This window comes from Sciurus carolinensis, chromosome 5 (assembly GCF_902686445.1).
Source record: "Sciurus carolinensis chromosome 5, mSciCar1.2, whole genome shotgun sequence".
Classification (NCBI taxonomy): Eukaryota; Metazoa; Chordata; class Mammalia; order Rodentia; family Sciuridae; genus Sciurus; species Sciurus carolinensis.
The window spans coordinates 132,014,781-132,303,138 of NC_062217.1; the positions used below are offsets into that span (position 1 = coordinate 132,014,781).

At 36.0% G+C, this 288,358-nt stretch overlaps 1 protein-coding gene and 1 pseudogene across 1 annotated transcript; one reads left to right on the forward strand and one right to left on the reverse strand.

Moving 5' to 3' along the window:
• Positions 1-90,579: 90,579 nt before the first annotated feature.
• Positions 90,580-223,968, reverse strand: LOC124985753 (60S ribosomal protein L29-like; annotated as a pseudogene).
• A 7,804-nt stretch (positions 223,969-231,772) lies between these two features.
• On the forward strand, positions 231,773-233,472 carry LOC124985754 (sperm motility kinase 4A-like). The gene is made up of 2 exons (XM_047554379.1): positions 231,773-233,086; positions 233,158-233,472. The coding sequence occupies exons 1-2, from the start codon at positions 231,773-231,775 to the stop codon at positions 233,470-233,472; spliced, it is 1,629 nt and encodes a 542-aa protein (XP_047410335.1).
• The last annotated feature ends 54,886 nt before the right edge of the window (positions 233,473-288,358 follow it).

Below are 288,358 nucleotides of genomic sequence, written 5' to 3' on the forward strand. Positions count from 1 at the left end.
ATGAGTCGATATTCAATCTTGGAGTAGAATTTTGGTACAAATGAGTTCTAGTTCAGGTTCATGGCTTCTTATTCTTCTTTTTACTCAGTTATTCATTTTGTTTGCTTATCTGCTTTTATCCCTGCTTGCAGTCATTCACATCTCTACTTGTTCTGTCTTTCCTTCCTCATGGATTTGGGTCACCAGCCTTTATTTATTTCATTATCTTAAAGCTGAAAAAAACTTCAAATTATTTTGGCAATGATGAATCATTGAAGAAGTTTGAATAGTCATCTTGTTTATTTTTCTTCCAACATATAATAAAAAATTACAACTTGTATTTACTGCCTACTAGATGACAAACGTGGTTTAACTGTTTTTGAAATCATCAGGGAAATGTTATTATTTGGAAACCATGGCTATATTAGAAATAAATATTTCTAAAAATGCAGTGGTTTTCCCAATATCTACTTTTCTATTTTTTTTATTAAGCTGAAATAATATCATATGGACTATGTGTTGCCTAAAATTTTTAAATAAATAAATATATTCTCTCTAAAGTTGCTCTAAGACAATCTAATTTGTTGGTCTAGTTCTTTTTTCACAAATGCATATTAAAATAAATAAATATTTAAGTGAATGTTTCCCTGGGGGATGTGAACTTTCCTCCTGCACCACAAGTGGTTTCCATGTCAAGCAGTGTAAACCACTGTCATAGGACATGTCAATAATTAATGGGCAGACTGTGGAGAGATCTGAAGGAAAAAGAAAAAGGAATAATGAGGGAGAGTTAGGATGAATCGTAAATGCTACAGAATTAATTTTTTGCTCTTTGAAAAATCACAACTTAATGGTACAGAGATGGAAGTTTGGGAATTGTGTAAGTTCTCAGATTTTTTAAAAAATGTATTTGTATATATATTTTTCGGAGACATTCCAACTGTAGGAATTTACCTTATGGAGTTTAGTAACACTTTGGACCAACTGTTACATATGAAAGAGATTTAAACACCATTGTTTGTAGTAACAAAAATAAAATAAACCAAAACACACAGAATGAAAACTCAATAGACACAACCTAACTGCTCACAATAGAATATTTAATTACTCAGTTATGAATCTCTGCAATGGGACTTTATGCAATAGCTAGGGAAAATAAAATAGTTCAAAATAAGATATTTTAATCCTCAAAGATAGTTTTCACATAGTGAAAAAGCATAGTAAGTCTAGACTGCTTTTTTTGCAGTAATACATCTTGCTTACACATATGTATTTATGCACCTGAAGTTTCCAAAGTTCACATAAGAATTGTTGAATATGTCTATCTCCATGGTTCAAGTATATAAGGTATATTCTTCTTGTTTCATAACTTATTTTGACACTTGTTTTTTTTATTAATCTTTTATTTTTTTAGGCTGCATTTTGATTTATTGTATACAAATGGGGTACAACTTTTCATTTCTCTGGTTGTACACAATGTAGAGTCACACCATTTCTGTAATTGTACATGTAAATATGGTAATGTCGTCTGTCTCATTCTACCATCTTTCCTTCCCCCTGCCTCTTCCCTTCCCCTCATTTCCCTATACACTATCCAACGTTCCTCCATTCTTCCCTTACTTGCTCCCCAACCCACACAGGTATGTATCAGCATCCATTTATCAGAGAAAACATCCAGCCTTTGGTTTTTTTGGGATTAGCTTATTTCACTTAGCATGATATTCTCCAACTCCATCCATTTACCTGCAAATGACATAATTTTATTCTTCTTTATGGCTGACTAATATTTCATTGTGTAATATACCACAGTTTCTATATCCATTCATCTATTGAAGGGCATCAAGTTTGGTTCCACAATCTAGCTATTGTGAATTGAGCTGCTCTAAACATTGATGTGGCTGTGTCACTGTACTATGCTGATTTTTAGTCCTTGGAGTATAAACCCAGGAGTTGGGTAGCTGGGTCAAATGGTGGTTCCACTCCAAGTTTTCTGAGGAATCTCCATACAGCATTCCAGAGTGGCTGCACCAATTTGCAATCCCACCACCAATGTATGAGTGTACCTTTTCCCCCACATCCTCACCAACACCTATAATTGCTTGTATTCTTGATAATAGCCATTCTAATTGGAGTGAGGTGAAATCTTAGTTTGAATCCATGCCATTTATTGATTCATGCTTTCATTTCTTGCACTTTGGGAGTCTTGTTAAGGAAGTCTGCTCCAAGGGCAACATAATGAAGATTTGGGCCTACTTTTTCTTCTCTTTGGTGCAGAGTCTCTGGTCTAAGTCCTAGGTTCTTGATCCATTTTGAGTTTAGTTTTGTTCAGGGTGAGAGATAGGGATTTAATTTCATTTTGTTCCATATGGATTTCTAGTTTTCCCAGCACCATTTGTTGAAGAGACTATCTTTTCTCTATTGTATGTTTTTGGCACCTTTGTCAAGTATGAGATAACTGTATGTGTCTTTTATTCTGTACCATTGGTCTAGCTGTCTATTTTGGTGACAATACCATGCTGTTTTTGTTACTATTTCTCTGTAGTGTAGTTGAAGTTCTGGTATTGTGATACCTCCTGCATCATTCATTCTGCTCAGGATTGCTTTGGCTATTCTGGGTCTCTTATTCTTTCAAATGAATTTCATGATTGCTTTCACTATTTCCATTAGTTATGTCATTGGGATTTTAATTGGAATTGCTTTGAATCTGTATAGCACTTTTGGTAGTATGGCTATTTTGACTATTAATTCTGCCTTTCCAAGAACATGGGAGATCTTTCCATTGTCTAAAGTTTTCTTTAATTTCTTTCTTTAATGTTTTGTAGTTTTCATTGTAGAGGTCTTTTACCTCTTTTGTTAGATTGATTCCAAAGTATTTTATTTTATTTATTTATTTTTTTGAGGCTATTGTGAATGGAGAGTTTTTCCTAATTTCTCTTTCAGAGGATTCATCAATCATGAATAGAAATGCATTAGATTTATAAGTGTTGATTTTATATCCTGCTACTTTGCTTAATTCATTTTTTAGTTCTAGAAGTTTGCTGGTGGAGTTTTTTGATCCTCTAAATATAGAATCATGTCATGGGCAGATAGTGATAGTTTGAGTTCTTCTTTTCATATTCATATCCCTTTAATTTCTAGAGTTTCAAGGGTGATGTTGAACACAAGTAGTAAAAATGGGCCTCCTTGTCTTTTTCTAGTTTTTAGAGGGAATGCTTTCAGTTTTCCTCCATTAAGAATGATGTTGGCCTTGAGCTTAGCACAGATAGCCCTTACAATGTTGAAGTATGTTCCTACTATCTCTATTTTTCCAAGTGTTTTGAGCATGAAGTGGTGCTCTCTTTTATTAAAATGTTTTTTCTGTACAAGCAACAACAGGTGTTGGCGAGGATGTGGGGAAAAAGCTACACTCATATATTGCTGGTGGGGCTGCAAATTAGTGCAGCCACTCTGGAAAGCAGTGTGGAGATTCCTTAGAAAACTTGGAATGTAACCACCATTTGACCCAGCTATCCCACTCCTTGGCCTATACCCAAAGGACTTAAAATCAGCATACTACAGAGATACAGCCACATCAATGTTTGTAGCTGCTCAATTCACAATAGCCAGAATGTGGAACCAACCTAGATGTCCTTCAATTGATGAATGGATAAAGAAAATGTGGTATATATATACAATGGAATATTACTCAGCCATAAAGAATAATAAAATTATGGCATTTGCAGGCAAATGGATGAAATTGGAGAATATCATGCTAAGTGAGATAAGCCAATCTCAAAAAACCGAAGGAAGAATGATCTCGCTGATAAGTGGATGTGACACATAACGGGGGTTGGAGGGGTTAGTTTTAGGGTTAGAGTTAGGGTTAGGGAGGGGGGCAAGAATGGAGGAATGAAGGACTGTACAGAGGGAAAAGAGGTGGGAGGGGTGGGGGGAAGGGGAAAAGTAACAGAATGAATCAAACAACATTACCCTATGTAAATTTATGACTACACAAATGGTATGCCTTTACTCCATGTACAAACAGAGAAACAACAAGTATCCCATTTGTTTACAATAAAAAAAATGCTTTTTCTGCATCTATTGAAATAATCATATGATTCTTAACTAGAAGTTTATTGATGTGATGAATTACATTTATTGATTTCTGGATGTTGCACCATATTGCATCCCTGGGGTGAACTCCACTTGATCATGGTGCACTATCTTTTTAATATGTTTTTGTATATGATTTTCCAGAATTTTTAAAGGATTTTTGCATCTATGTTCATCAGGGATATTGGACTGAGGTTTTCCTCCCTTGATATGTCTTTGGTTTTGGTATCAGGGTGATACTAGCTTTAGAGAATGAGTTTGGAAGGGTTCCTTCTTTCTATTTTATGGAATACTTTGAGGAGTATTGGTATTAGTTCTTCTTTGAAGGTTTTGTAGAACTCAGCTGAGAATCCATCTGGTCTCAGGTTTTTCTTGGTTGGTAGGCTTTTGATGGTGTCTTCTATTTCACTGCTTGGAATTAATCTGTTTAAATTGTGTATGTCCTCCTGATTCAGTTTGGGTAGCTCATATGTCTATAGAAATTTGTCACTATATTTGAAATTGTCTATTTTGTTGGTGTATAGATTTTCAAAATAGCTTCTAATTATGTTTTGTATTTCAATAATGTCTGTTGTGATATTTCCTTTTTCAACACAAATTTTAGTAATTTGAGTTTTCTCTCTCCTATTCTTTCTTTGTTAGTGTGCCTAAGGGTTTACAATCAATCAATCAATACCAGAAGACAATTAAGAAAATAAGAAATCTGCAATGTCTACAAAAATATGAGGTAAAGGGCAATAAAACATAAACCTGAACATTACACTATTAAATAAAACGTTTTGGTTTCTGGGATAGATGTTTCATTGAGCAACATTCTGGGCATGACATTTTTCTATGGAATATTTTGAAAATTTTTCTTAAGTATTTAATAATTGTGTTTTGCCATATTAAATGTTCATTATAGGAAAAAAATGTGGACTGTAGTTAAATCTAAACTACCTAATGATATTTGATCTACTAATCTCTCAAAGGTTATTGTTAAATTTCTAATTGCATTGTGAATGTATTTTTTTTCCTATAACCCTGAAATTGCAGATATTGTTCCATATACCTTAAGGTTATATTTTTGGTTATAATTTCATGACCATTTTTTAATCTTGATTTTTCTTTTTACAAATATACATAGAGTATCCCTGTTTGTTACTGATTATTATACTAAGTTGGTTAATGTTTGTGCAAATATTTTTTCTTCATTTATGTTCAATCTTTTTGTGCTAGAATATTATTTTATGTTTTATTTTACTGTTCTTTTTATAATTTAGTTTAATTGCTTTATATTGTGTTCCAAATAATTTTTCTATCATTTCACATTTTGCCTTTATTTACTTTTTTGTTTGGTTCACTTTTTTTCTCAACTTTCTTGTAAGAAACAGCTTTTTACTTCTGATGGAAGAAATATACATATTGCTTTTATTTTTATTTTAGTTAGTGCTACCTAACTAGACCTGTGAGAAGTGCTTATTCTTTCAGCCTGCACATTTTCTAATGTAGTCTCTTCCCTGGGGATCATGAGTCCTTGGACATCTCTCAGCACCTTGTTCTCACTTCCACCACTGGTATGGTTGGAATTAATTTTATATTTTCCCTCTAAATAGCTTTTGCCATTTTTGTTTTTATCGTTATTGCTTTTATTGTTTAAATACTATTTACCGCATTATTTACTCACCCTAACTTCTCCATTCTTTCATTTTATTTTCTGGCTCAAGTAAAATTGGCAAATTTTCTGTATGCCTGAGAATATATTCATTTCACTATCATATTTCAAGTACATGCTGTATGAAACCTTAACTTCTACAGCTTCCTTTAATCATCTTAAAGAATTGCTCTGCTGTCTTCCTATGCGTATTGTTGCCCTTGAGAAGCCTGATTTCAGTATTTCTCTTGCTTCTCTTTAATAGACACATTATCTAGATGGAAGTTCATGACATTCCCTCAGCTTTATGTTCTTACAATTGCTATCATATGTCTAGATTTATTTTTTTCCTATCTCCTGAGTGCCTAATTTTCTTTTGGGGGGTTGGAGATGAGGTGCAGAGACAACAGGTATAATAAACTTTTTATTTCATGGGTGAAAAAGGAGAGTTTATTTATTGTTCAGAGATAACTGTGGGCATTGTAAAGAAGAACACAGAATTTTTAGGATGAGGACATCAAAAATACACCAGACAAACTGAGTTCACATAGAAATATCATAACATCATCTGCAGTAGTCACTGAAAATCAAATATCCCTTTGTAGTAAAATGGATAAATAGTGATCTAATCTTACAATTGAACATGATGATGGTAATGATAACTATACAAAACTACCAAAGTAACCTGTTAATAACCATCAGGTTTTCAAAGTTACATGACTCTATCAGTGTGCCTTTGCTACTGTTTCTTAAGTCAAGTTCAGTAGTTTATATTTTACTAAAAATCATATACTGCTTTCAGTATTAAATTTCTCATTGTTATACACAAAAGTGTTCTTTAAACTGCTAAATAATTGTGGTTATGAATAATTTTTTGACAGTTCGTAAGTTTTATGTTGTTTTACTTGAAAAAATAATTAGTTTCCCTCACTTTATTTGTATACTTACCCATTATTTAACAAATTAGCTTTTGATTTTATACAGTCAGGGGCTAGTAAAACAGGTTACACTTTACTTAGGAGGGTAGCTGAAACTCATTGTTGTCTGGGAAGATGAGTCCAGAGCCAAGGGATGATGAGTAAGCAAATCTTGGCCTTTGGTATTTGCTGTGCTTCCCTTTAGGACTAATTCAGTACCTGCCCCTTTCCCCTAGGTCCCATTGTTATCAGGAAGAATGCACTGGGAAAGGTTAATGTTTGGCCAATTTCCCCTCCCTCCTCCCGAGTCACACCATCCATCCATTTTTCTTAGGGAGCTGTCTCCTAGGAATATTATTTTCCATAACACTTCAACCTTTATATCATAATCTGTATTTCTTTTTAGTTCTTATTGGAGGAATCTTTATGAGATACTGATTTACTTTAAAGAGATCATCAGATACAAATGAGGATTCCACTGTTTCCTGTATGGAAATTTCCAGGGTGTATGAATTGGCGAATATTTGGGGTTATGTCCCAGCGTAGCCACTTTTTCATTGGTGATCTACATTTTTGTTAATTAACCATCTGGGCCTTTATTTCCTTAATTGTAAATCAGAGATAATAATTCCTCACTGGGTTGTTAACAAATCAGCAAAAATAGCTTAAACAAAGGCTCTAGAACAGTGAGGATGCATATGTCAATACATGTTAATTTTATTTGCCCTTAGATATAATACTGCTTATAATTACTTAAAACCCATCTCAAGTGATTACTTCTGTGAAACTTTCCCAGGTCTGTTTAAACCAACATTATTGGGGACCCTTCTGATTTTTCATAACAAATGGCAAACTCATATAAAGCTTTTGTATCTTTGGTGTGCAAGCTTTTGATTTTCTGGAAAGCTAATTGGTTGCATCAGGAGTTAGGACATCCTAAAAAAATCCAAAATGAAAATAATGTTAATATTTATCAATGAGTAAATAAGTCAAATAGGAGCACTAAAAATGATCCATTCTGAATCATCCCCCATTATTGGAGAAATGGCTCCAAATACAAAACTTATATTTTCACACAAAGTAAACCATTTACTCTTTTCACTTGGACTATTGATCGCAGCCTCTTACCAATTACATTGCCATCAGGAAATAAAAGCACGAATGGTCGTTGTCAAGGTTTGACAAAGGTTTTCAGATGCTTGGTTGTTGGCACTATACAAAAAGCAAAATGTTCACTTTTGACACAGTGCAGTGAGAGATTTGCTAAATGAAAATGTGTATTCCCTTGAGTGCAGGTAGATCTCACTGGGAGGTAAACTGCACATTTAGAGATTGTCCCTCTGTGGCCTCAGATGCTCTGTCAATCCTTGCTTGAGAGCTAGCAGGGGCAGGAGGCCATTACAAAACAAAAGTGTCATGAGTTTTTTTCTTTGTGGGCTGAACACTTATCACAGCATCTGCAGGAGCAACAAATGGTGGAACTTGTGCATTTCCATGACTTAGTTCTTTCCAGGTTTTGCTGGCTGAATTTCTATTACCTTTCTGATCAGCAGGTGGGTTTTCTTAGTGTGTAATCTTTGTCAAGTGAGAAATATTTGTTATGCACATTCACCAGGAGTTTCCACTCAATAGCAGTATTGCTAAAGATATTTGTTTACAGTGTCAATTCAACATTTCTCCAAGTGTATTGCATTTTAGTTTTTACAAAGTCAGATGTCTTCTTTGAATATTTAATATTTAAACAAAAACAAGAAGGGAATGCTATTTTATTAGCATAAGTTATTTATCATTCTGGTGTGGTTTAGACAAATTATTTGTTATTTTGAGGAACAAAGAATTTCTTAGCATGTCTCCTTTCCAAAATATTTAATTCTATGCAACTAAAACAATTGCTTTTAAGATGAAGTGGGAAGGAATAGCCAGTTTTTTCCTTCAGTCCAAATATTTCTACTTATTATTAAGGTTAATATTTGTTAATTATTCTAAGTACATAAAAACGATCCACAGGGAAATCAGGATATCTCATAATAAGTTATATTTAAATTATTTCTCAGTAAATATTACTTAACGTCCCAAGTTGTTTGGACACATACTATGGTGTAGAAAATAAACTCTCCTTTTGTCTTTAAGTAGTTGAAATAAATAATCTTGAGAATTTTAAATTTGATTTCTTAAAGTTCAAATGAAGAAATAGAGAGGATGATTTATCTGTACTGTAGGCAAACAAAATATTACCTAGTATGATAGTTAATCCTTAGAGATTTAGTATTCTGACATAGGCAAAGGTACATTAATGAAAAATTTAATTAATGGAATATCTTTGATCAAATTAGCCCTATTTGTTACATAAATAAATGCTTATTGACAATATTCAAGATAGCAGGAACAAAAATAAAACAATCAAAAATAAGCTTTAGAATCAAGACAGATTGCTTTCACTCAATAATGTTATCAATCACTTAATTGATGTGTTTTCTTATCTTAAAAACATGTACAGTAGAAACTTTGATGCTTGGGACACAGGAGGTAGTGTTTCAGCACTCACTAAATACTCCTAAGCTGAGAGGAAGTCAAATTCAAAGATTAAGACAGTTAGATGTGATAAAGAAAGAAACTGAAATGAAGTCATGGGATGTGGGAAGAGATAGTCATAGAAGTTACCTACAGAATATTCCTTTACCAAAATAGGCAACGTTAAGCCTATCTTCAACCTGACAAAATATTGTACATTTGATTTTAATACATAATGTAACCTCTGCCACATTAGATACAAATAACTTGAGAAGGCCAAATTTAGACTAGGGATATAGTTCAGTTGATAGAGTGCTTGCCTTGAAAGCCCAAGGCCCTGGGTTCAATTCCTGGCACCACAAGAAAAAAAAGAAAAAAACAAAGGTCGAATTTTATTGATTTGTGTGTGTGTGTGTGGTGCGTGTAGAATTATAGGTTTGAAAGCAGTTTTTGGAAATATGAATTTTTTAAAATTATGTTACTGCCCAAACTTGTTTTTTAATTTTAATATGCTTTCTCATCTGTTTGCAATCTCTGTGTTTCACTTTCTGGATAATTTATTTAAATTTCTCTTCAACCCTTAATGAGGATTTCATTCCTTCTATTCAGTTTCCAACCTCCAAGACTGGCTTCCTTCCTTCCTTCCATTTCTTTTCCTCTCTTTCTTTCCTTTTTCCCAAAGTTCCCTTCTAGAAAAACAATAGGTCTTACTTGACTCCTAGAATTAGCGTCTTGTCTCTTTGAGACTACTTACCATTTTTTTTTTGAAGCTTTCTTCTCCAGTGTTTTCCTGTTTATTCATGTCCATCACCGTGAGGTTTGGTTGTTAGATTTTGTCCCTATTTCACGTTAGTGTTTCTTCAGACATCAGCTAATATTTGGTTGTTCAAAGTTAAGAGTTATTGGAAGCTCTTATAATTTTCAAATCTACTATTAGATCAACTTATTATATATTTTTCTGGTTCAAACCAGTACTATTTGGAGAGTGAAAGGTAACACTATTAACTACTACATGAAATTAATAGATGCAAGCCAGGGCTATCAACAATGACTTGCACTGATCTAGAAAGCATGTTTTAAAGACAACTTCCTCATCAGAATCTTTATCTTATGCTCATCAAATATTCCAAAGAGTATTTTTTTAATCATCTTGGAATGCAAAATTTCTACTGGCAGCATTTTGGAAGCAGAGAGGTAACAGAAACCTGGAGTTATGGTCTTATATTCACAATTCAAGGTGGACAAGGTAATTTAAAACTCTCCAGCCCCCACATTTTTCCTAAAAGGTTTGTTCTTAACTGTGTCTAAAATTGATTTTCATCATTGTTATTTTAATCCTACCTCTCTTTTATCTCCCAATTCAAAAGCACATGAATTCTGAGTTTTAATGATTTTCTACAGGTAAGTTGTGTTTTACCTTCCCTAGCTTCTAAGATAAGTAGGTTTTCTAAGAGAGTTGTTTAGTTACTTTTAGCATTTCCTCAAATCTTAACTTCTGTTGTAAATTCCATCATTTAATTTATATACCATTAAAGATAAAAACCACCATTTAATATGACATATCAAAAAATACCATTTAAAGGATATCATACCATCAACTGTAAAATGCACTACAAATTTTGAACAAGTTGAAATACAAACAATTTTTTAAAAAATAGTTTGCAACTCAGAACCAATCTACTACAGTAATATTCTTACACCAAACCCAACTGGGTAGGCTGTAATTAAATGCTTACACTAATCACATGGCATTGGTACACACCCAAAGGATAAAAATGACAGTGTACAAGTCTGCCCTCATTATAGCCTAATTCTTATCTCTCCAAATTTATGAGGTGCCTCTAATCTTCTCAGGTTCTACATTGCACTAAAATGACTTGCAGAACGTAGGAGGTGCTATGCTTTTAATTGCAATTATATTACAGAAAATGAACTTAGTCAAATGAAGAAATGCATAGGACAAGGTGTGGCAGGGTCCTGAACTGAGAGCTCTGTGCACTTTCCACATGGAATCAGGATATATCACCCTCGTGGCACATAGATGTGTTCATAAACTGATAATCTCCAATGAGCTTACTGTCCAGAGATTTTATTGGGGTCATGCAGGCAAGACTTATCATCAGCCATCTCATTCAACTCAATTTACAGTCCTCACGCTCCTCAGAGGTCAGGGTAATTCACAATCTCTATCCTGGTTGGTCTTTGAGTGACCAACTCCCATCATGAAATTGTCTAAGGGATCACCATGCATCACCTTATTAATATAAACTCAGTAGTGATCTGAAGTCTCATGAATAACAAAGACAATTCTATCACTAGGGAAATTCCAAGGGTTTTAGAATTTCCCTCTCAGAAACCAGGAACAAAGAACGAATTCTTTATTAACCAACAGGTAACAATTGTCCATGTGATTTTCAGTTTCAATTTCTTCTTATGATTTTCTCTTCTCCTCTCTTGTTTTCTCCCTCATTTTGAATTTATGCCTTTGGAAAAAAAAATACTCTTGTTTATTTCCAGGTGGTTTGCTGGATGGAGTGTAGTTAGATACACGTTTCATTCTCCTGTCTTAAATTCTATAGGATATGTACACACATATACACACATACGTATACATATAATTTCTAGAAGTTTAACTGAAAGAGAAGGTTGAAAAACTGAGGAAATAGAGGCTTTCCCCCCCCCCCACTTTTCCAGCAGTAGAAGGAGAAGGAGAGAAAATTTTAAGATGAAGACCATGGTGCAAGATGTAGAGCCTCATGGTCCCTTGTGATGAGTGATCATCCCTATGGTTCCAGTTGCTCCAGGCCTCTTTAGGAAGGAAGGCTCAAGGAGGCAAACATAAGAGGGGGGAGCCTTCTGCCTTTTGTAAATTGAGGAGTTAGTGTAGCAGTAATTCCATGGCACAAAGCAGTTTTAGCTGATACTATGAAAAACTGCAAGGATTAAAGTTAAGAATCTTTGACTTTTGCTAAGGATCCTGAGTCTATGGGGAAATACATAGTCAAACAATTTATTTATAGAGTTCATAGAAAGTGCAAGTTGCCCATTCACTGAGATAGTGTGTATTGCCTATTGATAGCTCACATTAATGAAGTAGCATGCCAAACTCCAAGACAGAACAGGAAGGAAAATTGAGAAGTATTATATTTGAAATGGAAAATTAAGAATGGAGGTTTCTGAGATATTTAGGAACTTAATTCTACCAATATAAATTTCATAATTTTTCTCAGTGAAAGAGGGGTTTAGAGGTTATTCTCCAGAAAGGAATCTAGCTGCTAGAGATGGAATTGTTCTATTGCTATTAAATATTACCCATCCCATTGACCTTTACCTAATGAAGCTATAATCTAAAGAACTTTAAAAAATTTTTTTGATATAACTTTTAATGTTTGGTTTATTTTATTTTTTAAGCAACACATGATCACTTTAAAGAACTTTTTAACATTTTTTAAATGTTTTTATTTGTTCTAATTAGTTGTACATGACAGTAGAATGCACTTATACATTTTTATAGATCATACATAAATGGAGTGTAATCTCTCATTTTTCTGATTTAATAGAGAAGAGTGACAAGAACCTCAATACCTATAGATGATCTCTATATTATAATTTATGATAGATCCACTTGAAGATACATGTATGGTTTCAGTTCTAGAAATGCCCCCTGAAAAACTCATGCTTTGAGTGCATGATCCCCAAAGCAGAAAAGTTGCTCTTTAAGTCAATAATGAGAACTGTAACTTCATGGATGGATTAATCCACTTGATAGAATGATAATTTGAATGGAGGTACTAGGTGATAACTAACTGGTGAGGTGAGGCTGAAGGAAGCGAACCATTGGGGACATACCCTTGGAGAATATATTTAGTCCTTGGCTTCTTGCTCAATCTAATTCCTGGCTACCATAAACTGAGCAGTTTTCCTATGGTACATCCTTCTGCCATGATACTCTGCCTCACCTTGGCCCTGGAACAATGGAGTCAGCAGGATTTGGACTGAACCTCTGAAATCATGAGTCCAAAGTAAACTTTTCCTCCTCTAGGTTGTTCTTGTAAGAACAGAGAAATGACAAACTGACTCCCAGATACATGTAGTATGCACATACCCATATCCAAACACAAGCACACACACAGTCACATATCTATATCCACATGGACATGTACAGTACCCATCCGCAACAAAAGACATAAATCACAAACCCATATATACACATTGAAAATTACACATGTGCATAGGCATTTACACATACTCAGTAGGAGACCCTTGGGTGAAGGACTAGTAGGTGAAAGGATGGGTGAAGGCTGATATTAGAGAAAGAGCTTAAAATTTTGCACCATCTGCCTTCTATATTAAGACTGAATTTTATCTCTCCAGAATAATGTCCCTTTATTCTGGGAAGATACATTTCAGTGAGTCCTTTTATTATGCATATGTAAAGATAATACTCTGTTCCTAAAGAAGATCTGAGTGCAATAAAACTACAAGAGTCTTTATGTTTCGAGGTGAGAAGTTTTATTGTTTATTAATTTAAATTGCATCTGCCAGCAGTCTTGTGTTATGGAATATTGTGCTTTCATGAGAGATTTTTTTCCCCTAAACTTAAATATAAGTGGCCCCCCTGCCTATTAATAAAAAATAATAATAATTGCTTTTTATATGTAAATACTTCTTTAATTTGTTCTATTTAGTTATACATGAGAGCAGAATGCATTTTGACTCATTGTACACAAATGGGGTACACCTTTTCATTTCTCTGGTTGTACACGATGTAGAGTCCCACCATTCATGTAATCATACGTGTACATAGGGTAATAATGTCTGAGTCATTCTACCGTTTTTCCCACCCCCCGCCTCTTCCCCTCCCCTCATCCCCCTTGCCAAATCTAAAGTTCCTCCATTCTTCTCTTAATCCTCCCCCTATGTAAGGGCATCCACTTATCAGAGAAAGCACTTGGCATTTGTTTTTTGGAATTGGCTTATCTCGCTTAGCATAATATTCTCCAACTCCATCCATTTATCTGCAAAAGCCATAATTTTATTCTTCTTTAAGACTGAGAAATATTCTATTGTATATGTATGTATCACAGTTTCTTTATCCATTAATCTATTGAAGGACATCTAATATTTGTTTTGGGAATTATTTATTTAAAGTAGCTACTTCTTAGACAAGTTGACTTTAGAAACATAAAAGAAGATGAGTAGGTAGATCTGATCTATTAATGCATTTTGTTAAACATTGAGTCTATAGTAAGTAGAGCAGACATATCCCTTGATTTAAGGGGTTTACCATTTAGTAGGAAAATATTAGTCAATTATAAAAAGATAATTTTAACAAGTTCCATAAAAAATTAAAAAGACATGATAAGAGATCTTATAATGGAAATAATGACTCATATTGGGGATTTAAAGAATTCATGTTTAAAATTTTAAGGTCCAGTTGATGGCAAAACCTTTAAGTGGCTATTCAGCCAGAGTTTATGAACTACTTAATGTGGGCAGAGAACAGCAAAATTAAGATTCTGAAAACTGATTTGCTGTGGTTAAGTCATAAAGTCAGACATAGAGAGACACAAAACTAAAACTAGTGATGTGTTTAGAGTCTAGGTCAGTGTTACGTTGTGATCATGTGCATACACTATGCTAATTTTGAGATTATTTTTTCCTTTCTAAAAGCAGTGTTGATGGAGCCAAGGATTTTTTTTCTCTAGTGAAGGATTTTAAGATGAAAAGGGACATGATAAATTTTGAATTGTTCTTAGATTTTGGAGTATCAGTGTAGAGAAGGGATTTGAAAGGTAATTAAGAGAGTCAATGGTGACATTAGAATTTTTATGATAGAGATGTAACTGAAGCAGTTAAGTCCCAGGAGGATTTAACTTGAAACTAAGTTTGCAGTAGCAAGAACTGTTTTATTTAGATGGCATATTTGTTTAGAACAGAAGGACATATTGCTGAAGATTATTGTAAAATATAATTTTAAAACTCAAAAGCCTCCTTTTGGTGCCATTTTTACCAGTGTTGGTGGAACTTGAGGAATGAGGACAAGGAAGGGTCAGATGTGAATCCTAAGGGTCCAGGTTATAACACTATGTTACTCTACTGAGGCAAGAAAATCTGGATATGGATCAAATTTGAGAGAACAGAGTTAATGAATTTGATTTTAGACATGTTGTTTTTGATGTCTCTAAAATACACACAAATAAAGAAGTTAGACTAAAAATTATATCTCGACCTAGAACTTAGAGTAAAAATCTCACCTGGAAAAATATATTTAAAAGTTTCAGCAAGTTGGTGGAACTGAAGCCATGGAAGGAGATGAGCTTGTGTAGCAATTAGCCTTCAGAAGGAGAAGGAGTTAAACTGAGAAGGTGCAAAAAGGGAGTTCAGAGAAAATCAAAGGAATGTGAATATATATGAAGAGGATGTCCAAAGAAGGGATTAATCAAAGATTCAAATGTAATTTAAAGGTCAGATGAGCTGAATATAGTAGGTGGCCCATTAGTTTAAGTGACAGGATAATCATTCCTGTAGTAATGAAAAAAATTTTGGGAAACTGACATACGTCAGTAGAGTCTATCTTATCTATCCTTTAAAAAGTTTTATTTGGGGGTCCAGGGGTGCTTTGTCTTTTTTCAATTTTGTTTATTTGTTTCATGGTTTCTTTTAGATAGTTTTCTTCTGCCACTTTCCCCTGCTTTATACTCTAAGTTGTAACCCTTAACTATTCTCCCTTGCTACGTTAATGATGTCTAAAGCTATTTAATTTTTCCAGTTTCCACCTGAAAAACAGAAAAGTCTTGAAAGCTTTTAAGGTAATTTTTTTTTTACTCCCGATTCATGTTATTGTTGATCACTTTTAATTGATGATATCATTAGGCATATGGAAAAGCAAATGATAAACTTATTTTCCTCACTCAAACTAAAATGTATTAAGTTGGTTAAGACTGATCTGTTTATCTTTCAATGATATTTATCTAATACTCCCTTTTGTATATCACGCTTCACTAAATCTGCCTTGTATTCCCTAAATAGAGTTTCTTAACCTCAATTCTAGTGACGTGTTGGGCCCGATAATTCTTTGCTATGGAGGTTGTCCTGTGCATCAAAGAACATTTAGCAACAGCCATGACCACTCCTCACTAGATGTCCTCTCAATTGTGACAGCCAATGACAACTCTATGTATTGTTAAATGTCATATGTGGGACAAAGATGACACTGATAGAGAGTCAGCACCCTTGAGTAAACCCTAGAATTTCTTTGGAAGATTTTATTTTATCAGTGGTGGAGAGTTATAATCTGCCTTAAGTTTTGCAAGTTAAAAAATATATTATTTTCCACTTATTTATGAAGATCATCTTCTGGGTATAAGGTCATAGTAAGTTTATTCTCAATATATTAATAATAATTTCCCATCACATTCTGGCATTTGTGGTTGTTGTGAGGTAAACTGTCAGTTTAACTACTATTCTAATTTATTTTTTTCATGATTAACCTTAACCCTCTGTTTTTAAGATTTTTCTCTTTTTCTTTTTGGAATTCTGTTCCTTGACTGTGCAACATTTGTGTCTGGATATTTTTTATTTATCTTATTTGGACTGTGTTGGACTTCTTAGAATTTGTGTCATAAACATTTTCTTGAATATTTTAGTCATAAAATCTTCAAAACTTCTTGTCTTCCAAATTCTCCTCACTATTTATTGCAAGAACTCTATATGTTTATACTAGATCTCCCATAGGGTTCCACATGAAATCTCAATATTTCTTCAATATTTTGCAACTCTTCATCTCTTTATCCTTCAGTCTTAGACCTACATTCTAACTCAAATTTTCTTTCCAGTTTTTGATGTTTTGTTTTAATTTCTCTTTTTTCAATATTTTTTAGATATCGATAGACCTTTATTTTATTCGCTTATTATTATGTGGTGCTGAGGATCAAAACCAGTGCCTCAAACATGCTAGGCAAGCACTGTCATTGAGCCACATCCCCAGCCCCTTAATTTCTATTTATACTTTTTTAATTTGTACTTTTCAGATATACCTGACAGTAGAATGTATTTTGACATATTATACATGCATGGAGTATAACTTGTTCTAAATAGGATTCCATTCTTAGATTTCCTTGTAGGGGTGCCAATCTAGCTCAGGCAGAGGTAAGAGCCAGCAGAGTCATAACCCAGACCCCGGGAGTTGGGTAAATGCAGGCTTGTGGCGAGCAACCTGCAAACTCATTTATTGCAGGAGAAACCATACATTTTTATAGACTTTTAACTCAATCACAATGTGCCACGGGAGATCAGACCACCAGGCCCCTATACAGGTTCCCTTGGTAACACTAGGTAAATTTGGGGACAGTTGTTTACTTTCCTAAGTGACCAGAGCAGAATGCTCCTTTCCGTAGGTATTCCTGATGGGCGTAAATGTGTGAAGGTTTTCCTTAACAAACTTGAGACATTCACAGCTGCTAGCCAAGACTTAGGATTTCTCCCAACATTTCCTAAAAATTTTAACTTGCTAGTTAACCTCCCCATATTATCAAGCATCTCTTGTGTTTTTAAACATACTGTACAGGACTATGTTACATTCTGTGTTTTATAATTCTAATGCTTGAATATTTTACTGTTTTTTTTTTTTTTTTTTTTCATATGTTCGTTGTTTAGCTGATCTTCATTCTGGTATCTTGTGATTCTGACTTTGCGTTCTTCTGAATAAATTTTTGATTCCTGACAGAGGTATGGGTACTTTATTTGCTTTTGCCTGTCACCTAAAGGCATTGCCAGCACAATGAGGTTTATAGGCCTACACAGTTAGTATACTATGGACTTCAAATCCTATGAAGAACTTATAAATTTCTTCTTAGTTTTTTGACATCACTTATCTGTATTTCTTGTGCTTGCCTTTTGTATGGTATATTATTTTACTAATTTGTTCTTATACTTCAGATTCTCCATTTTATACTATTGGTTTAATTCTTTGGGATCTCACAATAAATGGAGAATCTTAGTAGATTTCCCTACAAGGTGGCTGATAGTTTTTAGTTATCAAGAAAATATTTATAATTTGAGATAAAGAGAAAAACTGAGGGGAAAATGATCTTTACCACCAAAAGTTTTTCACCCTTCTGCCACATCCATGATAGGCTGAAGATATTTTAAAAATTATTTCTATATTATGTTTGTATTTTTCCAGGATAAATCAATTGAGGAATTCAATCTTTTCTATTCTGGACATAGAACTTATGCCAAGTTTTGAAGAAGAACAAGGAGAAATAACTGGGAATCCAGGAGAATGTAGGGATAAGTAGAAGATAATCACATAGATAAATCCTATGAATGATGAAAAGAATACATGCATTTTAAAAAATGAATTGAAAATAGGACAACAATCCTATATAATATTATTAAAATTATGGCGTTTTAGAGAATTCAAGAAGTGAACACATATTCACAATTGAAGCAGACTTTGGGTATCTTGGGAAAAGTCAGGTTTGGTACAGAAAGAAACATTTACAGTAAGTAGAATAAATATTTCAAGAGGAGAATGAGAGTATAAAATATTTATTATCTAAAGAAAAAATGTTTGTTTTATATATAATATATGCATGTTATATATTATATACAAAGTAGTTCTGTGAAAGAATTTGTGAGAATGGCAAAGATTGCAGTTTTCGGGCATTTTTCCTTGTTTTGTCCCTCTGTTTTTCATCTCACCTTCATACTTAGGAATTTTTGTTCACATTACAGACAAGTGCTTCCTGTCATTTTACTCAATAAAAACTGAGCATATTCATCAAAACTCTTGCAGAAATGTGCTAGGTGTGTGTGTGTAGGTGTGTGTGTATGTGTACAAGGTACAAGTTGACATAATTGGGGCACACATTTTAACTATTTAGTGACTGTAAACCTCTGATTTGCCTTTAAAAATCTTTTTAGGTCTTTTAAATTAAGCTGGAAACAAAATCCAAGTGTTAGTAGCATGCTGGAAGCTGAAGAGGTAATCAAAATTTCTCACTTTCCATAAATTTTTTCCATCTTCCAAAAAAGTAAAGTTCTTATGTGGGTCCATTACAGTAATTGGGCTGTTGACCTGAGCTGATGTATCTATCTGCTGGATCAGTGACCTCTCTCTCTTTGCATCATTTTAGGTTTGGATTGAGTTTCCATGTTGGAATTTATCTATCATGTAGCCAGTGTAGGAGAAAAGTAGGGACACATCTATCTTGGTGAGGGTATCTCTTCCCATAATATGATCAAATGGAAGCCTACTCAGAGCCAAAAGGAAAGAAACAGTGGAAGTTTCTTTAGGTTGTCATTACTTTTAGATTTAGGATTCCCTTCCCTTTCATGTAATCCATTCAATTAATCTTAATGACAGGATTCAAAGGAGGCTGAGAACAATGTACTGGAAATGGTATTACTCTGTTTGACACCTCGAATACACTTTTCTTAATATGTCCTCTGTTGAATTCTGTGAACATGAAAAGTAAACTGTAAGTCTCTTCAATGAAGATGGATGAAGGCAACAATATAATAGCAAGTTATGGCTTGTTAGAAGTACTTCCCATGGTGCCTAACATGTAACATGTAGCAAGACTTAAAAAAATACTGATAAATTTACATTGGAATTCTCGGCCAGCTTTGAGGTAAGGAACACAAATGATTGACAAAAGGATGAAAGTCTTAAATATAAAAATTGAAAAAGGAGATTACAGTGTCTTGATTACAGATATTTTAGTATGTAGCTGTGATTAATGATGGATATTTGAGATTGAGTTTCTTTTATGAGGACTCATTATGAAGTATTAGTAACTATAATACTAACAGAATTAGTATTACAGTGTTTGATTTTATGTCACCTGAAACCTGTTATTTTTCCAGTGTTTTTTGATTTAGTTAATATATTTTTCCAAATTTTTTTGCTGCTTCTAGACATGTATAAGGAACTATGTTAAGATACATAAAAGAAACTGACAAGATTTTCACTGAAGAATGAACCCTAAGAGGAGATTGCTGCAAACTGCAGTCAGAAGCGATTGGCCAGCGTTAGAGGGGAACATCGATTCTCAACATAGCCTGGTGTCTCTCAGTGGGTTTGGCATCTGGAAATGTCCTATGGATTCCTTCTTGATTCCTGCGATTAGAGCATGCTGTAATAAAGCGGTTGGGGAAAAAACAAAGCAGTGTTTATCTTCCAACTCTGTGGGACATAAAAGGCTTAAGGCATGCTCAGTTTTACAGTCATGTGCTGTCTATGTGTCAAGAGATGAGGCATACAGCAGAAACCAGGAGGCTGACAAAAGCAAGACTAGATTGCCATGGGGCAAACATCAGAGAGAATTAACAGTAGCATGGGTATTTTTGAGAGTGTTAGTGTAATAACATAATGCACATTAATGGTACACCTTCTACTTTATGCATTGGTGAAAACAGAACTAGAGGAGGAAATATGTCAAATTCTAAATATGTGGTAGTCCACTGAGGCAAAGTTGCAAGAATTCCACCACCATATCAGAATCATCTAAAGAGAGGCAACTTGGGACTGAATGAAAGGTACATTAGTTTGCCACAGTCATCCTGGCCCCATTCTTACTCTCATGGTAGTTTGAGACACCAAACATCAGCTACAATTTCCACAATTTCAAAGTCTCAGAAGATTTCCCTAATGATGTTTCCCCCAATTTTTTAGTCAGTGTTGTCTTGATTGAATAAGATCAGATTGATCAAATGGCTTCAAGGGATCACATTTATATGTGTCATCTCCCCTAGGAGGCTGGTTAATTTCTCCTGTATCCTACAAAAGCATTTGCTGTTGAGAACAATCTGCACAGCTGGCTGTGTTAGTGGTTCACATAAATCAGAATGAATTTAGAGTTCTGATAAAAGCTTCTAATAAACTTCTCTCTGCATCATAAAATGAGACACACTTGGAATCATTTATTCTAATTGTCTGCTTTAGAGATTATTATTGAGGATGCAAATGTTTTAATACGTATACAATTTAATTTCTTTACATGAGAACAGGTATAGTATTCTTTAATAGCATCTGATTTATGGTTCTTTGTCTCTTAAGTCAGTTTCTCTTCTAAGCCCATAATTAAAATAAAGCCAAGAAGCTGGAGTCAGAAAGAATGATTTGACCTAGAGAAAATAGAAAACCCTATGTCTACTCTTTAAAATCTAACTAGACTAGAAAGGGAAGAAAAATAACATTTCTTTTATATCCTACGAAAGTGTTTGTGAAGAATAAAGGTGGCAGGGAATGGAAGACACTCCTGAAGTATATATTTCTAGCTTTCATCTCCAAAGTAATGCCTTAGACTATATATGTATATTGAATAAATTGGTAAGAAATCTAAGCACAGAAAGCATTAATAATCTACCTGCTGTTTGAAATGTTTCTATACCCTCACTGATTCGGGGATGAGCTACTTCAAAATAAATTTGATGGGGCATAATGGTTTTGCCAAGGAATATTCAAGTTTAATTTAAGTCATCTTTAGTTCTCACATAATAAAGAGAGGACTCAGAGTTTCACATATTTTCTTGATAAGCCCATGACATTTTCTTAGTTGAAAACAAATACCCTAGTTATGTGTGAGAGGATGGTGCATGGAACACTGTGGCATGCACAATCAAAACCTACGTGTGGTAAAACTACAGTACACACATCCGGCAAAATCCACGGTAGGAACAAATAAGGTGGAAAATACCATCCAACATTGACTAAACCAAGAAGACAGATGACAATTTACATCAACAAGTCTTAGAAGATTCTAGGAAAACAACCACATATCATGGTCCCCATCTCAGAGAACAACCTAAACCAACTACTTTACAGGAGAGAGTATCAAGTTTAACTGTGAATTAAAGCGGAGAAAATGCAGGAAACATAATGTCTGTCTAATAGGAGTCCCTGGAAAGGGAGGGGGAAGAACAGAAAAAATAATAATAATAATAATAAATTAACTCACAAATCCAAGAAATACAAGAAACTATACCAAAACCAATCAGTCAAATTGCCTAAATTTAGTAATGGATAGAAATATTTTCAAAACATACAGAGAATGAAAATGTAAACATTGTCAAAGTTTTACAAAGTTGTGGAAAACAAAACACAAGTAATAAGGTGATAAATTTAAACTCAATTATATCACTAGTGATATTGACTATTAATTAACTCATTAACTCAGTTAATACTAAAGAATGCCAGAATGTATATTAAAAATCAAGACTATATCATATGCTGATAATGACAAACATATTAAAGAAACAAATTGGTTAAAAGTACAAGAATAGAAAAGAAATACATTTGCTATCACTAATAGAAATATAGTATTTAGAAACAAACAAGAATGGAGGACACCTTGTCAGAATCTCTGAGATACTACAAAAGCAATTCTAAGAGGAAAGTTTGTAGCTTTGTGTGCAGGTATTAAATACAACAGCAGAAAAAACCCAAATAAACAATCTAATAAAGTTCAAGGTTTAAGAAAAGTAAGAACAAACTATGTCCAGAACCAGTAAAAGAAAGAAAATCATTAGGATCAGAGCAGAAATTTATGAAATTGAGGATAACAAAACAATACAAAGGATTGATGCAACAGAGTTGATTCATTTAAATGATAAACAAGATTGATAAGCCCCTAGACAAATCAGTCAAAAGAAGAGACAGAAGTCTCAAATCAACAAAATTAGAGATGAAAAAGCAAATGTCACCACAGATAGTTCTGAAATTCATGGGATCATTAAAGACTATTCTAAAAAATTACATTTCAACAAATTGGGAAATATGGAAGATATTCACAGATTTCTGGACACACAGGACCTACCCAAATTGAACCAAGAGATTAGAGAAAACCTTCATAGACTAAGGTCAAGCAATGAGAATGAAGAAGCAATTAAAAGCTTTCCAACAAAGAAAAGTACAGGACCAGATGAATTCTCAGCTAATTCTTCCAGACTTTTAAAGAGTAAATCCTTCTCAAAGCTATTTTATGAAATAAAAGTGGGGAATACACTTCCATGAAGTAGCTATCACCCTAATACCAAAACCAGATAAGCATACTTCAAAGAAAGAAAACTATAGACTAAAATTCCTGATGAACAAAGATGTAAAAGTCCCTAATAAACTATCAGTAGTGCAGGTTCAAAAATGAATTGAGAAGATGATACCCCAGCCTGTAATCTCAATGCTCAAGAGGCTGAGGCAGGAGGATCTCAAGTTCAAAGCCAGCCTTAGCAACAGGGAGGCACCAAGCAACTCAGTCAGACGCTGTCTCTAAATAATATACAAAATAGGACTGGGAATGTGGCTAAGTGGTTAAGTGCCCTGAGTCCAATCCCCAGTACCAAAAAAAAAAAAAAAAAAAAAAAAGAGAGAGAGAGAGAGAAGATGGTACAACACAATCAAGTTGGTTTCATCACAGGGATGAAAGATTGCTTCAACATTTACACACAATGAATGTAACTTGCCACATAAATAGAATTAATAAAAAAAGTGATTATCTCAACAGAAGAAAAAACCTTTAACAAAATCTAGCATTTATTCATGTTAAAAACACTGAAGAAATTAGGGATAGAAGGAACATCACAAATGCTATGCATGACCAAACCAAAATCAATATCATAATTAAGAAAAACTGAAAGCATTTTCTCTAAAATCAGAAACAGGATAAAGGATATCAATACTCACCACTCCTATTCACTATAATACTTGAAATTTTAGCCATAGAAATTAGGCAAAAGAAGAAAATAAGTATATACAAATAGGAAAGGAAGAAGTTCAATTATCACTGTTTGCAGATGCATGATTCTATAATGTAAAGACCTAAAAAGCTCTACCAGGAGATTTTTAGTGCTGATAAACAAATTTAGCAAAGTAGGAGACACAACATCAACAAACAAAAATCAATAGCTTTTCTATACACCAATAATAAGTCCAATGCAAAAGAAATCAGGAAAACAACTCCATTTAGAGTATAATAAAACAAAGATCAAAACCAAAACAAAATCTGTGAACAAATCTGACCAGCGATGTTCACCGAATAAAGAAATTGAAGAAGAAAGAAGTAGAAAGATCTCCTATATTCTTGGTTAGGCATAATTAATATTGTCCAAAGGGCCACATCACCAAAAGAAATCTACAGATTCAATGCAATCCCCATCAAAATATTAATGACAGTCTTCACAATATTTGAAAAGAGTTCTAAAATACAAATGGAAGAACAAAAGACCCAGAATAGCCTAACCAAATTTGAATAATCAGAACAGAGTTGGAGGCATCACAATACCTTCCCACAAATTGTACTACAGAGATATAGTAATAAACACAGCAACAGAACTGGCATACAAATAGGCATGCAGACCAGTGGAATAGAACAGAAGGCACAGAGACAAATCTACAGATACAATCATCTCATGTTGACAAAGGTGCCAAAATCAAGCGTTGGACAAAGACAAACTATTAACAAATAATGCTAAGGAAACTGAGAAAACACTTTTAAAATAAAGAGACTAGATACTTATCTATCATCCTGTACTAAATTCAATTCAAAGTTAATCAAAGGTCTAGGAATTAGAATAGAAATATTGCAACTTAAGGAAGAAGAAAACAGGGTCAACATTCTAATATATAGGTGCAGGCATTGGCTTCCTTAATAAAACCCCGAAAGTGACAAAAATAAAACCAAGAATCAATAAGTAGGATGGCATCAAATTCAAAGCTTCTTCACAGCAAAGGAAATGAGAAAATGAAAAGAGAGCCTAAAGAATGGGAGAAAATCTTTGCAAGTTACTCTTCTGTCGGGATATTAATATCCAGAATATACAAAGAACTCAAAAAACCCAATCTACCTGGTAAATGGGCAAACAAATTCAATTCACATATCTCAAAAGAAGACAAAGAAATGACCAACAAATAAGGTAAAATATGTTTGACATTATTAGCAATCAGGGAATACAAATCAACACTACACTGAGGTTTCATTTCAACCCAGTTAAGAAATGTATCCATCAAAAATATAAATGATATTACATAGTGGTGAAGATGTAAGAAGAAAGGAACACATACTTATACATTGTTCATGGAACTGCAAATTAGTATAACCACTATGAAAATCAGTATGGAGTTTCTTCAAAAGACTAGTTTAACCTGCTGTATAACCCATCTATTTCATTCTTTGTATTTATTCAAAAGCCCTGAAATCATCATACCCTGGTGATACACACATTTCGACAATCAACCAATTTCATTTAATTTTTATTTACTGAACTCTCCACTGAACAATAGCAAAATAAAAACATTGTTCAAAGGTACTACTTGGCAATTCACAATAACCAAATTATGGAACCAGCCTTGATGCCCATCACCAGGTGAATGAATAAAGAAAATGAGGTATATTTACACAAAGGAGTTTTACTCAACTATAAAGAAGAATGAAATTATATCATTTGCTGGTAAATGGATAAACTGAAGAACAAAAGGCTAAGTGAAATAAGTCAGGCTCAGAAAGTTAAGAATTATATGTTTTATATGACAAAGCTAGAGAGAAGGGAAAAAATTTTAGAAGGTGGAGGTAATTCACAAAAATAGAGTAGAGCAGAAGTAGGGGATTAAAGGGAAGGACCTACTTTTTCTTCTGTAATGTTCAGGGTCTCTGGTCTGATGTCGAGTCCTTGATCCATTTTGAGTTGAGTTTTTTGCAGGGTGAGAGATAGGGGTTTAATTTCATTTTGCTGCATATTGATTTCCAGTTTTACAAGCACCATTTGTTGAAAAGGCTATCTTTTTTCCATTGCATGTTTTGGCACCTTTGTCTAGTATGAGATAACTATATTTATGTGGGTTTGTCTCTGTGTCCTCTATTCTGTAACATTGATCTACCTGTCTATTTTGGTGCCAATACCATGACATTTTTGTTACTATTGCTCTGTAATATAGTTGAAGGTCTGGTATTGTGACCTACTAGTTCTCTCTTCCTGTTAAGTATTGTTTTAGCTATTCTGAGTCTCTTATTCTTCCAAATGAATTTCATGATTGCATGCTCTATTTCTATGAGGTATATCATTGGGATTTTAATTGGAATTGCATTGAATTTGTATAGCACTCTTGGTAGTATGGCCATTTGGACAATATTAATTCTGCCTATCTAAGAACATGGGAGATCTTTCCATATTCTATGTTTTCTTTAATTTCTTTCTTTAGTGTTCTGTGGTTCTCATTGTAGAGGTCTTTCACCTCTTTTGTTAGATTGATTCCAAAGTATTTTATTTTTTTTTTTGAGGCTATTGTGAATGGGGTAGTTTTCCTAATTTTGCTTTCAGAGATCTTTCACCTCTTTTGTTAGATTGATTCCAAATATTTTTTTTTTTCAGGCTATTGTGAATGGGGTAGTTTTCCTAATTTTGCTTTCAGAAGATTCGTCACTTATGAATAAAAGTGCATTAGATTTATGAGCATTGATTTTATATCCTGCTACTTTACTGAATTCATTTATGAGTTCTAGAAGTTTTCTGGTGGAATTTTTCAGCTCCCCTAAATATATAATCATGTCATCAGCAAATAGGGATAGTTTGATTTCTCTTTTCCTATTCATATCCCTTTAATTTCCTTGGTCTGTCTAATTGCTCTGGCTAGAGTTCCAAGGAAAATGTTGAATAGAAGTGGTGGAAGAGGGCATCCCTGCCTTGTTCCAGTTTTTATGGGGAATGCTTTCAGTTTTTCACCATTTAGAATGATATTGGCCATGGGCTTAGCATAGATTGTTTTTACAATGTTAAGGAATGTTACTACTGTCCCTATTTTTTTTTTCTAGTGTTTTGAGCATGAAGGGATACTGTATTTTATCAAATGCTTTTTCTGCATCTATCAAAATAATCAAGTTATTGTCTTTTTTTTATTGTAAACAAATGGGATACATGTTGTTTCTCTGTTTGTACATGGAGTAAATGCATACCAATTGTGTAATCATAAATTTACATAGGGTAATGTTGTTTGATTCATTCTGTTATTTTTCCCTTCCCCCACCCCTCTTTTCCCTCTATACAGTCCTTCCTTCCTCCATTCTTCCCACCCTCCTTAATTAACCCTAACCCTAAACCTAACCTTAACTCTAACACTAACCCCTCCCACCGCCCATTATGTGTCATCATCTGCTTATCAGTGAGATCATTTGTCCTTTGGTATTTTGAGATTGGCTTATCTCACTTAGCATGATATTCTCCAATTTCATCCATTTGCCTGCAAATGCCACAATTTTATCATTCTTTATGACAGAGTAGTATTCCATTGTATATACATGCCACAGTTTCTTTATCCATTCATCAATTGAAGGACATCTAGGTTGGTTCCACAATCTGGCTATGGTGAATTGAGCAGCAATGAACATTGATGTGGCTGTATCTCTGTAGTATGCTGATTTTAAGTCCTTTGGGTATAGGCCAAGGAGTGGGATAGCTGGGTCAAATGGTGGTTCCATTCCAAGCTTTCTGAGGAATCTCCATACTGCTTTCCAGAGTGGCTGCACTAATTTGCAACCCCACCAGCAATATATGAGTGTACCTTTTTCCCCACATCCTCGCCAACACCTGTTGTTGCTTGTGTTCTTGATAATCGCCATTCTAATTGGGGTGAGATGGAATCTTAGGGTAGTTTTGATTTGCATTTCTCTTATTACTTGAGATGTTGAACATTTTTTCATATATCTGTCGATTGCTTATAGATCTTTTTCTGTGAAGTGTCTGTTCATTTCCTTAGCCCATGAGTTGATTGGATTATTTGTATTCTTGGTCTTGAAGTCCCTTGATATGGTGAATTACATTTATTGATTTCCAGATGTTGAACCAATCTTGCATTTCTGGGATGAACCCCACTTGATCAAGGTGCACTATCTTTTTAATATGTTTTTTTATATGATTTACAAAAATTTTGTTAAGAATTTTTGCATCGATGTTCATTAGGGATATTGGTCTGAAATTTTCTTTCCGTGATGTGTCTTTGTCTGGTTTTGGTATCACAGTGATATTAGCTTCATAGAATGAATTTGGAAGGGTCCCCTCCTCTTCTATTTCATGGAATACTTTGAGGAGTATTGGAATGAGTGCTTCTTTGAAGGTCTTTTAGAACTCAACTGGTCCAGGATTTTTCTTTGTTGGTAGGCTTTTGATGACTACTTTCATTTCATTGCTTAAAATTGAACTATTTAAATTGTGTATGTCCTCCTGATTCAGTTTCAGTGGATCATATATCTCTAGAAACCTGTTGATATCTTCGAGGTTTTCTATTTTGTTGGAGTATAGATTTTCAAAATAACTTCTAATTATGTTTTGTATTTCAAGTGTTTCTGTCATGATATTTCCTTTTTCATTTAGAATTTTAGTAGTTTGAGTTTTTTCTCTCCTCTTTGTTAGTGTGGATAAGCGTTTATCAATTTTATTTTTTCAAAGAAATAACCATTTATTTTTTCAATTGTTTCTTTTGTTTCAGTTTCATTAAATTCAGCACTGATTTTATCTATTTCCTGTCTTCTACTATTTTGGTATTGATCTGTTCTTCTTTTCTAGAACTTTGAACTGTAATATTAAGTTGTTTATTTGTTGAATTTTCCTTCTTTTATTGAAGGTGCCCTATGCAATGAATTTTTCTCTTAGTACTGCTTGAATTGTGTCCCAGAGATTTTTTTTTATTGTAAACAAATGGGATACATGTTGTTTCTCTGTTGGTACGTGGCGTAAAGGCATACCAATGTGTAATCATAAATTTACATAGGGTAATGTTGTTTGATTCATTCTCTTATTTTTTCCCTTCCCCCCCACACCTCTCACCCCTATTTTCCCTCTATACAGTCCTTCCTTCCTCCATTCTTGCCCCCCTCCCTAACCTTAACTCTAACCCTAACTCTAACCCCTCCCACCCCCCATTATGTGTCATCATCCACTTATTAGCGATATCATTCGTCCTTTGGTTTTTTGAGATTGGCTTATCTCACTTAGCATGATATTCTCCAATTTCATCCATTTGCCTGCAAATGCCATAATTTTATCATTCTTTATGGCTGAGTAATATTCCATTGTATATATATACCACATTTCTTTATCCATTCATCAATTGAAGGACATCTAGGTTGGTTCCACAATCTGGCTATTGTGAACTGAGCAGCTATGAACATTGATGTGGCTGTATCTCTGTAATATGCTGATTTTAAGTCCTTCGGGTATAGGCCAAGGAGTGGAATAGCTGGGTCAAATGGTGGTTCCATTCCAAGTTTTCTAAGGAGTCTAAACACTGTTTTCCAAAGTGGCTGCACTCATTTGCAGCCGCACCAGCAATATATGAGTGTACCTTTTTTCCCACATCCTCGCCAACACCTGTTGTTGATTGTATTCTTGATAATCGCCATTCTAATTGGGGTGAGATGGAATCTTAGGGTGGTTTTGATTTGCATTTCTCTTATTACTAGAGATGTTGAACATTTTTCCATATGTTTGTTGATTGCTTGTAGATCTTCTTCTGTGAAGTGTCTATTCATTTCCTTAGCCCATTTGTCAATTGGATTATTTGCATTCTTGGTGTAGAGTTATTTGAGTTCTTTATAGATTCTGGAGATTAGTGCTCTATCTGAAGTATGATTGGCAAAGATATTCTCCCATTCTGTAGGCTCTTTCTTCGCATTGCTGATAGTTTCCTTTGCTGAGAGAAAACTTTTTAGTTTGAATCTATCCCAGTTATTGATTCTTGCTTTTATTTCTTGTGCTATGGGAGTCCTGGTGAGAAACTCTGGTCCTAAGCCGATATGTTGAAGCTCTGGACCAATATTTTCTTCTATAAGATGCAAGGTCTCTGGTCTGATTCCGAAGTCCTTGGTCCATTGTGTGTTGATTTTCATGCATGGTGAGAGATATGGGTTTAGTTTCATTCTGTTGCATATGGATTTCCAATTCTCCCAGCACCATTTGTTGAAGAGGCTATCTTTTCTCCAATGCATATTTTTGGCCCCTTTGTCTAGTATGAGAAAATTGTATTTATTTGGGTTTGTGTCCTTGTCCTCTATTCTGTACCATTGATCCACCTTTCTATTTTGGTACCAATACAATGCCGTTTCTGTTACTATTGCTTTGTAGTAGAGTTGAAGATCTGGTATTGCGATACCCGCTGCTTCACTCTTTCTGCCAAGGATTGCTTTAGCTATTCTGGGTTTTTTATTCTTCCAGATGAATTTCATAATTGCTTGCTTTATTTCTATAAGGTACATTATTGGGATTTTAATTGGAATTGCATTGAATCTGTATAGCAATTTTGGTAGTATGATCATTTTGACTATATTAATTATTCCTATCCAAGAACATGGGAGATATTTCCATCATCTGAGGATTTCTTTAATTTCTTTCTTTAGTGTTCTGTAGTTCTCATTGTAGAGGACTTTCACTTCTTTTGTGAGATTGATTCCCAAGTATTTTATTTTTTTCAATGCTATTGTGAATCGGGTAGTTTTCCTAATTTCTCTTTCTGAAGATTCATCACTTATGTATAAAAATGCCTTAGATTTATGTGCATTGAACTTATATCCCACTACTTTACTGAATTCACTTATGAGATCTAAAAGTTTTCTGGTGGAATTTCCTGGTTCCTCTAAGTATATAATCATATCATCAGCAAATAGGGATAGTTTGAGTTCTTCTTTTCCTATTTGAATCCCTTTAATTTCTTTGGTCTGTCTAATTGCTCTGGCTACAGTTTCAAGGGCAATATTGAAAAGAAGTGGTGAAAGAGGGCACCCCTGCCTTGTTCCAGTTTTTAGGGGGAATGCTTTCAGTTTTTCACCATTTAGAATGATATTAGCCATGGGCTTAGCATAGATGGCCTTTACAATGTTAAGGAATGTTCCCACTATCCCTATTTTTTCTAGTGTTTTGAGCATGAAGGGATGCTGTATTTTATCAAATGCTTTTTCTGCATCTATTCAAATAATCATGTGATTCTTGACTTTAAGTGTGTTGATATGGTGAATTACATTTATTGATTTCCTGATGTTGAACCAACCTTGCATCCCTGGGATGAAACCCACTTGATCATGGTGCACTATCTTTTTAATATGTTTTTGTATGCAATTTGCTAAAATTTTGTTGAGAATTTTTGCGTCGAAGTTCATTAAGGATATTGGTCTGAAATTTTCTTTCCTCAATGTGTCTCTGTCTGGTTTAGGTATCAGGGTAATATTGGCTTCATAGAATGAGTTTGGGAGGGTTCCCTCCTCTTCTATTTTATGGAATACTTTGAGAAGTATTGGAATGAGCTCTTCTTTAAAGGTTTTGTAGAACTCAACTGAGAACCCATCTGGTCCTGGACTTTTCTTTGTTCGTAGGCTTTTGATGACATCTTCTGTTTCATTACTTGAGATTGGTCTATTTAAATTGTGTATGTCCTCCTCGTTCAGTTTAGGCAATTCATATGTCTCTAGAAACATGTTGATGTCTTCAAAATTTTCTATTTTGTTGGAGTATAGATTTTCAAAATAGCTTCTAATTATGTTGTATTTCAGTTGTGTCTGTTGTGATATTTCCTTGTTCATTCCGAATTTTAGTGATTTGGGTTTTCTCTCGTCTTCTCTTTGTTAGTGTGGCTAAAGGTTTATCAATTTTGTTTATATTTTTGAAGAACCAACTATTTATTTTGTCAATTTTTTGTATTGTTTCTTTTGTTTCAATTTTGTTGATTTCAGCTCTGAGTTTAACGATTTCCTGTCTTCTACTACTTTTGGTGTTGGTCTGTTCTTCTTTTTGTAGGGATTTGAGCTGTAGTGTTAGATCGTTTATTTGTTGAGTTTTACTTCTTTTATTAAATGCGCTTCATGAAATAAATCTTCCTCTCAGTACTGCTTTCATAGTGTCCCAGAGATTTTGATATGATGTTTCTTTGTTCTCATTTACCTCTAAGAATTTTTTTTAATTTCCTTCCTATTATCTCTGTTATCCATTCATCCATATAATAGCATATTATTTAATCTCCAGGTGTTGGAGTAGTTTCTGTTTTTCACTCTTTCATTTATTTCTAACTTCAATCCATTATGATCTGATAGAATACAAGGTGGTGTCTCTGTCTTCTTGTATTTGCTAACATTAGCTTTGTGGCATAGAATATGGTCTATTTTGGAGAAGGATCCATGTGCTGCTGAGAAGAAAGTGTATTCAATCTTGGTTGGATGGTATATTCTGTAAGTGTCTGTTAAATCTAAATTATTGATTGTGTTATTGAGGTCTATGGTTTCTTTGTTCAATTTTTGTTTGGAGGATCTGTCTAGTGGTGAGAGAGGGGTGTTAAAATCACCTAGTATTATTGCGTTATTGTCTATTTGGTTTCTAAAATTGAGAAGGATTTGTTTGACAACATGGATGAGCCACGGTTTGGGGCATAGATGTTTATGATTATTATATCTTGCTGATTTATGCTTCCCTTGAGCAGTATGAAATGTCCTTCTTTATCCCTTCTGACTAACTTTGGCTTGAAGTCCACATAATCTGAAATGAGGATGGATACTCCAGCTTTTTTGCTGAGTCCATGTGCATGGTATGTTTTTCCCCATCCTTTCACCTTTAGTCTGTGGGTATGTCTTTCTATGAGGTGAGTCTCTTACAGGCAACATATTGTGGGATCTTTCTTTTTAATCCAATCTGCCAGTCTATGTCTTTGATTGATGAATTCAGGCCATTAACATTCAGGGTTATTATTGAGATATGATTTGTATTCCCAGTCATTTGGTTCATTTTTTAAATTTTATTTATTTATTTTTTTGACACAACTTGGTTACTCCTTTATTTGACGGTTCCTTTAGGATAATTCCTCCCTTTGCTGATTTGCTTCTTTGTTTTTTATCTCTTCCTTGTGGAATATTTTGCTGAGAATGTTCTGTAATTCTGGCTTTCTTTTTGTAAATTTTTTAGCTTTTGTTTATCATGGAAGGATTTTATTTCATCGTCAAATTTGAAGGTAAATTTTGCTGGGTATAAGATTCTTGATTGGCATCCATTTTCTTTCAGAGCTTGAAAAATGTTGTTCCAGGCCCTTCTAGATTTTAGGGTCTGGATTGAAAAATCTGTGGATATCCGTATTGGTTTCCCCCTGAATGTAATTTGGTTCTTTTCTCTCACAGCCTTTAAAATTCTGTCTTTAGATCCAAGATGGCGGCCTAGAGGGTGACTGCACCCCCAGTCGCTCCAGAACCCAGGAGTTAAGAAGGGGAGGCATCGAGAGACTCGGACTGAAATAGAGCCACAGGTGAGTCTGCCCACTGGGTAAAGCTCGGCCCGGGTGGCAGGCCCAGATAGAGGTGGCTTATCGGAGCCGGGCAGGGCAGCTAGCGTCTTCCCAAGGTAGCCTTCCACACTCTGGCAGTGGGCTCATCCCACACGGCCAGCTGCACGGTGCAGGCCCACAGTGAGAGCATTTCCGCACAGAACCAGTTCCAAACCGTGGAACCAGTAGGGGGCTAGGGGCAGTTTTCATCGGATGCGCTGCTTTATCAGATTCCTCCAAGACATCAGACTACTGAAGGCTGGGAGGTGATACACTGGAAATCTACCGGGACACTATAAGCCAATAGCAGAAAACTGCAATATCTCGGGTCCCACTGACAGCTGACCAATATGAGAAAACAAGGGAAGAAAATGTACCAAACAAACCTAGATACTACATCAATAAAACCCAATGACAGCAAAGCCAAAGAAATGTCAGAAAGGGAGTTCAGAATGTACGTAATTAAAACGATCAGGGAAGCTAATGAGGAGATGAAAGAGCAAATGCAGGAATTAAAGGAGGAGATGAAAGACCAAATGCAGGCATTAAATGATTGCACCAATCAACAGTAAAAAGAGCAAATACGGGAAGCAAGAGATCATTTCAATAAAGAGTTAGAGATACTGAAAAAAAAAACAAACTGAAATACTTGAAATGAAGGACACAATAAACCAAGTTAAAAACTCCATAGAAAGCATAACCAATAGGATAGAACACCTGGAAGACAGAACCTCAGATATTGAAGACAAATTATTTAATCTTGAAAGCAAAGTTGGCAAACAGAGAAGATGGTAAGAAATCATGAACAGAATCTACAAGAATTATGGGATATCATGAAAAGGCCAAATTTAAGAATTATTGGGATTGAGGAAGGCTTAGAGAAACAAACCAAAGGAATGAACAATCTATTCAATGAAAAAATAACAGAAAATTTCCCAAATCTGAAGAATGAAATGGAAAACCAAGTACAAGAGGCTTATAGAACTCCAAACATACAAAATTACAACAGACCCACACCAAGGCATATTATTATGAAAATACCTAACATACAAAATAAAGAAAGAATTTTAAAGGCCGCGAGAGAAAAGAATCAAATTACATTCAGAGGGAAACCAATAAGAATATCAGCAGATTTTTCAATCCAGACCCTAAAAGCTAGAAGGGCCTGGAACAACATATACCAAGCCCTGAAAGAAAACGGATGCCAACCAAGAATCTTATACCCAGCAAAACTTACCTTCAAATTTGACGATGAAATAAGATCCTTCCATGATAAATAAAAGCTAAAGGAATTTACAAAAAGAAAGCCAGCATTACAGAACATTCTCACCAAAATATTCCATGAGGAAGAGATGAAAAACAATGATGCAAATCAGCAACAGGAGGTGCTAGCCTAAAGGAATAGCCAAATAAAGGAGAAACCAAATCATGTCAAAAACAAATATGAGTCAATTGACTGGGAATACAAATCATATCACAATAATAACCCTGAATGTCAATGGCCTGAATTCATCAATCAAAAGACACAGACTGGCAGATTGGATTAAAAAGAAAAATTCAACAATATGTAGCCTGCAAGAGACTCATCTCATAGAAAGAGGTACCCATAGACTAAAGGTGAAAGGATGGGGAAAAACATACCATGCACACGGACACAGCAAAAAAGCTGGAGTATCCATCCTCATTTCAGATAATGTGGACTTCAAACGAAAACTAGTCAGAAGGGATAAAGAAGGACATTACAGGCTGCTTAAGGGAAGCATAAATCAGCAAGACATAACAATCATAAATATCTATGCCCCGAACATTGGCTCATCCACGTACGTCAAACAAATCCTTCTCAATTCCAGAAATCAAATAGACCACAACACAATAATACTAGGTGATTTTAACACACTTCTCTCACCACTGGATAGATTGTCCAAACAAAAATTGAATAAAGAAACTATAGATCTCAACAACACAATCAACAATTTAGACTTAACCAACATATATAGAATATACCATCCAACAAAGAATGAATACACTTTCTTCTCAGCAGCACATGGATTCTTCTCTAAAATAGACCATATTTTATGCCACAAAGCTACTGTTAGCAAATACAAGAAGATAGAGATACTACCTTGTACTCTATCAGATCTTAATGGGTTGAAATTAGAAATAAATGACAGAATAAAAAACAGAAACTTCTCCAATATCTGGAGATTAAATAATACACTATTATATGATGAATGGATAACAGAAGACATCAGGAGGGAAATTAAAAAATTCTTAGAAGTAAACGAGAACAAAGACACATCATATCAAAATCTCTGGGACACTATGAAAGCAGTACTTAGAGGAAGATTTATTTCATGGGGTGCATTCAAAAAGAGAAGTAGAAATCAACAAATAAACGACTTAACACTACAGCTCAAAGCGCTAGAAAAAGAACAGCAGACCAATACCAAAAGTAGTAGAAGACAGGAAATAGTTAAAATCAGAGCCGAAATCAACAAAATTGAAACAAAAGAAACAATCTGAAAAATTAACAAAATAAATAGTTAGTTCTTTGAAAAAATAAATAAAATTGATAAACCCTTAGTCACACTAACAAAGAGAAAGAGGGAGAAAACTCAAATTATTAAAATTCAGAAAGAACAAGGAAACATCACAACAGACACGAGTGAAATACAAAATATAATTAGAAGGTATTTCGAAAATCTATACTCCAACAAAACAGAAAACCTCGAAGACATCAACAAATTTCTAGAGACATATGAATTACCTAAACTGAATGAGGAGGACATACACAACTTAAATAAACCAATTTCAAGCAATGAAATAGAAGAGGTCATCAAAAGCCTACCAACAAAGAAAAGTCCAGGACCAGATGGGTTCTCAGCCGAGTTCTACAAAACCTTTAAAGAAGAGCTCATTCCAATACTCCTCAAACTATTCCATGAAATAGAAGAGGAGGGAACCCTCCCAAACTCGTTCTATGAAGCCAATGTCACCCTGATACCTAAACCAGACAGAGACACATCGAGAAAAGAAAATTTCAGACCAATATCCTTAATGAACATCGACGCAAAAATTCTCAACAAAATTTTAGCCAATCGCATACAAATATATATTAAAAAGATAGTGCACCATGATCAAGTGGGTCTTATCCCAGGGATGCAAGGTTGGTTAAACATTCGGAAATCAATAAATGTCATTCACCATATCAACAGACTTAAAGTTAAGAATCACATGATTATTTCAATAGATGCAGAAAAAGCATTCGATAAAATACAGCATCCCTTCATGCTCAAAACACTAGAAAAAATTGGGGTAGTGGGAACATTCCTTAACATTATAAAGGCAATCTACGCTAAGCCGATGGCTAATATCATTCTAAATGGTGAAAAACTGAAAGCGTTCCCCCTAAAAACTGGAACAAGGCAGGGATGCCCTCTTTCACTGCTTCTATTCAACATCGACCTTGAGACTCTAGCCAGAGCAATCAGACAAACCAAAGAAATTAAAGGGATACGAATAGGAAAAGAAGAACTCAAACTATCCCTGTTCGCTGATGACATGATTATATATTTAGAGGAACCTGGAAATTCCACCAGAAAACTTTTAGAACTCATAAGTGAATTCAGTAAAGTAGCAGGTTACAAGATCAATGCTCATAAATCCAATGCATTTTTATACATAAGTGATGAATCTTCAGAAAGAGAAGCTAGGAAAACTACCCCATTCACAATAACCTCAAAAAAAATAAAATACTTGGGAATCAATCTCACAAAAGAGGTGAAAGACCTCTACAATGAGAACTACAGAACACTAAAGAAAGAAATTCAAGAAAACCTTAGAAGATGGAAAGATCTCCCATATTCCTGGATAGGCAGAATTAATATTGTCAAAATGGCTATACTACCTAAAGTGCTATACAGATTCAATGCAATTCCAATTAAAATCCCAATGATGTACCTTGCAGAAATAGAGCAAGCAATTATGAAATACATGTGGAAGAATAAAAAACCTAGAATAGCTAAAGCAATCCTCAGCAGCAAGAGCGAAGCAGGGGGTATTGCAATACCAGATCTTCAACTCTACTACAAAGCAATAGTAACAAAAACGGCATGGTATTGGTACCAAAATAGACAGGTAGATCAATGGTACAGAATAGAGGACATGGACACAAACCCAAATAAATACAATTTTCTCATACTAGACAAAGGTTCCAAAAATATGCAATGAAGGAAAGATAGCCTCTTCAACAAATGGTGCTGGGAAAACTGGAAAACCATATGCAATAGAATGAAATTAAACCCCTATCTCTTACCCTACACAAAACTCAACTCAAAATGGATTACGGACTTCGGAATCAGACCAGAGACCCTGCATCTATAGAAGAAAAAGTAGGTCTGCCATCTTGGAGGAAGTTGATAATGCAGTGTTCCACAAGGAAGTTGCCTCTCTAGGGTTGGTGATACTCAGGTGGGGTATATTCCCTGATAGTGGACAGAGGTGCCTCCACTTGTTGACCAATGGTCATCCAAAGGGGAACAAGGCTGCGGGCTGAGGCAAGTCCCGTTTGTGCTTGTGTCTCTGGTTTTACCGACCTTGTGGGAAAACCTCACCCGGTGGGGAAGACTCACCTGGTGGGGAGGTCTCGCTGGTCATTTCCCCTCCTAGAGGTTCCCCTCAATCTACAACCGCCTGGGCTGGGCTGTCTTCCTCTGCAACGATCCCAGGGGCCCGGACCTACGTCCTGGGCCTGGGAGCCTCACCCTTCACAGGCGAGTTTCCTTAGGCTGCCTCTTCTCAGAGAATCTGCCCGCAGTCCTGGAAACTTTGCTCCGCCCCTAGGCTTGTCTCTGTGCGGCTCTTCCAGCAAGAAGCTGCCTGGGTCCTGGGACCCTGCTCTGCACCTAATCGCCTGGCTATGCGGCCTCTCCTCTGAGCTGCCACCTGGAGCCCCGTACAATAGCTCCAAGACCCAGAGACCTGCCACACACCTCCTCCTCCGGACAGCCGCCCGGTGTTCCGACGCAGTCACTAGGAGTCCAAACAACTCACTTCGAATCTCTTCCTCCCGCCAACCGCCCGTAGCCCTAGGCAGTCACTCCGAGTCCAAATGACCCGCCCTGTTCCTCCTCCTCCTCCTCGGGGTAGCCCCCCGGGTGTTCAGGAGCGGTCGCTCGGAGACCAAGCAACCCACCGCGCTCCTCCTCCAGGCAGGCCACCGGTGTTCAGGAGCAGTCACTTTGAGTCCAAACAACTCACCACTCACCTCCTCCTCTGGCAACTGCCTATGGCTCTGATGCAGTCACTCCTAGACCAAGCGACCCGCCGCGCTTCTCCTCTTCCTCCGGGCAATCCCCCGGTGTTCAGAAGCGATCGGTCTGAGTCCAAACAGCTGACCCCGCTGCTCCTCCTCAAGCAGCCGCCCGGAACCCCAGTGGTTGCTCCGAGTCCAAGCACTGTGCTGAGCCGCCTCCTCTACGATGATCACATTTGTCCGTGTTTACCGCTCCAGCCAGGGGGAGGGGCGTCTCGCCGGGCAACTCTACTTCACAAAGTTCCCTGCGTTCCAGGGCTACTGCCCCATCTGGGACGCCTCCCGACAGGAGAGACTCACCGGCGGCTTTGAGTTGGTCCCAAGTCTCTCACAATCTCCTCTTTTGAATCCTGCTTCCTGGAGCAACATGAAATGCAGCCGCCCTCTAGTCTGCCATCTTGAAAATCGTCCCAGAGATTTTGATATGATGTATATTTGTTCTCATTTACCACTAAGAATTTTTTTATTTCCCTCCTGATGTCTTCTTTTATCCATTCATCACACAATAGCATATTATTTAATCTCCAGGTGTTGGAGTAGTTTCTGTTTTTTATTCTGTCATATTTCTAATTTCAATCCATTATGATCTGATGGAATACAAGGTAGTATCTCTATCTTCTTGTATTTGTTTGCTAACATTGGTTTTGTGGCATAGAATATGGTCTATTTTGGAGAAGGATCCATGTGCTGCTGAGAAGAAAGTGTATTGGCTCTTTATTGGATGGTATATTCTATAAATGACCATTAAGTTTAAATTATTGATTGAGTTATTGAGATCTATGGTTTCTTTATTCAATTTTTGTTTGGAGGATCTGTCCAGTGGTGAGAGAGGTGTGTTAAAATCACCTAGAAATTTTGTATTGTGGTCTATTTGATTTCTGGAATTGAGAAGGATTTGTTTGACTTATATGGATGAGCCACTTTTTGGGGCATAGATATTTATGATTGTTATGTCTTGCTGATTTATGCTTCCCTTAAGCAGTATGAAATGTCCTTCTTTATCCCTTCTGACTAACTTTGGCTTAAAGTCCACATTATCTGATATGAGGATGGATACTCCAGCTTTTTTGCTGTGTCCGTGTGCATGGTATATTTTTTCCCATTCTTTCACCTTTAGTCGGTGGGTATCTCTTTCTATGAGATGAGTCTCTTGCAGGCAACAAATTGTTGGATCTTTCTTTTTAATCCAATCTGTCAGTCTATGTCTTTTGATTGATGAGTTCAGGCCATTAACATTCAGGGTTATTATTGAGATATGATTTGTATTCCCGGTCATCTGACTCATTTTTGTTTTTTGACATGACTTGGTTTCTCCTTTATTTAGCTATTCCTTTAGGGTAGTTCCCTCCTTTGCTCATTTACATTGTTGTATTTCATCTCTTCCTCATGGAATATTTTGCTGAGAATGTTCTGTAGTGCCGGTTTTCTTTTTGTAAATTCTTTTAGTTTTTGTTTATCGTGGAAGAATTTTATTTCATTGTCAAATCTGAAGGTAAGTTTTGCTGGGTATAAGATTCTTGGTTGGCATCCATTTCCTTTCAGAGCTTGAAAAATGTTGTTTTAGACCCTTCTAGTTTTTAGGGTCTGGGTTGTAAAATCTGCTGATATCCATATTGATTTCCCCCTGAATGTAATCTGATTTTTTTCTCTCATAGTCTTTAAAATTCTATCTTTATTTTGTATTTTGGGTGTTTTCATTATAATGTGCCTTGATGTGGATCTGTTGTAATTTTGTACATTTGGAGTCCTGTAAGTCTCTTGTATTTGATTTTTCATTTCATTTTTCAGATTTGAGAAATTATCTGATATTATTTCGTTGAATAGCTTGTTCATTCCTTTGCTTCATATCTCTGTGCCTTCTTCAGTCCCAATAATTCTTAAATTTGTCCTTTTCATGATATCCCATAATTCTCATGATTTTTTACCATCTAGTCTGTTTGGTCAACTTTGTTTTCAGTATTAAATATTTTGTCTTCAGTGTCTGAGGTTCTGTCTTCCAGGGGTTCTATCCTATTGGTTATGCTTTCTATGTAGTTTTTAATTTGGTTTATTTTTTCCTTTTTTCAAAGATTTCTGTTTGTTTTCTTTTTTTCAGAACCTCTATCTCTTTATTGAAATGATCTCTTGCTTCCTGCACTTGCTATTTTAACTGTTGATTGGTGCGATCATTCAAGGCCTGCATTTGCTCTCTTATCTCAGTTTGTTTCTCTGATCACTTTAATTATATACATTCTGAACTCTCTTTCTGACATATCTTCTGCCATGCTGTCATTAGATTTTATTGATGTAGCATCTAAGTTTGTTTGGGACACTTTCTTCCCTTGTTTTCTCATATTGTTCATGTATCTTCTCCTCTAGGAGTGCAAATCTGAGATATTGCAGTTTTCTCCTACAGACTTACGGTGTCCCTGCAGGTTTCCATTACCTTACCTTGAAGTGAGAGATCAATATTTGCAGCACACCATACAAAGAATATGAACCTTAACTCCAAAGTCCCCTTTAAGATATTAACCATATTGTCTTAGTAAACAGAGTTTATGAGTTTGATTATTATCTACAGCTTAGCCAATAGGTTTGCAATAAAGACCATGATTTCTAATGGTGGAAAAAGAGGATGAGGAGGGGTGCAGGATATAACATTAATGAGATAAGAAGTATGTCTATAGAGGTCCTATGTCATAGGAGTAGTGAATTAAAAGACATTGGTTGTTAGCATGTGAAAAGGGAGAAATAGTCTCCAAGGAGACAAATAAGAGGAAAATAGAGAGGATGAGAAAAATATTAATAAGAAAAAGAAAAGTAGGAATAATAGTAGGTAGAATAGGAATAATTATAATATTACTACTAATAAAAAAATCTATAATAAAGCTATATAGTACTGTTCAAATCTCCTAGTCTTCAGTAGCCTGATGACTGGGAGGAACTTGATAATGTAGTGACTCAAGAAGGGTGCTGCCCCCTAGGGATGGTGGCCTCCAGTTGGGGTATAGTCCCTGCTCATGGGCAGAGGCACCTCCACATGTAGACAGAAGGTCAACCACAGCACTAGCATTAGATCACAGGCTGGGACCGGGCTGGGCTGGGGCCGGGCTGGGCTGGCCTGGGCCTGGTTCTCTGGGCTGGGATTCCCAGGCACAGAATTCTCACCACATGGTAATCGAAGCCATAAAAATTAAGAATAAACAAACTACATTTTGACAATAGTAGAATTAATAGAAATCAGTAAAAGAAGGACAAGTTGAAGATATTGAATTATTTGGAAACTAATAAATTTATTTCTGAAATACCTTAGTTCAAATAAACATAGAATAAAGGGGAAAATGTGAGTTGCAGTTAAAACAGTTCTAGTAAGAAAAACATAGCATTTAACTATAACAGTAGAACAGAAATTCTCAAATTAATGATGTGAATTCTCACCTTAAGAATTTAGAAAATGAGGATTAAAATAAATCTAAAATAAAGGTAAGAAAAAAGTATTAATTAGGAGAAAAGAGATGAAATACAAAATATGAAACAATCAAGAGGGTCAATAAAATGAGATATGTCTTCCTTGAAAAGGTCAATAAAATTAATCTATTTAAGTCATAATATTTGAGAAAAACATTAAAATACAAATTGTCAATATCTGGAATAAGAGAGTTTATATCAGTACAGATTTCATAGATATCCAAGGTAGAAAAAATACTATGAAGAACTTGGTGCCAATGAACTTTGAAAGGTTAGATAAAAAGGACAATTTCCCCCAAAAAGACACTACCTCATTGAAAGACACAACCACTTTCCTAGAAAGAAAGCATCAGTCCTAAATGACTTTACCAGGGAATTTTACCAGATATTTAAGGAAATAATACCAATTATATGTTAAAGTTTCCAGGAAATTGAAGAGAGAAGAATACTTCAATTTATTCATGAGACCAGAAATATAGATATTAAAACATTTTTACATAAAATCCCTCAGGCCAATATACTTAATTAACAAATTAAAATATTCCAAATAAAATGCAAAAAAAAATAAAAAAACACAATTGAGATTTATGTTTGGAATGTAAGGGTGATTTATTTCACTTTCATATATTAACCAACATAGTTCTCCATATAAATATACTATCAAAGATAAGCCATATGATCAACACAATAAATTCAGAAAAATTATTGTATGAAAGCCAACAGTGACTCCTGCAAAACTTGTCAGTGAACAGACTATCGAAAAAAATTTCCTCAACCCAAATACTGATCATCTATAAAAACCATACAGCTAATTTCATACTTAATGATGAAAGTTGGTATACTTTTCTCCTAAGACCAAAAACAAGATGAAGGTAGCTGCTTTTGGCCCCTTCTATGAAGTGTTGGAGATTTCACGTGATGAAATAAGTCAAGTTAATAAAAAGGCATCTAAATTGTAAAGGAAGAAGTAAACAATCTTCATTCACAGATGACATGATCATCTATGTTGAATATCTCACCAAATAAAAAATAAGTAAAACAAGTTTCTACAACTAAATGAGATTGGTAGAGTGGAGGGATATAAAATTACTAGATCTAGTTCCCAGATCTTTCCTAACTGGATCCTAGACAGAGACTCAAAATATGACCATCTCTAGTGGTATTTTTTTTGTGGAATAGAAATTCTATTTCTTATATTTCTAGCAGAGCATTGCTGTAATTTTCTCATGACATTAATTTGTACTTGATATTCCTAAATTAAGTGGACTCATTAAAATTACTTACTATCTTGAGAAATGCATTGACAATATAACATATTGCAATGCCCCAAAGAATGACTGTCAAAAATAATCTTAATTCAAGATCTAATTGCATATATAGTTTTGAATGCATTTTACATTTCTGACATTCAGTTCCATTATCTTTTAAAATAAAATATATTAATGCCATAGGATTGCTATTTTTAGAAGAGCTTTATAAAATAAAACATTCTGTAGTAATGCTAATGAATTAGTATCTATATTTCTGTTTTACAATCTTCCAATGGCAGAGTCACAATTGCTGAGGTCAAAAGAGTAGTTTAATTGGTGTTTTCTTCATTCTAAGTGATAAGCCTGGAAAGAGTTTTGTATTTGTCTGTAATTAAAACATTTTACTTCTCTTTAACATGGCATCTGGATTTCTGGTTTTTTTTTTTTTTATTACTCAGTATTTAAACTCTTTTAGAATCTCTTCTTCTTCATATCTATCTGGTTCAGAAGGAAACAGGGTTGAGATTAGGTTGAAAATGTAATGTTAGTTAAAATATAGGTATTTACAGATATTTATATACTAAACTCTCCTAATAAAGTTAAATTATTCAAAGTGAAAGGAAGATTCCTCAGATACAGTGGATGTTAAAATGAACAGGAAAATTTTTATTCAATCAGATAATATCCCTAGGGCTTTCTCCTAGTCTATTAGGTTAATTCTATTATAAACATCCTTTATGGCTTCTGATCACAGAAATTAGAAGGTTACACAGTCAAAGAGCAGAAGTAAGTTGACTCAAGATTAGTTTTGTTTCAACCTTAAAGCAAATAGTCTGCAAACTGATTTCTGAGATTGACATACCCACTCTGTTGTATGAGAAGAAGTAAGGTACTTGGAAGCAAAGTATGCCTGAGATTTGAAAAGCATTTCCAAACTACTAAAAGGTCAAGGAAAACTGGTTGGTTGGTTGGTTGGTTGGTTGGTTAGTTAGCTAGTTAAAACACTTGCTATAAAGGATTATGGAGATGTAGGAAACCTCAGCTTTGATTCATTTTAAACTTCTTTGTCTGAATTTCTACAGTGTCCTGCAGAGTGACTCTTTGGGAGATATTGATGTTTAGATTATGAAAAAGTAGTCAGATATAGCAGGTAGAAAAAGCATATTTCATATCCAACAAACTCTCCAAGTAATCCTAAAGTAAAAATACATCTTGAATTATTTTAATCTTGGTGGTCTTAACTGATATTGGAAAATGACACCTGTTTTAAACACAATGCATTTTCACTTCCAATGGAAAATGCATTTGCATTTAAGTTTGTTCACTTTTTTTTTTGCTATTGTTGAGATAAAAATAAAAACATAGTAGAATCGAATTCCTCTCTGTCGACTTTGTCAAGGTTGAATCTGAATCACCATTATATATTGTAACTAAGTCTTTGTTGTTTATCTTAAAGTAGCAGACTCTAGATACAGGCAGAAAAAATTAAATTCCTCACTATGGAGTCCACAAATCTACAATTGAGTGTCACACCAGTTTACGTTTCTTACTCTGTGAAGGTAGTTTTCCTATAAACTCAACCCATGCCTCTTTCTGCAGCTTATTAAGTCATCTACTTTAGTATGGCAGAACAGTACTTCTACATTCTTCGGAAATGATATTTTTGTAAGTGTATTTTTTCTGTTATGGATATTCTCATATCTTTAGAAGAGAAAATTATTACCTGAAGTCTTTTTGTTAAAGATTATAAGATGTCAATTTAAGGAAAATAACAAGAAAACTAAATGAAAATATAAACAAAAAGAGACAGGAAGTTTTCATGTTCTTTTCAATCCATAAAATATTTTACAATGAACAACTTTAAAAAAAATGCATTTGCATGAAATATTAACTTCCTTTCTTACTTTTTGGCAAAAGAAAAAAAGCAAGATGAGAGCACATCACTAAATTTCTATCCCAATTTTCCACTTAAATGATGCATTAAAAATGTATTAAACTGCTATCATTTTCAAGATCGGTGTAGGGTAAACCAAGAATTTATTTATTTTTTTCTTAAATATTGGATTTTTTTCCAAGAAAAGACCAATGTCCGTGTCTAAACTGTGACAGAAAAGTTTGAGAACAGATATTAATGAAATGCTACTGTTACAACTATATATAATATGAAAGCATTGGAAGTAACTGAGTCTAGAAGTTGGGAGTGAGTAGTTCCATGTTTATCCTTTGTCCATGAAAAGTATCTGTATATGGAGGTCCCGTGGGAAGAACTTCCACAGTGGAGGTTCAATGGAAGCTCAATGGGGCACTTGATCTCAGCAAAGACACTGTAAATAAACATACAACCCACACAGAGAGGGTGATACACTTTCAACAGACTGTACAAAACTCCATGAGTATTCAAGTCCACCACAAAAATTTTGCTTCTTTCTGGGAACACAAATAGACAATGTTTCCCAGACTCTGTTGTAGTCAGTTGTGGCTCATAGATTGCGAGCAGGTGTAATATGTGACATTTTCAGATCTGGCCAAAAAAGGCTTCCTGTGTTGTTCCATGTTTTTCTTGCTCTTGTTGATCTTTGGCAATCCACGTAATCTAGGAATCTATATTCTAAAATGACAGAGCTAATTCTAGCTTGAATTCTCAAATGACTTTGTTGAATCTAAATTCCCTATCCTTCCTCTCCTCCTTCCCAAAACACAGGTACATAAGCCTTGATGTGGGTCTATTTATCACTGCAGCCTACTTTTGGCTAACTAATTCATTTTCTGCTTCTTCTATCTGGGATGGTAAAATTTAAACAACAGTTTTCACCAATCCAATGTATTAAAGACAGGGAAACAGAAAAATCATTTGAAACTATGGGATAGGATTGGGAATTGTCACCTCCCTGAATTGTTCCACTGTGAGGAAGCAGAAAAAGTCAAGTACAATCTAATTATGGTCTTAATAAGCTTCAAGATTACTTATCACCTTGACTGTAGGAAAACAAAACCAAGTTTCTTGCCATCCCATATGGAATCTCACTAAAATTACCAAATAAAAACAATAACAAGGTAGAAAACACATCATAACTGCAAATAGAAAATGGTAGTAACTACAGGAATAATGGAGTGTGGGAATCAATTGAGGGAACTTTTCTGAACAATGATAGTGCTATATCATGAGAAAAGTAGCAAAAATCAGAAAGAAGCAAATGAAGCAAAACTAGAATTTTGATTCCAAGGTACAGGCAAGCCGTAAAAGAAATGAAGTCCCACCACCTGAAGCCATGAGTAAATGCTGAACAGATGATGATGGTGTAGGGGTAGTATACAAGGAATGGAGTGGGGGAGATTATGCTAGCAATGACAATGATGATGGTCACAATTTGGGAACTTTAAAAAAAAATATGAGAAAGCAGCTGCTTTCCACTTTTGAGGAAATAACTTAAAATGAAATTAAAATGTTAAATAAAGCAAGGAAAGTATAAAATCATCAAGGAAACAAATTGTATCAAATTCAGAATATTGAATTTGCAGTGTGGAGGGAAAGTTTAAAGTGTTCTGTAACAATGTAGAAGCAAAATACATAAACTAATATCAAATCCTAAAGAAGCTGATGAAAGTGAAAGACTGATAATGGAAACCTCAAAAAAAACCTTTGTATCTAAAGAAAACAGAAGACCAACAGAGCACTGCATGACATTGACTTGAATTTTGTCTCCATCTTAACCACTTGGATCATCACACGTTAGAAATTTTGAACAATTTATTTATCCTCTCAATACCCAATGTCAGCAACTAAAAAGTAACTTTCATATTAATATCACTTTCATAGAACTATTGTGAATGTTAAATAAGATAATATACAGGAAGAGATTTAAACACCCTGGCTATTAGTTCACGCTTGGTGCATCCTCAATATTATATTATTAAATTTAAACTTAAATAATTTAGTAAGGATAATTTTAACATCTAAATTCTGAATTTTAATATCAAGGGGATTATTATCATCATTTTTATTATTAACATTTAGTACAAGGGATTGAACCCACGGGTGCTTAACCACCAAGCCACTTCCCTAACCTTTTTTTTTTTTTTTCTATTATTTTTCATTTTAAAACAGAGCCTTGCGAAGTTGCTGAGGATGACCTTGAACTTGCAATCCATCTGCCTCAGCATCCTGAGTCTGGGATCACAGTTGCGTGCCACTGCACCCAGCTTCAAAGGAATTCTTATAGATGGCAACAGTAATGAAATGTGATCTATAACTGGGCCACTCTGATTCAAATTTTTGAATATCAACAAGTAAAATAAAATTTAATTATCATACACTAAATCAATGGACGATAAAATTTCTTTATAAATTATCATAATTTTTCTCCTCAACCATGTAATAGTAATATACACTTCCAGAGCCTTCTACCACCTGTCTTTGTTTTTGGTTGTTCATGTTACCAAACCTAGCAAAAAAGGCAATGATAGAAGAAGTGAGCCCTGCTTCCCTCCACACACAGGCATCTGCATGCATGCATACACACACACACACACACACACAACACAGACATCTGTACACATACAACTACACAGGCATCTGTACACCACATACACACACACAAATACACAATCATCTGCACACACACACACACACACACACACACACACACATCACCCAGATAAGCACAAAACATACCAGCAATGTGCCAGAGGAAGACATGTCTACTTTTCAAATTCATATAATTCCTTGGCTCTTAAACCCTTAGGGAGTAAAAGAGGGATTAAGTATCTTCCATTAGAGGTTTATCTGGAAGATTTCCTATTTGTAAAATATTCTGTATCCTATATTACATAACATTCTAGTTTTAACTTTTTAAAAATAAAATCTTGCAAAAAGTGTTCTGTCTTAATGTGTTAGAAACACTTCCTTTTCATAAGTCATGGTGTATATTTAAGGAGCAATTACAAAAGAATGATTCATGGAGCTATAACTCAATGCCAATTTTATTTATTTTTAATTTGTCTAATACCCATATTGTAGTAATTTGGTGAAATGAAATGTTTAAAATTGAAGTAATTCCTTTGATCAACTATTAGGTATAATAGTTTCATAAATAATAGTATTATAGTAATTCTTTTGATCAACTATTAGGTATAATAGTGTTATAATATAATATTTTCTTAGTACATTCCTGTAAATTGTGAGTTGATTTCTAGGAGATGGGAAAGGTTAAACTAATGAATGATTCAGACAGGAATGAATTAATTTCTTTAAAAATGAGCAATCTTCTTCAGTTGTTAAATGTGTAAATTTCATTTCAAACATGCATAACCCTCAATCTATTTAAAGACGGATATGTCAATGATGAAACATAAATTATAGAAGCTAATCAAGTTTAGAAACCCTGAGCTCCTGGCTATGGTTACTGCTGTGATGACGGGCTTCTTCCCTGATTATGAGAGATGAGAAAGAAGAGGTGGCACTTGGAGCAAATAGTTCCAATGTAAATAGAAGATGTGATCTTTGTTAGCAATTATGGAAAACAAGGTCACAGCATTGCATGGCAATTCTTAGCAGAATACTTACTATCTTAAATAGGATGTCATGATTTCTTGCCATTGAAAGGACAGATTAAGGAATTGCAAAGAACATAAGCTTTAACTTACAATCTTTTTATTTTTAGAAAATGTATAAATTTTCTAATATAGCATGCATTTTTATATTAAGTATTTATTTCTGGAAAAATGTAAGTGCATTCCTTCATCCTGTTTTTGTGCTTTTCCCTAGTCTGTTTCCTTAGTTTGTCGACTTGGTTGGATTAAAAAAATAAATAAAAAAGAATGTTAATGTCCAGGAAATTTTTACTAATTGTCTTTCTATAGGTTTCTAAAGTCACAGAACTGAGAAATAGTAATAATAATAATAATAATAATAATCAAATAGCCTATGCATTGACATTGCACTACATAATGAAATACTATTTTCACAATAGTTATCCTATTTAGCCTTGGTTAATACTTAGAATAATACCATAAGGAAGGTATTTCCTGGTTAGCAATCAAGGAAATAGTTAAATAATTGTCAATGGAGAGGGCCAAAGCCAAAGAAAGAATCTCAAGATAAGGATGTGTTTAATAAAATTCCTTAATAGTTGGATTAGGTTAAAATATCAGCATCAATCAGCAAAAACAATTTGGTAATAATGGAAAAGCCAGTACTAGGTTGCCTCTCCACATTTAGTTTCAAATTCTAGAGAAGGAAATGGACATATGTAGGCCACTTATTGTTAGAATTTTGAATGGACCAAATATATTAAGAATATATAATATTAAATTCCAAATATGTAGAATTAGAGAAGTTTCTTAAATTACTTAAGTACCCCAAATAATCAACAGAAGATTGGAACCTAGGTCTACCTAATTACTAAGCCCATTTCATTATATCATAACCTGTAATAACCCTCATTCCAAGCAGTATGGACTTTTCAAGCATCTACCCCATGCCAAAAATAACTTCTGTGTAGCAGTATTGGTATGATTGCCTATCAGACAACATTTATTAAAAATAAACATTGTAGATATTAAATAAAATCTGGTAGAGTTTAAGGTCAAGTTTTAAGAATTTAGATAGAGGATACCAATCTGAAAGTTCTAGTCTTTTTTCCTCTTTAGTTCACTTTTATAAAAATAAAGACTAAGATGTTAGTTTTGAGCAACACTCTGGTAATTTTGATCTCTACAGAAAATTTCTCTGGTCTAAATCCAATCCCAATATAATCACCATATATGCAAAGTATAAGACAAAAAATGAAGAATAAAAGGACTATGGATCACAACCCACCCTGGAGCTCGATTCCATTCTTGACTTCCAGAATTGCAGATTATCACTAAAATAATAAACCTTTTGTATTCAGAACACTGATATTTGAATTCTAGTTTCAACTACATATGACCTTAGGAAAGGCATTTAATCTCCTGGCAATACAATTTTTACATTTGCAAAAGGAGATTAAAATTTCAGATATAAAAACAAAATGAGTAAGGTATTTTATGAAAGGGATACTAGAAATAATTAAGTGTAATAATTCTAATTGCCAGTGACACCTTCAAGAAAGACTAAGATAGTTTGGGGGTTGATTACTACTATACTGTTAAAATATTTTAAGTTCTATCTTACTACATCTTACTCATTTATATCCCAGAAATGGTCATTGCTTCTAAACTAGGTACAATTTCTCCCTCAATGAAATGAGGCACACATAAAATAAGGAACTTGAAAAATTGTAAGTTCCTTCCAAAATGCAATTTTTTACACAAAGATCCTAATTTGTCATTTGTCAATTATCTAAACTTCTTAGATTTCTTCATATTCATATCCTATCCAAAGTTAATACAACTAACTTTCTTCATGTTATGTTAACTAGACAACTAAGAGTAGATTTAGCATGTGAAAAGCTCTTGTAAAGATTTTCATTAAATGATAAAATAATCAAACATTAAATGAGTATTTGATCTCACTAATCATCGTAGAGATAATCAAAATGCAAAAGAAAAAATAAATTATTGCAGCTGCCTTCTTATCAAGTAAGTCATTGTGATTACCCCCAACTATCTTCCCCAATTAGCTCAACACTTCCAAGAAGTAGAACAATTTTCTCCCTTTGTATAACCAGAAAATTGGGCCTATTATTATTTCATTACTGTACCATTAGTGACAGTCAAAATTTTTAGTTTAGCATAAAATAGTGTGAATATGATTTCTCTGTTGAAGTTTCCTATTGCAGGGTAGATTCCTTCAACAGGATAGTATTTAGAAAGGTGTGCAGCATTTCAATAAACTAAATAAATGTAGAAACACAGCCTTTCTTATTTTTTGAGCCCTTCATTTCATTTATCTCCAAAAAATGGGCTAATGTATGGATAAATGCTTGGAAACTAGAAATTGTTCTTCATTTAAGGCAAGTAATATAACAAACAATAGATTATAAATTCTCTAATCTTTATAACTGGTTTCCAGAACATAGGCTTCATGATGTAGGGGTGCTAGAACATTTCTTTTTAAATCACCATCTCCTATGCTCAGCCACTATACTTAGAGATAATACAAGTTCTTATTTATAAGTGATAGATGAATGAATGATAAGACCAAATAAGCAAATGCCATTTGCTCAAATACTAGCATAATTATTTAATCTAACATCACAATAACAAATTGTGGCTTAAATAAGGGGAAATTTAATTCATTCTCACATCCTAATTCAAGATTAAGATTCTAGAACCTATACTATAGATCTGGGCCCTTTCTGATTTGCTGTTCTCTCTCAACATGTGGATTCCATCTCATATTTCAGAACGATTGCTTTGGATCCTATCCTCATAAATGACTTCCTAAACAGAGAAGGGAGAGGAAGAAAATAGAGCACATGTCTATTCTCTTCAAGGGCAGCACCCAGAAACCATACTCATTGCAAAGTCTCACATTCTACTCTGTGAGACTATTTATGTGGCTTGAATCTATAGACTCATATAATATCAAGGAATGGAGAGAAGCAAAATCCTCAGTGGGTGGCCATGTTCTATTGAGGGTTCTAAGGGACATAGAAAATCTGTACTAACTAGCATTATCTGTCATAATCATCGCCTTTTTATCTACCCTAAAGCAGGAAATAGAGGCAACTTGTATCTCTGCCATTTCATTATAAGAAAGGTAATGAAAGCAATAATAGCTTTTCTAATACCGAGGACCAGTAATACCAACTATCAGTTCTATTCTCCCATCCATCAGGGTTTAAAGTACTTAACAGGTTTAACAAAACTCTTTTAATTATATGGGTGCACTTAGAGATCAAAATAGTTCTAAACTTTTAGATTTCTCTTATTTAAATTATTTCTTGTTTGTCACATCTGTGCTAGCTAGAGCCTCTTGATCAAAATACAACTAGCACACAAGAATTTTCAAAAGACTTATGATGGATTAATTCTTGGGATCTGTAATCACAACCATCAGGAGCAGACCAAGGCTCATGGTATGCCATAGTTCATCCTAAACACACCACTGCAGTTCTAAATTGCCTGAATTCCCTTCTTGAAGATAAACTCAATGGTCAGAAGGTGAAACTGACTGAATACTTCTCTTATTATATCTATTATTCAATCCAATCAACAATTAATGCTGAAATTATAATTCATCAGAGCTGCCACATATTTTCACCCTCAGCAAGCAGCTTAGTATCTATAACTATGTGAGGAAATGATTAGGTCACACACGAATGAGTTACATAATATACAAACTCCTTAAGCTTATTATTAATATAGTAAGTAATAATTCAATAGTTTATGAATGGCGCATCTTGTCTCCCCACCAATGAACTGGAGCAATGAACACCACAGATTTTTTATCCTTGTAACATCTCTGATAGAATAGCTCCCAGGGCTTCCTTGATTCCACATCAATAATACTATGCAGATTCTCAGAGATTTTCCCTATCCCTTCTTGAACAAGAAAAGAGACAAGTGACTCTATCTTATCTTGGCATCCATGGTTCTTCTGGCTACTTGCTTGTTAACAACCATCATGCTAATACTGACACATCAAATTGATGAGAAATTTAGAGATCCAACCATAGTTTTTACTAAAATATTTGTAAATGTTCCTGCAACAAATCTTCAGTTCACCATCTTTCATGGAATAGGTCAGGTGAGTGAGAAAGGGAAGAAAATTGGGGGTAAAAAACCTGCTGCCATACTCTACTGGGAATTTTCATCCCACCTGCTCCAGAGAGGTGTTGCATGTGGCTATATCTGGCTATCTCTTCTAGATGACCTATCACCTAAGAATGCTCTCATCTTCACTTTAAAAATTATCACTAACAAGATTATAAAAAGCATCAGTTTTCTTATGCGATCCAGGATTCCTGGAGAGCTCTTACCACAATTTGAAATTTAAAATAAAAGGCCTGGTTCGGAACGGATGTACCATTCCCTAGAATAAAACCCTAAATTCAGATTTCTAAAATCAGAGTATTCCACCTTGGAGTCAGATTATATCAAGTATTAGCTTCTACTATATCCTTTTTCTTTTTCTTTTTCTGTTTCTTCTACTTCTAATTCTATTCCAGCTACCCAAAATAACTACAGAAACTGTCAGAAAAGATACTTGAGGGCACAGTGAAAGAGTAGGGAAAGGAGAAAATTATAAACACCAACTACTGACTCTACCAACAAAGAAATGAGCTTCTAATGGAGGAATGTTGGATGGTGTAGAGGAAAATGGGGTGGGAGAGGGTTGGGGAAGGAAAGATAGCAGACTGAGACAGACAGTATTACTCTATGTATATGTATGATTACATGAATGGTGTGAATCTACATTGCATACAACCGTAGAAATGAAAAGTTGTACCCCATTTGTGTACAATGAAATAAAATGTGTCTGTAAAAATAAAATTAAAAAAAAATAGACACCAACTTAAAAAAAAAAAAAGATAAGTTGGCTTGACAACCTGCTTAATAACCATCAAGCAAAGAAAGGGTGCCCAAGTAGCTGAGGCTGCAAAATAGACCTCTTTTCTGGGAGAACAAGAAAATTTACTAAGTAGAGCCATCTGTTTGCCAGGAAGTAACCTGGCAAATAGTAACATGGGTTCAAAATGCACAAGCCAGCTGCAGGTCTATCCAGGCTAATTTTGGGGGTAATGATACTCTTGTATAATGCATTGCTCTTCTGACATTCATGTAGAAGTTCTTCTAATGTCCTGTTCTCCCAGCACTATGAAGTGCCCTCCTCTACCAGTTTTGTCTTTCACTCACTTATTCCCTTAATCACCTCAATAATTGGTAAGTTGCTATTGATGCCAGAGACCATGCACATGGTCCATTCTCTTCTAAAATTTTTGGATGTTAGCCACTCCAGAGGGAAGGGAAGAGTTAACACAGACATGATGACTTACAGTAAAGGAGAAAATAGTTTTATTGTTCGTTTGATTTTTTATTGTTGTTTTTTTTGTTTTTTTGTTTATTTGGAACCAGGAATTGAACCTTGGGGTGCTTAACCACTGAGTTTCATCTTGGGCCTTTTTTTAAAATTTTGAGACAGGGTCTTGCTAAATGGCTAAGGGTTTCATAAGTTGCTGGCACTTGTTTTGAACTTCAATTCTCCTGCCTCTGCTTCCTGAGCTACTAGGATTACAGGTAGCATGTGCCACCATGTCTGATGAGAAAATAGTTCTTAATTTGATAGGAAAAAAACAAACAAACAAAACAAAACAAAAAAGCTCTACTGAATCAGATGAAGTATACATGAAGATGTTGAAATTGAAGATTTTACTGTCAAGTAGAAATGAGACCTCATAAAGAAAATAAAACTCTATTAGAACAACAGAGTTTCAGTTGAATACACATCTATTTGGTGACTTTTATTTATTTATACAATAAATTTTATCTAAGTTTACTAATTGATCCCACTAATCTGTATCCTCAACCACCCTCTGTATCAGCTACTGATGAATTACATTATTCTTCAGAGATACTGTTTGGCATTTTCTCAATCAGGAACAACAAAAAAAAAAATCATGGGGAGAGAGAGAAAGCAAAAGAAGTTCTAATAGATAACTGCTGACTGTCTTCATATTCAACATTAACCATGAGTATGTAAAACAATTCAGGCCATAAACCTGACATAATATTACTAACCACCTACAGTCCACACAGGAAACCCTAAAATCAGCAAAGTTTTTGCACCATGGTATGCTCAGACTAATGATACCCAAATAATCAAATTTTCCAAAATTTATTTTTTATTTTGTATTTTTGGTTGTTTAGAAAAAATTTATTTAGAATGCAAATTGCCTGAATTGAGAGTCTGAGACTTTTATTTCTTTGCCACCATAATCTCTGAACCTGGAATTGTTTTACAAACACACACACACACACACACACACTTGAATGTTGATAAATAATTTACAGATTGAATTATTTGCTCAAAAAACCACTCCCTCTATTCTGAATAATAGAACATATTGATAGTTACACTTATGATTTTCTTCTTACCAAAGCAAAACAAAAATATTTGTTATATACATTCCAAATGGTAAGAAATTAATTCCAAAGAACAAAGATCTACTTAAGTCATTCCTAAAATATAACATGATCTTTTTCTATCTACTCTCCTTCCATTTCTTTGTCTAAATTCCTTTATTACTCTCACATTCATGCTAGCAAGCATTAATTATATAGTTATCTTTCATACATTTTGCTGTGGACCATACAGAAAGAAAAAAGTAAATACAACATGGTTTAACCTTTAGAAAACCAACTGAGGAAGTAGCATTTAATTTATTTTCAACTGATACATTAAAACAAAAAATTTTACAGATCAGTGGGGTACCATGTAATGTTTCCCTACATGTATATATTGTCTATGTATAACCAAGTTAAATATATTTGTTTCCTCAAACATTGATCATTTTGCAAAATTTCTTATATTCATTCTAAACCAATAATGTCTTCACAGAGACACTGAGTCCCATATACCATGTCATAATGCAATTGTTCTTCCATCTTTCCCATATAACATTGTTCTCTGACAGAACATTCTTCTCAGATGGCCCCAAACTTTGGGATCTTTTGCAGGTCTTTATGAGTCTCCTCTTTCAGGATGTCTCAAAGAATGTCTCAATGATTTTAGCTTCTCTAATTATTGTTCTTGACTGCATCACTTCTGCCTTAACTCTTTGGAATGTCAACATACATACAAATGATATTTCAAGTATCTTCATCAGCTACTTCATTTCCTTTTCTTCACCAAAGACGTCTCCCACCAACCTCAACCACTCATTCGTACGATCATGTGTTTCAGAACTTGTAACCTTCATTAACTAGCTACCCCTTAATTATCCCCAGGTGTTATCTTTGTGTGTTGTACCCTAAGTATTCTTAGCAAGCAGCTGTCTTTCCTGTTTCTAACTTGTTTGCTGCAGTACATTGACTTAATACTATTCTTGACTTGCAGAACACCACTCCATCTCAGTTTATTAATTCTACAAAGTTGAACTGTCCCTTGTCCGTTCCCCTTTCTTTTCTAGCAAATTGCACGATAGACAATAACTATTCTACTGAACATACACTCTTCTCTGCCTCCCTCTCACCTTGTGGTGTTTATCTGATAAAATTATTACCCTGTTTGATCCAGTTCTTTCTACTCTGTGTCTATGTCCATAAAGGAGCATGTAGCTGGAACAAAACACAAACTTGAATAAAGGCCTTTTTAAATGCATGCCTACGAATCTCAAATCAGCCCCTAATGATGATACCCAGTAACTCTACTCCTTAGCTCATTTGTTCTCTTATTTTTCCTTTTTTCCTTAGGAAACTTTTATATCTTTCCCTCTCACAAGTACCACTAAGACCTCCGCTTATACTCCCCTTCTCAGTTAACAATCTTGCTAATTCAGTGACAATAGTAAGGACTCCATTGACTCCTATCCCCTCTTCTACCTACTTACTAGCATCTAAGGTCACATTCTCTGCATCCTCACCCTTTACCATCAATCAGCTCTCGATGTCCCTCTGTAAAGTCAATTCTTCAACTTGACATCTCTCTCCAGCACTTCTTTCTCCCTTACACTGTCAATAGTTCTCTCCTATTATTCCCATTAAGAAAAAAGGGAGGGAGGAAGGGAGGGAAGGAGGCTAAAAGAGAGAAAGAGGGGCGCTGAAAATTACATGTATTTTTTTCGTATTACAAAAGAAAAATAAAAGTAAAAGCAAAACCAAATCTTGTCTGCTGTCATTCCATGTCTTTGCCTCCTTTGCCAGAAACTCCTTGACTGGGATGCCTGTTTCAAATCCCTTTCCTCCACTTCTTTGCCAGACTATTCTGGTCATGTTTTTGCCATTTCCAACCCTGTGTGCCGTAGAAGACCTTTGTCAAGGTCATGAGTGCACATAACTACTCCATTATTAAATCTAATGCTCAGCTCTCATTTTCTTAATTTACTAGATTTCTCATCACTTTCCAACTAGGTTTATTCTTCCCTTTTCCTTAACACTTACTTCTTGTGAATTTTCTGATGCAATGAACATATTTTATCTAATTCACTTGTCACTTTCCATTTCTTTGGCTAGAACCTGTGCTTCTATTTTAAACCTTGATGTGGAATAACCCAAAGGTCAATCCTTGGTTCTCTTCACTTATCCACTATTACTCCCTGATGCTCTTAGACTTTCATGACTGAAAACCCATCTGTGAGCCAATAGTTCCCATATCCTGTTTCCAGAAGAGACCTCAGTAATGATATGTAGATTTCAATATTTGACTGTCTACTAAACATCTCACTCATGTGTCTGTTGGGCACCTCAAATATAATGCAATTAGACTTGTTTAGTTTTTGCATTGCTGGGAATTGAAGGACCGGGCACATGCTAGGCAAGTGTCATAGCCACAACTACAAACCTGCCCAAATTAATCTGTTAATCTATTTCCAAAAAGTTCCATCTGTAACCTTCCCCATTCAAGCAGGAATCTTGAGGTCATGGTCATTCATTTTTTTTGACCTTTTTTTTATTTTTAATGTAAACAAATGGGATACATGTTGTTTCTCTGTTTGTACATGGAGTAAAGGCATACCATTTGTGTAATCATAAATTTACATGGGTCAATGTTGTTTGATTCATTCTGCCATTTTTTCCCTTCCCCCCACCCCTCCACCCCTCTTTTCCCTCTGTACAGTCCTTCCTTCCTCCATTCTTGCCCCACTCCCTGAACCTAACGCTAACCCTAACCCTAACACTAACCCCTCCTACTGCCCATTATGTGTCATCATCCACTTATCAGCGAGATCATTTGTCCTTTGGTTTTTGAGATTGGCTTATCTCACTTAGCATGATATTCTCCAATTTCATCCATTTGCCTGCAAATGCCATAATTTTATCATTCTTTATGGCGGAGTAATATTCCATTGTATATATATGCCACAGTTTCATTATCCATTCATCAATTGAAGGACATCTAGGTTGGTTCCACAATCTGGCTATGGTGAATTGAGCAGCTATGAACATTGATATGGTTGTATCTCTGTAGTATGCTGATTTTAAGTCCTTTGGGTATAGGCCAAGGAGTGGGATAGCTGGGTCAAATGGTGGTTCCATTCCAAGCTTTCTGAGGAATCTCCACACTGCTTTCCAGATGGCTGCACTAATTTGCAGCCCCACCAGCAATGTATGAATGTACCTTTTTCCCCACATCCTCGCCAACACCTATTGTTGCTTGTGTTCTTGATAATCACCATTCTAATTGGGGTGAGATGGAATCTTAGGGAAGTTTGATTTGCATTTCTCTTATTACTAGAGATGTTGAACATTTTTTCATATATCTGTTGATTGCTTATAGATCTTTTTCTGTGAAGTGTCTGTTCATTTCATTAGCCATTTGTTGATTGGATTATTTGTATTCTTGGAGTAGAGTTTTTTGAGTTCTTTATATATTTTGGAAATTAGTGCTCTATCTGAAGTATGAGTGGCAAAGATTTTCTCCACTCTGTAGGCTCTCACTTCACATTACTGATAGTTTCCTTTGCTGAGAGAAAGCTTTTTAGTTTGAATCTATCCCAGTTGTTGATTCTTGCTTTTATTTCTTGTGCTATGGGAGTCCTGTTAAGGAAGTCTGATCTTAAGCCGACATGTTGAAGATTTGGACTTACTTTTTCTTCTATAAGATGCAGTGTCTCTGGTCTGATTCCGAGGTCATTGATCCATTTTGAGTTGAGTTTTGTGCAGGATGGGAGATAGGGGTTCAGTTTCATTCCGTTGCATAGGGATTTCCAGTTTTCCCAGCAACATTTGTTGAAGAGGTATCTTTTCTCCATTGCATATTTTTGGCCCCTTGGTCTAGTATGAGAAACTTGCATTTATTTGGGTTTGTGTCCATGTCCTCTATTCTGTACCATTGATCAACCTGTCTATTTTGGTACCAATACCATACCGTTTTTGTTACTATTGCTTTGTAGTAGAGTTGAAGATCTGGTATTGCGATACCTGCTGCTTTGCTCTTTGTGCTAAGGATTGCTTTAGCTATTCTGGGTTTCTTATTCTTCCAGATGAATTTCATAATTGCTTTCTCTATTTCTCTAAGGTACATCATGGGGAATTTAATTGGAATTGCATTGAATCTGTATAGCACTTTTGGTAGTATGGCCATTTTGACAATATTATTTCTGACTATCCAAGAACATGGGAGGACTTTACATCTTCTGAGGTTTTTTTTAATTTCTTTCTATAGTGTTCTGTAGTTCTCATTGTAGAGGTCTTTCACCTCTTTTGTGAGATTGATTCCCAAGTATTTTATTTTTTTCGATGCTATTGTGAATGGGGTAGTTTTCCTAGCTTCTCTTTTTGAAGATTCATCACTTATGTATAAAAATGCATTTTTTGGATTTATGAGCATTGATCTTGTACCCTGCTACTTTACTGAATTCACTTATGAGTTCTAAAATTTTTCTGTTGGAATTTCCGGGTTCCTCTAAATATATAATCATGTCGTCAGCGAATAGGGATAGTTTGAGTTCTTCTTTTCCTATTCATATCCCTTTAATTTCTTTTGTTTGTCTAATTGCTCTGGCTAGAGTTTCAAGGACGATGTTGAATAGAAGTGGTGAAAGAGGGCATCCCTGCCTTGTTCCAGTTTTAAGGGGAAATATTTTCAGTTTTTCACCATTTAGAATGATATTGGCCATGGGCTTAGCGTAGATGGCCTTTACAATGTTAAGGATTGTTCTCAATATCCCTGTTTTTTGTAGTGTTTTGAGCATGAAGGGATGCTGTATTTTATCGAATGCTTTTTCTGCATCTATTCAAATAATCATGTGATTCTTAACTTTAAGTCTGTTGATATGGTGAATGACATTTATTGATTTCCTGATGTTGACCAACCTTGCATCCCTGGGATAAAACCCATTTGATCGTGGTGCACTATCTTTTTAATATATTTTTATATGCGATTTGCTAAAATTTTCTGATAATTTTTGCATCGATATTCGTTAAGGATATTGGTCTGAAATTTTCTTTCCTTGATAGTCTCTGTCTGGTTTAGAGATCAGGGTGATATTGGCTTCATAGAATGAGTTTGGGAGGGTTCCCTCCTCTTCTAGTTCATGGAATACTTTGACAAGTATTGGAATGAGCTCTTTTTTAAAGGTTTTGTAGAACTCGACTGAGAATCCATTTGATCCTGGACTTTTCTTTGTTGGTAGGTTTTTGATGACCTCTTTATTTCATTGCTTGAAATTGATTCATTTAAGTTGTCTATATCCTCCTCATTCAGTTTAGGTAATTCATATGTCTCTAGAAACTTGTTGCTGTCTTTGAGGTTTTCTGTTTTGTTGGAGTATAGATTTTCAAAATAGCTTCTAATTATGTTTTGTACTTCACTCGTGTCTGTTGTGATTTTTCCTTGTTCATTCTGAATTTTAGTAATTTGAGTTTTCTCCCTCTTTCTCTTTGTTAGTGTGGCTAAGGGTTTATCAATTTTGTTTATTTTTTCAAAGATCCATCTATTTATTTTGTTAATTTTCGGATTGTTTCTTTTGTTTCAAATTCGTTGATTTCAGTTCTGATTTGTAACTATTTCCTGTCTTTTACTACTTTTGATGTTGGTCTGCTCTTCTTTTTCTAGGGCTTTGAGCTGTAGTGTTAAGTCGTTTATTCGTTGATTTTTACTTCTTTTGTTGAATGTGCTCCATGAAGTAAATCTTCCCCTAAGCACTGCTTTCATAGTGTCCCAGAGATTTCGATATGGTGTGTCTTTGTTCTCTTTTACTTCTAAGAATTTTTTTATTTCCCTCCTGATGTCTTCTGTTATCAATTCATCATACAATAGTGTATTATTTAATCTCCAAGTATTGGAGTAGTTTCTGTTTTTTATTCTGTCATTTATTTCTAATTTCAATCCATTATGATCTGATAGAATACAAAGTAGTATCTCTATATTCTTGTATCTGCTAACAGTAGCTTTGTGGCATAAAATATGGTCTATTTTAGAGAAGGATACATGTGCTGCTGAGAAGGAAGTGTATTCGTTCTTTGTTGGATGGTATATTCCATATATGTCTGTTAAGTCTAAATTATTGATTGTGTTATTGAGATCTATGATTTCTTTATTCAATTTTTGTTTCGAAGATCTGTCCAGTGGTGAGAGAGGTGTGTTAAAATCGCCTAGTATTATTGTGTTGTGGTCTATTTGATTTCTGGAATTGAGAAGGATTTGTTTGACGTATATTGATGAGCCAATGTTTGGGGCATAGATATTTATGATTCTTATGTCTTGTTGATTTATGCTTCCCTTAAGCAGTATGAAATGTCCTTCTTTATCCCTTATGAATAGTTTTGACTTGAAGTCCACATTATCTGAAATGAGGATGGATACTCCAGTTTTTTGCTTTGTCCATGTGCATGGTATGTTTTTTCCCATCCTTTCACCTTTAGTCTATGGGCATATCTTTCTATGAGATGAGTCTCTTGCAGGCAGCGTATTTTTGGATTTTTCTTTTTAATCCAATCTGCCAGTCTATGTCTTTTGGTTGATGACCTCAGGCCACTAACATTCAGGGTTATTATTGTGATATGATTTGTATTCCCAGTCATTTGACTCATTTTTGGTTTTTGACATGATTTGGTTTCTTCTTCATTTGGCTATTCATTTAGGCTAGTTCCTTCCATTGCTGATTTGCATTGTTGTGTTTCATCTTTTCCTCATGGAATATTTTGCTGAGAATGTTCTGTAATGCCGGCTTTCTTTTTGTAAATTCCTTTAGCTTTTGTTTATCATGGAAGGATTTTATCTTGTTGTCAAATCTGAAAGTAAGTTTTGCTGGGTATGAAATTCTTGGTTGGCATCTGTTTTCTTTCAGGGCTTGGTAAATGTTGTTCCAGGCCTTTCTAGCTTTTAGGGTCTGGATTGAAAAATCTGCTGATATTCTTATTGGTTTCCCCGTGAATGTAATTTGATTCTTTTCTCTAGCGGCCTGTAATATTCTGTCTTTATTTTGTATGTTAGGTATTTTCATTATAATGTGCCTTGGTGTGGGTCTGTTGTAATTTTGTGTATTTGGAGTCTTATTAAGCCTCTTGTACATGGTTTTCCATTTCATTCTTCAGATTTGGGAAATTTTGTGATATTATTTCATTGAATAGATTGTGCATTCCTTTGGTTTGTTTCTCTAAGCCTTCTTCAATCCCAATAATTCTTAAATTTGGCCTTTTCATGATATCCCATAAATCTTGTAGATTCTGTTCATGATTTCTTACCATCTTCTCTGTTTGGTCAACTTTGTTTTCAAGATTAAATATTTTGTCTTCAATGTCTGAGGTTCTGTCTTCCAGGTGTTCTATCCTATTGATTATGCTTTCTATGGAGTTTTTAACTTGGTTTATTGTTTACTTCATTTCAAGGATTTCTGTTTGTTTTTTTTTTTTTTCAGTATCTCTAACTCTTTATTGAAATGATCTTTTGCTTCCCGTATTTGCCCTTTAACTGTTGATTGGTGCAATCATTTAATGCCTGCATTTGCTCTTTCATCTCCTCCTTCAATGCCTGCATTTGCTCTTTCATCTCCTTGTTTGCTTCCCTTATTGTTTTAATTATGTACATTCTGAACTCCCTTTCTGACATTTCTTCTGCTGTGCTGTCATTGAGTTTTATTGATATAGTATCTAGGTTTGTTTGGGACATTTTCTTCCCTTGTTTCCTCATATTGGTCAGATATCAGGGGACTCTGAGATATTGCAAATTTCCTCTTTGGTTTATAGTGTCCCTGTAGATTTCCAGTATTTCACCTCCCAGCCTTCAGTAGCCTGAAGTCTTGGAGGAACTTGATAATGCAGTGCTTCCGAAGAAAGCTGCTCCTAGTCTGCTACTGGGTCCATGGCTGAGTGCTGGTTCTGCGTGGAAATCCTCTCAGTGGGTGGTCCTGCTCCCAGAAGCTGGCTATAGACAGGACCTGCCCCCGCCTGAGGGAGCCAGACTGCTAGGTGAAAGCCTCTCCCTGTCCTGCCTTGGTCCCAGTAGCCCCCTGTAGGCCAGAGCCTGCCACTGGGTTCAGGGCTTGGGGTTGTCTTTGTGCGGAAAAGCTTTTACAGTCGGATCTGCTCCGAGGAGCTGACTGTAAATTGTGCCTGCCACCAGAGGGAGCAGGGCTGCTTGTGGAAGTCTCTGGCTGCCGGGCCCTTGTCCCAGAAGCCGCCCACTGGCCAGGGTCCGCCTCTGGGTCCAGGACTTGGAGTTGGTTCTGAGTGGAAAAGCTCTCACTGGGTGGCCTGCCCCAAGAATCTGGCTGTGGATTGAGTCTGCCACCAGAGGGAACAGGGCTGCTTGGGGAAGTCTCTGACTGTCCTGCCCTGCTCCAAGAAGCTGCCCCTGTCCGGGCTTGCTGCCCTGGTGGGAGAGACTCACCCCACGGCTCTATGTTGGTCTGAGTCTCTCAATGCCTCCCCTTCTTGAATCCTGGGTTCTGGAGCGACGGGAGATGCAGTCACTCTCTAGTCCTCCATCTTGGATCTCCTTTGAGATCATTCTTATCTCTGCTCTTCCTCTCATGCTTTGTATCAAATATAAAGAAAAAATACTTAATTTCTACATGCAAATCTATGCAATTAATGATTGTAAGTACCCCCATTGCTCTCATTTTGAAGAAGTTTTCAATATTTCTCACCTACATCATTGCAACATCTTTCTAACTTATCTCTTCCTTTTGTCTTTGCCTTCCATGCCAAGAGTAACTCTCAAGTCAGAAGCACAATATACTTTTAAATTGGAAGTCATATCATTCCTCTACTCAGAATTCTGAATGAGTCCTCATTTCATTTAGAATAAAATTAAAATGACTCACAAGCCACTTGAGATGACCCCCATCATCAATCTGGCTATTTGTCCTATCTTCTCCTTTGTGCTGATTCTGTTAGAGTCACCCTAGACTTCTTTAATTCCTCAAATATGCCATGTGTACCCTCACTGAGAGCACTTTCCACAATGCCTGGCTGTCCTTACAACTGGAAAACTCTTCACCTTCACCTTTTTCAAAAGTTCCCACCAATTCTATATTTTCAAATAGGCCTACCCTGACCCCGCTATACAAAATTTTCATAATAGTTTCTCCAATACCCAAGATCCTAGCTCCATATTTTCTCCATACCACTTTATATCCTGCCAGCAATATGACCTTCAAACAAACTGTATAATACTCTTATTAATTATGCTTTTCTATAATCTTTCTCTCTCCATTGAAATGAAAGTTTTACAAGGGCAAGAATCTCAGCCTGTTTTGTATATCGATACCTCCTAAACAACTCAAGAAAAACTCTCAGAACACAGTAAGTGCCCAATAAATATTTTTAGTAGTCTATGAGTAAAATAAGAAGATACATTAGTTCTAGTTTATAACATCCCTTACAATGTTTTATTTCTTTTTCTTGGACACTAGGGAATAATTAAAATTAAAATCATCTCAATTTTTTTTTCTAACTAAATTAAGATGTTTCCTATAGAAAAGGGATGAAATATCCAACTCAAACAAACTTGAATTAAGAAAGAAATTATATCAGTTTCTATAATTGGGATGTTCCTAAAGGAGGTGAACAAAGTGGTTTCAAACACATGCAGGGCTTCATATCATCATGAAGTTTCTCCCTTGTTTTAGTCTGCTTTGTCATTGCTGTGATTAAAAGACTCAACAAGAACAAATTGTAGAGGAGGAAAAGTTTACACAGGGGCTCACAGTTTAAGAGGTCTCAGTCAATAGGCAGCTGGCTCCACTCCTCAGGACTCCAGGTGAGGCTGAACATCATGGCAGAAGAGTGTGGCAGAGGGAAGTGGCTCACATGATGATCAGAAAGCAGAGACAGATTCCACTGCCTGATACAAAATATATATCCCAAAGGAACACCCCAAATGACCCACCTCCTCCAGCCACACTCTACTCACATTCAGTTACCTTTCATTAATCCTGTCAGAGGATTAATTTACTAATTGGGTTAAGGCTGTCATAACCCAGTCATTTCTAAACCTTCTTGCCTTGTCTCACATGTGAGCTTTTGAGGGGTATCTCATATCCAAATGGTTATTCAGATCCCTTCACATCACCTCACATCCCTTATTCTCAATTGCTTTTATATTTTTTTATTATTATTATTTTTTTTTTGTCTCTTTCCTTCAGGAGGCTAGACTGCTTCCTTCTGAAGAAATAAGGACTTCCTCCATGTATCCAGAGAAGTTGACCCTGCAAGCCATGAAATTAAATCCCGCCAGCTTTGTGTCCCTAAAATAGAAAATTTTCTTTCCTACTAGCCCTTTAAAAAATGTCCTGAAAAGGTCTCCAACCACCCAAATGAGAATTATCACTTACCTGTGAGTTGAGCGTAGTACATTGTAACTAAGAAATTTGCCAGGAGGATATATTTAAAGAAGGATAGCCCCTTCAAGTAGGGATGCTAAATAGAAGACATATTTACTTCATACCATATTCTGGTTTTCCCTGCTCCGTAGACTAGGATGTTTCACGGCCCAATTTCTATCTGATGGTACAGATCGGTCTGAAAGTGTAGAGGAAAAAATAAGACGGATGAATTTTAATTTGTATTTCTACAACTTTTAGGATAAAATCTGAGCATACATTGGCCCACCATGTATGACCAATATCCAGAAATTCCAAGTTAACTATATTTTATTCAATTTTAACTTAATAAATGCCTCAAAAGAATGATTCATTTTATAGGAATTGATAAATAAAATAATCTTTTTGAAAAAATTGAAGTTTTACCCATTTCCATTTTATTTCAAATATCTGTTCATATAATATTCTTATTACATCATGAAAACTTAAGTTGCTTCTATATCTTGACTGCAGTGAATAATGCTGCAATAAACATGGAAAAATCAATGTCTGTTTGATATACTGATTTCTCTGATCATCAGATAAGAAAATTGTTCATGTCTACAACATACAATTCAAGGAACTGTATATAGGTCTTGGGGATGCAAAGATTAATAACATATATAAATACTTGATTAAGAATATAAATCCATTGCATTTGCAAAATTCACTTATGTAACCAGCATGCTAAAGTCCTGATGATAGCAGATAAAACATGTATTTAAAATCTCATTTTTGATTCCTAGAAATTATCATAAGTAACATTTATAGAAAGTTAACTTTGTGCCAGTCACTCTGTCAAGTACCTTATGAATTATTTCATTTAATCCTCACATCTTATGTGGAAAGTACTATTATTAACTCCACTGATGGAAACTGCTAAAACCCCAGAAAACAGATGTATAGTTCTCATGGTTAATGAAGAAGTAAAGTTGGGGCTCAAACTCAGCAGTCTGATTTCAGAGATAAACTTTTCCAACATTCTGCAGTGAGACTTATGAATTTTTAAATTTTATTTTTCTTTAATTGATAATACATAGTTATTGAACATAACATGATGTTTCAAAATGTATTTGAGGGAATGTCTAAATCAAGATATTTAACAAAGGTATTATTTTACAACTTGTCTTTGTGTGTGTGTATGGTAAAAGCACTTAAACTATACTCTCAGTGATTTTTCAACAATACAGCACATTGTTTTTAACTATAGTTAAATAAATGTTGTACAATGGATCTGATGAACTTATTTCTACTGTCTACCTGAAACTTTTTGTACTTTGACACATCTCCTCAACCAGTCCCTGATCATCACCATTCTAATCTTTACTTCTGTAAGAGAAACATTTTTAGATTCCACATATAAGGGAGTTATGAAATATGGTCTTTCTGTACCGGACTTATTTCACTTAACACAATGTCCTCTGAGTTCATCCATGTTTTTGTGAATGACAGGATTTCCTTTTTTAAAAAAAGCTTAGTAGTATTCTACTATGTATATATATCACGCACTCTTTTTCCATTCATCCCTTCATGAAAACTTAAGTTGCTTCTATATCTTGACTGCAGTGAATAATGCTGCAATAAAGATGGGAGAGCCAATGTCTTTTTGATATACTGATTTCTTTTCCCCTGGATAGGAACCCAGAAGTGGGCACTGAATGTTAGGGTGGTTCTATTTTTAACTTTTTGAGGAAACTCTATACTGTTTTCCATGTTAGCTCTATGAACTTATGTTCCCAACTGTATGAAAAGTTGCTCTTTTTCTCACATCCTTGCCAGATCATATCTTTTGTCATTTTGATAACAGCCATCCCAACAAGGGTGATAGTAATGTTGAACAGCTTACTATGTGCCTGTTAGTCATTTGCAAGTCATATTTTCATATAAATGCCCACATTTAAATTGTGTCATTTTTTTTCTGCTATTGAGTGGTTTGAGTTCTTTATATATTTTGAATATATATATTCAAATAGAAGATGCATTATTTGTGAACATTTCTCCCATTCCATAAGTTTTCTCTTTAATCCACTGGTTGTTTCAATGGCTGTTTTTCTTAGTTTGATGTTATACCACTTGTCTATTTGCACTTTTGTGACTTGTGCTGTTGAATTATATCCAAAAATTCATTTCCCCAATTACTATTATAGAGCTTTTCCCCTCCATATGTGTTTGTTTCACATTTTTGCCCCTTTTGGAAGTTTTACTTCTTTAATTCACATTGATTTTTGTATATGATATGAGATATATGTCTAAGTTCATTTGTCAACTCCTAGATATTCAGTTGTCCCAACATCATTTATTGAAGAGACTGTCATATTTCATTATGTGTTCTTGGCATCTTTGTTGAAAAGTTAATTAACCATAAATGCACATATTTATTGCTGAGTTCTCTATTCTGTTCTATTGGTCTGGATGTCCGTTTGCATACCAGCACCATGCCATTACTATAATTATAGTTTGGAGTATGTTTTAGTCAACTTTTTCACTGTTGTCACCAGAAGTTCTGACAAAAACAATTTTAGAGGAATAAAAGTTTATTTGGGGCTTACAGTTTCAGAGGTCTCAGTCCATGGACAGTTGGCTCCATCAATCTGGGCCCAAAGTGAGGAGGAACATCATGCAGAAGAGTATGGCAGAAGAAAGGGCTAAGGTCATGAAACAAAGAAGCAGAGATTCTTGTCACCACGACAATATACATACCTCAAATCATACCCCCTGTGACCAACCTCCTCTAGCCACACCCTACCTGCCTACTGTTACCACCCAGTTAATTCCTATCACACAATTAATGCATTGATGAAATTAAGGCTCTCATAACCCAATCATTTCACCTCTAAACTTTCTTGCATTGTCTCACACATGAGCTTTCTTTGGAACACCTTATATCTAAGCTATAGCAGTGTATAATGAAGTCAGGTAGTTAGATGCGTCAAGGTTTACTATTTTTGCTCAAAATTGTTTTGGCTATTGAGATCTTTTATGATTTCAAATGAATTTTAAGATTCATTTTCTAAGCCTGTGGAAAATATCATTGGAAATTTGATTAAGTTTACATTGAGTCTGTAGATTGCTTTGGGGAGTTTAAGTGTTTTAACACTATTAATTCTTACAACCCTTGACATGGGATATTTTTCCATTTGTTGGTGTCTTCAGTTTCTTTCATCAGCGTTCCAAACTTTCCTGTGTATAGGTCTTTCTCTTCCATGATTATATTTATTCCTAAGAATTTTCCTTTTTTAAAGCTATTGTTAGTGGGATTGCTTCCTCGATTTCTTTTTCAGATGGTTCATTATCAATGGAAGAAACACTGCTGATTTTGTATGTAAATTTGGTATCCTTTAAATTTACTGAATTTATAAGTTCTAGTACTATTTTGTAGAATCACTAGAGTTTTACACATATGATCCTGCCATCTGCAAACAGAAAATTGAATTACATCCTTTTCAACTCAGTTGCTTTTGTTGCATGGTGTGTGTGTGTGTGTGTGTGTGTGTAATTGCTCTAGTTTAGCTAGCTTAGTACTTCTGGTACTAGGTTGAATAGAAGATAAAAGTAGGCAAATTTTCTTGTTCTTGATCTTGGAACTTTCATATTTTCACCATTAAGAATATCAACTATGAATTTGTCATATGTGGCCTTTATTGCTTTGAGGTACATTCCTTCTTTAATCTTTTGATTTTTTGATAATGAAAGGATAGTGTATTTTGCCAAATGTTTTTCACATACATTGTATTGAGATAATCATGTGGATTTCATCCTCCATTCACTTAATGTAGTGTATCATATTTATTAAATTGATATGTTGAATAGATTAATCTGTACATGTTTGTTAGGTTCATTTAGTCCATTGCTGACAGTGGGGTATTGAGGTTCACTAATATTATTGTATTACATTCTATCTTACCCTTAAGATATTTTGATATTTGCTTTATATATGTAGGTGAGTCATATGTTAGGAGCACACTTTTTCAGTTGTTATATTCTCTTTTTGAATGGACTCCTTTATTGTTACATAATTATGCTCTTTGTCCCATTTTACAGCTTGGACTTGAAGTCTATTTTATCTTTTGTCTCATTTAAATTGAATCTGATTTGAGATCTTTGATCTTCTTATACTTGTATATTTATCTTTCCAGTTTCATATTTTTTCTGCTATCTTTTTTCTTTAAATATCCTTTTTACCCTCTTATTTTTCTCTTTTATTGAACTCCTATAAGTCAAATATTTGCTCTTTTGATTGTTTTATAAATCAAATAACATTTCTTTATTTCCTTTTATTTTCCTTTCTTTTTTCTCCTTTGTATATTCTCAAATCACTTATCTCTAAGTTCTCAGATTCTTCTTTTTTCCCAGTTAATTATGCAGTTGATGTGTTTTATTGTATTTTCCATTTCATTCATTGTATTTTCAGCTCAGAATTTAATATTTTAAAAGTTAGATGTCTATCTTTTTTTTTGTTTGCAATTTATTGTTTTTTTTCTGAATTAATTAGATCATCCATCTATATTTTCTATATTTTTCACTGAGCCTCCTCAACGCAATTATTTTTAATTGTTTTGTAGGCAGTTTGTATATCTCCATATCTTTGAAGCTAGCTACTGGTAGATTACTATGTTCTTTTCGTGTTGTTAGGTCTCTTTGGTCTTCATATTTCTTGTTGCCTTCATGTCCTTTAATTCGAAGAAGGAGGGACCTATTCCAGTCTTTATAAACTAGTTTTCTTCTGGAAAAGCCTTCACCAGTCAGCTCATTCAGTGATATAGGGGGGTCATCTGTCATGGTATTTGTGAAAGCATTCTGCTGGAATCCTAGAGCAGACTGGCCTACTATCTGATTCAATAAATGGATAGAACAGGAGTCTGGATACACTGTGGTAGACCTTTTGATTGAATCTGTGTGGGTTGGCCTGAATCTTTGTCTTCAAGTTGAAAGCTGGGGTCATAGCAGTTGACTGGCAATGAGGTTAAGCCTGAGTCTGAGTTTAAATACTGGCTAAGTTATAGGATAAGCCTGATATCTGGATCAACTGGGACTGGACAGGATTCTGTGTCCACATGGGCTAGCCTAGCACTAGGTTGGTCCTGGATTCTGAGTCCACAGGTATGAACCAGTATAGCATTAGGGTTTATTGACATGGTCTCCTGGACCCAGGTTCTCATGAAATAGAGTCACTGATACCCTGAGACCAGGAATGGGAAACACTGTACCAGGGAAAGCCTCAAACCTGTGACTGTGAGAGACAAGCTGTTTCTGCTCTGGTCTTAAAACTGGAGCAGAACTGCAGTCTTGGTCCACAGGGGCTGTCCTTGGTCTGAGAAGAACCTAAATCCTGGGTTTGTGGAGACCAGCCTGGTGCAGGGGTAAGTCTAGAGTCTGGGTCCTGTGCAGTTGGCCTTGTGGTATAACCAGCTTGTAGGCAAAGTCAGTCAGACCATTCTGGTTCAATGATATCTATTGTGGCATGGAGATAGTCTTGGAGGTTCCATCTGAAGGTACTGGCCTGGCATCTGTGACCATGGAGGCCATGGTGCTGAATTTTGCTAGGGAAGGTCCATTGCTGAGATTCAAGGCAAAGGTTGGTGCTCACTTCTCATTATTTTTCCCCACACATAAAATAACTCCACTCCATGCTGCATGCGGAAGCGGGAGGGGTGACCCAGGTAATAAAACAAACTGTCTTTTCTGCCATACTTATTGCTTTTCTTTTTATTTCTGTGCTACATCTAGGTGACATAATCTCTATAATCTCTCTTTGTTTTTCTTAGCTTTTGTAAAGATATTTTAATACACAGATGGTCATTTAAATTGATATTTCAGCAGGACAAACTCTGGACACTCCTTTTTGACTGTCTTGATGACATGTTTCCTAGTATTAACAAATTTTCTACTGCGAGATGACTCATGTCCCATATAGGATAAATAACTACACACTGTAAGATTTGTGCTTCCTGACTGAATAAGTGGTGTCCACATGAAGATTTAATCTTGATACCAAAAGAGTTTTTTAAGATATTTTCAATGACTTACATAGAAAGTAAACTTATATCAGTTGAATGAGATTTTTGAAATGGCCAACTTATTGCTAGATATGTTGTAGCCAGAAACAAATGTGGTATTCTTGATTCTTGTTACCAACTTTGCTATACTCTGTATCCTAGGCCTTAATTGCAGACAACCTAGAAGGACAAAGTACATATTGAGAGTAATAGCAGAGTACAAAACCTCTATAAGATCAAAAGATCATCTCAAAGAAGCTGTACTTTTAAAGCTCTATCCTGGGATGACTTGAACCATCAGTATACACAAATTATTTTAATCCTTGATAGTCCTGCCTCATTAAGAATTATAGCTGAGGATATGTAAAAGGAAAATAATCCTCAAACATGATTTTTGGAATGATGGTTACAGGAGATGGGAGGGAAGACATAGTAACCCATACTAAATGTGCATGCTACATGTAAACTTGGACTAGATGGTATAGTTTAATATTCTAATCATTTTTAATTATAGTGATGCAACATCAACAAATATTTATCTAAGATTCAAGTGTTAAAGAAGTATGTGTAATTTTTGTCATTATTTCTCAAGTAATCAATGCAGATTAGATTTGATGACAAAGACTAATTGAATACTGCCTATAATATCCAGAAATTAAAATTAAACAAAGAGTGTTTTGTCTTCAATTGAGAAATGGGGCTAAGAGTCACAGAAAAAAAAAAAAAAAAAAAAAAAAAAAAAAAACCTCTGTGGAATGAGATGATGGGGGAGGGTGGTGGGCACATGTGTGAGAAAGTGAAGTTTACAATCTTGTGCTTAACCCTAGAGTACCCAAAGTCAAAGTCATCAGTTTCAAATACAAATAAATGCAGAACAATGAGATCTCATTTAAAAACAAACAGATTTCATTAGAATTTTTATGTCCCATTTTGGTGATATGATAAGTCTCTGATGTGAATTAAAGGAAATGAAAATTCCTCCACAAAGGAAGTCTGCCAAAAAAACCTCTTTGCTTTGGAGTGTACTCATTCGGGTTACAATTTCTACTATGCTTCTGTTTTAACATTACATTTGAGTTTCGTCTTATTAAGTTCATTTACATCAGTATGAAAGTCAGTGTAATAATAGAATAAATTATTTTGAATTAATGTTAAAATACTAAAGACTCCAAGGCAGCTTTGATGATTAAAGTTGATTATAATGGCTAAATGTTGACAATATAATATATTCTCCAATTATTTCTCTGAATATTGCATCTCATGATACATTTTTTCAACTTCTTGTGTAATTCTTTGCATTCAAAGAGGCATCTCTGAATATGTCACCATAATCTTGGTTTGGGCAAAGTAGAAATATAGTACAATCAATAAATTAATTAATATGGACATGTAAATAATTTAGGAACTCAAAAATAGATGCTACATATTCATTTATGTAAAATGATATTTAAAGAGTAAGTATATAAATCAGAGAAGAGTGCAGAGACATAATTTTGTAGATATATCTAATTTAGACCATCACCAAGTTTAGGAATTATTTGTTTTATTTCTATTTTGGGGACTGAGGATGCGTAGTAAGAGAACATTGTATTTAACATTGATGTACTTATTCCACAGGATAAATTGTTACATATTTCAACCATATTCAGCAGATGAAAAAGGTAAGGAACATACCACTACTGATCCAAGAAAATGGTATCTAAAAATTGAGGATGTTGATTGATGATAGAGGAGCACATGAATTTATGGAAACACACCTAATCACTTGGTATCACCAAATGAAAAAGGAAGATTTCATGGTGTGCCTGGAAAAAATCCAATGGGCAATAATTTCAGGTAAAAAAGCATAGAAGTGGTTAGGGCATGCTTGCTTATTAACTTGTAAGAACATCACTTCCTCTAGCACATAGAATGCATGTGGGAAAGAGAAATCCATGAAGCTGGTGATATCTTAAACAGAGATAGTTCATGAAGGTTATGAGATACTTATTAATTAAAGTCTTTGAATCTGATCTTAGCTATGATCTCAACCCACCAAAAGATTTAGTTGAAAGAGTGACATAAAAACATGTAGCATCTGCAAAGATAGCTTTCAGTAGTTCAGGAAATCTTACAGACCATTACTGTTTGGTAGAAATTCTATGAGAGAAAGGAAAATATTCCCTGTCTTCACTGTTTAATATGGTAGCCACTAACTGTGTGTGTCTATTGAGAACTGGAAATGTGGTAATATGGACATATGGAAACATGGAAACTAAATTTATTTTACTTTAATTAATTTTAATAGCTACATTTGATCGATAGTGTGTTGAACAGTGCAATTGTACTTTGCCCAAAGATGAAACAGCAGGAATAAAAAGATGGTTGAGAAATTTAGTTTTCCTTTGTATGTATTTTTATTTTCTGTTAAATACCAAGTATGAGAGTTTAAAGAAGTTATGGTTGGTCTGTTGATTGCACCTGTTTTGCCATGCTCTGTTCTGTCTGAAAAAGCTTACATTTGTAAGCCAAAGTTCAGAACTCTGTAGAGTGGAGGCCATGGCAACAGGAAAAATGTATCTGAACATCATCACCTAGAGTTTGAAACTCAGTCCAAGTAAATCTTCCACCATATATTGGTAAGTAAGCGCTCTGAAAAGTAAACCAACAATTAATTTAACATTCAATTTTTATTCCTTTAAATAGGTGTTGAGCATGTTGCTACTTACCAAACTTACCATTGTGCTCGATTCTGGAGATAAAGGCATGAGCAGGTCTGCAGTCCATGGATTCACAGTATCAAGACAGGTAGATTTAGAAGTAGTTAGTCACGATACTGTGAATAGCATATGGCAATGGGCAGTTTTTAAAAAATGATAATCAGATCTGAAATATAGAAGAAGTTAATTCTGCAAAATTGATTAGGAAAGAATTGAGTTAGAAGATGATTCTAAAGGCGAGAAGAAATTTTCAGGGTGGAACGTCCAGTGGAGGGGAGGTAGTGGGTATGAATGGTGCCTGCATGGTTGGGACAGGGAAAAAACTGTGGAGTTGACAAAGAATAATAAAGACATTCATGTACAAAAATTAATAATTATTTAAAAAACTGCATATTAATATGGATACCATGAAAATAGAATTATGGCCAAAGTTGGAACTAAGAATCCATACTATGCTACATGAAAAAGATTGGACTTTAAAGATTTTATGTTCTTTTTTTTTTAATGATATAAGTTGCTCAGGTTCAGATTGTTAAAGAACATTGGAAAATGATGATAAATGACAAAGATTGAAAAAGGACACATGACCTTGAATGTGATTGGACAGATTTTTCAGATGTCAGAATTTTAAAAAATTTAATGTTGTTACCTATAACTAAGGTCACTGTGTACTTCCAGCCTCAATAATTAAGTGAGCTTTTCTTTTTAAATGATTATTTAAAATGAATATGTGTTTTCTTCTGGCTTGTAAACTTCCTAAAACCCACCCACCCTTCAGATGATTTGAAACTCCTCAACTCTCTATGGACTACCTACTGACTGAACAGGTCTTAGAGACCCATTCAATGAGCGAGTAAGAATGACAGAACAAAGACCAGTGCAGAAGGTCTGGGTCTGGAGACTGTGGCAGATGATTTGATTAATAAGGAAGACAGACAAAGAACTGAGGATTGGGAGGGTGGTAATGGATTCTGAGCCATTCCTGCTTCCAGCTTCTGTTTATCTTTTTATTGAGTGACAGTAAGGATTACTCACCCTGTTACAAAGTGCCTGCAGTTCTTGTGAGTTTAATCTTCACGAGCAATTACTATTACTGTACATCTGTCTGGCTGGAAATTGCTAACTGTCCTACCTTAGAGCAACTTCAAGTTGCATGACGGAAATTGTTTAGGCACACTGTATTTTATTTGTACAGCTAATACTTTAGCAGACCTGACAGAGCAAGTTTAACTGAGAGGTTTTCTTTCCTAGCTACTTTGCTCCAGGAAAGTATGGGTAAATCAGTTAATAGCCTGTGCATTTCTTGAAGAAATGGAAAATGCACTAAGGATGGAATTTTTCACAGGGAAAAGAAAGAACCAAATGTATATTGAACTGTAATCACAAACTTGGTATATTCCTGTTTAACTTTCTGGTACCAAAACACATTGGTAGAAATTTCCTACTGGCTTATCACACTGAACTAAACTGTACTGATAGCTAATATTTTGCAATGGGTACCTGAACTCCAGAGAATTCTGATCTGCTTTTTTACCACATTCCTAAGTCATTCATCAGGGCTCCTCAGGGTTCCTTGGTCCCATATGAACTTCATAGTCAGGTATAGATTATTATTCTTGGTATTGATGTATAACTTCATAGGCAGGAATCTTACCACCTACAGGCATGAAATGATATCCCCATGTCCAGCCAGGGTCCAGGACCCTGATCATAGAACCTCCCTCCCTTCACTCTGGCAGGGCAAAAGAGCTGACTGGTGGTGCTCCAAACATAATGTGGATCCCCGGCTCATTTTCAACTGGTAAAATTTGTAATTTTTAAAATTGGATTTCAGATACAATATGTCAGAAATTCTACACTGGAAACAAGGTTCAGGTTACCACATCTGCTGGAAATGCATTTGGTGCTCTGAGTCATGTTTAGAAATATTGACTATACTTAAAAATTACAGCAAAAGAAAAAGATAGTCCCAAGGACCAAAGCCATAATATTGTTAACTTTTAAAGGAAAATATCATAAAAGGGAAGTTATTTGATTTAACCTATGATTGAGTGTAACATTATATGCTAATGTAGAAACAAAGTCCAAGAAAAAAAAAACCCTAAAATGCCCCTAAACCATACAAGGGAGTAAGGATAAGTCATCACTCCTGGGTCTCCCAAGCAATTCTGATGATCTGCTTAGGATGTCTATGTCTTCTTCATTCTTCCTTTGTGCCTAGTCTCTTCTACTAGGCTCTGCTTCTCCAGGTCTCTGACTTTTGCTGCTTTTTTCAGACTTCACCTCTCTGAGCACTTTTGAGGATGCTTTCTAAGCATGAAGCTAGCTCCACTGTACTCCATTGCCATGATCCATTAGTCAAAATTGAGAGTCTCATCCAATACCCTGATGTCCTGGAGATACAGATGAGACTGTAGACTTGTAGACATGTACAGATGAGAAATGGGGGTGGGGACTCCAAGTAGGAGATGCCAAACTTCACCCCTTATGACAATTCAGACTTCTTACCAGAATGTGTCCTGACACTGGCTTCCCTTTGGATGAGGGATGTTCCTTTAACAAGTGTGAGAAAAGGACTGAAGCCCAGGAGCAAATGGCTTAGCTTCAAAGCCAGACCCTAACTGCATAGGAAAAACATCAGAAGCAGTCAGTGATCGATCTTCCTACAGCCAAAGGCAGTTTTGCATTCTACATAAATATCAACACTTTGAACTGATTAAGGGATTTCAAAACTATAATTAAAATATCATTGAGTAGATTTATATAATCTTTTTTAAATAGCACATGTTAAATGTGTTTAAACTAGTAAAAATATGATCAAGGTATTTGGACTTCAGTTGATCAAAATAATTTTATTCCCAGGTGCACTAAGTTTGTTGCCAAAATTAATCAGATGATTAAATAAAATTCTGAAAACATTTTCCAAGTGGTCATAACACTTATGCTTTCCAGTATAGTTTACTAAAAGAATCAGAATGAGGTAGGCAAAAAATATAGGAATATAATTCTTATTAGGAATATCCTAATATGGGATATAATTCTAATCTCATGAGTTTTTTAATTAGCATGCATAATAAATAATGTAAATAACCTAATCAAATAAGTCATAGTGGCTCAAACATTAGGATTGCTATACTTAAAACTAAAGTACAGCATTCTATTCTTGATCTAGTTTCAAACTCTTCATTCAGCATATATCCAAATATATTTATATTGAATATACAAAATACATCAGGCATTAAGCGTCATACCATATACTGAGAGATGATCTGCTCTCTTGTTGAAAGAAAAAAAGAAGCCTATATAATATGCTATTATTTTCTACTACATGCTCTCAAAAATAAGACCTCACAAAACATCATAAAGAGACCAGCTCTAGGTGTCTATTTTAAAAATAAAGATTCTGAGCCTTGATACTTGCCCTTCATCCTACAGAATGAAAACAAGTTCAAACAGATCTTCACTAACCACTTAGATTATCAAATCTGTTATGGTTTGGATATGAGGTGTCCCACAAAAGCTCACATGTGAGGTGATGCAAGAAGGTTCAGACAAGTGGTTGGGTTGTAAAACTTTTAACCCAATCAGTGATTAAATCCCCTGATAGGGATTGAGTGAGTGGTCACTGGAGGCAGGTTGGGTACGGCTGAGGAGGTGGAAATTGGGGTATGGCTTTGGGGTATATATGTTTGTATCTGGTGAGTGGAGTCTCTCTCTGCTTCCTGATCACCATGATGTAAGCTGCTTCTCTCCACCACCCTCTCCCACCATGATGTTCAGCCTCACCTTGCTCCTCAAGGAATGGAGCCGGCCTTCTATGGACTAAGACCTCTGAAACTGTGAGCCCTCAAATAAACCTTTCCTCCTTTATAGTTTTTCTGCTCAGGTCATTTAGTCACAGCAGCAAAACAACTGACTAAAACAAAAACTTTATATATGTGAAATTTGAAAACAAATAGGTAACTAAGTGTAAAAATAAAGTCTTGGGTAAAAAAACATGAACAGGTAGTTTATTAATAAAAGTGAGGGTGTGTGTTCTCTTGCTACTGTGAGGTGCTGCCACTTCTTCTGTAACAAAATGTTGTACAATCCTCACACCCAGGCCTTATGCAGAGACTTGATTGTTTGCTTATAATTTGTACATATTGTTTACTTATAATTTATACATATTTTAACTGTAAAGGTCCATTATAATCCATAGTGGGTTTTCCAGGAATTGTCACTATCTTTCGTTGTTGTTGTTCATCTTTTCACTTAGAATTTTCAGCTGTGAGAAATATATGTGGATTATATAATATTTGCTTTCTTTATATAACTGATAGCATAGTGATATCATAAAAGGCTAAAATTTATACTAAAAGAAGGTATGGAATAGCTGTATGTAGTCTTAGATCTCAAACTCTGGGAAGTTAGCAAGTTTATTACAAACCATAATTTCCCACTCCAACTGAACTGAAATGATGTCTTTGACCATAGCATTCAAGTCAGAAGTTAAGAGATGGACTTCCTGGTTAATCTTCGACGGCTTTGAACTGGAAGCTGTGAACCACATTGTCATAGCAAGTAGAGCACAGGCCTTGTGAGACAGAACATCCACTCCATAAAAGAAAATGAGATATGCATATGATCCCATAATTGGTACCAGGAAGTGATGTGCAGTCGTTTATGCTCCCCAAAGATGATGAGTTCTGTACTGATTTCTATAAAAAGTAAGGCACTTGAGAAAGTCAAGGGAGACTCTGATTTTATGTTATGTTTATAGAAAAATGATTGTGGGTTTGTGAAATGCAAAACTGAAAATTAAGTTGGATTCTGTTCCATTCAATGTACAGGTTTTATACTTACCTACTTACCTACTACATTATTTAGAAAGAGAGAGAGAGAGAGAGAGAGAGAGAGAGAGAGAGAGAGAGAGAGAGAGAGAGAGAGAGAAAAGAAAGGAGGAAGGGGAAGAGAAAAAAGAAGAATGAGAAAGAGAAAAGAAAGAGGATGAATAATACTTCCTAATGCATGCTATTGTCATCTTGGTGAGAAGTTAGTCACACCCAGTGGGTCATTTTTGTAGTCAGCAACAGTGTCAAAAATAATTCCCAACTTCTTGTTCACTCTCGAACTGGCAGGAATATCTTATGTTTCTTCCATTTCCTCCTCTCAGGCATTGTGTCACAGAAATGTGAGAGAATATAGGAAAGGAGGTGAGAGGGCTACTACACCTGAGTTGTTTCTTAAGTTTCTATCATCTTCCGTCAGAGACTGAGAATGGCAGCTCAAGCAACAGTCCTAGTGGAAGGCTATCCTCGCCTCAACCTGACTACTCGTCAAGTCAGCAAGGAAACATTGTGAAGTCTGCTGTTAGTTGTTGAAACATTTAAATGTTCATTTGTCTCCTTTTAAAATTTTGTCTTATCAAGAAAACTTGTCAGTTGGGGCATGGACATCTGCAGGCAGTGAGAGGGTGAGACATAACATCAGATTCTTTTTGCAGAGGAGAATATGCAGAGTGGCAGAGGATGAGGGATGTGGGTGGAGAAAACAGAAAGTGAACACAGTGTCCAAAATGAGCACCACCCCTAAATCATAGTACAGCAAATCCCTCAATGTCAGAGACTCAGACGAAGGGGCTGGAGTGTCCCCCAGGGGAAGCACAGAATGAGGCAGGTAAAACTAGGAAGGCGATTGAAAAGTGAACAGCTGTCACACTGTTCGTCAGTGACAGGGAACAAGATGCAAAGCTCTGAGCAGAGGGAAAATGAGACAGCCAGCCAACAAGAGGACAAATCCTATAAGAAATTAGACCCAGGGAGCAAAATAAGACCCAGTTACTTGAAAGTAGGTGCACATGTGTGATTGTGGCGTAAGCACAGATGTGAGAAGTGGAGCTGAGTGCTGTCTGTAAGATGTCACATGCTACACTCTCTGTAAGACGTGAGGGTGCTGATACTGAGCAAGGGCTTATTCCCCCCTGTGCATAGAAACCACTGTTATGGCACCAGGTTTTAGCAAAAAGAAAAGCTATATTGAAGGCCTGCAGACAAGGAGCAGGAGACATGCTCAGATCTACCCCTCCAACTGGTTGGTAGCTACAGAATTTGTGGGCAGGGAGAGAGGAGAAGATAATGTTTGATTGCCAGAAGAGGAAGTTTTAGAGTTCCTTTGTGAGGACCTAGATGATCGACACACTCTTCACAGATTGCATGTTTCTTTTCCAGAGAATTTATCTTTGCTGCATGGGGAGTTTTGAGATTCTGCTGTTTGACTGGTCATGTGACACAGGAGCGGGCTTCTGCATATGCTCAACTGGGAGTAACTGGCTTTTAATGTCTCTGGCAGATTTTGTTCCTGCAAAACCATCTTGAAGAGTTTTGCTGCTTGGCAAATGCATGCCTTGTTTCTAGCCAGTTTCAGTACCCACTGGCCCTAGAGAGTGGCATATGGAGAATTCCAAGGTACCAGACCATGTTGTGTGGTCTGACATAGTAAGTAAACCAAGAAGGAGTTTCGCTGAATTAAAAAGAGGAAACCACGACAGGATTCAGCAAATCTGAAGACAAGGATTAAAAGGTAGAAAGAATGAGTTTTACAAGTGGAACAATAAAGTGGGACAGGATGAGTTTTAAGGATCAGATCAGAGAAGATGGCTCTGTTCTTAAAATCAGAAGGGCACACCCTTTTATACGGTAATGGAACTCCAACTCAGGGTGAAACTAAAGGAACTGTTTGTGACGGGAGAGCAGCTGCTTGATGCCAGGAGAGGTCCTGAGGGTCACAGCTTTAGGCAAAAAGGAAAGAGGAGGCATAACTGCAGACAGGGAACAGATGTGACCAAAACCCAGCAGAGCATGATATTCCACTGCCCGTTAGGTGCCTAATCACCATTTGCTGTCTTTACCCTTCCAGTCCTGGAAACAGTGCCTTAGAGAACAAGCTGGACAAGAGGCATAAGACTCTATCCTTCACTGACATGACATTCAGAGCAGGAGCTAAACTCTGAGGCGCATGTTAACTAATGGAACAATGACACATGACATGGCTGTGTATGAGGTTGACATTTATGAGCCACATTGTGAATTTTAATTTTAAATTACTCTATGAATGTATTATTTCCATCTGATAATTTTCCTGAGGTGTCAGGCACTCACATCCCAATTTCCAATAAGATGCAGGAAGGTGACATTTGGGAATCTCTCCCAAATATCTGAGACCCTGGCCCTTTTACAGGTCATAAGAAACTGTTCAAAGTCCGACAGATGTGACAACCTCGAAGGCATCTGCAGCCTCTTTGCCAACCCCTCCCATAGAGGCAGTGGTGTCATCAAGCCATCAAGACCTCTCCATGTGCTGAAGCACCTCTCAGCTACCAAAAGCCCACACTAGTTGTGAGAAATGGAAAAAAAAAAAAGCCAAAAATCAAGGTGAACTCAGATTTGCAAAGTAGAAAGCTGAGAAAGATAAATCAGGTCTTTCTAGCACTATGAGAAAATGTAACCTGCTTGTTTTACTTCAGGTTCTTTGAAACCAGATGTTCTATAGGAGATGCGTTAACAAGACTTAATGGAAGACTGCCAAATGCACTTGTTTGCATCTTAAGAGAAAATAATTCCAGTGTTCCCAAGCACCAGTATCAGCCTACAAAAACCAAGAGGAAAGGGAAGACTTTTCTTTATTTCAAGTGTTATAAAAAGTTTTCAGATCAGAGCTTCTTAGATTTCAATGTGCGTCCACATCACCTTGGACCTAGTTCAAATGCAGGTTCACATTCTGCAGGACCAGGGGAATGGAGGAGGGGCCAGGATACAGAATTTCAACAAGCTTCCAGGTGATACCAGAGCTACTGGTTCCCTGACCCCATGCTGAGTAGCAAAGTAACAGATATCTAGGGCTGTGATTGAAAAATAACTATCATGGAGTGTACGCACCTATGAGAAATTTAGAAAAAAAAATACCATCATATAAAAAGAAAGATTCTTGATATCAGAATATGTCTTGAAAGTGCTTGACAAGTGATGCTTCTTCTTTGTATTTCTAATTTACTTGCAAAGTCAAGATACATGCACTTTCTATGCATACGCTCACAACATGTATAGGGTGCAAAGTCAGAAGCTCTGGGTAATGAGGGTAAATTAGTACCATACCCTGGACTACATTTTTCTCAGCATCTCCTTCTAATTAAGAAACCAAACAGTAAAACTATTGTTTGCATTAAAATAACAAACATATGAGATCATCATATATTACCAAGCTCTTAATAAATGACAACCTGAGTCAATAATGGTAGCAAGCAGCATTATCACTCCACAATTATTTTTGATCTTAAAACTTCCTGATAATAAGAAAAATAATTCTCCTTAAATACTTTGAGGACTGTAGAAAAGGACAGCAAGTAAAATGTTTATTTAAATGCATCCTTAATCCAATTACAAAGAGATATGTACCCTTAACACCCACTTTTATGAATATCTACCTGATATTTAAGTCAGAGGATATTGGATGGAGGTGTGTGGGTGTGTGTGTATGTATGTGTGTGTGTGTGTGTGTGTGTGTGTGTGTGCAGAAGTGCACATGCATGCACACTTCTATGACTTGAAGGAGTGTTTCTGTTCAAAATTCATATGTAGAAATTAAACCCTAGGGTGATATTATTGAGATTTGTGGTATTCAAAAGGTGACTAAGTAATGAAGGTTCTGCTTTTATAAACGAACCAGTGCCTTTTCACTTTCTGCTCCTTCTACCTTGTGAGAACACAACATTTGTCTTTTTGTTCCTCCTGCCATGTGAGGATGTAGCGAGATGTCACAGGTTGTCAACAGACACCAAATCTGCTCTTACTTTGATGTGGACTTCCCAGCCTCCAAAACTGTGAAAAATAAGTTTCTGCTGTTTATAACATACCCTGTGGAAGGTATTTTGTTATAGTAGGAGGAGTAGACTAAGACAATGTATATTCAAAATTCGGGTTATAATGTATATGTTATATCTTAACAGTTACAAAAATATATAGTAAAATCTTTCCTACTAAGAAATAAGTATCTGTACCATCTATTTTAATTCTTCCATTTAATTTATATGTCATAATTTAAACTGAGCCATCTCCCCAGTCTTTTTTTTTTTTTTTTTTTTTTTGTTATTTTGAGACAAGGTCTCCCCCAGTTGTTTAGGGCCTCACTAAACTGCTGAGGCTGTCTTTGAACTTGCAATCTTCCTGCTTCAGCTTCCTAAGTTGCTGGAAATACAGGTGTGCACCACTTCACCCAGTTCACTTATACTTTAACCAGATGTTCAAGCTTGTACTTTTTTCTATTGTGAAATATTAAAATAGCATTGTATTAACCATTCTTATAAACATTATGTGCACATATTTGCAGTTATAAATTCAGAAGCAAAAGTTGCTGGAATAAAGGGAGTGCTCATTTTTAAAGCCTTTTGATACCTATTCCCAAATAAGCCTGCCCAAGGTTTAACCAGAATCCACTCCCTCAGTCATGGGCATGTGGTGGTGGAAAGATCAGGAGGAGAGCAGAAACTGGGGGTCCAGGTCAGGCAGGCCCTGGAAGACAATAGGAAAGACTTTGAATTTCAGCATTAGTGAGCTGGACAGCAGAAATGGGTTGGAAATAGTAATCTGACTGAAGTTTTAAAAGGATTGAGAGTAGGAGCAGGAGGACCAGAAAGGAAACTGTTGCAGAGGACAGCAGGAGGAAGCCATCTCTTGCTGAGAGAGGGCTGGGGCTACAGTGGAGGCAGTGGGTAAGAGCTGGATTCTGAATACAAAGCAAAGATAATGGTAACAGGATTTGCTAAAAGTGAAAAAAAAAGTAAAGTTCTTTGAGTACAATTTCAAGGCTTAGGGCTTGATAAGATGGGAAAAGAGGTGTGTCATTTCCTAAATTGGGGAAGCCTGTGGGTAGAACTGGTCTACTAGAGGAAAGACTTTTGGCTAAGTTTAATATGAGATGTCTTTGAGACACTAAGTAGGCAGTTGAATAGATAAGACTAGGATTCCTTGGTTATTGATCTGTCCAAGTTCTGAAATATTTCTTGAGTCCTGGCCATTATTTCCCAAACTATCATTTTCCCAAAATGTAATTCATTTCCTTTTTATTAAGGCAGATTTATGTACAGAATCTTATTTTATTCTTTTTGTAAATGGTAAGATGTTATACTATAAAATTACAATTCTTCTTTTTTGACTTATGGAGTTAACATTTGGATATGTTCTTATTTGTTCTGTGAGTAAAGGTTGTATGTTATTTAAATTTTACCACTCATTTTACAAATTTCTAACTGTTTTATATTTACTTCACTATTATGTTTCCTTGAGTTCTCTTACTCTTCTGGTGACTTTTGCTTTGAATACCTAATTTATTTGAATTATTGTGGTTTATCTGTACAATTATCTAAGGTTGTGAATCTTTATCCAATAAACCCTCTAGCAGGAGCCCAGGAATTTTTTTGCATACAGTTCTCATTTTTGCATTTTGTAGTTGTTATTTATTTATTTTTGTATCCTTAAGTCTGATTTATCCTTTGATCCAGCATTTATTTAATATTCTCTTTGTTTTTTTATAAATATACAAGTTGAGATTTACATTGTAACTAGTTATAAATTTCTACCTCTTCTGATGCTACACAATTCTTTATTTTGCAGTGTTGTTTTGTATGTTTTGGGTGTGTCTTAAGAAACAGTACATTAACTGATGGACCTAATACACTCTTGATTGTATCAACCTCATTCATTTTACCATGAAATTTAAGATGTTTCTTTTTCTGATGTAAATGGAGAGCTTTTTAAATCTACCTGGTGTGATTAAAGATCCTGAGCCTCACCCTGTTCCAGTTGTCATTTTCTTCCTTCCACTGGTGATCTCAAAACTTTTACCACTTTGACCCCTTTTTCAACTTCAGGATATCTTATTGTCCAAGACACATAACCTTAAAATATTTTATTGAGGATATCAGAGCTCAACATTACTATAGGTATCAAACCTAAAAACTCTAATTCAAACTGATCCTTGAGTTTTCTTCCTTCTCTTCTTACATGATCTAATCTGTTAGCAATTTATTCCTTGAAATAAAGAGGGAGTTTTCTCTCCATTTCTCCCCATTGCCTGGACACTCCACTGGGGCTCCAGGTATATTTGCATTGATAATGTTCCCCACCATTCAGACCCTTGAGCTCAGTTACTGACTGTGACTCTTCTGATCTAAGTCTCTCTTGTGCGGATGGCTTGTGAAAACACCCATGTGATAAGCAGAGCTGTATTGTAGGAAGAACACTGCTCAGATTCCAGGAGGTAAGGAGTGAAAAGGGCTTTGTTTTAGTTAGCTTTTCCACTGTTGTGAATAAAAGACCTGACCAGAAAAATTGGAGAGGAGGAAAAGTTTATCTGGGGACTCATGGCTTCTATAGACAGCAGGCTCTATTCCTCAGGGCTGGAGGAGAGGCTGAACACCATGGCAGAAGAATGTGGTGGAGGGAAGTGGCTCACGTGATGATCAGGAAGTGGAAAGAGACTCACTCGCCGAATACAAAGTATATACCCCCAAAGACATGCTCACAGCGACCCATCTCCTCCAGCCACACACTACCTGCCTTTAATTACCACTCAGTTGATCCCATCAGGGATTAATTCACTGATTGGGTTAAGACTTTCACAACCCAATCATTTTTCCTCTAATCAATCATTGTTTCACACAGGAGCTTTGGGGGATACCTTGCCTATAAACCATAACAGGTTCATTTCAATTGAGATAGAGGGATTAGGATTTTTGAAATCTTTGTACAAATCACTGTTAACCTCATTAGTAATGAGACGCACAAGTGGAAAAAGATGATAATTCTGAACTATCATGGAATACGGTAACATTGGGGGGAGAACTGATGGAAAAACCAATTTGTGTGTTTGAAGCAGAAGTCAGAAATAAATTGGAAAATGTAAGGTCACATGAAAAGGAGATGTCTTATCTTAATCCATACCATTCATTTTTCCTTTATCTTTTTTTGTCAGGAGTCCTTTACTTTTTTTTTTTTTTTTCATATTCTACACATTGTAATTTGAGATCTGTAGTAATTTAAAATAAAATATAAATTTTGCATTGAATAAGATAATTGATCTGTGCACAGTAAACCCTCAGATGGCTATTGTTGTTGTAATTATTACTCAGGACACTATGGGTCTTTGCAGAAGATGAAATTATTTTCATCCCAAGGTAACAGAATAGTAGAGAAGGAAACAGGAAGTTCCCGTGAACTTTGAGTTATACTTCCAAAGAAGGGAACAGCTTACCTCTACTTTATAACTAGTCCAATTTCACTGAGTGGAACCATTGACTTTTCCCAATGATTTGTTGATCAGACCCTGAACTAGTTGGTGTCCGTCAAGCTTACTGCTTCAATGTACTTGGTGCCACTTAGGTCAAGCCTCATCTTACTTGACCTAGCCTACAAGTAATTTATTCCTTGAAATGAACAAGGTGTGAATGATAGCCCCTGTTGAGACAATCAACAATAAGCACTACTCCTGCCCTGCATCTTAAAATGGACACATTTTTAACAAAAAGAAATTAAGAAGATTCAGGTGGCATAAGATGAAAACCCAATCAAATAAGAATTATGCCCAGGCAAAAATGTCTTGCATCATGGTCTTTTATAGGCAGTTAGTGACTAACTGGGAGAGACTGAAAGCATCACACGCCATATGGCGCGATAAATATGGCTTATTTTTAAAATTGCATTTGTGTCACACAATTAAACATTAAAGCTACGCACTCCTAAAGATTCAGCTGCAAAACTTGAAGTTTTGCAAGTTTCACTAACCACTTTGGAGATTTTTGGAGACATAAAAATCTATCATTAGAAATAGAATATCTAAGTCACAGGAAACTATTTTTAAAAAGGTTTAAATATGAAAAAAAATCCTGCAATTCAATTCACAGAGCAGAGCAGTTCAAATAATAACCAATATTCAATCTAAGTTACACCCTTCCAATGAGCAGAAGGTATCCATGATGCTATGTCTCCCTGGAGCCTGGCAAAGGAAATAGGTGCTCAGGGAGCTGACTTGTCCCCAGAGAGAGCATGCAGGAACTGAATTACTTCAAGGCTGACCTGCGTATTCAGAGCGTAGCAGAGAAGTTTCAGTGGAATTGAGGTCAAGCAGGTGTGTTTTGACAATATTTTGCTGCTGAAGCAAAACCAAGACTGGTTAAATCAGTGCAATGAATTTGGCTTCTGATAGAAATCATAACAAACATACAAACCAAGTGAGAATATTAGCATTTGGTTTCTCTACCTCTCTCTGATTGACTTTGGAAAAGAAAAAGCACAAAACATTTTTTTTAACCATAAGAAAAAATTCCACCTCCTGTTTCTTTCCAAAATTGAAAACAACTGACAACCAGAAGGGAAAGAAAAATAATATAAATAAAAACACCATTTAACAAACAGCACCAAAGCAGAAAGAGACCTGCTTACAAAGAAGACACCATGGCCTGGTCTTCCTATGCCCATTGCCATGTATAGAGGTCCCAATATCAGAGGACTGTTTTGACAATTTAATGAGTTAACAAGTACATGGATCCTAGTGTTGAGAACACAGTAAGTAACATATGTGTTTTCGTTTTTATAATTGTTATTACAATTATTTTTTGTTTTACTTTTGTAGAATGTTTAGATTAATGGGCAATTCCAATAACATTGAATGACACTATTTGATGAACATTTAATATGTTCTCATTACCATATGTAAACTGCTGTATGTAGTTTCCACAATAATCTAGTGGTGGGTATTATTGTTATTCCAACTTTATAGTTTGAAAATTTGAGGCTTAGAAAGATTAAGTAAATTGTTCAGGAGCTCACACAGCTGAAAAGTGGCTGCCTCATCATTTTATCCAGGCAATTTGATTGAAGCAGCTGTTCTTAATAACTAAACTAAAAGTCCAAAACAAACAAACTAATGAAACAGGATTTATAATGGCAAAAATCAAAACATAAATTAAGTGTGATCTATATGTTATACTGCTGCATGGGATAATAAGGACAATGTCATATGTGGCACATATATGATATATAAATATGGCAAATATATGAATAATATACAGAGGTCAATATTTGGGAATAGAATAGTAATTAACAAAACCAGTAGGATCTCAGAGAGTCTTCTTGTACTCTAAGATTTCAGCACTGTCTGAAGACTTTGGGGAATGAGCCTCTCTGCTGTTCTCTTCCAAGGTCTGTGTCTATGTGTAACCTCAGGCTTTTATACTTGCAAAGAAAAGGGGCAGAGATATGTCAGTATCCAGATAAATTCATATGGATGCCAAATGATATTTCCTACTCTTCGGATGAAGGAGCAGTATACAGTGATTGAAATTTCTTTACTGAGATTGTACTGATGTAATGGACTGCAAATAACCAAACTGTCCATCAAAGCATCTTTTGTCTTCTTCCTTGAAGTCACTTAGCAAATTGATCTTCGTGACCTCTCTAGAGGTTTCAAATGTTTTCTTTAGGTTGAAACTCTGGCTTCCCCTCTTTCTTATCATTTGCCATCTATAACTCATCTCTGTAAGAGCATACTCTTCCTCTTAGATGCTAAAACATTCCCAGTACTATTGATAACCTTACTAACTCTACCTAGAAAGCAGAGTTATATACTTCATCCCTAAATTATCACCATCTGCAGCTGACTTTGAATCTTGCTTAGCCCTGCATGTTGCATTACTTGCAGACACATAAGAACTCACCAAGTCTTCTCATCTCCATTCATATCTTGTATTTGACCTTGTAGTATCTAAAAAATCTTATTAATGTCTTGTTTGGTCCTTTATGGACTGTGAACCCACATGAAGAACATGTGTTATGGTAACCAGCATTTATGAGTGATCTTGTCCCAGTTGTTCTTAGCCCAGTGTTCAGGCTACCCAGGCTATACCAGGCCTTCCTTCAGCAATGACTAAACTGCCCCCAGCTTTGTGTAACTTTGACTTCCCCTTCAACAAACAAATATGGTATATGATTAAACAAGGTCAGAGACAGAGAAATCATCTGTGTGTCAGGAAGAATTAAAAACCATATAGGAAGAATGGTGCATGATAACAAGTTGGAAAGGGATTCCATAATTTGGGATTGCTAATGCACCACCAGGATCTCTTAGGATATCTAATTCCACCACTGATTTAATTGGTCCTATGATAACAATCTAACTCTTTGAGACCACAGCAGCATAAATCTACTTTCATCTAGAAGGTAGCGGCTTCAATTTAAAGTGCTCTGGAAAAATTTAAGGTAAGAAACATTAGGTGGGATTACACAGTAAGACTCCAGATAGAAACTATAACAAATTAAGAATAAAAATAAGTAAATCAGAAACAAGTACTGAAAAGCAAAGAGAGATTGCCTGAGTGCTGGCCTAACTGTCATGTCAAAGACTGGGACCTTGATCTAATGTATGAAGGACAAAATTTGCTCAGCAACAGAGTTATTTCTCTTTAGAATTGTGAATGTAAATAGTTCATTGACTCTGACATTGCAGAATTTTAAAATACAGCATCCACTCAATTGAGTCCCTAGCACCAAAGGATATCCACTGTGTAAAATGCTAAGAGCATCAAACTTTGGGCAAACCTCATGATGGAATTGAAGGTATAATGGATGTTATACCTTCAACATCCATTACTCTGGTTCTTACTGTTTAGAGAATAACCAAATAAAGTCCACTTTGAATGTTTAAGTTTTCATTCTCATCAATCCTTAAAATCAGACCAGACTCAGTAGGGTAACTCCTTTCCTCCCCTTTTCCCTCTAGTTCCCATCAAAATTTAAAATAAAAAGAAAGAAAATTACATAATTCATTATATAAAATAAACACAGTCAGATCTAAAATTTGGTAGGTTTCTGTAAAACCATATACCTATTATGTTTTAGCTATAAAAAGGGAGTAAATCTGTTAATTTTTTTTCTGCCTCTGGATTTATTTATATGAACAGTACAGGAAGACACCAGTCCCCATAGACTGGGGCACAGAGGTCACCAGTTCTTTTGTCCTCACATTCACTAAGGTTTTTACTATGGAGCCTCTGCAGGGACCTGGTCACCCTTGGGGGCCTAGGCACCTTTGGGAGAGGGAGCAGGAGCCACAGCGGAGTCACAGCTGATACTGCAGCTGGAGTTGCAGCCCGGGTCTTGGCTTGGGCTTAGGCTTTGGCCTTTGGCTGGCAGAACCTGTGCTCTCTGGCCATGTGGGCATGAGCACACTTCCAGTGCTTAGGATGGGCAAGCAAGGCAAGGAGAGCAACCTTGCAGCTGGCACCCTTTGGCACCTTGGGTTCAACCTCCTTAAGCTTCACCAGGGCCTTGACAGCCCTGACATGTGCACTCATGGCCTTGGCGTTGTTTGCTTGCATCTTTTTCAGGTCCTTCTTATTGTGCTTCTTGGAAAAATGCATATTTCTCAGTAACTTGGGGCCTATCCCTTAAGAGACTCATATCTTTGTGACTAGAGCTTCTTGATGCCATTTCTGTGCCATTTTCGGGATTGGTTTTGTGTGGTGTGGTTCCTGAACTTGGCTATGTCTGCACTGTAAGCCAGTGCTCCTGGAGTGGTTGAGACCCGAACTGTTATTAATTTTTTGATGTCCAGGACTCCTTCGGTTCTTCCCAACTCTTGAATTTAAAACCATAGAGACAAAATAAAAACAAGGGACTATCTCCACATACTGTTGGGGTTCAGCTGTCATCATGTGACTTTCTGGTCTCTTCAACTCAAATATAAAATGTGGCATTACCAAATTATCAAGGGTCTAAAGACACTTCTCCCTATTTCTATGCATGGCCAATGACCAGTGGGAACCAAGGACAAGCTGTGTCTGCCAATGAAAATTTATTACTAGGAATCATAGATTTGTTCATAATCAGAGTAAGAAGAAGCATTATAAAATAAGCCACAAAAAGGAAACCCATGGTATCAACATAGGAGTCCAGAGAAGGCAAAATGAATATTTTTAGACTCTACCCAAAATCTGAATCAAAATCTCTAAAAACAATTGTGGTCATCTGTATTTGAAAATATTCCTCATTAACTTTTAATAGGGGAAAACTTCAAGGCATTATTGTATATCATAGTACAAATGACATCTATGCATATGTGTATAAATGTAAATGAGCACAAAGTTTTATATATATACACATATATATATTAAACATAGGAATATATGCATTTTTCCTTTTAATTGAAAAATTGCCACAATTTTTAAAAGTCATAGCTATGAATGTTTCTATGTAACATCTGTTTAATGTGCTCTGCATTATTATGGTTTTCTCAGTTATTAATTACTTCCCAACCCCTAATCCTAAAATGAGAGTTCAAGAAATGTGATTTCCATGGCTAGCTTTACCATTCACTTTCTGAATTGACAGCAGACCTCGACATCCTCATTTTTAAATGAGGAATTGACTATCTTCAAGAACCATTTTGATTTTAAAATTAAATGACTATTTTGAATGCTGACTTAAAATCTGGGGAACTACAGGGTTAAGAGATAGATTGTAATACAAATGGCAGCTATCCATTCATGTGTTCTCATCAGACCACCAAGAAAATACTACAATCTCCTCTTCATCCTTAGTCCTCTAATTTTCTTAAAAATTACACTTGATTTGATTTCCAAAGGGTAATAACATGATCTTACCAATAGCTCCAAGTATATATGGTCTCTAAATGCCAGAAAGGTAAAAGTGTTCCATCTATCATACTGAGATCATAATTTTTTCAAAAACAGAAGTTTAGTGCTTATGTGATTGATTCTAATTCTAGAGGACTCTATTGAATTCAAAGACATGGACAACACAAATATCAAGTGGTAGAGAACAGCTTAATTCTAGTCAGGTGCAGTAGTCAGGGAAGGTAAGTTATTGAGAATGACATATAACCCACAGCTGAGTGATTGTTTGTTCCTCTATAAAGTTGAGGTGTCTTCAAGAGTTGCATAAGCATGCTAAGGAAGTTCATTAGGTGACCACAAAGGAAACACACTAGAATAGATTCTCTTCTAAAATTGTTTATGTGAATGCTTAGGAGAGTTGAATTGTTCCTCATGGTAGTTGCTCTCAGCAAGTTAATAAATTAGAATGAAGATAATTAGACATCTAAAGCACTTTTCTGTCAGGGATGGGCTCTGAGGGCCCCAGAGCTGCACCGTGGCCTGATCTCTAAGATGGCGCCTGCCAGCTTGCCAGACATAGCTGCACTCATATACAAGTTTTAGGAAGTAACTCTGGTTGGCTGTTGTACATGAGGCGATCCTAGTATCTGCCTGGAGACTGTTCCTTGATAGGCTGACTTTCCTGGTAGTCTACTCTCTGATAGGCTGATGTTCTCAATATAAGTCTGAGACTTGTGGAATAAAGTCCTTTTGGTTCCTGTGATCAAGAAGAGCGTACGTGTTGTGATTGTCCCCTCGGGTGGTGGGCAATCATACTTTTCATTTATTTATTTTATTTATTATTTATCTAAAGCACATATATATTTGTTTGACAACAGGTCTTCTTGTTTTTTATATGTGTTAAGAGAAAATGGATTGAACTATCATATATTGGACATAGAAGTCAGAAACAGGATGGAAAAGTCATACCAAGAGCACCATGCATTTAGTGATAAGAGGCCAAAGAGTGGGAACAGGAGTACCACAGGAATGTGCAGATCAATTTGTTGTACATATGTGAACACAGCATAGTGGATACCAACATCAAGTAGATCTATAAGACACTAATTTTAAAAAGCACTATAAATAATTTACAAAAAGATCAGTGAAGTAGACAGAGGGGAAAGGGAAGGGAGGAGGAGGAGGAGGGGGAAGTGCTGGGGACAGAATTAAAGCAAATTATATTCCATGCTTTTGTGATTTTGTCAAAATGTATCCTAATATTATATATAACCAAAAAGAATAAAATAAGAAAAGGAAAAATAAACAAGAACACAGATGTAAATGTCTGAAGAAATGTTGGCTTTGAAATGGGAACAAAAAGCAATGGAAGAAATATTTTTGATATGCAAGGAACTCTTATATGCATAATATATTTTTCTCTGTGTGTTGATAAATTTAAAGTGTATTCAAACACATCAGCTGGTCAGATATTGTGATCTCAAGACATAGGAAAAGGTCGGTTTTTATGAAAGTAACTAAATTGGGGGCTGTGGTTACATTTGCTCAACACCTGTTCTGCTGCCTCAGCATAAAACCAGCTGGCAGCTGTTTTCGTTGTTGTTGTTGTTGTTGTTGTTGTTGTTGTTGATGTTGTTTCGTTTTGTTTTATGAGGCTTTTGTTATTTCTTGTTCAAATGCTCTTCATGAATTTCCAAAAGCAGACAAATTCAGACCAGTGAAAATCAGGGTAGTTTATTTGGCCTAAAGAAAAATGCTCCCTCTAAATAAGTTCCCAGTTATAGTCCTTCTAGTTATTCATCTCCCAAGGGGGTTAAGTTGAAAGTCTTCTACTGACTGCTCCTCCATTTAAAGATGACTCCAACTCAACATGTCCAGAAAGTCAACACATCCGCCCATCTTGTGTCCACAGGTGTGTCAGCGTCAAGTGTAATTGCCACATCACTGTTCTCTCGGGAAGAAGAAGTGCTGCCCTTTTTTAAAAGATACTCTAAGGCTACATTAGTGTCCTTGCTGGGATTTTTGTTCCTAAGGAACTCATTTGGAATATTAAGTGTCATATAGCCCTGGAACTGAAACTAGGTCTCACTGGCAAATATTCAGGTGAGGCAATAGTTTGAAATTTCTTCTTTAAAACTTTTTAAAATGCTGATAACCTGGCTTACATCCCAAGAATACTGTGCAGTGGACATGACATCTTGGGCAGGATTCATAGGTTCTGGTTGCTGTGGAATGCTCATAGAGTGACTGCAGCCACCTAGGCAAGAGCTGGAGGGTGTAAGAGGAAGCCCAATGCTCACCATGTGCCCAGTACTGTGGTAGCCCTCTAAGTACTTAATATTACTAATATTACTATGAATGTTAGGTATTATTGATTTCTCTGAATATACGAGGAAAGAATAACAAAGGGCATATCATTTTTCCAAAATCTTGTAGTAAGTGACTTGGATCAGGACTTCCACTAACTTGCAGCACAGTTAACAAAAGTCTCCCATTAAGCCAAAAGTCTTAATTTTGACTCTACTCATAATCCACAGGCTCATTAGGTACGAAAAGAACCTAATATCTTCAGATGATTTTCAATAGTTAAAATGCTACCAGCAAACTCAAGAAACATAAAAATAGATGACTACTCTGCATCTTTGCTCAGCTACATACCAGAGTCCAGGTTTTAGAATGATAACAAATTAAACAAAAAACATTAATGGTATTGGTTTTCTTGCAAAAATTCCAAGAGCAGAGAAAAATTATTCAGGTGTGTTTAATAAAGCATGAACTAGGCACTGGGGGAGGTACCATGGGTTCATGGAGGAGATCCCATACTTCATTCTCCCTCAAACTTTAGACTATATCTGAAGAAGCTCATATCCATAAATTATTGCAGTGCAATGATAATATATGCACATTGAATAATAAACAGGGAACAATAAGTGGACACCTGAAAGTATAATTAATGAGTTGGAGAAGACATAAAGATGCCAGAAAATTCCTCATAAAAGAGAAAGATCAAATTTTGAAAAATGACCAGGTGTGATCCCAAAGTGGGTGATTCTATTGATGAAAGAGGAACCAGGGTCTGTGCCTGTTTGGAAGCAGTGCCTGTCATTACCTGGCGATAGCAATACACACAGGACAGGATATAAGCTGCTTTGTATGCTTACATTTCAGTTAGGAATTCTATTTCCCAGGGCACAGGTAACAGCCATAGAGTTGTTGACTTGCAGATGAATTTCTTTTGCTCATGCAGAATGTGTCTAGATTCACTGACTGCCCAGAACTCTGCAGACCCTATTGCTCTCTACCACATTGTCTTAGGCACTCTTCAGGCTTCTGTTGTTGACATGGTTTGCTCTCGACAGCATTTTGAGTATACAGTGCTATTATAAGACGTGGTGATCCATCAAACATTTTGAATGTAGAGCGACATGATAAGAACTAGATTATTAAGAACAATGACGTAAAAGTGTAAACATGTATTAAAATAAGGCAGGACGAGTTTAAGTTTCCAAAAGATGCACAATATGTATCTGAGGCAGAACAATGGCAAAAGAGTCAGATAAAAGAAGAAAACATCTATGGTAGAATGGACAAGTTATAAGGATAAATCAGATGTTAGTAATTTTTGTAAGAATGGTGAAAATTATATGTTTCAAATTCTAATTCATATGAATCTATAGAATAACATAAAGAAAAGGAAAAGCAATACCTAAAAGTAATATTCCATTTTCATGAGCTGTTGGTAAAGAGTTAACTGGGCACAGTGAATGCAATTAAACAATCCAGTATATTTGAAATTGTGCCATGGAGACTGATAGACGAAACATTGTTAAACCAGAAGTACCAATTAATTACTTTATTGGATCATTAAACATCTGGCTTGCCTTTGTTACTCAATAAACTTAAACAGTTCATTAAAAATCAATGAAACATGACAGAAAAAAATTAGAGGCTTTGTTTTCCCATTTCCTTCCCATTTACCTATGGATTAGAGAATTTTATTTCCTTTTGAACTTCTACCTCACAAAGTCAAATGGAAAGTCACTGACTTTGATGAGTGATGGGAAATTCCACACCCATGATCAAAATCAAAAGTTGGAAACTTATAACTCTTTAGTTATTGCAAATAAACCAAGTTGCAGAAGTTAAGTATAGAGGAAAAAAATCCTTTCATAATATACACTACTAACTATGGCCTTTCTGGAATTAATTTGTAGCTCCAGTGGTGACATCTTTTGATAATAATTTCTATAAGATTATTGTTTAATAATCATAAGAGCATTGAATGAGCAGGAGTCTGAATTCACATTAAAATATATATGTATGTATGTAAACATATATGTACGTATACATACATACATATATTAAATATATATACACATATACATGAATAATGTAAATAAATTATTACAATTCCATCATACTCGTCAATTACTTTAGCATTTCATTTATTGTCACAGATACACCTATATAAATAGATATGTCTTTAAGTCTATTTTATTGTGCAGACTATTTCTGATACAGAAATAAAAATTCTTGATGGGCAGATAGGATTTTATTCATTTATTATTGAATCAAACAACTTTATTGTAAATGAACATTGTTCAAATTTTTGCAATTGTAAATCCACTCCAGTGAAAATTCTTGCCAAATATCACTGTGGTCTTATACAATTATGTCCTTTGGATGAATTCTGAGAAATAAAATTGCTTGGGAACTTATAGGTCCCCAAGGGTTTTGTATGCATTGCCAAACTGGAAAGCATTAACTGAATTCAATTAATTAAATTAGTAAAAGAATTAATTAATTACTAATTTAAAATCCCTCCCATGAGGATCCTGCTTCCACCACCAGATAGAAGCAGCAGTGGCATAGATTCCAACATGTAACTCCAAGTCTGCATATTAAAATGAATTAAATTGCAAAATCAAAGACAGGTGTACAACATTTATAATAGAACTATGTTGCAAATAATACTCAAAAACCGCACATTACAAGCACAGAAGGACAAACTTCCAATAGCCACAAGACCTACCTAGTGTCAGTGTTTCTGTGGAAAAAAACAAAAGTTAAGAAGTGGCTTACAAACCTGACTATTCTATTATGCAAAAGACTCTTGAAATAGTCTATATATTTGTACCAGATAGCATGACTGACAAATCTGAGATCGATATCTGAAATTATGAGTGTTTGGGAGATTGAGTATAAGGAGAAAGATAAGGACTTATTCTGTACCAGTTTTCCTCCTCTGAACTTTCAAAACCAACTTGCAAGTGTCACCTGGAGGATAAAACCTAGAACCTCACATGGAGAAGACGCCATCAATTATAACACAGAAAATGAGCAGGATGGACTTAGTACTAAAACCTAAGGACAGGACCCAGATAAAATGGGGTCGGGAAGAAAGTCTGGAAAGTCAGAAAGCAATCCAGCATAATTTTGAAGTCTAGATGAAAAGAACAGAAGAGGAAGCTCCGTGAAGTGAGAAAAGCTACCCAAACCACACCTACATCTAAGAGATCAGGATAATGTTACAAAAGAGGAGCAACAGAAAAGTATTCAGGTCAATTATACAGTAAGTTAGTAAATGAAAGGTGAACACAGGGAGAAGAATGATACTCTTACATGAAAACACCTCAGAAACATACCTCACAGGAAAGATCAAAATTCTCACCTAGAAAGTGAGCTGATGACGTTAAGAAGGTTTTTGAAAACCTCAAATTCAATGACAGAAGTCAGGAAATAATTAAAAATAAACAAATTTGTTTAAGTGAATACCTAATTCAAAATAATACAAGAATGAATAAACAATGGAAAATCCTTGAAAAGAAACACAAAAATTTTGAGAGGATGTTGCAAATAGTGAAGTATATCTGTCCTACGGATAATAGGAGTTACTGAAGAATAAAACAAAGAGAACTGAAGACTAAAAATTGTGATTCTCAACAACATTCCTGAAATTAAAAACTATATATATTTGAAACTACATTAAAAGGCATGTGATATGTTGATATTATGAACTCAGAATGTGATAAAATTGCTAGGTTTTATAGCAAAAGGAAAAACCATTTGTTGTCCAAGGCAGGGAGAAGTCAAAATATTTATGAGGGAAATAAAATTACATTATCATCTTATGTTTCAGGATCAACACGTGGACAGATGAGGAAAACAGTGTAATGTACTCATATATTCAAGGAGAGAAAGTGTGACTCAAGGATTTTTATATCCAGCAAATATGGCTTTCAAGTCTAACACAAAAACTGTGATTAACTAACATACACATGTTTAGTAATATTGTTACCATAACATCTTCTGAGGAATGTTCTAGATAATGGGCTTAGGCAAACAAAATAACTAAAAAAACACTCATGAATAATAACTGGTAATGACCATTAAACTTATGGTTACTTGTAGAACTAAGAATGAGCTTGGACTAAAAGAGCAAACCTTTTTTATGGTTTATAATTAAATAATGTAGATATTATACAAGTATAAAATGGGGAAAGAGTGGGCAAAGTACAGGAAAATGACTTTTCTATTGCTTTGTTTTTTTGTGGTACTGTTGATTACACCCAGTTTGTACATGGTAGGCATGCACTCTACCACTGAACTACATCACAAGCCATTATTACTTTGTTATTTTTTCATTATTATTATTATTAATTTTGAAACAGGGTCTACCTAATTGCCCAGGGTGACCTCGAACTTGCTATTCTCCTATGCCTTCTGAGTTGCTGTTTGTTTTAGTCAGCTTTTTGTCACTGTGACCAAAAGTTTTGACAAGAACAACGTAGACAGTGAAAGTTTTGTTTTGGCTCATGGTTTCAGAGATTCAGTTCATAATCAGCAGAAGCCTCAGCTCCGGGTCCCAGTCGAGACAGACATCATGGTAGAAGGTCATGGCAGAGGAAAGCAGCTCAGGACATGAAAAAAACAGGAAACAGAGAGAATGCTGTGCTCCTTTGGGACAAAATATAAAGCCCAAAGGCACAATCCCAGTGACCTACTTCCTCCAGTCACACCCTAACTACCTGTAGTTACCACCCTCTTGATCCACTGATTAGGTTAATGTTCTCATAACTCAATCATTTCACCTCTGAACATTCTGACATTTTTTCACACGAGATGTATGGGGACAATCATATCTAAATCATAACACTGGCATCACAGGTATGCACCATCACACCTGGCTTTAGGGAGGCAACTTTTAAATCATTTTGATGCTGCGTGCAGTGGCACATGCCTGTAATCCCAGCAGCTTGTGAGGCTGAGGCAGGAGGATCACAAGTTCAAAGCCAGCCTCAGGAACTTAGCAATGCCCTAAGCAACTGAGTTAGACACTCTCTTAAAATAAAAAATAAAAAGGGCTGTGGATGTGACTCAGTGGTTAAGCACACCTGAGTTGACTCCCCTGTACCAAAAAAATATATATTGATATTATGCCTCTTCAAGACATTATTTTCCATACTATTTTTCTTGTTTTTTTCTTTTTTGTGCTTCTGGGGATTAAACCTAGGACCTCACATATACTAAGTAGTTACTCTACCACTGAACTACATCCCAAGCCCCTAAATTTTTATTTATCATATACTTCATCACCATTCAAAAATTTCATATTAAATAACATTAAATCTATATATAAAATAAAGTTAAATCTATATGTTCTTTAATTATCCTGTTTTTCTTCTATATACAGAAATTCTTCTTTTGTATCAGAATAATAGAAATGTTTGCCCACCCCCTACCCTTATTTTTTAGTTTTTGTATGGCCAACTATTCCTTCTTTTCCTTGTAAGTCATCTTTATTTCATTTCTATATAGGATTTAAAGTTCACAGCATTAGAATTATAATTTTTTTGATTCATTGTATACAAATGGGGTATAACTTTTCATTTCTCCGGTTGGACACAATGTTTTTGCAAAGACACAGTGAATTATTCCGGCATAAGGTTTTGGAAAGTTTCTAATTTTCTCACTTATTTGAAAGGTCCTTTATTCTCAGAATGAAAATTCTTCTCAAATTTGGAGACTTAAATAAATATTTTAGACTTCCAAAGTAGGCGTTGTTTTTATTGTTTTATTTTTCTAAACATCGAATGGTACCTAAAAAGCACAGAAATTACTTAGTGGAACGGAGTTACTAGAACTCAGGTGGAAATGATCTGCCCTTCTGGGTGTCTCTGGTCCTCCCTATCTCCAGTCCTCTCCAATGTGACTCTTAAATAACACCCAACACCGCTGATGAGTTTTTAAAACTTATGTAAATGCGATCTTATAGCACATACTCTTTTACACCATGACTGTTTTGCTCAAATATATTTTTGAGATTCTTTTGTTTTGCAAAGCAATGCCCTTGTGGATATGCAACATAAAGTCTTCATCTATTCTACTATTGGCAATTTTTGTTAGTACAAATAATGTTGCTTCAAACATCATTGTACATGTATTATAGTAAATACATGCTCATGCGATTTTTCAATATATCTAGGACTCGAAATACTGAGTCATGGGATTTAAATACTTTCTGTCTTTTAAATACTTTCTGTCTTTGGGTATATTGTCAAGCACTTTCTGTAGTGGTTGACACTTACTCATGCTACATATTCTTACCAATAATGGTGTTTATAATTTTGTTTTAGACTTGTCATTGTGGTTCTAATTTGTTTTTCTATGATAGCTGATGAGGTTATGTGCCTTATAGACATTTGATCAGTTCATCATACATTTTGATAATCTCTTTTGTGAAGTGCCTCTAAATCTTTTCCTTTTTTCTACTTGTGTAGTAATTTCTCTAATTGATTTGAAATGCATTTCATGTATACTACTCTTTGTCAAAATTTTTACTACAAATATAGTCTTTAAGAAATGAATCTTATTATTTTTCCCCCGAGTATTTTAATGCTATTTTAAGTGGCATCATTTCTAAAATTCAATTTTCTATTTGTTGATTTCCAGTAAAGTAAAAGAAGATTTCTTTCTCATATTGACCTTTTATCCAGCTACCTTATGAATTCACTTAATAAGCCCTAAGTCCTAACTGTATATTCTTTTGAATTTGATTTATTCTTATTCACTTCACCTACAAAAAATGACAGTCTTATGTCTTCCTTTTGTGACATTTACCATTTGTTTCCTGCTTTAAGACACTACTGTAACAAGGAAAGGCACTGTATTATTGATAGAATTTGTGAGAGCAAAGGAAAAGCTTTCAATATGTTTTAATTAAATCACCCCTTATTTTATCAAGGACTTTATCCTCTATTATCAACTTATTTGCAGTTTTTATCATGAATAGAGTCAGTGATGATCATATGCTTTCTATTTTGTTTTGTTACCATAGCAAATATTATGATTAATTTTTAAAATGTAAGCTCATGTTTCCTTCCTGAAAGAAATGATTTAATATGATTTCCTTTACAAAATAATGTTATAATTGATTTGCAAATATTTTCTTTACAAAACTTTTATTCAAGTTCATGAGCAATTGGACTATCATTTTCTTGGATTATCTTTGAAAGGTATTATATTAAGGTACTCCTGGCCTCATGAAATATGTTGGGTGGTACAATGGTTTTAATGGTGGCTCCCCAAAAGAAATGGCTTGTCCTGGTCACCCCAGAATTCTGAATAGACCTTAGTTAAAAAAGAATCTTTGATGTTGTAATTAAGGATCTTGAGATAAACCCCTTCTAGATCCATGTGGACTCTAAATCCAGTAACAGTTGTCTTTAGAGAAGTCTGTGGGAGAGTTGAGACAGAAGCAGGGAAGAAGATCCCTTTGTGAAGATGTGGGAAACACTGGAGTGTTGCTCCCTCCTGGAGACAAAGGAAGGAAACAGCTCTGAGGGAGCATGGTCCTACCAGAATCTTGATTTTGAACTTATGGTCTCCAAGAAGAGAATTGAGTTATTTTAAGCCATACAAAGTTGTGGTCTTTCTGTCAGATAGTGCTGGGAAACTGTTTCAGGGGAATGTCTCTTTTTTCCCTTTATCTTCGGTTCATGTAAAATGGGTGATTACTCTCCCCTTTGAGAATTTGAAAAAATTTATCCATGAAGTCAAATGAGCTGAAGGATTAATTTATGGAAAAATTTTTAAACAAAAGTTTTCTCCTCTAAAATATACAAGATACTTCACGTTTTGTATGTAATTTTGAGTGGATTTAAAATGACTTGTATTTTATAGGAAAATGACATCTGAATTCTCAAGTTTAATGCACAGATGTTCAAATGCTATTGTTTATTAATACAATTTTTATTTTGAGATAGTTAGATATTCCCATGCAATTTTAAGAAAAATAGAGAATGATCCATATACCATTTAACCAGTAATCTCCAATGATAAAATCTTGCAAAACTACAATATTAGAAACCAAGATATTGATGTTGATTGATTAAAAGACAAAAGATTTCCATCACAAGAAGTCTCCCTCATGTTGCCCTTTTAAAGCTATCTTTATCTCTCCCTCCCTTGCCATACAACACAAAAGCCACTCACCTGTATTCCATTTCTACAATTCTGTCATTTCAAAAATATTAAGTAAATGGACCGTACAGTATGTGACCTTGGATAGAAACTTTCACTCAGCATTATTGCCTAGAGATTCTCCCAGGATGTTCAGGATGAAAAAGCTCATACCCTTTAATTATGAGAAGTAATTCAGAGTATGAATGTACCATTTTCGTTAATCATCCACCATTGCCAGACAGCCAGGTTGTCGCCATGTCCTGGCTTCTACAGATCAAGCTGCTTCATGTACACATTTTTGAGTAAGGATACATTTTAATTTTCCTAAAATGAATGACCCACAGTCATTCACAGTGTAATTGGTGAATCATTTAGTAATTTTACGCTTATATTTTTAAGAAACTATCAAACCATTTGCAGAAAGGCTGAGGGGTTTTCTATTCTGGGCACCATCCAGCTTCTTCACATCCTCATCAGCGCTTGATGTTGTCACTACTTTTTATTTGAGCCTTTCTGATAGGTATGTAGTGACTTCTCATTGTGATTTATGTTTTGTTTTCTGTAACGTCTAGTGATGTTAAAGATTTTTAATGTGCTAATTTGATACCTGGTAATTTTTAAAATGTGTTCTAATTAGTTATACATGATAGTAGAATGCACTTTGAAACATCATACCTAAATGGAGTATAATTACTCATTCGTCTGGTTGTACCTGATGCAGAATTACATCAGTTGTGTAGTCATATATATACATAAGGTAATAATGTCTGATTCATTCTATTATTCTGATAATTTGATGTCTTTTTTGGTTAAGTTGATCTCTTTTTTACCCATTTATAGTTGGATTGTGTAGTTTCTTTTTCATAGATTTTGAGAGTTCTATCTTCCAGAAACTAATGCTTATTCATATACATGGTTTGTAGATATTTCCTCCCACTCTATAGTTTATGCTTCCATACTAGTGACCTTATTTTATGGAGCAAAAATTCTAATTTCGATGAGATGCGGTTCATTGACTGTTCTTATGGATTGTGGTTTGGGGTCAATTTTTTAAAAAATTAACACCTAATAATTGTGCATATATATCATATATGGTGTGATATTTTAAAACATGCATGCAATGTATACAGATCAAATCAGTAAAATTAGCATGTCCATCTCCTTATCACTTCTTTGTGTTTGAATACTTTAAGCTCCTTTCTTCTAATTCTTCATAAAGTGTATAGTAAGTTAATGTGAATCATAGTCACCTTACTGTGCTGTTGAACACTAGAACTTACTCCTCCTATCTTTGTTTTGGTATCTGTTATGGATTGAATATGAAAATCTCATGTATTAGACAAAATAGGGATAGTCAGGTGAAATTATTAGATTATAATCTTATCAATAGATAAATCCATTTGATGAATTAATAATGTGAAAGGGCTACTGGATGGTAATTACAGACAGTTGTGATATGTCTAAGGAAATAGGTCATAAAGAGCATGCTCTTGGGAATTATGTTGGCTTCTTGATCATTCTCTTTGCTTCCTGGTTGCCAAGAGCTAAACAGCTTTCCTCCAGCCTTCCCTTCTGCCATGACAGTCTGACTCACCAGAGTAATGGAGTCTGCTCAGCATGGACGAAACTAAATTTTTCCACCTTTAAGTTATTCTTGTCAGGTATTCGAGTCAGCAATGAAAATCTGGCTAACACAGTATCCATTATTCAATTTCCCCTTCTGGCTTCTATTATTATTATTCTACTTCCAAATAAAAACATTTTGGGGAGTCACACAAGCAATCAGACATGTATATAGGAAAATAATGTCTATCTCATTTTACTATCCTTCCCATTCCCACCACACTACCCCTCCCATCCCTTCATTTCCCTCTGCACAATACAAAGTTCCTTCATTATTCCCTACCCACCCCCAATATGGATCAGCATCTGCTTATCATAGAAAACATTTGGTTTTTGGTTTTGGGGGCTTGGCTTATTTCACTTAGTATGACATTCTCCAGTTCCATCCATTTACCTGTGAATGCCATAATTACACTGTTTTTAAAGACTGAGTATTGCCTATATGTACCACATTTTCTTTATCCATTCATCTGTTGAAGGGCATATAGGTTGGTTCCATAGTTTAGCTATTGCAAATTGAGTTTCTGTAAACATTGATGTGACTCCATCACTGTAATATGATGATTTTAAGTCCTTTGGTTACAAACCAAGGAGTGGGATAGGTAGGTCAAATGGTGGTTCCAATCCAACTTTTCTGAGGAAACTCCATACTGCTTTCCATAGTGGTTGCGCCAATTTGCAACCCCACCAACAATGTATGAGTGTACCTATTTCCCCACATTCTCGCCACTCCAGTCAGAATGGCAATTATCAAGAATACAAGCAACAATAAGTGTTGGCGAGGTGATATCGTGATATAGTGAGGCAATATCTCTCTGGGGTTTTGGTTTGCATTTCCCTGATGGCTAATAATGCTAAGCACACTTCCATGCACTCATTGACCAATAGCTTATCTTCTTTGGAGAAATGTCTATTCGAGTCTTTTGGTCATTTTTATTAGACTGTTGTTGCTATTTTTAAACTTTTAACGTTACTTATAGATATCTCAGAAAAATATCCATGCATCTACAGAAAACTGATTCTTGATAAATATATCAAATAAATGCTGGAGAATGGGACAGTAAGTATATGGAGCTGGGAAAGCTGAATAATCCATAACAGAAGAATAAAACTGACATCTATCTCTCATTTTACACAAATAATAGACTCAAAATTCAACAAACACATAAATGTAAAACCTAAAATTGAGGAACTACTAGAAGAAAAAAGTATAGTCAAGACACTAGTATAGTCAACAATTTGTTTTTATAAGCACAGTTAACAAAACAAATTAGACAAATGAGATTATATTAAACTAAGAAACTTCTGTATAGCAAAGAAAACAATTGACAGAGTGAAGGGACAAACTAGAGAATGTGAGAAAAAATTGTGAATTATTAATCCAAATGAATAATTAATTTGCAGAATATATGGGTTCAATTTTTTAAATTCTTCAATATTTGGTAAGGCTTATTTTATAATGCAGTGTATATCTGCTTCGGTATTTGTTCCATAAGCATGTGTAAAGAATGTGGATTCTTTCATCCTTAGGGAGAAAAAGTATTCTATAAATATTGATTATATTCTTTTGATTGATGTCGTTGCTTATCTCTGCAGATTTTGTCTAATCATTCTATCAATTATTAAGATATAGATGTTTAGCGCCACTGTGACCAGGCCCAGGCCCAGTCTGCCCACGGACTTCCAGCATCATGCCCCATGTGGACTCAGCACTCCTTTGTGGCTCCCAACCTACAAATGCATGGGGATGCCTCTGTGTCATGGATTATAATGAATTATCCCCTACCCAGATGCTGCCATCTTTAATTGGGAGAACTCTCATCCTAGGACACCTGCTGGAGACTAGAAGCTTGTAATCAAGTACCTTTCATGCATCACGTTACTGAAGATAGCGAGATTTGAATAGTAAGTTACAGTTTTGTTGTATTTTCTTTTTATTTTTCTCACTCTATTTCCTCTTATTTAACTGTTTCCATGGAGTCTCTTTCCTAATGCTAAAAACTAACTTCTTTTGATTCCACATTCACTCTTTCTGTGATCTAGTACCTCTATACTCACTTCTTATCTCACTGACATTATATCCTAAACCCCTCCCCACCCTCTTTGTCCATCATTAGAAATTGTAGACCTTATTGCAAACTTATTGTTTATGCTGTAGATAATAATTGAACCAAGACACTATATTAATAAAATCCATTGGTAACACATTACAAGAAATGTCAGAAAAAGAGTTCATAATGTACATAATTAAAATCATCCTTGAAGTAAGTATGATATAAGAGAGCAAATGAAGGTAGCAAAATATCATTGCAATAAAGAGATAGAGATTCTGAATAAAAAAGCAAACATAAATCCTTGAAATGAAAGAAACAATAAACCAAATTAAAAACTCAATAGAAAGCATCACCAACAGACTACATCGCTTGGAAGACAGAACCTCAGACCATGAAGATAAAATATTTAATCTTGAAAATAAAGTTGACCACAGAGAAGATGGTAAGAAATCATGAACAGAACTTCCAGGAATTGTGGGACATCATGAAAAGACCAAATTTAAGAATTATTTGGATTGAGGAAGGCACAGACATATAAACCAAAGGAATGAACAATCTAGTCAATGAAATTATATCAGAAAATTTCCCAAACCTGAAGAATGAAATGGAAAATCAAATACAAGAGGCTTACAGGACACCAAATGCACAAAATTAAAACCGATCCACACCAAGATACATTATGACAAAAATGCCCAACATACGAAACACAGATAGAATTTTAAAGGCCTCAAGAGAAAAGTATCAGATTACATATAGGGGGAAACCAATACGGATATCAGCAGCTTTCTCAACCCAGAACCTAAAAGCTAGAAGGGCCTAGAACATATTTCAAGATCTGAATGAAAATGGATACCAACCAAGAATCTTATACCCAGCAAAATAATCTTCAGATTTGATGATGAAATAAAAATCTTCCATGATAAATAAAAGTTAAAAGAATTTACAAATAGGAAGCTTGCACTACAGAACATTCTCAGCAAAATATTCCATGAGGAGAAAATGAAAAACAACAATGAAAATCAGCACAGGGAGGAAATAAACTAAAGGAAAAGTCAATCAAAGAGAAACCAAGTCAAGTTAAAAGCCAAAAATAAACCAAAATGACTGGGAATACAAATCATATCTCAATAATAATCCTGAAAGTTAATAGTCTAAACTCGTTAATCAGAAGTCACAGCCTGGCAGATTGGATTTTAAAAATGACAAAACAATATGCTGCCTTTAAGATACTCATCTCATAGAAAAAGACATCCACAGACTGAAGGTGAAAGATGGGAAAAAAACATACCACCCACACAGACTCAATAAGAAAGAAGGGTTTTCCATCCTCATATCAGATAAAGTGGACTTCAAGCCAAAGTTAGAAGAAATAAAGGACATTTCATACTGCTTAAGGGAACCCTCAATTAGCAAGACATAACAATCATAGATATTTATGCCCCAAACATTGGAGCATCTATGTATGTCAAACAAATCATTCTCAATTTCAGGAATCAAATAGACCACAACACAATAATACTGAATGACTTTAACACACATCTCTCACCACTGGATAGATAATGGAATGAGACAAACATCATTACCCTATGTACATGTATGATAACATAAAAGATATGACCCTACATTGTGTACAACCAGAGAAATGAAAAGTTGTAGCTCATTTGTGTAAAATGAATCAAAAAACTTTAACAAAAGACATGCATGTTGACATTGTAGCTATATTTCAGTGTGAATCTATTTCTCCTTCAAACTTTATTAATTTCTGCTTCACATCTTTTGTAACTCTGTCATTTGGTGTGCTAACCCTTAAGATTACATAATGCCCCTCTCTGCCTTTAGTATTGTTTTTCTTGCTCAGAAATCATCTTTATATGATGTTAATACAGTCAGTCCTGTTTGCTTTTGATTGTTTACAAGATATATGTTTTTATTCTTTTACTTTCTTTTTTTTTAATTTTTATTTTTACAGACTGTATTTTGATTCATTGTACACAAATGGGGTACAACTTTTCATTTCTATGGTTGTACACAATATAGGTTCACACCATTCATATAATCATACATGAACATAGGGTAAGAATGCATCATTTTACTTTCATCTTGCCTATATCAATATATTTGAAATTATTTTTAAATAGTTAACAGTCATGATTGTTTACAGTCATGATTTTTAATCCATCCTAAAATCTCTATTTTTTAAATGATGTATTTAGACCATGTGCATTTAATATAATTACTGGTATATTGAGGCTTAAGTTTCCTTTTAAATTTTTATTTTCTATATGTTCTATTGCTTTTTTCTTTTCTTTCCCCTGTCTTCCTGTGGTTAACATAAGTATTTCTAAATTTTCTTCTTTCATTTTCCTGGAGGGTTTCTGATTATTATTATTTTTTTGTCATACCAAGATTGAACCACAGGGGTTTATGCAGTGAGCCACATCCTTAGTCCTTCTTATTTTTTATTTTGAGACAAGGTCTCACTAAATTACAAATGCTGATCTCAAACTTATGATACTTGTGTCTCAACCTCCTGAGTCACTGTGATTATAGGTGTCCAAACTCTTAAAAGCGTCACTAAAGGTTTCACATTATATATTTGTACCTGATCACCACCTACTATAGGTACTACTTTGCAAATTTGAATGAAATACCCAGAATTAATTTTCCATTATTCTATTCGTTGCCACTTATTTATAATTTTCACATATATTCTCTGTTCATTTCAAATGACATGATACACTGTTACAAATTTGATCTCAACAAACATAATCTTAAAAATCCAAGAGCATACTCATATTTTTGCTTACCATATTCTTTTTCCTCTATTAATGTCTCTTCTATTTTGAGAAATTTGTTTAGCCTTCTTTTGGGGTAGGTCTTCTGGTAACAAACCTTCTTAGTTGTCTTTCATTTGAAGATTTCTTAGTTATTCTTTTATTCACAAAGGATATTTGGTTGATATGGGATTTTGCATCAAAAGTTCTTATCTTTCAGCACATAAAACACTGGGGGGACACTGCCTCTGGCCTTGATGATTTCTGATAAGAAACCCACTGTCATTTCTCTTTTCTCTATAGATAAGGCAGCACTTATTTCCTGCACATCCCAGAGCCTTCTTTAATAGTATCTCTGATTCTGACCCCCTTGCCTTTCTCTTATAAGGAAAACTGTGATATACCTAGAAAATCCAGGATAGGTTTTCTGTCTCAAGATCCTTAATCGCGTATGGAAAGTGGTTTTGGCCATGTGAAGAAACGTAACAATATAAAAATGTAAATATAGTTTTTAAATGAGTAAGAGATTTATATATACTTATTGATTATTTTAGAGGTTTATTCTTCACTTTCAGCACTTGAGAGACAAAGTAGATAGAAAAACAATAGAGGTCTAAAATGAAAGAAAAAGAAAGGAAGTATCACTACATATATATATATATATATATATATATATATATATGAATACACAAATGTATTTAACTACCATGTTCTCTAAAATCAGAAATATCTTTCCAAATATATGTAGAAATTGCTTAAAGCTTTAAAAAATTTTCCCTTACAGTAAATTGAAGAAAATAAAATAAATTGCAATTCACAGAATTAATGCAATGCAACATATTTAAAGACAACTCAGTGGAAATTACAGTACAAAAGGAAAACAAAGAAATCCTCTACATTTGAAATATGTGTAAAAATCAAATCATAATGTGCAAAATCTTTATAAATTGAATGTAAAGTGTTATGGAACAGACATTATATAATAAAGTATTTTTAGTCAGCTGTGCTGCACCAAAAACACTTGATCTTGGTGACTTAAAACACCACAGATTCCTTTGCAACCCTGTTTCATGTGGGCTACAGGTCAACTGCTCCAAGCTGTGCCTCTGTTGGGGTTGTAACCAAAGCATTCTGCCCAGACCCACAGTTGGCATAGCAATAGAAAGTCATGGACACAGACATGAACCTCTTTTAAAGAATGGGAGAGAGTGAATATTACAATCTCCAAAATAGTTAAGGCAATGTGCAAATTAGGAGATTAAAAAACATGATACAATCAATAAATACAGGAAAATCATCTGATAAAATTCAAACAAGCATTCATAATGAAACAGTAAATAGGGAACACAAGGGAATTTTCACAATGTGCTACATGGTTATCTGTGAAAATTTTATAGAAAACAATTTGCATAGGATAAGAGTTTAGAATCCATGAACAAGAAAAAAAGGTTCTATTAATTCTGTGAATTGTCATACTGGATACCCCAGACAGTAAGGAAGTGGAAGAATTGGAAAGAAACACAGCTGTCCTCATTTTCAAACAATGTAGTCATCTATATAGAAATTGTAGCATCATCTGTACACTATTACAGTATTTAAATATTTCAGCAGTATATAAAAGATCAATACACAAAATCAATTGGAAATATACTACACATATCCCATTCATAATACCATAAAATCTACAATGAGTCTAGAAAGTTGTATTGAAAGACTGTTAGAACTTAACAGAAAAATATTTAAATACAAGGGAAAATTGTTAAGAATAACCAAAAAAAATAGTATAAAAATTGATTTTCCCTAGAGCACATCAATATGTTTTAAAAAGGTGTACTAATAAATATAGTATTGGATTCACCTAGTGATAATCAAATAGCAAAAGAAAAGATCAGGGAGTTAACACTCAGATATTTTGGAAGTTCATATAAGGTAGAGGTGTTATTATTAACCAGTGAGAAAGGGACTACTGGGATCAAGGATTAAACTACTGGTTTTCTAAGTGGAAAATCATTTTAAAATTTAAATCCATGCTGGGGAAGTAGCTCAGTAGTAGAGCACTTGTCTAGCATTCAACATTTGAAATGCTGGATACCTCATGCCCAGCATTGCAAAAAAAAAAAGGAAGAAAAGAAAATAGATCCAGATTTCAAATGAACATTAAATATATTCCAGAATAATGATTAATATAGAAGTGAAAAGATGCACATTTATGTTTTAAAATGGAAGAATTGCCTTTAGAATAGTTTGCAATTTTCATTAAATGTTTTATTAAACATACACAGCTATTTTTTCCCTAAAAACCCTGAAGTCAATTCAGTATTTCCAACCAATACCTGAACAAGTTAAATATTTTCATAATCTGTGTGAAATACCAAGACAAATACCATTATTATTCACTACAAGTTCTATTCTCACCTTAAAACATGCTTCTGATTGGTTTTGTTTTATATTTAACCTTTTTTTTTTTAGTTCTGCCTGTATTACTCTCTTACTCAAATTCATTCAGGATTTGCTTTCATTTTTTCTTTATGAAGATTCTCAGAACTAAGTAGATTTATGTTAAAGTATTTTTTTGGTTTCTTATGCTACTTTAGTTTTTTCTGGAATAAACTCATTATCAATTTTTTTACTTTTTAGCATTGTTGGGTATCCTTCTTAAAGAAACATATTAGCTTATACATTTTATATTTGACAGAGTTTTCTGGTTTTCTCCCTTGACCTTGGTATCTCTCCATGACCAGTAGTTTTATCAGTGTGTTTATTTGTTTTTTTAATCTGATAATCCAGAGCTTCCATCATAAACAGATTTGAACCTGACATTACAAATAAAATACAGTAGATCCTCCAATTTATGAACTACCATAGAAAGAAAAATTTCCATGTATTAATGGTCCACTAAGCTCCTTTCTCAGAGTGAGTTATACTCAATGTATATGCTTTATTTCTTTTTTAAAAAATATTTTGTACAGCATTTTTGGTAGTACAGTCATATTGAAAATATTCCGCCTAACCAAGAACATGGGAGATCTATCCATCTTCTAACATTTTATTTAATTTCTTTCTTTAGTTCTATGGTTTTTATTGTTGAGGTCTTTCACTGGTTTTGTTAGATTGATTCCCACGTGTTTTATTTTTTTTTTGAGGCTATTATGAATGGGGTAATTTTCCTAATTTCTCTTTCAGAGGACTCATCACTTATCAATAGAAATGCATTAGATTTATGAGTGTTGATTTTATAACAATTCCAATTAAAACCCCAATGGCATACCTCATAGAAATAGAGAAAGCAGTCATGAAATTCTTTTGGAAGAATATCAGACCCAGAGTAGCCAAAGCAATTCTTAGCAAGAAGAGCAAAGCAGGAGATATCACAATATCAGATCTTAAACTATACTACAGAGCAACAGTAACAAAATAGCATGGTACTGGCACCAAAAAAGACATGTAGACCAATGGTACAGAATAGAAGATACAGAGACAAACTCACATAAATACAGTTATCTCATACTAGACAAAGGTGCCAAAAATATACAATGGAGAAAAGATAGCCTTTTCAACAAATGGTGCTGAGAAAACTGGAAATCCATATGCAGCAAAATGAAATTAAACCCCTATCTCTCACCCTGAATAAAATTCAACTGAGAATGGATCAGGAACCTAGGAATTAGACCTGAGACTCTGCACCAAATAGAAAAAAAAGTAGGCACAAATCTACATCATGTCATCTTAGGACTATATTTTCTTAACATGATTCCCAAAGCACAAGAAATCAAAGCAGAAATCAATAAATGGGATGGATTCAAATTGAAAGTTTTTCTCAGCAAAGAAAGCAATCAGTAATGTGAAGAGAGAGCTATAGAGTGGGAGAAAATCTTTTCCACACATACTTCAGATAGAGCACTAATCTCCGGAATCTATAAAGAACTCAAAAAGGTTTACACCAAGAATACAAATAACCCAATCAGTAAATGGGCTAAAGAACTGAGCAGACACTTCACAGAAGACCTACAAGCAATCGACAGATATGTTTAAAAAAATGTTCAACATCTTTAGTACTAAGAGAAATGCAAATCAAAATTACCCTAAGATTTCATCTCACCCCAATTAGAGTGACTATAAAGAATACAAGCAACAATAGGTGTTGGTGAAGATGTGAGGAAAAAGGTACACTCATTCATATGTGGTGGGATTGCAAATTGGTGCAGCCACTCTGTAAAGCAGTATGGTGATTCCTCAGAAAACTTGGAATGGAACCATCATTTGACCCAGTTATCCTACTCCTTGGCTTATACCCAAAGGACTTAGAATAATCACACTACAGTGACACGGCCATGTAAATGTTTATAGCAGCTCAATTCACAATAGCTAGATTGTAGAACCAACCTAGATACCCTACAATAGATGAACGGATAAAGAAACTGTGATATATATATATACAATGGAATATTATTCAACCATAAAGAAGAATAAAATTATGGTATTTATAGGTAAATGAATGGAGTTGGAGAATATCATGCTAAGTGAGATAAGCCAATCCCAAAAAAACAAAGGTCAAATGATTTCTCTGATAAGTGGATGATGATATATAATGTGGGGGAGGGGGTAAGGGAAGAATGGAGGAACGTTGCATAGTGTACAGAGAAATGAGTGGTGGAGAGGGGGCAGGGGGAAGGAAAGATGGTGGAGTGAGACCAACATCATTACCCTATTACACGTATGATTACACAAATGGTGTGACTCTACATCGTGCACAACCAGAGAAATGAAATTTGTACCCCATTTGTGAACGATGAATCAAAAATAATTTTAAAATATATTTAAAAAAATAAAAGCACATTGAAGGTCAAAAAAAGAAAAAGATTTTGTTCTTTATATAAATATGAATGCCCAAGCAATACATTATTTAGATTTTTTAAATTGGGAAATTATATATAAAAGATAGCATGGAATATATTTTTCTATGACTTCCCTTTAGACACAATATTATGTTACTAAGCTTTACTCATGTTATATAATTGCAGCAGTAATACCTTTTCATCTCTTTGGGGATTTTATTGTAAGAATATTCCATAGCACCATTGTAGCATCCCCTCCCCTTCTATGACGTGTATTTTGTTTCCAGTATTTTTGCTACTCCTCACATTCCTATAAATGATACTTTTTACATTTCTGAAACTTTTTTCCATGGATTTATACCCAAGAATGGAACTGCTAGGGTATATGACATGTGAATTTTAGCATTATAGGAGTGTGCTAGATTCGTTTCCAAAGCAATTGGCTCCAAGTTAAACTCCCTTCAGTAATCTGTGATCTTTCTAACAATTGGCACTGTCAGGCTTCATTTTGAAAATTTATTTTTAAAACTGAATTTCATTGCAATCTTGATTTGCATTTTTGTGATTCTAATTAGCAATAGCATGGTAAAAATTGCCCTATATTTTCCTTTTCTTTGAAGTTATAGCTCATTTATTTTATTTTGCTCACTTATCTATTAGATTTTTTTATGGATTTAAATGCATCTTTAATGATTTGATACCAATACATTATAAGCTATGTTCTGAAAATAGGTTCATATATTTCAAAACCTGGGGAAATATGTTTTGAAAGTATGTTCAGAATTTATAATGCCTTTTAATTTTCACTAAAACTATCATCAGAATTCCTTACCACCAAATTTACTACATCTACATGACATTCAGGATAAAAATGAATGGCTTAATGACAAGCACATCATAAAATTTATTAAAATATGCAAATCAAGTATCTGTCTCCATCAGGGGTCCTTCTTAAGCAACAACAAAGCAGATAAACAGACCAATAATGAGGAAGAAAATATAGGAATTTGCAAAATTGTTTGATCTTACTAGCAATAGAAAAATGATAATATTCTGTTATTACTCCTTCACAACTACAAAAATAAACAAGAAATGAAAATATATTGAACATGTAATCTACTCTCTGGCTCTGAAAGTGTGGTACATGAGCCAGTAGCACTGGCACCACCTGGGAGCTCATTAGAATTTCAGAATCTTAGGCCACACCTAAGCTGTAACTGAATCAGAATCTGTATTTTAACAAGATCCCCAGGTGACTCACATACTCATTAAAATTCAGAAATCACTCATCAAATACCCTGCATTTGAGATTGAAATGTGTTACAACTCCTTCATAAAATAGTTTGGCAATATTTTCAAAAAATGATACTTACATGAATTTGTCCCTGGCTTGTTAGAGCCAAAATTAAAGTATCCCAAGTGCATAAAAACTGTTTAAAGCAAGACATATCCATGTTATACAGCTAAAATAGTTATGTCAATAATTATGAATTTGACCATCTAGAAAGTCACATAAATAGTATAACTACAAAAGTTATTTTAAAATAGAGGAGAAAATTTATCAACAGAAAATATTTTGAATGGAAGGGTTATTCACAATTTTACAATCACCTCAAATAAAATTTAAAAATATGATCTTAATAAAGTTTAATGAATGTATTAGCATCCACATAGCAGAGAGAACATTTGGCCTTTGGTTTGGGGGGGACTGGCTTATTTTGCTTAGCATGATATTCTTCAGTTCCTCCATTTCATTCTTCTTTTGTTCTCTGAGATATGCGAATGCTAACCCAGAACAAGGGTGAGTGGAGAGGGGAAGAACAGAAGTTCAGGGAAGGGAGGGGAGAGGAAGAGGAAAGACAATAGGATTAATTGGACAAAATTTGCCTATCCTTGAATATGAAAACATGACCAAGGTAACTACACATGGACAACCACAAGAATAGGATCCTAACTAGAGTAAGTTATACTCCATGTATGTATAATATGTCAAAATACACTCTACCGCCACGTATAAAAAATTCCTCATTGCAGTACTTCAGTTGCAGAGTGTTTTAGGTGCAGTCTGTACAGGCAATGGTGTTTGTGAAAGTCTGTGATATGTCTTGAATTGTCTTCATTTTGTTGCAAATGAATAGTATATTTAGCTGGTAGCTCAAGCAATATAAATAGAAGGGAAAATTAATTCTCTAATTTGAAGGGTAAAGATTTTTTTTCCCAGCAATTTAAATTTTTCAGTTGTGTTTTATAAAAAGAAAGATTTATAACACTGTAAAAAAATAAGTTTAATGAATGGAAGAGGTTTCTAGTATCAGAATGTCAGGAGTCCAGCAAACACATGAGCCTGAATGTATGATGTGTGGGACGGTGCTTGACTTCTCTGTTGTGTGGATGAGACTCTCATCTCTCCTCTATCAGTCTCCATGTGCTTTGCTTACTGGTTCTTAGCACCAGTGCTTCCTCTTTGTATGGCACTTGTCACTGTTTTCCTGTCAACAGACCCTTTTGCCTTGGTCCCAAGATGCCACCCAAACTGGTCTCATGTTTCCCAGGAAACTGCTAATAAGACTTGATACCTAAGGCTCCATCTGCTTTCTGGTTTAGGCACATCACTGAGTGCAGTCCCTGAAAAAGACTGATTATGAAATCCACAAGAATAAAACTTTAATAACAATATTTGTTATCAAGTTTGAGAAAAGAACTGAAATTTTTAAAAAAATGAGACTGAGAGGTTTCCATTTGGGTCTGCTGAGATCAGTCTAATTCTGAACAAGGCCAGTTTTTAAAATGTGTCATTACATTCCAGTCCATGCAGACCACCATTCACACCTCATTAACCGTCGGAGGAGTTCTCATTTCCCTCTGGTTTCAATTCATATAATTAGGGTAGAAGTTTGTGTGCCATGATTTATGATGTTTTCAAGAAAATCTGAGCCTTCTTGAATTGTGGGGTTGGGCAGCAGAGATTGGCTAAACACATAAGGAAAAGAAACCAGAACAATTCTATAAGCCTTTCAGTCTTAGAGAGCTTTTTCCCTGCTTAAATAATTGACAAGAACTTTCACACTAGACAGGCTTTTTCAGCCTCTTGCAGATCTAATAAAGATGAATGAAGAGTGCACAGGCACAGTAAAGCAGAGAAACGGGCAGATAAGAAAACAGAGAAACATTTCAACAGCTCATATAACAAGTATTTCTGTAGTGAAAGGAGAAATGGTCATAAAAAAGGGGTATATAAAACGACAAATGTGCTAACTTTTTCACATCATTTCTGTGGATCAATGATAAATGAGGGTTTTGCATTTGCAGAGAAATGACTAATACTTGCCAATGATATTTTATGGTCAGGATGTGTAAGTATGCAGCAATGACTTACCTCATCCTTATGAAGCCTCCTGTTTAAGGTTGTTGACTACATATTTTCAGGGTTGCCACAGTGAAGAACAGAATTTCCCTTCCAAAATAAAAGAAGTTACTTCAAGTAAAGTGTAAATTTTCATCAACAGGACTCATTGGTACTGAAGACAATTCAGATCAGATATATGAAGACAAGCATACTACAATTTAAAAAAAATTAACCTTACCAGGGAATTCACTCATCTCTCTCCCTCTCTTTCTCTTTCTCTTCCCTTCCTCCTCCTCCCCTCTCTCTCTCTCTCTCTCTCTCTCTCTCTCTCTCTCTCTCTCTCTCTCTCTTTCTCTTTCTCTTTCTCTCTCTCACACACACACACACAGGCACACATAAGCACACATGCTTACACACACAGGTAGGAAATCTGAGTTATCTACTTCTTTAAACTTTTTAATCACTTAAAAATCAAAGCTTGTTGATGTGTAATTATAAAAATAAAGAAAATAAAGATAATTTAAAAGGAAATAAATTGAAATTTTATCTAAAATGCTAACACTCAGAAATAAACATTACTAAAATTTACACATATAAACTTCCAGATACATATGCACACTTGTGGAATTTAATTGTAATAAGCTATATACAGTTTTTTTTGTTTGTTTGTTTGTTTGTTTTTTTGGTGAAGAATATAGCAAAAAGGCTTTCGAAGTTGATTAAAGTATGCATCAGGGCTGGGATGTAACTCAGTGGTAGAGCACATGTCAGGCATGTGCTCCTAGGTTCAATCCTCAGGGCTGAAAGGGGAAAAAAATACTAAGTGCCATCATTATTAACAGTTGTATGTATTTCATTCTATGAATACATTATATAGCTCTTAATTTCTCAAGATTTTTAATTTAATTCTGTTTCAGTCTTATAATATTATAAACAAGTATGTATTTAATATATTTTGTGTATTATATACATAATTTCATAATCCATTCTTATGTTCTCATATGAAATTCTTGAAATCACAAATAATTTGTCAGAGTTTTCACATTTGAAATAAAAAAGTTTAAAAAATAAAAGCCTTTGTACATATTATAATATTTTCACCCTAAAATAATTTACCAAGTTGACCTTCACTTAAGAAATGTTGGTATATATTCAAAACATTTGATATTAATATTCTTTTAAGTTTTTATCTGTGAGGTAAGCATATTATTGTATTTTATTTTGTTTTTATTAATGCATTATAGTCATACATAATATTGGGATTCATTTTGACATAATCATATATTCAAGGAATGTAATTTGCTCTACTTCACACCCTAGAGCTTCCCCTTTTTTCTCCTCTCCTCCCTTCCCCTGTTCCCCTCCCTCTGCTCTATTGGTCTTCCTCCTATTTAATTGGTCTCTTTTTTTTAATTTTGTGCTTTATAAATATACATAAAGGTGGAATTCACTGTGGTATATTCATATGTGTACCTAGCACAATTTGGTCAATTTCATTTCATAGTTTGTTCCTTTTCCTGTCCCTCCTCACTCCCTGTCAATCCCATTCCCCTACTCCACTCATCTCCCTTCTATTATTTTTATTTGTTTAATTGTTTTAACATGAAAATATAATGCACTTGGATACATCATATATAATGGAGTATAATTTCTCATTCTTCTGGTTGTACATGGTGTAGAATCCCACTAGTTGTATGGTTGTGTATGTACTTGGGGTAATAATGTCTGATTCATTCTACGATCTTTCCAACTCCCAAACTCCCTCCCCTCCCTTCACTCCCCTTTACCTAATCTAAAGTAATTCTATTCTTCCCTAGTCCTGTCCATTGTGAGTTACCATCTACATATCAGAGAAAACATTGGGCTTTCTATTTTGATGGGATTTCCCATCCACACACTTTTTCTTCCCCCTTATATTGGTCTAGCTTCTGCATATGAGAGAAAACATTCAATCTGACTTTCTGATTCTGCCTTAATTGACTTAGGACAATTTCTCCAATATCATTCACTTACCTACAAAAGCCATAATATAATTCTTCTTTATTGCTGACTAAAACTTTAGTGTGTATATATGCCACCTTTTTTTTATTGTAGACAAATGGGATACAAGTTGTTTCTCTGTTTGTACATGGAGTCAAGGCATACCATTTGTGTAATCTTAAATTTACATAGGGTACTGTTGTTTGATTCATTCTGTTATTTTTTCCCTTCCTCCCACCCCTCCCACTCCTCTTTTCCCTCTATACAGTCCTTCCTTCCTCCATTCTTACCACCCTCCTTAACCCTAACCCTAAAACTAACCCTAACCCTAACTCTAACCCCTCCCACCCTCCATTATATGTCCTCTTCTGCTTATCGGTGAGATCATTCGTCCTTTAGTTTTTTGAGATTGGCTTATCTCAGCATGATATTCTCCAATTCCATCCCTTTGCCTGCAAATGCCATAATTTTATCATTCTTTATGGTGGAGTAATATTCCATTGTATATATATGCCACAGTTTCATTATCCATTCATCAATTGAAGGACATCTAGGTTGGTTCCACAATCTGGCTATGGTGAATTGAGCAGCAATGAACATTGATGTAACTGTATCTCTGTAGTATGCTGATTTTAAGTCCTTTGTGCATAGGCCAAGGAGTGGGATAGCTGGGTCAAATGGTGGTTCCATTCCAAGCTTTCTGAGGAATCTCCATACTGCATTCCAGAGTGTCTGCACTAATTTGCAACACCACCAGCAATGTATGAGTGTACCTTTTTCTCCACATCCTCGCCAACAACTATTGTTGCTTGTGTTCTTGATAATCACCATTCTAATTGGGGTGAGATGGAATCTTAGGGTAGTTTTGGTTTGCATTTCTCTTATTACTAGAGATGTTCAACATTTTTTCATATATCTGTTGATTGCTTGTACATCTTCTTCTGTGAAGTGTCTGTTCATTTCCTGCCCATTTGGTGATTGGATTATTTGTATTCTTGGTGTAGAGTTTTTTGAGTTCTTTATATATTCTGGAAATTAGCGCTCTATCTGAAGTATGAGCGGCAAAGATTTTCTCCCACACTGTAGGCTCTCTCCTCACATTACTGATAGTTTCCTTTGCTGAGAGAAAGCTTTTTAGTTTGAATCTATCCCAGTGATTGATTCTTGTTTTTATTTCTTGTGCTATGGGGGTCCTGTTAAGGAAGTCTGATCCTAAGCCAACAAGTTGAAGATTTGGACCTACTTTTTCTTCTATAAGATGCAGTGTCTCTGGTCTGATTCTGAGGTCCTTGATCCATTTTCAGTTGAGTTTTGTGCAGGGTGAGAGATAGGGGTTTAATTTCATCCTGTTGCATATGGTTTTCCAGATTTCCCAGCACCATTTGTTGAAGAGGCTATCTTTTCTCCATTGCATATATTTGGCCCCTTTGTCTAATATGAGAAAATTGTATTTATTTGGGTTTGTGTCCATGTCCTCTATTCTGTACCATTGATCTACCTGTCTATTTTGGTAGCAATACCATGCCATTTTTTGTTACTATTGCTTTGTAATAGAGTTGAAGATCTGGTATTGCGATACCCGCTCCTTCGCTCTTTCTACTGAGGATTGCTTTAGCTATTCTAGGTTGTTTATTCTTCCACATGAATTTCATATTTGCTTGCTCTATTTCTGCAAGGTACATCATTGGGATTTTAATTGGAATTGCATTGAATCTGTATGGCACTTTAGGTAGTATGGCCATTTTGACAATATTAATTCTGCCTATCCAAGAACATGGGAGATCTTTCCATCTTCTAAGGTTTTCTTTGATTTCTTTCTTTAGTGTTCTATAGTTCTCATCGTAGAGGTCTTTCACCTCTTTTGTGAGATTGATTCCCAAGTATTTTATTTTTTTGGATGTTACTGTGAATGGAGTAGTTTTCCTAATTTCTCTTTCTGAAGATTCAACACATATATAAAAATGCATTGGATTTATGAGCATTGATCTAGTAACCTGCTACTTTACTGAATTCACTTATGAGTTCTAAAAGTTTTCTGGTGGAATTTCCAGGTTCCTCTAAACATATAATCATGTCATCATCAAACAGGGAGAGTTTGAGTTCTTCTTTTCCAATTTGTATCCCTTTAATTTCTTTGCTTTGTCTAATTGCTCTGGCTAGAGTTTCAAGGATGATGTTGAATAGAAGTGGTGAAAGAGGGCATCCCTGCCTTGTTCCAGTTTTTAGGGGGAATGCTTTCAGTTTTTCACCATTTAGAATGATATTGGCCATGGGCTTAGGGTAGATGGTCTTTACAATGTTAAGGAATGTTCCCACAACCCCAATTTTTTCTAGTGTTTTGAGCATGAAGGGATGCTGTATTTTATCGAATGATTTTTCTGCATCTATTCAAATAATCATGTGATTCTTAACTTTAAGTCTGTTGATATGGTGAATGACATTTATTGATTTCCGGATATTGAACCAACCTAGCATCCCTTGGATAAAACCCACTTGATAGTGGTGCACTATCTTTTTAATATATTTTTGTATGCGATTTGCTAAAATTTTGTTGAGAATTTTTGCGTCGATGTTCATTAAGGATATTGGTCTGAAATTTTCTTTCCTCGATGTGTCTCTGACTGGTTTAGGTATCAGGGTGGTATTGGCTTCATAGAATAAGTTTGGGAGGGTTCCCTCCTCTTCTATTTCATGGAACACTTTGAGGAGTATTGGAATGAGCTCTTTAAAGGTTTTGTAGAACTCGGCTGAGAACCCATCTGCTCCCGGACTTTTCTTTGTTGGTAGGCTTTTGATGACCTCTTCTATTTCATTGCTTGAAATTGATTTATTTAAGTTGTTTAAATCTTCCTCGTTCTGTTTAGGTAATTCATGTCTCTAGAAACTTGTTGATGTCTTCGAGGTTTTCTGTTTTGTTGGAGTATAGATTTTCAAAATAGCTTCTAATTATGTTTTGTATTTCACTCGTGTCTGTTGTGATATTTCCTTGTTCATTCCAAATTTTAGAAATTTGAGTTTTCTCCCTCTTTCTCTTTGTTAGTGTGGCTAAGGGATTAACAATTTTGCTTATTTTTTCAAAGAACCAACAATTTATTTTGTTAATTTTTCAGATTGTTTCTTTTGTTTCAATTTCATTGATTTCGGCTCTGATTTTAACTATTTCCTGTCTTCTACGACTTTTGGTGTTGGTCTGCTCTTCTTTTTCTAGGGCTTTGAGCTGTAGTGTTAAGTCGTTTATTTGTTGATTTTTACTTCTTTTGTTGAATGCTACCCATGAAATAAATCTTCCTCTAAGTACTACTTTCATAGTGTCCAAGAGATTTTGATATGATGTTTCTTTGTTCTCATTTGCTTCTAAGAATTTTTTTTTATTTCCTTCCTGATTTCTTCTGTTATCCATTCATCATATAATAGCGTATTATTTAATCTCCAGGTATTGGAGAAGTTTCTGTTTTTTATTCTGTCATTTATTTCGAATTTCAATCCATTATGATCTGATAGAATACAAGGTAGTGTCTCTATCTTCTTGTATTTGCTAACAGTAGCTTTGTGGCATAAAATATGGTCTACTTTAGAGAAGAATCCATGTGCTGCTGAGAAGAAAGTGTATTCATTCTTTGTTGGATGGTATATTCCATATATGTCTGTTAAGTCTAAATTGTTGATTGTGTTATTGAGATCTATGGTTTCTTCATTCAATATTTGTTTGGAAGATCTGTCCAGTGGCGAGAGAGGTGTGTTAAAATTGCCTAGTATTATTGTGTTGTGGTCTATTTGATTTCTGGCATTGAGAAGGATTTGTTTGATGCATATGGATGAGCCACGGTTAGGGCCATAGATATTTATGACTGTTATTTCTTGCTGCTTTATGCTTCCTTAAGCAGTATGTAATGTCCTTCTTTATCCCTTCTGACTAGTTTTGGCTTGAAGTCCACATTATCTGAAATGAGGATGGATACTCCAGCTTTTTTGATGTGTCCATGATCATGGTATGTTTTTTCCCATCCTTTCACCTTTAGTGTATGGGTATCTCTTTCTATGAGATGAGTCTCTTGCAGGCAGCATATTGTTGGATTTTCTTTTTAATCCAATCTGCCAGTCTATGTCTTTTGATTGATGAGTTCAGGCCATTAACATTCAGGGTTATTATTGTGATATGATTTGTATTGCCAGTAATTTGACTCATTTTTGTTTTTGACATGATTTGGTTTCTCCTTTATTTGGCTATTCCTTTAGGCTAGTTCCTCCCATTGCTGATTTGCATCATTGTTTTTCATCTCTTCCTCATGGAATATTTTGCTGAGAATGTACTGTAATGCCAGCTTTCTTCTTGTAAATATCTTTAGCTTTTGTTTATCATGGAAGGATCTTATTTCGTCGTCAAATCTGAAAGTAAGTTTTGCTGGGTATAAGATTCTTGGTTGGCATCCGTTTTCTTTCAGGGCTTGGTAAATGTTGTTACAGGCCCTTCTAGCTTTTAGGGTCTGAATTAAAAAATCTGCTGATATTCTTATTGGTTTCTCCCTGAATGTAATTTGATTCTTTTCTCTCGCGGCCTAAAGTCTGTCTTTCTTTTGTATGTTAGGTTTTTCATAATAATGTGCCTTTGTGGGGTTCTGTTGTAATTTTGTATATTTGGAGTCCTATAAACCCCTTGTACTTGGTTTTCCATTTCATTCTTAAGATTTGGGAAATTTTCTGATATTACTAAATTGAATAGATTGTTCATTCCTTTGGTTTGTTTCTCTAAGCCTTCTTCAATCCCAATAATTCTTAAATTTGGCCTTTTCATGATATCCCATAATTCTTGTAGATTGTGTTCATGATTTCTTACCATCTTCTCTGTTTGGCCAACTTTGTTTTCAAGATTAAATATTTTGTCTTCAATATCTGAGGTTCTGTCCTCCAGGTGTTCTATCCTACTGGTTATGCTTTCTATGGAGTTTTTAACTTGGTTTATTGTTTCCTTCATTTCAAGGATTTCTGGGTTTTTTTTTTTTCAGTATCTCTAACTCTTTATTGAAATGATCTCTTGCTTCCAGTATTTGCTCTTTTAACTGTTGATTGGTGCGATCATTTAAAGCCTGCATTTGCTCTTTCATCTCCTCGTTTGCTTCCCTGATTGATTTAATTATGTACATTCTGAACTCCCTTTCTGACATTTCTTCTGCTGTGCTGCCATTGGCTTTTATTGATATAGTATCTAGGTTTGTTTGGGACACTTTCTTCCCTTGTTTTCTCATATTGGTCAGATGTCAGTGGGACTCTGAGATATTGCAGATTTCCTCTTTGGCTTATAGTGTCCCTGTAGATTTCCAGTGTATCACCTCCCAGCCTTCAGTAGCCTGAAGTCTTGGAGGAACTTGATAATGCAGTGCTTCCGAAGAAAGCTGCCCCTAGCCCGCTACTGGTTCCAGGAATTGGAACTGGCTCTGTGCAGAAAGGCTCTCAGTGGGCGGTCTGCTCCGAGAAGCTGGTCGTGAAAGGATCCTGCCGCTGGAGTGAGCAGGGCTGTTGGGGAAGTCCCTAGCTGCCCTGTCCTTTTCCCTGAAGCTGCCTGCAAGCCGGAGTTCACCACTTGCTCCGGGACTTGGAGATGGTTCTGTGCAGAAAGGCTCTCACTGGGGGGTCTGCTCCGAGAAGCTGGACATGTGGGAGGGCCCACCACCAGAGGTAGCAGGGCTACCTGGGGAAGACTTTAGCTGCCCTGCCCTGCTCTGAGAAGCCACCCCTATCTGGGCCTGCCGCCCAGGCCGAGCTTCACCCAGTGGGTGAGACTCACCCCGTGGCTCTATTTTAGTCTGAGTCTCTCAATGCATCCCCTTCTTGAATCCTGGGTTCTGGAGTGACTGGAGATGCAGTCACCCTCTAGTCCGCCATTTTGGATCATCCCTTGGAAAGAGCCTGCGGCCGGAAGGAGCAGGGCCGCCTGTAGAAGTCTCTGGCTGCCCTGCTCTGGTCCCAGAGGCTGCCTGCAGGCCAGAGCTCTCTGCTGGCTCTGGGACTTGTGGCTGGCTCTTTGTAGAAAGGTTCTCACTGGGCGGTCTGCTCTGAGAAGCTAGCCTTGAAAGGTGCCTGTCACCAGATGGAGCAGGGCTCCTTGGAGAAGTCCCTGGTTGCCCTGTCCTGGTCCCTCTATGCCACCTTTTTTAAATCTACATTCCTCCATTGACAGGCAGCTTGGCTGGTTCCATAACTTGGCTATTGTGAATTGCACTGCTATAAACATTGATCTGCCTATATCACTATAGTATGTTGATTTTAGTACTTTAAATTCTGAGGAGTGGAGTAGCTGGGTAATATAGTCGTTCCATTCCTACTCTTTTGAGGTATCTCCATACTGCTTTCCAAAGTGGTTGAAATCATTTTCAGTCACACCAACGATGTATCAGTGAACCTTTTTCCCAACATTCTTGCCAGCATTTATTTATTATTTGCATTCTTGATGATTGACATTCTTATTGGAGTGAGATGGAACTCAATATAGTTTTGATTTGCATTTCCCTATAAGGATATTGAACACTTTTTCATATATTTGGTGGCCATTTGTTTTGTTCTTTGGAGGAGTATCTGTTTAGTTATTTTGACCACTTCTTGATTTGGTTATTATTTGTTTTTTGTTTATTAAGTTTTTTGAATTCTTTATATACTCCGAGTGTTAACCTCCCATCACAGGCACAGCTGGCTAAAGTATTCTCCCATTTGTAGGCACTTTCGTCATGCTCTTGTTTCCTTTACTGTGAAGAAGCTTTTTTAATTCGATGCTGTCACATTTGCAGATACCTGATTTTATTTCTTGAGCTTTAGGGGTCCTGTTAAGGAGGTTGGTGTCTGTGCCAAAAGGTTGAATTGTTAAATCTATGATTTCTTCTAGCAGTTGCAAGGTTTCTGGTCTAATTCCTAGGTCTTTCATTCACTTTGGGTAGACTATTGTACAGGTTAAAAGATAGGGATCTAGCTTCATTCTTCTATGTATGGATATCCAGTTTTCCTAGCACCATTTGTTTAAAAGACAATCTTTTCTCCAATATATGTTGTTGGCACCTTTCTTGAGTATCACATGACTGTATCCATGTGTATTCATCTCTGTGTCTTTTATTTTATTCCATGGTCCTCCTGACTGTTTTGATGTCAGTATCATGCTGTTTTGTTGCTGTACCTCTGTAGTATTATTTGAGGTTCATATAATGATACCTCCAGCATTGCTCTTCTTACTCAAGATTGCTTTGGATATTTTGTCTATTTTTATTCCTCCTAATGAATTTTAGGACTGCTTTTACTAGGTGTGTGAAGAGTTTCATTGTATTTTGATGTGAATTGCATTGAATCTGTATAATTTTTTGATAGTAGGAACATTTTGATAAGATTAATTCTGCCTTTCCAAGAACATGGGAGGTCTTTTTATCTTCTAAGTTCTTCAATTTTGTTGTTCAGTGTTCTGTACTTTTCATTGTGGAGGTCTTCCATCTCCTTGGATAAACTTATTCTAAAGTTGTTTTGTTTTGTTTCGCTTTTAATAGTATTGTGAATAGAATAGTTTTCCTAATGACTTTTGCAGTCAATTCATTATTATAGGGATTGATTTCTGTGTGTTGATCTTCCATCCTGCTACTTTGCTGAATTTATTTATCAGCTCTAGATATCTTCTGGTGAAGTTTTGGGTTCTTCTAGATATAAAATCATGTCATTAGCAAATAGAAAATTTGACTTCTCCTTTTTTTGTTTTTTGTTTGTTTGTTTGTTTTGTTTTGGTAACCCTTTAATCTCCTTCTCTTGCCTGATCACTCTGGCTAGAGTTTCAAGAACTATAGAAATAGGCATGATAAAATATTGAACAGAAGTGTTGAGAGTGAAAATTCTCATCTTGTTCCAGGTTTTAAGGAAAGGCTTTCAGTTCTTCTCCATTCGATATGGTTTTGACTTTGGGTTTATCATACACAACCTTTGCAATATTGAGGTAAGTTTCTTCTATCTCTAGTTTCTGCAGCATTTTTAATGTGATTTTGGTGTTGAATCTTGTCAAATGGTTTTTCTGCTTCTATTAAGATGATCATGTGATTCTTGTCCTTAACTCTATTTATGTGGTGATTACATTTATTGATTGATATATGTCGAACCAACCTTGTATCCCTGAGATAAAAGCCACTTAATCATTATGCACTCTCTTCTTAATGTGTTTTGGGATGCAGTTTGCCAATATTTTATTGAGGATTTTTGCATGTATTTTCATCAAGGATATTGCTTATAGTTTTATTTCCTTGATGTGTCTTTCTCTGGTTTCAACAAGATAAAATGATTGTAAATATTTATGCCCCAAACATTGATGTACCTGTAGACATAAAACAAAAATTTCTCACTATAAACAATCAAATAGACCACACTGTATAGCACCATTTGTTTAAAAGGCTGTCTTTTCTCCAATATATGTCTTTGGCACTAGAGTTACACTGGCTTCATTAAATAAATTTGGCAGTGTTCCCTCCCTTTCCATTTCATGAAATAATTTGAGGAGAATTTATGTTAGTTCTTTAAAGATCTGGTAGGACTTGTCTGAGAATTCATCTGATCCTGGGCTTTGCATTTGGGAGGATTTTTCACTGATACTTAAATCTCGTTCTTGATATTGGTCTGTTTAAGTTTTCTATATCCTCATTGTTCAATTTGGGCAAGTCATATGCATCAATATCTTCTAGTCTTTCCAGCTTATTGGAGTATAAATTTTCAAAATAGGTTCTAATGATCCTCTAGATTTCAGATGTATCTGTGTTAATATCTCCTTTTTCATCTCTAAATTTGTTGGGTCTTCTCTCTTTTGTTTAGTTTGGCTAAAAGTTTATCAATCTTGCTTATCTTTTCAAAGAAACAACTTGTTGCATTTATCTTTGGTATTATTTTATTCTTGATTTTATTAACTTGTACTCTTATCTTAATTATTTTCTCTCCTACCAATTTTAGATTAGTTTGTTCTTTTACTAGGGCCTCAAGGAGTAGCATTAGATTATTTATTTGGAATCATTCTACTTTTATTAAATATAGAAACTCAATGCTATAAACTTTCCTCTTAGAACTTTGCCTTTATATTGTCCCAGAGATTTTGATATTTGTATCTTTTTTCTTATTTGTTTATACAATTTTTCTCCCCTGATTTCTTCTATGATCATTCCTAATTAAAGTGTATTATTTAATATCCAAGTTTAAAAGTGGGCTTTACTTTTTTATCTCATTGATTTCTAATTTCATTCTATTTATGATCTTATGAAATGCAAGAATTATCTCTTTTTTTTGTATTTTCTAAGACTAAAATATCACCTATTTTACTGAAAGTTTTGTAAGGAAAAATGCAGCTCGGCTAGGGACTCGGGAGTCCCAGCCCCCTCCCGCTGAACTGCCGCTCCGCTCGCCTGTCTCAGTTGCAGCTCGACAATAGCTCCCAGAAAAGTCCACCACGGACACAAGGCCTCATGCAAGGGACTTTATTATGCAGACGACTAGCACGACCGCTCCAGGGTAAAAAGAAAGGAAAAGAGAAAGATGGCATGAAAGCTTCTCCCAGGTATTGGAATCTTGCGGGCTAGAAGGAACCAATAGTGGAGGAGAATACTTGCAAGCTGACTGGTGAACCAATAGCTAGTTAGCATGTGAGGACATAACGTGGGAAGCAGGAAAATGACTGTAGCTTAGGCCGGAAATTCCTGAAACGGAAGAGGTGGGCAGAGCACAGATTGACAAGTGGTTGGGAGGCGGGGAGAAATGACTGCACCTAGAAGTACGGAGTATCGGTTTTGTATTATAAGTTTGATGTGCTGCTAAGAAGAAAGTGAATTCCTTTGTCACTGGAGTATATATTCTAGAGATGTCTGTTAGGTTCATTTGATTAATAGTATTTTTAGTTCAGAAGAGTCTTTACTTAGTTTATGTCTGGATAGTCTATCTAATGGTGAGAGACTTGTGTTGAAATTACTCAGTATTATTGTAGGGTGATCTATTTAATTGTTTATAGTACAAAATGTTTGTTTTATGTCTGCAGGTATGTCAATGTTTGGGGCATAAATATTTAAAATCATTTTATCTTGTTGAATAATTCTGTTATCCAGTAGGTGGTAATATTCTTTGTCTCTCCTGATTAATTTTGACTGGAAGTAGACTTTCTCTGATGGAGTGATTTGGTTTAGATGTGTTGTCTCCCAAAAGCACACTGGTGAGACAATACAAAGTTTGGAAGAGAAATTATTGGACTATAGCTTTAATCTAATTAATGAATTAATTCCTGATAGGATTGACTGAGTGGTAACTGGAGGCAGGTGGGATGTGACTGGAGGAAGTGGTTCATTGGGGGCGTGGCTATGGGGTATATATTTTGTATATGGTGTGTGAAGTCTCTCTCTCTCTCTCTCTCTCTCTCTCTCTGCTTACTGATTGTCATGTAAGCTGCTTCCCTCTGCCACACTCTTCTGCTATGGTGTTCTGCCTCACCTCAAACCCAGTGAATGGAGCTGGACCTTTATGGACTCAGACCTCTGAAACTCTAAGTCCTCAAATAAACTTTTCCTCCTCTATGATTGTTCTCCTCAGATCTTTTAGCAACAGCAGCAAAAAAGCTGATGGAAACAATGAGATTAGGTAACCCTGCTTAATTTAGGTCTCAATTTTCCTGGTATATGTTTTTCCATCCTTTTACCTTCAGCCTGTGGATAATTTTCTCTATAAGGTGAGTCTCTGGCAAACAACATGTTGTTGGGTACTTTTTAATCCATTTTGTCAATCTCTGTTTTTTGATTAGAGAATTTAGACTATTTGCTTCAGCGTTAGTATACAGAGGTGAATTTTATTTCCTGCCATTTTGATTTCTTTCTAATGCTCAGTTCAAACTTGATCCTCCTTTAATTGATTATTATTCTAGTGAGATTCATCCCTACACTGGCTCTGATTTTTATTTTTTATTTTTTCTGCATGAAATATTTCACTGAGTATGTTTTGTAGTACAAGTTTAGTGTTTATTAAATCTTTTAGTTTCTGCTTACCAGAAACTAAAAGATTTTGTTTCATCTTCAATTCTGCAGGATCGTTTTGTTAGATATAGTAATCCTCGTTAATACCCATTTTCTTTCAGAACTTGGTATATATTTTTGCAGGTCCTCTTGGTTTTTAGGATCCAGGCTGAGAAACCAGTAGAAAGCCTAAATGTGATCTGCAATTTTTCTCTTGTGCCTTTTAAAATTCTCTTTATTCTGTATTTTAGGCATTTTAATGATAATGTATTATTATTTTTTATCTTGCCAAATTGGGGTTCTAAGTGCCTTTGTAGTTGGACTTCCATCTTGTTCCTAAGGTTTGGAAATTTTTCCAATGATATTTTATTGAAAAGATTGTGCATTATTTAAGTTTGTATTTCAGTGCCTTTGGTCTATGCCAATAAATCTTAGATTTGGTTCTTAATGTTATTCCAGATTTCTTGAATAATCTGATCACGGACTCTTAGCATCTTTTTCTATGACTTTACTTTAAAGATTATATATTTTGTCTCCAAAGTCTGAAAATCTGTGTTCAAAGTGATCTAACCTATTGTTGATGCTTTTGACTGAATTTTTAATTGTATATATTGAGCCTTTCGTTTCCATGATTTCTGTTTAGTTTCTTTTCATAATCTCTATCTCTTCATTAAAATGATCTTTCACTTTCTGTATTTCCTAATTTTATTTCTTACATGTTATTTTAGCTCACTGAATATTTTAACTATGAATTTCCTAAATTCTTTCTCTGACATTTCCTCCACTGTGGTATCAGTGGGATAAGTTGTTGAAACGTTGTGGGCTGTTTCAGGTTCTTTATGCCCTTGATTTTTCATATTTTTGTTATGTCTATCCATCTGCTAGGATGACTATTGCTTCTTAAGTGCTCCAGACTGGACAAATATCCAGAGGGTATCCAATGTGTACCCTCTGCTATTCCCAAAATCAGTACCACTTTGAGAGAATAAACTAAATTCTATTAACTGCAATAACTTCAGAGCAAATCCATGTACTAATAAACCTTGGGGGGGAAATTTTTATTGAAAGTGTTCTTCACAGTTCCTCTAGTACAAGCATAAAATTGTAACTATGTTCTGGAGCAGGTTGAGAAATTAGTTGTTAAAGATAGTAAAATTATTATTACATTATATAGGGGCTGAAAAGGGGAGAGTAGAAAATGGGCAGAGAAAAAGTAAAGAAAGAAAAAAGATTAAAAAGAATAATGCAACCAAGGTAAAAAGAAAGTAAAAATGAGTGGGAGGAATTTGAGGCAGGGACAGTATTTTAGTCTGCTTTTTCACTCATCTGACCAAAAGAACTGACGATAACAATTTTTCAAGAAGGAAATGTTTATTTGGGGCTCATGGTTTTAGAAGTTGCAGTCCACAGATGGCTGACCCCATTGCTCTGTGCCTGAGTTGAGGCAGAACATCATTATACAAAAGTGTGGTGAATGAAAACTGCTCAGTACCTGGAACCAGGAAGCAGAGAGAGACTTCACTCACAAAGGACAAATATATATCCAGAAGCACACCCTAATGACTCATCTCCTCCAGTCACACCCTACCTGCCTATAGTTACCACCCAGTTAATCCCTATCAAGGAGCTAATGCACAGACTAGTTTAAAATTCTCATAACCCAGTCTCATTTCTCCTCTAAAATTTCTTGCATTGTTTCAAACATGAGCTTTTGAGGGAACCCTCTTATCCGAATCATAACAAGTTGGTAATGCACGAAGAAAAGAAGTATTAAGAGGAGCAAGTATAAACCTGAACTAGAAAAACAAAGAGAATTATTGCAGTTAATGCTTTGAAATATTAGAAGAAATAAATTCAAATCATTTGAGGGCACAATATTGAATATTGGTTCAAATAAAAAGTAATATATATAAGATTTGACTTGACATTAGAGCTTCCTGGTCTGGATTTCATCAGTATTTGAAATCTTTAGAAAATGGTCATCATCCTTTAGGTCAGATGACCTCTAATATGATCCTAGGAGGGCCCCCTACAATCTTTGGAGCATCTAGGTACCTACCAGCTTTATGTTGGGTCAGGAAATGGTCCCTAATTATCTGGGACTAAGTATTTCTGTTATTCCCTGTTGGTGGTGTAGTCTTGTGTGCCCTCTTGAAGAAAATGGTATCCAGGACCATCAAATTAAGTGTGGGCTACCCCAAGTATATTTCAAAGTGCACAAGGTATGGTATTCTAAGCTAGAGGTATGTAGTCTAATGTAGCACTGGGTGACCTGGGACAAGGGTAGGGTTACTGCCCTCTCTGGAGTGCACAGGTTATAGGGCTGTGGGCTTATGTCTGGGCTCACTGGTTGGTGGTTGATAGCTGTGTGGTCCTTCTCTGTAAGTTCCTTTTTGGGAGTGTCATGTCGCTGTATCTTTGTAAGTTTCTCCACTGGTGGCTACTTGGAGTTATCCTCAGGAAGTTACTTTTGTGGGTCTATGCATCTGAATAAGAACTGACTTAACTGGCAACTCTGAGATTCACAGCTGTACATTCTCCTAGAGGTTCTGTGACAGAGGAATCACTTCCCTGGTTTCTGTGGATTTCTTGACAGTCAGCTTTTGTTTGTCAGCCCAGGGACCTGAGCTTGTAGGCTCTCTTGGCTGCTCCTGTCCTCTTTTAACTTAGTCTGCTTTTCTTTCCAGTTGTTGTTAAGGAAATAAGCTTAGGGACTTTTCCTCTCTTTCTTTTCTCTTTGTTACCCACCCCCCATCCTGGTCAAAGTTCAAAGGTCAAGAAATTCTGTCCTTATGTTTTGCTCCAATAGCCAAACTTCAAGTCCTTCCAAGTCTTAAACTGCAATACCAAGTTTTGGAGAATTTCCTGTCACCCACATCTCTAGGCAGCTGTTTTTCCACCACTTCCTTTCTGGCCTGTGGAGGGGTTGAGGGTTGCTGCCTAGACACACTCTACCATCTTTATTCTTTCAGCATATTATTTTAATTTGCACTCTTAAAGAGGAAAACTATAGAGTGTGTATGTTTGTTATTTTATTATTGCTTTCATGCATGCCCATTTTTCTATTAAGATAATTATCATAGTGAATATAAATGTGAAAAATAGTAATGTCTCACTCATTGGAAATATGAGGGATACATATAAATCACACAAAAATTGGAAAAATAAATGTAAGTAAAATGTAAGAAAGAACAAAAAAGTATGGATGATTAAATAAAAACATTCATGAGTGACTCTCAGTAACAATAGTAATGTTTCTGTGAATATTCATCTCTTTGGGGAATAAAAATAAAGAAAAAATAAATAAATCTTATGTAAAGCAATCAATGTGGTTTATACATTAAAAATGGCTCTATGTAAAGAAGTTGAAAAATTCTAAAATGGCAAATAAATACTTCAGATATATAAATGTAAAATTCAACATTAAAAAATGATTAGTCAAAGATAATTCCAAAGAAAAAAATGCAACAAAGAGCCACATGATTCTATAACGACAAAAAAAGCTATAATTTTCTTGCACCTTACATGTAAATAGAGAAGTTACTGTAATAATAAAATCCTCTTGTGTCATTTTAACTATGCCAATATATCAAAATTATGACAATAACTGGGATGATTATAATAGTGATCACCAGCATTGATGAATTCAAAGGAAACAGCAGACTCATATGGAAAAACTGAGTTGGTTTGCAAAAAGAAAACATGCCAAACATGAACAGGAGATGATGCTCAATGTCCATAACAAGTAGGGAATTGCAAACCAAAACTCCAATGAGATAACTTCTCTATTTAGTAAGACACTTATTATCACAAAACAAAAGAAAATATAACGAGTGTGGTAAGATATCTTATGCAGTGCTGGTGGGAATGCAGTGTGGTGGATAGCTTACCAACGAGGTGTTGAGGGAGGGCATTGCCTACAGGGAAGGGGACTTTGACTTTTTTAGCACACTTTCAAGTCCCAGTGTCTGTCTACCCCTGTCACTGCTGCAGACACACAAGAATAAATCACTTAGGCTGAGGTGCGATAGTTTCTAACTGCGTCTTTCACTTCTAAGTTTTCCAAAATTTTATAAAGATCATGCTATTTTTATCATCAGAATAAAATATGTGTTTTTGTGCTTGCACAGAATTAAAGTTGAATTTTTCAGTAGTTTTCCAACGTGCATTCCTTTGTCTTTACCTGCATGTTCTGGGTTCAAGACACCATTGTCTCTCTTCTAAATTACTGCAACATCTCCTAAATGCTTCAACTTTATCTACCCTGGCCTTTCTTCAACTTTTATCAGCCCTACATCCCACTCATTATTTTCAAAATACTAACACAATCATATCCCCATTCTTTGACAGAGTCCCAGGTTTAAAAGCCTGAACAATGTTCATTGCCCTTGGGAATAATACAGACATATATATTTTATTGGTCTAAATGCTGTGCTGCAAGTGAGTTTTGTAAACTATTTTGCAGAGTTTTATTATATTTGCTGCAGTCACTGAGATTGTCTTACTGTTTCTAGTAAACTGATACCTTTCAACCCACCCTTTCCTCTGTCTGAATTCTTTTCCTCGTCTTCTTATGCTTCCAAACTCCCACTCAATTTGTAGATTACAGAGGAGTAGTCTTCCCTTTTTTTCTGAACTAAGCACTAAGTGCTTTGTAACATCTGTTCAGCAAGCTTTTGCATGATTTTGTGTAAATTTTTTAAAATTATTTAATGATTTTCATCTGTGTCCTGCACTAGATTATAAAATTTGTTAGTTGGAACTGTATCTCTCTCTTCTGTTTTGTTTTGTTTTGTTTTGATTTCATCACTGAAGTCCTTGTCATTTATATTCATTAATATTTCTTGAATAAATAAACTTACCAATATCTGAACATATGAATGTATTGAATTTTTCACCCGTGAAATTCAATGAATTTCAAATAAAATTATTTCATCTTAACTCAGTTATTAGAAATATTTTAGGCACAAACCTATGGTAAATAAACAAGTCTCCATACTAGTATAACACTAAATCTAGGGTGAAAAAAGGTTATCAGTCTTCAATAGGAACTACTACCAGTTTTACTAAAAGCATAGAAGGTCCTAGAACTTCCAGAATGAAAAGTTAAGGCTTTGGAATGTTTGGTCAAGTTTATTATAAAAAAAAACTGAGACAACTGAAGTAAAGGAAAGCTTTGCCTAGCTCTGTAAATTGGTGTCAGGAAGACTGTATATTCACACTAGAGTAACAGAAAGTAAAGGCATATTTAACAGGCTGAGAGTGTAGCTCAGTAGTAGAGGAATTGCCTAGCATGTGGAGGCCTTGATTTCGATCCCTAGCATGCTTTTACTCTGCTGAGAGACACAGTTTTAGCAGCACACAGAAGACCCCCACACCTGACCCCAGACCGTTTGAGTTTCACTCAAGAGAGTATCATTATTTGGACTGAACAGGTTGTGATTCCCATACAGCTGTGATTCTCAGTGAGAGGTGGTTACGGTTTGAGCTTTCCTGAACTACACAGGAGAAAGAGAGAGAGAGAGAGAGGGGAGACTTGTTCCAGAGAGCAATAAGGAGTGGTAATGTTATTTTCTGGAGTAAAACATCAAGAACAGAAATTCACTAGGCTCTGTAGTTAAACACAGCTGAACTGTAAACACAATCTGAATACCCGTGACTTGAAATACATAAGATATCATAAAAGATATGTTTTCTCCCTTAAATGTTCTACAAAAATGACTAAAACCAAATAAAGTGTGAATTTTCCTTGCACAAGTTACTGATGTACTTGAAAGCCAATATGAATGGAAGTTGGACAGATCAAACTTCACCTACAGAGTTCGAGTGTTTCTGGATATATGAGCACTTGTAAATTATAGTGAGAACCATTCCTGCAGCTACATAGTTGTCAAAAAATAAATAAATAAGGAGAATTCGTAATTCACTAGGTATTCTGAAAAGAAATTACATATTTATTTTTAATCCAAGGATCTTCTTACCTTGCTTGTTTGAAATGAAATTGATATTTTTTCCACCTTGGCCAGCACATCCTTCCTGTCATAGAGACAAAGGACAACCACATGGGAAGAGCAGCAAGGAACAGAAGGTTCACTTTGTCCCAACATCTTGAAAGAAGCTGACAGGTTCTCTTTTAACTTGACCTGAGTCTGGTTCTTCAGTGTCCTCTTCTTGAGTTGGCCTTGGCTTGGACTCTTTCCTACTCATGTTTAGTCCAGTTTTAATAAGCATCCTATGCAGTTAATTTATCTTAAATCCACCACCCTCAATCTAATAAAATTCCTCATCTCCCACTCTCCATATTTTATCACACTTGCCTACCTTAAGCAAGAATCTTGTTGAGTGAGTTTAACCAGAATTTCCTGTACCCCTAATATGTCCTTTTGGTAATAATTTTCCACCCACTGACCCCCACTCTGCTCTTTGTCTGCAAATACGTACTTGTACTTGGACTTGAACTTTTCACCCACAGTACGAGCTTCATTGCTGTAGTTCTACTTTAATAAAATGTCCCTCACCATCTAGTGTCATGACAATATTTTCTTTCATAAAGCATGACTAACACAGTAATCCCTATATCAGGATCCTTGGACTATGACCCCAGTAAAGACTTGCTTTAGTCCAGAAGCAAGAATAGGCACATTGGAACATGAGTAAGAAGGAACATTGGAGGAAAAGAACAAAGGCTATCAAAAAAAAAAAAAAAAAAAAGAGACGTTCCACAACAGTCAAATGGAGCATTTGGTGAGTGATCAGCATGAACCAGAGATCCAGAAGAGCTATGATAGTTTCTGAGCTCTGCCACTACTTCCTATTTGACAAAGTGAGTCACTAGATATTTGCAAACATACATCTGGTTATTTAAGAATAATAAGGCATCTAACTTACCAGATTGTTATTTTAAAGAAAATTAATTTATAACACTGTTTCTATAAACTTTATGCATAAAATATGGATGTTTGGCATTATTATGCTCAGTTTTGTTTACATAGCCAACAGAAAAACTGTTTTAGTGAGTTGTTTGTGAACAGTCCACATTCTGGAATCCCAGAGTACCAGGAGAAGCTCCTTGTGATTTATATGTGTTTCATAAAATCTTCCTAACTATGCTTACTAGAAGCATAAATCAGCATTCATAAATGTGCAGTTTGCCCTTTCCAAATCCTTGTTCATATAAATGTTGTATAGATTTTTAGGATCTTTATTCTTACAACATTTTTGGTAAAAAAAAAAAAAAAAAATCGTGATTTATGTTTTAGCACATATCACTCATGTCCTTAAGCTGCCATTAAAAAATCATTTTTCATTTAAGATAGATGTGTATCTCAGAACACTACATCCAAGAAATCACTTTATTTCATAGTTTTACTTCCATATTCGAGATCACAAGAGATGGCTAAACGCTGCCCAGCACACATTTTTCAGCAACTGGTGAAGAATATGGAGCCTTCATCTGTAGGTGCCTTCCTTGGGTATGTTAAAAGGCATCAGAAACTGTCTTGTAAAGTCTATGTTGTTAAAAGTTGAACAACTCAAAGGTTGGCAAAGTCAAACTTGCCCTGGGTCTCATTAGTTGAGGTTTTTGTAATAAGGTACTGTTAGGGTTTGGATCTGGAATGTCCTGCAAAGTCTCATGTGTTCAGAGATGGGGGTTCTGGGAAGTTATTCAATCATGAGGCCTCTGATCTCATCAGTGGGTTAGTCCCCTAATGGCTGACTACACTACTGGGATATGGAACCTAGTTGGAGGAGGTAGGTCACTGGGGGTTGTACTGACAGGGTTTTTCTTCTCTCCAGCTGCTGCTTCCCTTTCTGCTTTGGGGCTGTCATGAGCTGAGAAGCTTTCCTCTGCTCGTCTGCTGCTGTCCTCCACCATGATCCTCTCTCTACCTCATCTCAGTCCCAAAGCAATGGAGCTTGACCATCATGTCCTGAAACATCAGAAACCATGAGCCAAAATAAATATTTCCTTCCTTAAGTTGTTCATGGTAGGTATTTTTAGTCACAGTGACAAAAAACTAATACCTCTACAAGATCAAATACATATGACGTGGCCCTTAATTCTCCAAGAGTCACTTCACAAAATTCAAGAGTACTCTACATACTCAACCCAACCTCTCTAATCATAAAGAAAAAAATTTGAAGGACTCCAAGAAATATCAGATATTGTGAAAATTGTTCAGGTACTTTCAACATGAAATAGTGTAGAATTAGGGTATCAATGGGAAAAAATAGATGAAAGATAACACCCTAGGGAAGTGGCATCTGCCTTGACTAGGGAAAGGGTTTACTGAGGTCTGAGAAGGAACTCGAAGCCTTATTTGAGCATGAATTAAAGTACAACCTTCACATAAATATCTTTAAAATCTTCTTTTATACATAACAACAAAACCCTGAATACCATCTCCTTCCAAATATGACTTAGACTTTGTCTATGAGAAACTAAACACAGTGCAATCTAACTTTAGGTGTTAAAGGACTCTGAAGATATTTAAATTTCCAATGATGGAATGAGTTAACTGGACACTACAATTTTATTTTGTTTGTAATGTATTAGAGATGAAAATAATATGCATCTTACATGTGAAATGCTCTCCTAGATTAGCTGAAATTTCCAAGATTCACTTCTTTTTTTCTTTCTCCTAGCATTAGGAAGGAGAGAGAGAGAGGGAGAGAGAGAAAGAGAGAGAGAGAGAGAGAAAGTGAAGAGAAAGAAAGAAAAGGAGAAAGGGAAGAAGGGAGTAAAGAGGAATTTCCAATCATTAGAATTAAAATGACATTTCTGAGGAGAAAGAAGAACACTTACATATGAACCAGTTAACAGGTATAGCAGGAAATGAGACTAAAGACTTGTGAAAAAAATTTCCCATTGGTAAGAAATATGCTAATACTTATTAGACTTTATTCACATTGTCTCATTTAATTCTCATTACAGATAATAGCTTTATTTATTATTTCAACCTTAAAGATGAAAAAGTTGAAGTCAGGAGGCATTAGGACACATAATCATTAAATAACTGACCTTGACTTGCATCTCAGATCACCATCTTTTCCATACCAACCTCCCTAATCACTCCTCAAGATGATGTCTCCAAATAAATAAACTATTCTATTAATAGCACTGAAACAATCTGAGTTCGGTTAAGAACAGAAAAGAGAAATAGTGAATTTATAGAACTACAAGTTGCTACTCCAAGGGGAAAGCACTATATACCACAATGAAATGTACACAAGAAAATATATACTTTGAGTCCCCATACTTTTTTGGGATGTACTAAGGATTCCACCCAGGGGCATTTAACCATTCAGTCACATTCCCAGCCCTTTTTCCTTTTCTTTTTTTTTCTTTTTTTTTTTTTTTTTATTTTGAGGCAGGGTCTTGCTCAGTTGCTTAGGGCCTTGCTAAATCGCTGAAACTTGTCTCAAAATTTTGATCTTCTTGCCTCAGCCCCACAAGTCACTGGAATTAAGATGTGCTCCACTGCCCCAGCTTGTGTCTACATACTTTTAAAGTAGCCTGTTATCTACCTTTAAAAGAAAAATTGCTAACAAAATTATGTAAACCACATAAAGACTAATGGTAAGTATGTTACAAGACATCCTAGTTGTTCACTGTCAAATGGAATCTGCCTGCTGTTAGCCAGGGATAGAAGAGGCCCATGGTCTGTGTGCAAATAAGCAGGGGTCTACTAAATATGAATTTGTTTTAAAATTAAAATGTTTGGATTTATGGAAAACTTTGCAATTTTTTCCTCTTCCAATTAAGGGAAAGAATTCTGTTTTGTTTTATTTTACATTTCCTTATAGGTCAAGTTATTAAGGATTTTCCCTTGCTTGTTAAATTGTTGGAGAGTAAAGGTTGACAAAAAAATCTCAAAGAAAACCTGAAATTGTTTTTACTCACTAGAAATAGTTCTAGAGAGAGAATGAAGAAAGTCACTTTATAAAGTCTTATTAAGTAAGACAAATTTGCTATTTGGTTAAGTAAGAGGAAGGTATTCAATGACTCTCTTTGTATTAGCTGATAGTTTTTGACCTTAAAACACAGAGCAGTGTATCAAGAAAACTTGCAAAGGAGACATGCAATTCAGGTGCATTTTTATGCTATTTTCATAATTTATGGAGCCAAAACAAACTACTGAATTCTACCAACTCTCTCTTTTCTTTTCTACAGAATGGAAGAAATCAGTGCCCTCCTCCCTCTTCACCCACCAGGCTAGAGAACTCTGTTACTCCTGACTCTAATAGGAAACAGTATGGTTACTGTTACTCTGTGTGTCATTTTTCCTTCTTTTAATATTCATGCATTTCTCACTATAATGTTTATGGGTCTAGAATATTTCTTACAAACTATGCATATATTTAGCATATATATTTTCTTTATTTCTTGAAGAGCTATTATTAAATTGTTAGTATGTCTTTCAGTACTGAGATCTCAGAATTGAGGAAACACAAAATTCGTAGTCACTAGTATGGTTTATTTTACACTCTACTGAATGAGTATTGGTGGGAAAAGTAAACTCAGACCAAAAATTCAAAAATTCAAAAAGTTTTGTGTTCTTGTCCAGAATATTTTGATTATCCCTTACAGTACAAAGCTATTAGATCTACCAAGAATTTCATTTGAGTAAATAACAAGTATTGGCTTTATGATTAATATGAAAAACTTAAATAATCTCCATTTTGCAAATGAACTATCACATTGAGAAAGGCTCATGGTTAAATATTAAATCTCTCTCCTTCCATTTCTTCCAGATACCCATTGCTCTCACTCCATTGCTCTCATTTTTCTTCTGTGAATAAGGCATTAGAAACCAGAAAATATATAAAAACAGCTGTTGAAATAATTTTGAGTAAAAAATTAAAGGAACCAGAAACAAAGCAGCAGTAGGACTGCAGAAAAAGGAAAAGAATAAGGATATATACAAGGTAGAACTCACAGAACTAAGTAATCGAATGAATGTGTGTTTTAAGGAAGGGACAGTTCCATATATTTCAAAAGTTTCTTTTATCATAACAGTAAAATATATAGAGAGTGAATTTTATATATATATATATATATATATGTATTTATTTTTACATATGCCCATAAGTACATAACTATGCAAACCATATACCATGGTATGTATGTATGTGTGTATATGTGTGCATATACATATGTATATATACATGATAAATATATGCATTCTACACACACACACACACACACACACACATGTATCATACAGACAACTTTGAAACAATGTTTATGAAGCAAGATCATCTACCACATCTGGCATTCTAAAATTTAACACAGTAGAAGTATATGGGAATGGATTCATGGAACAACCTCAAACAGAAGAAAGCACCAGAGGGGCTTATTAGAGATGAAAGCCATAACACAGAGACAAGCTCAGACCACCAGCAGACAAACTGTCATTAGAAAACTAATTAAAGACTTGAGAAACGGCATAGCCATCTGGGGCAGTCCTGTTACACCCCAATTCCTACCTGGGTGTGTGGAGGAAAAGGCTGTGTATCTTATCCCTTTGAATAATTGTTCTCAAACTATTGTACATCAGTATCACATAAAAGATTTGTTCAAACACAGATTTCTGGACTCCATATTTTCTGAGGTCATAGGTTTCAAGAAGAGTTCAAGAATTTGCATTTCCAACAGGTTCTCAGGCAATGCTATTGATGCTGATTTGGGGGCTATCTTTTAAAAGTCACTGTCCCAGCTACAGCTAGAAGAGTAGCTCTTTAAGGTTTCTATGGAATTTTTTCTGGTATGTGTGTTGAGACCAGAAATAGAAAAGCAGCAGATCCCAGAAGGAAGTAACACCAGAACTCCACAACAAACATAAAAACAAAAGGAGCTGGGAGTGAGAATGTAGCCATGGACAGACAGAGCTCTAGACTTAAGAATTCAAGACTTTCTTTCCTGGATGCTCCTTGCTCAAATAACCTAAATGATAGCCTGTCTTGTAGCACATTTCAGCCACCCACCTGCAATCAGCAGTTAGATTCTGTGGAAATACCCACATCGGAAAGAGTCTCAGCCAGAGTAAATGTTTGCCAACTACCTAAAATGACTAATTCAGTCATTCATTAAAAAATGTGAACAGACCATTAAAACTCTCAGGGAATTGGAAAGAAAACACACACACGCATGCACACACACACACACGCACACACACACACATTGGAGAAGCACTAGGAAAATGAGCAAAATGTTTCAGGCTAGTGGGCAGAGAGGGAAGGCAGAACACCAGGAAGATAATCAAATAAAAATATTGATAAGCTTCAGCAGAGATTTGTAATATAATACAGCATCTGTTTCATAATAAGAGGGAGCTACATGGAAAAAGAAACCTGGAAATAGGAAAGATTCTGAGATGGTAAAAATATCATGTAAAATTTTTAAAGTCAATTCACACTCTGTACTCCTGGTAATACTGAACACAATGCTTCTCTGACTACTCTTGAAGAAACAGAAAATGGAAAAAACAATTGAAAAATATAGCTTTTACATCTGGCAAGAAGTTGAAAGAGACTGATAAGTGGCTGGAACAAATTCCAAGGAAGAAAAGGAGCTCAGAGGGGAGTATAGTCCTTGCACACCCAGCCCATTTTGCCCTGTGGATTTTTACTAATGCTGCAAACTTGTATTTTGGTTTTGATGGATTCACAGACTGAATGATAGGAAATCAAAGCATGGATCTGCTCAAGACAGAAGTCTAAAAGAGGACATCCCCATATTAAAATGCAGACCCGAGGACTAGTCTGCTAGCCCACTGTAAAGACACCAACAAGCTCTCTGCCAATGCTAACAGCATTGCCTTTGTGAACAGGATTAAAGGATGAAAGAAACTGGGAAATACCCTGAGACATTTTAGTGGTGGGTACACTACACAGAATTGCAGCTCAGATTTGCATTAATTTACTTTCCAGGGATAATGAGCAGTAAATAAGAAGAAATGAAAAAGCTTACAAGCAAAGGTGGCACCATAAGTGAGAACCAGGGCAAAAAGACCGCTGTGGTTATAGGACACTGGAATATTCCAGCATAAATTATAAAATAATGATTCTTGCCAGTTAAAATCACATAAGGAAAATACAAAAATACCATATTTTACTGCAAAGTTGTCACTGATTTTATACATTTTTTTGTAAAAGTGTGGGTTGTGACCATTATGTGAGTTTTTTTAAAAATTGTGTTGTTATTACTTAAAAAATTATTACTAAATTACCTTTGGTGCAAGTTTAGAATGCACACAACACTCATGAATATTCATTAATGTAGTGATGATGATTATGCCCTGAAATGCACATGAACAGGAAACGGGAAAATAGAGACTGATCTAGCAGATTCTAGATAAAATGGAATACCCAGAAACGGGGAAAATGGGATAAACAGAATTATAACTAATCTATAGGGCTAGTCATGGTATTTCCATGATAATAATGATACCGAATACTGATATTGATGATCTATTTGTCTACTTTGGGAACATTTGTTTATATTGTTTTATAAAGTATCTTTAAGTTTCTGATTTGGTTATTTTTTTTTTCATGTTGATTTGGAAGAATATTTTAAAATTATATTTAGTATGAGTCATTGCATAGATAGATAAATGATAAACAAGTACTCATAAGTATAAAATGAATATCACCTATATGTATATATGTGTATGTGTATATATACATATATGTACATACACACACACACACACACAGGTATTCATGATATAGATTTCTACCAAGGTTTCTGCTTAATTCATAGCTTTGCCTTTTTTCTGCATTAAAGTCATATTTTTAAAATATCTTAATTTTGATAAAATCCATTTCATCAATCTTTTTTAAAGGTTGAAAGGATTGTTCTGCTTAAGAATACTTCTCCTATTTCAAAATCATCTCCTGTTTCCTTCTAGACATTTTATTGCTTTCTAATTCATATTTAAGTTTAGAACTTATCTCAAATTAACTTTTTTATATGGTGCAAGATAACAATGAATCTTTTTCATTTCTAATTGACCCAGTCCTATTTATTATAAAGATTCTTCTTTTAACACAAAAGTGTACTACAGTGACACCTTTGTGATAATGAGATATTTATGTGTGTGTTAGTTAATTTCTGGATTCTGTTCCATTAGTCTATTCTTCTGGCCATGTACCATGATCATGTACCAAGACCACACCATCTTCAGATTGTTATGTTATAAAAGAGTTTTAAATCTGGCAGTATAAGTCCTTAAACTTTGTTAAGTGGATATAAAAATCAAAAGTTTCATATTATTTAGAACATCAAAAAGAATACAATAAAGGAAAGTAAACTATTATATCTATGTATTTTTCTATATTTCTTACCTATTTTAGAGGGTAGACACAAGTCAAAAATTTAAACCCCAAGAAATCATTTGTTATTCCATCAGCAGTTAAAAATCATTAAAAGGTGCAGACTGCCAGACCTGATAAAAAGAATAGAATCAATCTCAATGTTTTTAACAAGCCATATGTAAAAAAGGATGCAATCATGTCAAGAGAAAATAATTGGAAAAAATATTTATTTCAAAAACAAATAAAAAGAGAGCAGATATTTGTTGCATCAATAGCAGACAAGTAAACTTCAAAGAAAAAGACTTTGATAAAAAATACTGAATCACTTAATGGGGATAAAAGTGTTCTCAACAGAAAGAAACATCAAAGTCAAATATTTGGATTTTTAAAAGATTAATAAAATTGATGAGGATATAAAATATAGAACACAAATAACCAATGTATATTATGAAAAAGATACCATCATGATTTTGTTAACATTAAAATGATATTAAAAAATACTTTGAGGCAGACACTCTACCAACTGAGCTATCTCCCCAGCCGGACACAAACCCAAATAAATACAATTTTCTAATACTAGACAAAGGGGCCAAAAATATGCAATGGAGAAAAGATAGCCTCTTCAACAAATGGTGCTGGGAGAATTGGAAATCCAAATGCAACAGAATGAAACTAAACCCATATCTCTCACCATGCACGAAACTAAACTCAAAATGGATTAAGGATCTCGGAATCAGACCAGAGACCTTGCATCTTATAGAAGAAAAAGTAGGTCCAGAGCTTCAACATGTCGGCTTAGGACCAGACTTCCTCAACAGGACTCCCATAGCACAAGAAATAAAAGCAAGAATTAATAACTGGGATAGATTCAAACTAAAAAGCTTTCTCTCAGCAAAGGAAACTATCAGCAATGCGAAGAAAGAGCCTACAGAGTGGGAGAAAATCTTTGCCAATCTTACTTCAGATAGAGCGCTAATCTCCAGAATCTATAAAGAACTCAAAAAACTCTACACCAAGAATGCAAATAATCCAATTGACAAATGGGCTAAGGAAATGAATAGACACTTCACAGAAGAAGATATACAAGCAATCAACAAACATATGGAAAAATGTTCAATATCTCTAGTAATAAGAGAAATGCAAATCAAAACCACCCTAAGATTCCATCTCACCCCAATCAGAATGGCGATTATCAAGAATACAAGCAACAACAGGTGTTGGCGAGGATGTGGGGAGAAAGGTACACTCTTACATTGCTGGTGGGGCTGCAAATTAGTGCAGCCACTCTGGAAAGCAGTGTGGAGATTCCTTAGAAAACTTGGAATGGAACCACCATTTGACCCAGCTATCTCACTCCTTGGCCTATACCCAAAGGACTTAAAATCAGCATATTACAGAGATACAGCCACATCAATGTTCATAGCTGCTCAGTTCACAATAGCCAGATTGTGGAACCAACCCAGATGTCCTTCAGTTGATGAATGGATAAAGAAACTGTGGTATATATATATACAATGGAATATTACTCAGCCATAAAGAATGATAAAATTATGGCATTTGCAGGCAAATGGATGAAACTGTAGAATATCATGCTAAGTGAGATAAGCCAATCTCAAAAAACCAATGGATGAATGATATTGCTAATAAGTGGATGATGACACACAATGGGGGGTGGGAGGGGTTAGTGTTAGGGTTAGAGTTAGGGTTAGGGAGGGGGGCAAGAATGGAGGAAGGAAGGACTGTATAGAGAGAAAAGAGGGATCTGAGGGGTGGGGGGGAAGGGGAAAAAATAACAGAATGAATCAAACAACATTACCCTATGTAAATTTATGATTACACAAATGGTATGCCTTTACGCCATGTACAAACAGAGAAACAACATGTATCCCATTTGTTTACAATAATAAAAAAAAACATACTTTGAATAAAATTATGATGAAGTTTGCACATACAGATAAAATTCATAAATTTCAAACCATATTGTTAACAACACTGACAGAAAAACTTAATTTTGTTTCAGTAACCATTGAAAAAAATTCATCAGTAATCAAAAAAGTTTTTTCATGTGTCCTATACACCCAAAAGAATTTGGAAATGAGTTCTATCAGGCATTAAAGAAAGAAATAATTGTAATGCTACACAAAGGATTCCAAGAAATAGGAAAAAAATGACAACTTATTTTTTATAAGGCCAATTGTATCTTGATCCAAAATCTGACAGGAACAATTTAACTATAAAAAATCATGGGTATTTCACTCTTCAAGTGAAATCATAAACAATATCATCAAGTTGAACCAGGCAATCAACAGTGGCAATTCAATTTGGTCCTAATATGTTAAAAGAACTACAAAAAACACCAAGGGCATACAAGATTTGATTTACTATTTGACAATTAGAGTAAAGGGAAAATTTTTGTGATCATCTCCAAAAAAATGAAAATGAAGCAAGAAAATATTTTCTCAATGGTTTCAGCATGGAAACTATTAACAGGCAGTAGACTAAGAGGGACATCCTAAACCTTAGTAGGGATCTACATAAAACTTCTGACATTTTACTTCATGCTTAAACCCAGAAGTGTTGGCCATTAAAGATGAAAGACAAGATAAGGTTCCCAGATCATACATTTGTTCACTCTGGTACTAGAAGAAATCATCAACTAGGAAAGTCAAGAAAATATTTTAAAGGCATAAGGGATAAAAATAAAGAAATTATGATTATGTGAGTAGCAAGCCCTAAAGAACAGGAAAATAAATGTCATAATTGAGTTCAAGTTGGCAAACACAAATTCTATGTATAAAACTCAATTGCTTTCCTATATACCATTCACAAATGGTTGGATAGCAACATTTTAAACATAAAACTTAAAATATCATTTAAAATTTGAATTACCTAGGAGCCAATTTAGCAAAATAAGTCCAATAATTCTACAGATTATTATAAATCATTACTTAAAGTTGTTAAAAAAAACCAATACATGAGATTTTAACTTCTCAATGAATTACAAAACTCAATATTCTAGAAATCCATAAATTTATCCAAGTAAAATCCAAGCACAATCTAATCCCCCACTTTTTCATTTTTTCTTTCTTCTTTTTCCTTTTTTATTTTTTACAGATTGCATTTTGATTCATTGTACACAAGTGGGGTAAAACTTTTCGTTTCTTTGGTTGTGCATGATGTAGATTCATACCATTCATGTAATCATACATGTACATAGAGTAATGATGTCTGTCTCATTCTACCATTTTTCATATCCACTCTCTCTCATTTCCCTCTACATAATCTAAAGTTCCTCCATTCTTCTCTCACCCCTACCCTGGTACCACCATCATATATCATCATCCACTTATCAGGGAAAACATTTGGGCTTTGGTTTTTTAGGATTGGCTTATTTCACTTAGCATGATATTCTCCAATTCCATCCATTAATTATTTGTTGTTGTTGCTGTTTGTGGTGGTGGTGTTGGTAGTGGAACATGGAAGTGGAATGGCCAGGTATAGGCAAGACCGTCTTTTAAAAAGACCAGGAAAACTACATATTCCAGAATCAAGATTTATTGTGAAAAGATAGACTTTAGGGCTATGGTATCTCCCAGAGGTGGAGTGCCTGCCTGTCACACCCTGGGTTCAATCAACTGTAACAGCAAAAAGAAAACAGACAGGTGTTAAAAAGTTGTGGTTCTGATATGAGGATAAATACATAGGTTGGAAAAGAGATACTAAAAACAAATGTGTCTAAATGTAGGGACATTTAATGGAGAGTTGAACTATGTCAAGATTTATCTGCAGATCAGTGGAGAAAACCTTTTTCTAAATTAACACCATAGAAAAAAATTAATTTGACATCTTACATCATACCACATTCAAATACAAGTTCAATTAAGTGAAAGACTTAATTATAAACCCCCCAAACATAATTCATTTAGAAAATGACTAGGAGAAAAATCTTAATGACATCACAACAGGGCATGATTCCTCACATACAACAGAAAAAGTTCTAACTGCAAAGAAAAATATTGATTAATTTGACAACACTGAAATTAAAATGTTGTTCATCAATAGATATAAATACAGACAAAAGAAGAAAAACAGAATAGATATTGGCAGCCTATATAAAAATAAAAGATTACCTTTAAAGAACTGCTGTCAATCAATTGGGAAAAAGCAAATACTGCAACAGAGACACAGACAAAAGACTTGAATAGGTATTTCCAAACAGGAAATCTCAACAGGATTAAGTAACACAGTCATGATATCCCCACTAGACTAGAAAAATTTAAAATCTGATTATAGCATATGGTGATAAGGATATGGAAGGGTGGAGACTCTTATAAATATGTGAAGGCTGCAAAGTTGTGCAACTGGCCTGGAATCCTGTTTATTGTTATCTGCTAAGTATGAAGCTACTGTACCCTATTGCCCAGCAACTTTGCCCATAGCAAATGAATTAATTTTGAAATATTCATAGTGGAATATTCCATGGCAATGAATATAAATGCAGTTTAACAACTTGCAGAAACGCAGATGAAGCTCAATATTACCAATGTGTTCATATTAGATAATTCTATATATTAAAAATAAATATAAACATCCATGCTATAATTTATAGGGATAAATACAAAGGTAGTAATATTATGAAGAAAAGCATTAAAATAATTATTATAAATATCAGAATACCATTATTATAAATATCAAATTACCGTCTCTAAGGGAGAATGATATGGTTGTAAGTTGTTATGGGTGCGAGGTGCTTTTCTGGACATGGGGAAAGCTCTACGTGAGTAAAGTACTATACAGGGAATGTATAAATGAGTGCTCACTTTACTAGAATTCATTAAACTACAGTATTGTAATTTGTCTGCATGTATTACAATTTCACAAAAAAGAAAAGACAAAGACACATTGAAATGATGAATAATTCAATGGGAACATCCAAAGAGAGAAACATCAGTGATAAAGAAATTTCCAGTGGGGAAAAAGTATAATTAGAAATATAAAATGAAAGTAAGAAACTTATAAGATAAATGACAAAAGATAACAATATCATTCTAATAGGACTTGTAGAATAAACACAATGAAAATCTATGAATCACAGTAACAATAAGATAGGAAGTATGCATTTTGTCAAGGTGAAGCGTAAGTCTTGAGTTTTCAGATTGAAAATTTGTCTGTGTTCAAGTAGGGCTTTTATGTTTGTCTTATTCTGATAGAACTTCTAAATTTCAAGGATAAAAAGGAAATGTAAAAGGAAAAAAAAAAAACTTTCAAGAGATGAAATGAAAGGTATCTAAACATGAGTTGTATCCTGATAGAGATCAGACACATTTTCAATAAATAATGTTGGAAGAAAATGGAAAAATATTTTTCAAATTCCTGAGGACAATGATTTTGAAACTATTTTTAACCAACTCTCATTTATATTACATAAACATTGCTTTAAGTGTATTTCAGATAGTACTCTATTTATTCCTCACAGTTACCCCATAAGTGAATCGCTATGTTTATAACTATTTTATAGATGAGGAAAACATAGCACAGAGTGTTAAGTCAATTCCACAAAATGGCTTAGTAGCTTCACAAAGTTACTGAGCAGCAGAGATGGGACTGAAAACACACAGATGGATTTGAGAATTTGTATTTTTAATCCCTGTACTGCATTCCTCTCTAGAAAAAAAAATACCTGGCCAAATTATTATTAAATTATGACTGGGGAGAAAAGTATTTGGGGCAAGCAGAGCTCACTCTCCATGAACCATTTCTGAAGGACAGGAAAATTAGCTTGAAGGTTTAATCTGTCAGTTTGTTTTTTTATCTTCCCCAGAAAAGGAAGACAATAGAAAAACATTCTATCAGTTCTCTGCTTTATTCTCTTTGTATACAAGTTAGATTCCAGGACATTCTGCCCAGTACAGAGAAGTCTTGAATCATAATTGCAAAAACTCAGCCCAACATATCTTCCCACTGTGTGTTCTCTCAATGCCAATATCTGAAAAGATAAATTCAGTTGGAGAATATAACTTATGACTGCACATATTTTCAGCTATGAGTTCATGAACATGACCTCAAGTAGGCATGCAAATTTGCTAGGCAAACTTACTCTGGTTCATCCTTGGACGTGTTCTTTCACTCTGCAATAACTTTTTCATAGTTTCTCTACTCTGCTCAAAAAACTCCACCCTTACTCCCAACACCTACTTCCTACCAATACCTGCTACATAAGAGAAAATCAGACTAGATCCCTCCATCTCCCTGTGAGGAACATATGAACAGCTTCTATCTTTTTCCCTTCCTCTGTCATAGAAGACAAACTGTTCTTCCTCACATTTGAATCTGAGTGCTCTACCCATACTTAGAATACCCATTCTCATGTTATACTTATATGCCTTTTTGTCTGGTCCAGCCAACATCTTCCTATTTAATTTAATTTCCCATTAAGCAAATGCTCTATCAAATCATGACCATGCAGCTTTTTACAGATCTAACCTTCTCTCTCCTCTCTGAAATGTCAGTCTCAAGAATGTGTATACTCATCATCTCCATTTTTCCTTCTTGCACATTATCCTCAGAGGAGCCAGTTATTTTCCCCATTATACCTCTACAGTAGCTCTTCCCCTAGTAACCATGTCACTGGGTCCAGCAGTCTTATTTTAGGTGTCATCCTTTTTCACTTCCCACTAGTGTTCAATTTTATTTGACAACTCTTTTCTTAAACCAGTGTCTTTTGTCATTACTGACTTTCCTCTGTTCAGGATTTCTACCTAATTCCCTACAACTTCTCAGTTTTACTGTATAAGACACTTGGTCTTCATTTTGAACTTGTGAAGTTGAAGTTCTTCAAGGTTAAAGATCAGGGTCACTTTTCCCCTCACTCTCTGCTCTCCTAGACTATCCAATATTAGCCCAGGACATCTACTTCCAACATAGGCAAAAATCTCAACACTCTAAGCCAAACTGCTCCATGAGCCCTAGGAAGACCTAAGATGACCTAAATTCACAGCAAACTGCATGTTCAAACTGAAATTGATTTCTTCACTGCCTCCTGTTATCCCTTGACTACTGTGCTGGCACAACATAGACCAGAAATTCAGAATCACTTTGATACTTTAATCTCCTTCCTCCAATTTATCACCAAGTCCTGTTGATATTACACCCTGAACCATGACAAGCTGCTGTTGCTTCTTCTTAGGATTCCTAAAACAGTCCCTAAGCGGTTGCTGCATCAGGACCAGGTTTACCCTCCAGGCCATTTTCTATGCTGCATTCTGCAGGATCTTTTAAACAAAACTTATAACCATCTTCCCTCCCACCTCAATTTCAAAACCTTTAATGGCATTTTCTGTTGCTTAACAATGCTCTCTGCATGATCTATTACCTAGTAATATTTCAAACCTTATCTTGTACCTGCAGCCTTGAATTTTGCAGTCCTTTTATTTCCTTTGCACGATTCTGCCTTGAATAATTCAACCTGTTTCATCCCCACTCTTTTCATCTGTGTATATATGTGTGCATGCATATGTGAATATGTATATTTACATGCATATTTATATGTGCATGTATATATACACTACAGAAATACACATATGTAAGTTTTTTCTTCCTTTTTCCCTGTTTAAAAAATTAATAGAATGTCAATTATGGAGGAAACTACAAAGATGTAGTTAATATGGTACCTACCACCCATATATATAATAAATGGCAAAAGAGTCTAATGTCATATAAGAGAATAAAATATTACATAACCATTATCATTCCCTTTGAACTGATTTCTAATTCTGTTCCTCTCTTTCTTTTACAAAAGGCATACACTGTCCTGAAATCCGTGGTGATCCTTTCCATCCAAATCCATCTGCATTTACTCTTCCTCTTCCTCACACTCTGAGTAGACCATCAATATAGTGCATTGCTTTTTCCAATTTTCATTGTTACACAAAATAATCTTGATATACTTAAAAATATGCATAAGTTTTCACTCAGTGTTATAATTTTAACATACATAAATGTCAATATGGGTGAAAATAATATATTCCATTAACACTGAAAGTTTTCATCATTTTTCTACAGATGAATATTTATTTTTTGCTTTTTATAATGCTCTAAACAATGCCACAGTAATATACTCATACGACTCCATATGCATATATATGAGTTTTTCCAAAATATATACTGGAAATTGATGGATATTAGTGTATGTATAACTTCAGCATCACTAAATATTGTCAATTCGCTTTTCAAATGAATGAAGGCATTTGCACTCAGGGTAGCAATATTTGACTTAACATTCCTTTATATACATATTGATGACCACAAAATGCTATCTCACATTTTAAATTGTATTTACCCAATTACTAGATATTGAGCATTTTTGCTTGTATTAGTTGTCTGAATTTTCTTTTCTTAAATTTTCTGTAGATGTCATTTTCCATCTTGTTTTTTTTTTATTTTGCTAAGTTTATTCTATTGATCTTCCAAACTGCAACCTCTTTTTAAACTTCGCTCATTTAATGCATTTTAGCACTTAGAGATATTTTAAATTTTATGCCAAATAAAGTATCAGTTTTTCTTCTTGTTTCTTATTCAGCAAATATTTTCTTACCTTGACATTCTCCTATTTTTCTCTAATGTTGTAAAGTTTCCTTTTCATATTCAGAACACTCATCTATGCAGAATTTCTTCTATGAGCAGGTTGAGAAGGTGATCTAATCTCATAATTTTCCAAAGCAAATTACTAAGTATCTGAAAGCTATTTATTGAACAGACCAGAGTCTGTCAAACAGTCATCTGTGAGTCATCTGCCTGTTTTCACAAATGTTTTGTTGGACCACGCCCCCTTCACTTGTTTATGGATCATATCTGGCTGTTCTTGTGGTATGACAGCAAAGCTGGGTAGTTGTGACAGAAACTACCTGTCCCACAATGTCTACATTATTTATTTTCTGGACCCTAAGAAACTATTTGCCAACTAGTCAATCATTTTTTCACTGATTATGATCAAGTTCCCATAAAGGCTTTCTTCTGGGATCTCTATTCCTTCTGTTCGCCTGTAAATCCACTCAGCCAATATCATGCTATTCTAATTACAAGAGTTTTATAACATATTTGGATTTCTGGCAGGGCAGTTTCTCCCTACTCATCTCCCGCTATGTTCTGCTCTAAACCCCCCTTGACAGTTTTCAGAAATTTATGCATTCATCAGAATTTAAGATCTGTGAAAAGGATAGTGAAGGTGTTTATTTGCATTTAAGAAAGTTTGACATCTTAAGATATTGTGTCTTTCATTCTGGGTATTATATATATGTATTGATCAGGCCTTTTTATGTACTTTTTAAAATTAAAATTTTGAGGCTTTCTCTATAATAGCTCTGCACATCTTTGGTGGATTGGTTTTATGCTCTCATGTTCTTCTTTATATCTGTTACCTCTCATATTTTCTTTTTCCCTTTTTATGCTGCATGTGAATGTAAAGATACATCTTTCATCTTACTAAATCACTCTTCAAATGTGCTTAATCTGTTATTTAACATCATTGTTTTTTTTTTTATATCAAGGGCTGTAATTTCTATCTAGAAGTTTTATTTGATTCCTTTAAAAATATGCCTGTTCTTACAGTTTCCATTTTTTCTCCAATCCTTAATTTATCCATTTAATCACTTCAACATATTTATTTTATTATGTCTTTTGAATTGCTCTAGTTATTCAAATTGTTGGTATTTTAAATTTTTATTTTTTTCTAATACTACCCTACTCTTGGGAATCTAATGCACCCTTTACAGTAACAAAGTTCCTATGGAATGGTTTTTAATTTTCAACTGCCATTTGAAGCAGGTCAGGGCTATGCATTTATTTGCAGTCATTGTGTGCTGTTCAGAATACTCTTGCAGTAAGTTCTTAGTCTAAGGATTCCAGCAGCATGCTAACTTAGGAATGAACACCAGTCAACACCAGGACTCCATACAAGTGTTGCTCACAGGAGTCACCTGGAGTACCAGGACTGTGTCAACCTTTCTTTATACATTGTCCCTCATTGATTCTCCCTTCTTTGGAGGTTCTCGGTTCTATCTCTGCCCCTTCCAATTAGTAACAAAATTGTATATATTTAAAAAGGCACAAAAATTAAACATTATGTTTAGCAAACTACTCAGAAGGAAATTAAGCTATCAAGATTATTGGAAGAAAAAAATGAGAAAAGTACTTAAATTCAAGAGAAACTTCATAAGCAAGCGAGAAAGAGAGTACAGAACTGTAGAATGTTTTGATTATTGTCTTCTTTTACATTCCAAAAGTTCTGACAGCAAGAGTGACAGTGTGGTTTAAATAGAGTCAATGCCTCAATAAAGGGCTGACACTCTGCTCTGCCACTGCCAATTATTCTGGCACTCGAACCCCTCATTTTGCATTAATGACAATATTTTCAGCTTGAATTTTGACAGTGACCAATGACGTAAACAATAATTAGAGGCAGAATCACAGGTGGCTGGCCAACTTTATCCTGAGAGATATCTGGAGAGGAGTTTGAGAGTGATTTATGTCACCGAAGATGAGCTCCAAGGGAAAGAATTTCCTTTATAAATACAAGAGATACCTTGAGGCTGTAAGATTAAAATAACTTTTGGATGAGGGGAAAACCTCTTCAGCTAACAGTGGCCAGTGTGTTCATGCACCAGCACCACTGTTGCTCTTTGGCTGTATTAGAGAGTACCTGCCACTTGGGAAGAACGAGGACTTGGAGCATACAGAAATACCTGTGCTCCTGCCTCTAGATCCAAACAGTGACAGCTGCATACTCATTAGAAACTTGTCCCTACATTGTATCATAACCAAAATCGTTGGGCCCTCCTGGAGGGGTTAGCGGCAATTAAAATCCCAAACATAGAGAACGGTAAAAATGTGCTCAGACACATAACTGGAAACCTGAATAAATAGACAGATACATTCAGGGGGATTGGAGGAGGTATGCGTGGGAAGGTTTATAAATAGGAAATGTTCCAATATTGTAATGATGGCAATTGACAACCAAATGCAGTCTTAAATTCAAGACATTTTAAATCCAAATCCCAATTTTTTGTGTGTTTTTAAGGCTCTTCATTTTAAAATTTATCTAGAAAATTCAATGAGAAAGGGTAAAAAAAAAAAATTTATTTTTTAAAAAGTTTGAATGAATTTCTCAGGCATAAAATGGGGAGCAGTAAAATAAAGACCATTGCGACCCACTTAAAACAGCTTACTCTGCAGAACAAGTGGGCAGAAGTAGATTTTCAGAGTCATCTTGAAAGGAGAGAATTGGAAACAAATAAGGATCACAGTAACACTAAGAAAGGTTGTTAAAAGAGAATTCAAATTATATGCTAATTGTCTTGAGAGCTGGAGGAGAAGAGCAGGGCATAAGTCATTTCTGCTGGTCAAAATGACTGAGGGACTTCTAAAGACAGGAATTTTAGTTATCCTCACAACCTCAAATTTCTAGGGGAAAGTCCTCAAGAAACACAAGAGACATTAAGAAATCTGATGGGAAAATGTATAATTGTTCTTTAGGACAAATGTATTTACCCACCCATTTCCTACTACCAAATTTCTAGAAATAAAGGAATAATCAATTTCTCAGTAAGTTAGAAGGTACTCAACAGGGCCATCTATATTTACACAGCAACAGTGACTCTTTCAAACATAAAAAATTCTGGGTACTGATGCAATATTGATATAACAGCTCCATAAGACTACGATAATAAAAACTACATAAAAATCAACGAAAACCAAGCCAATGTATCAGTGGGAACAAATAGGCATCCAAAAGCAGAGCAATGAATATATAAGACTTTATTTGAGGATAAAGGTGACATTCAAAATTAGGAAGGGCTATTTTAATTTCCTAATTCAAAATTAGGAAAATTGTATGATTGACATGATCACTTATCTATTTAAAAAATAACATTAGACCTTTTACATTCTTTTACATCTCACTGAAAATAAATGTAGGAGAATGACTTTATAGTCTTGGTTTAGGTGTCACTCAAAAATCACAAAGCATATTACTGATAAAACTGGCTGAATGACTAAATAATTTAAAACAAAGTAAAATGTAAGTTACAAAAAAAAAATCAAACAAGGGTTTATTTCTGTGTGGGGCTTAAAATATTTGTTTAAATTCTGACGTGCTTTTCAATGAAAAGGAAAGTCTATTGTCTAATTATCTAACCCTTGATCATAAATCAGTCTAAGATACTTACAGCTATGGAACAGGAGCAGAAATGACTCCTACTTTTTGTGTGGTATATTATATAACACTAAAAAAATAAAACAACATCCTTTGTATATTAAGAATTTAAGTACAAAGCAAAATTAAAATAGCAAACTCCTTGCAAAAATTGGCAAAGATGTAAAGGATTTCCATAGAACATAATAAAAATATGCACACCAAAAATACCCAGTAATATTAATTATTGGAGTAATTAAAATTAAAATGACATAGTAAAAATATTTATCACTTATGCATTTGACAATTTCAATTAGTTGTTGCAAAAAAGTATCTCAAATAAGTACATTTGCCAAAAAAGTAAAAACAATATAAATAATACATCAGATATGTTTAGTTTACTATGTAAATTATGCAAGAAAACAAATTTTAAATTCCAAAATAAATATGTTAAATAAATAAATTTTTATATTTTGGGTAATAAAATATATGTCTATGAATGCACAGGAATTGATTAAAGGTAGAGAATTAAGAAAGGAAACTCAATGCTTATTCTATGTACCTCTATATTTTTCCCAAAAGTCATATATTATTTTGAAATCACAAGTAAGCCAATTATTCATTAAGGTTCTGCTCTACAAAGGGAAGTGGATGCTTTGGAATTACTGCAAGGAGGGGTGGGTTTCCATGCATAAATGTGAGCCCCCATTGTGCCTTTACCAATAGAACCCAAGCCCTCAGCAGGAGGGCCTGCACCTGACTGGAGATTTCATTTTGTGTTCTCTACTCCAATAATAAATTATACCTGTGGTTCTCAGAAAAGTATAAGCTAGGGGCATTGAACGTAAAGGAGTACAAAGAATGCCTGGGTCAAGGCTATTATTGACCCAAAGGAAATATGTATAAAGGAATATATTTTTTCCCATTTTTGGTTTTGATTTTTACTTTCTTTTGCTCTAAGAATACAATTCATAAAGCATACATGCAACAAAAAGGCACAATCTTTTTATTATTGAAAGAATGTTATGAATAAAAACTCTAATTCTGAATTAATAGTTGTTTACTAAACACCTGATATGTGCCAATCCTATTCTTGGTAGCACAGATGACTATGTTTAAGCAAAAAGTATAACCAAATGCCCTCCAGAGAGAAAAACTATGTTTTTTATACGAGTTGACTCAACCACATATTCTGTGTAAATTGTCCTGTGACTAGTGATCCACTGGTAAGAGAACTGTTCAGCCTTCGTTAGAGATTTTAATCATGCTCGTTTACCGAGCTACTCATAATTATGCCACTTCATTATTGAAATGAAAATAACAGTACCTGTTTTGACATCACCCCCACTGAAATAATTCTTTATCAGCACAGACATCACATTTTTCTGATTAGCATAATGAAAAGTTTATGAAAGTTAAACAACACGTTCCTAAATAATTAATGGGGTAAGTAAAAAATCATAAAGGAAATTAGAAAATATTTCATAATACATGAAAATAAAAACAACATATCAAAGTAGATAAGATGAAACTCCCATTCTTTTTGTATTTGTTTTGTTTGGTACTGAGGCCTGAACTCAGGGGCACTTTATCACTTTGACATATCCCCAATGCTTTTTACTTTACATTTTGAGATGGGGGAATCTCACTAAGTTCCTGAGTATCTCACTAAATTGCCCAGACTTAGCTCAGACTTCTTAGCCTCCTGCCTCAGCCTCGGTGGCTGGGATTACAGGCCTGTGCCATAGTGCCAGTTAGAAGCTTCCATCTTAAGAAACTAGAAAAAGTAAGCAGAACGAAAAAAATAACAAAAATTAGTATAGAAATAAGTAAAATAAAGAACAGAAAAGCAATGGACAAAATCAAGAACACTGAATGTTGGTTCTTTGAAACATCAACAGAATTAACAAAACTAACAGAAATAAGAACTCAGTGATTCAGAAATGGAGAAAGAATGTAAATCCCAGCTGATAAGAAAAAAAGATTATAAGAGAATACCATGAGCAAGTATGTGCTAATATATTTGATAACTTAAACAAAATTTTAAGTTTCTAGAGAGACACAATTACTGAAAATGATTTATGAAGAAATGGAAAATTTGAATAGACTTAAAACAAAGAGATTGAAATTTAATTGAAAATTTCCAACAAAACACCCAGGCCAAAATTATTTGATGGATAAATTCTTCCAAATATTTTAAGAAAATGTAATATAAACTCTTAATAAGCTTTTCAAAAAAATATAAGTGGTAGAATACTTGCCAAATCATCCCCTGAAACTAGTAGTGTTATAAGCCTCAATCCAGAAAAAGCCTAGGGGTATTACAAAGAAAAAAAAATACCTACAAATGAGTATTTATTATAAATGTAGATGCAGAAATCTTCAGCAAAATATTAGCAAAACAAATCCAACAACTTATGAAAAAAATGTATACTAATATTAACTGTGATTTTACACATAAATTCAAGGCTGATTTGACATTTAAAAATGTGTTAATGTAATATACCATATCAGTAGAATGAAAGACACAAAATCTATATGATTATCTCAATAGACAAAGGAAAAATATTTGACAAAATCCAACAACTTTTCACAGTAAAAAACACAGACAGCTAGGAATAACAGATGACTCCCTTAGCCTGAAAAGGGTATTCATGAAAGATTCATGACTAGCATCATACTTAATGGTGAAGGAAGGAGTGTTTTCCTTCAAAGTTCAAGAATACAGAAGGATGTCTATCTATTCTTGTCAAATCTGTTCAACACTGTACTGGAGGTTCTAGTCAGTCAATTAGGAAAGAAAAAGAAATCTGTATCCACATAGAAACAGAAGTTAAGCCATTTCTATCTATAGATGACAATGTTTATATGTAGGAAAAAACTATTATAGCAAACAATGAGTTCATCAAGGAGACAAGAGATGAGGTAAATGTACAAAAATCAGTTGTAGGTACATAGTCAAGCAATGAACAACATGAAAATGGAATTACAAAAGCATTCCATTTTAAAAAGCATCAAAAAGAATAAAACGATTTTAACCAAAAAATACAAGACTTTTATGCTAAAATTATTAAACATTGCTGAATAAAATTAAATACAAATTTTGAAGTCATACATGTTCGTGGTTCATTGTTTAAGATGAATATATTAGTGTTCTCTAGAGAAACATAACCAATAGGAGATGATTATGGAGACTGAAAAATCCCGAGATCTGTAGTCAGGAAGCTGGAGTCCCAGAAGAGCAAATGGTGTAGTTCCAACTTGAATCCTAAGGTTTGAGAACCAGAATTGATTACAGGTTTGAGAGCTTATTTTTCAGTTCAAGTTTGAAAACAAGAAAAAAAAAATCCACTTTGAAGAAGTCAATCAGGAGGAGTTTCCTTGGATTCTTAAGAAGGTCACTCTTTTGTTCCATTCAGACCTTCAACTGATCAGAGTAGAACCAACAACTAGGAAGAAGAATAACCAATTTAAGTGACCTACCATATGGAAATCAATGTAGTCTAAAAGCACTCTCACTGAGAAGCACAGAATAATGTTTAACCAAATATATGGGCACTCCATGGCTCAGTCCAGTTGACACATAACCATTACAATGACAATAGTTTCCAAATTGATGTGCAGATTCCATCTCCACCAAAATCCAAGCAATGCAAGAGATGTGGAGTAGTCAAAACACCATGTGAAAAAGATTAAATTTAGAGAAATTAAATTGCCCAATTTCAAACTATTCTAATGCTACAGCAATCAGATACATGGACTGGCATAACAATAAGATCAATACAATAAAATTGCAAATTTAGAAATAAACTGATATATTTATGGTCAACTGATTTTCAATAAAAGTCTTAAGAAAATGATATGGTGGAAAGAGTATCATCAGAAAATGATGCTGGAAACAGTGTTTATCCACATTCTCAAGGAATGAAATGAGACCTGAACCTAATACCACATATTTATTTTAAACCCTCAAAATGAATCATAGACTTTAATGTGGAACAAAACATGGTTGTAATTTTTTAAGATCTTGAATTAAATGACAATTTCTTAAATATACTATGGAAAGTATAAGTTTACCTAAGGGAATAAAATAGTTATATTGAATTACATTAAAATTAAAATTTTAGTTAAAGTGAAAAACATTAAAGTGAAACATTACAAGTGAAAACATTGAAGTGAAAAAACAATCTTCACAATGAAAGAAAATACCTGAAAATCATGTGTCTGAGAAGGGGGTCATATCCAGGATGCATAAGGAATTCCTACAACTGAATAACCAAAAAAAAAAAAAAAACCACCTAACAAAATACATAAATATATACATTTCTATGGAAAATATCCAAATGGCCAATATGTGCATGAAATAACACTCAGCACCATAGTTCATAAGTAAAATGGAAAGCAACACTGCAGCGAGATATCATTTCAAACCCATTAGGATGACTGTAGCCAGAAAGACTGGTAATTAGTGGAACCTGCATTCATTCCTGATGGGAATTTCAAAAGGAACAGTCCTGTTGGTGAACATTTTGGCAGCTGTACAGAATATTAAATACAGAGTTATTCTGTGACCCAGAAACAAAAGAACAAAACTTTGTTAGCACATGTTCTTAGCACCATTATTTATGATAGCCAAAATTTGAAACAGCTCAGAAACCCATTAACTGATGAATGGATGAACAAAATGTGGTATATTCATGCAAAGGAACATTAGTTGGCAATAAAAAAGATACAAAGTACAACAGATATAAAGTACAACAATAACAAACTTTGAAAATATAGGAAACAAAAAATTCTATCATGAAAGACAGTTTTGTATGATTCTATTTATATAAACTGTTCAGAATAGGCAAGTCTTAAGAAACGAAAATAAATTATTGGTTGTCTGCAGTTTACAGTTTGAAGGATGATGTGTGGGTACTAATTGGTACAGAGGTTTTATCGGTGTATTGAAAATGTCCTAAATTTGAGTTGTGGTAATCCATACACAAGTCACTGCATGGATACACCAAATACACAAGGATATCATGGTCATTGGGCAAATTGCAGGAGATATGAATTATATCTCAATAAAATTTTTGTTTGATTTTATTTTTTTTGTTAATTTACAAAAAGAGTTATAAGCCATATCCTCGTGAAGGTATATAGTACCTTATGACTTCAAGACATGTAGGCCCAAAACAGCTTACTGAGATCTAGGAAGAAAAAGCTAATTCTTTCCATTTACATAAGAATTGGGAAAGAGTTCCATTCCTCTGCTTCAGGAGGAGGGAAGGAAGGAAGGAGGTGCCAAATCGTAGGTACAGACATCAGTGAATGCAGTCTCTACTAAACTACCTGCACCCTCAAGCTCTTCTATGTGACAGCCAGCTAACACTTCTTCGTGATATTCAGTGTGCAGTTAAAACAATGTGGACTGTCATTATTTGTTTTCATCAGTTTTGATGACAAAACTGTTGATTCTGCACTGTTAGGGAATCCTACAAGCATGGGACTCTTATTTCTTCATCACCAAATAGCTTAGAATCCACAAATACAATATACACTTAAGTAAGGCTGATGGGAAATAAGAATGTTATTTCTCAGGAATTTCCAATCAGATTCCAAGGACTATTGATCTGTTCTGAGATTAGTTTTACCATTTCATGGATGAAGTAACTCAAGTTCCAAAATATTAAATTACTTATCCAAGATCATTCAATTTGATACCAAGAAAGGGATGAAACCCAGTTCTGTCTGCTTCTTAAGACTGTGCTCCTTCCAATAAGACAGCTAAGACCCAAAATCAAGTGTCTCACCTGTGATAAAAGGGTAGGAGAGTAAGTTTCATAATATAGCCCAGCAACACCTGGGAAGTTAGCAGGAATGTAAATTCTCAGGCTCCCCAAGACAAATGGAACCTGAGAGTGGGGCTTGGCAACCTGTACTTGAACAGACCTTGCAGATAATTCCAGTAGCCCATGGAGTTTGAGAATACTCTTATTAACACGTTCAACACTAAGAACACTTCTATACAAAATAAGAAATTTAGGATATCCTATTTTCTTTTGCATTTTGGGTAACCTGAAAGTTATCCTTCCAAAGAACAGCACCTCTTTGTACAGTGACATATTGCACATTCAAACAATTTTCCACTGAAATTTGTGAATACTTTAAATATAAATGGAGATAGAAAATATATATTAAAAAATCATTGAGTTTCCCAGTTGGTATCAAGAACCAAGGTAGTTCCAGGCAGCCAAGATTCATCAGGATGCAAAGAGAACCTCCCTGACCTGTGAAAGTGAGACTTATCCCAATACTTTAAGGCTAGTTCTGGGAGTTAGGCACAATATATCAATGCCAAAAGCTTCAAACCTGCACTTTAGGAGGAAGTGTTTTTTTAGGTTTCCAGGGAAACAGAAATATCAGGTTTGAATCCTGACTTGAGCTGAATCCAATTCTAAACCACTAGGATCTACATGCAAAGGCAAGAATAGAAATGGCCCAGAGGAAAAATAGCGTATCCCACCTGGCCACTATAGGAGAAGACAAAGTAACAGGTAAGAGCAATGATTTGCCAGCTGCACAAATTCTCCCAATTATGTTGTATAATTTTAAAGAATGGATTATTTCCCATCACTGCTGCCACACATGACTTAACTGGAGGCAGAAAAGTAGATTCCCAGTATTCTTTTTAAAAAACGTGCCTCAGGGAGACTCAAATGCACAGTTGTAAATATCTTCGAAAGAAGCCCACGCAGCATCTATCAGACTGCAGTGCAGTTCTTAAGTAATTCATAGCTGATCCTAGGGCTGGGATGTGTGTGCATAAATAGACGATCATGTATGCCAGTGTACAGATTAGTATATTACTATAACCACATATATATAAAGTATATAAGAGACTAAATACAGAACACATCAATTATGAAGTTCCCACATGAAAATGAAATCTAAATTGAAGACAAAACAAGAAATGCCCTGGAGCCTTGTACTTTAGAAAAGTGATAAACTAGGCCAAACAATACATCTCAATAAAAAAGCAAAATAATCTTAGCTAGCTCTGCTGAATATAGCAGACCATAAAACAAACTTCTAGGAGATTGACCCTGAAGGTATCCACAGTGATCATCAGGAAAATTTTATCCTATGACTTTTCAGTTAAGAAAGAAGAATACAAATCATTTAGGGTAGTAGAACATTTTATCTTTTCATTTTTTTAAAAGAAAAGTCTCCATTTCAATATTGTCTTGATCACTTTATTATATTTTTAAAGGTTCCTCCATTAATTCTGAGGGTGTATAAGTAGTTACACATATTTCTAAATTAATAGACTTTAATAATAGTTTTAGGCTTTTAGAAAAAATAAGTACACAATTTGTATATACTGTCTCCCCTATCACTTCAAACTGTTTCCCCAAACCTCTACTCAGCCTAATCCTGACCCTTTCGCAACTACTGATCTTTTTACTGTCTCTATACTCATGTGCCTTTTTCAAATGCCATGTAATTGGAATTATATAGTATGTAGCCTAAATACAGAACACATGAATTATGTGTTTACGAGGGGTGGAAGGACCAGGGATTGAACTCAGGAGTACTTGACCACTGAGACATATCTCCAGCCCTATTTTTTTTTTTTTTGTATTTTATTTAGAAACAGGGTCTCACTGAGTTGCTTAATACTTGGCTTTTTCTGAGGCTGTCTTTGAACTCGAGATCCTCCTGCCTCAGCTTCCCGATGGCTGGTATTACAGGCATGCACCACTGAGCCCAACATAGGTAGCCTTTTCATGTTGGGTTTTTACTTACCTTTTAAGTTTCACCCATGCCTTTCTCCTCCTCCTCCTCCCCCACCTCCTCCACCTCCTCCTCCTCATCCTCCTCCATCTTCCTCCTTCTCCTTCCCTTCTTCCTCTTTCTTCTCCTCCTGCTCTTTCTTCTTCCTCATATTTCTTCTTTTCTTTTTTTTTTTTTTGTTGTCATTTTGTTTTGTTTGGAGATAAGTGTCTCACTATGTTCCTATGTTGCTCAGGCTGGCTTCAAACTCCTGAGCTCAAGTGATCCTTTCTGCTTCAGTCTCCTTAATAGCTGGAACTACAAGCATGCTCCACCACACTTGTTTAATTTTTTTCTTAGTCATTAAATAATTTTTCATTGTATGGATATAACAAAGTTTATTTATTCATTCACTGACTGAAGAACATCCTTGTTGCTTCAGTTTTTGGCAATAAGTTTCTGTAAACATTCATGTGTAGGTTTTGTATGGATGTCTCTCCTGGTTATGAAAGTGCATATTTTAATCAACATGTTTTAAGAAACACGTATATGTTTGCATCCTGAAGAGTCCTAGTCTTTTTTATATACATTAGATCCACGAAATTTGGTTGTGCAAAGGAATCAGAATTGAAGAAGGAATGCAAAGTAGAATCAAAGAAGTTCATGATTACAAGGACCATTGAGAGTCATCTGGTTCAGTCTTTGTGACCTCAAGTCTATACCTGAATCCTACTACATATCTTTTATATTTTAGTCAGCCTCTACTGACTAAAATTTTCATTTTGTATACTCTGAAGTTTTTAAATATTACTTTTTTACATTGCATTGCCTGCATTTCTATTTCTTAGGGATACAAAGGAAGAGTAGACTTTCTTCTTCAGATACGTCTCTGAGTCTTTTCACCAGAATTATCCATTTGTGATTCTAGTTCGATTCATCAAATTTCCAAATTAGTTCTACCTACATGCAAGGAAAGAATGTATGCTATCACAGATTAATTAGATAACATGATAAAATTTCATGGCTTTTTGTATTGCTTTAATGACAAAAATCAAACTTAGAATATGAATTTCCAAACCAACTGTGTATAGCTCATGCTTGGTATTTCCATATTTTAGTAGAAAGATCGACATATAAAGTTTATAGAAGTTTATAAGTTTCATTACTATTGTTGTTGTTGTTATTGTTCTTAAAAATCTGTTTATTCATTTTTAAAAATGTCCCAAACATGGAAAGTGGAAATCACAGAATGTTAATAGTGGTCTCTTACTTATATGTATAAAGAAATGTATCTAAAATGATAAAAAATGATCACCAAAGTGTCCACAATGGTTGGGTCCAAGTGATGACACCTTAGATTTGTCTCTACTTCTTTGTCTTTTTCCTTAAGTCTGATTGCCTTTTACAAGTATCCAACTTTCAGTTTCATTTATTCTCTTTCATATGCTGATGTTTTTTCTTTGTCTTCATTTCTCTTGTTATCTTCATAGCTTTCTTTCTTGTGTACAAACTTTGCTCAGACACCACATGATTATAATTCCAGCTATTTCAGAGGCTAAAGCAGGAGGATCACAAGTTGGAGATCAGCCTGGGCTGCTTAGCAAGAACCTGTCTGAAAATAGAACAGGGAAGGTAATTCAGTCACAGAGCATCCCTGGCCTTCAATTCCCAGTGCTCAAAACAACACCACAAAAAATCCAAAAACCTTTTCTCCTTATCTTTTTTGCAGAATTTAATAAACTGAACTTAGTAGAAATACTTTGTACTACAATAGCCTAACCATCATATAGGCAATTTCTCTTTTCTAAACTTCATGTACAAAAATGATTTTGTTCCTAAGATATCTCTTTTGAGACCTTATGAGGCAGATTGGAAAATGGCATAAAAGAGTCCTAACTTATGTTCACTGAGAAGATAATTATATTCTTTTTTCTCTTCATTGGGCTGCAAACTGTCTTAAGTAGAGGTGAGGTCTTAAATGCTGTACAAATCAACCAACCACCCAGAGCCAGCAATGTCAGAGAAAATGCAAACCCAATTGCTGTGGTTGGTTGTTTTCTCCTCAGAAGTCTCACTACTTACTTTCATCATCCCTTCAATGTCTTGGGGCAGAATCTAATATAGAGATGCATGTTTCAAATAGAAAAATATTAAGTTTTTTCCCTACACTGCTCACCTTTGGGTCAACTGTCTAAATATTGACAAACTCATTGACTACAACAATACACACAAAAGATAATCTTATTTGAGAGACATACACAATACAATGCTAGAATGAGGCTTTCACATTAGTTCTTTTTTATGATAAGATGATAACTAGCTTATTTTTGTGTTTATCACTTTTCTCATAAAACACAAGTAGGTCATAAAGTTGTAAGTAACAATTTGCTGCACTTAGAAATAAACAGAACCAGGACAAATACAAATGATTCACAGTAACAAGAGTCTTTAAAGAATCCTCAAATTAGACAACAATAGAGGAAAAAGGAAAAACAAGGAGAAATGAGCTTTCCACTTATTAGGTGGGAAGAATTGGTTTGAGAAGAAAATAAGATACAGTATTTCTCTGAGTTAAATGTGTTTATCAAACACCCTTCACATCTTTTTATCCACAAACCAGCTGTCGTCTGAGAAATTAAAAGATAAACGAAGCAATCCTGTAAAATCAATTCAAGACACGTGGCCAAAAGTTGGCGTGCCTCCAGACCTTATCTCTGCTGCTCTCTCTTCCCCAACTACTGTCCTTTGCCAAGAAACTCAACTTCACAGATTGGTCAATATTATCTTTAGTAATATCCCTGAACCCTGATCTATTTCTTGAACTTCAGCATCAAATACCAATTCTCTGGCATCTGCTACAGAAGATTCCATCATCAAAGCTGAGAATTTTTTTTAAAGTTATGTTTATCACAATTAGCAAAAATTACACTAAAAACACCTTTCATGTTAAATAATCTCAAAAGTAATTTCATTTTTAATTTCAAAGATGTCTAAAGATGAAAAGGGCATTCGGTCAAGCTCCCCTGAGCCATCTTCTCAACTAGGCAAAAATCTTGGCCTATGAAGACTGCTAAACACTGACATGATCGATTTCATCCGCCCACAACATGAAAGAGTGAATGAACACTGGCATGATTTCTAGCTGGTCGTGTCCCTGAGATGACCCAGCCCATTAAGTTTGTGCCTGAAAAAGTTCAAGGCTGCCAAAAGAATTTATTCTAGCCAAAACTGCAAAGCTATACTCTGACCCAACATTTGTCTTGCCTAACAATTTTCAAAAAAGAAGAGCTCCTTCCACTCCTTTTTATACTTTCCACTCTCCTGGCTCTGCTTGAGTTCCCATTTATTCCTTCTCTCTACTTCTTTATTTTCTCCCCTTAAAACTCCCAGTTATCTCAACCTGGATCACAGTTGAGCTCTATTTACACCGAAGTCCCTTTCCTCTACAGTAGCTGCCTTTAGCAAATGTCTGGCTCTGTTTCACTTTGGCAGAGTTAGCTGCTGCCCAGCGGACTGGCAAGGTACTGGGTGAGGCATCTACTTTCTTTTTGGTCCTCTGTTACAGATGACTTACAGTCCCGACCACTTCATGGTACAAGATGTCTGCTCTAATTCCAGCTATTCCAGCTGCATTCCAGCCAATTGGAAGGAGGAAGGAAGAAAACACATGCCTTTAAAGAACAATCATGGAAGCTGCTTTTACTAACTGTCTTAGCTTTTTTCCCCTACTGTGACTAAAAGACCCAACCAGAAAAACTGCAAAAGAGGAAAGGTTTATTTAGGGGCTCAAGGTTTCAGACATCTCAGTCCATAGACAGCAGGCTCCATTTCTTGGGGCTCCACATAAAGCAGGAAATCATGGATGAAGAGCGTGGCAGAGGGAACCAGCTCACATGATGATCAGGAAGTACAGAGATTCCACTTGCCAGATACAAATACATACCCCAAAGCCACACCCCCAATGACCACCCCTCCAGCCACGCCCCACCGCTTCAATTACTACTCAATCCCTATCCGGCTGACTGAATTAGGACCCTCACAACCCCTTCCTTTCTCCTCTCAATCTTCTTGCACTGTCTCACACGTGAGCTTTGAGGGGACAATTCACATACAAACCATAACACTAACCATAACTAACTTTGTTGATAATGTATGCTCATATGTAACCACAGTGAGGATGATGACGTTATTCTAAGCAATATTGTGCTCTGCAAAAACTGGAGATCGATTACTTTTATGTAAAAAGTGAGAGAAGAGACATTTGGATATACAGATAGCATGCACCAACATTCTACTTCAAAACAGCTTCTCTTTATTTATATATTTCTATTATATATTTTAGGCATCCGAGTTAAAATGTGTCACCTCCTCCTCATTTTAGACTGAAAATAAAATTGAAGTCATGTTTTCTCAATGAAACAAGGAAATTTAATCAGATTAGCACTCAGCAGGTATCTTTTTGTTATTCCATAAATAGGTTATCATTTACCAAGAACTAGCAAAGACTTTTAATCGTGTACTTTAAAATGATGATAGAATCTAAAATAAAGTACTGCAGAATAGACAGTAGCTTTCAGTATGAATTCCTGGAAATATAGAAAGAGCCCTAAACCAGGTTTACTAAGGTTTGGAGGGGCATTGTCTGCTAATCAGGATGTCAGGAAAGGGAACTGGCATGATTCCGCTTCTCTTCAGTAAGATCCAAACATGTAAACTTGGGATTTACTGTCTAGAAATGCATGCATTTGGAGCAGGTAGATCAAAATCAATAAATAGATTTTCCAAAATTGGTCCATTTTCATAATATTGAAAATAAATGTTACTTGTCAGTTACTGTGATTAAACTCTACATTGGTTTAAACTGTTGAACCCAGTGCAGGTGCCCAGTCCAAATCGAGCACCTCCCACACTTTTTAAAGTAAATAAAATGATATAATTGTTTGACTTGATTTGAATATATTTCATTTTGATTAGGGCCTAAATATTTATAAATAGTACTGATATTTTTTTCTTTAAAAACACATTAAACCTTTGATATAAATGGAAATCTGTTATGGTCTAATGTACAAATATATATATATATGTATGTACATATATATATATATAGAAAGAGCTATAGATAAATAGATCATATAGAAAGAATGATTTTATATATATATATGATGTAAATACTGTGTGTATTATTGAAAAATGGAATTTTCCCTGAAAATCCCAGAGTACAGACATTTGTGACAATATTTTTAATTGATATTTCATTTTTTTCTATTCTAATTTGGTAAGTTTTTTTTAAACAGTTTTTAAGCTTATTTGGATATTATTCCCTAGAGAAGCATCCCTCTACCAAGCTTTTAAAATATATTTTCAACACTTCTGCTTGTACCCCATTTATCTTTATATTTATTGGTTTTTAATGTTTTCATGTCTTATCTTTGACAAATATTGTTTATATTTTATCATTTCAGAGAACAATATTCATAGTTCAAATCCATTTGTCTTTTAGAGACTTTTCTATTTTTGTTTTTGGTCAGTTCTGAGAGTTAAACCAAAGACCTCATGCATGCTAGGCAACTACTTACCACTGAGATACATACCAAGTCCTCCATACCTTTTAATTTGCATTAATATTTTAACCGTTTTAGTGAATTTTGGCTTTATTTCAATATATTTTAATGTCACTGATTACCTGACTTAGACATTTAGTTTATTTACTTTCACATTTTCATTTAATAATAAAAATATCAAGCTATGATTTGGCCTCAGATACCACTTTGACTATACACCTTAAGTCACATCTTGTTATTTTACTGTCATTGTTTTCTACTTAATCTCTAACTTCACATTTGATTTTCTCTTTGACACCATAGTTACATGGGGAAACACATATTTCTTCACATAATAAACTATTTTCCCTCATCCTATATTTCTACAGCTCTCTGATAACATGTTTTTTAAAATGTCATTAAGAATAACTTTTTTTCTTCAGTTTCTTAGGAACAGTCTATTAATTAGAGTTTTTAGATTGTTCTTCATAGAATGAAACCTATTATATTAATTTTAAAAGGTTTTGCCAAAGATTTAATAGGCTGTACTTCAAAGATATAATTAGTGTCAATTATAGAAGTAAAAAGAATGTTTTTAATGTCCACAGATTTTATTATGATAAACATACACTCTAGTATGTCTATTAATGATTGAAAAGGACATGAATTTGAATGCAGTTGTAGAAAGAATGTTCATGTGTTATGTTTTCTGTGTGTAGCAAGTGTCTAAAATGTGCCTTTACAAACCAGAGGCAATTACAGTTGCTTCTCACTCAAGGAAATTTTCTCTACAGTTGATAGCCACTTCCATTAACAAAATACTTTGAAATTGTGCTGTGCATATAAAAGGTGATATCCAGAGTGTGGTTTAGAAGGATATATCAAAATAAATAAACATTAAAGCTGCTTAGTCCCCAAAATAAACAGGTTTTTTTTTTTTTTTTTTTTTTCAGTGTGGGAGAGCAGAGAAGGGAAGTTAAAAAAAAAACAAGATAAGGAAGGTGAAATGGGACAAGAGGTTTCATGAGAAATAGCAGTACATTAATTTAGAATATCCTATGAATATTTAAAAGCATAGGCATCAAGTATTGAACCTTGAAAATTGTTTAGTTGTATTTTTCTGTCACGTAATTTTTTTTTTTCAGTTTTACTAAAGCTTCATTAAAATTAGCTACCTGTGATAGCCTATTGTGAGAGGCACTATAGGAAATCAAGGACATTTATTTGTGTTCTTCATTTGGATTGTGATAAAGAGGGAGAGATATATGGTCTGAATTCCACAGCCACAGGAAATGGACTGTGACTGTAAGAGTCTGCAAGAGCACAGGCCTCTCACCAAAGCTGGGATAGGAAATGCACATAAATTTTCATCATTAAGGTTCAACATGTTCATAATTCATGCCTTGCTTGGCATGAATCCAATACAACAATTAAAATTTGGAGGGGAGGTTTAAAGAGTCACATAAATTGAATACCAACAACTAATACACTTCTCAAAGGTTTGTTAGAGTGTGATAACCCCAACACCAACCATTACACCTTGTTTCCAGGCCCCTATTACCACCATTAATCAAAGGACTAGGATAGGATAAGACAGGGAATTTAAGACATATTATGTGCCTTCTGTTCTTGTATAACCTAGGTCGAACTTCTCTCTGCTTTTGCGAAATATAGATACTTCATTTATTGCATTTCTCACTATCCATTCTCATCTGCAACATATTTTGTAGGAAATCTTCCATGCTCTTAACACATGGATGCTGGTATTCCATATTTCACAGGATGTATAGAGTTTTTATGTTTCCTATATTAATATTTCTTTGGTTAGTTCACAGATAAATTGAACATAGTCTCAAATCATTGTTTGAAAAACAAAACTTGTTTTTCTAAAGGGGGTGATCTATTCGGACTTGTTCATGGCCAATCACACATGATCTCTCTCTTTGCTTTTTCCAAAATACCATCACATGATTCATTCAAGTCTTGCTATCTCACTCATAGGATTTGTCAATAGACTTTCGCTTGGTCTTCTGAGCACTAGGTTCTTTGTTCTGAATCTTGCCAAAAACTTAACCTTCTCTAAGTGCTCTTTTGCTTGTGTCTCCTGCTCAGACACCATCAGTAACTTTCATTAGATCATACCCTTTGTTCTTGAAAATACACTTGCCAAGTAGAAACCACCATGGCAAGGGTATCCATAACCTAAATGTTAATCCAGACCATCACTATGTTGTTCACACTGGAACTATCATACGAGATGCAGATCTGCACAAACAGAGCCACAAGGCTCTAATTAAAAGATTATAGTGAATGGGAAGCATTAAGTAGAAAGTCAATATCTGCTTTAATAAATAAACTGACTCCATTTTTGTTTGTCGATTCTAACATTTTCAAAGAATTCACCCCTTCCTCTGCCCTTTGGACCCCACAACCAGGCAATCCGATTGGAAAGCCTGGGTATTTTTTCCTTCTGCATGGATGGAAGTATCAAACTACACAAGTCTCTTCCTATGTGGGGATTTCCAACATGACCTCATCCACAACCACCAGAAAAAAATCTCAAGAGGTCTCTCTCTCTCTCTTTTTTTTTTTTCTGTTTCAAACCATTTTGAACCAGTTTTAGAGGACCACTCTGCTATTTCTATAAGTCCTTAGTAAGGAAAAAACCTTTTCATACTCTCTTAAAGTTTGTGTAGCATCATTAATCTTGACATCCAAACGAATTTTGAGGTGGGGGTCACACCTGTTCTTATACCTTGAGCACAATATTAATTTTAAGAAAGAAAATATTCCAGGCCAAAGTAGAAATAAAGAAGCAATAAATAATGTCCACAGTGGCAATGCTCACACACTAATTCATGCCCTTATTTAGTTGGTCACATGCCCAACACCTACAGTGTAGGCAAGTTAGAAATTGGTACTTATGGGTTTTGAAAGCAACTACTTAGTCTGGACAGAACCAGGGAAGGCTCTTGAAATAATGTGGCTGACTTTAATTCTTAATCTGTCACTTTTTCTGGCAATATTAAATTCCTAATAAATGGAACACACTGGCATCAGTAGTACCGTCAACTATTTCTTTTCTTAGGTCATTACAACTTAATGAGTACAGAATTATTTTCCCATATTTGCAGATATATTGAAAGAGATTGGGAATAAATCCAGCTTTCATAGGACTGATTTTCCCTTGGAGGTTATGGTACGCCAGTGACCTTCTGGTCACAGAACTGAGGAGATATAGGAGGAACTGGCAGACCTGTCTACAAAGCTGAACAAGAGGATATACTGAATGGATAAACATTGGTGTCACTCACTCTCTGTGAAAAAGAAAAATCAAAGCATAGCTGTAGAATGTGTTGGAATATAAGACTCTAATAGCCATATTTTGCTTTGATCTTAGCTTTTGTCAATTGAGAGCTCCATCCTGACTTAAATAATGGCAATGACACCCTTAACTATGCAGGTTTATTATTATCAGTATGTTGGTTATAGCTTTCATTTTTTTACAAATGGAAATGTTGTTCTTTCTTATGATCCAGTATCTGGGGTTCTGACCCCCAGAATTCTCTCTGAACGCAGACCCATTGACCTATCTTCTTATAAGATGCTTCTTATACTCACACGTGCCTTTGCACCATCTCTTTCATTCTTTTGTGAGTGGAAAATGCCCTGTCCTCAAAACTGAGAAATGTCACTCCAGATTAGCATTAAAAGTGGATTTTCTTCTGTCCATGTGTATGTCAGGGAAAAATAGATTTTCCTCTAATTAAAATTTCTCTAAAATCACTAAGATTTCCACCACCTTTGTCTTTCTTACTTAAAGAATCATCTTTACGTGTGCATAGAGAAAGAAACTTACTTCATTTTCATTAGTTCAAATGTAAGCTCCTTAGCAAATATTACCTATCATAACACCCTTGCCTGACATTTTACAGTTTACAGACTGTGTTCATATCTACTGCACAATGATGATCAAGGGTCTCTCCTTGGACACTGCAGAAGCCTGAATCATGTTTCTTGATACTTTATACATTGCTGCCCCATCATGTGGGATACTCCTCCATTTGACTCAGGGAGTTGAGACTCTGCCTCCCACCCTTACTTTCTAGCCCATCTCTTCTCTGCTGTCCTTCATGGAGATATGCCTCACTGAAGTCCCCTCTAACTTTTGATTGCACAATGCCTGGATCTCTTCTCAACATCCCATCCCCCAGTCCACATCCTGTGGAGGCACAGTTCTGTCTCAGACTTAAAACATACTGCCTCTAAGCTTTTCGCTACTTTTTTTTTTTTTTTTTTGCGGTACTGGGGATCAAACCCAGGGCCTTGTGCTTGCGAGGCAAGCACTCTACCAGCTGAGCTATCTCCCCAGCCCGCTTTTTTGCTACTTCTATGTGTTCCTCCCTGGCTACATTCTAGCTCTGCTGTCCATGTGTATATCCACTATTTCATTTCTTTATTCAACAGTGCAAGATGAGCCTCTATCATGTGCCACTAGCCCTAGACAGTCCATGCCACCAAATCTTCCCTGCCTACTTATTAGTCCCTCATCCCTAAACTGTTGACAGTAGTGACAGAGGATGGGAGAGCAGTTACTGAGATCAGGGGTCTCTGATGACCTCAGGGGTATGGCAAGTCCGGTGCCTGGGAATGTTTCTGTGCAAGGACACAGTATGCTTAGCTGCTCTGGCAATGCCTGCATGAGGAGACTCTGTGCAAGAGTCCTATCAGCTCTGGCATTGATCTCAGGCACACAGCTCCCAGGAAGGAAAGAACTCTTATGCTAGACAACCACAGTGTTTCACCAGCACAACCACAATGTCTCACCAGCTCCACTTCTCTGGTTCCTGCCTGCCTTATAGTAACTTTTAACAAAGGACTTTCTTGAGAGCTATACAAAGCTCCTAACATTGCACTTTGCAACTGTGGATTGCAACTGCAGAAAAGCTACATAGGATGTCCTACTTTCTGTAACTTTCCCGAATGAAAGAATAATGGTTGCACAGTTGTTAACCTGATAATGAGACATGCATAAATAAAAATTGCTGGTGTAATTCTGTAGATCTGCATCTCCATCAGAGAATACAGCTCCACCTGATTCCAGCTTAATCTTCAAAATCTGTGCCTGTGAATCTTTATTTTCCAATCCCCCTTGGCCCCTCGCCAGACCGGAGAGTTCGGTTGCACTGGTCGTGGCACTAAACTTCATGTCTTACTCTAAAAATTTAATTACACAATATGACACTACAAATTTCTAAATGGTGATATTTATCTTATGTTTGTTTCTCTGATTTTGTAGAATCCAAGATAAAATTTGTAAGGGGAAAATCTACAGAAGAAAACAGCCATTATTAATACCGGAGAAAACTTAAGGATATTGACATGTTGTTAATGGGCACATACTAAGAAAATATTTAATAGCAGTATATTCTAATATCTTACATACAACATGTAAAAGAACTGTCAAACATAATTTCCAGATTCAAGGGAACTAGAAATACAATTTGTTACTATATAATAAGAAAAATGGAAATTTGATTGTAAGAAGTATATCTGTTCAGAGGTCTTGAGTCCTAACAATGTATTTAACTTACCCAAAGATCTTTAAAACGTCAATGCCTGGATCTTACAACAGACCAATTAAAATAATGTATCCATGATGGAGAGTAGGGATTAATATTTATTTTCATTTGCACAGGTAATAAACTCAAAATGGCTTAAAAACTGCTGTCTATGTAAAGGGTTCAATGTTACCTCATTCTGACAGTATGTCTTTCTGAGAACTAGCAAAGACTATGGGAGTGTTAAGGATCTACATTTTGATTTTCCATTTCCTGAAATTTAATTTCACCCAGATGGCTACCTAATTATTTTGTTTTTACTTTAGGTTGGTTGAAATATCTCACTCATTCAAAATGTATTATATGTATTTTAATTACTGTGGTGATCATAGCTTAAATATAACCTTTTTAACCACACAGTTAGGAAAATACACAGAACTTCTCGATAATGTGAAATAAATTAAAACTAAAATACTGGTTACCAATTGTAACCTTTCATATAGATTTTTATTTTTATTGGATATTAGCTCATTCAAAGTTAAGTTATAAATTTTTGTTTTCAAAGAAACATTCTCACTTGAGCATAGTTATGTTTTTTCTTTTACATTCATCTATTTTAAGTTAAAATATATTTCTTTGCAGAGGGATTGGAATGGGTGATGCACTTTGTAGATTAGAACTTAGTGATTTGATTCATATATATGATCCAAACTGTTTATAAATAAGATGAACCAAGTATTGGGGAGGAAGGTGACAGGGACAAAGGATATGATCTCGTTGTAGTAGAGGAACCATTTTATTTGACACAACGTGTGGCTTGACAATGGTCAAAGCATGACCAGGTTACCCCATTGGCTTTGTCTGTATTCCCGTACTGCCTGATTTCAAGTTTTGGAGCACAATAGGACTGACACATTATAAATTGGGCATGAAATGACGTCACAGCCTGTATCATATGCACAGTAAGATTGCATGGTCTTGGAACGATACCTCTTAGTTTCCTAGTAATCCTTAGCAATGGTAGCGGAAGCATGTCCTTTATAGCTGGTTATTTAGTACAAGTGGCAACTGGGAGTGTGCTTGTTGTTTTTAAAGGTCAGATGAATCAGAAAACAAATGCTGAAACTTTCATACAGTCAAACACATTTCTATGACTTTAGCAAAAAAAAAAAAAAAAAAAAAAACTTGAGAAATGCATAAAATATACTAAGCCATACAAGTAGAGTTCTAAAAAGCCTTGAATCTACTCAGCTACCTTCTGTGAAGCAATCACTGACAAGTGATTAACATGTGGTGAAATGATTTCTCACAAGATAAGTAAATATATATATACATATATATATATATATATATATATATATATATATATATATATATATATATATCTCCTGGATTTTGTGGTCATGAATTCTAATACTTAGCTACAATATAAAAGATGAGACAATCAGCCTTGCACACTGCACAAACCAGGGGTCTCAGCTTAATCTAACCCTCATTAGACTTATGAATAACTGGTGAACAAAGGAGTTATGTAGTACAAAGTTTCAAAATTCATCAATTGCTGAACTGGAACTAATCTCTCAAGTAGCTAACTGCCAGTATAGGCAGACTCAGGATGCCTTTCAAATTTTGGATCAAAGAATTGGTCATTTGTTTAACTGTAGTAGTACAGTTTTTGATTTTGTGATAAATACGTAAAAATCTTCTCAGTTTCTAAATAAAATATTTTGGAACTTTAAGTTGTTTGAACTAAGTTCAAAAAACTCAGAAATTAAAAGAGCAAGGGAATAGCTCCAACTTGTTCACTGAATTAGTTTGGATGAATGGGGTCAAGACTATAATGTGGGAATTTTATTCTATCTTCTGTTTCCCAATTCTATGTCAAATATCTAGTTAAAATTTATTTGAGAGAGAATAAATATAAAATAAAATTTATTTTATATTTTCTATATGTATTAGTGTGTAATATTTCTCTTACAAAAGTATTCAATGTTCATGTTTGTTTATTGCATCTTAACTGCAGAGGATCATCAGATGTTTAAAAACTGGATATTTCAATCTGGAAATGCAAAATCAGCACTTAAAATAATGGGGTTTAAGATAATATCTTTACAGTACTTACAGAAGTTTTTGATGAATTTCTATCAACAAATGAGTATTATCGTAATGATCAATACTCATATGTAACTCTAGAAGAAATTAAAGGTAGCCATGATAGCTTTAGAATTTAAAGTAATTTCATGTATTTTTATATTTATACTCATTAAAATACATAGAATCCTTCAGTGATGAATGCACTCTAAGAGAAACTAGGAAAACTACCCCATTCACAAATAGCCTCAAAAAAACTAAAATACTTGGCAATAAATCTTAAAAAAAATGGGTTGAAAGACTTCTACAATGAAAACTACAGATCACTAAAGAAAGAAATTGAAGGAGATCTTAGAAAACAGAAAAATTTCCCATGCTCTCGGGTAGACAAAGTTAATATTGTCAAAATGGACATAGTACCAAAAATATTATACAGATTTAATGCAATTCCTATTAAAATCCCAATGACATTCTTCAAAGAACTAGAAAAAGCAATCATGAAGTTCATTTGAAAAATTAAGAGACCAAGAATAGCCAAAGTAATCCTTAGCAAGAGGAATGAAGCAGACATCACAATACCAGACCTTACACTATACTACAGAGCAACAGTAACAAAAATGGCATGGTATTGGCACCAAAATAGATATGGATATGTAGACCAATAGTACAGAAGGCATGGAGACAAATCCACATAAATACAATTATCCATGCTAGAAAAAGGTGCCAAAGACATGCATTAGAGAAAAGGTAGCCTTTTCAACAAATGGTTCTGGGAAAATTGAAAATCCATATGTAGCAAAATGAAATTAAACCTCTATCTCTCACCCTGCATAAAAATCAAGTCAAAGTGGATCAGAGACTTAGGCACTAGAACAGAGACCCTGTGCTGACTAGAAGAAAAAGTTGGCCAAATTTTCATCTTGTCAGCTTAGGACCTGACTTCCTTAACAAGACTCCTAAAGTGCAAGAAGTAAAATCAAGAACCAATAAATGTAATGGATTCAAACTAAAAAGTTTCTTCTCAGCAAAGGAAACAATGAATAACATGAAGAGAAAGTCCACAGATTGGGAGAAAATCTTTACCACACACACCTCAGCTAGAGCACTAAACTCCAGGATATATAAAGAACTCATAAAACTTAACACCAAATAAACAAATAACCCAATCAATAAATAAGCTAGGAACTAAACAGACACTTCACAGAAGAAATACAGTGGATCAAGAATCATATGAAAAAAATGTTCATCATCTCTAGCAATTAGAGAAATGCAAATCAAAACTACTCTAAAATTTCATCTCATTCCAGTCAGAATGGCAATTATCAAGAACACAAGCAACAATAATTGTTGACGAGAATATGGGGGAGAAGGTACACTCATACATTGCTGGTGAGACTGAAAATTGATGCAACTGCTCTGGAAAGAAGTATGGAGATTCCTCAGAAAAATTGGAAAGGAACTACCATTTGACCCAGCTATCCCACTCCTTGGTTTATACCCAAAGGACTTAAAATCAGCATATTACATTGATGCAGTCACATCTATGTTTATAGCAGCTCAATTCACAACAACTAAACTATAGAACCAACCTAGATGTCCTTCAAAAGATGAATAGATAGAGAAAATGAGATATAGATCACAGTGGAATATTACTCAACCTTAAAGTAGAATGGAATTATGGAATTTGCAGGTAAATGGATGGAGTTGGAGAATATCATTCTAAGCAAAATAAGCTGATTTCAAAAAATCAAAGCAGATTGTTTTCTCTGATAAGCAAATGCTGATCCATAGTGGGGGGTGTGGGGACGAATGGAGGAACTTTGGATTGGGCAGAGAAAAGTGAGGGGAGGGAGGGGATGCAGGGGTAGTAAAGATGGTGGAATGAGACAGACATTTTTACCCTATATCCACGTATGATTGCACTACTAATGTGACTCTGCACCACATACAGCCAGAGGAATGAGGAGTTGTGCTCCACTTGTGTACAATTTGTCAAAATGCATTCATTCTACTGTCATGTATAAAGAACCAGTATCAAAAAAATACATAGTATCTAAATGATTGTCTGAAAATTATTGCTTTTCTTAAACCTACATTACTCACTAACACTTGAAGTGAAAGAAATTCTAAAAGCTATTTATTTCTAGGGATTTCTGACATTTAACAGAATCATTTTACCTATTGAACTTCAAGTTAATGGTTACTGTACACATTTCTTTGAATTGTTGTGATTGAGGAAGATTTTCAATAGCACCTTCCTCTTGTTCATGCTCAATAACATTTCTGCCCACCCCAAAAAAGCATTCCTAATCCTCTTCAGAATTAAATATGAAAACCACTGATGCTGTCCAGTGCTCTTATTTTGCAGATGAGAAAACCCAAGCCCAATGTTATCAAAGATGGTGAATTAGTGCTAGAGAGAGAAAAAGGATGCTCAAGTGCAGTAAAGAACAAACCTTAGCAGATGATGGCTGCACACTCCTTTAATCCCAGCAGCTTGGGTGACTGAGCCAGGAGGATTATAAATTCAAGACCAGTCCCAGCAATTTAACAACAACAATATATATATATTGTATATGTATATATTGTATATATATTGTATATACATATATACATATACATATATATACATATATACATATACATATATACATACATATACATATATATATACATATACATATATATGTGTGTATATATATATATACACACATATAGCTGGCGATGTGGCTAAAAGGGTTCAATCTCTGGTGAAAAAAAAAAAAAAACAGGGAGAGGGTAACCTTGCCCAAAGAGAACTGTGGTCTTTGCCTTTTGCCTTTGACTCCTAGGAGGTAACCTGTAAGACCTCAGAATGTCACCTGCCCAAGAAGATTATTTCTGCTTACCTGGGTGCCTTGATATATGCAGAGTGATTTATGGTGGAGGGTCTTAAGCTGTTTGCTAACTTAACAGTGGTAGGGGCTGGAGGCTAAGGTCAGTCACAAAGTGGATATAATAAATTTTATCTATGAGTATAATCACTTTCCTGAGTTCTTTGAATCTTTCTAGCCAATTATTTCCCCTGAAGGTGTCATGGGGACTTGAGCACTATATGCAACCACTATCTTGAGTTATTTGATCTCTTTCTCTTTTTCATAATATGCATAACCTACACAGTACATGTTCTATTTAGCCCAAGAAGGATAGCCATTATACACAGCAACCCTGTATGTTCCTTCCTCTTCTTTAATGGCAAGGAGAGCAGTAGAGGAGATGTATAGGTATTTAAAGTATATTATATTCCCCTTATTAATAAACTATGCTTAAGAATCATAAATACAAAGCAGGAATTACAGTGTTTCTAAAGAGTCCCCATGAATAACACAGAATTTTTAAATGTATTTATTTCTTTAAATAGTTTCACTTTTCATTTACTTATATCACAAATCATTGTGGGAGAAAAGTAGTATTATAGTCATTTGTACTATAAGACCTAAGATTTCAAGTGCCACTTATATATTTGAGCCTCCCAGGACCCTAGAAGTCTAACCTGTGTTCCCATCTCCCTAGGTTTGTCCTCACCCATAGAAGAAAGACTCCATGTCCAGTTTGGTCCCTTGTCAGTTGGACCAACTGTACCCTATATGGTCTTCAATTATTTCTCACCAACCTATGTTGGGGGCTGTGCCATGTGGGCTGCACCAAGATGGCACCTGGCGGCCAGCCAGAGGTTGTTTTGATCACATTGGCAGTGAGGAGGTTGATTAACATAAGCACACTCAGGTGTTTTACCATTGGCCGTATTCAATTAAGTCCACGCACACAACGCATGCACAGGTGTTCCTGAGTGCTCCTGCTCGGGCCTGCTCGTTTTAACCTTGCCGTGATAGGGCAGCTGGCTCCTCACCTGAACTCAACTGGTGTGGCCCCGCCCTCTGCCTCCTGGAGGGAATATAAGCGGCAAGCAAGAAGCAGCAGTAAGCAGAAGCGGCAGTAAGCAGAAGCAGCAGTAAGCAGCAGTAAGCCGCAGCAGCTAGCGGAGAGAAGAAGCAGCAGTAAGCAGAAGCAGCTAGCGGAGAGAAGAAGCAGCTAGAAGAAGCAGCTAGCCCTCAGATAGATAGCACCTAGTTCACAGGATGCGGGACACACCTCTAAGAAGAAGCAACAGAACTATAAGAAGAAATAGATCTCTGATAAGCATAGAAGCCTCTCTTTCTCTAAAAACTTCCTCTAAGCAAAGTCTCTCTTTCTATAAGCAAAGCTATCTTTCTCTCAAAGTTTCTCTTCCTCTAAGCAAAGTCTCTCTTCCTGATAAGCAAAGTTTCTCTTCCTCTAAGCAAAGCCTATCTTTCTCTCAAAGTCTCTCTTCCTCTATAAATTAGTGAATATAGGAAAAGTAGTTTATTTCCAGTACACCTCCAATAAATACCCGCGCAATTGTTGCCGCGGGCGGCAACAAACCTACCCTACCTGTCTGCCACCCACAATAGTATTCAAACAAGCCAATCATATCCATCAGATTCAGGAAGCACTGCAATCTCCTCTTACTTACTGTAAGGGCTTCACAGAGCCCTTTCTGGTTCATGCTACACCTGAGCATAACCCTTCATGCACCGTGCATGGCATAAGGTGTGTTCTTTCCCTGGAATGTGAGTATATGTGACTAATACACTGCTGCTGATCTCTTCTGTCCTCAGTTGGGTGTCATGTGCTTGGCCATCTTGTGTCATTTAGGGCAGAAGATTCCTTCATCATCAGTAGAGTGAATAGGAGGCAGTCAGATCATTGTAAAGATGAACTGAACTCATCTTTCATGTCATGTACATATATAGCAAGAATCTCTAATCATGTACTTATTTACTCATGAACATTTCTCTACCTACTAAGTACAGTTTGCCATTTCAGCTGTATGGCACCCAAGATGGAATAATTTGGGAGAGTTTAGAGTTTAAAAGAGTTAATAGGGAAGAAGTTTTTTCATGGCCAAGACCAAAGTTGAAGACTCATATTAGCACAATAGCTTCGGTTTTCTTCTGTTTTCAGTCTGAAAGATTGCAAGGACTTCCTTGACAACCCTGATAGCAATAGGCTTAGAAAATAGTTTTAGTTTAGTCAATGCCAATGTTTTATGGATTGGGGTCTGAAACAGTTCCTTGTACATCATTTTGCTTTTGCTCATGAGCATGGCCTTTGTAGCTGCAATGGTGTTCCAAAGGGGGCCACTGAATGCTCAAGTGTGGTTGCACTATGTGGTCTCAGGGCAGGAAAATGATGGGATCTCTTAGGGGTGTTTTGGGACACTATTTTCTAGGATTTAATTATAACTTACTGTGAGACCAATGGATCTGTTTTAGGAAGTACTTACATAGCATCTTTACAAACTAATGAAGTACTTGCTCAAAGTTGTGCAGCTTCCTTTTCAGGGTGAGAAGATAAGAAATTCCAGGTTCTATTTTGAGAATTGCAGAGAACTGAAAATAGAGCAAATTTTCCACTCAGACAACTTAAGGATCACAGTTACTTCTGCCTTGTTTCAGTACTGCATCTTTATGAAAGTTACTTTATTCCCTTAATTCTTTATCTGAATATTAAGAATAATTCTTTTGGAAACAAGCACAACATATGTGTTACTTTTGTCATAATTCAGCCTCTATCATTTTAAACTCTTGCACTTGTAAGTATGGAATTAAATTATCAGGCAAATAAAATTAAAACACAATCTATGTTTTATATATGTCCTCCAGACTAACACATAGATATTATAGCAAATAGAGTCATGTGCTGTTAAATAAACGTAGGTAAGTTTTACTGAATAAGAAAAAGATAGAATAGCAAAATAATCATATCACCTACAAGGCAAAGTGTCTTATAACTAAAAGCTGCTTATTTTGTTTTGTACAGAACTTCCCCTTACTATTATTTAACTTTAAATGGAATAATTTTCCTATTTGGCTATTCCTGGGAAAATTTATATGACTTTGCTTAAACTATGGCAAAAAAAAAAAAAGTATAACTCTACTCTTGTTTCTGATAATCACGTACAGAAGCAGTAGAAATCCGCAAATGGAATAGTTTTACAGCCTAGGGTTGTGACAGACTGGGAGGCAGTTTGAAACATCCTTTCCAGAGCACAACTTGTCTGATGAAATAAGAACATTTAACATAAAGCAAAAGCATGCCTTCCAAAGAAAGGAAATTTGGGGCCACATTTTCACTACATAAGATTTTGAAGAGGAACTTGAGATGTGAAGTGTGAAATACAATTTAATATCCTGTTAGTGCTTCAGTCAAAAAGACCAAAAACTCAAATTCAGATCTTTATCAGATTTTCTTCCTTTTAATTTCTGACGTAAGGTAAACACGGTCACCTTTTTTCTGTACATAATTAATACTGACATATAAATCTCACAATTGATATAATTGTTTTCTCTCGATTTTATATACAGAAAATAAAAATAGTATAAACAGTCTTTAACAAATATACCCTAAAACAAAAGAGTAAATATTTTCAAATTTGTGGCAGACAAGCCTGGGAGATGAATCTTTTTGTTTACTTTAATCATAACTGAATTGTCTGTGGACAGAGAAAATGCAAACCACCAGAGTTGATTTGGATTTGGGCACAATATAGACTGAGTGAGCACAGAGGTAAAAATAATTTTATTTTCCACTTTAAGTTGTAAATATGACTCTCAAAATCCAAAAGCTTTGTTATAAATTGTTTTCCTTTGAATTTTCAGATTCTAGATTAAGATTATCTGTGTTTGAGTCATTTGCCTGCAAAACTACTCAAAATGTCATTTTGAAAATTGCTGGGGAAATTTCTGGACCTTCTTCATAAATCTGTATGATTATTTTCTAGGCCCAAACACCCACAATAAATACTGTTTACCAAATATCTTCATGCATTAGTATGCATAACATGCTTTTGTTTTTTTCTTTCAAATGGTGAAAACTTTTAAACACCACAATGTTTCATATCAATGTAAAAGAACTTCCCTACCTTCATCAGTATTCCAAGTCTCCCAGCAACTACCACAACAAAAAGTTTTTCGAATATTCTATCAGAAAAATGTGTGTGCATATAAATGTTCCTGTTTGTGTATTTTTCATCTTTGAAAATTAAAGGATACTCTGCAGTTTTTTTTAATTAATAATTTGATAGACATAAGCAAAGGTTTACAAAGAGGGTGTACCAACACCTCAACAGTAGTTCCTCATCCTCTACCCTTTAGCAGTTTATTTTGGAACATTTTTGTATTTGTCAATTTGATTGGTAAAGTATTACAGAGTCATATTAATTTAGTTATGAGTGAAAATCAGGATCATCCTACCAACATATAAACTGTACTTATTTTTAATTACTCTTTTCTATCAGCCTGATCATGTTTTATTAGATATGTGTTCTTTATATATTAAAATAATTAAAGGTTTTCTAACTATTTATATTACATTCTATAAGCATTGCATGGCTTTTACTACAGGGTTTGTCAAATATTTGATAATCATAAGTTGTATATTTTTTATTTATAAAGAGTTTTCACCTTTTCCCTTATGCCTACTTCATTTTGTTTCTTGGTGACCTACATACCAACAGTTACACAATGTCCAATTTCTCTCCAGCAAGAACCCTCTTCTGGGGTCAGAATGGCATTACTGACAGTTAAACTTTTTTACCCGTATACACTTAAGATATCACCAACACTCATACACTATCTTTATCCTTAACCATCTTCCTCCTCCTATATTGTCTCTTTTGTACTGGTCATAATGTCATTAAGTGGTCACTCAAGCCAGAAATTAGGAATCACTCTAGAGCACTCTATTTTCCTTATCTCTACATTCAATCTGTACATACAACACCCCCCAATTAACACAATGCCCCCCAAAATAGGTCTATGATAAATATTCGTGGAATAAATGTATCCCAAATGATACTGTCTTATTTCAGATTGTTGTGATCTTCTATCTATATATTACAATATATTCTTTTAAAATAGACCTACCTCCAGTTTTATCAGTGCCCCCATTCATTCTCTGTGCTCCTATTGGAGACACTATACTACAAAACAAATGCAGTTTCCATTACTTAACTTGTCTTATCCACAGGAAAGACCAAACTCTTCACTTGACTCATGGTACACAGCATAAGGTGCCCCAAGAGACCAAGAATCAGCATTCTTTTGTTCTACAATGCATACTCTACCCATTTCCTGGAATGTTTTCATTTCACTTAAATGTGAATACATCGATTATAAAAGACATGTCTAACACATCAATTCTCAATAACCACATATTGTGTTAATAAGAACATTACTGATTTCTCATCTTCTATAAAGACCCATATACATTTCTCTGTGAAAGCGTTGTTGGTCAACCAAAGAAGAGCCCTCACTGCTTTCTAAGACAACCACTGTGAGAGTAGCTAGCTGGTAGAGTCCATCAGACATGATCTTCCTCCATTCCTACTATCACATTCCAAACATGCTCAATGCAACTCTTTCTTTACTCTCACATGCAGGTCCATTTCACCTGAGTGCTTCACATTCTATGCTATCTTCCCAGAGCACACTGATTTTGATTTCCATCTTTGTTACATACGTTGCTGTTGGCTCACCAGCATATTATCAGCAGGTTGCTTCTCATCTCTAGAAAACCAACAACTGTCTCCTAACTTTATCTCTTTAAATACTGTCTGCACCCTTGCTTCCCTTACTCCCCAAATGTCTTAAAATAATGCAGTCTAACTATCTTCTCTTCCTCATCCCCCAATGTTCAAGTTCAGGATTACAAAAGCCTCAGTATGCTATTTGTTTACCAATCCCAAAGAAAGAACTTGGAGAACTCAACAAAAAGAGTCTGGACATTTTATTACTCACCCAATGGGGGCAACAGGCCAGGACAAAATGAAGGAGTACATTATGCCTATAAGGCAGGGGAAATATTTATAGGATCAGTCACATGCCAACCACACAGGTGAATTTCTTCAGATATTTTATTAGAACATGACTTTACTTCACAGCCAAGGTCACTCTGCTTGGACCCTCCCACCCCCAAAGATTAGAGACGTGAAGGTGAGCAGTTTGCCTCCTCCCTACCCTCCCTAACACATTCTTCTCAGCTCACCTTCAGGAAAAGCAGGCATTACTAGGCACCATGTTAAACACAACACCCCTCTCTTTCCAGCTGTCTTTCTAAAACTTTGATTCATATCTCCAGAATGCTACTGAAATTGATTAAACCATGAGAGCTAATGATACACTCATTGGTTGTTTTTTGTTGTTACCAAATTGAACATATTAGTTCAAATGAAAATGATGAGCTGGTTAAATTCTCTGTGACTTTGACTATAGTGACCCCACATACCACCCCTCCACAGGAACCCTGTTGTTTCTCCCATGTGAGTCTTTCCTCCCTCCACTACTCCTTGCATGTTGTGGTTTCTCACGGGTAATTTCCTTCCTGTTTTCTTTACCTGAATGTGCCCTCCTGGGGATTCCATCCACTTCTTTATTTCAGTCGCCACCTATAGTTCATGATTCTGAATTTCACAGCCTGGTCATTGGTCCGCTGCCTACTGACTGTCCCTTGAATCTCAAATTTAGAACCTCCCCTTACAGACTGAAACATTCTATCTTCAACCGGTCCTTTTCATTTATGTTGGTTTCCATTGGTGGCACCATTACCCACCCTGACTTAACTCTTCAAATACAATAATTTCCACTACCCAATAGATGAACAAAATCACTTCCTAAATATTTTACAGTCATCCCTCCTCTCATCATCTCTAGGACTCGGTCTAACCTCTTGTTATAACTGTACATCTAAAGAGCCCCCAATAGGTCAGTCTTCTATCTCCTGCATGCCAGCAGCAAAGAGGCTTTTCTAAAATATATGATGACATCTCTTCCCCTCTTAAGAACTTTCTGTACCTCAATATTTCTGTAGGTTAGATCATTAGATCTCCCAAGTGACATAACTCTACTCCACAAGCCAGGCTCTCTAGATCTCTAGCCTATTTGCCACACTCTCCTTTATAAATAACCTACCAGAGAAATGGACATGCTTGTGATACCTCCCACATGAATTGTTTTTCTGTGTCTTTGCTCTTGTTCCTGCTTACTCTTTGCCTTGAAAATTCTTACTCTTTCTCTTTCTTCAGGCATCACTGAGAACATTGTTTTACTTCTTCCCATACAAGGATAAATGTCCCCTTCTCCCTTCTCCCAGAGTGTCTTGTGCACATCTCTAGTTTCATACTTAAAACACATTTACTTTATTTTTGTGTCTCATTCACTATTTTCTGTTACTTAGTATTATGAACTGAGTCTTGCTTGATATTACTAAGATGTGATATAAAGGGCAAATTCAAAAATCTTAAAAAAGGAAAATAATGGGTGAATGATAAATAAATGATTTAGTAGATACCAGCATTATTACATTATATTTAAACTTTTGATTTGTTTACCATCTCACTTTCTAGATTCTAAGCTCCTAAGTGTCTAGGATGGTGTCTTGTACCACAAAGCCTAAATCTGTGGCTCAGAACACTAGATACTTAAGTGTTGGCTTAAAGACTGGATTAATGAATGTTGGGAAAACAAGATGTTTAAGAAAAAAAAAAAAAACTTATGAACCAGGGAATTTGTAGCCAATAACAAGGCTTTAAACAGTAAATTATACATTTTAGGTGATTCTTGAGAGCTGTTTTATTTTCTTTATAAATTTCTTTACCATTTTCTTTTTCTTATATAATGAGGTAAATGAATAAAGACATTATTCCTGTTTGGGTTAGTTATTCAGCATATAAAAGCCAAGAAAATAGAGTTCAGTAGCTATTAAAATATATTGAATCTTGTGTGTATATTTCTTAAACAAATAACTAAAATATAGAGTAATCTCATATCATGCTGTTTTATTTTGTGAAAAATTTTACATTTTTTAACATTTTAGGGGGAAACCCTTTATTGTGATTATGATTTACCTTCATGTAAAGAGATTTTAATGTTTCTGGATAGTTAAAGTAACTGTTTCTATTTCAGTTACTTTAGGGAAACATAGGGTAAATTGCATAACCCAAGAGATTAATCTTGAGTGCCAGAATAGATTAACATTGAGGGAGATTCAGTCCATGAAACAAATACAGCTGGAGATTTTAAGAGGGGAATCATGACTCCAGATGTGAGCAGGTGGGGGAATTCTGCTATGGGAAAGATGATGTCAGATAAAAAAGGCATTTAACAACACAGGTTGGGATCTGCAGAGAATGTTCCCACTGTCCCTTTGAAGATAGACCCAGGTAGAGAAAGGCTTTTGCCAGGAAATACCACAAAGGGGAGCCTGGTTAGGCCCTTCACACCTAACAGGTTCCAATGTATGTGCAGGTTAGTTCATTCATACCTAGCACTGGAAAAGACACTGGTTAATAAATTAAGGAATGGAGCTCATACAAACATGGAAAAAAAATTAATGTAACATGTTCTCAAAACAAGGTCTTTGCTAGAATTTAGAAGATTATCATTTTCCATCTTATGGTACATGTATTAAATAAGAAATTTCATATTTACAAGTTATTTAGGTAAATGTATAGCTATGACTGCATAATTTCCAATAGTTAATGAAGTTAAATTCCTCTGCTGTTTCAGAAACTTAAAGAACATAAAGTCTTGGTCTGCAGCTGTAGGGGACATGAGGACCACAATTGTTCCAAGTGTACAGGATTATTTCCTGAAGAAAATCCAAATTAACAAAGTCTTGTGGAAATAAAAAAAAAACTTAGCCAAGAAGAACCAAGGTATTACAAGGTGTTGGTTAAATAAATAAATAGTAATAGTGTTATGATTTAGAAATGAGATGTCCACCAAAAGCTCCTGTGTTAATGCAGGAATATTCAGAAAAAAATGATTAGATTTTGAGAGTTAGAACCTAGTTGACCATCCTAGTTTACATGGGTGGTAACCCTAGGCAAGTGGGGCATGGCTGGAGGAGATGGGTCCCTAGGGGCATACCCTGGTAGAGTCCATCTTCCTTGAGCCACTTTCATGCTCTTCTCTATTCCCATCCCCTTTCCTGCTTCCAAGAGGTGAGCAGCTATCCTCTAAGCTACCCTTCCACAATGTTGTACACCTCACCTTGGACCCAGGGCAATGAAGTTAGCTGACCACCAACTGAACCTCTGAAATCTCTGAAGCCAGAATAAACTTCCTCCTCTAAGTTGTTCCTGTCAGGTATTTTGGTCACAGCAACAAAAAGCTAACTAACACAAGTGCCAAGTGTCAAATCTGAAAGGTAGTTTATAAAATTGTTGAACAGTTTGTAGGACTGTGAAGAGAGTGGTCACCATTTAACCTCAAGTCTGGCATAATACCGGAAACATAGTAAGAATTCAATAGACATCTGCTGCTTGAATAAATGAATAGATTAACAAATGAGTGTGTCTGCATGATAATGGGAAAAAAAAAACACTCAGATTAGTTATTGAGGGCTGTGGAAGCCAAGAAGAGTCAATGCTGAGGGTGGTTCCCTAATGGGGGCATAAAGAGATACTTAGAGCTTTCATTTAAGATCAGACACAATGTATGCTGCTGGGTTGGTTATTCCCATTTGAAGAGTCTGTACAGGAGAAAATGAAAATTGTTTTGAGGTAGGACAGAAGACGTAAGGATAGGCAGAAAGGAGATATGTGAGATTAAAAAAAAAAAAAAAAAAAAAGAGTGGCCAAAAGTTAAAGAACTTAAAGTCCCTATTTAAATTCTACTGTCACATACTTTGTTCACTATTGGATTGATTAATATACCTTATCCACAAGGTCCATAAATAACCTCTTCTTGACTTGAACCCAAAGAAAAACAGCATTTTTCAACAAATTGGTATTACCGTGATTTATATTTTTAGAATCTGATTACTTAATCCACACACCACACTCTTGATCAAACTTTCAATGTTACACTAATGTAATACACCAATGTAATACCATTTAAATTCATAAATGATGAAATGATTCTGAATGATGAAACCTCCTGATAAGGAAATTAATGAAAAATTTTCATCAAAAACAAAAAAGAAAACAATTCCTAATAGGTAATGATTAACATGTCTAGTTGCCAACCCAAAGAGAACTAACAATACTCTCTTAGGTCATGTCTCTATACTATAATTTTGCATATATAAGTGTAGACTCTCCAATTTCCACACTGACCTGTCTCTTAGTGTTTATACTTCTTGCTTTCTCTAAATAAAGCCAATCTGCCTCCCTTTGACCCATCCCTAAATTCCTTTCTGGCCTGAGTTGAGGTCCACCTTCTTTTTGGAGATCTACATAGGGCCCCCCATCCAGGTGATGGTTTTTGCCAGTGAAGAATTATTGACTAAAATAATAAAATACAGACAACAGTATACCTATTTTAAATCATGTTTTTCTTAACACTGTAGATTTAGCACTTGTAGTTTGTAGTGGTTTTCAAAATGATTCATTGTTAGATATTATATTGTGGCAAGTCTATGTTTCTTTGTCAGAATATCTAACTAATATCCCTACAATCAATTTATAAATTTGTGGGTATTCAAAGCAGTTTTAAAGTTTGCAGTACGATACTTAATTGAATTATGCCGCAAATATAAGAATTAAAAATGCTCCCTGTAATTGTTCCTTCCTGTGACCAGAGAGAGGGTGTTATTTTAACAAGATGCTTTGAGAATAAGCTTTATTTCTCTTTACGAAGAACAAACACTCATTGTGAGAAATTGGAAATACAGAACAAAAAAGAAGGAGGATGAGGAGGAGGAGAGGGAAGGGAAGAAGAAGAGAGGAATGGAACACTGCCTTGCATCCCTTGGAACCACAGTTGACTTAACCATAGCTGAACCCAAAGCTCCATTCAAGCTCTGACTCACCTGTCATCCTTGGCCCATCCTTCAAGCATCCATGATTTTTTTCCCTTGATTTTGGTCCTAGAATTTCTACAATATTACAGGAACCCACTCAGCCCTTGTGTAACCTTGACCTAGAAGCATAGAGGAGTTCACATCCCTGCAGTCAACTCTAACCAAAGAAGGGTGGGAGTCTGTGGGTGAGTATTCAGCCTCCAGGAGGGTCAGGGGAATGCAGCACACATGGCCACAGCAGCCACCTTGTTGGCTGTTCTGTCTTTTGTGTCTCACTCTCCCATCACCTCTGGTTTCACCTCTAAAATAAACAACCTGACTCCAAGTCCTTTTTTGAGTTTGTGTGTTTAAAAAACCCATACTGTGATGCATTATAACAAAAAATACAGCTATGGTTACAAGACTTAGAGATAACCAACCCTAACATTGTGCTTGAATACATCCAATTGGATTCTTTTTTTTTTTAACAGCATAATATGATATGTTTGAAAATACTTTGAACATTACCAAAGTATGTACAATGAGTGAGGAAACCTTCTTTCCCTTGTCAACCAACCCCATCTTCAACTACCTTCTCTCCTTAGCAGTTAAGTACCATTAAAGTTTGATATAAATTGTTTCTGTCAACTTTATGCCCTTCCGTACATACAAAATATGTAGCATGTATGAAGTCTATATTTATTTATTTGTTTATTTATTTATTTATTCATTTTGTAGCAGAGATTAAACCCAGGGGTACTTAACCATTGAACTACATTCTAACCCATTTATTTATTTATTTATTTTTTTGAACTTTTTTTTTTTTTTTTTTTTTTTTTTTTTTTTTTTATGTTTTATGTTGGTTTTTTTTGTGGTGCTGGGGATTGAACCCAGGGCCTTGTGCTTGTGAGGCAATCACTCTACCGACTGAGCTATCTCCCCAGCCCTACTATTTATTTTTTTGAAACAGGATATTGCTGACTTGTTCAGGTCTCACCAAGTTGCTGAAGCTGGCTTTGAATTTGAGATCCTCCTGCCTCAGTCTTCTGAGCCACTGGGATGACAGGCATGCACCACCAGGCCCAACACATTCTATCTTTCTTTACAATTGCATCTTTGTATATCTTTAACTGCTTTTCAAAAAATACAGTTATCAGTTTTGTTATTTTATAAATAGTATATAATTGATCTTTTGATTACCTCTTTGACTCTTGGTATTTCTTCAGTAATTGAGATTAGACAAAAAAAGTCATAACTGAATTACATAAAATCTTACATTTTAGAAATGTTAAATGAAAATGAAGTAAACAACCTGTTTTGAGTGTTCAGAATCTGTATCAGACAGTCCTTGAGGGACTGAGAACGATAGTCACTTCACAAACTCAGGAACCGGGTGACTTAGGTGGAGACCAGTGGGTGGCCTTGCTCTTGCTGCATACTGGAGATGATTGAGGTCTCTCAACTTCGAGGTGGTAGGATGGCTTTCCTCCACACTTCTGTCTTCTTTCTCCAGGGATTCCCAGGGTCAGTCTTCATTCCGTTAGGTATGCTGCCTCCAATTGATTAGACACTTGGTCAAAATATTACATGAGCTACAGAAAACGTTAAATGACCAAAACACTTTTAATTACTACTGTACCTGAGTCTCTCTCCCTGTATCATTAGTGTTGCACTGTTACATATTGTCTCTATTATCAGGAATAATTTTTGACTTTACATATGCCCTTTTCCATTAACTTCTACCAGAGACGGGTTTTAAAAATTAACAAAAAATAAATATTTTATTTTTTACTAAAAGCAACCAATGCAAAATATTTTTTACTAAAAGCAAACAAGATCTCTTCCTCATGCCTAGTGTCAAAAAACTCACAGCAGAGCTTCTTTGAAACACCCATAAAGTTTTGTGGGACGGAGTTATCTTACATACTCCTGTTAGGTACCTGCAAAGAAGCATGTGGGGTAACCAAGGTCCTGTTACTTGCCCATGATGACAAGTTCTTCTATCTCATCTTTTATGGTTATTTTTGTCCTGTGAAATCTAGATCATGATGCAGACTGCATCATTCTCTTGCTCCAGTGGGAAAGCAGGTTGTAGTGATAGTTCTCAGGTCGGTCAAACCATTTTGAAAGAACGGCATTATTTCTCCCTTCTCCTTCTGTCAAATGTGCTTAAAAGCAGTAGCAAATGCTAAAATCCAGAGGAGGCATCCAGTGATTCTGACCAGTGTGTGGCCTGCCATAGAGCCTACTATGTCTTGGCTGTCCTGTATTTCCTGTTCACTGATTGTATCAGATCACTGAGGCTGCATCACAGCATCCTGGCTCACAGCAAGGAAGGTGAAAAGGTGCAACCCTTATACAACGTAATTTAGACACCTAAATCTCAGAGTTCATGCCAACCTCCATAAGACTATCTTCACTTCAGACATCAGCTGCAAGCTCAGGGATTCCTAGGCCACCCACACTACTGATCAAGTGACCACAAAGCTAGGGTCTCCCACTACCACCTACGTTTTCCTGGTTTGCTGGGATAAGGGGTAGGACTCAGGAAATCATTATATTTGCAATTACAGTTTTATTGCAGCAACGAAAGATAAAATAAGACTTGTCAAAAGAGAGATGCAAAGGGTTAGGTATGGGATCATTCCAAAAGAAAAACTCTTGTCCACTGAATAGGTCAACAGGATAGCTTCTCCTTTTGGTATTTGAATGTGTATTCCCTGCCAGGAACCTCACCTGAGCTTGGTGTCTCGATTTTTTATTGGAATTTCATTGCATCGTTGACTGCATCACTAGCTACGAGTTTGAACTCAAGTCTCCAGCCCCTCTGGAATTCAGGATGAGTTCAAGTGGCACAAACTTCTAACACTTAAATCGCTTTGTTGGTCCTTCTGGCACATCCAGACCCCATTCTGAACCATTCCCTTAACATAAATTTAGGTGTGATCCACCATGAATAACAAAGGCATTTCTGTCACTCAGGAAATTCCCAGGATTTTAAAACTCCCTCCCAGAAACTGTGGACAAAGACTGGCCAAATTATTTATTACACGAAGCCTTAGCATACATGACAAAGTATATAAAGATATGCTTCTATTACTTGATCCCTAAAACAAAAAGAAGACGCAACAATTGAGCAGAGTAGTGGTGCTATTCTTTGAAAAGCCAGAGAAGAATCATATAGAAATATATCCATTAATAATTTTCACATAGGAGTAACACCATCCAGGGATTTAACACATGTGCAAATATATAATAATGAAAGAAAAATAAAACATAAAGGGTGAGCAAAAAGAGTAAGAATAATGAGATCTGAAACCCTGTCCTGTTCTAATTTCCCATTTTTGTGACTCAGGCAAATGCTTCTTTCTAACTCATTTTCCTCATCTCTAAAATAGAAATGAGATGAACTAAAGGACCGTTGTAAACTATGTATAATCAGTGAATAAAAGTGTAGTTCCAGTGACAGATAAAAATATCATCAAGGTGGAATCTGCTCCTTAGGGCAAAACCTTGTCTCCCCCAATTATGGAGATTCAGATCCTTGATCGTCATCACAGAACTTTTCTTCTTCCACCTCCATAGCCATCTACTCTAAAAACCATGGTTTTTAAAAAACATTATTTGTTTTAATTAGTTATACATGACAGTAGAATGCACTTTGATACATCATATATAATAGAGTATAATTTCTTATTCCTTTGGTTATGCATGATATAAAATCTCACCAGTGGTATAGTTATATAGGTACACGGGGTAATAATGTCTGACTCATTCTCCTACTTGTCCTACCCCCATGCCCCCTCCCTTCCCTTCAATCCCCTCTACCTAATTAAAAGTAATTCCGTTCTTTTCTAGCGCACCCCCTAATTATGAATTAGCATCTGAACATCAGAGAAAATATTCAGCTTTTTGTTTTTTGAGTTTGGCTTATTTCGCTTAGCATGATATTCTCCAACTTCACCCATTTACCAGAAAATGCCATAATTTCATTCTTCTTTAAGACTGAGTAATATTCCATCATATATATATATATATGTGTGTGTGTGTGTATGTGTGTGTGTGTGTGTGTGTGTGTGTGTGTTACTTTCTTTATTCATTCATCTGTTGAAGGGTACCTACATCGGTTCCATAGTTTAGCTATTGTGAATAAGGCAGCTATAAACATTGGTGGCTGCATCAATGTAGTATGCTCATTTGAAGTTCTTTGGTTATAAACCAAGGAGTGGGATACCTGGGTCAAAAGGTTGTTCCATTCCAAGTTTTCTGAGGAATTCCACACTGCTTTCCATAGTGGTTGCACCAATTTGCAATCCCACCAGCAATGTATGAGTGTACCTTTTTCCCCACATCCTCACCAATATTTATTGTTGCTTGTGTTCTTGATAATTGCCATTTTGATTGGAGTGAGATGAAATCTTAGAGTAGTTTTGATTTGCATTTCTCTAATTGCTAGAGATGATGAATTTTTTTTCATGTTTGTTGATTGATTATATTCTTCTTTGAAGTGTCTGGTCCTTTAGTCTATTTATTGATAAGGTTATTTGATTTTTGGTGTTAACTTTTTGAGTTCTTTAGATATCTTGGAGATTAGTACTCTATCTGAGGTGCATGTAGTAAAGATTTTCTCCCATTCTGTTGTCTCTCTCTTCACATTATTGGTTGCTTCTTCTGCTGAGAAGAAGACTTTTAGTTTAAATCCATCCCGTTTACTTTTTGCATTTTAGGAGTCTTATTAAAGAAGTCAGATCCTAAGTCAACATGGTGAAGATTTGATCCTATTTTTCTTCTATTAGGCTCAGAATCTCTGGTCTAGTGCCTAAGTCTTTGATCAACTTTGAGTTGAGTTTCATGCAGGATGAGAGAGAGGTTTCATTTCATTTTGTTACATGTGAATTTCCAGCTTTCCCAGCACCATTTATTGAATAGGCTATCTTTTTTCCAATGAATGTATCTGGTGCCTTTGTCTAGAATGAAATAGCTATATTTATGTGGGTTTTTCTCTGTGTCTTCTATTTTTACCATTAGTCTGCATGTCTGTTTTGGTGCCAATATCACACAGTTTTTGTTACTATTGCTTTGTAGTATAGTTTAAAGTGTTATATTGTGATGCCTCTGTCTTCGCTCTTCTTGCTAAGGATTGCTTTGGTTATTCTAGCAGACCCACACCAAGACACATTATAATGAGAATGACTAACACAGAAAATAAAGATAAAATCTTAAATTACATGAGAAAAAACATTATGTGTGGGGGAAACCAATTCAGATCTCAACTGATTTCTCAACCCAGACCCTCAAAGCTAGGAGGCCCTGGAATAATGTATTTCAAATTCTGAAAGAAAAATTAAGTTTCGAATTTGAAGATGACATAAAAAACACATAAGAGAATTTATAACTAGAAAGTTTGCACCATAGAACATGCACAAAATTTATTCCAATATTTCATGAGGATGAAGTGAGAAAAGAAGTGAAAACCAGCAACGAGAGGAACAATACTAAAGGAATACTCAATCAAAAGAGAAACTAAGTCAAATTAAAAACCAGAAATAAACCAAAATGATTGGAACACAAATCAAATCTCAATAATAACCTTGAATATTAACAGCCTACATTCATCAATCAAAAGACAGATTTAATGCAATTCCAATTAAAATCCCAATGACATTCTTCATAAAACTAGAAAACGCAATCATGAGATTATTTTGGAAAAACTCTGGCTTTGAAGATGAATTGAGAGCAAATTGGAGAAATTAAATCTCACCTAGTGATGGACTTTGTAAACTGACAATTACTGGACCAAGGGCACATATTTGGTGTAAATTCTTAACAATGCTGGCTTACTAAGTTTTGTTTCTTTCTGCTGTTTGACCAGAAATGTTGAACATTCTGTCCTGGAAGTCCTTCCATAGTAAGTGACATAAAACACCTTTCCATCATTGTGATAGCAATGGTAAGGTTTCCACTGTGGAATTCCAGACACAACTGACAAGACCCTCTGCAGCCTGTTCCAGAGAGTATCACCAATTCCTGTGCACTACTAACTTGGACATTTTTGTTTAGTTTCAGACTCTTTGAAGTTCCTGTTTCTAAACAATCTAGAGACTGTTAATAATTTCTTCCACAGGTCTACAGTTCCTGTAGCTAAGGAAATAAAACTCCATTCTTCTTCACACATGAAATCAAAGAAATGCTGGTTCTGAATGGGAAGTCAAAATACAAAACATCGTGGTGACTTGGCCTCTGCCCATAACTGCCCCACTGCCTTCAGCCTTCTAACTGGGTTCATCAAATCATCCACCAACAACTATTTTGTAGTACCCTGACACTGGGACTCAGTAAGCAATACCCCAAAATGAAGGTCTCAGCAGCAGTCTAAAAAGTAATTTCTCTCGAACATACTCTCATACTATCTCCTGTTCACCTTTCTTCTCACTGAGGCAAGAAATTAGAATTTATCTTCCCCAAGGTAGATCGTAGAAACTGGAATGCTACTTTCCTTCAAATCAAGGCATAAGCCCTAAAAATATTAGCTTAATCTTCTCAGCCTTTCCGTCTTGGAGCTGACCACAGTGAAATTCTCTGAAATACAATAGACCTTGAGACCCACTGCCACATCTCCAATGCAAAGAATTCTGATTCAAACTAAGAAGGAAGGAATGCTACGTAGAGAGGTCAAGAAGAATCTGCAACAGGCAATCTTTTTTGGGTTTCGCTGCCTAGCATTAGAACATAGCATTTTTGTCTAATTATTTTTCTACTGCACTGTCCATGTTTTATCAAAACAAAACATAAAAATGAATGGTTCATCCTGGATCTTTGGGTCTTTGATCAGAAGTGTCCCCTGTCACCTAAAACTATGATAAAAAGTTTTTTTAATGTTTTTCTGTTATTTTTCTTTCCGAATGTGGTACATGGATGTCAACCTTGACACATTATGGAGAGCAGAAGAGTAATCACTCACTTTCCCATCGTACACTAACTTCAATAAAGCAGCCTCTTTGTAGTTTTGGAAGAAGACCAATGTTTAAGAGAAGCAGAACTTTTATTATCATTGTGAGAGGATTTATCTTCTTTAGAAAAATTTATATGAAGAAAGAGAATAGTCTGATTATAATATGAAGAGCTCCAAGAAATTGCTTACTATGCTCCAATTGTTTAAGTACATTATGCACTTGATGTGTTTTGTGTGCTTTGTTTCATTTCATAGTCACATGGTTTCATAAAATTAGCATTATAACTGTTAAGGCTGAGTACACTTAAGTGCATTACTACAGGTGTGAATGTCAGAAAGTGGTAGATCTGTTTGTACACTGTTCTTGCTACTTTTCTTAAAGACCACACTATACTGCCTGTCTCAGGAAAGAAACTCCACAGTAAATCACAATATAGATAAGTCCTAATGCATGCTCTCAATCAACAGAACTAAGACAAAGTACAGAAATTTACAGTGATGTGTAATTTATCTTAATATGTGGAAAGACTGTTTAGTAGTGAAAACTATCCTAATTTGGAGCAAGTGGCCTATGAGTTGGTCAGCTCCTTCCTACTGGTAAAAATGGAAAATAAGCAGATGATGGGGTACGTCCATGAGAAGGAGAGCATCCACGGACCTGGAATAGATCCATTCTGTGTCCAAATAACATATGTTAACCATGAAAGTCCAAGGCCCTTGTGTCCATATCAGTTCTTCAGTTCTGTGATCATCTGGTTTATTAATCATATAAATATTTTCAATTTTCCACCTTTTTAACATTCTGGAGAACAACAACATAATCATTTTAGTACCCAAAAGACAATTCAAGAAGCAATGTGATCTCCGAGGACTCCTGGCAAAATGGTATTGTGGTGTGTTCATTCTCAGTCCCCTAAATGGCCAATCCTTGGTTAGAAGATCTATAAACCCCACCATTTTCCAACATCTCTGGTAAATTATAATCAATCAAGTTATGAATACTAACATGAATCTATTTAGCTTTTCCTTTTAGTTATGAGTTCATGGGACCCACAGATGAATTTATTTTTAATTACCTAAAATAACCTTTCTTAGTAATGTTTTTGAAATTATTTTATAGTTGTACATAAACCCCACCATAACCACCACCACCGGGAGTCTAAAATAAAGGAAATAGCATTGAAACAAATCAATTGGTGTTTAAACAAAAGTTATTTACACTTTAATTCAGAAAAGGTGTAAAAAGATACAGACATTTTTGTTGTTTAATTTAGATATTTGATAAGAGAATTTCATCATTCACTAGACCTCGTTCAATAAAAAACTTACACTCCATTGCTCTGGAAAGATGAAATCCTAATATCTTCCCAGCTCGGTTAGTTGTAATTAAGTGTTGCTTAAGATCACAAGGGCACACATCATAGGCTCCCTTCCCAGGTCATTTCAAGTCATGCCAGATGGTGCAGGCAAGGTGCACTGAGCAGGTCTGAAGACTTTATTCTCAAGCTATCTCCCCAGCCCTTCCATTCATGTTCTTGCCTCATATTTTTCTCTTTGGACTTAGTCCCTGGCTCCATTCTTTACTTTCAGTACCTGTTGTCCCTTTTCCACGAGATTCATGTGAAGAGATAGTATCAATCAAAATTTGTTATCAAAGCCCAGACCTGTTTTTAAATTTGGAGGATCCAGATTTTAGAAACATCTCATGTTATATGTACCATATATTATAGCCCAATGTTGCCCAGTCATATTAATAACTCTGCAGAGAAGTCTATTAATATGTACACTACTGGAATTTACAATTTAACCTTTGTACTAATTATAAGTGATGGAAAGATAATAATCAAAAAGTGACACAGAAATGATAATATATGAAGTGATACAATGTTTAAAAAATTAGCTTTTCTCCTTTGCTTTTTTCTAGTAGTTTTATAGTTTTGGGTCTTATTTCTAAGACTTTAATCCATTTTGAGTTGATTTTAGTATATTGTCTGAGATTGCGTCCAATTCATATTTCTACATCTGGGTATCCAGTTTTGGCAACATTATTTATTAAAGAGGCTCACTTTTCCCACTGTGTGTTCTTAGTACCTTTGTTGAGAAATCAATTGATCATACACAAGCGTTCATCAGTAGGCTCTCTATTCTGTTCTATTAGTCAATGTGTTTATTTTTATGTCAGTGCCATATTATTTTAATTACTGTTGCTTAATAGTATGGTTTGAAATCAGATAGTATGATGCCTTCGGCTTTGTTCTTTTCGCTCATAATTGCCTTGGCAAGTCAGTATGTTTTTGGTGGGGAGGAATTCCATATGAAATTTAAGATTATTTCTTCTATTTTATGAAAAATGACATTGACATTCTAAGAATGAGTGCATTGAATCTATAGATGATTTGAGTGGACATTTTTTGGGTGGGGATTTTGTTTTAGACTTGACCCCCAAAGTGAGAACAACAAAAACAAAAATTGAAAAATGGAATCACATCAAACTAAAAAACTTCTGCATAACAAGGAAACAATAATTGACAGTGAAGAAAGACAACATATTAATTAGGATAAAATACCTAAAATTAATACATTTGATAGTGGATCATTATCTAAAATATGTAAGGAATTCAAACAACTCCATAGAAAGTAAACAATCTGGTTTAAGAGCAAGGGCTATAAACAGACACTTCTCAAACAAAGACATACAAATGACTCACAGATATTTGGGGGAAAAAATGCACAAAATCACTCTAAAAAGTGGAGAAAGGCAGATTTATGCCACAATGAGATATCACCTCAAACCTGTCAGATGGAAAAATGTGTTGGCAAGGATGTGGAAAAATGAATTCTTGCACCCTGTTAGGGGGAATGTAAATTGGTACAGGCTTTATGGAAAACTGTATGGAAGTACCTCAAAACATGGAAAAGAGAAATTTCACATGATCTAGAAATTATACTTCTGAGTATATACTCAAAATGTTTGTGAAGTCAGTATGTCACAGTAAGGTCTATACTCCAGATTCATTAGAGCACTATTCACAATTACCACATACAGAATCAATCTAAGTGATCATCAGTCAATGAATGGGTAAAGAATATGTGGTTTATCTACATATGGAAGGCTATTCAACCTGAAAAATGAAGGAAATTCTGTTCCTGGAAACAATGTGGATGGAATTGGATAATATTATCATGAGTGAAATAAACAGGGTACAGAAAGATAAATTTCACATAACATTCTCTCATGATTACGGATTCTTTTTTTAATTTCTTTTTTTTTATTTTGACAGACTGCATTTTGATTCATTGTACACAAATGGAGTACAATGTTTCATTTCTATAGTTGTACACAATATAGATTCAATCATTCATATAATCATACTTGTACATAGGATAATAATGTCTGTCTCAGTCTACTATCTTTCCTTCCCCCACCTGTTCCAGCCCCATTGCCCTCTACACAATTGAAAGTTCCTCCATTCTTTCTCTTATGCCACTGCCACCACCCCATTATGTATCTTCATCCACTTATCAGAGAAAATATTCGGCCTTTGGTTTTTTGAGCTTGGCTTATTTCACTTAGCATGATATTCCCCAACTCCATTCATTTACCTGCAAATACCATAATTTTAATCTTCTTTATGGCTGAGTAGTTCCACTGTGTATATATACCACAGTTTGTTTATACATTCATCAATTGGAGGGCATCTAGCTTGGTTCTACAATTTAACTATGGTGAATTGAGCAGCTATAAACATGATTGCTATAAACATGACTGTGATACTACAGAATGCTGATTTTAACTACTTTGGGTATAAACTAAGGAATGGGATAGCTGGATCAAATGGAAGGTCCATTCCAAGATTTCTGAGGAATCTCTATCTGTTTTCCAGAGTGGCTGCACCAATTTGCAACTCCAACAGCAATGTATGAGTGTGCCTTTTTCTCCACATCCACAACAACACTTATTATTGCTTGTGTTCTCCATAATAACCAATCTAATTGGAGTTAGATGAAAACTTAGGGTGGTTTTGACTTGAATTTCTCTAATTACTAGAAATGATGAGCACTTTTTCATATATTTTTTGATTGCCTATGTATCTTCTGTGAAGTGTCTGCTGGTTCCTAAGCCCATTTATTGATTGGGTTCATTGTATTTTTGGTATAAAGTTCTTTAAGTTCTTCATAAATTTTGGAGATTAGTGTTCTCTCTGAAATGCATGTGGAAAAGATTTTCTCCCACTCTAGAGACTCTCTTTTCACATTATTGATTGTTTCCTTTGCTGAGAAAAAGCTTTTTAGTTTGAATCCATCCCATTTATTGATTCTTTTATTTCTTGCACTCTGGGAGTCTTGTTAAGGAAGTCTGGTCCTAAGCCAACAAGAGAAAGATTCAAGCCTACTTTTTCTTCTATTTGGTGAAGGGCCTCAGGTCTACTACCTAGATACTTGACTCATTTTGAGTTGAGTTTTGTATAGGGTGAGAGACAGAGGTTGAATTTCATTTTGCTGTATATGGATTTCCAGTTTTCCCAACACCATTTGTTGAAGAGGCTCTTTTCTCCATTGTATGTTTTTGGAACCTTTGTCTAGTATGAGATAACTACTTATGTGGATTTGACTCCATGTCTTTTACTCTGTGTCATTTGTCTACCTGTCTATTTTGGTGCCAATACCCTGCTGTTTTGTTACTATTGCTCTGTAGTAGAGTTTAAGGTCTGGTATTGTGAGAGCACCTTGATAGCACCTCCATCACTCTTCCTACTCAGGATTGCTTTGTCTATTCAAGGTCTTTTATTCTTCCAGATGAATTTCATGATTGTTTTCTCTATTTCTATGAGTAATGTCATTGGGATTTTAATTGGAATTGCATTAAATCTGTATAGTGACTTTGGAAGTATGACCATTTTGACAATATTAATTCTGCTTATCCAAGAACATGGGAGAACTTTCCATCTTCTAAGGTTTTTGTTAATTTCTATATTTAGTGTTCTGTAGTTTTCATTGTAGAGATTTTTCACCTCTTTTGTTACATTGATTCTCAAGGTTGTTTTTTTTTTTTTTTTTTTTTGAGGTTATTTTGAATGGAAAAGTTCTCCCATGTTCTTGGATAAGCAGAATTAATATTGTCAAAATGGTCATACTTCCAAAGTCACTATACAGATTTAATGCAATTCCAATTAAAATCCCAATGACATTACTCATAGAAATAGAGAAAGCAATCATGAATTCATCTGGAAGAATAAAAGACCTTGAATAGACAAATCAATCCTGAGTAGGAAGAGTGATGAAGATGTTATCAAGGTGCTATCAGAATGGCTGCCTGCCATTTTGAGACAACAGCCAGACCCTGTAGGACCCCTGGCCGAACTGACTGAGCCCCATCTCCAGGATCCCTCAGCCCGATTGATCACTCCCTGCCTCTGGGGCCCTCACATCGACTGACTGCTCCCTGCCGCCAGGACCCCCAGACCAACTCACTGCGCCCTATCACCGGGACCCCAGACCCACTGATTGCAACCGGTCTCCAGGATCTCACAAACACACAAAACACACCAGACCTCCAGGACCCCTGCCGGACCAACTACATGCCGTCTCCAGGACCTCCAGCTGACAACGCCCACCCCTTAGCTGCAGCTCCCCATTTGCCAACACAATTCAAAGCCAGAGCGGCATATTGGATAATCCTGGAAGCCATAGCTCTGATCTTTGGGTGGGGCAAATCCCATCCTGCGATGCCTGCTAGAGGCTTAAAGCTCATTGTCAGGTACCTCTCATGTATCAGGCTACTGAACACTGGGAGGTTTCATTAGTATATGACTGTTATACAGTAGATTTTCTTTTTTCTCCTTTTTAAAAAAATTTAAATTTTTATTTCTTTACTTTTCTTGCTCTCTTTTCCTTTTGTTTACCTGTTCCCTCAGAGTCTCTTTCTCCATTTTTGCATGCTAACATCTGATTTCTTTTGATTACACTCTCATCCTTTCTATTTTCTAGAACTTCTGTTCTAGAAAATAACAGCCACATTCTACATTCCTCTGCATCCTCTTTGTCCTCTATTCGAAATTGCAGACCTTACCGAAGATAATATTTGAACTCATTTTGCTTATTAAGACAATTTTGTTATTGTCCCCATAGGGGCTATTTGGTCTAGGATTGCATAGTGTCTGATTTGGGCACTGCTAATATTGATCTCCCCTTAAAGAAAGGGTTTTGGAAACCTATAGGGCCACTATAAGCCTATAGGGGGAAATCTGCAATGCCCCAGATCTGCACTGCTAGAGGGGAAGATACATGAACAACATGAAAAAACAAGGGAAGAAAACGATCCAAACAAATCTAGATTCTATATTAATAGAATCCAATGACAGTATGTTAGAAGAAATGTCAGAAAAAGACTTCAGATTATACATGATTAAGATGATTCGCGAAGCAAAGGATAGGCAATGAATGATAATACCAATAAGCTGAAAGCACCTGCAGGAAGCAAAAGATCATTTCAATAAAGAGATAGAGATTCTCAAAAAAAGTCAAATGGAAATCCTTGAAATGAAGGAGACAATAGGGGCTTGGGAGATACCTCAGTCAGTAGAGTGCTTGCCTTGTAAGCACAAGGCCCTGGGTTCGATACTCAGCTCCCCCCCCCCCCAAAAAAAAAAGAAGGAGACAATAAACCAAATAAAAAACTCAATGGAAAGCATCACCAACAGACTAGACCACTAGGAAGGTAGAACCTCAGACAATGAAGACAAAATATTTAATCTTGAAAATAAAGTTGCCCAAACAGAGAAGATGGTAAGAAATCATGAACAGAATCTCCAAGAACTATGGGACAACATGAAAAGACCAAATTTAAAAATTATTGGGATTGAGGAAGGCACAGAGATACAAACTAAAGGAATGAACAACCTATTCAATGAAATAATACCACAAAATTTCCCAAATCTGAAGAATGAAATGGAAAATCAAATACAAGAGGCTTACAGAACACCAAATGCACAGAATCACAACATATCCACACCAAGGCACATTATAATGAAAATGCCTAACATTCAAAATAAAGATAGGATTTTGAAGGCCACGAGAGAAAAGCATCAGATTACATATAGGGGGAGACCAATACGGATAGCAGCCGACTTCTCAACCCAGACTCTAAAAGCTAGAAGGGCCTGGACTAACATATTTCAAGCTCTGAAAGAACATGGTTGCCAACCAAGAATCCTATACCCAGCAAAACTAACCTTCAGATTTGAAGATGAAATAAAATTCTTCCATGATAAACAAAAGTTAAAAGAATTTACAAATAGATAGCCTGCACTACATAATGTTCTCAACAAAATATTCCATGAGGAGGAAATGAAAAACAACAATGTAGGTAAGCAAAGGGAGGAACTACCTTAGAGAAAAACCACTCAAAGGAGAAATCAAGCCAACTTAAAAACCAAAAATAAGCCAAATGACTGGGAATACAAATCATTTCTCAATAATAACCCTGAACGTTAATGGCCTAAACTCATCCATCAAAAGACATAGACTGGCAGAATGGATTAAAAAGAAAGACCCAACAATATGCTGCCTGCAAGAGACTCATCTCATAGAAAAAGATATCCACAGACTAAAGGTGAAAGGACGGGAAAAAAACCTACCACGCACATGGACTCAGTAAAAAAGTGGGGGTTTCCATCCTTATATCAGATAAAGTGGACTTCAAGTCAAAGTTAGTCAGAAGGGATAAAGAAGGACATTTCATACTGCTTAAGGGAACCATAAATCAGGAAGACATAACAATAGTAAATATTTATGCCCCAAACAATAGTGCATCCCTGTACATCAAACAAATCCTTCTCAATTTCAAGAATCACATAGACCACAACACAATAATTCTGGGTGACTTTAACACACCACTGTCACCACTAGATAGATCTTCCAAACAAAATCCAACCAAAGAAACCATAGAACTCAATAACACAATCAATAACCTAGACTTAATAGACATATATAGAATATTCCATCCATCAACGAGTGGATACACTTTCTTCTCAGCAGCACATGGAACCTTCTCGAAAATAGACCATGTGTTATGCCACAAAGCAGCCCTTAAGAAATGCAAAAAAAAATAGAGATACTGCCTTGTGTTCTATCAGATCATAATGGACTGAGTAGAAATCAATGACAAAATAAAAAAGGGAAATTACTCCAACACTTGGAGACCAAATAATATGCTATTGAATGAAACATGGATAACAAAAACATCAGGGAGGAGATTAAAAAATTCTTAGAGGTCAATGAGAATGATGATACAGCATATCAAAATCTCTGGGACACTATGAAAGCGGTACTAAGAGGAAAATTCATTGCATGGAGCGCATTCCAGAAAAGAATGAAAAGTCAACAACTAAATGACTTAACATTACAGCTCAAAGCTTTAGAAAAAGAAGAACAGAATAACAGCAAAAGTAGTAGAAGACAGGAAATAACTAAAATCAGAGCTGAAATCAATGAAATTGAAACAAAAGAATTCAAAAAATTGACAAAACAAAAAGTTGGTTCTTTGAAAAAGTAAACAAAATAGACAAACCCTAAGCCACACTAACAAAAAGAAGGAGACAGAAGACTCAAATTACTAAAATACATGATGCAAAAGGAAAAATCACGACAGACACCACTGAGATACAGAACATAATGAGAAGCTAGTTTGAAAATCTGTATTCCAACAAAATAGAAACTACTGAAGATATTGACAAATTTCTAGAGATATATGCTCCTCCCAAACTGAACCAGGAGGACATACACGATCAATATGAAGCAATGAAATAGAAGAAGCCATTAAAAATATACCATCCAAGAAAAGCCCAGGACCAGACAAATTCTCAGCCGATTTCTACAAGACCTTCAAATAAGAACTCATTCCAATACTTCTCAAAGTATTCCAGGAAATAGAAAAGGAGGGTACCCTACTGAACTCATTCTATGAAGCTAATATCACCCTCATACACAAAAGACACATCAAGGAAAAGACACATCAAGGAAAGAAAAATTTAGACCAATATCCTTGATGGATATAGATGCAAAGATCCTTAACAAAATATTGGCAAACCATATCCAAAAACATATTAAGAAAATTGTGCACCACAATCAAGTGGGGTTCATCCCTGGAATGCAAGGATGGTTCAACATTCGTAAATCAATAAACGTAATCCATCATGTCAATAGACTTAAGGATAAGAATCATATGGTTATTTCAATTGATGCAGAAAAAGCATTCGACAAAATACAACACCGCTTCATGCTCAAAACACTAGAAAAAATAGGGATAGTAGGAACATACCTGAACATTGTAAAGGCTATTTATGCTAAGCCCATGGCCAACATCATTCTTAATGGAGAAAAACTGAATCCATTCCCTTTAAAATGGGAACAAGACAGGTATGCCCTCTTTCACCACTTCTATTCAATATTGTCCTCAAAACTCTAGCCAGAGCAATTAGGCAGACTAAAGAAATTAAAGGGATACGAATAGGAAAAGAGGAACTTAAGCTGTCACTATTTGTGGATGACATAATTCTATATTTAGAGTATCCAAAAACCTCCTCCAGAAAACTTCTAGACCTCATCAATGAATTCAGCAAAATAGCAGGCTATAAAATCAACACACATAAATCTAAAGCATTTTTATATGATGAAACAGCTGAAAGGGAAATGAAGAAAAAAACCCCGTTTGCAATAGCCTCAAAAAAAAAAATAAAATACTTGGGAATCAATCTAACCAAAGAGGTAAAAGATCTCTACAATGAAAACTACAAAACATTGAAGAAAGAAATTAAGGAAGACCTTAGAAGATGGAAAGATCTCCCATGTTCTTGGATAGGAAGAATTAATATTGTCAAAATGGCCATACTACCTAAAGTGCTATACAGATTCAATGCAATTCCAATTAAAATCCCAATGACATACCTTACAGAAATAGAGCAAGCAGTCATGAAATTCATCTGGAAGAATAAAAAACCCAGAATAGCTAAAGCAATCCTTAGCAGGAAGAATGAAACAGGGTGTATTGCAATACCAGAACTTCAACTATACTACAAAGCAATAGTAACAAAAACAGCATGGTATTGGCACCAAAATAGACAGGTAGATCAATGGTACAGAATAGAGGATATGGACACAAACCCAAATAAATACAATTTTCTCATACTAGACAAAGGGGCCAAAAATATGCAATGGAGAAAAGATAGCCTCTTCAACAAATGGTGCTGGGAAAACTGGAAATCCATATGCAACAGAATGAAACTAAACCCCTATCTCTCACCCTGCACAAAAATCAACTCAAAATGGATCGAGGACCTTGAAATCAGACCAGAGACCCTGCATCTTATAGAAGAAAAAGTAGGTCCAAATCTTCACCTTGTTGGCTTAGGATCAAACTAATCAAAATAATGGAATGAATCAAATATCATTACTCTATGTAAATGTATGAATATGCAAATGGTATGCTGTTACTCCATGTACAAACAGAAACAATATGTAACCCATTTGTTTACAATAAAAATAAATTTAAAAAAAAAATGATGTTGGCCATGGGCTTACTATAGACAATATTTACAATGTTGAGGTTTGTTCCTACTATCCCAATTTTTTCTATTGTTTTGAGCATGAAAGGGTGTTGTATTTATCAAATACTTTTTCTCTATCTATTGAAATAATCATATGATTCTTAACCTTAAGTCTATTGATGTGATGATTACATTTACTGATTTCCGGATTTTGAACCAACCCTGCATCCCTGGAACGAATCCCACTTTATTGTGGTGCACTGTCTTTTTAATATGTTTTTGTATGTGATTTGCCAGAATTTTGTTAAGGCTGTTTGTGTCTCTGTTCATCAGAGATATTAATATAAAGTTTTCTTTCCTTGATGTGTCTTTGTCTGGTTTTTGTATCAGGGTGATACTAGATTCATAAAATGAGTTTGGAAGGGTTTCCTTCTCTATTTCATGGAATATTTTGACAAGTATTGGTATAAGTTCTTTGTATTGGTGTAAGTATTGGGATAAGTTCGTCTTGTAGAACTTGGCTGAGAATCTATCTGGTCTTGGACTTTTCTTGGTTGGTAGGTTTATGATGGCTTCTTTTATTTCATTGATTGAAATTGATCTGTTTAAATTGTGCATGTCCTCGTGATTCAGTTTGGGAGGATCTTATGTCTAGAAATTTGTGTATGTCTTCAAGATTTTCTATTTTGTTGGAGTATAAATTTTCAAAATAGCTTCTGTTACGTATTTCAATGGTGTCTCTCATGATATTTCCTTTTTTTCATCACAAATTTTAGTAATTTGAGTTTTCTTTCCCCTTCTCTTTGTTAGCGTGGCTAATAATTTATCTATTTTGTTTACTTTTTCAAAGAACCAACTTTTTGTTTTGTCAATTTTTTGAAGTGTGTCATTTGTTTCAATTTCATTGATTTCAGTTTTATTTTAAATATTTCCTGTCTTCTACTAGTTTTGGTGTTGTTCGCTTCTTCTTTTTCTGGGATTTTGAGATGTAATGTTAGGTCATTCAGTTGTTGACTTTTTATTCTTTTCTTGAATGTGCTCCATGCAATGAATTTTCCTCTTAGTACTGCTTTCATAGTGTCCCAGAGATTTTGATATGTTATATCATCATTCTCATTTACCTCTAAGAATTTTTTTTATCTCCTCCCTGATGTTGTCTGTTATCCATGCTTCATTCATTAGCATATTATTTTGTCTCCAGGTGTTGGAGTAACTTCTGTTTTTTATTTTGTCATTGATTTCTAATTTCATTCCATTTTGATCTGATAGAATACAAAGTAGTATCTCTATGTTTTGTATTTACTTAGAGTTGCCTTGTGGCATAACATATGATTTATTTTAGAGAAGGATCCATGTGCTGCTGAGAAGAAAGTGTATTTGCTCATTGATGGATGGAATATTCTGTATATGTTTGTTAACTGTATGTTAATGATTGTGTTATTGAGTTCTATGGGTTTTTTGTTCAATTTTTGTTTTGAAGATCTGTCCACTGGTGAGAGAGTTTTGTTAAAATCACCCAGAATTATTGTGTTGCAGTTTCTTTGGTTCCTGGAATTGAGAAGGATTGGTTTGATATACATGGATGTGCTCTTGTTTGGGGAATAAATATTTACAATCATTTTATCTTGCTGATTTATTTTTCCCTTAAGCAGTATGAAATGTCCCTTCTGACTAATTTTGACTTGAAGTCCACATTATCTGATATAGGATGGAAACCCCTGCTTTTTTACAAAGGCCATGTGCACGAATATTTTTCCTCATCCTCTCACCTTCAGTCTGTGGATGTCTTTTTCTATAAGATGAGTCTCTTGAAGGCAGCATACTGTTGGGTCTTTCTTTTTAAATCTGATCTACCAGCCTATGCCTTTTGACTAATGAGTTTAGACCACTAACATTCAGGGTTATTATTGAGATATGATTTGTATTCTGAGTCATTTTGGCTTATTTTTTATTTTTAACTTGACTTGGTTTCTCCTTTGATTGACTTTTCCTTTAGTTATTTTCTCCCTTTACTGATTTTCATTGTTGTTTTTCATCTCTTCCTCATGTAATATTTTACTGAGAATGTTCTGTAGCACAGGTTTTCTATTTGTAAATTCTTTTAACTTTTGTTTATTGTGGAAGGATTTTATTTTGTCCTCAAACCTGAATGTTATTTTTGCTATGTATAAGATTCTTGGTTGGTAACCATGTTTCTTCAGAGTTTAAAATATGTTGTTCAAGGCCATATTAGCATTTAGGGTCTGGGCTGAGAAATCTGCTGATATCCGTATCAATTTCCCCCTATATGTAATCTGATACTTTTCTCTCAAGGCCTTTAAAATTCTATCTTTATTTTGAATGTTAGGCATTTTCATTATAATGTGCCTTGTTGCAGATGTGTTGTAATTTTGAACATTTTGGTGTTCTGTAACCCTCTTGTATTTGATTTTCCATTTCATTCTTCAGGTTTGGGAAATTTTGTGGTATTATTTCATTGAATAGGTTGTTCATTCCTTTGGTTTGTATCTCTGTGCTTCCCTCAATCCCAATAATTCTTAAATTTGTTCTTTTCATGATATTCCATAGTTCTTGGAGATTCCATTCATGATTTCTTACCATCTTCTCTGTTTGGTCAACTTTATTTTCAAAGTTAAATATTTTGTCTTCATTGTCTGAGGTTCTACCTTCCAAGTGATCTAGTCTGTTGGTGATGCTTTCTATGCAGTTTTTAATTTGGTTTATGTTTCCTTCATTTCAAGAATTTCTCTTTCATATTTATTATTATTATTATTATTTTTACTTAACTTTTAATTTTTTACAGACTGCATTTTGATTCATTATACACAAATGGGGTACATAATTTCATTTCTATGGTTGTACACAATGTAGATTCATACCATTCATGTAATCGTACATGCACATAGGGTAATGATGTCTGTCTCATTCCACCTTTTTTCATACCCCCTCCCTCTGATTTCCTTCTACATATTCTAAATTCCCCCTTTACTCTCTCTTTCCACACCCCCCACCCCAATTATATATCATTTCCCACTTATCAGGGAAAACATTTGACCTTTGGTTTTTTGGGCTTGGTTTATTTCACTTAGCATGATATTCTCCAATTCCATCCATTTATTTGCAAATGCCATAATAGTATACTTCTTTATGGCTGAATAGTATTCCATTGTGTATATATACCAGGGTTTCTTTATCCATTTATCTGTTGAAGGGCATCTAGGTTGGTTCCACAATCTAGCTATTGTGAACTGAGCTGCTATAAACATTGATGTGGCTGTGTTACTGTAGTTTGCTGATTTAGGGTCCTTTGGTATAAACCGAGGAGTGGGATAACTAAGTCAAAAGGTGGGTCCATTCCAGGTTTTCTTAGGATTCTCCATACTGCTTTCCAGAGTGGCTGCACCAATTTGCAACTCCACTAGCAACGTAAAAGTGTGTCTTTTTCCCCACATCCATGCCAACATCTATTATTGTTTTTGTTCTTGATAATAGCCATTCTAATTGGAGTAACATGAAATCTTAGAGTTGTTTTAATTTTTAATTTGCATTTCTCTAATTACTAGAGATGTTGAACACTTTTTCCTATATTTGTTAATTGTCTGTGTGTCTTCTTCTGTAAAGTGTCTGTCCAGTTCCTTGGCCCATTTATTGATTGGGTTCTTTGTATTTTTGTTGTAAAGTTTTATAAGTTCTTTATAAATTTTGGAGGTAAGTACTCTATCTGAAGTGCATGTGGAAAAGATTTTCTCCCACTCTGTAGGCTCTCTCTTCATATTCTTGATTATATCCTTTGCTGAGAAAAATCTTTTTAGTTTGAGTCCATCCCATTTATTGATTCTTGCTTTGATTTCTTGTGCTTTGGGAGTCTTGTTGAGGAAGTCTGCTCCTAAGCCAACATGATGAAGATTCGGGCCTAATTTGTCTTTTATTAGGTGCAGGGTCTCTGGTCTAATTCCTATGTCTTTGATCCATTTTGAGTTGAGTTTTGTGCAGGGTGAGAGATAGAGGTTTAATTTCATTTTACTGCATATGGATTTCCAGTTTTTCCAGCACCATTTGTTGAACAGGCTATCTTTTCTCCATTTTATGTTTTGGCTCCTTTGTCTAGTATAAGTTGACTGTATTTGTGTGATTTTGTCTCTGTGTCTTCTATTCTGTACCATAGGTCTGCCTGTCTATTTTGGTGCCAATACCATGCTATTTTTGTTACTATTGCTCTATAGTATAGTTTAATGTCTGGAATTGTGATACCTCCTGTTTCACTTTTTCTATTCAGGATTGTTTTGGCTATTTGAGGTTTCTTGTTCTTCCAGATGAAGTTCATGATTGCTTTCTCTATTTCTATGAGGAAAGTCATTGGGATTTTAATTGGAATTGCAATGAATCTGTATAGTGCCTTTGGTAGAATGGCCATTTTGACAGTGTTGATTCTGACTATCCAAGAACATGGGGGATCTTTCCATCTTCGAAGGTTTTCTTCAATTTCTTTATTTAATGTTCTGTAGTTTTCATTGTAGAGGTCTTTCACCTCTTTTGTTAGATTAATTCCAAAGTATTTGTTTTTTTGAGGCTACTGTGAATGGAGTGGTTTTCCTAATTTCTCTTTCAGAGGATTCATCACATATGAATAGAAATGCATTAGACTTACACATATTGATTTTATATCCTGCTACTTTGCTGAATTCATTTATAGTTCTAGAAGTTTTCTAGTGGAGTTTTTTGGATCTTCTAAATATAGGATGATGTCATTAGCAAATAGTGACAGTTTTAGTTCTTCTTTTCCTATTTGTATCCCTTTAATTTCTTTGATCTGTCTAATTGCTCTGGCAAGTGTTTCAAGGATGATGTTGAATAGAAGTGGTGAAAGAGGGCATCCCTGTCTTGTTTTTAGGGGGGATGCTTTCAGTTTTTCTCCATTAAGAATAATGTTGGCTGTGGGGCTTAGCATAGATAGCCTTTACAATGTTGAGGTATGTTCCTACTATTCCTATTTTTTTCTAGTGTGTTAAGCATTAAGGGGTGCTGTATTTTATCAAATGCTTTCTCAGCATCAATTGAAATAATCATGTGATTCTTAACTTTAAGTCTATTGATATGATGAATTACATTGATTGATTTCCAGATGTTGCATCCCTGGGTTAAATCCCACTTGATCATGGTGTACTAACTTGTTAATATATTTTTGTATGTGATTTGCCAGTATTTTGTTAAGGATTTTTGCATCTATGTTCATCAGGGACATTTGTCTAAAGTTTTCTTTCCTTGATGTGTCTTTTTCTGGTTTTGGTATCAGAGTGGTACTAGCCACATAGAATGAATTTGGAAGACTTCCCTCTTTTTCTATTTTCTGAAATACTTTGAGAAGTATTGGTATCAGTACTTCTTTAAAGGTCTTGTAGAATTCGGCTGAGAATCCATCTGGTCCTGGGCTTTTCTTGGTTGGTAGGCTTTTGATGGCTCCTTCTATTTCAGTGCTTGAAATTGATCTGTTTAGATTGTGTACGTCTTCCTGATTCAGTTTGGGAGGATCATATGTCTCTAAAAATTTGTCAATGTCTTTGATATTTTCTATTTTGTTGGAGTATAGATTTTCAAAGTAGCTTCTAATTATGTTATGTATTTCAGTGGTGTCTGTTGTGATCTTTCCTTTTTCATCATGAATTCTAGTAAATTGAGTTTTTTCTCTCCTCTTTTTTAGTGTGGCTAGGGGTTTATCAATTTTGTTTACTTTTTCAAAGAACCGATTTTTTGTTTTGTCAATTTTTTGAATTGTTTCTCTTGTTTCAATTTCATTTATTTCAGCTCTGATTTTAATTATTTCCTGTCTTCTATTATTTTTTGTGTTGTCTATTGTTCTTTTTCTAGGGCTTTGAGGTGTAATGTTAGGTCATTTAGTTGTTGGCTTTTTATTTTTTTAATGTGTGAGCTCAGTGCGATGAACTTTCCTCTTAGTACTGCTTTCATAGTGTCCCAGAGATTTTGATTTGTTGTGTCATTGTTCTCATTTACTTCTAAGAATTTTTTAGTTTTTTCCCTGATGTCTTCTGTTATCATTGCATCATTCAGTAGCATATTATTTAGTCTCCAGGTATATGAGTAGTTTTTGTTCATTATTTTCTTATTCATTTCTAATTGCATTCCATTATGGTCTGATAGGATACAGGGTAGGATCTCTATTTTTTTTTATTTACTAATGGCTTCTTTGTGGCATAGCATATGGTCTATTTTGGAGAAGGGTCCATAAGCTGCTGAGAAGAAAATATATTCACTCAATGATGGGTAAAATACTCTGTAAGTATCCATTAAGTCTATATCATTGATTGTATTATTTAGTTCTATAGTTTCTTTGTTCAGTTTTGTTTGGAGGATCTACCCAGTGGTGAGAGTGGTGTGTTAAAGTACCCACTATTAATGTGTTTTGGTCTATTTGATTCTTAAAATTGAGAAGGGTTTGTTTGATATACGTAGATTCTCTATTGTTTGGGGAATAAATATTTAAAATTGTTATATCTTGCTGTTTTATGCTTCACTTAAGCAGTATGAAATGTCCTTCTTTATCCCTTCTGACTAACTTAGGTTTGAAGTTCACTTTATCTGATATGAGGATGGAGACCCCTGCTTTTTTACTGAGTCCACGTGCATGGTATGTTTTTCCCCATGCTTTCACCTTTAGTCCGTGGATGCATGGTATGTTTTTCCCCATGCTTTCACCTTTAGTCCGTGGATGTCTTTTTCTATGAGATGAGTCTCTTGAAGGCAGCATATTGTTGTCTTTCTTTTTAATCCAATCTGCTAGTTTATGTCTTTTGATTATTGAATTTAGACCATTGACATTCAAGGTTATTATTGAGATTTGATTTGTATTCCTGGTCATTTTGGCTTATTTTTGGTTTTTTACTTGTTCTTTGATTGGATTTCCTTTAGGGTAGTTCCTCCCTTTGCTGAGTTGTGTTGTTGCTTTTCATTTCCTCCTCATGAAATATTTTGCTGAGAATGTTCTGTAGGGCAGTCTTTCTATTTGTAAATTCTTTTAAGTTTTGTTTATTATGGAAAGATTTTATTTAATTGTCAAATCTGAAGGTTAGTTTTGCTGGGTATTGTATTCTTGGTTGGCATCCGTGTTCTTTCAAAGCTTGAAATATATTGTTCCAGGACCTTCTTGCTTTTAGAGTCTGGGCTGAGAAATCTGCTGATATCTGTATTGGTTTCTCCTTATATGTAATCTGACACTTTTCTCTAGCAGCCTTTAAAATCCTATCTTTATTTTGAATGTGAGGTGTTTTCATTATAATGTGTCTTGGTGTGGATCTGTTGTAGTTTTGTGCACCTGGTGTTCTGTAAACCTCTTGTATCTCATTTTCCATTTCATTTTTCAGGTTTGGGAAATTTTCTGATATTATTTCATTGAACAGGTTGTTCTGTATCTCTGTACCTTCCTCAATCCCAATAATTCTCAAATTCTGTCTTTTCATGATATCACAAAATTTTTGGAAGTTCCATTCATGACTTCTTAACATCTTCTCTGTTTGTTCAACTTTATTTTCAAGATTAAATATTTTGTCTTCATTGTCTGAGATTCTGTCTTCCATGAGGTCTATTCTGTTGGTGATGCTTTCTATTGAGTTTTTAATTTGGTTTACTGTTTCTTTCATTTCAAGTATTTCTGTTTGTTTGTTTGTTTTTTCAGAATCTCTATCTCTTTATTGAAGTGTTCTTTTACTTCCTGCATTTGCTCTTTTAACTGTCTACTGGAATGGTCATGCATTGTCTGCATTTTCTCTTTCATCTTGTCTTTTGCTTCACAGATCCTTTTAATCATACAGATTCTAAACTCTTTTTCTGACATTTCTTCTGCCATGCTGTCATTGGAGTCTATCACAATAGCATCTTGGTTTGTTAGGGACTCTTTCTTCCCCTGTTTTTTCATATTGTTTCTGTATATTCCCCTCTAGCAGTCAAGATCAGAGATACTGAAGTTTGCCCCCTGCAGGCTTATTATGACCGTGCAGTTTTCCACTACCTCTCCTTTGAAGGGGAGATCAATACCAGTAGCTTCCAATACAAAGAAAATGTAGCCTTGAACCAGATAGCCCCTATAAAGACTTTAACATTTTTAAAATAAACAGAATCAGTTCAATTACTATTTACAATATTTATAGTTGTGAACAAGAGGATGGGGAAAGGGTGTAGGATATAAGTGAGTAAATAGAGGTACCTGTCAAAGGGCCTCCAGTCTCCTGTAGGTGTCTCAGGAAGGGAGCCGCCCTTCCAATGATGATGACCATGCCCTCAGGAACAATTCAAAATGCCTACACCAGCCTCCAAAGAAGCTGGGGAGTCCCAGCAAGGTTGTGCTGAGTCAGCACGGAGGCAGGCACAATGCCCCTCAACAGTAGAGGGGCAGGCAGGCAGGCTCAGCTACTGGCCTCTGACCTCAGTGTCGGGGCGGGCTCAGCGACGGAATCCGACCTCAGTGTGAAGGGGGGCGGGCTCAGCATCTGTTTGGTATTTTTTCAGAATATCTCTTTATTAACATGAACTTTTGCTTCCTGCAGTTGCTCTTTTAAAATTTATTGAAGTGATCATTCGTTGCCTACATTTGCTCTCTTATCTCATCCTTTGCTTGTGGCTGATTTTAATTATGTACATTCTGAACTCCTTTTCTGACATTTGTTCTACCATGCTGTCATTGGATACTATTAATATAGAATCTTAGTTTGTAACACTTTTTCCCTTGTTTTCTCATGTTATTCATTTATCTTCCCCTCTAGCAGTGCAGATCTGGGGTACTGCAGTTTCCCCCTATAGGCTTATAGTGAACCTACAGGTTTCCAACACCTCTCCTTTAAGGGGGAGATCAATATTAGCAGCACCTGGTACGGACAATATGCGAGGGGTGCAGTCAGGCTAGGGGTCCTGAATGCAGGGTGTGGTCAGTCAGGCCAGAGGTTCTGAAGCATGATTGTGGGTTCTATAACAATAAAATTCATAAGAGCATAAAATGGAATTGTGGGAGCCAGTGTTGGAGGTTGTGGGGAGATGATCAAGGGACATAAAACACTTTCAGGCACCAGAAATAAATAAACTCATCAGCCAGAGGGATTCAACTGATATCACCAACTTGAATGACAAGATTTGGATGAGGAAGAATCGTCAGTGAGGTGTGGCTTTCCCTATGGAAAAGCAAGGCTATAAATCACTGGGAATTCCTATAGCTGACATGTACTAAATTATGAAGACACATGTAGGGCTACTGCAGTGAGGTGTCCCACAGGAGCAGACAACTGGTCATTTCATCCATTGACAATAAGCTCTTCCATGTGACTGTCCATGACACAGACCTAGAGCTTGCAAAGTGGGTTTTTCTAGGCTCTAACTTCTCTGTACTTGCCCAAAGCAATAGGACTATTATTTTAGCCATTTAACTTAATGAGTCTAAGCATGGCATTTCTTCCTGAATCAGAATCTAAATGCAAAATGAAAAAATGTATCTCAAGTCTATTGTACTGTACTTGTAAATTTTTGAAAATAGAGGGGAGTCACAAGATACAAATATTCAGGAAAGCAAGATGTTTAATTGTGCATATAAATAATAAATAAGTTCCTTTTAATAAATAATAAACAAGGGAGGAACGATAGCCCCACCTACCACTTAGAGGAATGACTATGCTGCAGCTCCCTGTCTACCAATGTGTGGCTCCCCCAGGCCATCTCCATTCTGTACACTAGCACCACTTCCATAGCCCCCTCCACATATTAGCCTCCACCTTGGAACAATATACAGGGCCTGGAGCCAACTGCCCACTGCAGCACTGCCTGCCACAATGCTGCATCTCTGAACAGACTGCCCAACGCACTGCACCACCCACCCTCTCAGCCCATCTCTGAAAGAGGTCACCTCTATTTTGGGACACCTCTGCCACCATCTTGGGTTACTTCTGCTGCCACCATCACCATATTTATTTAGGGCAACTTCCATCTTGTGACACCAGCGTGCGCCTGGAAGCCCAACATCAATGTACCTACAGGTTTGATGCTGCTGCCACCATCAACTAGAGATGTGGTCCCTTCCATCTAGGGGCAATAGCCAGTACCTGGAAGGTATGCTAATAGCCACAATCTTGCTGCAGAAGCAGGAAAGAGCCTTGCAAGGGGTCCATAGATAGGAGAGTGTGAGGGCATCTTGCTCCCAGCTTGCCCAGCCAACTAGCCCAGCACCCACCCAGATCCCAGGCCAACTTGGTGGCACTTACTGGAACTTGACACTGGTCTGGTCCCTGACTCCCTCCCCAATCCAACATCCACCTAGTCCTTCTGGTTTGGCATCAGTAGGGCCCTCTGGATCCCCAATCCCAATTCTCCCAGCCCACCCTGCCAACCCAGACCAGCGCTTGCAGGTACCTGGCCATCCTGCAGCTCTCAATGCCTTATCCTGATCTGCCCAATACAGAACAGTTTTCCACAACAGGTGCACAGGTCCTGGCACTCACTCCCTAGGACCACCAGGAGGAGAGGTTCTTTACTGGGAATTTCAAAGGGTGGGGTCGGGACAGATACAATTTAGAGACTAAATTATTGACCAGGAATTAAGGGGTCTTCAAGTGAGGTAAGGGGCTAAGGCCAGGCTCTAAGATCACACATAGAAGATTCCTGGGGTGCAGTATTCCAGTGGGACTTGCGCTATACCCTGCATCCAGGAGTCCTGCCTCCCAGTCTAACCTTCCCACTCAAGTAACATTCACCATTCTGATGGTGGAGTTACAAGCAAACTCCAGAAAACCCCACCTATCAGGTGAAAAGAAAAGCAGAGAAGATATAGAACAAAGATAGCGCAATTATTCAATTTTCCTTTCAGATTTTTTTTCTTTTGTATTTTTTCATTTCTCACATGCCCAACATTTTTAAAACCAAGTACTTTTATTGCATCAGGCTAAGCCCAAGGCCAACACAATTATAAATGGAGAAAAACTGAAAGCATTTCTTCTAAAATCTGGAACATGTCAGGGATACCCTCTTTCACCACTTCTATCCAACATCGTCCTTGAAAGTCTAGCCAGAGCAATTAGACAGGAGAAAGAAATTGAAGGGGTATGAATAGGAGAAGAACAAGCCAAGCAATCACTATTTGCCAGTGATATGATTCTGTATTTAGGAGAGCCAAAAAATTCCACCAGAAATCTTCTAGAGCTAATAAATGAATTCAGCAAAGTAGGAGGATATAAAATCAACAGTCATAAATTTAATGCTTTCCTCTACATCAGTGATGACTCCTCTGAAAGAGAAATTAGGAAAACTATTCCATCCACAATAGCCAAAAGAATAAAGAATGAAATAAAATACTTGGTAATCAATCTAACAAAAGAGGTAAAAGACCTCTACAATGAAAACTACAGAGCTCTAAAGAAAGAAATTAACAAAACTCTTACAAGATGGAAAGATCTCCCATGTTCTTGGATAGGCAGAATTAATATCGTCAAATGACCATGCTATTAAAAGTGTTATACAGATTCAAAGCAATTCCAATTAAAATTTCAATGTCTTTCCTCATAGAAAAAGAGAAGTCAATCATGAAATTAATTTGGAAAAATAAAACATGCACAAAAGCCAAAGCAATCCTTAGCAAGAAGAGTGAAGCAGGAGGCATCACAATACCAGACCTTAAACTATACCACAAAGCTATAGTAACAAAAATAGCATGTTATCAGCACAAAAAGAGACAGTTAGACCAATGGTAGAAAATGGAATACATAGAAACAAACTCATATAAATAGGGTTATCTCATCCTGGAGAAAGGTGCCAACAACTTATATTGGAGAAAAGAGTCTCTTCAACAAATAGTGCTGAGAAAACTGGAAATCCATATGCAGAAAAATGAAAGTAAACTCCTATCTCTCACCATACATGAAACTCAATTCAAAGTGGATTAAGGACTTAGGAATTAAACCAGACACCCTGCACCTAATAAAAGAAAAAGTAGACCTGAATCTTTATCATGTCAGCTTCTGATCTGACTTCCTTATCAAGACTCCTAATGCATAAGAAGTAAAATCAAGAATCAATAAATGGGATGAATTCAAACTAAAAAGCTTCTTCTCAGCAAAAGAAATGATCAATAATGTGAAGAGAGAACCCACAGATTGGGAGAAAATCTTTACCACACACATGTCAGATAGAGCACTAATCTCCAGCATATATAAAGAACTGAAAAAAATTAACACCAAAAAAAAAACCACAAAAAACAAATTACCCAATCAATAATGAGCTAAGGAACAGAACAGACACTTCACAGAAGAAGAACTACAGGGGATCAACAAACATAAAAAAATGTTCAACATCTCTAGCAATTAGAGAAATGCAAATCAAAACTACTCTAAGATTTCATCTCACTCCAGTCAGAATGGCAATTATCAAGAATACAAGCAATGATAAGTGTTGACAAGCATGTGGGGGAAAAGGTACACTCAAACATTGCTGGTGGGACTGCAAATTGGTGCAAGCAGTCTGAAAAGCAGTATGGATTCCTCAGAAAAGTTGGAATGGAACCACCATTTGTCCCAATATTCCACTCCTCAGTCTATATTCAAAGGACTTAAAATCAGCATACTACAGTGATGTAGCCACATCAATTTTTACAGCAGCTCAATTCATAATAACTAAACTGTGGAACCAAACTAGAAGTCCCTCCATAGATGAATATGGATACGGAGGATCTTTGGATTGGGCAGAGGGTAGTGAGGGGAGGGGAGAAAGCATGGGGGTGAGAAAGATGGTGAAATGAGGTGGACATCATTACCCTAGGTACACCCATTACCCTAGGTATAATTGCATAAATGGTATGACTACATGTTGTACAACCAGAGAAATGAAAAGTTGTGCTCTATTGGTGTGCAATGAATCAAAATTCATTGTGCTGTTATGTATAACTAATTAAAACAAATGAAAATAAGTTATTTATTTACTTAAATAAATAAAAAAATAATAAACAAAAAATATAAACAGTAAATAAAAATTCCCTTTCACAATAAAGGGGGATAGGGAAGAATAGAGTTACTTTATATTAGGCAGAAGGGAGTGAAGGGAGGGGAAGGGATATGGGAGTAAGAAGGATAGTAGAATGCAATAGATATTATTACCTCCTGTACATTTAATACTATATGATTAATGTGCACCTACAATATGTACAATGAGAAAAATGAGAAATTACACTCCTTTTATATATGATCTATCAAAATGTATAAATGCATTCTACTGTCATGTAAAACTAATTAGAACAAATGAAAAAAATTCCAAAAATGTGTAAAAATGTGTAAACGTTCAAGTTCTCCCAATAAAGAGAATTTTCATGTGAAATTAAAAAAAAGAAATGAGAAAGGTTTTTCAACAGCAAAATGATTCAGGGTATTTTAAGAGAGAAAAATCAAGGTCAGAAGTTATCATTTTGAAATGAAAGCTATATTTTCTAGATAATAAAATATAGCTGCATGTTATAGGTTAAATATTGGTATCTGCCTGAAAGTTCATATTTTAAGTCATAACATTCTATGTAATGATATTAAGAGGTAGGTGGTTTAAGTCATGAGAAGTCTATGGTTATTAATGGTTTCGGAGTCATTATAATGGATGTCTCAGAGCATATCCCTGACCCCTCTGCTAAGCAAGAGAACAAACTGAGACACTGAGTCAACCTCTAAGATGCCATTTATAGATGTTCACAATGTGGCTTAAGTGTTACCATAGAGAGGAAACAAATACTAACATTTTTATCAGTTGGCATTCCCTGAAATGGGTGTGTTATTTTAGCTACTGTTAAAATTGATCCCTTGTCTTTAAAGGAGCACATTGGGTTATTTCTTGTGTTCTTTCCTTCAACAGACCAAGATTTTTCTCCTGAACCTGGAATTATAAAATACATAAACATTAAAGACACATTAAATATCAGAAACTAATCAGAATAAACCTCTGATGAAAAGCAACATGGAAAAGAAGTGTGCCTGGTGAGGATCTTTAAATAACAAAAGCAGATTATCTTGACTGCAGTATGTGTGACCCAGGGTTTTACTGGGCATGAGTAATGGTATCCTTTTATTTGTTCCTTGAGGAACATTTGCAACCTTAACAGAAAAGTATGCTATTAGCCATAGCAGACACCAGACTAAGGTCTAACCCAGCCATGCCATACATATCAGGTTGACTGGTCTCAAAGTGCTTTTACAGATGACTTTGTACTAATGTCAAGGGGTATCTGTGGGGGGTCCTCTCTGCCATGTCCCACGTGCAGGAGAAAAGGGTTAACTGCTGGAGGAGGATGTTGGCGGTATATCACTCAAAAAACTTATCTATTCAATAAACACAAGAGCCAATACTCTTTTTAAATGAGAGGGGCATGATGGGTCTGGCCATACCAGCTCTGGCCTCTTACAACCTGAAGTAGCCCAACTCTCTTTTATTAATAGACACACAGGTAAAGGGGGCAAGAACCAGGGGGTGGAGATTCTTCTGTGGTGGACAGGATAGGGTGGAGTTAGGGGAGCCATTCTCTTAAGGGGAAATTCCAAAAGAAGACAGGGAATAACTCCCAAGCATTTCCATGCCTCCAGGCAGTTCCTGGAAGTCAGGCCACAGCTTCACATGGATCAATCTAGTCTAATTGTGCTAAGTAAGAATGGCTTCCCACAGGTGCCCACATACTTTGAAATTCAAACAGGGCCAATTTTGACAGTGAAAGGAGAGACAGGCAAAGCAGAGTGTCTCCATCACACCTGGACTTCCAAGCACCCTAAGTCATGGCAGAGGACAGGGGAATGATTGCAGATTCATGCCTTCTGGTGCTGACCTGATTGTTCTTCCTCAGCCTGGGAGGAGCAGTCCTGGGAGGTCAGCTGATTGGTCTGCAGTGATGATTTCAGAACGTCAGGGTCTCCTTTCTGCATTAGCGATTTTAATTTAGAGATGGTGAGTTGCAGCCTCAGAGGTGAAACATTGTACTGGGTAGAATAACTCAAGAAAATAAGACATTCTTGATTAAGAGGTTAGAGGAATACTTCTGGGCAGCCTTCACCATCAGAGTCAAAATGTAAATTGAACCTCCCAGGGTAAATAGACAAGGAATTCCTAAAAAGAGAAAACAAAAGACCATGTATTTCTCCTCAAACATCTAGTATGCTGTTACCTGGGAGATGTTCAGAATATGTAAGAAATATATATAAAATATATAAGGTATGCAAAATATATATCTTACATATATTTATATGATTTATATATCTTTCTTATAAAACAAATAAGAAAGGAAATCACAAAAACTATATTTGGGTATATGCACATAGGGGTTTTTATGAGACATGTTTAAAAATTACTACAATGAAAAGAGAGAATAAACTCACTTCAGAATTCAGACGAAGAATTCTGCAGTTTTGACTGATGATAGAGGGACAGGATAAGCTGTTTTTTTAATAGAGGGCTAGCAATTGTGTGCGTGTGTGTGTGTGTGTGTGTGTGTGTGTGTGTGTGTGTGTGTAGGGAAATCTATACACTGAATGTCACAGAAAAGAAGCCCAGAGGGCTATAGGGAAATTCTAAATGTCATACTACCTGTGTCAAATAGGCCCTTCCTGAATTCTCTGACTCCAGGACCAGTTGTTGACATAATAGGAAATTATCATCAAAAGGTCTCCCATTTACTAATATTGAGGGGCGGGATGTTGACTTTCCACTAGAAAGTATTGATCAGTAATACAAACAAATGCAAATGATCCCTATCACAATAGATTATATTAGCAACATAAGATGTCTTATGATACATCAGAAAGAGTAAAAGTACTTAGAATATATTTTCATGAAATACACTTCATATACTAGAGAAGTTACTTCCCAAGATACTTTTTTTTGAAAAATCTTTTAATAAGTGTAATTTACACAGAGAAATGCATGTAAGTCTTATACATGTAGATCTATGAGGTTTTCTTACATTTTTAAATTTGTTCTAATTTGCTGTACATGAGTAGAATGCATTTATACATTTTGACAGATAACAAAAAATGGAGTGTAATCTCACATTTTTCTGATTATCCATACTGTAGGATCACATCAGTCATACAGTTATATATGTACATGAGGTAATAATGTCTGTTTCACCCTACTATCATTCCTACCCCATACCATTCTCCTCTCTTCACTCCTCTCTACCTAATATAAAGTAACTCTATTCTTCCCTATCCACCCCCCTTTATTGTGAATTAGCATCTGCATATAAAAGAAAACATTCTGTGTTTTGTTTTTTGGGTTTGACTTATTTCACTTAGCATGATATTCTCTAACTCCAAATATTTACCAGCAAATGCCATAATTTCATTCTTCTTTAAAACTAAGTAATATTCCATCATATATAATTATACATACGCCACATTTTCTTTATCCATTAATCAGTTGACAGACACTTAGGTTAGTCCTGTTGTTTAGCTATTGTGAATTGAGCCGCTATAAATATTGATGTGACTGTGTCACTGTAGTATGTTGATTTTAAGTCCTTTGGGTATAAACCAAGGAGTGGGATAATTGGGTCAAATGGTGGTTCCATTCCAAGTTTTTTGAAGAATCTCCATTCTGCTTTCCATAATGGTTGCACCATTGTATTCCCACCAGCAGTGTATGAGTGTACCTTTCTCCCCATATCCTCGCCAACATTCATTGTTGCTTGTATTCTTGATAATTACCATTCTAATTGGAGTGAGGTAAAAATCTTCAAGTAGTTTTGATTTTCATTTCTAATTGCTAAAGATGTTGAACATTTTTTCATATATTTGTTGATCGATTGTATATCTTCTTCTGCGAAGAGCCTGTTTAGTTCCTTAGACCATTTATTGATTGGGTTATTTGGTCTTTTGGTGTTAAGTTTTTTGAGTTCTTTATATATCCTAGAGATTAACGCTTTATCTGAGGTGCACGTGGTAATGATTTTCTCCCAATCTGTGGGCTCTCTCTTCACATTATTGATTGTTTCTTTTGCTGAGAAGAAACTTTTTGGTTTCAATTCATCCCACTTATTGATCTTGATTTTACTTCTTGCACTTTAGGGGTCCTGTTAAGGAAGTCAGATCTAAGGCCAACATGGTGAAAGTTTGGCCTAAATTTTCTTCTAGTTTTCATGGGGTCTCTCTTCTCATGTCTAAGTCTTTGCACCATTTCAAGTTAAGTTGCTAGCAGGGTGAGAAATAAAACTTTAATTTGATTTTGTTACACATGGCTTTCCATTTTTCCCACTACTGTTTTTTGAATAGGGTGTCTTTTCTCCAGTGAATGTTTTTGGTGCCTTTGTCTAGTGTGAGATACCTGAATTTATGTGAGTTAGTCTGTCTCTTCTATTCTTTACCATTGGTCTATGTGTCTGTTTTGGTGCCATTACCATACTGTTTTTATTACTATAGCTCTGTAGTATAGTTTGAGGTCTGGTATTGTGATGCCTCCTGCTTCACTCTTCTTGCTAAGGATTGCTTTGGTTATTCTGGGTCTTTTATTTTTCCAAATGAATTTCATGATTTATTTTTCTAGCTCTATAAAGAATGTCATTGGGATTTTAGTAGGAATTACATTAAATTTTAGTAACACTTTTAGAGGTATGGCCACTTTAACAATATTAATTCTACCTATCCAGGAGCATTGGGAGGTCTTTCCATCTTCCAACATATGTAGTGTTTCTAATGTGTACAACATAATAAGGGTTCAATTAACATACTGATTACTATGAAGCTTACTTAAAGGTTCTGCTCTATCCTGAGTAAAACATACAAAAGGAGATTACAACTGGATCTGCCAGCTGCTGCTGGGTGACTCCATAGGAGTGGAGATGGTTGTTACATCTTTTTTCTCTTATGTGGTAAGACATTTGGGGCCAGTGGATGAGGTGATGTGCATCTAGGTGAGCACAGGTTACTGGCCACAGCTGACAGCCTACAGGACACTCAGGCACATCAGTTTCTGGCAGGGTGGGCAGGATGCACCACCTCTGACACTCAGTCCCAGGAGTGTATCCCATCCAAACAAGGACATTCCTCTGGATATCATGGGTCACTCTGAGTTCCTTTGATGTCCTGCTAGACAGGATGTAGGGCATCATCCAAATCCTATTATTCCACATTGTGACCTCTTTGACTCCCTGGTGCCAGTGAGTCTCAAGTCCCAAGATCTCTGTGCCCTGATCCAAGGTCCCTGAAGAGGCTAAGGAAGAGTCTCTGTTATGGTTTGGATGTGAGGGATCCCCAAAAGCTCCCATGTGAGACAATGCTAGAAGGTTTGGAGGAGAAATGATTGGGTTGTAGCCCTAACCTAATCAGTGAATTAATCCCTGGTGGGATTAACAGAGTGATAACTGGAGGCAGGTGGGGTGTGGCTCATTGGGGGCATGGTTGTGGGGTATGTATTTTGTATCTGGAAATGAGAGTCTCTCTCTCTCTCTCTTCTTCATGATCTCATGTGAGCTGCTATCCTCTGCCACACTCTTCCACTATGATGTTCAGCCTCACCTTGATCCCTGAGGAATAGAGCTGGCTGTCTGTAAATGGAAACCTCTGAAACCCTGAGCCACTGAATAAATCTTTCCTCCCCTATAGTTGATCGGGTTGGGCCTTTAGTCACAACAGCAGAATAGCTGATTAATACCATCTCTACAGGCATCCTTTAGCCCCAAATATGTGTCCATAAACCTGAATGCACAGGAAACTGCTGCTTTTCCCCTGGCCCTGGGTATTTCCAGAAATCTATTGCCCTCTGGAAGAATAATGAGGCAAGTGGACAAGATCGTAAGGACAAGGAGTGCTGAGGGGTGATGGAGGTTTGGTGTGGGTCACTGTTCTCAGCATGCTTGCCCAGTTATGGCCTGTTATTCTGTGCCCAACTGCTTTTCTCTGAACAGAGCATGGGTCCTGTTAACCTTCAGAACATGGGGAAGTTTCCCTGCCAAGGTCCAGCCAGGGCCAAGGGATCCTTTCTCAACATTGGCTTAGTCCATGATAAGCACTGAATTCAGGAAAGGAAGTAAAGTTTTCTCACCTCCGTGTTGCCAGCATATTCTGGGCATGATGGGGAGGCTAGAGATCTGATTTCTCCCAAAAAGTGAATGATATATGTCAAGGCCCAAAATGTGATGGAATGAATTAAGGTAAGACTGCCTTCCATAGGATTTCACACATCAGTTTCTAACACTTAGGGGTGAGGGGATTTAAACATGACCCTAAAACACTTTTACATTCCTCCCTTCAAGGTGTAAGGTTTATGTCTCCTGCCTGGAAACCTGGATAGCCTGGGAACTACTTCAAACAATAAAATAGGATGGAGGTGATACTATGTGACCCCAAGGCTGTTATGACTAACAGGCAAGGAAGCTTCTGCCTTGCCCACTGAAATATTTGTGCTGGAGCCACAAGTTGTCAAGTTATATGTTCAACTAGCCTGAGGCTGCCACGTTTGCAGGGAGCATAACTGCATGGAGAGGACTCATCTATGCACTCTGATTGACAGTCCTGCTGAGCTCAGTGTGCAAGACACCTCAGCCCAGATACCAGACAGGCGAATAAGAATCCCAATGATTCTAGTCCCTAGTCATCAAGTCCCACTCATGTCTTTGAGTCTTCCTAGATGAGATATCAGAGAATATGAAGCAGAGACAAGCCATCCCCCAGTACTCTGTCCTAATTTCTGACACAACACAACCTGTAGCCATGATTCAATCAATATTTTTCACTACTAAGTTTTGAAGCAGTTTGTTATTTAGCAATAGTATCCAAAACAGATTTTGATGACAGAGGAAGCCCCTTCCACTCCCATAGTGGAAAATCTAATGTCCTTGAGTAAAAAGCATATCTGTTTATTCCAATGTATGCCAAGTAATTGTTTGAGTTTTTTCCAACTGTTTAAGAGTTAGCTTTGTAACATAGAAGAGCAGGTTTTATGCAGAATGCATTTGCACTTTGGTTCTCTGCACAAATAAAACACATGTGGAACACTGTGTATATTTTTTCTATCATGAGAACAACAGTATTCCATGTACAGTATTCAAATGGGTTAAATGAGTGGAAATTTTTAAACGCAAATGTTTCAGTATATGAAAATAAAGAAATTATATGCTGTAAGACAACAGAGATTCACAGCTACAGTTTATTGTATGTATCAGACACTTCTTAGACACTTTACATTCTTGCATTCAGCCAACCACCCAGCTGCCAACCAAATGATTCAGGGGCAAAAGACAGATAGATGATTATCAAAGAAAAGGAAATAAGTAGATAGCTCTTCCACATCACCGGTTGCTAACACCTCTGAGGAAGGGGAAGGATCACACTTTCAAACAAAAGCAATCACCCCCAGGTTGAATCTTTTCCTGCCTCTTGGTCTTTTCCTGACTTTTGGTCAGATAGGCTTGAGAAGAAAGGAAACCTAAAATCTTTAAAAAGGTAAGACACCCCAATCCCATGAGCACCACCTCTGGGTCCCCTCATGTCTGGAGTAGTCTCTCTCTCTCTCTCTTCTCTCTCTCTCTCCTCTCTCTCTCTCTCTCTCTCTCTCTCTCTCTCTCTCTCTCTCTCTCTCTCCTATCTTAAAAAAATGACTTTTTGCTCTTGCCTGGCATTTCTTGCATGTTTAATCTGCAACACCACAGGAACAAAGACCAGATCTGAATTCCAGACTCATATCACAACCATACATCTAACTATTCATCTTTCCATTCTTCCTTCCTTCCATCCATACCTCCAACTATTCAGTAATCTATCCATCCATCTACCTCTCCATCCATTCACCCACCCACTCAATCAGAAAAAACCAAATAATTGATCAAGATTAAAGGAAAACTCCTAGGTGTTAATTTATATATTAGGTGCTGGGCATCAAAAATTAAAGTTCTTGTCCCTCTTCTCACTGAAGAAAGTTCATAGACTAGGAGAAGTGCTTACAGAATAGAGTTTTGACTTGTGCAAGACTTTGATATTTATCATGGCCCTTGGTTCAGGGTGCTTTGTGTCATAATAAGGAGATCAGGGCAGAGCTCTGGTTCAGCTTGGCTTGTGTCCATAAAAGGAGATCCAGGAGGGGCCCTTGGTTCAGTGAAGCTTGTGTCCTTATAAGGACAACAGCTGGGCCTCTTGTTCAGTCTACCTTGTGTCCTTATAAGGAGAAGATCACAAGCTTTGATTCAATGTGATTTGCTTTGCTATTTGATGATCTTCCCTCCTATCTATTTCATGATTCTAATGAAACGTTTAATTCCCTTACTTCTTATTTGGGGTGTGCTCTACAAGCATTTCTTTGTGGTTCCTGTGGAGGTTTCTTTTATCATGAGAAGGAGATGCCACTCTGATATGAATCCATAGCAAGATGACTTTAGTATTGTACAGAGGCGGCCACTTTACCTCGAAGACCCTGCCCCTCACTTACTGATGTTACAGTGTTACATAAGGAATTTATTTTACACCAAAGAAGAAAATTAGGGCATTTTGATACTTTATTCTCATACATCTTATAGAAAAAAAAAGTAACACTAGATTTTATACTTTGTCAAAATTTAGCTTTACCAAGAATCTTTCTATCTTCATCCATATCTGAGTTCCTATCTAATGTCCCTCAGGACAACCTGAAGGACTCCCCTGGCACAGGGCACATCTAGTGGGGACCAACTTCAGGGCTCTTGTTTAGCCTGTGCTGTGGTTTGAATGTATGTATCCCTGTTAAAGTTCAGCCTTAGTGTAACAGGATTGAGAGTATGTGAGTCAAGGAAGCCCAAACCTCAGGGAAGGGATGTGCACATTAAGAGGGATGTCCAGCAAGTGCAAAGACAAGGTTTAGTTCCCAAAATCACACGTGGGCACACACACACACACACACAAACACACTCACACACACACTCACACACACACGTCCATTTGTCAAACTGGGCACAGTGATATATGGCTGAGTTTTATTAGCTCTTTTCTCTCTGTGACCAAAACACCCAACAGGAACAACGTGGAGGAGAAAACACTTTGTTGAGGCTGACAGTTCCAGAGGTCTCAGTTCCAAGATGGTCAACTCCATTGCTCTGCCCAAGGTGAGGTAGTCCACCATGTGGCAAGGGCCCAGAGGAGGAAAGCTGCTCAGTTCAGGCAGTAAAGAAGTGGAAAATTTGAGTGTAGATATGATGAGGTCTTTCAAAGACACGAAGTGATTACAGATTTTCTGTCTCAAATGAAAAGACCACTAAAGTATCCTACAAATTTTAATTTCTAAACAAGTAAACATCAGTCTCCATAACCCAATAAAGTACAAAACCTTCCAGAGTCCTCTTTTATTCTTATTATGAAACTGGGAAAGGTCCTGGAGGCCCCAGAGTGAGATGACCCCTGGGGGTTATGCCCAGGTGTGGCTGGGTCATTTCTTGCTCTGACATCACAAGGAGCCATTGTGAGGGAATCTCAAACTGCGGGTATATAAGAGAGTGGCCTCAGCTGGTTTTTTTGTCCATAAGTACAGGAAGCTCTTGGTGGTGACCTGTCGGACTCCCAGATAGTTAGAGCGTTTTGTGGTGGTTGGTGGTTGGTGGCTGGTGGCTGGTGGCTGGTGGTTGTGGTCTTTGGATTTGGGGTTTTTTGATTTGGTTTATTTTTTTCCCCTTTTATTTTTCTTTGCTTTTGTATTTGGGGGTTTTCTTTGTTTTTTGTTTTTGTTTGTTATTTTTTTTTTAGCTAGTAGCTAGCATCCTGGTTCCGGTTTAGGATGAGCTGCGAGAGTAGCCAGAGTAGTGTAGAGCTGCGGGGGCAGAGCTCTTGGTATGAGCCTGCCTTCGAGGACCATTACATGGTCCTGAAGAACATTAGGGCAGGGGGTTTCGCCCAGGTGAAACTTGCCCGCCATCTCCTCACTGGGACAGAGGTTGCGGTGAAGGTCTTGGCCAAAGGGGTCTCGAACTTCTGCTTCTTATCTGAACCAGATATGATGGCGGGCTTGGACCACCCGAATGTGATCCACCTCTTCCAGGTCTTCCAGACCAAGGACTACATGTACCTGGTCATGGAGCACGCAGGTGGGGGAGAGCTCTGGGACCTCATCCCGGAAACTGGTGGCATGCAGGAGGAGGAGGCCCGCACGCTGTTCAGGCAGATCGTGCGGGCCGTGCAGCACTGCCACAGGAACGGGATCGTGCACCTGGACCTGAAGCCGGACAACGTGGTGGTGGATGCCAGCGGCAGGGCCAAGCTCATAGACTTTGGCCTGAGCACCAGATTCACGCCTGGGAGGAAGCTCAACAGGTTCTGGGGCACTCTCTTCTACGTTGCCCCTGAAATCGTCCGTGAGAAGTTATTCGAGGGCCCCCCGGCAGACGTCTGGAGCCTGGGGGTCCTCCTCTACGCTATGCTCACAGGCAGATGCCCGTTTGCGGCAAGCACCGACAGGAAGGTGAAGAGGCTCATCAGGCGGGGCACCTACCACATTCCCCAGCACGTCTCCGAGGACGCCCAGCGCCTCATCCGGGACATCCTCACCATCAACCCCAGGCAGAGGCCCACCATCGACCAGGTATTGGGGCACCCGTGGCTGACCCAGGGCGAGGAAGCTTCAGCCAGTCCTGCTTGCGAGGCGCTCCCCAAACTCCCCGATCCCGAAATTCTGGCAAAAATGGTCCGCCTGGGTTTCGACCACTACCACACCTGGGTGTCTGTGGTGAGTCGCAAATTCAACCACGCGATGGCGACCTATCGCATCCTGGAGAGTCAGAGAGGCCAGGGGGAGGCCTGGGCACCCCAGGTGAAGCCCGAGCAGCGCCCTGGCCCCGCGGAGCCCTGCCCCAAGAAGCTGCCCAGTGAGCCTGCCCTTCCCTTGCCCTGTGAGCAGCAGCAGCCCCGGGAGGCCAAGCAGCCCCAGCACAAGGCTGCTGCAAGTGCCAGCGTGCCCGCCCTCCCTCTCTGCTTCCTCCACGAGGACACACCCACTGCCAGCCTCACCTCCCAGCATGACCCTGTGCCCAGCCGCTCCTCCTCCCAAGGTCCCTCCACTGGCCAAGCCCCGGACAGCAGCCCGGGTTGGAAGAGGGTGAGGAGGAGGATCGCCAAATGCCTCAGCCACCTCTGCTGCATCCCCTGCTTGCGTGGGCCACTGTCCAGAAAGAGAGTGGCTCCACTGGAAATGCCCAGTCCAGACTGACAGAACCGACGGACAGCCAGGAGAGCCTGCGCTGTGCCGATGCCGACTTCATGCTGTGCGAGCGAGTGAGGTGTGTCCACTGGTTCAGGCTTCTCTGCACGGATTCCCGAGCCGCGCCTCTGCATCCACCCAAAGACCCCTGCGCCCCCACCTGTGAAACCCATCGGACAGACTTTGCCCTGCGGAAACCTTCAGAGACTTTTCCTTGGGACACTTCCCCTGCCCTGCCCTTTGTCCTGTTTCTCCCATGCTTTGGGAGAAGTTTATTTTTTTAATTTATTTTTTCTTTACAAATTGTATAATAAAATTGATGTTTCAAAGATTTTAAAAAGATAGTTGGGTTTTTTGTTGTTTTGTTTCTTTTTTAAGAGAGAGGTCTCAGGGCAAGGCCGGAGTCCAGCAGCTATCCTGTCCAAGGCCTGTACTGCCATGGTTCCCTCCACTGCTCACAGGATATACTTGCTCACCTTGAGCCAGGGTAGATGGGGACTCACTTGCCTTAAGCCAATGTAGATGGGGACTTGCAACTCTTGACGGAGTGTAGATGGAGATGCTCCCCTTGAGCCAGGGTAGACTTAATTCACTTTGAGCTGGTCACTGTGACCAGAAGGAACTCTTTTCCTGTTCCTCAGGCCCCACCTGAAGTGTGTGGGGAGGGTGGGTTGCAACTGTTGGAGGAGACATCCCTGGCAAGACCTTGGAGACCTTAGAGTGTTCGGTGGTTTCATCTCCACAATCCTATGTGCAGGAAAAGGAGGACTGGGTCAGTGCAGGGTGGGTCTGCCTGCAACAGTAACTGGTTGCCTCACCATGTGCCATGCAGCCTCCCCACCCAACAGCTTCTCCTGGTTGCTGCTGAAGGTGGTGGAAAGAGAATACTTGGGATTCCGGGAGTGGAGATGAGAAATCTCAGGGACACTCCTCACACAAATGCATAGTGCAGCCATGTGGAATTACTCGTGTCTTTTTTTCTGTTGACACTGAATTTTACACAGTGAAGTGCACACAAAAAGTAAGAAACGCAATTATCAAGAATACAAGCAACAACAGGTGTTGGCGAGAATGTGGGGAAAATGGTACACTCATACATTGCTGGTGGGGCTGCAAATTAGTGCAGCCACTCTGGAAAGCAGTGTGGAGATTCCTTAGAAAACTTGGAATGGAACCACCATTTGACCCAGCTATCCCACTCCTTGGCCTACACCCAAAGGACTTAAAATCAGCATATTACAGAGATACAGCCACATCAATGTTCATAGCTGCTCAATTCACAATAGCCAGATTGTCGAACCAACCTAGATGCCCTCCAATTGATGAATGGATAAAGAAACTGTGATATATATATATATATATATATATATATACACACACACACATATATATACATTTACATATACATATATATGTATATATATGTATATGTATATATATGTATACATATATATATGTATATATACACAATGGAATATTATTCAGCCATAAAAGAATGATAAAATTATGGCATGTACAGGCAAATGGATGAAATTGGAGAATATCATGCTAAGTGAGATAAGCCAATCACAAAAAACCAAAGGACAAATGATCTCTCTGATAAGCAGATGATGACACATAATTTGGGGTGGGAGGGGTTAGTGTTAGGGTTAGGTTTAGGGTTATGGAGAGGGGCAAGAATGGAGGAAGGAAGGACTGTATAGAGGGAAAAGAGGGGTGGGAGGGGTGGGGGGAAGGGAAAAACAACAGAATGAATCAAATAAGATTACCCTATGTAGATTTATGATTACACAAATGGTATGCCTTTACTCCATGTACAAACAGAGAAACAACATGTATCCCATTTGTTTACAATAATGAAAAAAAAAAAAAGGAAAAAAAAAAGGTAAGAAACTCTCCCTTAGGACAGGAGGCTTCCTGCACCTTCCAACCCTGGCCTCTCTGCAGCTCTGGGACTCCCCAGGCTGCTGGCAGCTTCTCCTGCCCTTCCCTTTCTTGGTCACAAAAAAAGATGTGCCATGTGTCATTTTAATAGTTTTCCCTTTTTCACCTCAAGCCAAGAAAAAATTTTAAGTAAAAATGCACTGTTATGCTGTTTTAACCATATGTATTATTTGTGTCAGGAGTTAAAGAATAAGTCTTATCATGTTCATATAACAGATTTTCTCCAATCAAATTCATCCAGAAAATAGCTCTCAATATGTAAAATATAGCTGGGAGAATTTGTTTTTTGTGGTGTTTCTTTTTGTTTGTTTTCTTCTTTGTCAAACAAGTTATATTTAATTGCTTTTGCTTCAAATATATTTTAATCCAACTTACATGTTTTTTTAATTTTTTAATTTTTTATACTTTATACATGACAATAGAATGTATTTATGCATTTTAATAAATCATACATAAGTGTAGTGTAATTTCTCATTTTTCTGATTGTATATATTGTAGGATCACATCAGTCATGTAGTCATATTACACATGAGGTAATGTCTTTCATTCTACAATCTTTCCTACCTGCATACCACTTCCCCTCCATGAACTCTACCTAATATAAAGTAACTATTATTCACTAGCACCACCCCCTTTATTGTGAATTAGCATCCACATATTAGAGAAAACATTTCACCTGTGTTTTTTTGGGTTCGGCTTATTTTGCTTAGCATGATATTCTCCGCTTCATTCATTTACCAACAAATGCCATAATTTCATTCTTCTTTAAAGCTGAGTAATATTATATATATATATATATATATATATATATATATATATATATATAATTTAGCTATTGTGAGTTGAGCTGCTACAAAACATTGATGTGACTGTGTCACTGATGTATGCTGTTTTTAAGTCCTTTGAATATAAACCGAGGTGTGGGGTAGCTGGGCCCCTCCTCAGTGGTACCACTCCAAGTTTTCTGAGGAATCTCCATACTGCTTTCCATAATGGTTGCAATCCTACCAGCAATGTAGGAGTGTACCTTTTTCCCCATATCCTTGCCAACACTGTTGTTGCTTATATTCTTTATAACTGCCATTTTGATGGGAGTGAGATGAAATCATCGAGTAGTTTTGATTTGCATTTCTCTAATAGAGATGTTAAGCAGTTTTTCACTTACTTATTGATCAATTGTATTTCTTTTTTTGTGAATTGTTCAGTTTCTTAGTCCATTTTTTGATTTGGTTGTTTGGTTTTTTGAGTTCTTTACATATCCTAGAGATTAATGCCTTATCTGAAGTGCATGTGGTAGTGACTTTTTCCAATCTGTGGGCTCTCTCTTCACATTATTTATTGTTTCTTTTGCTCACACCAAGAGCTCCGCCCCCACACCTCTACACTGCTCTCACTACTCTCACAGTTCATCCTAAACCAGAACCAGCTACTAGCTAAAAAAAAAATAATAAACCAAAACAAAATTAAAACAAAATCCCCAAATATAAAGCAACAGAAATAAAAAGAAAAAATAAACCAAATCAAAAAACCCAATATCCAAAGACCACAACCACCAGCCACCAGCCACCAGCCACCAACCGCCAACCACCAAAAAATGCACTAACTATCAAGTCACCACCAAGAGCTTCCTCCTTTTGTTGGTTTTCAATTTTTTTTTTCCACTTCATCCTCATGGAGTATTTTGTTGAGAATGTTCTGTAGTGCAGGTTTTCTAATTGTGAATTCTTTTAACTTTTGTTTACCATGGAAAGTTTTTATTTCATCTTCAAAACTGAAACTCCATTTTGCTATATACACAATTCTTGGTTAGCATCCATTTTCTTTCAGAGGTTGAAATATGTTTTTTCAAGACCTCTTTGCTTTGAGGGTCTAGGTTGAGAAATCAGTTGAGATCAGAATTGGTCTTCCCTTATGTGTAATTTGCTTTTCTACTCTTACAGCCTTTAAGATTTTACCCTTATTCTGTATTTTAAACATTTTCATTATAATGTGTCTTGGTGTGGGTCTGCTGTAGTTTTGTACATTTGGGGTCCTGTAAGCCTCCTGTATTTGATTTTCTACTTCATTACTTAGGTTTGGGAAATTTTCTGATATGACGTCATTGAAAATATTGCACATTCCTTTGTTTGTATCTCTGCCCCTTCTTCTATCCTGATTACTCTTAAATTTGGTCTTTGCATGTTATCCCATAATTCTTCAACATTCTGTTCATGGATTCTTACCATCTTCTCTGCATGGTCAACTTTATTTTCAATATTAAATATTTTGTCTTCATTGCCTGAGGGTCTGTCTTTCAAATGGTCTAGTCTTTTGATAATGCTTTCCATTGAATTTATAATTTGATTTTTTGATTCCTTCATTTTGAGGATTTCTGCTTGTTTTATTTCATACTCTAATTTTTTACTGAAATGATCTTTTACTTTATTTTCTCTTTTATTTCACTCTATACCATTCTTAACTGCACAGATAAGCTTACTATGAACATTCTAAACTCCTTCTTAGACACTTCTTCTATTACATTGTCAGTGGATTATCTTATTGAGGCATCTTGGTCTGATTGTTCTCTTGTTTTTTCATGTTGTTTGTGTGTTTTCCCATCTAGATGTATGGATCTGAAGCAATACAGATTCTACCCTGTAGACCTATATTGTCACTGAAGATTTCCAGTATCCACCTTTAAGAGGGAGACCAATATCAACAGAACCCAGTGCAAACAATATGCAGCCTCAAATCTAATGGCTCCCAGCAAGGCGTCCACTGCCCTCTCACTATAAACAGCAATGATAAGTTCAATTACTGTCCACAATAAAAACAAAATTTGCCAGATTTACAATCTCAAATAGTAAACAAAGAAAGAATGGAAACAGTGCAGGACATGGTGTTCATGAGGGAGAAAGAGAGAAACCAAAACCAAAAATCCACAGGAAGAGTGGAAGAGGAACCAACAGAGATTGGCTATTAGGTGGAGAAAAGGTAGAAAGGGAATCTAGGGAGACAGAGACAAAAGAGGAAGAACACACAAAAAGAGAAAAAAATTTAAAATATAAGAAAATACAATAGAACTGCAAAACACCATGCATATATCACCATCCTCAACAAACTGATGCACTAAAAGCACCCTGCTCCAAGTGTGGTGGAGAGAGATACCCAAGAAGAGAACATTAAAGTAAAATAAAATCTCAGTGGAAAATTGAAAACTGTCTCTGTTAGCGTCCAATAGCTTCTCAGTTCTGTCTCTGACCTCCCACAAGACTGTGTGGCCCAGAAAGGGCCTTTGGTGAGTTACTGTCTCACCAATATGGGCCTCAGATGCCCTAGGATTGGTCACATTGCAGTCCCAAGATCTCATGCCGCTGGAATTTGGAGAGAGACCACCAGGAATGAGAATCCTGTAACTAGATGGTGGCAGCCTGCACTCCAAGGAGGAAGACCCCAGGTGTAGCCAAACCTTTAGGCACGCAGACACTGAACTTCAAGTTCTGGTTGGCATCCCCAGACAGGGGGGTTGAACCCCAAGATGCAGTGGCAGCAAATCCACAGATACCCCAAACATACCCCAGAGTCTCAAAATGGATGTGGCGGCATGCAACCAAACCTGGCATCTCCCTGGTTGTGGACCTCTGGGCAAGTGGATGTGGTAGTAGCAGGAGGTTGGTGACTGCAGGCAGGGGGTCAGCAGCAACTGCAGTCAATGGTGGCATTGGCAGCGGGCGGGGGGGGGGGGGACTGCGGCAGCAGTGGTGGTGTCAGTGGCTGTGGCTGCAGCTCAGCAGCACCCAAAGAGGCGACCTCCAGTTGACCTCCAGGGAGTGGCAGTGGTATTGGCAGTAGGAGCAGCAGCAGCAGGAGCAGCCATGTAGACGGCAGCCTGGCATCCGAGGCGGCATTGAGGGCAGCAGACCTCTGGGCGATGGAGACTAAGACAGCGTGGACAGCAGCAGCAGCGCCAGGAAAATAGATGTCTGGGTACCTGTGGCAGCAGTGTCAGGGACAGCTGTGCCCCAAGACAAAACATCTGGGTGAAGACATCCAGGCATGTACGGAGGCATGGAAAGCAGTGGCACCCAGATAATATACCTCCAGGTGGCTGCTGCAGCGGGCTCAGGGGCAACTGCACCCCACTCCCCCAAAAGGCCTCAGGGGAAGGCAGTGGCATCTGCGGGTGGCCCCAAGACATTTTTTGAAAAGAGTAAAGTGCCTATGAAGCTGAAAAATAGAGCTTCCACTGGCACTAATGAAGTATTGTGTAATGTCAATCATGATCATCTCATCCCTATCCCTTTTAGAATACTTCATTACTCCATCCACAGGCACAGTTTGAGAAATAGCCTCAATACCAAAGTCCAGCCAACCAGAATCCTTCCCAGGATTTTCTTCCAGATCTACAGAGGAATATCCTTTTTCCTTCATTTGGAGTTCAGCGTGCTGTAAGCATATAAATTTAAGTCTGCCGTGAGATACTCACCCCAGCCATTTAGAGAAAGCTCCTTTGCAGTAGAAAAAAAGGGCGTTCAACATGAAAACATAAGAGAGATGAAAGATGGACAGAAAGAAGAAAAGAATTCTTTGTTCTGCCCCCTTGAGATCCCAGACCCTACATTTCCTTTATTTCTGTTAACTATCCCAATTGCTTTCTAAGTTATGTGGGCCACAGCATTCCTTTTGTTCTTAACCTAATTCAGTTTGGGTTTCAACCACTTACCAATAAATGTCTTGACAAAAATTTATTTTATTAGTCTCCACATGTGGGCAATATCCAAACTCTGTGGCAATAACAACACCAACACAGGAGTTCTGCTAGATCACTAGCAGGAACTTTAAGCTGGACTTACATAGATTAAGAAGAGGATACGGACTCTATGTTAGTCAGCTATGTGTCACTGTGACCAAAATACCTGACAAGAATAACTCAGAGGAGGAAATTTTATTTTGGCTTCACAATTTCAGAATTTCAAAGATACATTCTTCGTTTGTTGACTAGTGCTCTGGGCCCATGGTGAGGCAGGACATCATGGTGGAAGAACCGATGAAGGAGTACTCCACTCACTAGAGGCTAAAAGCAGAAAGAGGGAGCAGAAACCCAACTCTTCCACTCATGCCCCACCTGCCTACAGTTACCGCCCAGTAAGTCAATTCAAAGGACAATGGAATCATTAGGTTACAGCTTTCACAATCCAATCATTTTGCCTCCAAACATTCCTGCATTAACTTGGGAGTTATTGGGGAAGACATCCTAACCAAACCATAACAGACTCCCAGCTATAAAACTGCAGAATTGTACCCCTTTTTTATCCAATTCCCAATGGAGAACCTCAGAGCATCCAGTGTTCTGAATAAACTGGAAAAAAAATTCATTCAGAGTCCAGTATTCCCCCCAAACTCCATTTCCTTTCCACCTGCTGTTTCTGCAGCTTTGGTTTCCAAGAAAAAAATTAAAGGTCAAACTGAAATCCTGCCTCGTAATATTCTTCAAGTGTCCAAGGATGCAAGAGACTCCATGGTTACAGAGATTTTAGAATGAATAGTCTTAATGGTTTCATTGGTGGACTGGAGAAGTAGGTAAAGCTTTTCTCTTTATAATCTAGCTATAGTTTCTACCTAAATATATGTTAATCTTCCCAGCAAGAGTTAGCCTTTGATGATGTCTGTATGTTATGCAAGGGTCTTTCTCTGCACTTTTCTTTCCTTAGCTAAGATAAAATTTTGTTTAGCTCTGCAGCCACAGTTACAGAAGGGGACCAGGGAAACACTTTATGAGAGAGTTCATGATCTCTTGATGCCTCAAGTGCCTCTGAAATGGTAGGAACCACTAGCAGCCCAGAACTTCAAAACCCAGTTAGATTTACCTGGACTCTTTCTAGCCTCTTTATCAGGTCTTATACTAGGCTTTATTTGCTGAAAAGGGTGCTGCTCCTTCTTACTGTGGAATCCTGATTAGTGGAGGGAAGCAATGGAAAGCATTAAACAATGACTCCTTTATCAGACCTTGAATAAGTAGACTTAGCTCTCCATATGACTCAAAACTCTTGTAATGTGAATGAATGCTAATGATGGTCAATGGCTATTTTGACTCTCCGCAGTTCTGAAAACTCTACCATTGACCTGTACATGAGGGGAAAGTGCAGATAATGCTTATATTGCTGCTTCTTAATTCTTAGCTCCTCCTGGATGCCTGGAATTATGAATGGACATGGAGAGAGTGGGAGTAGATGGGTAGGCATGGTTATCAAAGGGAAACAGAAGGGCCCCTTATAGTGATGGAACTGTTCTGAATCTTGATTATGGTGGTAGATGCAAAAAATATGATGAAAGTGAACAGAACTAAGTACACACACACAAACTGTAGGTACATATAAAACTGGGAACGCTAAAAAGTAAGGTTCATGGAGTATATCATGTCAATATCTTGGTTGTGATAGTTTTGCAAAATGTTTCTCTTGTAGGAAACTGGGTAAGAAGTACATGGAATCTTGCCAATATCATGAAAGACAATTCCTAAATATCAGATTGAACATTGATCAGTGGGAAATGGGTAGGGATAAAAGTGTCCTAACCTGAATGCCAATACGTGATCAGTAAAATTATGCTTCCTTAACAAAGAGTTGACGGGAATAATTGTATATTATTTCTTAAAAATACATATGAGTTTTAAATTATTTCAAAATCTAAAAAAAAAAAAAAATTAAAACTGACCATACTTATTCTCTCCAAAGTCAATGTAGTAATCAGTCTCTTAACTGGATGCACTTATTAACAAGACAGTCTTCAGACCCATGCAGAAATACAGAAACAACATATTCAAACATTTTAGGCATAGTCAAAAGGGTATGGGCAACTTTTAAGGTACTCCCCTTTTTCACCTCATCTGTGCCAAGCAGCCAAGGTGCTGGATAGCAATTATTTCCCAGGAAATTGAGCATATGTAATTGGGAGGTACAGTTTTATTTACCCAAATGGATCTTTTGTTTCATAGCCTTTCATCTTTGACTGATGCCTATGGAGATGGATCAAAGTAGAAAATTAATAGAGCCTTCCTTTAAAGTGAACTATCCAAGAGATTCAAAAACTCTGAGTGTGGGAGTATGGTAGAGACAAATGCTGGCATCAATTAGGCATCCCAGCCTCAGAGGCCACCAATGATTAGTTGCAACTTTATAACATGCCACTCATGCAGCCAGCTTTGTTCATTCCATATGTACCTGTGGCCCTGGTGTCAAAAGTGGCATTCTAAAAGACATCACTCACTTCCTATTGCAACTGAACTCCTCCTAGAGGAGATTTGAGACCACATCCTGGCATGGACTATTCCACTAGTAATCCACAGTATTTATTTTCTGACAAATTACTTTCATATGGACACACACCCTTATTCTGGTAACAACAGATAGGTTCACCCAGATGAAACTTTGTGCACAACCATAGCAATTCCTGTCAACTTAAGGAAGCATCATTTCACTGATTACTTTTTGAGGTTCAGATTGACACTCTTTTTTGTTCCTACCCATTATCCTTGGAACAATGCATAATCTTATATTTGGGATTTGTCTCTACCAGTGATTATGATTATGTAAAGATTCAGATTTGTTATTATCATCTCTGTCTCCTAATCAAAACGAGGGAGTTTCCCAACTTCTCCTAAAGCTGCTAAAGCTGTTAAGAGAGTTTGCAGACAAATGTCTAGATTAACTCTCTTTTCTAAATAAGTTATTCTCTATGAATGTGGTTGGAAACTGTTTATAATGCAGTAATAGTAGTAGGATTGCTTCTCTGATACAAATATGGGGCATGTTCCCCATAAAAATATTCAAAGCTATGTATTTTATATGTCTATTTCAATAGTTTCCACAATCAGCTTTCTTTTTTTCTTCACAATTTCACATGTTTTACATTTTACTCTGCTGAAAAATATCTTCACACTTACAAGGATTCAAGTGTCCTTCAGAGTTCTCTTTAACAAGCATGGCCATATCATCAAAATGTTCCTGCAAATTTTTATTGGTATATGACATTGAACTAGAGAAATAACTCCAAGAGGGTATACCATTAAGAGAAGATTTTATTTATGCTAAACTAGGATGCTTTCTCTCTATAAATGCTTATATTTGAAGACATGCTGATCACGACACTGGTGGGAGTAAGTGGATAAATAGATAAACCAAGAAAGGACATTGTCATTGATTAACTCATGGTTTAACAATGGAGATAGCAATCATAACTATATAACTATAATAATATAATCATACTGCGTAAAAACTACACAAATGACTGTATGCCCCTTTTTGCCTTAATTCTGGTCCTTTCCCTTATGCATGACTCATTAACAGACAAGAAAATTTGCTTATGGATATTTTTAACTAACTCCATGTATTATAGGAATGTGCCTAATGGTTAATATATCTGTCTGCCATCCCTCATATCTGATTCTCTACCCATCTTTGTCCCCCAGGGACTGACCTTGAAGCTGACCTTGACATTTCTTCCCCAACCCTGTGACTAACTGATATTAATTAGAAATCAATAAAGAATACCAGAAATAGAGCAGTACATAAGTAGAAACATTTCAGGGTATTTATCTTCCCCTGCAACACACACCCACACACACACACATACACACATACACACACACACACACACACACACACACACATACACACATACACACTTCCTCTCTAAGTGATATGCTTCTGGCAGCGGCCATGACACTCCACAACTACAACTAGAATTGGTCCATCTCTTTTCTACTCCAACTCCCACCGCAATTTGATAACTCCATTTCTTGCCCCTGCCCTTTAGGTTAAAATGATAATGGCTTCTTGCCAGGTTAGTCCCTGTAACTCAGTATCACTCGTTCTTTTTCTTCACCTTATCTGTACCTCTGCAATAGTCCCTTCATCACTGTAGCTAAATGTAATTTCTGTATTCTGGTGGGACAGAATCAGATACCTGGTATTATACCTGTAATGAAAAATTGGAAAGGAAAAAATGGTATATGAGGAATACTCAAGTGCCATGGAATAAGACATTTTTCCCAGCTAGCAGATTAGAAATAGTCAAGAAAGTCAAAGGTTAATTCTTCTAATGAAAAACGCTGGATTCTTTCCTTTCTCTCTTGGATTTGGGCTATTCTGGGGGAAATAATCTGATTATTGCTCACGATAAATCTAGGAAATGTCAGCACCTCAACATAAGCCTGATCAGAAAGGTTCTGTTGGAAATGTCATGGGGCCAGTCATGTTTCCACAGTAAGGAGGTAGGTTTATCTGGGAAGCACCAGGCTGCAGTAGCTTCATTCCATGGAAGCCTACCATGCAGAACTTGAACAGAGAAACTAATGGGCCTGCTTCCCTCTACATGTCTCCTTACCTTTTGTCAGCTTTTTTGTCGCTATAACTATAAGACCTGACAAGAACAAAGTAGAGGAGAACAAAAATTTATTTGGGGTTCATGATTTCAGAGGTCTCTGTCCACAGATGACCCATTCCATAGCGCTGAGTCCATGGTGAAGCCAAATATCATGGCAGAAGGAAATGGCAGGTAAAAGTAAATAAGGACATGGCAACAGGAAGCAGAAAGAGAACCCTACTCATCAGGAACAAAATATAAACCCCAAAGGCACAGTCCCACTGACCTAACTACTCTAGCCACACTCTACCTGCCTATAGTTACCACCCAATTAATGCATATTAATTCACTTATTAGATTAAGGCTTTCATAACCCAATAATTTCACTCTGAAAATTCTTGCATTGTATAACACATGAGCTTTTGGAGGGGGCACTTCATATCTGAACCATAACATTTCACAACTAGCCTCCCAAACCTCAAGCCAATTTCACAGTGCAAAATACATTTAGTCCATGTCCAAGAGTTCCCATGGTCTTAACAATTTCAGTATTGCCCAAAAGTTCAAGTCCAAATTCTTCTCTAAGACTCAAGGAAAACTCTCAGTGTGAGCCCCTGTAAAAATCAAAACCAGTTATGTAAATCCAATATACTATAGAGAAATAGGGGCATAGAAAGAATGAATGGGACCAGCACAAGACCACAATCCATCTGGGTAAATGATATCTACATATCCAGCATCTGTGACACATGGCATTGTGGTATTGTCTTCAAAAGGTTAGTGTAGATCCATCCATAAAGCCTTACAGGTTATAGCCCACATGGACTCTCTATTGGTTTGTTTCTGCTCAATTCCTGCAGCTTGCCTCAGCAGATGTTTCACAGTACTGGCAACTCTCAGTCTTGTGGGTCTTCACTGCAGCTTCAGCTTCCTTCTCACATCTACTTGCATTGCCCTTTCAGGTGGTGCCCTCAGGGACTCTGACCCTGTTGCACTTTGCCTATCCTCCCAGGTCTTCCTTTGAAATCTTGGTGGAAGCCTCCATGATCTCCTAACTCCAAAATTCTGCATTCCTGCAGAAACAGCACCACATGGCTGCTGCCAAAGTCTGCTACCATCTCAAACAGTAGCCAAGACTCCTGTGACTACAGCTGAAGCAGCCTCTGGGAGTGCCTGGGTAGCTGAGCATCATGTTTAAAAACATTCAAGGTCCCTTTGTGCAATCAGAGTGCCCCCAGGGTCTCTTCTCAAAGGAATCTTTAGTTTTACACCCTTGAGCCTGAGATGGGTGTAGTCTTGTCAATTCCTGAGATGCTCTCCAGCAATCTTTTCTATTATTTCTGGGCAAAGTATGTACCAATTCTGTATGGTTGTAATCTCTTTAACTACCACATCTTCCTTAACCCCACTTTAACTCACATTTTCCTGGTCAAACTGCAAATTTTCCAAATCTTTTTGTTCTGTTTTCTGCTCCTGATAATCACAGTAAAATTGGTTAAAACCACCAGCAATATCCTTATCAGAGCCTGAATGCTGTGTTGCCTTGAGATTTCCTCCAACTGATTAATTAAATTCAGTCTCACAAAAAGTCTCAGGACATGGACAAAATGTAGACAACTTGTTTGCTAAAACATAACATGAACAGCTTCTAGTTCAATTTCCAACAGAGTTCTCCTCCTCTAAAATTTCATGAGCCTAGTCTTTACTGTTAGGGTCCTATCAGCACTATCTCCTGAGCGCTTACCAGGATCACTCATTAAGTTCTGCTTACAACATTTTAAAGCTTTTCAAGCTTGCCTTTCTAAACTTTTCAAAATTCCCTTCCCTGCAAACCAGCTCTAAAGGCTTCTGAACCACATAGTCAGATTAGTCATAGCAATGACTTCACTTCTTGGTACCAATTTCTTTTTTACTTAACATTATTTTCAGTGAACTTTGTCATCACTGTGACAAAAAGACCTGACAGGAAAACATTTAGAGGAGGAAAAGTTTATTTGGGGCTCATGGTTTCAGGGGTCTTAGTCCATAAACAGACCACTACATAACTCTGGGTTCAGGATAAACATCATGATGGAAGGGCAGAGGGAAACAGATCAGGACACAGCAACAAAGAAGCAGAGAGTTCCATTTATAAGGGACTAATATAAACCCCAAAGTCACACCCTCAGTGACCTACTTCCTCCAGCCACACTCCACCTGCCCATAGTTACTGCTCAGTTAATCCATAACAGTGGATTAATTCACTAATTAGGTGAAGGGTCCCCTAACCCAATCATTTCACCTTTGAAATTTATTACATTGTCTAATACATGAGATTTGGGGAGACACCACATAACTAAGCTATAATACTCTCATTTCTTCTGGAATCCCAGCATCTCTCCCTCTTAAAAACAGCATACTTACCCAATAGCAATATATATTTGGGTTCTTCTTTTTAAAAACCAAGACATCTTGCTCTGACTGAGAGGATTTGAAATAATGCTTAAGAAGTGTCGGGATAATGATCAGAAATAATTGCATCACAGGATCCAAGATGGTGGCCTAGAGGGTGACTGCACCCCCAGTCGCTCCAGAACCCAGGAGTTAAGAAGGGGAGGCATTGAGAGACTCGGACTGAAATAGAGCCACAGGTGAGTCTGCCCACTGGGTAAAGCTCAGCCTGGGTGGCAGGCCCAGATAGAGGTGGCTTATCAGAGCCGGGCAGGGCAGCTAGAGTCATCCACAGGCAGCCCTGCGCACTCCGGCAGTGGGCCCCACCCACACAGCCAGCTTCTCCAGGTTCTCGGAACGGAACTGGCCCACTAGTGAGAGCCTTTCTGACCAGAACAAGCTCTGAGTCCCGGAGCCAGTGCAGCGCAGCATACTCCGGCATGCAAGCAGCTTCAGGGACCACGATAGGGCAGCCAGAAACTTCCCCAAGTAGCCTGGACCCCTGCGGTGGGAGGTGCCTTTCAAGGCTAGCTTCTCTGAGCAGACCGCCCAGTGAGAGGCTTTCTAAATAGAACCAGCCACAAGCCCCCGAACCAACGGAGAGCTTCGATCCGCAAGCAGCCTCTAGGATCAGGGCAGGGCAGCCAGAGACCTCTTCAGGCGGCTCTGCCCACTCCAGCTGCAGGCTGTCTTCATGGGGCGATCCAAGATGGCGGCCTAGAGGGAGACTACACCCCCAGTCGCTCCAGAACCCAGGAGTTAAGAAGGAGAGGCATTGAGAGACTCGGACTGAAATAGAGCCACGGGTGAGTCTGCCCACTGGGTAAAGCTCGGCCCGGGTGGCAGGCCCAGATAGAGGTGGCTTATCGGAGCCAGGCAGGGCAGCTAGAGTCTTCCACAGGCAGTCTTGCGCACTCTGGAGGTGGGCCCCGCCCACAGAGCCAGCTTCTCCAGGTTCCCGGAGCGGGCCCGCTAGTGAGAGCCTTTCTGACCAGAACAAGCTCCAAGTCCTGGAGCCAGCGCAGCACAGCATACTCTGGCACACAAGCAGCTTCAGGGACCAGGATAGGGCAGCCAGAGACCTCCCCAAGTAGCCTGGACCCTTGCGGTGGGAGGTGCCTTTCAAGGCTAGCTTCTCAGACCAGACCGCCCAGTGAGAGGTTTTCTACATAGAACCAGCCACAAGCCCCCGAACCAATGGAGAGCTTTGATCTGCAAGCAGCATCTGGGATCAGGGCAGGGCAGCCAGAGACCTCTTCAGGCGGCTCTGCCCACTCCAGCCACAGGCTATCTTCACGGGGCGATCCAAGATGGCGGCCTAGAGGGTGACTGCACCCCCAGTCGCTCCAGAACCCAGGAGATAAGAAGGGGAGGCATTGAGAGACTTGGACTGAAATAGAGCCACGGATGAGTCTGCCCACTGGGTAAAGCTCGGCCCAGGTGGCAGGCCCAGATAGAGGTGGCTTATTGGAGCTGGGCAGGGCAGCTAGAGTCTTCCCAAGGTAGCCTTCCACACTCTGGCAGTGGGCTCCTCCCACACGGCCAGCTGCACGGTGCAGGCCCACAGTGAGAGCATTTCCGCACAGAACCAGTTCCAAACCGTGGAACCAGTAGGGGGCTAGGGGCAGTTTTCTTCGGATGCGCTGCTTTATCAGATTCCTCCAAGACATCAGGCTACTGAAGGCTGGGAGGTGATACACTGGAAATCTACAGGGACACTATAAGCCAATAGAGGAAATCTGCAATATCTCAGGGTCCCACTGACAGCTGACCAATATGAGAAAACAAGGGAAGAAAATGTCCCAAACAAACCTAGATACTACATCAATAAAACCCAATGACAGCACAGCAGAAGAAATGTCAGAAAGGGAGTTCAGAATGTACGTAATTAAAACGATCAGGGAAGCTAATGAGGAGATGAAAGAGCAAATGCAGGCATTGAAGGAGGAGATGAAAGAGTAAATGCAGGCATTAAATGATCGCACCAATCAACAGTTAAAAGACCAAATACGGGAAGCAAGAGATCATTTCAATAAAGAGTTAGAGATACTGAAAAAAAACCAAACTGAAATCCTGGAAATGAAGGAAACAATAAACCAAGTTAAAAACTCCATAGAAAGCATAAACAATAGGATAGAACACCTGGAAGACAGAACCTCAGACATTGAAGAGAAGTTATTTAATCTTGAAAGCAAAGTTGGCCAAACAGAAAAGATGGTAAGAAATCATGAACAGAATCTACAAGAATTATGGGATATCATGAAAAGGCCAAATTTAAGAATTATTGGGATTGAGGAAGGCTTAGAGAAACAAACCAAAGGAATGAACAATCTATTCAATGAAACAATAACAGAAAATTTCCCAAATCTGAAGAATGAAATGGAAAACCATGTACAAGAGGCTTATAGAACTCCAAACATACAAAATTACAACAGACCCACACCAAGGCACATTATTATGAAAATACCTAACATACAAAATAAAGACAGAATTTTAAAGGCCGCGAGAGAAAAGAATCAAATTACATTCAGAGGGAAACCAATAAGAATATCAGCAGATTTTTCAATCCAGACCCTAAAAGCTAGAAGGGCCTGGAACAACATATACCAAGCCCTGAAAGAAAACGGATGCCAACCAAGAATCTTATACCCAGCAAAACTTACCTTCAAATTTGACGATGAAATAAGATCCTTCCATGATAAACAAAAGCTAAAGGAATTTACAAAAAGAAAGCCAGCATTACAGAACATTCTCAGCAAAATATTCCATGAGGAAGAGATGAAAAACAACGATGCAAATCAGCAACAGGAGGCGCTAGCCTAAAGGAATAGCCAAATAAAGGAGAAACCAAATCATGTCAAAAACAAATATGAGTCAATTGACTGGGAATACAAATCATATCACAATAATAACCCTGAATGTTAATGGCCTGAATTCATCAAATAAAAGACACAGACTGGCAGATTGCATTAAAAAGAAAAATCCAACAATATGCTGCCTGCAAGAGACTCATCTCATAGAAAGAGACACCCATAGACTAAAGGTGAAAGGATGGGGAAAAACATACCATGCACACGGACACAGCAAAAAAGCTGGAGTATCCATCCTCATCTCAGATAATGTGGACTTCAAACCAAAACTAGTCAGAAGGGATAAAGAAGGACATTACATGCTGCTTAAGGGAAGCATAAATCAGCCAGACATAACAATAATAAATATCTATGCCCCGAACATTGGCTCATCCACGTACATCAAACAAATCCTTCTCAATTCCAGAAATCAAATAGACCACAACACAATAATACAAGGCGATTTTAACACACCTCTCTCACCACTGGATAGATCGTCCAAACAAAAATTGAATAAAGAAACTATAGATCTCAACAACACAATCAACAATTTAGACTTAACAGACATATATAGAATATACCATCCAACAAACAACGAAAATACACTTTCTTCTCAGCAGCACATGGATCCTTTTCTAAAATAGACCATATTTAATGCCACAAAGCTACTGTTAGCAAATACAAGAAGATAGAGATACCACCTTGTACTCTATCAGATCATAGTGGATTGAAATTAGAAATAAATGACAGAATAAAAAACAGAAACTTCTCCAATACCTGGAGATTAAATAATACACTATTATATGATGAATGGATAACAGAAGACATCAGGAGGGAAATAAAAAAATTCTTAGAAGTAAACGAGAACAACGACACATCATATCAAAATCTCTGGGACACTATGAAAGCAGTACTTAGAGGAAGATTTATTTCATGGGGCGCATTCAAAAAAAGAAGTAGAAATCAACAAATAAACGACTTAACACTACAGCTCAAAGTGCTAGAAAAAGAAGAGCAGACCAATACCAAAAGTAGTAGAAGACAGGAAATAGTTAAAATCAGAGCCGAAATCAACAAAATTGAAACAAAAGAAACAATTGGAAAAATTAACAAAATAAATAGTTGGTTCTTTGAAAAAATAAATAAAATTGATAAACCCTTAGCCACACTAACAAAGAGAAAGAGGGAGAAAACTCAAATTACTAAAATTCGGAATGAACAAGGAAACATCACAACAGACACGAGTGAAATACAAAACATAATTAGAAGCTATTTCGAAAATCTATACTCCAACAAAATAGAAAACCTCGAAGACATCAACAAATTTCTAGAGACATATGAACTACCTAAACTGAACGAGGAGGACATACACAACTTAAATAAACCAATTTCAAGCAATGAAATAGAAGAGGTCATCAAAAGCCTACCAACAAAGAAAAGTCCAGGACCAGATGGGTTCTCAGCCGAGTTCTACAAAACCTTTAAAGAAGAGCTCACTCCAATACTCCTCAAACTATTCCATGAAATAGAAGAGGAGGGAACTCTCACAAACTCGTTCTATGAAGCCAATATCACCCTGATACCTAAACCAGACAGAGACACATCGAGGAAAGAAAATTTCAGACCAATATCCTTAATGAACATCGACACAAAAATTCTAAACAAAATTTTAGCAAATCGCATACAAATATATATTAAAAAGATAGTGCACCACGATCAAGTGGGTTTTATCCCAGGGATGCTAGGTTGGTTCAACATCCGGAAATCAATAAATGTCATTCACCATATCAACAGACTTAAAGTTAAGAATCACATGATTATTTCAATAGATGCAGAAAAAGCATTCGATAAAATACAGCATCCCTTCATGCTCAAAACACTAGAAAAAATTGGGGTAGTGGGAATATTCCTTAACATTATAAAGGCCACCTACGCTAAGCCCATGGCTAATATCATTCTAAATGGTGAAAAACTGAAAGCATTCCCCCTAAAAACTGGAACAAGGCAGGGATGCCCTCTTTCACCGCTTCTATTCAACATCGTCCTTGAGACTCTAGCCATAGCAATCAGACAAACCAAAGAAATTAAAGGGATACGAATAGGAAAAGAAGAACTCAAACTATCCCTGTTCGCTGATGACATGATTATATATTTAGAGGAACCTGGAAATTCCACCAGAAAACTTTTAGAACTCATAAGTGAATTCAGTAAAGTAGCAGGTTACAAGATCAATGCTCATAAATCCAGTGCAATTTTATACATAAGTGATGAATCTTCAGAAAAAGAAATTAGGAAAACTACCCCATTCACAATAGCATCGAAAAAAATAAAATACTTGGGAATCAATCTCACAAAAGAGGTGAAAGACCTCTACAATGAGAACTACAGAACACTAAAGAAAGAAATTAACGAATATCTTAGAAGATGGAAAGATCTCCCATGTTCTTGGATAGGCAGAATTAATATTTTCAAAATGGCCATACTACCTAAAGTGCTATACAGATTCAATGCAATTCCAATTAAAATCCCAACGATGTACCTTGCAGAAATAGAGCAAGCAATTATGAAATTCACCTGGAAGAATAAAAAACCTAGAATAGCTAAAGCAATCCTCAGTAGCAAGAGCGAAGCAGGGGGTATTGCAATACCAGATCTTCAACTCTACTACAAAGCAATAGTAACAAAAACGGCATGGTATTGGTACCAAAATAGACAGGTAGATCAATGGTACAGAATAGAGGACATGGACACAAACCCAAATAAATACAATTTTCTCATACTAGACAAAGGTTCCAACAATATGCAATGGAGAAAAGATAGCCTCTTCAACAAATGGTGCTGGGAAAACTGGAAAACCATATGCAATAGAATCAAATTAAACTCCTATCTCTCACCCTACACAAAACTCAACTCAAAATGGATCAAGGACCTCGGAATCAGACCAGAGACCCTGCATCTTATAGAAGAAAAAGTAGGTCCAAATCTTCAACTTGTTGGCTTAGGATCAGACTTCCTTAACAGGACTCCCATAGCACAAGAAATAAAAGCAAGAATCAACAACTGGGATAGATTCAAACTAAAAAGCTTTCTCTCAGCAAAGGAAACTATCAGAAATGTGAAGAGAGAGCCTACAGAGTGGGAGAATATCTTTGCCAACCATACCTCAGATAGAGCGCTAATTTCCAGAATCTATAAAGAACTCAAAAAACTCTACACGAAGAATACAAATAATCCAATCAACAAATGGGCTAAGGAAATGAACAGACACTTCACAGAAGAAGATGTACAAGTAATCACCAGATATATGAAAAAATGTTCAACATCCCTAGTAATAAGGGAAATGCAAATCAAAACTACCCTAAGATTTCATGTCACCCCAATTAGAATGGCGATTATGAAGAAAACAAGCAACAATAGGTGTTGGCGAGGATGTGGTGAAAAAAGGAACACTCATACATTGCTGGTGGGGTTGCAAATTAGTGCAGCCAATCTGGAAAGCAGTGTGGAGATTCCTCAGAAAGCTTGGAATGGAACCACCATTTGACCCAGCTATCCCACTCCTTGGCCTATACCCAAAGGACTTAAAATCAGCATACTACAGAGATACAGCCACATCAATGTTCATTGCTGCTCAATTCACCATAGCCAGATTGTGGAACCAACCTAGATGCCCTTCAGTTGATGAATGGATAAAGAAAGTGTGGCATATATATACAATGGAATATTACTCCGCAATGAAGAATGATAAAATTATGGCATTTGTAGGCAAATGGACGAAATTGGAGAATATCATGCTAAGTGAGATAAGCCAATCTCAAAAAACTAAAGGGCGAATGATCTCGCTGATAAGCGGATGAGTACATATAATGGGGGGTGGGAGGGGTTAGCATTAGGTTTAGGGTTAGGTTTAGGATTAGGGATAAGGAGAGCGGTAAGAATGAAGGAAAGAAGGACTGTATAGAGGGAAAAGAGGAGTGGGAGGGGTGGGGGGGAAGGGAAAAAAAATAAACATCATTGCCCTATGTAAAGGTATGATTACACAAATGGTATGCCTTGACTCTATGTACAAATAGAGAAACAACATGTATCCCATTTGTATACAATAAAAAAAAAAAAGAAATAATTGCATCAAGTCAAAGAGTTATGTAGGCCATTGACTATTTCTCTTCTTTTGTTCTCAGCTTTAGCAAACATCAGGGCCTCAGGCCCCATTTAGAAGTTGAATCATAGTATTCTACATTTACCTGGAAAGAAAGCAGGAAGTAAAAATATAAAATAATTATCCACAGGACATTTTCTTCCCTTCTTTCTTTTATTCAATCTGCTTATTTATGAAAAGGGAAGGGAATTGTATTCATTTTTTAAAAATATATCTCTTATGGTAGTCAAAATTGAATCCTTTCCAATAACATAGTATAAGAAACAGAACAAGACAATTATATTCCCCAATAAAATTCAAAATGTTAAGGCCATTCTACTTGGGCAAGAGTTACTAAAGCCCCAGGATATTAGGGTGCCTGAAACTGATGAAAAGTTCCTGTGTGATTCCATGCTTAAAGGAGTTCAGGATCAACTTACATATACCAGATTCCTGTAGTTATTTTCTTGGTGTTGACTCTACTTTACATGTGGAGCTATCTGATCAAAGAACATGTAGTAACTGAATCATCCCTTTTAAAAAGCCTCGCCTGACACCTCTTCCTCATGCAGGTTCGTCTGTTATATTGCGTGCCAACTTCTGCAATTTGATAGCTTACCTGCTCCCTCTCTAGACCTAAGCCCATCTGGGCAGTGCTGTGCTCCATTCCCCTGGATTTCTACTCATGGGCCAGTGAGCTCAGTAAGTGCTCAGCAATCTTTGTTCAGTAAATAATTAATGAGTGAACAAATGGAAAGATAAATACGTGCGAAGGAACAGAGGCATTTTTCTGATTGGTTATACCTATTCCTTACAGATGAAATAAACCCAGCATTCATCATTTCTGTGTTTCTCTTTACACTGTGGGATTTTATTACAATTCTGAAAACTTTCAGGGAAATCCCAAGATTTATAGAACAAAAGACCCAGTTCCTAAATTTGTCAAGCAAGAATTCCAGGAAACCCCAGTCAAACTGAGCAGCACCCAGACATCCTGCCTGGAAAGCTGTGCCTTGATCCTTTTTTTCTTTTGGTGCTGGGGATCGAACCCAGGGCCTTGTGCTTACAAGGCAAGCACTCTACCAACTGAGCTATCTCCCCAGCCCCTGTGCTTTGATCTTTTAAAGGAACTGCAGTTCCTGTTCTGGAACAACCTGTTCCCACCATATGAGGTAGGATTCAAGGTTCCATGAGACCAAAGAAAAGGGGCAGACAGGACCAAATTACACAGAGTGCAGTTAATTACCAACAGAAGTGTGATCTTAGATAGCAGTAAGATCAGATGGATCCCTGTGTTTTGGGTCAGGAGACAGGGGCATATAAAGTGCTCAGGATGAAAGTAACTTCATCCAAACTGGAATGTACCTATTTTATCTCAAACTAATGTCAAAGAGTTAGGTCCATTGCCAGTGTAAGGTCATTAAGTTCCACATACCGCTCTAATGGTTTTATCTGCATACAGTATGCTAAGAAACTAGGCAGAAAAAAGCCTGACCAGGATTACTCAGGAACAATCATGACAGTTAAATCTCAGGATGGTTGCAGCCAAATCCTGCTGAGTTCATACAGTTCTCTCACTACACATGCTCCCCACTTCCCTATTTTCCCTTCTCCCTTAAAAAAAAAAAAAAAAACCTTCCTCTGCTCCTCTTTAGCTGCTTGTTTTGTTTGTGCAAATTTTCACCCTTAGCTTAAGCATCTTCTCTACTCACCTGTTCACTGGGTTCCTCATCATAGACTTCCCTGTATCAACAGAGAATAAACCTTAGAACTTATCACACTGAGTTGTAAAAAGCCCTCACTTGCCTTTCTCCCTACCCCCTCACTCCCTCCACTCTCCAGTCACACACAGACAACCACTCATAGAGTGCTTTGACATTCCTGACTGTGATTTCTAGCATATTGCCCAGAATACTGTAATAGCCCAACAGGACAGGTGTTGACATAATAGATGAAGGAAGAACCCAGTCCAGAAAGAGCAAATACTTTTTAAATTTCTTTTTCAGTATTGCTTTGTGTTCTTATTACAGCACTAATATATGCTCATTATACACCCTACCTCCATCTTTACCAATTCAGAAGGCAAAAGAGAACCTTACTGCTTAAATTTGCATTTTTATTATAAATGAGATTGATTTTTTCTTACAATTTAATGGCCATCTGCATGTTTTTACTGAATGATCTTCTTCTGTATATTACCCATTTTATTAGAGTATTCAATCTGTTGTTAATAAATTAAAATTTCTCTTATATAATAAAAAACTACTTTTTCCATAAAAATTTTCAAGTAGTTTTTGAAGCTTTTTTTATTCCTTTTACTTTTGTTTGTTTTTACCTAGATTTTAAGATATAAATATTTTTAACTGTTGGTAGACAGATATGTCGATGTTAGTATGATTTATGCCTTTGAATTCATTTATTGTTGCATTTTTAGGTTTCATTTTTAATCTTTCTGAATTTTTTTTTTGCATAGAGTCTCCAATTTCTCCACAAGGATAACTAATTGTCCCAGCATGATTCATTGAATAATTCATAATTTTTCCTTCATTTTAAATATCACACTTGTTGGATGATAAAATGTTTATATATATATATATATATATATATATATATATATATGAGTTTTTTGCTGGTCTATCAAAATCTGATTCCATTGAGAAACACAGTCTTGGCTTGAAACAGCACTAAAAGAATTCAGGATTTTTTTTTTAGATTATTCTATCTATATAAGACATTTTCATATTTGGCAATATAAGTTACATTACCCTTCTCTGTCCTCTCCTTTATTTATTATTCTTCTCTTTTCATATTTTCTTACCTGTCCTCCAAGATCTATTTTTCTATATGAACCATAGAATATGTTTTTAAATTCCAAAGCTAAAGAAAATCATATAAAACATTAATTGGTATGAAATAAATGCTTTAAATGGTTTGAAAAAATAACACCATTTTACTTTCCAGTACATCTGACCATATATTTCTCAGTAAGTTCTTAAAAACTGTTTAAAGTGTATTCCTGATAAACTTTATTACAAAAAACAGAAAAGTATCTAATGAAAGAAACTTATCACACTGTTTTAATTTCCTATTTCTACTGTGTTAAATTATAAATAAGATAGTGTCTTCAAACAGCACAAATCTGTTCTACAGTTCTGAAGGCCAGGAGTCCTGGATGAGTCTTCTGTCTGAAGAGCATTTCACCCTTCCAAGCCCTGCAGGTCTGGATCTGCGTCCCTCACATCTCCTCTCCTGACTACTTCCTTTTTCTTTAAAGTGATCAAGGCACCAACTTCCAGTCACTGTTCTCTCCCTCTTCTCCCAGACCCATGTCACCTTCTTCTCTACTTAAGTTTCTCTCTGCTATTCTGTCTCTCATAAGGATACAGGATTACATTTAGGGCCCACTCAGACAACCCAAGATAAACTTCCTATCTCGGTATACTTAATTCAATATTTTAAAAAAAAACCTTTTTTCATATAAGGTAACCTACAAGGTTTTCTTATAAGGTAATAGGCTCTGAAAATTAAGATATGAATAGCTTTAGGGTCATTATTTAGCCTACCATAACATCCAATACTTTCAATTTAAAGTAAATACTTTATTCTAGTGGTTTTCTAGATAAATGATTAGAGCAACTGGAAATATTGGCAAATTTTGTTTCTCTAAAGAGAAATTCCCAATATTGTGGAATAGAGATAGAAATCTTTCAGAATATTTTGGGAGTTAAACTCCTCATTGATCTTTCCTATCATATCTTATTAAGTATAATTTTAAGAAAAATACGTAATGCAGGTGATGGTTGACATACTTTCCTTGTTCTTCATTTTAGTGGATATTACTCAAGTATTTTATTAATAAATTACATTTTGCAGTTATTTCAACATGTATGTTATTGATATTATATTATTACTTTCTTATATTATTAAAATAGTATAGAATTAGAAATAAATTCAAGTTAAGATATTTAAAAATACTTCACTGAGTCTCTCCTAAGGCTTTTATAATATTATGATTTTGAAATGCCAGAAAACTGTCTATTGCTTTTAGGTGGCTAGAATCATCTTCTCATTCATCCATTAAAACATATCCAGTGCCCTTTACCTATGTGCCATTCAATCTGTTAGCTCTTAAAAATATCAAGGAAGACAAATTCAGTATAGTTAGAATGGAAAGTGATCATCAAACACACATATGCATATTATTTATAAATTGTGCTCAACATTGTAAGAGCAAAACTAGGTCATTAAAATAAATGGAAAAGTCAGGGAACAAAATAGATTGTATACAGAACAATGTATTGTGTTTTACAAGGCATAAAACCAATATCAAAAAACATAAAAGCTTCTGAATAAAAATATTATATATATAGTATGTTTTATTCTATGATTGTCAGAGAAAAATGAATTTTGGTGGACTACTAAGGAAATTACTCTAATTCTGTAATTTAAAATCTTCTGATAAAGGGTCTATTTTTGAGAAACCCTATCTTGCCTGCAAGAATGATATCATGTGATCAATAAGATTTCCAATATTGTGTTATTCTTCCCTTCCAAAATGATTGCTATTGGCACAGGGACTAAAAATCGGAAGACTAGTTACTTTTAAATATTTTTTTCTGGAATTGACTTTACTTGGTCATAACATATATCGAGTACTTGCAACTATATTATTTTTCTTGAGGACATGGGTAACCAGGGATTGAACTCAAGGGCACTTAACCACTGGGCTACATCCCCAGTCCTATTTTGTACTTTATTTAGAGACAGGGTCTCACTGAGTTGCTTAGTGCCTTACCCTTGCTGAGGCTGGCTTTGAATTCATGATCCTCCTGCCTCAGCTTCCTGAGCCACTGGGATTACAGGCCTGTGCCACTGCACCTGGCTCTTTTTTGAGATTAATATAGTTTGTTTTAATATCCTACCTAATTTTTATGTCTATTTAATATTATCTAATCCCAGTAGAGTGTACCATTTCTCAATTTCATATACTTGTCGGGTTAGTTGGACATTCTTAAATAATGCATATTGCAGGACCTATCTTGAAAACTTAGAATCATGGTATCTATTGCTAAGGCCTGAAAATACACATTTTAAGCAAATAGCCAGATATTTTTTGTGTATACTGGTTTGTGACTCACAGGATAGTGATTAATTCCACTGTCCTCATAGCCTAAAAACTTACCAGTCATATGACATGACAAGATTCTTTAACTTAAACTCAATTTCTCCACTTGTGGAATAGAGATAGAAATTTTTCAGAATATTTTGGGGGTAGTTAAAATCATCTTTGCAAAGCACTTAGTTCTGAGAAAGGTCTTTCTTCATAAATATTTCTTTTATACATTTTAAATTGATTCCATATTTATAGTAGTTGTACTCTTATAAATCAGAATTTAATTGGGTTCCAGGTCCACATTGATATTCAGTTCAGTTATAATGTAAGATAACAATTCTCTATTCAATTTGATTTGTCTCTTTGATTGCTTAAAGAAATTCTTGAGTGTTTTGTTATCTTTCATGAAGAACACTTGAAGTCAGAATAATTCACACTCTGACACAAGAAGTATTAAACCAGATAACCAACTTAGGATGGGATTTTCCCTGTCCTTACCTTGACAAGTCATATACTCAGGCCATGGAAGCAGAAAATTGGAGCTGAATTTCTTGCATGAATTTGAGCACCCTCAAAGGCCATTCTCTTTATGAAATGAAAGGTAGAATATGGACATGGTAATTAGAAATGGAAAGGAACAAAGAAGTTTTTACCATTCAACAGGAGTCTTTAGAGGAGAGTAATCCAGCAGGAATGTCAAACCTTAGCCTATGCCATTCCCTGAAGGTGATGTCTAAATTCCTAATAGCTACCAGGTATGGAAATCACAGCTAATAATGTAACATACACATGTCTCTAGCATGATAAAAACTAAAGATCTTAACAGAGGCTGAAGGTAGTCCTCTCTTCCCCAGTGGGACTCCTTTACAGTTGAAGATGCTAGAAATACCACTAGAGAACATCCTCCAACCAACTATAGTCAACTTTTGTCAAATATAAAAAATGGCACGAGGAAAAGGACCTTTATGAAAGTCATACGTTATAACAAATACAGGAATGTCAACCCACCAAACCAAAAATAATTAAACCACTAGCTATTTCAAGGTAATACAAATGTCTTCATAACTCCAATATATGAAGAAAAAAAATGTAATTTCAAGAACAAAGACAAAATGAAAAAAAGAGCAGAAGGATATTTGAAATCAACAAAATTATAGAAATAAAATAATAGTCATTTCAATGGAAAAAAAATAATTCAATTAGCAAGTTAAAAATAGAAATCTTTGATAAAAGGGTTAACCAGAACAGAGAAATCAGGAAAAGTCTGAGAGTAGAACTGAAAGAGAATTAAATAGAAAATATAAGAAAAAAATAGAAAAAATGGAAGATAGGAAAAAATGATCAAAATAAGTAAAACTGGATTTCCAGAATCAAATACTACCTGGAAATATGAAGAAAATATACTTAAAAATAATGGTGAACATTTTTTTAGAATTGATAAAACATATGAATTCTTAAAGGTTCACAAAAAATCAAGAATGAATTGAAAATACATTTTTAATTCATGAAAACTACACCTGGCACAGTTATGCAATAATTACACAATTTGGACTATGCCAAATGTTGATCAGAATATGAGAAAATCAAAACTCTTGTGCCCTAGTACATGAAGGGCAAACTTGTACAGTCACTCCAGAGGATAATCTGGTAATACAGTGTAGCCTTAATTACTCATGTGTCTTAGCATCCTCTGATCTAACATCAGGAAATACAAATCATCTCTTACCCGAAATTCTTAACTTAGTTCATAAAGGAGCATTAACATGTGCATTTTTCATGGCCCTCTTTGGGTTAACAGAGAATTAGAGACAACCTAGTCCTAAGTATACTTGCTTGATTAAATTCTCAGTTTATAGTGATAATAATCATTTGCAATCGAAAAAAATAACTCAATGAGAGAGTTAAAAATAGAAACCTTTTATAAGATAGTTAGCTAGAACATAAAAATCAGGAAAAGTCAGAGAGTAGAAAAGAAAGGACAATCCAGGAATATCAAGGAGGTTACAGTTTCCAAGACAGAGTATACTTGCAGCAGATGTGCACTGGGTCATCTTTGAACATGCAGCAGAATGCTGAGCAGCATAGGCACATAAGGAAATAACTACAAAAAAATGTAGGAAACATACAAAGTATTTTAACCACAGTATCCAGGGACCACATAGGGTTAAAAATAGCTGCTGTTCTCACTGTTTGTACTAGAATCATTCCTGAATGGATCATTTGAATCTTTGTCCCAGTAGTGAGAAATGATGAAGCCCATACTGATATAACGCTGGACATATCTAACGAATCATAAACCTAAGACCCAAAATAATCAATTTGTTTTAAAATAGCTTAATGACCTCCCAGAATAAAATTCATGAAGATTTATGGAAATGCAAATAATATATTCAGTACTTAACAACATAAATTTTACAATGTGTGACTTTTAATCAAAATTTACCAGGAAATATGACCCGTAATGAGGAAAACAATCGATTCATTGAAACTGATGCAAAAAGGATGAAGATAAATGTTAGAATCAGCCTCTAAGAAAGTTATAATAGTTACTATAATTGTACTTCATATGTTCAAAAAACTAGAGAGATAGATGCTATAAAAGACACAAAGGAGATTAAAACTGAAATGCCTATGATGAAAAAAATACACTCAATGGGATTAATTCTAACTTAGATGGAGCAGAAGAAAAGCTAAATGAACTAGAAGAATATCTAGTAATAGCAGCTATCTATGCTGGAACACATGAGAAAGAAAGTATCCAAAAGATGAAAAGAACAACAGCAAGTTGTGGGATAACTAAAATTTGCCTGGCACAAGTTCAATCCTTGTCCCAAAGAGGAGAGGTGGGCTGAAAAATATTTGAAGAAATAATGTGCACAATTCTCCCAAAATTTAATGGAACCACTGGAAATGACAACATGTGTGATTATACGTACCATAGAAGGTAAACACATAAAGTGTAAGATTATTTTCTTATTGCCTAAGTCACTTTTAAATATCATTATTTAAACAAAAATAGAGCAACAATAACATGAAGTTAGTTTTATGTATAATAAATACATGTATACATTTTATTTTTTTAATAATAAAGAATGAAGGCACCTACATGACAACAGTAGTGTAAAATTCGACCCCTGAGCTTCTATGACCACTTGCAGTCAAAATGTAGGTGCACTGAAAGTATTGTATGAAATCACCTACAGGCATGCATAAGAGGTGAAACATAAATGAATTTTATGAAACATAAATGAACTTCGAGTTTAGATTTGGGTCTCATCCTCAAACCATCTCATTATCTATATGCAAAGTTCCAAAATGTAAGAGTTCTGGGCCCAAGGATTTCAAGTAAGGAATATTTGATGTGTCATATTGATAGATTTTCACACTCAGCCTCTCAACTATCTCTTAAATCAGCTAATGCCCACTGTCCAATGGTTTTGACAAATAACCAGCCTGCCTCTCTAGATTTCCTTCATTCTGGAATTCTGTTCAATAATTTATCATTGACAAGCTAGTTCTTTTGATCTTTTAGAAAGACATTTTCTCATACTTCACTTACAACATTTAGTTGTATGTCAGCATAGAGCTTTGTCCAAACAGCCTAATTCACCATTACCACTTTAAAATATCATCTCTCCATCATTCTCTGTCTTTCAAAAATTCTGATCATATAAACTTTGGTTTTTAATTCTAAATGCTGTACTTCTCAAGCTTTCTTATTTTCCAGTGTTATAGGATTTTCTCCCCCATCTGTGCTGTATAATGGCTAATTGTTCCTATGTTTATTACAATTTACTATTCTCTCTTCATGTGTATTTAATTTGCTATGGAAAATGTTAATTTGATTTTTTATTCCAGTAACTATTTTTTTATTTCTGAATGTTTGATTTTCTTCTTTGTGCAGATCCACTTTTCCTTTTTTTATAGAGTCTGCATTTCCACAGGATTTTAATTACTTTTAAAATATTTTGGTAGCATTAAACTTAATTAGCTTGTGTTCCAATTTTGATTATTTTATTATTGTGAGTGTTTTAGGCTTTAATATGACTGTTAATTGAGTCTACCAATTCTCTTTTTTGATATAGTGTTTAACTTTTAAAGTTTTATTGTCAGTTCATCTCTTCTTTTTCTTTTCTTTCTATGAAGATCCTATTGTAGCATAGATCAAGATACTGTCCTACCAGAGAGATTTTGTGTTTAGTTTTCTAAGAAAAACCAAGGATAGGTTATCACTCCTTCACAATTGGTGTTCACTTTATTTTTAAAGTATTTATAATTCAAGATATGTGTTTGGTAAATATGAGCAACAAACTGAGAGACTAGACTGCCTAAACTTTCAGGGATTTTCCTTATCCATATTCCAGGCAGAAAGGAAAAGAACAAATAGTTCCCTGACAAATCCTGTGATTTTCATTTCTTTTTGTTGTTCTCCCTTCAACTCAGGCGTGATACTTCTAGGATTAAGACATTCCTTTGGAGATTTCAGTAATCACTTTCCATGTGTCTCAACCAAATACTGACCCTCTGGACAAGAAGGCCCATCTCAAGGCCAGGGTTTTTATCATGAGTGTTACTGGCAACTTCACCACATGACTCTGCTCTGCTTTGGCTTCCTTGGGTGTTGTAGGGTGTTCAGCAGAATTTCTAGCTTCTCTCACTAGATGTCATTAACATCACCCATGATCGACTACTCCCACCACCATGGCAACAGAAATGTCTCCAGATATTGACAAATGTCCTCCACTTGAAGACAAAAGCATCCCCATTAAGAACCAATGTTCTGGGTCACTGATCTTCATCCCTCCCACCTGCCCAGTTCCCAGCCTTCCAGTCTCTTCACCCCTCCCCCAGGAAAGTACTGCTGCAGCCTCTTCACCCACAATTATTTCAGTGCTCTCCAGCACACTCTTCTCTTTGTCTCCTAAATCTTGAGAAAGTCCCTTTCAACCTGCTAATCTCAGTTATATATTTTTTTAAATGTTTGCTTAAATGTATCATATTTTCCTGCACATATCTGATGAAAGGGTTTTCAAGTTATTTTAGCACAGGACCTATTGAATGAGCAGGAAGACATCCTCTGACTCTTCAAAGGTTCAAAGCAGCATTGAAACCTGCGCTTCAGAAACCTAGAATTCTGATGTAAATTTCCAATAACCAATCAAATCATATCCCAGTGGTAATTTTAAGCCTCAGGAATATCAGCAACATCAAACATCAAATATCCTTGCAAACATTTATGAGTTATTGAGATTCCATCACATGCAAAGGAAGGCTTTTCATCATTCAATGTAAAAATCCATTCTAATGCATAGTTTGTTCTTTTTATCATCCTTACAAAATCTCTACTGGGAATGTCAGGAAGATATTGTGAGAGATGGCTTGTCCAATTAATTGACCCTAGAAAGTGTAAGAGTTACAAATAAAAAGCAAAACGCTAATTTTATTTTTAAATGCATTTCTCCATCAAAGTACCCCATCAGAAATATCTGGATAGTTAGTTAAAAAAAAAAAAAAAAAAACTTGTAGTAATGGCGAAACCATTAAATTTAGAATCAAAAACTCTAGACTCAAATCCTGATTCTTCAACTGTGTGATAAGAGATAGTTTTCCTAACTTCTCTGGGCTTTCTGTTTCTTCTGTTTACAATAATCCCTGCCTTACTTAAGGGTTTTGTAGATTTAATAAAATAATGTCTATATAACTTGTTCTAAAATATATTGAGCTCTATAATCATAAGATATCACATAATATATTAATAAGTCTATGGAAATTGTCTAGAAGGTTTTCCCAAGTCCCACAAGTAATGGACAAAATAAAAATTTAAATTTCTTAAGTGTTTATTCCAAATAACTAGCACCAGGGTTTTTGCCTCTGCCCTCAGCGGACTGGCTAGTCAAGAATCCAATCATGTACAGGACACATGCTAATTTTTCTTAAAGTTTCCTGAGGTAAGCTGGATCCAGCTACTAAAATAACGAGCTTCTAAATATTTATTTTTTCTAGATACATTCAGTCAAATTCCTCCATTTCACTGCTGTTTTGGAATTTCGTTGTAAATGTAATTTCAGTTACTTTGCCATGATTCTGGGCTGCAATGCTAAAATATTTCAAGATAATTATAGAAACACAATACTCTGTTATTTGTCAGAAATAAAAAAAAATCATCAGACCATATCATTTTTCAAACTATTTGTAGATCAAACAATGATTGCAAGAAGGGAGCGTGAATTATCTGCAACTTTCCTTGAATTATTCAGTACCTACCAGGCATGATTTTAATTGTTTAAAGGCTTTTCAGTTAAAAATAAGTGGCTTCTCAGCTATACTTCAGCCTGCATTTTTGTTCAATATGTAATATCTCCGTATCACTTCTGAAACATAGAAATCTTTCTTGACAATTTGAGTATATAAAGTCACACACTTATGGGATATATGTATATGTGCATACAGACATATGGAATATATATATGCATGTGTACACATATACAGAAAATATGTATATATGCATGTATGCATCCCCTTGTATTTGTAGGTATTAGTTCCAGAATCCTCTTCTGGTATCAGAATCTCAAATTCCTTATATAAAGTGGCATAGTATTTCATATAACTTACACACATCCTTTCTTATACTTTAAATAATCTTTAGATTACTTATAATACTAAATACAATGTATGTGCTATATAAATATTTGTTAGACTGCATTGCATAGGAAATAACGATTTTAAAAAGTCTACTTATTTAGTGCAGACATAATTTTTTTCCAAATATTTTCAATCTGCATTTGTTTGAAGTCCCAGATATGGAACTCTGGAATATGGAGTGAAGGTCACCTGTAATCATGCACATATATATACACAGATTTGTGATAAGAATAAGCACATAAGATAAGGAATAATTAAATGACTTTTTTGTCCTTGAATATGAACATATTTTACACAAGAGATAGTGGTAAACGAGGTTGTGAACATAATAGTGATAATAATGGGTAGGTGCTATAAGTGGGAGAAAATCAGAAGCGCTGTTAGGGATTGGTCATGTGGGCCTCAGCGCTGTATGAGAGAAAGCCTTGAGTTCCCCCTAGAGGTTGGTGTGTGCAGGTGCTTCTCCTCTACATTATTTTTTGGCTTGGTATTGGTTTTGGTTTTGGTTGATTTTTGTTTTTTCTTTCTCTCTTGTCCTCATCCTGGGGCAATTAGAAGAAAGCTGTTCCCTTAAAGAAGAAAGTAAAATATTCATGAGGAGGAAAAGAAAACTTCCTGATTTATTTAATCCCTTTTGTCGTTTCATTTTTTTAGCCGGGGGAGGGCATACCGGTATTGAACCCAGGGACATTCGACCACTGAGCCACATCCTCAGTCCTATTTCGAATTTTTATTTTAGAGACAGGGTCTCACTGAGTTGCTTAGCACCTCGCTTTTGCTAAGGCTAGCTTTGGAGTCACGATTCTCCTTGCCTCAGCCTTCCGAACCGATAGGATTACAGGTATGTACCAGAGTGCCTGGTTACTTGTTTCTTACTTGACCTTCGGTAAAAACAATTAAATTAAATTAAATTAAAAATAGGTAATAGGACTCCTAAAATTTCAGCAATAGGGCCCCAGAAAAATCTCAAGATATCAGGATACTACCTGAATTAAGCTTAGCGTGTATTTACTGGATTCTAGATCAGAATTACTGACGCTTCATTTTCCCATTTTTGATAATGCATTACCTTATGTCCAGAAAATATTACTAGTCTGAGAGATTAAAAGTGCACCAGGTAACAACATAAAATTCTAGAAATACCAAATGATGAATCTTCTGTAACCCTATAAAATATATTTTAATTATCAGTTCATTTATTTGGTAACGCAGTAAATTCTGACAAAGTGATTGTACCCTCATCTGAATCCCCAAACATGTAAGAAGTCTTTTTTACTTGCTTCCTTCCTCTTTTTTTTTTTTTTTTTCCTGCTTGTATAATCCTCCTACTCCCTCCTGGCCATGTGGGAGTTTGTTTCTGGTTGAGTCTCTTCACCATCAGCTACTACCTGATATGTCACTGAAACTAATGTTCATCCTTTAACACCTGTTAAGATGGATTGCGCCCACACTACATATCGTACTTGGTTCCTTTACAAATTCCATAGAGCTATAGGAGAAATTTAAAATACCAAGTTATTAATATTGTTTAGACAAGGCAAACAGAACTCCAAAATAAACTGTGATCACTGAAGCATCTTAAAATCTTGAGTACAAATTCCACCCTTAAGTGAGACTATCCAATGAAGAAAGCATAATGTTGCCAGTCTGAATTCACTGCTGCATATCAGGGAGCATGGTGTTCTCTGGGGAGTCAGGGTGAGCAGGGGAAACAGACAAAAGGGATGATACCAAGTTTTTGTGTTTTCAGTTTTGTGTACCTCCAGAATGTATTCATTCATTCTAATTGTCTAGAATTTGCCTACTGTGAACTGACAGAAATTTGTGTAAATAATACATTAGAAAGTTTTCCAGGTGTTTATTGCTAGGTAAACCACTGCAAATTTTTTTTTATTTTTAAGCAGCAGCATTATTTTTTTCTCAGTGGTCTGTGGGTGGAGTAGACTCAACGAGCAAATCTTACTTGCATTTAGTGAGACTTCAGATAGATGGAGACTGGAGTTATCTGAACAGTCAGTTGGCATCCATGAAGAGATGGCTCATTCACAGAGTAGGGAATCAGTGCTAGCTATCCACTGGGAGCTCAAGTGGGGTTGTTGATCAAAGGTCCCACAAGTGGTTCCTTTATATAGATTAGACTTCTCACTACATGGGTTTTAGATTGTAAAAATAATATCCCAAATTGAGCATTGTAAGAAGCTCAGGACAAAAGCCACTAAGCCTATTATGACCAGAATACCGGGAGGTCACTTTGAGACAGACAGATCTCACCTTAGGGACAAAGGGCAAATGCACTACTTGGTCTTAACTTGTGGCCAGACAGTCACTAAAAGATAGTATAAGATTTTCCCATGCTATCCCACCTTAACTCATAGCCTGTTAGCTATTAAAAGCTTGATATGTGCCTTAACCGTCACCCTGAAACAAACTTATCAGCTTCAGAGAACAAGTGCATCCCTAGGGCCAGAATGTTCTTGCCACGACTATATGCATATGACACAACTATATCCCACAGGACAACATATAGGATTAAAAACTGTTGAGGGACTAATTAGAATAAATAAAAAAACTAAAAATACATAATTATTAATCACACACACACACCCCACACACAACCATTGAGGAGCCATCAAAATGACAAATTCCCAGGACCCTTAACTTGCTACTTGCCATGGTATGTGTGCTCTTCCATTTCCCAACTATGTTCTCCTAACAGCTACAGCAACTCACCCCCATTACAAAGCAGAGATGTTTCTACAGGATGCGACATCCTCGTGAAAAACTAACCCTTGGCTCCAGAATGACCAACCGAACATGCCTTCCTCAGAGTTAAGTTGCCCTCACAGGAACAGATAGCACACCTTTGAAATGTACCTAAAGCCAATGAACATTCCTAAACCTTAGTGCCCCTTGCAAACACTCCTTTCACATGAGTAAAACTAGCCCTCTTCTTTTGTTAAGGAGCCAGCCTGAGGCTGGTCAGTGCTGTTTCCCTTTTCTTAGAAGAAGTCCTAGTAAAAAATTTTGTTTGTATGTTCTCTCACCTGACCTGTTTTAGTTTCTGCTGTCACCAAGTCAGAATTCCTGTGTTTAACATCTATTTTATCAAATAGAATGAATCGAGCAAATTATGAAGATTCCCCAGATTTAAGAGGAGGTGACATCGATTCCAGTTCTTTTTTAAATTAATTTTTACTGTAAACTAATGGGCTACATCTTGTTTCTCTGTTTGTACATGGAATAAAGGCGTACCATTTGTGTAATCATACATTTACCTAGGGTAATAGTTTTTGATTCATTCTATTATTCTTTTTCTTCCCCCCACCCCTCTCACCCCTCTCACCCCCTCACCCCTCTTATCCTTCTATACAGTCCCTCATTCCTCCATTCTTGCCCCCCTTCCACACCCCATTATGTGTGATCATCCGCTTATCAGCGAGATCATTTGTCCTTTGGTTTTTTGAGATTGGCTTATCTCACTTAGCATGATATTCTCCAATTTCATCCATTTGCTTGAAAATGCCATAATTTTATTATTTTTTATGGCTGAGTAAGATTCCATTGTACATATACACCACAGTTTCTTTATCCATTCATCAATTGAAGGGCATCTACTTTGGTTCCACAATCTGGCTATTGTGAATTGAGCAGCTGTGAACATTGATGTGGCTGTATCTCTGTAGTATGCTGATTTTAAGTCCTTTGGGTATAGGACAAGGAGTGGGATAGCTGGGTCAAATGGTGGTTCCATTCAAAGTTTTCTGAAGAACCTCCACACTGCTTTCCAGAATGACTGCACTAATTTGCAGCCCCACCAGCAATGTATGAATGTACCTTTATCTCCACTTCCTTGCAAACACCTATTGTTGCTAGTATTCTTGATAACTGCCATTCTAATTAGGGTGAGATGAAATCTTAGTGTAGTTTTGATTTGCATTTCTCTTATTACTAAAGATGTTGAACATTTTTTGATATATCTATTGATTGCTTGTAGATCTTCTTCGGTGAAGTGTCTATTCATTTCCTTAGCCCATTTGTTGATTGGGTTATTTGTATTCTTCATGTAGAGTTTTTTTAATTCTTTATAGATTCTGGAAATTAGTGCTCTATCTGAAGTATGAGTGGAAAAGATTTTCTCCCACTCTGTAGGTTCTCTCTTCACATTGCTGATAGTTTCCTTTGCTGAGAGAAAGCTATTTCGTTTGAATCTATCCCAGTTATTGACTCTTGCTTTTATGTCTTGTGCTATGGGAGTCCTGTTAAGGAAGTCTGATCCTAAGCCGACATGTTGAAGATTTGGACCTACTTTTTCTTCTATAAGATTCAGGGTCTCTGGTCTGATTTCATGGTCCTTGATCCATTTTGAGTTGATTTTTGTGCAGGGTGAGAGACAGGGGTTTAGTTTCATTCTGTTGCATATGGATTTTCAGTTTTCCCAGCACCATTTGTTGAAGAGGCTATCTTTTCTCCATTGCATATTTTTGACACCTTTGTCTAGTATGAGAAAATTGTATTTATTTGGGTTTGTGTCCATGTCCTCTATTCTGCACCATTGATCTACCTGTCTATTTGGTGCCAATACCATGCCGTTTTTGTTACTATTGCTTTGTAGTAGAGTTGAAGGTCTGGTATTGCAATACCCCCTGCTTCACTCTTCCTGCTAAGGACTGCTTAGCTATTCTGAGTTTCTTATTCTTCCAGATGAATTTCATGATTGCTTGCTCTATTTCTGTGAGATACGTCATTGGGATTTTAATTGGAATTGCATTGAATCTGTATAGCACTTTAGGTAGTATGGCCATTTTGACAATATTAATTCTGCCTATCCAAGAACATGGGAGATCTTTCCATCATCTAAGGTTTCCTTTAATTTCTTTCTTTAGTGTTCTGTAGTTCTTGTTGTAGAGGTCTTTCACCACTTTTGTTAGATTGATTCCCAAGTATTTTATTTTTTCCAAAGCTATTGTGAATGGGGTAGTTTTCCTAACTTCTCTTTCTGAAGATTCATCACTTACGTATAAAAATGCATTGGATTTATGAGCATTGATCTTATATCCTGCTACTTTACTGAATTCACTTATGAGTTCTAAAAGTTTTCTGGTGGAATTTCCCAGTTCCTCTAAATGTATAATCATGTCATCAGCAAATAGGGATAGTTTGAGTTCTTCTTTTCCAATTCAGATCCCTTTAATTTCCTTGGTCTGCCTAATTGCTCTGGCTAGAGTTTCTAGGACAATATTGAATAGAAGTGGTGAAAGAGGGCATCCCTGCCTTGTTCCAGTTTTTAGGGGGAATGCTTTCAGTTTTTCACCATTTAGAATGATATTGGTTGTGGGCTTAGCATCGATGGCCTTTACAATGTTAAGGAATGTTCCCACTATCCCTGTTTTTTCTAGTGTTTTGAGCATGAAGTGATGCTGTATTTTATCAAATGCTTTTTCTGCATCTATTGAAATAATCATGTGATTCTTGACTTTAATTCTGTTGATACAGTGAGTGGTGAATTACATTTATTGATTTCTGAATGTTGAACCAAACTTGCATCCCTGGGATAAAACCCACTTGACTGTGGTGCACTATCTTTTTAATATATTTTTGTATGCGATTTGCTAAGATTTTGTTGAGGATTTTTGCATCAATGTTCATTAAAGATATTGATCTGAAATTTTCTTTCCTCGATGTGTCTCTATCTGGTTTAGGTATCAGGGTTATATTGGCTACATAGAATGAGTTTGGGAGGGTTCCCTCCTCTTCCACTTCATGAAATACTTTGAGGAGTATTGGAATGAGGTCTTCTTTAAAGGTTTTGTAGAACTCGGCTGAGAACCCATCTGGTCCGGACTTTTCTTTGTTGGTAGACTTTTGGTGACTTTTTCTATTTCATTACTTGAAATTGATCTATTTAAATTGTGTATGTCCTCCTTGTTCAGTTTAGGTAATTCATATGTCTCTAGAAACCTGTTGATGTCTTCAAGATTTTCTATTTTGTTGGAGTATAGATTTTCAAAATAGCTTCTAATTATGTTTTATATTTCAGTTGTGTCTGTTCTGATATTTCCATGTTCATTCCTAATTTGAGTAATTTGGGTTTTCTTTCTCCTTCTCTTTGTTAGTGTGGCTAAGGGCTTATCAATTTTGTATATTTTTTAAAAGAACCAACTATTTATTTTGTCAATTTTTTCTATTGTTTCTTTTGTTTCAATATCATTGATTTCAGCTGATTTTAACTATTTCCTGTCTTCTACTACTTTTGGTGTTGCTCTGGTCTTCTTTTTCTAGGACTCTGAGCTGTAGTGTTAGGTCATTAATTTGTTGATTTTTTCTTCTCTTATTGAATGCAGTTCATTAAATAAATTTTCCTCTAAGTACTGCTTTCATAGTGTCCCAGAGATTTTGATATGATGTTTCTTTGTTTTCATTTACTTCTAAAATTTTTTAATTTCCTTCCTAATGTCTTCTGTTATCCATTCATCATATAATAGCATATTATTTAATTTCCAGGTGTTGGAGTAGTTTCTGGTTTTTACTCTGTCCTTTGATTCTAATTTCAATCCATTATGATCTGATAGAATACAAGGTAGTATCTCTGTCTTCTTGTACTTGCTAACATTAGCTTTGTGGCATAGAATATGGTCTATTTTAGAGAAGGATCTATGTGCTGCTGAGAAGAAAGTGTATCTGCTCTTTGTTGGATGGTATATTCTATAAATGTCCGTTAAGTCTAAATTATTGATTGTGTTATTGAGATCTATGGTTTCTTTGTTCAATTTTTGTTTGGAGAATCTGTCCAGTAGTGAGAGAGGTGTGTTAAAATCGCCTAGTATTATTGTGTTGTGGTCTATTTGATTCTGGAATTGAGAAGGATTTGTTTGACGTATATGGATGAACCAATGTTCAGGGCATAGATATTTATGATTGTTATGTCTTGCTGATTTATGCTTCCCTTAAGCAGTATGAAATGTCCTTCTTTATCCCTTCTGACTAACTTTAGCTTGAAGTCCACATTATCTGATGTGAGGATGGACACTCTGGCTTTTTTGCTGTGTCCATGTGCATGGTATGTTTTTTCCCATCCTTTCACCTTTAGTCTATGGGTATCTCTTTCTATGAGGTGAGTCTCTTGCAGGCAACATATTGTTGGATCTTTCTTTTTAATCCAATCCATCAGTCTATGTCTTTTGATTGATGAGTTCAGGTCATTAACATTCAGGGTTATTATTGAGATATGATTTGTATTCCCAATCATTTGGCTCTTTTTTTTTTTTTTTTTTTTTTTTTGACGTGACTTGGTTTCTCCTTTATTTGACATTTGACAGTTCCTTTAGGGTAGTTCCTCCCTTTGCTGATTTACATCATTGTTTTTCATCTCTTCATCCTGGAATATTTTGCTGAGAATGCTCTGTAATGCTGGCTTTCTTTTTGTAAATTCCTTTAGCTTTTGTTTATCATGGAAGGATTTTATTTCATCGTCAAATCTGAAGGTAAGTTTTGCTGGGTATAAGATTCTTGGTTGGCATCCATTTTCTTTCAGGGCTTAAAAATGTTGTCCAGGCCCTTCTAGCTTTTAGGATCTGGATTGAAAAATCTGCTGATATCTGTATTGGCTTCCCCCTGAATGTAATTTGATTCTTTTCTCTCACAGCCTTTAAAATTCTGTCTTTATTTTGTATGTTAGGTATTTTCATTATAATGTGCCTTGGTATGGGTCTGTTGTAATTTTGTGTATTTGGAGTCCTGTAAGTCTCTTGTACTTGATTTTCCATTTCACTCTTCAGATTTGGGAAATTTTCTGATATTATTTCATTGAATAGATTGTTCATTCCTTTGGTTTGTTTCTCTAAGCCTTCCTCAATCCCGATAATTCTTAAATTTGTCCTTTTCATGATATCCCATAATTCCTGTAGATTCTGTTCTTTCTGTTCATGATTTCTTACCATCTTCTCTTTTGGTCAACTTTGTTTCCAAGATTAAATATATTATCTTCAATATCTGAGGTTCTGTCTTCCAGGTGTTCTATCCTATTGGTTATGCTTTCTATGGAGTTTGGTGTTTTTGGTTTTGTTTTTGTTTTTGGTTTTGGTTTTGTTTTTTTCTGGTGCTGGGGATCGAACCCAGGGCTTTGTGCTTGCAAGGCAAGCACTTTACCAACTGAGCTATCTCCCCAGCCCTGGAGTTTTTAATTTGGTTTATTGTTTCCTTCATTTCAAGGATTTCTGTTTGTTTTTTTTCAATATCTCAAACTCTTCCATTGAAATGATCGTTTGCTTCCTGTATTTGCTCTTTTAACTGTCGATTGGTGCGATCATTCAGTGCCTGCATTTGCTCTTTCATCTCATCATTCAATGCCTGCATTTGCTCTTTCATCTCCTCATTTGCTTCCCTCATCGTTTTAATTATGTACATTCTGAACTCCCTTTCTGACATTCCTCTGCCATGCTGTCATTCGATTTTATTGCTATACCATCTAGGTTTTTAGGGGGGACATTTTTAGGTTTTTACCATCTAGGGGGACATTTTCTTCTCTTGTTTTCTCATATTGCTCACTACTCCCTGTAGTAGTGAAACTCTGGGATATTGCAGATTTCCTCTATTGACTAATATTGTCTCTGTAGATATCCAATAACTCACCTCTTAGCCTTCAGTAGTCTGAAGTCTTGGAGGAACTTGATAATGCAGTGCTCCACTAGGAAGTTGCCCCTCTAGGGGTGGTGGCCTTCAGGTGGGGTATATTCCCTGTCAGTGGGCAAAGGCACCTCCACTTGTTGACTGATGGTCAGTCAAAGGGGGACTAGACTGCAGACTGGGGCACGTCTGATCTGGGTATGTGTCTCTGGTTCTACTGCCCTGGTGGGAAAGCCTTGCCCAGTGGGGAAGACTCACCCAGTGGGGATGTTTCGCTGGGCAGCTCTCCTCTGAGCAGTTCCCTTTGGTCCTGAACTACCACCTGGACTGGGAAACCCTCCTCCATGATGTTCCCAGGAGTCTTGATCTACTGCCTGGGCTGGGGAGCCTGTCCCTGTGAGGGATTCCCTCTCTGAGCAGCCCTTCTCTGCTGCGTTCCCTGGGGACTGGAGCTACCGCCTGGGCCTCGGACCCTCACTCTGCGTCGAAGCCTCTTGCTGTGCAGCCCTCCTCTGCAATGGGTTCTCGGCTCCAGCAGGGGAGTCTCACTGGGCCATTCTACTCCACAAAGTTCCCTGTGTTTCGGGATTACTGCCCCATCCGGGGAGCCTGACCAGTGGGAGAGACTCACCCGGTGGCTCTGAGTTGGTTCCAAGTCTCTCAATACCTCCTCTTCTTGACTCCTGGGTCTTGTCAAAGGTCCTCTAGCCTCCTGTAGGTGTCTCAGGAAGGGAGATGCCCTTCCAATGATAATGGCCACGCCCTCAGGAATAATTTGAAATGTCTACACCAGCCTATGAAGAAGCCTCTGACTAGCTCTGCAATGCAGGCGGGCTGGCACATCTGCTGACTTGCTCTGCGATGGCAACAGACCTTGGCATGGTGGTCAGGCAGGGTCGCTCAGTGATGGCGTCTGTGCTTGGCCTGGTGGTTGGGCGAGTTGGCTGCCGGGCCGCCTAGCTCCACAAGGCAGGTGGGTTGGGTCCCGCCTGTTACCTCCGTGGTGCAGGCGGCCTGACTCACCTGCCAGCTCACTCTGCGACTGCGACCGACCTACCAGTCAGATTCCAGTTCTTGATGTAAGGAACAGCATGCAGAAAAAGGTATAAAAAACATCGATGATGTCCACCTTTGCCAACTACCATAGAAACATAATCATGGCCGTATGATTTCCATACCTTGGAGAAATTATTTTCACTGTTGATGCACAGTGACTTCCATTTCCATGACAAGCAAATTAAATGCTCAGGCAGAATTTTATAATGGTAGCGACTCCTAATCCCCAGTTAATTCCAGAATTCTTTACACCCATTAACCTGCAAGCAGTATATTTACTATTATTTGATATCTCTTTGCAATGTACCAAATATTCTTACTGAACCTCCCAAACACCATTTCTAGTCCCTTGCAGTTCTATCATCCTAATTGTAAGCTGAGTGGACTATGTCCAAGGATACAGCCCACTTTCCTACATCAAATTTATAACAGGCAAAGCTCCAAGCAATTTCATGGTCTTGCATTCTTGAAACACAAGCTCAAACTGCCTTCTTTTTATTTTTTAAACACGGCGGAATTCAATAGTTCCTTCATCCCCAAGCCACTGATATTGAAAGTTGAACAAATGCAGGAATAAGTACATTTTTAGAAAAAAAAAAGTGGTATGGCCTTCTTATTATATGTGCTTCTTCTCAAAACTTTGTCCTTTCTCGGCATTTAATTAACTTGGACCTTGAATACAGTTTGTTACTAAGTGAAAAATCTTCAACTCCTTTGATTTCTGATTGCATTTCAATTATAACTTGTCAGTCCCTAATGATAAGATGAAAATCCACTGAGATCATGAGCATCATTACTCCCAGATATTTGTCTTCCTCAAGGCAATGAATTGTCAGTTTGAGCTTGTTGAGACCCTAGAGAATAATTTCTATTCTCATAGGCATCATATTATATCAATAGATCCAAAGAGTCCTTATCTGAGCAGTGAGTGAACCTATGAGAATTAGAATAAGTCCAGAAATATATCTAAATGAATAGATTTCCTCACAATCTGGAAATTACACTCTTAAAGTAGAACCTGCCCAGGATATGATGATTTTTAAAACTTAGAACATAATTAAAATATGTTAAGGTGCAAGAAAAAGCGATTTTTACTACCGCCAAACTGTCAGCAAGCAAAATTTTGAGATTCTCACTTAATATACATGGTGAGTCCATTCAGGCCTTGACTTAAGTGAGAAGAAAAGGTAGAGGACCATGAGAGTCCAGGAGGTGATTGACAGTATTACCTTCTATCACACAGTTCTTTACCTGTGAAAACTGAACCAAAAACATGATTTCATAAGACATATAATTAATTTTTCCTTTACATAAAGATATACAAAAGAGTGCAGGGCTTGAAAAACTACTTCAAATCAAGAATGCAATACCAAAAGAGTTGATGAGAGAATAAACTTGAACTTCTCCCTGTGATTGCCTCCATTACTCAGGATAATGGATTAAAAACCAATACTACCTACCCATCACACATGTGCATAAAATTTAGCTTCAGTATTAACAGGATTTTACTATTTTGTTTTCTTGTTTAACACACCTTCATTATTCCAGGAAACTCCTGTCCAGATAAATAACTTGATTATTCATTATAGGACTTTCTCCAAATTTTTAAACTTCTCATAAACCTTTCAATAGAAAGTATCAACAGAACTTCAGATTTTTTAACTTCTCACCTCAAAATCTCCACCCAGTATTTCAAACAATCCTAAACTTTTATATCATGATTATTCTCCAATCCAAAGTCAAACTCCCTCATTAATTGGCACATCTTAAACCAAATGTTTTATTCTTAGTAAAATCCATCTTGTCATTCTCTTCTGAGAATGATGAAGTTCTTTCTAGATAGTTTTCTTCTTTACTATCATGAGCAATAAACCTAGTTTGCTTTTTTGTAGGTTTTGTTTGAGGTTTAGGGAGTTGTTATTTTACAAAGAAAAAGTAGTGCTCAGGTGATTTTTTTGAATATGACTTCAAAAGCATAGGCAATAAGAACAAGTGAGATACACCAATCTAGAATCTTCTGCACAGCAAAGGAAACTATCCATGAACTGAAGAGACAACATACAGAATGGGAGAAAATATTTTCAATCTATACATATGATAAGGGGTTAATATCCAAAATACATAAGAAACTCACAAAGCTCAATAGCAAGAAGAAAAATTATCTGATTTTAAAAATAATCCAAGTACCTGAATAAACATATCTCAAAAGAAGACATATAAATATCTAATAAGTGCATTACAAAATATTTAGCTTTACACATCATCAGGGAAATTCAAATTAAAGCCACAATATCAGTGAAGCTAAAATTATAGGTGATCAGGTCAAATCCAGGAAATGGAGGCCAGTTTGGATCAGGGAAGTTGGAGACTGCCCCTGGGAAATTGGAATGTCAGTGTCTCCAGAGCACTTTGATCACCAAGGTTACCTGCCTATATTACCCAAAAGGCTGCAGGCAGGGAATTGCTGATTAATGCTCCCTGGGTTGTTACCTGCCTGAATCACTCCATTTGGCCCTTCCCCCTGCCCATCTGCTTCTCACCTTTTTGCCATCTCACAGGCATCTCCTGGGCCTAGTCACATAGGCAGGAGGGAGAGAGTTAAGTGGGGAGAGAGCAGGAGAACAAGGGGACCCTAGTCTATAAAAGATGCAGGGCACTCTCACTTCTTGGGGATACCAGAATACCAGCCCTGGCCCCCTCTTCTCCCTCCTGGAAAAGTCTTTGTTACAACCTTTAAATAAAACCTGCTTCATATGCTTGCCTTGATGTGCTTCTCTGGTATTATACTTCAACATTTGAGGAAGCAGAACTCGTCACTGATAACCAGAGGTATCATCTCCTCACACCCTTTAGAATGACTACTATCAATATGATAAATAATGGCCAATGTTAGTGAGGCTGTAAAGAAAATATAAATTAATACAGCCCTTATGGAAAACAGTATGGACTTTCCTAAGACCATTAAAAATAGAACTACCAGGTGACCCAGCAATTCTTCTGCTTAGTATACAGTGTAACTAAAAATAATGAAATCAGTATATCAAAGAGATACCTGTACTTCTCTGATCACTGCCGTTCAGAGGAGCCAAGACACAGAATCAACCTAAGGATTCATCAACAGATGAATGGAAAAAAATGTGGTCTGTACACACAATGACATACCATTCAGCCTTTAAAAAGAATGAAATCTTGTCACTGGCAACAGCACAAATGAAACTGGACCCTGTTAAATAAAATAATCCAAGCACAGAAAAACGAATACTGTTTGATCTCATTTACATGTGGAATTTTAAAAAGTTAAACTCATAGAAATGGAAACCCCTGAGCACAGAAACTTTGTTGGTTACCAGGATCTGGAAGTTGGGTCGATGCAGAGCTGCTGGTTTAAGGAAACATTATTTCAGTTAGACAGGAGGGGTAAGTTCACATGGACAATTGTATATCATGGTGAGTATAGTTAATAATAGTATATCGTGTACTTGAAAATTGCTGAGGAGATATCAAGCATTCTCTTCTTCACACAAAAAGAAAAAATAGTAAGAAAAGATATGTGAGGTAACATGTATGTTAACTAGCTTCATTTAGTCATTCCACAATACATACTATATCAAAAATTCATATTGTACACCATAAACATATGCTGTTTTGTTGCTTTAAAATTAATTTGTTAATTTAAAGTATTTTTTTAACCAAGCATGGTAACTCATGACTGTAATCCAGCAACGTGGGAGACTGAAGCAGGAGGATCCCGAGTTTGAGGACAGTCACAGCATCAGTAAGATCCTGGTTCAAAGTTTAAAAAAAAAAAAGGGTCGTGGTTGTAGGTCAGTGGGAGAACGCCCCTGGGTTCAATTACCAGCATGTACACATGTGTGCGTGCATATTTTTTTAAGTAGTGCTCAGGATGCTCTAAGAAAAATCCTGTCAAAGTCAAAGTGGAGGGAGGGAAGTAAAATTGAATTAGGAGTGCAAAAATAGTTTTCAAAAGCATGGCTACTAATTCCCCTTCTTTCCTAACCACATAAAGGATATGCTCAAATAGGTCTTACATTTCCTGAAATATTGAGGTCAGGTCCTGGCTTTAGGGTACAACCTAGTACCTGCCAAGTCCTCTGGTGTTTACAGATAGGCTATGTCTAGGAAGCCAGCTTCCCAGGTCTTTCCAGGTCATTGCAGACACACACACACACACACACACACACACACACACACACACACAACTAGAAACAAATGGGGTTGTCCCTGTTCCTGTCCCTCCTCATTCACATTGAAATATGGCACAGCACTTGGAACAACTCCTGAACTGATTCAACCCCTTAACCCTTACAAGAAGAAAACATACCAAAGATTCATTCTATGGGGGAAGGGAAAGAAAAGATGTAGTACATAGCAGAGACTAATAAGATCCAGTTATTTAAAAGAACAAATCACTTTTTCTCTCTCCTTCCCTCTCTACTTTCCTTTCCAAATTCCTCCTATAGTAGAGACCAACCCAACCCTTAGCAAAACGTCTGCCATTAATTTGAACTCCCTGCTTGGAAAACAATTGCAGGTGAGGAGAGGGGAGTGGCAATTTTCTGTTAGTCTATCCAGTGCCTCACCATCTCTGAAGGTCTTACCACAAAATTTACCCCAAAATTTCTCACCCACATTCCATTTACACAATGCTTATCATATGTATATTGAAAACTGAACTAATATTCTATTAGAGGAAGGTTTTAATCAAAAGAAGTAGCAGGAGGCTATAAACAAATATTCAGTGACCTGGAAAATTAAAATGAGGATTAATTTCAACCAACAAACTTGTGTGTGTATGTGTGTGGTGGGGGAGAAAGAGAAAGAGAGAGACAGAGATTTTAAATAGTGAAGAACAACATATCTTTGTTTTTTGAGGTAATTTACTTGTTTATTCTGCCAGGACAGACTCTGACTTATATTTAGAGAACAAAACTGAACAGTGAATAAAGATAATTATAAATAAGTTGCATACATAAATACATCATGACACCCACATTAATAGTAAAAGATGTGATACTTTGGTCATGTCTCAAAATACCTGTATTATTGAAATAAGAAAGATGACTGGTGTTCAGAGTAATTTGAGAGTGAAAAAAAAACATATTAGATCTTTAGGTGGAGGTCATATTAGTTCCTTTATTAATTGTGTACATTTGACCTGATCTCTTTCTCAACTTAAATATTAAGTGTTTTCTTTCTTTTCTTGCAAAATAAAAAGGTTGAAATAAGGTAAGCTCTGTTCTGCCTTTAGATGCCCTGGGTTTATTAATTGTTTCAAGAAGGAGTGGTCACGGCCAAAAAGCACATTAGTTTTATACAAATATATAATCAGAGTGTTTGAGATGCACCCATTCAGGAACAGCTTAACAACAATTTGGTGCCGTGGTAGGTTGGTTTTCTGTTATTGTTGCTGCTGCTACCATTCTGGGAAAGCAAATATTCTTTGCTGATTGTCACTGTACTGAGGTGTGTGCATCAAATAATAGGCAGTTTTCAAGCCTCTTTGACAGGTGCAATTACCTGCACCCAGACACCCACACGAATAAGCTGATGAAGTCAGACATCTGTTTTCCTACACATGCTGCTTTCATCCCACTAGTGCTTCATGATATTCTTTCCTCTAGAAGAGAGTGAGAAATGGTTTCTGAAGAACTTGAACACTTAAATCTATCCTGGAAGAGCCCAACTGAGTGCCATGGTCAAAGATAGACTCAGAGATCCAGAAAGACCAGACAAATACAAGCATAGGGCACAGTGCCAGAACAGTAGAAAACAGGGTGGAACTGATGCTGGCTTTTAGTTCCAGAATTTCTTCTGTCAATCTAAGTCACCTCCTGAGCACATTCAAGTCTCATTTCATCTACTGTGGGAAGACTTTAGGTTTCAAATAAAGGCTAAGGAGTCTCTATCATCTCCTCTTTCCACCATCAATGAAGAGGAAGAAAGGAATCAAAAACAAATGAATTCCAAGCCGACCTCAATGAGTGGACAAACTAATTGACAATGAGAAAATAAAACCTGCACATAGAGCATCAAGTCCTTGCTGTTCATGCTCAATTTTTATACCTACAGCTCGCTGACTGCCCTTGTTCCAGGTTGTAGTCATTCTCTTAGAAGAGATGGGGAACATGGAAGGAAGTCTGAGAGACTTTCCCATTACATGGTCCAGGACAACAAGGAAAACAGGATGGCTTGGTTCATGCTTTATCAAGAAGGATTGGTTTATGTTTTCCCTAGATACTATTTTTTTCCATTTCATAATTAATTATTCCTATACTGAACTGAATATAAATATCTTTTTATTATAGTCATTTTAGTCACTGTTAGATAGAGAGATAGATCATCTATTGAATTATAGGCAATCAACTCACCTCAATGCTTAATTCACTATAAATTCATCTCTTTTATGGATTTTATTTTATAAGGTAAAGTTCTCAAAGTGAAAATTTTACTTTTCTTCTTTCTCCTTCTTTATAACTAAAATATTGGCCATAACAATATTTTCTATTGTTTAAGAATTTTACTTTGTCCACATACTATGTGATCAGCTGCTAACAAATATCTATTTAAAGACTGATGTAGTTTGGATTCTTGAATGTACCCAAAAGCCTGTGTGTTAAAGGTGTTATCCCCTGAATGGTATCACTGGGAGGTGGTGGAAACCCTAAGAGGTAGGAACTGGTGGGAGGTACTTAGATGTTAGGGGGCTTGCCCTTGGTGTGGATAGTGGGAAACCAGCCCCTTCTTTCTCTCTTCTACTTCCTGGAAATATGGTGAGTGGTTTTGCTCTACCACATACTCCTGTTTTGATGTGCTTCCTCACCACAGGTTCAAAGTGACATAACCAACCATTTGTGGACTGGAACCTCCACAACTGTAAACCAAACAGTCCATTTCCCTTGATAAATTGATTATCTTAGGAGTTTTATCATCATGACAGAAAGGTAACACAGAATCTCTAAGAGACAATTCTGTATGAGTGGAATATTAACAAGAGTTTTCCATATAAATGCCCTATAGTACATACATGCTCCTTAGAGCATGCTTTTAATATAATCATTTATGTAACAAATTTATATTGTTTCTGACACTGTGGTAGGTTTTAGGTAGGTAGTACTGAACAAAGCTGAAATATCCCAGTCATAGTAGCGTGGGGCAACTATTGCTAAAACCTTTTATTATATAGTTCAACACTTTTGTTATATAGTCCAAAACATAAATGTATTGTCTTCTAATATTCAATATTAGTGACACTTCATTTGTGCTTACTAGATATCTGGCATGACAGTCGTGAAAGAAATGAAATTCAGGTCAGCATTCAAGTGTCTTCAGGACCAATTGGAGATAGATTTCCATTTACATTGCATGAATAGTGGAATTCAGAATAATTGAGGAAAATGCCTGAAAATGTCAGTGCTGTTTACTTCCAAGAGGGTGGGCTACTACTGTTATCTTTCTTCTGGTTTATCGAATATTCTGTATTTTCTACATTCCACATTTTGTGATTGAAATATAGGACCTATTCAAGAATCTATGACTGCAGGGCCAAATAAATGAAAAAAGATAATAAGCAATACATGACATCTGTTAAGAGGAAAAATCAAAATCTGGAATGTGGTGGACAAAGTGATGTAAAAATTGGCAAAAAAAAATGATATACTAATTGTTAGAGGAAAGTTGCTATATTGAGATAGAATGATATGATCAATAAGAGAGGCAGAAGTCAAAGTCCAAATATGAGACTTAGCATGTGAAAGGCAATTGAGGCTGGAATGTTTCTGGTAGGAGATAGAACACCTTCAAAAAGAGTTTTAAGGACTAGCGAGGGTAGCTAAGTATAGAGTACTTGCCAAGAATGCTGGAGGCCCTAGTTTGATCCCCAGCACTGCAAAAATAAAAATATAAATTAAAATATGAAATAGAAAATTTAACTTTATTCAAAGGAACTTTTGGAGAAGAGGCTGAAAAAGTGGAGTGGTCAATAACTTATAAAGGAAGGACCCTCAATATTCATGATTATTTAGGCAGTGAGAGTTTGAGAAAGGTGATTCACAATTAGTGTTCAATGAATTGAAGGTATGGATGAGCAGTATTGGAGCTCAGCTATTGGATACCATAAGCCATCTTAATTACCCTGACTTAACGTGAAGGGAGCTGAATAAAGGATACTACTAAAACTGTAAAGGGGGTACTAGATGAAATAGTTGTGATTCAGAAATAACTGATAAAACTTACTATTTATGTATGTTGGTAATGTGAGAATAGTCAAAGAGACTCTAACACATCAGGCTTGAGTGACAGGGTCAGTGTCATGTGACAAAACAAAGAATTTCAGAGGATTAGGCAAGGAAAATGAAAGTAGATGGATTCAGTTTTAGGTGTATTTTGGGTGTGAAGCTATTGCAGTGATGCCCAGGGATATAGTAGTAGTACTGGTAAAAAGTGGGAGTAATGTATTTAGACTGGGAAATTATATATATATATATATATATATAAATATATATATATATATAATATATATAAACATATATATATATATATATATATATATAAACATATAAATCAGGTTAGTGGTAATTTGATAATGAAACTCTTTTATGGCAACTTTCATCATTATATCTCACAGCCTGTAACACATTTCTTGAATCATTTTATAAATACGGCAAATGACGTTCTACTGAAAAAAAGTGAATAGACGACTGAAATCTTGAAGGAAGGATTATAAACTTTTATGAGCAGAAAATTGAAAATTGATTTCTGTTGTAGGTATATTATTTGAGGGGTAGGGACCAGCCCCAAAGCCTAAAAGACTAGAAGGAATACATCAAAAGATGCTGTGAGGTTGAGGGGAGCCTGGTGCAAGGGAGCTGAGAAAGTAGAGAATTCTGAGGAAGAAACAGTGGAAAATAAATGAGAACTGTGCACAGATCAAAAAGAAAGAGAATAGAAAATATACCATAGCCTTTGGTCTAAAGGGGTCTTTTCTGGCCAAGTAAAGAACTAGTGATTTTAATGACAGACAGGGTAGAAGCTACATGGCAAAGGAATTAGATGAGTGAATTCCAAGAATGCAGAGACAGAAGGCAAGAAGTCCTTGTGATTCAGGAGTCTCGCGTGAAAAAAGAAAGAGGCGACAAAGATCATAGCTCCAAACAGGATGAGAGTTGCAAGAAAAACATTTATGAAATTAGAGGCGATTTCAGCATTATAACAGAAAGAAAACAGATGTTTCTAAGACTTTCTTACTCTCGATTTAAAACTATTTTGATTTCCTGCTTTGTTATGCTGAATATCCCATTGCATTTTACAGTATTAATTATTGTGTATAATGATTTTAACAATTTTTTAAGCACAGGTTGATGCATGCACTGTGTTTCTCCTAACTCTTCTTCTCATGTTGTAATCTGGTTGAAGTGTGAAACAGATGCACTGTAATTCCGTGGAATGGATTATACTGGAAGAAGATAAATTGATTTGTTAAAGAAAGAGAAAGACCTGGAGAAGTGAATAGCAAACACATTTTTTTTTCCACTGAGCGATATCCAGTTAGTTGTAATTGATGCTTGGTAATACAATAGATCTTAAAATTGGGTCTTACAAATATTAATGGGATTAGTGTAATCAGTAAGTATTATTCAAGGTCTTTCCTCATTTACTGTGATTTAGGAAGCACAATGTACAATGAGCAAATCCTTAGCACTTTCTGAGTGGTGTACCATCTAAGGCAAAACTGCCAGTTAGTTCTTGCGTTGTGATATTTTATCATCTTTCCTCAGATGTGTATTTTGAACATGTGTATATGTGTGCAATGGAAGCATTTCAAAAATGATAAAGCATTTTTTAAAAAGTTTTTACTTTATTCACTATAAATCCAAGATGAACTACTTGCCCATAACTATTGAGTCACTTGGTTGATACTTACATTTTCTCCTAGTATATAAAACTCTTTGGCTAAAAGAATCAAAGATTTTCACAAAAGATGTATGTCTGCTTCTGTTTTGTGTCTGAGGTTCCCTAACAAGGCCTATTAAACTAGGAAGTAATCTTTGGAATAAGAATAATTGTGACAAATAATATCTTTTAACATTTCATAATTGAAAAATAATTTATAGCCATTCTATTATTATACTTTTTCTAAATTTATGGTCTATAGAATGAAGATGAAGCTTAAATGGATAAAATATGTTACTGAGTTTGGGTAGAACATCAATGAAACATCGAACAGCACAAATCACCTATCCCAACAATACACCTTTACGTATTCATTAAAGACTTATTTCTAAAGGGCAAAAATCAATGCTCTTATTTTATTGGTTTTTCCTCACTTGCAATAGTGTAAATGAGCAATTTAGATGAATAAAGAGATGGTGGGAAAGACTTCCCAAATGGAAAAATAAAGTCAGCTCTCATGCCGGATGTAGATATTTACAAATGGCTACAAATCATCTGTACATTTTTCTTAGGCACCTACTTCAACATGTTGATTCGAACTGTGGGAAGCAATGATCATCTAATAACTGTCATTCTGAGAATCTAGAAGTCATCTTGAATTTTCTGGTCCACATTACCTCACAGTTCACATTTTGGTGATGAACTTCTGTTCAACACCTATGAGTTTGCAGAGTCTTTTATCTACGCCTGTTGTTTAACACTCATGCTATGGGAGGGGGATTATTTTGACCATTTCCAGATGGGAAGTTGATATACTCGGAGTGAGTTTAGTACCTGGATCCTAAAGTGGGCTACTTGGTTCCCAGGACAAGGCTCTCAGAAGGCAACTTTTTGCTGGGGAATGAAAGAGGAGAGGGAGCACTTGGATATGAATTCAGATCTTAATTCCATCACTGAGTGGGACTTTACAAGCCTTGTTGCAAGTGTTGTTAAGCTCTCTTAAAGTTTCTTTGCTGAAGGGTTTTTGTGAGGCTTAAATGAGGTACTGTTTATGAAAGCACTATTTAAGATTCTATGAAAATGTTAGGAATTGTGATGTGTTTGCCAAAGGGAAGCTGTGCTGATATGTGGAATGGTCTTGTGGGGATGTTTTCAATGGGAAAGAAATTGCCTATGAAACAGAACCAATCACGAATGCAAATCCTGCTGGCAAATACTGGAAAAAAACACTTTCAGATATTGTCTCTTTATCCTTCTAATGTCTCTGTGACTCAGGGAGTGGAGCAGCTGCTACTATTACAATCACTGTTAGAACTATTATTCTTAGATTATTGATAGGAAAATCAGGAACAAGAAAAAGTGTGTGTGTATATGTATGTTTTAAGGTGTTTACATGTTTGCATAACTTGACTTTGATGTCTGGCACATAGAAATAATCAATAAATGGTGTTACTATTGCTGCTACTATTTTTATGTTATTCTATTCAAAGAGAGTAAGCTGTAGCATTTATTAGTAAAAGATAATCTCCAGGTCTAAATAGATCCTTTGAAATCAAGGGACCCTGTAGAGGAGTAGTCTGATTTAATCTGACCCTGGGATTCATTGAATAGGTCAAACTAACCATGATAATGTAATACAGAGGCAATAGTAGGTTGGGCAAGGTGATACATGCCTGTAATCCCACAGGCTCTGGAGGCTGAGGCTGGAGGATTGCAAATTTGTGAGGCCCTAAGCAACTCGGTGAGACTCTGTCTCAAAACAAAATACTAAAAACGGTGTAGGAATGTGACTCAGTGGTTAAGCACCCCTGGGTTCAATCCCTAGAAACAAAAAATAAAACAGTAATAATTTTTAAATGTTTATGTGCAAATGCTCGGAAATTTAGTTGACCATGAATTCCAGAATTGGGGGATTTCAGAGTAATAATAACACCAAAAGGAAATATTAGCTGAACGATTACATTGTGTACCAGACATTATGGATGTTGTATATCTCACTGAGATGTTGGGTAAAAATGAACTTAAGTTGGTGTAATATAGATTTACTGATGAAGAAACCAGCCACATAGTTAGCAGATGATTGAGTCTCGATATGAATCCAGGTAGTCTAAACTCTGTGTTGGCGTTTTTACCACACAATGTTTTTCTCCCTCCCCAAATATTACTGCAGTTTCCGCGGCATGAGTGTGATTGTGGTGTATCGGGAAGGAGACTTAATGGGTCCTTTTCTTGCTAAACCACTAAAGTCTAGGGATAAGAATAAAAGTTTTTATGTCTCTGATGTTGGACAACAAAGGTGATAAGGAGTCCATGTTACATGAAGGTGTTTGAAATAATACTTATCCAGTCCAATAATACGAATGAGTCATTTTCAGATACATAAAGGACCATCAGTTAGAAGAGAAATTAGAAATTCATCCCTAAAGGATAGTTTTTAGGGTTGCTGGGAAGAAGTTATTCTGGTCACATCAGCTGTGAACATAGACTGGAAGTTTCTTTAGAGTAGACCAAACAGATACTGCAGATCTGACTCCAGTTGTCTCTACATCAAGCCCTATATCACTGGTAGTATTTAAGCATCAACTTTCTTATCTGGTATGTGGTATGTGGCAGAGCACATCTAGTGAGAATCTAACTGGATGTCTTGGAATTTTTTTCCAGAAATTGGTTTTGGAGAAATTAAACTGGAAGACTCTGTGCTGAGGAGTGAAAAGTACAAACACAGTGTGTTCACAGATTTTCTTCACCTCCAGGTAAACTAGAAAAATTACATATAGTACCCACCTCTTATTTACCATCCCTCCTCAAGAGATGCTGTTTCTACAAGACAAGGTAATTCAATCTCCATTAGAGAATAAGAGGAGAGCTAGTGTTAGAATAGGTAGATAGGTGGACATGAGGGGTTGTGGAAAGGAAAAGAGATCCCAGTCCATATCTTGAGTGATCGAAAATCACAGAAATGCTACACATCAACCCTCCTGTTTTGAGGTCAGGTACTACTTCCCTAACTAAAAGAACCAGGTGTAATCAACTTAAAGGACTTTTCCAACCTCAAAACTTGTGCAGAGCCCAGAGGCACTATCACTTGGAGGACTCTGATTCATTGTAATTTGCATTACTGCTCT

Excerpts from the sequence above, each read along its gene's own strand:
- LOC124985754 (XM_047554379.1), top strand. The coding sequence starts at position 231,773 with ATGAGCTGCGAGAGTAGCCAGAGTAGTGTAGAGCTGCGGGGGCAGAGC. Across the intron at positions 233,087-233,157 it reads GCAGCCCGGGTTGGAAGAGG|AAAGAGAGTGGCTCCACTGG; the intron begins GTGAGGAGGAGG and ends GCCACTGTCCAG.